General features: G+C 29.5%; 5 protein-coding genes across 7 annotated transcripts in view; 1 reads left to right on the plus strand and 4 right to left on the minus strand.

Moving 5' to 3' along the window:
* LOC129981308 (U6 snRNA phosphodiesterase 1-like) overlaps nucleotides 1-1,533 on the plus strand; it is a 5,754-nt gene extending 4,221 nt beyond the window's left edge. For both annotated transcript variants that reach the window (XM_056092084.1, XM_056092085.1), the window contains exons 5-7: nucleotides 544-649; nucleotides 1,175-1,255; nucleotides 1,354-1,533. In XM_056092084.1, coding sequence (XP_055948059.1) covers nucleotides 544-649; nucleotides 1,175-1,255; nucleotides 1,354-1,464 — 298 coding nt within the window. In that variant the 3' untranslated portion in view covers nucleotides 1,465-1,533. The remainder of the gene's footprint in view (nucleotides 1-543; nucleotides 650-1,174; nucleotides 1,256-1,353) is intronic.
* Nucleotides 1,534-4,504: 2,971 nt separating this feature from the next.
* LOC129981277 (serine--tRNA ligase, mitochondrial-like) lies at nucleotides 4,505-12,387 on the minus strand. The gene is made up of 3 exons (XM_056092049.1): nucleotides 11,426-12,387; nucleotides 9,212-9,396; nucleotides 4,505-5,081 (listed from the first exon to the last, which is right to left on the minus strand). The coding sequence occupies exons 1-3, from the start codon at nucleotides 12,041-12,043 to the stop codon at nucleotides 4,592-4,594; spliced, it is 1,293 nt and encodes a 430-aa protein (XP_055948024.1). The 5' UTR covers nucleotides 12,044-12,387; the 3' UTR covers nucleotides 4,505-4,591.
* Nucleotides 12,388-20,857: 8,470 nt separating this feature from the next.
* LOC129981829 (geranylgeranyl transferase type-1 subunit beta-like) lies at nucleotides 20,858-35,169 on the minus strand. The gene is made up of 9 exons (XM_056092852.1): nucleotides 35,038-35,169; nucleotides 33,039-33,163; nucleotides 32,378-32,439; nucleotides 30,816-30,958; nucleotides 30,503-30,635; nucleotides 29,477-29,522; nucleotides 29,004-29,188; nucleotides 28,626-28,734; nucleotides 20,858-24,713 (listed from the first exon to the last, which is right to left on the minus strand). The coding sequence occupies exons 1-9, from the start codon at nucleotides 35,151-35,153 to the stop codon at nucleotides 24,571-24,573; spliced, it is 1,062 nt and encodes a 353-aa protein (XP_055948827.1). The 5' UTR covers nucleotides 35,154-35,169; the 3' UTR covers nucleotides 20,858-24,570.
* Nucleotides 35,170-51,773: 16,604 nt separating this feature from the next.
* Nucleotides 51,774-238,028, minus strand: LOC129981231 (small conductance calcium-activated potassium channel protein-like). Its single transcript, XM_056091990.1, has 8 exons — nucleotides 237,563-238,028; nucleotides 83,484-83,579; nucleotides 72,287-72,708; nucleotides 59,849-59,984; nucleotides 59,229-59,339; nucleotides 54,635-54,762; nucleotides 54,472-54,541; nucleotides 51,774-52,631 (listed from the first exon to the last, which is right to left on the minus strand). Exons 1-8 carry the CDS (start codon nucleotides 237,851-237,853, stop codon nucleotides 52,338-52,340), a joined length of 1,548 nt encoding a protein of 515 aa, XP_055947965.1. The 5' UTR covers nucleotides 237,854-238,028; the 3' UTR covers nucleotides 51,774-52,337.
* A 49,499-nt stretch (nucleotides 238,029-287,527) lies between these two features.
* The window catches only part of LOC129981567 (uncharacterized), a 15,463-nt gene continuing 14,632 nt past the window's right edge, over nucleotides 287,528-288,358 (minus strand). For both annotated transcript variants that reach the window (XR_008785325.1, XM_056092463.1), the window contains one exon: nucleotides 287,528-288,358. This exon is cut by the window's right edge and continues 449 nt beyond it. The gene's annotated coding sequence lies outside the window, so the exon portion shown is untranslated.

A 288,358-nucleotide genomic window follows, 5' to 3' on the forward strand; every position in this document is an offset into this window, starting at 1 on the left:
CTATTATTTGTACAGCAATCCGACCTTGAACCTTCCTTTTGCAATAAAACTGAAAACCCAAATCCATATTTACGATAATTTGCATGATTTTAAAATTCTGACTCTCTTCTGCCAACATTTTATTTGCAGAATGTTATGAATTCTTTATATCTTCAAGCCAAATCTTTTATTGCTTAAAAATTTTACCTGCAGGAAATACACTATCACAGAAATGTTTAACCATTATTCTTTCAACTTTCATTTAAAAATCATTCTAAATTTTACCATTATTAAAAGAACCATTACCATTATAAAAAGTTGCAAACCGCAGAAATAAGGAGATAAAATATTTGACTTAACAATTAAAATTAATTCTTTTTTTAGATGCATTTACAGTATTTAATAGCCATTTTATACATCAAATTTTTTTTAGCAAAATATTATTTTTTGTTTTAAAGTGGCCTGATTTTTTCATAATAAATGTTTTCCAATAATTTCAGATAAAATTCTGTGTATTATAAGAATTTATTTTGTTATAGTATTATTGATATCTTATTTGTTTAGAACATTTTTAGGATTGAAAGTCCATACTGGATATGATCAATTACTGAAGATTCTAAGAAAAGTGGACTCTTGTGTTGAAGAGTTCAAATTGCCTATTTTTTATAAGGTAAATAGTTAAATTTAGTAATATGTTTAGTCAAATAATCACAAAAGGAATAATAAGCTTCTTTCTTTTTTCAAAATTATAGAAATGCCTTTTTATTTTTGATAATTTAAAAAAATATTTGCTGGTTATAATGTTTCATGCTATTTTTATCAAACTTTAATAATATCAATGATAATATCAACGAACTCTAATTCCATTAACATGGAACTCCTATTTAATAGGAATCAAATTTAAGATTCTAATCATTGTTTAACTTCATGCATTTAACATAATTTACAAATCAATAACAAACTGCATATTTTTAATAATTCACAATATATTATCATTGTCTTAATACTGTTTAATAATATTATTAACATATTATGACTTATTAATAGGTTAAACAGTTATTCAGGATTATTTTTATTTAATAATGATTTTTTTTTCACATGTGGCAGATTTAATTAAACAATGTTTTGTTTCATGCAATGTGTCTCATTATTTTATGACTGGTAGATTATTTAATTTGAAACTAATTATTCACAGAATCCATCATTTCATCTTAGTTGCACATCATGTATCGGTGCTAGAGGAGATGAAATTGAAAAAATTATGGCTGATTTGAATGTAAGTAATAAGACTGTCCAAAATATAACAAATTTATTAAAAATATTATTTAAATATTTCAAAAAATTCTAATTCCAACTTCTTTAAAAATATTATAGATCATCTTCCAATCATTCATTGAATCTCACCCAGAATGTGGAAGATTATGGGTAGAAAAAGTATGCTGCAAAAGTGGAAATAAGTTATTCACTGTGAATTTAAAAGTATGATTTTTTTAAAATTGTAAATAAAAATGTAATATTTTGCTCATAAATACATATTTTTTTTATATACTGTTATTTTGAATTCTTCATTTTTATTTCAAAACTGCAATGTAACATTTTTTATAGAATTGAAAATATAGTAAAGTTGGTGGATAAATTAAGCTTATTAGAATATCACATTTTTAATTCATAATATTACATTGTTCTATCATCTGTCATTATAAGATAATCACAAAAGACCTATCACTGACCTGTTTAAACACTTGGGAAATCTGAATAGCCATCATCAGTAGGAAATAGAAAACTGACTGGTTGAATCCTGAGTGTTGTCACCATTCAGAGTATAACCCCCTCCCATAGGAAATAAATTTCATCATTGGAATGGAGGTTACTTGACTTTACTGCATCACTTTAACGAAAAAAGTGAAAGCCTCTCACTTAAAGAATAGCATCTGTTTTGACTAACTTGTTCTATATGCTTTGCATGGAATTCCATTATGTATGTATATGCACACACACACATCATCATCATTTCAATTACTTCAACCTTGCTAAATGTATTATAAAGTTGTTTCCTTTGTAAAATAAATAAAATGTAAGAAAATTTTTTAGAAAAAAATAAAGAAGATATTCATATAAATTAATTTAAATTTTAGTGGAGACATCAAACATAATAAAATTATAATATGGAAAAGAGCATCTAACTTTACCAGATTTAGATTAAGTTTCTCTTGTCATCTTTGGGATAAATTAATTAATAATGTAATCTGATTTAATGAAATTATATGCATTTCTATCACTAATTTATCAAAAACTAAGTAAGCAAGTCTTTTAGGGATAACACAGCTTATAAGCATTAAAAGTTTCATAAAATTTATCAATATATCAAGGATTTAACTTTTCACTCATGATTGGATGTTCCTTTATCAAATGCTTTCCTGCCCTCTGCTGTATTATATTTTTAAATGCTTGTGAATATCAAAAAATAAATAATAATAATAATAATTGTTCCTTTATGAAATGCTTTCCTGCCCTCTGCTGTATTATATTTTTAAATGCTTGTGAATATCAATAAATAAATAATAATAATAATAATGCTTTGAGTAATATATTGCATTATTCTCCTTTTAATACAAAAAAAAATTACCAGTCAAAATATTGGATTTTAATATATTAACATTTCCAGAACAAGCACTAAAAGAATTCCTAAGTGAATTCACTAATTGCCAGATGTAATATTCAGATTCAAGATACATTTAATAAAAAGTACACAAAACTGCTTTAAATTGTGTTGTATTTTGTGTTTATTTTTGTGTTGTGTTATATTTTTTCAATAGTAAAACTTATAACTAATTATTACACAGGGTATCAAGATTTTTTTTGTCTAATATGTTGATTTCAAATATGTAAACAGTTTACATTCATCAGCTCTAGAAATTTAGCACAGTTAATTATACCGTTTAAAACTTTCAAAGAGCAAGTTATTCCTCAAACAGAAGAATTGCATGAAGAAAAGAGAAATATAAAAGTACTTGTTCCCTCAAAACAAAGTCTAGCAATGAATAACATACAATATCATAGTATAGCCTTGGCCAATTTAAAAATGGTTAATTTTCTATTTCTCAGCTAATGGACCAAATAATAAAAGATATGACCTGCCAGGAAGAACTAGACTATCAAAGGAAAACAAATAATGCCATTTGTGAACATTAATTGGAGAAGGTAAAATCATCTTACCTCTGTTGCATTTAAAACTAGGATTCATGAAAACTACTGATTAAAATAGTCCTTGTTTTGCATACAAGGTTTTAAAAAAAGTATCCAAATGTAAGGAGGAAACTCCTCCACAACAACTTTCAGATCCCCCGTCCCTTTAATGTTCACCAAATCAAATAGCTCATCAATTTGTGGATTCCAGAGAGAGCAAAAATCATAGATCACATATGCCCTTACTGTGAAGAAATTTCTGAAAACTTGCAGGAACGAAAATTAATTTGATTTATTAACAGCATGCTAAACAGTCTCAGAAATCTTTTTTGTAATATAAGCATATTCATTATTCTCAGTTATTAGTTGTTCTGAAAATATTAGTGGTACCAAGGGAATGTAAACAATTTCATCAGAACATAAAGATGATGGCGAGCCAAAACCAAAACAGATAAAATATTCATATGATGGCAGATTGTAAGAATTTGTAAAAAGATTGCATAAATAAAATCTATTCAAGAATGGTAAATAAAAAATTTTTAGAATAGGAAAAAAAAAAAAAAAAAAAAAAAAGATATTCTTTTTATTTCAATTAATTCTTTTTATTTTTTTAGAATTACAGGAATGTTGTTTTGGTCTTGACAATTAGTTGAATTGTTTCACATAAGTTATCAAGGAAAAGAATTTTAAATTTAATACAAATAATATCATTATTATACAAACAAATGCTGATGGGTAAAAGTTTAAATAAAATTTGTTTTCAGCACATGAAATACTGTAAAAATGTTAAAAATGCAAGTTGAAAACAGATTATTTTTTAAACATGCTCAGTCAGAGATTTCAATTTATCTGAAATAATATAAAGTAGAATTATTATCATTATACATTACATTAATAATGTAATGTTTGTTCAATGATCCACCAATTAAAATACTGATAGTTGAATACAAACTAAAGTAACAAACAAATATTATGACTCATTTTTACAATCGTAGCTTTCATTTTTTCTCCCACTAAAGAAACAGAACTTTTGCATATGTAACAGGTTTACTAAATTTTAGTAATTTTTTTTCTTCCTTCCAGTAAAATATTCCTATTGTCTGAAAATTCTGAATCATCAGACTTTCAATAGGTTTTCAGTTAGTTATTAAAATCTGAATTTTTTTTAGAGTTTTTGTTGAAAATATTTCCAGTAAGTATCCAAATATAAAAAAAAAAAAGAAAAAAAACTGAACAAATAGGTGTATATTTTTAGTAATTTACAGAAATATAATTTTAAAACAAAGAGAAATATTAAAATTTGTAATTAAATTTTTAACTTGTTTTAATTATGCTTCACTCATCAATTCCTTATATTGATATATAACTAAATTATTTATTAATTTCAAATAAATACAAATTTTAATAATATATATGAAAAAATATTTTATGGTGTAGGTTTCATACAAATCATTTTCTCTTTAAATGCATCTTTAATGACTTCTTTCTGCATGTACTTTTGTAAAGGTTTTGGAATATTTATACTACCATCAAGATTTTGAAAATTTTCTAAAATTGTGATAAGCAGCCTTGGGATAGCACATGCTGTAGCATTAACTGTATGGCAGAACTTTGTTTGTCCAGAAGAGGAATTATATTTAATACCAATTCTACGACTCTGATAATCTGTACAGTTCGATGCACTGGATATTTCTCCATACATTTTTAAAGTAGGTATCCATGCTTCCATATCAATTTTATGGTAGGCTGGTAAACCAAGCTCAGTTGGAGGCATTTCTTGGATTTTAAAATGCAAACCTAGATCTGTAAATAATTCTTTTTGTATTGATGTAAATTCTTCAAGAAGAGATTCACTTTCTTCTCCAGATTCATTTGATGTTATTCCAAACATTTCTACCTTTGTAAAGAAGTGGACTCTAAAAAAATAAAATGGAATAAATCAAGATTATTTTAGAAATTAAATTACATGAACCTGGTATAAAAATGATAACCATACATTAAGCATTTTCTAAATTATATATTATTAATCAAATTAGCTGTATTTTTTTGGGGATTAAAGAACTCTGTCTGTATTCTATGATGAATTTCTAACTATAATTTGAAAAAATATTACCAGATTACTATAGGATGAATATATTAAGAGCTACAGTTAAATATGAATAGTATGCTTTTATACAAAATATAAATGAGCCTTATCTAATATGAATGTAGTCAATTATTTGTAATCTTCACTAATATTTATGCATGAAGTTATAAAGTATAATTTCAATAAATAATTTGTAATTAAATTCTTAACTAATACCAAATAAAAATTATCCACAGAATTTTAAATGAACTGATTTTTCAAATAGAATATTCTTTAAGTTCCTAATACTAAAAATGACAGAATTTTCAGTAATTAGAAATTCTTTGATCCCTAAACATCTATCAAAATTCTGTTAAAACACATCTAAGTACACAGATATTAAATATTTTACATATAATTCCAAGCATTTTGATTTATTTTCTGAATTTTATAATTATGAAATATTGAAATGTATAGGATATTATGCTTTCAGTTTGATGATTTATTTTAACTCTTGAAACACAAACTGGTAGTTGGCATTTCATATAATAATGTACATGATTAGCTATACAAAGTGAATAGTTATTTTTAAGTTCTTTACATATCTAGATAGCAAATAATGATGAAATTATTTATTAGCATGTAATTTTTTTTTTCAGTTTTGCAAAAAATAAATAAGGTAAATAATTTGCCTTCAAGCAAAATATTATATTTTATTATGTTTCATCAAATTTTCCCATTTAAAAATAAAGTATTTTCTTAACATCCTAAATTTTGAATAATTTTTATTTTATTTTAAATCATTATTAAACATACACAGAATCGCTTTATTTCCTCACAATTTTCATCACAGAAAAAATATCAGTATTTTCTTATACAAAATAGAAAGAATTTTTTCTTTTTAAGATTTTTATAATTAATCCTAATATTTGATTTAAGTAAAAGTATAAAAATGAACTTCTAAAGTAATAATAGATTCTAATTGCATTCACCATAAATCTCAGAGGCAGTAAACTAAAAGGAAAACATTTCTAATATGCAAGATATTAGATTGACTTTTAATAATATAGAAAATTGCTGCAATAATTAGAAAACAGGATTATAAATATAAAGATGAAAAATTTTAAATATTCAACTGATAATCAATGACAGCCTAATTTGGCAGTCATTGATTAAAAATTTTAAAAAAAGCGCCATCTAGTATTATATCAAATTAAAAGTCTCAAATATGACCCTAATGCACAGAGTGGTCATAAAATAACTTGAGTGTTTAGAGCTCAAATATATATATATATATATATATATATATATATATATATATATATAACCCAAAAATAATCACATTTCCTCTACACTCTATTCTAGCTATAGAGTTTCAATTTATACATTAAAAAAGTTTATATTTTCATCTTCAAATGCAATATCTATGCTGAAATAAAATGTATTTTGGAAGTTGCAATTTGGTGTAATTCGTTTAGCTAATTGACATGACCAACTGCTTATTTAGCACCATACTACTACTACCAACATTTGGAATTAAATTTTTACATGCGTAAATCAAAATCTCATGGTTAGAATAGTATGCAGACCAAATCTGATTACATTTAGCTGAATTTTTTTAAAATTATTATTAAACATATCAGCACTAAATGCATCACATTATTTTAAGGTCACTCAGTATTAATGTTTAAATAAAATAAAACTTTTTGTGCTTCTCTAAGATATATAGATATTAATCATTTGCAAGTGATGTAGCTACTTGTGGCTTTCTCTGTCAACTTGACTTTTACTGATTATAATAAAGCTTAAAAATCTTGAAAATAATGGATAATTTTTAAAAATGACATACTCTATTTATTTCTCATAACAACTGCTTTTTAAAAACAAACATAGAGCAAGACAACTGGACTATGTAAGAAATGAAATCAAAGAATTGTAACATAGTATACAAAATAGAAAGATTTACAATTTGTTATGCAGGAAAATAAACATATACTGAAGTTATTATTATTGTTTTCTAAAATCACTGATCTTTTTAAATCAGTTATAGTTATGATGGAGAGTGTATGATGCATACATTCAATATTGTAATGCTTTCAATAATCATTTCAGTAATTAAATTAACAGTCTAAATAATAAATAAAATAAAACTACACACCCTCCTACAGAAAACATTCAAATATATTGTAAACAACTTGTTCAAGAATTGGATTAATACCCGATTTCAGTGTATCAAGTATGGGTTGATACTGATACTTAATTGAACCTAATACAACCAATAATCAATTCTTTCCCCATTGGAATGAAACTAGATACACAGGTGGTTAAGAGTTCTCACATCAACATAAAAATTAGAGTTGAGTTGATAAAAATTTTATAATCTCAAGAACAGACTAATACTGATATTTGTTAGTACCTGATAAGTTTATATTTAACATACTTAACAACAGATCTCTTATTCACCAACAGATATTAAAACATCTGATAATAGATATTACCTTTAAAGACTGCCATATCTACACAAATTGTTCATTATCAAACACTTTAGTTGTTAATTTTAAATTTGTATTTTGTTTTCTGAAGCATTATTAAAAAGCAATGACTTATAAAACTTAAAAGACTGATAGCAAGAGTTTAATTTTATTTTTTATTTTTAAATATTTCATCATATATTTTTTAATGATATTATTTATATTTTTAATTTTAAAAATATAGTTCATTTCAAGTACATTTTTTTAAATCACAATATTCTGAAAATTCCATTCATGTATAATACAAAATTTTTATTTGTTTTTAATTATTTAACAGTAATAATTCTGTTATCTCTTTGTTTCAAATAAAAAAAAACTTTTAAAGCAAATTACATTTCTCTATTCATCAATCTTGTATACCAAATAAACATTTCAAGAAAAGATAAACAAATGTATTAGAAATACTTTTATTCCAGGTAATAGTAAGAAATAATATATATAAATGATAAAAAAAAAATTACATATGTGTATAAAGTCAATGAGACAGAATAAGATTAAGGATACTAGAAAGATCTGATACTTAGCTTCATGTTGATGTAAGAATCACCCTGATATTTTACATCATGTTCATATACAAGTATCATTCTGATATCATGATGATACAAGTATTGCTCTGATACCTTGCATCATCTCGATAGCTAGCCTACACTGGCAGCTGATACTGATATGAATGTGGTTCAAAACTTTGATTTTTTTTCTTTGGAAGAAGTATGATGATGATATGACAGTGGTCTTGGTTTAGACAGTGAATGATGGATAGTTGAGAAGATGAGGAGAAAGAATTTTCTGATATAGATAGTGCAGGAGAAGGCAGAGAGTCTTCAATGAATATGAACTGTTACATGGGATAAAAGAATGGTATGATAAAGAATAAAACATATTTATAATTTTTTGAAAACATTATGGCTGTTCATAGCATCACTGAGGAAGGACAGTAAACTAGACTGAATTGACTTAATATTTTGTGTTTTATTGCTATAATATCACTTGATATAAAATAAATGAAGTCGAAGAGATTATCAATCAAGTCTGAAAACTGATATCAAGTGCTTGATACTCTTGATCAATATCAGTTTTGCATACTTAATATATAGACACAGTATCATCCAATTGTAATTTCTTCTATTCACACATATTAAAAATGTATTCAAGATAATAATGGTTTAATTTTTCAATAGTTGAAATATGATACATGGATAAACTAATTAACAGTCTTGAAACAAACACAACCTTAAAAAAAATTATTAGAATAAATATCTCTGTAAATTACAGAAATTAAAATTCATATGGAAAAGTGTTAAATAATATTTTATTAACTGAAGGGAATTAACAAAGAGTTTGTCACATATAAATTATGATATTTAAAAAATTTATAGCAATACTCAGGTGTAAAACTTTTTACATAGTGTTTACATTTTAAAATAAGCCTCCAAAAAATAAATATTTTTACCTATAAATCCCTTTCTCCATTTGACCTCTTTTTGCTTCTGCTCTGTAACATCTACTGGCCGCACATAATTTGATAGGGAGATCAGAAATATTATGTGTTTCATCTGCAAGATAAGCAGCTAATGCCATTTCTGAAGTTCCTGCTAAACAAAGGTCAGGAGCCCAAGAATTATCAATATGAAATACCTAAACAAAAAAAAATATATATATTTATTAATAAATTGCATTCACCATTATTTAAAACTGACACTGTTAAAGAAAAGGTTCCTTTTCAATTGGGGGGGGGGGGGTGAATTAGGATACTTTTATTTAGCATTTGATATAAAATAATATTTAAACTTATTTGGAACACCAGAGATTTTAAACTTAAATGCTAATGAAAGCAAGGGAAAAGTTTATACTGGCTATAAAAAATTTATTGACATGTTTATTTTGGAAAAAAAATATGCAAAAGGGTTTTACAACCAATTAATGCTTTTTTCCTCACCTACATCTTTTCTGTCATACAAATTCCCAAATTTATACAAAATCTTGTTAACAATAATTGGTTTCATAATTTAATAATTTCATCTTTCTTTATAATTAAAAATAATTATTTTTATTAATTAGTATCTTATGGAAATTATTTCACATTTAAACTGTCCAATCTTTTTAAAAACCTAAAATACAATTTATCATAAAATATTTTTAATAGCAAATGAAATCACAGCAGAAAAACTACAAGCAAAATAAAAGATTTCTCAATAATTAACTAGAAATGTTACAAGAGAATAAAAAATAGCACAATCTTAGAATAAAACAACAAATTCATTATTTATTAACAAATTTATTAAATTTATTATTTATATTATTAATAAATGTTTATTAGAACAATTCTTATTATTATGAGATCAATAGAGAATCTGAGAAGTTTTCAGAAATAGTCCTGTTTCTAAAATTTAATAAAGTAATAAAAAATGACAGATTTTATGTAGATTAAGATGAGACTTTTATTACTTGTTAATAGCTTTCACAACCAATTGGTTTGCTGGAATTAGTAATTGATAAAATTTTCAATCAAAATTTTCATGTAATTTGCTGTTAATAACTCTCTTTGAAAAATATTTTTAATTTTCAAATTTTGATAGGATATCATACTAATACTATTTTACCATATTACTACAATTTCATTTATTTTAAAATCTTTTATTCCTTGTTATGCATTTCAATTATTTTCTATACATAACTTTATATATTCCAAAAACATTACAAAAAAAGCAGTGTTTAAAAATGAATGCATATTAAAATATCTTCACCATTCCATGATTCAGAAGTAAAAATTTCATTGCATGAAGGAAAAAATTAAAAAAAAAAAATTATTAGAAACATGCCTTATATTTAAAAAAAATCTACATATTTTACTAATAACGGAAATGTTAATCACATAAATATTAAACAGAATTCTTTTTTTTTTTTCATTTTTAATAATGGAAGAAAGGTACACAATTAAATATTTGATAAAAGAATGAAGAAAGTTTGGGCTGAATTCAAAACATTGAGAATACCAATGCAAAATATACTTAAAAAATATCTTAAAACATTAATAAATTCTAGACTGCAGAATTTTACAGCAACTAAATTGGGTACTTTTCCATTAGCCGGGCGCAAATGTTGCCAACTGTGAACCAAATGCGATTTTGGCAGAATTCTACATTATTTGGCTATCTTTCGCTTGTGTCCGCCTAACGTAAAGTACCCTAATACCCTAGTACCCTATAATTAAAAAGATAATTGAACTTTAAAATGATGTAAAAAATAGATTACAACCAGAATATTTTTGGAAGCTATTGAAAAAAAATTTTGATTAAAATTTCCAAAAAAATTTCTTTGAGCTGTACATTCCCAATCTTCAAAGTATACATGTGCCGAATCTGACAGTTTAAAGTCAAATATTCTGACCTATGGAACGAGATAAAAATTCATATATATTACCCTTTATTATTAGTAAAGCTGATAGAAGAGTATGCTTAATTCTTATAAATTCAAATTAGTATTTTCATTTCATATTTAAAGATTTTTTTATTAATCATAAAATCAAAAAGCAAAGATTAAAAGTTAATTCTTATTTTTTCAAATTAGTATTTTCATTTCATATTTAAAGATTTTTTATTAATTATAAAATAAAAAAAACAAAGATTAAAAGTGCATGATTAATATATACTTAGAAACCAAATACCTGAGAATGCTTATTTTCTGTTCGCATACCGCAGTTTTCTAGAAAACTTCTAGGCACAATATCTGGAACTGATATCATTTGGAATCCTTTTTTTCTAAGCATAGAGAGTGCAAATCTCACTAGAGCTTGCTCCATTAATGCAAGATCTCCTTTCAAAAAATAACTCCTGTGGCCACACATGTGGCCTAAATGTTTTGTTCGAAGAACATTCAAACGTTTAGTTAAATTATTAAATGAGGATGGGAAATAAGTAAAATGTACTTTATCACCAACTTTACCTATTGTTACAGGTTCTTCAGATTTATTTTGTGCTACTCTAGGATGGGTTTTATTTGGAAGCCAAAATAACACAGGAGTAAGAGCTTCTTTTAAAATTTTTGACTGTACAGGATCGTCTTTCACTTTAATCAGTTCTTTTAATTTTTCAAGAACATTCTTCAAATCGCCGTGTACATTTCTCGCCATTACATTAGATGCAATTTCCACCAAGTTCGATGGATTAGTATAATAATCCCAATCAATCGCGTCTTCCTTAGAGCACACAGAAGAACATTGGCGAAGAAGTAAAGTAGAATTAAGTCTTGATAAGTTACGGTGTATTAATTTTATTAATGCCATGCTTGGTCCTGAACAAAATTTTCTTATACCGGTTTGTTTATTTTGAAAAATGCATGTTGCCAGATATGTTATACAATCAAAATTTTTGACAAGCGTCTATATCACAAGCATGGATCTAAGTATCTTAACATTCATTGCCTGTCTAAATCACGTGAGGCAAATGCATAGGTTTTACTTATCTTACAAGGGGAGGGCACGGGGTTGAAATCTGAGATCGGGATGAGATTTAGTATAATGATAGTATGCATTTAGAATGTTCATTCATGAAAATATTAAAACGCAATGGCCAGTCAATTTCGAGAAAATGGTCCTCAAACTTTTGGTAAGGCTTATATACTGGTAACTTGACTCCGTTCCGGTGATCCCGATGCCATGGTTGTCTAGGTAACCGTCTCGTATGTGGATGGTCAGGGTTCGAACTTAGCCAGGATTTTTTTTTCTTTTTTATTAAATAACTTTTATTCAATTAAAAATTTACCAATACTCTTAATTAATATGTTTTTAATTTTTTTCATCCAAAATAAATATTATCGAAATATATAATAATGAAATTGAAATTTTAAAAGAAAAGAAATTATAAATACAGATGCATTTTTTAAACAAAATAAAATTATTTAAATTTAATTAACTGTTTATAGAAAGATTTAATTAATATGCTACTTATTTTTATGGAAGAATAAATGTTTATTCTTTTAATACTTAAATTATAATTTAATGTTTAAAGGAAAATAATTAAAAACGTAACATTAATGGCTATAGATAATTTAACTTGCTTGAATCATTTTCAAATAATTACTTTTCAAATTCTTTGATTTTAATAATAATAAATTATCAATTATAACTCAACGAAGCTGTATTTATATCAAAAATTGAAGGGAGCAGCTGATATTTCTTTAATAATGTAAGCAAACGTTACCAACTGCAGCAATAAAGAGAAATAGTAGAGAGCATGTGTTAATTTATTGAATGCATAGGCAGATGGTTCAAAGCGCAATGATATTGTCGAGATAACAAAGGCATATGGTCCACTTTAGATGGCGCAGAAGATTTAAATTCATATAAACCTTCTGGAGTTACGAAAGCTGTCTTTTCTCCATCTGCTTCGTCTACTTTGATCTGTCAGTAACCAGAGCATAAGTCCATGGAAAAAAAGAACTTTGCCCCTTTTAAACAATCAAGTGCATCGGCAATCCGAGGTAGAGAATCTTTCTTAGTGATCTTGTTCAATCGACGATAATGTACGCAAAAACGCCATTTTTCTGCCGACTTTTTTCTTCACAAGAACTACTGGAGCTGACCTTGGATTTTTAAATGGTCGTATTATTATACCTTTCTCAAGCATTTTCTCCTCTTCTTCATAAATTATGCGTCTTTCGGTTGGTGATACTGGGTAAGCTCTTTGACTAATAGGGACCTTATTACCAGTATTAATTCGGTGTTTGACTTTCGTCTGTGTAGTTTTTGATTTATCCTTTTCGGTAAAAACTCCAGAAAAATGTTTCAGTTCTGCTTTTTGTTTATCGCTTAACCCAGGTGCTACCATAAGCGAGTAGTCGATAAGCGGCTCCGATGTCTTTTTCAAGGGATTGCGACTATCTTGTTCATCCGTTATTGCGCATAAATAATTTTCATCGAGATACTCAGCATGACCGATGTACATTCCTTTAGGAATAATCTGTTTTTCAAGATGTGCATTGGCGACCCAGATTTCTCCTCTAGTATTATGGTAAGAGATGAGGCACGGCAATATTCTTTGTGAATATAGAATCTCTATTGCCTTCTACAAGTATGTTGAAGTCCTTACTAATATGTGCTCCCGATGCTGATACTCTAGTTAAAAATTGTGGAGCCAGAGTGCAGTCTTTTATGGCATACAACTTCCATATACCCGGCACTGAACGTTCTTGACAGACGTCTTCAAAAAACAGCTCACTCCTACCACAGTCTATGACTGCTTGAGAGGCTTCTAGAAATTCCCATCCAAGTATAACGTCATGAATGCAATGCTGCAAAATTACAAACTCGAAAGGCAATTCGTAGGATGCATCTTCCCATTGACCGTACAAAACTTCCATTTGCGACTTTAAGAACGACATTTTTGTCATCAGAGAAAGTAACTTTCTCGAAATGTTGAAAATGAACTTATTTGAAATGACTGAAAAAGGTGCTCCAGAATCCACAAGAGCACGTATCGACTCGTTATCTATCATTACGTCGAGGTGGTTTCCAGACATTTTGGCGGCAGATGGAGGATTTTCATCGTATGCGGCCTCACCTCCCAGGAAGGTCGCCTCGTTCAGTTTCCCTCGTTTCTACGACTAGGAGATTGACTGAATCGGGGATAGGGTGACGTGTTGGAAATCGGCCTCGAGACGGACTGCTTGCAGATTGACGTCGATAATCTTCTTCGTTGCTCTGTTGCAATTTTGTAGGATTCTGTCGGCGGGCTCCAAGTCATTGAATTCTGTGAGATTCTGTCGGCGGGCTCTATAGTCATTGCAGATAGTTCTTCTTTCATTGCAGTAACGTGCATGTCTTGGACGTCCACAATCGAAGCAAACTGGTCTGTTGTCAGTCGTTCTCCATAAGTCTGTTTTTCTAGGTTGCGTCGATGGAATGGACGGAGGACTCTGCGCTATAGCACTGTAATTTCGGAGTGGACTAGTGCGTTGGCGGCGTTCCGTTGGTCTTGCAGAAACAGGCGCGAAAACTTTTTCAACTTCCTTTTGTACTATCTCTTCCAATGATTGTGGATGTACATCCAAAGGTTCCTCTGTTGATCCAATTATCCCCTGGACTTCTTCCTGCGTATTAAAAATACTAGATCGGATTCTTCGTTCATAGTGGTCATAGGTACCACGTTGGAAAGTCTTTCGAATTCCCGTGTTCCGACCCTCTTTTGCTTCATGACCAGGGTCGGCGCGTGGGTATCAGGCGCCCTTGTTCAAATTGAAATTTGGCGCCCCTTTATGGGGTTCTGTTGTACTCTTATAAAGTGCTACAAATTATATGTGAAATACTCTTTTATAGTATTCAAAATTTGACTTTCGAACTGAAAAGCTTTAAAATTATAATATTAAAACAGATTTGTCTTATTGTTTTTATTATTTCATAAATTTTAAAAACAAAACAATTATAAAATTTTTTTAAGTAAAATATAAAAATTAGAAAATATATTCAAATATTGATTCTCCTAGCTTTAGCAGCTACAAATGCTCGTTCCATTCCTTTATATTTAATTTATCCAAAATTTCGTTCTCTATGGATATAATTGACAAGTCCGATAATTTCTCCTGCCCCATGGTAGATCGCATATAGTTTTTTTATAATATTAAGTTTTGAAAAACTTCGTTCTCCAGTTGCCACCGAAACTGGCAGGGTTAAAGAAATCCTTAAAGCTATTGCAATATTTGGAAATGTATCGGTAAGATTGTTTTCATAAATATAATTTAAAAAATCAATAGGTGACATATCCTCTTTGGTAAAACATCGTAACGATTTTATTTCTTCGAACAAATTTAATCCATCAATGTCCTTTTCATTAACATTTTTAGTATCCGTTAATTTTTGTTCTAATTCTTTACATTGTCTTAAAATTTCATTGTCACTCCAGTTTTTTAAATTAGGTATATAGTGTACTACCTGGAAGTAATTGTAATGTTCTTTTAATTGACTGAATCTTTCAGTAATTGAAGCAATGGCAGTGTCTAATATTATATTGTAAAATTCAATCTTAAATTTTTGTCTTGGATTGTTGATTGGTTCGTCAGTGTCATCTTGAAATAGTTTCTTTTTAAACCTGTTTCGACTTTGTGGAAAATCAGTATCCACCCCCAAATCATCAGCAACGATACTTGCATTGGCAATTGCATGTTCATACGCTTCATCTGATCTACATTTATTTACTTTTGATATAAATTTTGTAAATTGTCAATCACGATTTGTATATCACATTTAGAATTTTGCATTATTTTATTTACCACATTTACTAAATTTAAAATATCGTGCCAGATGTTAATGGAACAAATGAATTTAAACGAGGAAACCTACTGAATCAAATTTTTTGCTTGAGTTCTTGATTCCATGTCTCTTGTTTGATCTTGAATATTTATTAACGCTCTCAAAATTCCCTTCAAATCGTTTTTCAACTATCTTAAAGCTTGAATTCTACTTTCCCATCTGGTATTGGAGAGTGGCTTTAAAGTTAGATTTTCAACATACTGTTGCAAAATAGACCAACGTTTAACGGATGAAGAAAAGTAGTTGTAAAGCTCCTGCACTACTCCGAAGAAATTAACTGTTTCGAAGGAAATTTTAGCTGCATCATTTACAACTAAATTTAGAGAATGAGCATAGCAGGGGATATATAATGCCCTCGAATTATTTTCAATAACTTTTTGTTGCAATCCTTTGTGCTTTCCTCTCATATTAGCTCCATTGTCGTAAGATTGGCCTCGTAAATCTGATAAATTTAGTTCTACTGATTTTAAATGTCCATTTATGAATTCAAACAGACCCTGACCAGTAGTGTCGTCGACAGATTGAAATCCTAAAAAATGTTCTTCAATTTGGGCTTTATTGGTTTCTTCATTCTTATAAACAAATCGAATTACAACAGTCTACTGTTCGGTATGACTGACATCAGGTGTAGTATCTAGAATTAGTGAGAAATATTTTGACGATTTAATCATATGTAATAAATGCATTTTAATTCCTTCTGAAATAATTATTATAATTTCATTCTGAATTTGATCCTCTAAGTAATGAGAAATGTTCTTCTTTTGAGATGTTCAGCGATTATTGGATCAAATTTTGTAATGGTTTCAACCAACTTCAAAAAAATTTCCATTATCACTCTGATACAACTCTTTCGAAGAACCTCTAAATGCAAGGCATTGCCGGGCTAAATATTGAATAAAATAAATAAGCCGTTCAATAACCGATTGCCAATAAATCTTTTCTGCATCATAAAGTCTTTGTTGAGCTGCATCCATTGTACATAAATTATGCAAAGACATTCTGAGCTCACTGCATTTTGAACTATGTTTAAGGTGAGATGCACTGCTTTCATGTGTTTTCAAAATGTGGGTTAAATGTGCCCAATCATTACATCCATCCTTAATAAGCTGTGAATGCTTCTCACTGAATAGTTTACATGGGAAGCAAAAAGCTGCGTTTCGAGAATTTGAATATACTAAATAATTTCTAAATACTTTTTCTCCATTTGGTAATGTTCTATAATAGAACGATTCTGAAAACTTTCTGCCAGAATTATCTCCCGGAAAATGTTTGGTTATCAAGCGGTGAGGGCCATTTTCAATTAAATAATCTCGAATTTTTATAGAAATTGTATCAGGCCAGGTAGCTGGATCGGTTAATTCAAAGTCAAAATCTTCGTTTTGAGATATTACGTTATTACGAGGCGAATTTTCTACGTCAACATCTAAGTTTTCTATTGGTACAATCGTGGTTTCTTCTTGATCATGTTCTGATGAATTTACATTTTGAGATAAATTTTCATTATGAGATTCCAAACCAGATGTTGATGTTGATGGTCCTGGTTCAATTGCTTGTCGTCTAACCCTATTGTGTTTCTGAGATATTTATTTAGAGATCCCGCCAATTTCTGATTAGCTTCCTCTAGTTGCAATTTCTTTTTTCTATTTTGTGCTAAAGACTTTTTTTCTTTTTTTGAGAACATGTTTCTAAAAAAAATATTTATTGCGCTAAATAAATAATAATAATAAAAAAAAATCATTCCATATACAAAATGCATCATATGATTTTCTCTCAATAAACTATTTGAAAATCGAAAGCCCATACTATATGTCATTTGCTACTAAATAAAGATTCAGATAAAGAAACTAATTTGACTGAAAATTTAGAAACAATTTTTTTTTTCTGAAAATTCAGTGTGAATTTTTTTTTTCTTTCTGCTGATTCAAAATATTTAAGTAAATTAAACCAACATTAATACAAATTACTAAAAAGCATTTGTTATAAGCAATTGAAATATTGAAAACATCTCAGATACATAATAATTATAAACTTTTAATGAAGAAGGGCTATAATAATTAGTAATTTTTTTAGATTATTTGGAAATTGTAATTGTATATCAGAAATAGACAAATCAAATTCTGCCCAATTAAGGTTAAGATTTATCTAGGTTTTATAGAGATAAATAAAAAGTTGCTTTTTGAATTATTTTGTTATTTGAAAGATAAAAATTTTTCATAATGAATTGTTTTTTTTATGAATATTTACTACTATGAAAATAATACTAATAATATATTTAAAATGTTCACTTACCTCTAAATAATAATCCTATTTTTTGGAGCAATTATAAACAAAACGATTTGAAAACAATTAATCACAGTAGTTTGCTTGCGGAGCAATTCACAGAATGTACGTCACTTTATGAGCAGCGATTATGATTAAAAAATAATAATAATAATAATAAAAATAAAATAAAAAAAAGCAAACTAAACAACGACGTTGAACCGTTACAGCTTCACAGCTCATAAAGAATGAATATATGCCGATACGAAACATTCCCATTTCCTGTTGCTACATGTTATAAATTCTTAGATTTTTAACTCGTTCCGTGTGGTAGCGCGAACTCCACACAGAACGTGTTTTTATTGTTCGTATCGGCAATCAAATTTCGTTTGACACAAATGATAACAACCCGTAGAAACGGAAACAAAATTAAAATAAAATAAAATATAATTTTATTGCTTAGAAAATATAAAACATGCAAAATTGCAAGCGTATAATTAACAACTTTTGTTTAAGTAAAATTAAATAAAAAAAAAGTATAAGTACTATAAATTTTGGCGCCCCTCTGGTCCAGGCGCCCTTGGCGGTGAACAATTTTGCCACCCCCACGCGGCGGCCCTGTTCATGACCTTGATGTAGTCGCACCATTTTATAAAATCGGCTGCCATGGCGATCTCACTGGCTAATAGTGCTTGATAAATATCTTCAGCCACTCCTTTCATTAGGTGTGATGCCTTTTCATTCTCTGGCATCAGGAGGTTTACCTCTTGGTAAAGTCCTAAGATGCTTTGGATATAGGACTGCGTACTCTCACCCATGCGTTGAGCTCGATATTTTAATTGTTCCTCAGCTTTCTTCTTATATTTTTACTGATCACCAAAAAGTTGAATCCGTTCAGTTTTAAATGTTTCTCAAGAATTCAAGGTATCTTCATGGTTCACAAACCATTGCTTTGCTGTGCCGTCGAGGAAGAAATAAATATTTGCTAAACACATCATGTCGTCCCATTTGTTAAATTTAGCCATTCTATCGTATTCTTTGAGCCATTTGCTAGGATCTTCCCCGAAATATTGATGGGCTCCTTAGTTGTTGGTATACGGGCGTAAATATTGTTGGTTGGGTTTGTGTCACTTCTTCGGGCATTTCTGAACGTTGTCTTGATTCTGGAAAATACAGTTCAAATTCATCAGGTAATTCTCTAAAAACGACAGCTTGAATGAGAACTATCACCGGAAATTCACGGTTAAATGGTTTTTACCTGGCGTCTCCATCAAACTTGTCAAGAAGATGCAAATAATAACAAGTCACAAAGTTATACAATATCAAATTTATTCGCTTTAAGCTACTCCTAACAAGCAAATTAAGAAAAATGATCCCACTGCTTGTGGAAACACCAAATTTATATCTTCACAGAATAATCAGGAATTGTATAGAAGTTTATAGAAAGTTCTAGAAGCCTCTATTGCATTAACCAATGAATAACAATAAATTTAAAGTCCAACCTTAAATGTAATGTCGTGTAGCTGAGATTTGACGCTTCGGACCTCGCGCTTAGCAAGTTCGTACTTTACCTCTCAGCCACGCTAACTATGCACAGATTTTTTTTTTTTTGCTGCATATAACACAATACAGGGGACGGAAGCTGAAAACCTGTTCAAATTTCTCTGTCTATCTTGAACAAAAATAGACGTCTCCAGTTCGTAAAGGTGCACAAGGATCAGACAGTAATGACTAGAAAAAGAACATGTGGGCAGATGAATCGTGTTTTGAATTACATCCTGCAGAGGATAAGATGCCAATATGGAGTAAACAGCAGAATATCATGGGAGGAATATCATTTTTTATAACCTTGAATTTACATTTCAACTAAATATAAGACATTTAGTAGCTTCCTGATAGTAAGTTTAAAAGCAGTTGAATCCCCCCAAAATTAAATATTTGATAAAATACAACTGCTTATTCTTTATGATTTTATAAAACAGTAATAATGACTACACAGAGAGATCTCTGAAAAGTATCTGACAAATCATGTATCATATAAAGTTTATAAAAGATAAAAATATTTTTTCATTTTAAAAGTGTAAATTTCTAGTAATGTTTTATCTTTGAATCAAAATCTGAATTTGTGTCTGTTTTCCACAACAAATATATGATACTTTAATAATTGTACGTAAAAAATATTTTATATTAACAATTTTAATCAAAATGACATTATTTCATGTTGATATATTACATTCAATGCATAATATAATTAGCATAATTATATCTAATACATACACTTGCAAAATTTAAAAAAAAAAATCAAATTAAATCATGTTATATCAAATTGAAATACATGAACATACTGATTATTTACAAGAATTCTTATATTATAAAAGTTACTTTTAGAAAATTGTAAATTTAAATAAAAAAATAAATGTAATTTCAGGATAATTATTAGTGAATAAATATATTGAATCAATTTTGGAATTAAGATAAAACAATTCATAGTTTAAAAAAAATTGCACTTTAAATATTAAAATTATATTGCCACCTTTCTAATATTCACAATAACAATTATATTGAACATTTTATATCACAAGAAAAACTTATTTTTTTACAAGAATTTTATTAATATTACTTACATGTAAATAATATACAAAAACCAAGGTTTATTAAAATATGCATCCACATTTGAAACCGAGCTCAGAAAACTAAATTATCTTAAATAAAAAACATTCAACTGAAATTTATTAAAATAATTGTATTAAATAAGCTTTTTTTTATTGTTAATCAATTTTCAATTTGATTGTTTGATTTTTATATTTAAATATACAAGTCAGCAGTGAAAACATTTAAGTCACAAAAGCAGAGGCACGAGAGTAAAGAATAAGGATTTTAAAACAAACAAAATAAATAACTAAGTAGCAAAAATTTATAATTTGTTTGGAATTATTAATCATAATGAAAGAAATGAGACATACTAAAATAAAAAATATATAATATATAAATCAGAAATTTTTACGACATTGCAATAAGAAATGCATTAAAAATTACTTAAAATTATAATAAACACTGAGCTATTTATTGCAGAGATGAATATTGTTTTACAGAGGAAACTAATTTGATAATCATAAGTGATGAGACATTCAAAAACAAAGGCTGGAGACAATATAATTCAAAACCAGGCAGACACATTAAACAAGAATTTTTCATAGATTACAAATTAAAAATTAAGTTTAAATTGGGGGGAAAAATGGATACTGTGCACTGTGGATAGTTTTGTGCTTGGAGCTTTCATGGATAAAAAGTTACTTCCACAACTGTTTTGTTCAAAAAATTACAAAAAATATCTACCATGTGGCACCAAAAAATGTAAAACTTGCTCTCTAGCTGGTAAAGAACAAATTTAAAATGAAAACTCAAATTTGAAAATATTTTGTATGACATTGCTTTATTAATTCTTGTGGGGAAAACCCCCTCCCCCTTCAAATTCTTGAGATTTTCGGGTCACAAGAGGTCAATACTTGGACAAAAGTCAGACCCATTGCAGAAAAAAAAAAAAAAAAAAAAAAAAAAAAAATCCCTGGTTTGAATCCCCCTGCTTGAGGGTGACCCTCGATAAAATCTTCACGGTGGATTTATCATTTCCTTTTTTTTTTTTTTTTTTAATTCCATTTCCTTTCTTTTTTTTTTTGTTCTTAATAACCTCAATTTAAACTTAATTTTTATATCTAACAGCATAGGTGCACTCTAAATGCAATGTATCTTCCTTTGAATAGTTTTTGACTCTGGAAATATTTATTTTATAAGTTAATTTCATAAATATTGCTTTAATATTATAATTTGTAGTTTCATAGATTACAACTAATACAAAAGACCAAAGAAAATATTCATAAAATATGCTCAATATTTTAATATTATATTTGCATTCTAATATTATATTATATTTGCATTTTAATATTATATATAGCATTCAGTTAGTTAACATTTTTAGAAAACAATTGCATATTTTATAATGACAAACAAAAATACTGCAATGATTTTCTGTTAGGTATAACTTATTATAGATATAACAAAACCTATAAATAAAACTATTTTTAATGAAAAAATGGTGATTTCCAAAACAGAACAAATAATTGATAAAAGTTATTTTTTTCAGTTCAGAAATTTACATTTACATATTTGAACCATTAAGATTTGCAAATTAATCTCGAAGAACTGAATATATATATATTAGTTAGGTTACAATCACACATGAATAGTTTAAAAAAAAAAAAAAACTTATACTAAAAATTGAAGAAAAATATGATTACAGAACAAAAAATTGAGCACAATAAAAAGAAATCACTTCTAATAACAGACACATAATTTTTTGTAAGAAACTGAACAGCATTATAGAAGAGAACAAACTGTTCACTCAAGAAAATAAAAAATCTTGACTAATTTATGTATAAAGTTAGCATGTACCTAACTGGAACAAACTAACTTACAATTTAATACATTCTGCATGCTACAATATCCTTTCTGTAGATGCCAAGCTTCAAGAAAAAATTAATCGTATTTTAATTGAATTCTATGACTAGTTAATGAACAGTTATTTATGTTCACCAGTCAATCATTCACTTTATTTATAATAATAAAGAAATTAATAATATTATGCCAATATCTTGGAGCTCAAAATCACAATCAAATTGAATTAAATTCATTAAGAATAATCACATATATTTGTTCTTAACTAATTTAGGAAGAAATACAGACACTTTTATACAATAAAGAATACACATGTAAACTATGTCTATAATATAAACACAAGTTTAAGAAATAGGGATTTCACTTGCATATTCAAGTTTGATCCCCTTTTTAAAATTTGCAATTTAAAAAGAAATTTGTGCATAAATCTCATGCCTTTGAAAAGGCAAATGCAAAAATCTTTTTTTCACAGTACAAGTTTCTATGAAATTTTCTTTCGTGATTCAAGCATAAAATAAAATCATGAATTTCAAAAATGTTTTTCCCTGCTGATTAAATACATAAAATAATCTATAATAATATATATTTGATTTAATTTATATATTGCAGAAAAAATCATTTCTTGTGAATATTAATAAAGCCAATTCATGCTCATCTGATGCTTTTTGAATACTTTGTATCAATTTCATTTTTATATCCATTACACATTTTATAAGAGGAAAAAAGATGTGATGTCACAGCACAGCAAAAGTCAGTATTAAGAAAAATGAAATGCTTAGTTATACATATAAATTATGTGATTGTGACATCACATTTACTTATTAAATAAATTTGTTGTATTTATATTCATAAATGGATTAGTATCATTTGAGAAGCATATGTTTGCATATGATGTTATTTACTGAAATACATATTTGGCAGGCTGAAATTTAATAAAAATTGCTTCTCTCATTTAAGTGTCATGTTAAAAATGCTTTATAATATATATATATTCAAATGCATGAATTTAAGTATGAATTTTTAAGTCATCTTTATCACAGACTATCATGTAATATATTGTAATTCCAGAAGAAAAATTGCATACCTGCCAAACTTGTATAAAATATAATAAAGTCATGACAGCTTTTTAAAACTATTGTTCCTATACTTAACTACTAAAACTATTAAAATTGAATCAATATTTCCACACTGTTCAATATTTCTAGAAGTGATGAATTTTAAAACTTTGCCGTGCTTGAATTGATAGTTCTTCTAGAATGGCAATATATTAACTAAAAATATAGAAAAATACAAACTTGCATAATATTCATATTTGCAGAATTTTTTTTCTTTAAATATCAAACTAAATTGATAATTATTTCAGTATTAAGTGCTTGTTAACATATTTTTCAGTCTTCAAAAATATTCATTAGTACATTTTATCTTTGAAATATTATATAATTGGGTTAAAGTTACAGTGATATAAATTACATTTTGATTGTTGCTAAAAAATTTTTATAAATCAAAAGGAACTACATTATTTAGAAATAAAAATGTTGAAAAAATGGCTAAAATGCTCATTTTAGGGGTCCCTTGGATTCAAATTTAGATTTAATTAAATTTAACTTATTTTGGGAATTGGTTATGAATTTCAAAGTTTTCTTTTATGGCCTTAATCACTGTAACTTAAACCAACCCATATTCTTTGGATAACAGTTTTATATATAAACAACAGCCATCTGCTAAATATACAGATAAACTCCAGTCTATTTGATTATTCTCAGGACAATACAAAAATCATTCATACATATTTGAGGTCAACTTTGTACTTTCCATTGCTTGTGTAATTTTGACAAATAGTTGGCAGCTCTGTGACTAATATTCAACCCAGGATGAGTTAGAGGAGAACCTTTGTCATGTAAGAATAATCCACTTATTCCTAAGTAAGTATGCATCACATCTAAACAAATTTTAATGAACAAAATTAATAGAAAGTAAAAATAAGGAAAATGCAGAAATTTTTTTTGAAAGCTATACATAAAATATTCAAAAACTTTAAATACACACTTTGAATAACAACACAAATAATTAGTAAAAAGTTTTATAACTCATACAGATGTAAGATCTGGTTGTTTTTATCAACAGTGCATCATTGTCCAACGACTACAGAAAAGCTTAACTGATGGAATTGAAAATGGTGCTACAATGTCAGTTAGAATTAGGATGCATTCTCTTTATATGCATTGTTGATAGTGCTATTATTTTACTGTATCTCTTAACAAAAACAGAGAAAAGCGATCAGCAGTTAGATTTGGGATTTTTTCAAATGAAATGCTAGCTCAAGTTATTTGATATCAGTGTGCATGTAACAAATTTAAGCACTTTTGTACATGCTTACATACATAGACTCATGCAATTTCAAAGCATAAAAATTTTTTTGATTTATAAAAATGTGTACTTTTTGTGTACTGTGTAGATAAGTATTTTTTTAAATTTTACATGTGCATTTTTAAAATTTAATTCTAAATCTGTTCAACATTTTCTATTGCAAAATAGAGAATATCCTTTTAATTTGTCACAAAAAAAGTGTATTTTTTTAACATTTATAAAATGGACAAATTAGCATTCAATTTTGATAAAAAAAATCATATTTTAAAATATTGATACTTATGTAGAAGGATAGAATGACCTAAATAATTTTTGCATAAAACATAATTTCAAAAAATTATTTTTACATCTAAATTGAATCGAAAATTATAAAATACATTAAAAAATCAATTAATATTTTATCCTCCATTAAAGACATTTCAAGAAACATTTAATATATTTATATATTTTTATTTTATTAATAATAATTTTTAAAATCTCAATAAATATAGTATTTATGGATTCAAATCAACTAATTGTGGAAAAAAAAATCTAAAATCTTTTGACAAAAAAACACAACTTTTTATATCTTAATCAAATATTTTAATATGATATGGCAATTTCTAAAAATGGCTATAACTTTGTTTAGAAATTGAATTGAGCCACATCATTTAATGAGAGTGTTAACCTTAAGTAATAAATGATACACCGATTGAAAATTCTGAAAGTTTGATTTAAGAAGTATTGATGAGAATCTAATCGTCTCTATATCTGTTACAAATATCAAAGATTTGTATAATTAGTAAATTGGAATATCTTTGATAAAAATGGATTAATTAATGGCTCAAAATAATAAGGGAAGATAATTTGTATAATACCTATGTAATTATACAACAGAATCACAATCAATCAATGAACAATTTCAAATTAGCTCAGAAAACTAAATTCATAAATACTACATCATACAAAAAGACTTTTATCATTGTAATTTTAAAATGAAAAAACAGAAAAGAATGAAATAAAGTCTAAATTTGTACAATTTAAAAAAATAATGAATTCGAATTCATTTATATCTTGTAGGCCATGCCTTAGTCCCTCTATCAAGGAAAAAAAAAAAAAAAAATATCTAAAAGAAGAAATTTTCCCCAAGAACAATTTTGCAAGTGACTTTTCTTTATTTTATCAGAGGCATTATGAAACTTACTATTCACATATGAATGACTGAGTTCTGAACACTATTAAGCATACATGTCTTGATATGACAGTCACCAGTAATTTTGAAGACAGAAGATATAGTTATTTTTGGACAATTACACTACAGTAAATCACTGGATTTAAAAATTGATCTGAAGTTTTTGAAAGGAAGCAAGGTGCCTCTAAATTGAAAACATTATTACAACTCCAAGAGTACTTACTATACCTATTCATTTTACAAAATAAATATGTAGATAAAAATTGCATGCACTTTACCATTGATGACATGCATATGTGAAAAGTTTCAGTGCATTTCAAATTGTAAAACATTATATAAACACTAAAAAGGCTTAAAATAATGAATAGTGACAGGAATGTGTAGTAGCTGATTCTTTTTACAAAATAAATGGATAGATAAAAATTGCATGAACTTTAGCACTGACAACATGCGTATGTGAAAAAAACATTTCAAATTGTTAGACATTTTATATGCACTATAATGGTTTAAAATAATGAACAGTAGTAGGAGTGTGTGGCTGATAACAGTTCAATCAAGATATAAGTCCACTGGAATGCATACTAATAGATCAAGAAATTAAGATTTGCATTATATCGTGCAAAAGATGACAACATGAATTCAAAAAGATGAATACAGCTGCTCTAAACTAACATCAATAGGACCTACAATTACCATGAGTTGGCATAGTATATTTTTCTAATAAAATGTAATTGTCTATTGGTAGTTATATCTTTGTAATATCATATTCACTCATTATAATTTAAAACCCCTTTTATGAAATTCAATATGCATCATTGGATATCCGAGAATGGATGCAGACCTGCAATATTGTATTATTTGCAAATATTTAAATAAAATGTTTTTTCTCAGGTGTAAATACATTGCATAAGCTATAAAATTCTTACATGTAAAATTTTTGAGATGAATGTAATAAGAAAAATGTTAAAATGCTGTTTGGAAAAAGTTGCTGAAATACACAAGTAACACGTTATTGCGATTGAATTTAGATGTATAATTTGAGTGTCAGACCCTATTTCTGTGTTTTTTTCAGTGTAAGTTTAATTTAAATTGTTTTAATTAAAGAAACAGAATTATATAAGTTAAAGTTAATTTTTTTTCAGTGGTGGGATGTAATTATTTCTTTTGAAATGCATAAAATCAAAATAATAAGCTACATAAAAAAATTCTAAGAATTTTGACAGAATTTTTATACTCCATTCACACAATGAGTTATTCAACTATGGGATAAATAAAGATCTGAGGAAAATTTGAGATGACCATTATTACACTTGAATCATATAGATTGTGTCCAATATCAGGCAGCCCATGATTTCCTGTGGGACAGACACTAATTTAACACTGACTCTTATCAACTGTCCACAAGAGTTAACTTCTTCATCATATAAAACATTAAAAGTTACAATGTGTATTTCTTTAACAAAATTTGTTAGCAATAGAAAAATTAATTAATGTGCCATTAGAATTAAATCATAAAAAAGGAATACTTTGTACAGTTTGTCCACATCTTTAGCATCATTAGGCTCTGAACAAAATTTGATGAAATTTTCCATCTTTTTGTCTTTTATTTTCATACAAAATTTTAATAATCTGTATTTGTGCCATTGACAATTGTACATAAGAAAACTCCATAAAATATCAAATTTTAAATAAAATACACATTATTGGTGATGTCATCAGTTTAAATTGCTAGTTTGAAGATTATGGCACACAGTTGGAAAACTTAGTGAAAAATTCAGAACTATATTCTACTATTCCTCCTCCCCCTCAGGGGAGAAAAAAAAACACCCTTAGCTAAATGTGGAATAAATTTTTGATTTAACAATTAAAAATACAAAAATAAGGCTAGTGGAATGTCTAAAACAATAGATTCTTTTAACTTCCATGACTTACTTGATAACCAATTCATTATGGAGATAAATTTTCTTTTAAGTATTTGGGAACACAGGAATATCTAGCAATTTTACATCAAATGAAACCATAAAATATCTTTCACAGTGCTTTCTTCAAAGGTATTTTAATTACTTTCGCAGAAGAGAATTTTTGTTATCAAATTGTATCAAAATAGATAGAAAAATCAAAAATAGAGAATAAAATCTTATTTCAAAGAGCAAAACAATTAATTCTTTTTTCTAAATTCATTTTTTAATTCTGAAAAGATTACACAATTTCACTGAAATTTAACCTATTGTTTCAACAGTTTACAGAATATGCTAATCGAAAAAGAAGACAAATTTTAAAGTTTATTTTTTAATATCAATATAAAAGACATACCTGGGCAATAATCAACCCATTTCGCAATGCCGCCACAAATTTCATCTTGAGTTGAAAGAACATATCTTGAAACTTCGGAATAATTCACAAATTCATAAGAATCTAAAAGCTACAAAGGGAAACATTTTTTCTAGTTCCAAAAATAGTGCATGATATTCATGAAAGAAAAGCTAAAGACAATTAAGAATGTAAAAAAGTGGAACTATTCAAAGTGGAAGACACAGAAATAATATAGTATTTTAAAGAATATTCACAAACTTGATGCAGAAATTCATCATCAAAAATCAAATCTCTTATTTTTAAAATACAAATGTGTGCAAATTTATTTTAATAGCTAATTTTTAATTGGAAAAAACAATGCATAAGAAATTTCAATACCTTTAATGTAGCACCAACCCAAAATGTATAACAAGTATCATCTGGTTTATTTGGTCGTCCATGAAAACCATGATTTTGACGAAAAACTAGCCAACGTTTCAAAGTTCTCAAATCGTTTTCAGTAAATGTACTTTCTAATCTACCCATCAGCCATAATGCTGCCACTGCACAATAAGTAGAGCCCCCTAGAATGAAACCAGCAAATGAAGAAAAATTTAAACAATAATAAGCAGAACTTTATGTGCTAATATTTTATAAAGAAATTTCAATAATAATGGAGGAATTTATAGTTTTCCATCTAATTTCTCACTGAGTTCTGTAATTTACTATTTTTGATTTCCCATTTCCAATAAACTAATAAAATTCACAGCTATTTAATGCAAAGAAGTTTGGCTTACTTATTTATTTGTATTTAGAAAGTGAAATAAACTTGTGAAGTTAAAAAAATAATAATAAAGAATAATAAAACTTACCATGAGATTCTAAACCAGGACCTTGTCCTATGCCACCATCATAATTCTTAAAAAAACAAAATAAATTACTCCAAAAAATAAATAAAAATAGCAAATTTATGTGCTTAAAAATTTAAAAGTACCAAATAAATCATTTCTCCCTCTCTCTTTTTTAAAATCAGAAATATCACATACAGTGCACATAACAATTTTTTTCCAATAGTAATTTATGATCATGCTACATATATTGTCTTATTTGAATTACATAAAGTAATTAAAAATTATTGAAAAAAAAATACTACGTCATAATTATGTAAAAACAATAAAACAAACAGAATGATTTAGAGAGGCATTGATTAAAAAGCTATGGATAGAAATCAAGATTTTTCCATTTCTCAATTGCCATTTAATAAGCCACATTAGCTATTAAAATTTTCCAAATTCTAAAGTAGAAAGACAAAGAAGTGGAAAAAAAAATTATGCAATTATTATGAATATTTTTTTTCACATCTTGTATAAACATGAGATTCTATGTTCTTGTCTAATGCTTTTTAAAAAAAATCAGTATTGGTAGTATAAAAATTTAATTCCTTCTTTTTCTTATGGAGTTTTAAAATTGGGAATGATGATATTGCTTATTAAACAACAATATATACATTTTTAAAATCAAAGTAGCAAGCAAAATATGACTTGGATGATTCAAATGCCTTATAGTTTAGCTTTTTTTTATAAACCTTTATAAATTTTTATGAAAACAATTTATGACCTCATAATTATATTTACAAACTGATAAAAAAAAAGCAGATTTGAAATCAAGGTTTTAAAATAAAGAAAAAGTAAAATTTATTTCTCTATTTCAGTAATCAATAACTTTATTAAGGCCTACAATTTTATGTTTTCAAAAATAACAGAAATAAAAAAATTGTTGAAAGAGAACTGAAAATTACCAAAGAAAGTCTCTTATCGGTTATATAATAATAACAATAATTATATATCAGTTTATTTACAAATTATTAAGAAAAGTTTATAAGAAGAAAAAAAACTTACCCTACTATTTTGTATATATTGAATAGTTTTTTCAACATCAATAGAAGACCAATCCTGCAGAATGTAACACACACAAGCTGCACAATATACAAATCTCATATCACTTTCACAATCAATATTCATAGGACGAAAACTAAAAATAAATAATTCCACAATATAAGATAAAAAAGTATGCTAAGTACTTCAGGAATTGATTAGAGCAGTTTTTGTGAAAATTATATATAAAATAAAATAAATTTTAGTCAATATTACTAAATGAGTTTATTTATAGAACTCATTTAAAGAAAAAACAGCATAAAAAATACTTGATTACCTTCCATCTGGAAGCTGCAATTCTTTTAAACTAGACAATATATTTTCTTTTTGTACTTTTGATAAATCATCACCCAAAATAATTAATGTTGCCAAAGCAGTATAAGTCATTGCAATATGCGCTTTATCACAGAGATCAGAATTCTAGAATAAATAAGAGACATTCAGCAAAATAATTTTTTCTCAAGTATACAAAATAAATATTTCTTATTTGCTTACCTTCATAATTTATGACATTTACTACTAAATTAAAATAATATGTCAATAAATGATACACATCATGAATACACCATTTGGCACCTTTTTGGTAAACAGAGGATCTTGGCAAATGTGTACTAATTTGGCACCAAAAATGCATAATTATAATAGAAAAGTATTGAATTGGGAAAAGGTATAAACCATATGAAGAATATATTTAAAGCTTCATTTACATTTGTGCGAATGTAAAGATTCAGGGGCAGCCAATAACATTATAAAATATTACAATCAAATCTCAGATACAAACATGATACTTAAAACAAAGTTTTTGACTTGAGCCATATAGGATTAAAAAAAACCATTAATCAAAAAGCAATTTAAAATTTATCATTGATTCTTATCCAATAGACTTTGAATGATATAAGTTTTGAAAGTAATTTTTACATAGATACATATATAAATATGTCATCATGATAAGACCTAATTTTTGAAAACAAGATTCCTGTTAAGAGACACAATAATCAATCATTAAAAATTATAAACACAGAATTTGCTGCCACAATTTATAAAATGAGTAATTAAATTTGTATAAACTGGATTTCTATCTTATTATTCTTTACTTAGATAATGGCATTACCAAAAGATTTTAATAGGTTTTGAAAGGTGAGGAAACATTAATTGCATGGGATGAACTCAAAATTTGTTGAAATGGTCTACTTCAAACAAGTCTGCAGCAGACATTGAAATCACTGAAAATCATATACTATTTGAAAATAATACTGCATATATTATTAGATGCAGAGAAGAGTGAATAAGCATATTTTGACATTCAAAAAGCTGGAATAATTTAACTTAATTATATGAATACAATTAATTTAGTTTTATTCATTATTTTTCTTAATTTATTTTGAGTTTGCAGATTATTAGTCTTATATACAATATACATATATTTATGCAAACATATAAACTTATATAAAAGCCCCCCCCCCCAAAAAAAAAACCAAACATATCTCGAAATCTTGTCTAACTAACTTTAACTTAAATAAGTGTAGTTCTAACCTTCCAGTTCTCCTTTCATAAAGATTATGCAATAATCTTTTTGTAAGTAAATTACAAAAATTATTAAAATATGAAAATGAATATGCTGATGTACATGAACAGTGGATATCATAAATATTTAGTATATGGCAGATTAAATAGAAAACAGATAATATATTAGGATGAGTGTTATAGTTAGTGCTAAATATTGAATTATGTTTTACAAAAGAAACATCTATATCATATATGTTGCTGTAAGATATAAAATTATATAGAATGAGAAAGTTAATTTGAAAGTTCTGTTATACTTTCAAGAAAATTACTTACATTATTTGTGCTAATCATGCAACTAGTTGAACCACGGAAGCCATAATCAACTGGAACAGTATCTAAAAAAATATTTCAATAATTCACAAATGATATTTTTTTAATAATAATAATTTTTTTTCCATTTTTTTTTTGGTTAAACATGGTAAAACTATTAAAGCTGTATATTAATGAACTAATTTTGAGAAACATAACTTTTAGGTCATATGTTTAACACTTTATTACTTTAATCTGCTATTATTATTTATGAAGCTAATGCTGCATAAACACATTTTAATTTAATTTAATTTAAATTCTGTTAACAAAGATGAAATTTTGTATACATGTGTTCTTGACAATAATACATTATCTTAATACCGTCAGAATGTAATTAATAATAAATTTCCTAGAATATTAATTATATACAAGTGGTAAAGTAAAAATTTAAGATATTAATTAAAAAAAAAAAGTAAAATTATTAACACTGATAATAATGAAATATAAATTAAACAAGGAAAATTAATAAAGATAAAAGTAGAAAATAATTAAAGTAAAAAATTCTCCGTTTTAGAATACTCATAAAAGTGTGCAAATTTTATACAAAGAGCAACAAAGAAAAACCAGGGAGAGTAAAAAAGACAAGAGAAATGCAAAATCATTACTATTTTTAATACAAAATTACCATCTTCACTTGCAACAACCTGCATAGAATATATCCAGTCAATGAAGTGTTGTTTGTCATCTTCAATGTTATCTAAGGCATTCAAGTGATCAAGAGCAGAAATAGCAAAAAATGCTGTAACCACTCTAAAGTAATAGAAAGGGAATTTATTATATAATTAGAGACAGGAAATAAATGATAGCGAAACTGTACAAATAACAATTTTAAAGGGAAAAAAAACAAAAACAATACAACCAATGATAATTCCTAAACTTTATTATGAGTGGTGAAGAAAAACATCTCTTTTGATAGTAGAAATGTTATTTATTCAGTAATATCAGACTGCTGATACAATTTTTTTAAAATTTATTATTGAAAACTAATAAAAAGTATTTAATTACTCTTGCATCAGTTAATGAGAAAAACTAATTTGAAAATATACTCCTTTTTTATTTGCATTTTTGAAAAACAATCTTCATTTGAATAATGATTTAGACAAAAGTAATATACAGGTATGACTTGGAACAAAATAAGCTGAACTTCACATAATAATGAAATGTGCCATACATAAATGCCGAGATGTAAAAAAGGTATGATTATTACATAAAAGAATTTCTGAGAGGTTTTCTTTCCCATACAGCTTTTACTAAGAAATTATTATAGGAATTTTTTTTGACAAGTGTTAATCTTAGTTATCTTTGGAAGTTACGCCATTGGTGGTAGGGACTTTTATCTCTTGGCTCGTAGTCTGAGAAGTAAAGCATCAGTAATTTTTTTTTAGTGCATGTTAGATATAATTATATAAAAAGTGGGATTTGAATCAGGAAATAAGAGAAAATTTTAGAATTGCTATGGGCTAATTTAAGATAAAAACAAGGACTTAATTAAGATTTAAACTAGACTAAGAGATTTCAATGTATCTATCTATATATATTAAAAAAGAATTGTTTCCTTTCCATAAAAATTCCAGAAAAATGATTTAAAAAAGTTTTAAAAATTTAGGTATTTTAGGAATGAAAGAGGACCAGACAGGAAACAAATGTAAAAAAGTTTACTTAAAATTTTTATTATGATAATGGTTAAATGCAAAACTGAACATCATCATTTCAAATGTAAAAACTTATATGGCAGTTTGGTCTTGTATTTTGAGCAGCCTGTACTTTAATTTCTAATTGCATTGATGTCTCTTGAAATTATAACAGGATTTTCAATTGTCATCAATGTTTTTAATAAAATTATTTTAAAAATAATTGAACAACTCAGTAGGAAAAGCCGACAGACATTTATAGAAAAAGAAAATTTGTGATAACTTGTAATTTAAACTTTTTTTTTTAAAAAAAGAATTATTATAGTATTGAAGTGACATTCCCTTACTTGTGTTTTTTATAGATACTAAAAATGCATTTTTGTATAATAACTTTTACACAACTTCCTTGATTCAACTAAATTAAATCATCTTTCATCAGCAAGTCAAAATCAATCGTTTACTGATATGACTTAAAGAACAACTAAAGTCCATCTATTTTTTTACTATTATATACAAGCATGACATTGAAAACTTACAATAGCAATGCAATCAATAAAAAAAAAGTTCAAAGTTCACGGAAAATCTTTTCAATTTTTTTAAACTCAACAAAAATATAAAATTATTTCATTTTAATGAAATTAAATATTTTATGAAAGCGATAATTTGGCATTTTATGAGAAGCTATTCTAAGAGTCCAGGTTAGTTAGGCGATTGATCATTAATTAGCAAACAATAAAAATCTTCCAGTGTCACACCCAAGACTGAAAATCGGACAAACAGACGAATAAAGAATCATTAAGCAATTCGTAATTCATTTTATAAATACTTCTGTTATTGGTGGGATATTAAAAATAAACCTATTAATAAAGTTTCAGATATATAGTTTAGTTTTAATTTATTAATAAACTTTAAAATGTTGTATAGTTATACAATTTTATGTCTGTACACTAATTATTTAAAAAAAGTGTGCATGCATGTAAAAATATGATTTACCTTGAAGAATCTATAGATTGACATCTTTCCGGTAAAACGCCAAGACAACGTAAACAATATTTTACATGTTTATCTCGGAGAAATTTCTGCTCTGCATCATTTACCGGGAATTCCATGTTCAACTATGTTTACATTTATTGTTCAAGATACACTTGCGAATACAGTTACAGAGGTATTTTAATCACCAGCATAACCAAGTGGAAAGTGAAATATTTTAGATGGCTTCACCAGAAATGAGTGCCAGCAGTTACTACTTTGGAATTAGGATTGGATGTTTCTGTTTAGCCTCATACTTTATATTAGATAGGCAAAAGTATTTAGTTTCACATACTAATGTAGACTAAAAGTATCAGGTATTCGGTATCAATTTTTGGACTCAATCGACACCGACTGGTAATTTCTTCGGTTCCATTAGTTTTTAATAATATTTGGGTAATACTATAACAATCTGATATAGTATAGTTCGGTGTCTTGTTATAGCGATGCTTTCTTGCTTATTTTTCATACATGTATATATTTCATACATACCGTTGTAAATTCTTCGTCCTCTCCTATGCTAACTTTATCAGAAAAACCTTTCTTTGTTTTTTCCTTGCCCATTCATCAGTCACTATTGTCATATTTAAGGGCCGCCAATACCTCTTCAGTAAAAGCGAAATCTTATTTTGCACTTGTATCTAACTGGTATATTTGTATTGCATATTGTACCTTATAACTCTTAACTTATTGCCTCTCTGAGTAATCTCGTGTGAACTTTCAAGAATCGACAAATAAAATAAACAGAGAATCAAACTTTTGTCAATCAAAGTTATCAAGTTTCTAATTCAACTTCGACAGTTACCTGTTATCAAGTTTTGAGTGGCCCAAAATAAAGATTAATTATGTTTAAGATAAAGTAGTTTTATACATAGCAAATGTTAAAGCCTAATCGAAAAAGAATGGCTACATTAAAGAATTCTTTCATATTCCGCGCAAATATTCTCAGATTAACGTACTTGGTGCTTTTTTAGTAATACGAGAATCTTCTAGTGATTAAAAATGACTACTGTTATTTTTAAATTTCATCCCATAAAGATTCTTATACTAATGAAAGAAAAATTTCTTATATCTGAACCATTTTAAGACCGTTATTGGAGAATATGCAAGAAAGTTTTGAGACACTTGTTGGTTTCTAATGTAACCCTTCATATGACCATCATACTGTATAAAAAATGAATGCCTCTAAACTTAGTCAAATAAATAATTTATTTTCAATTAGAAATTGTTGAATTGTTGAAAACTTCATTGTTTTCAGCTAAAAATGACAATAAATTATTGAAATTAAATGATAAAATATGCTGATCAATGGACAGGAAATTTTATCATATGTTCGAGGTAAGAATACTTATCTTTTAAGTTTATCCTGAATGATCAATGATTAGTAAATTGGGATATTTTCTTATTTTTCAAAATCAATTTATAATAGTGAAATATTAAAGAATATTTTTGAAGAGGCCTCGGAGTTACAGTTTATAAAAAACTAAGTAAAATCATAAAAAAGTAAGGTATTAAATCTTCCCAAGCAAAAATTTAAATACTAGAAATCTTTTCGAAACAATAATAACATATCTTCATGTCAAGTATTCGAAATATATATAAAACTAACGGCAAATTAATGCATAATTTCAGTTCACATGAGAGCCCCTAAGAGCGTTCTTGAAATTGCAGAATTTAACTGTTTAACCTATAATAATAAATTACATAATAATAAATAATGAATTACAGTAATGAATACAAAGATTATATTAAATAATAAATTACATAATGAACTACAAAGATAAATGAATTACAAAGCTCTGCAACTCCAGCAGTCTTATTCGTATGAAAGCAGAATTTCTTTTGCCTTAAATATTAGTATATCAGAAGTATTTTACTAATTGTGATTAATAGGACAGAATAACTGCATAAGAAATTAGATTCTAAATTGAAGATGAAGTTGAGGAATGTTTTTATTGGTTTATATAACATGAATATTCAGATTTTGTCAATAATTTGATTTAATGTTGCTAGTTCTCGGTCTACAGGTTCTTCTGTTATTATCATTTAATTTCATCACAATACAAATTTTTAGTGTGCTAGCAAGCCTTCTAGAATTTCTCTCAAGTGGACAGAGAAATTCTAGAATATTTTTAAAGCAAAAAAAAAAAAAAAAAATGTTTCATGCTTAATTATTTTATATTATCGCACACAAAATAAAGATGCATAATCCACGATTTTTTGAATAACAAATAATTTTGCTATTGTTATTTTTAAATATTTGCTCCAAGTATCTGTTATTTCAATCATGTTATTAATTAAAAATTATTATTAAATATAAAATTTATTAATTGCAATTAATACTTAATTTACTAATTTAAGTAACGTGTGATTGAATTAATTTATCTATTTCAGCTTACTTCTTAAATTTAATTTTTTTCAAAACTGTTTATTTAATTTCTTTATTGGAGTAAACCATTTTCTGGAAAATTTGAATTAAATATATGTCATCTCTTAAAAAGGTCTCTTATGTCTCTCTTAATCTATATTCTACCAATAGATGACGACAGCAGTAAACAGTATACATGCAAAGTCATGTCACAAGCAATTAAAAATGATTTGTATGGAATAGAGCATAGAGATGCATAATCCACGATTTTTTGAATAACAAATAATATTGCTATTGTTATTTTTAAATATGCGTTCCAAATATCTGTTATTTCAATCATATTATTAATTAAAAGTTATTACTTAATATTAAATATAAAATTTATTAATTGTAATTAATACTTAATTTACTAATTTAATTAACGTGTGAATGAATTAATTTATCTGTTTCAGCTTACTTCTTAAATTTTTTTTCCTCAAAACTATTTATTTAATTTATTTATTAGAGTGAACCATTTTCTGGAAAAGATGAGTTAAAAATATATGTCATTTCTTTAAAATGTTTACTTTAGTCCTATATTCTACCAATAGATGGCGCCAGCAGTAAACAGAGTACATGTAATCAAAGTCAATCATGTCACGAGCAATAAAAAATGATCTGTATGGAATAGTGCATCATCAAATACGAATATCGGTGACTTCGCACTTTCCAGTGAAACCTCGCACTTTCCGGTGAAATCACCGCTGCGATAAATTTCAGTGATATGCAATTCAATGATACTATACGATAATTCCAATAACCGGTCTGTTCACTTTTCAATCCAATCACCGATTTCTTTCGAGAGCTTCCATTGGACAGATCGTATCGTCACCGCTCCGGCAAATTTCAGTGATATCGTATCGATTGTTAGTTTCTATCGTGATCCAAAACTTGTAATCGAAATATCATCAGTAAGATCGTATGAAGGATTTGAATCACACCCTTCTTTAAAAAGTATTGATCACTTGTATTTGTGACTTTTTGATATTGGTTACGTAATAACCGCTCTGAAAATATTCGTCATCCCTAATAGAGCATCATCAAATGCGAATATCGGAAAGTCAAGATCACTCTCATGAAGTGGAGCCGACACTTCACACTTTCCAGTGAAGTCACCGGTCCGATAAATTTCAGTGATATGCAATTCAATGATACGATAATTCCAAGAATAACCGGTCCGTTCACTTTTCAACCCATTCACAGATTTCTCCTTTTCTGTTTTGTTCGAGAGCTTTCATTGGACAGATCGTATCGATTGTTACTGTCTATGGTGATCCAATACCTGTAATCGAAATATCACCAGTAAGATCGTATCAAGGATTTGAATCACACCCCTTTTTGAAAAGTATTGATCACTGGTATTTGTGACTTTATGATATTAATTACGTATTAATTACGTAAATACGTAATTATCGCTCGTAAAATATTCGTCATTCCTAGTCATCCCAGGTAGCACATTCTCTATCACAATATTATACAGTATTATGCGATATTATATTATATCATTTGATATTCAACAATATTATATAATATTGCTGATACTGTTTAATATCATACAATATTATATATACAATATATATGTTCTACTAGGGATTAGTGGCTTTGTAATGATAAATGTAGCCAGGATGTGCTACTTTTCTGCTCCTCCGGTGTAAATGACTTAAATCAGTGGGAATTGTCTCCTGGTTTATTTTTTACATTCTTTATAATAAAGATGCTATTGTACAGCCTTTGCACGTAATCTTAGGGAAAGGCTGCGAAATCCACGAGTGTTTAAATGTTTATTTTCACACACCGGAGTTGTGTGCTTTGTAACGCAATAAAGAAAACTGGTACTTATGTATTAAATGTATGCCATTAGCGAACAACAATGACTGAAGATCGCTTTTTGATTTGAATCTAATATTTTTACTGAGTTTAACGAGCGATTTTTGTCGATTAATTGTTGACGTTTAATATACAAATCCCACAAAATTTAGTATGTACTTTGGACGCCTTTTTTTTGATCGATTGAATCCAAAATTTTGCAGAGAATTACAATTGTATTCACAAGATCCCATGCCAAATTTCATTTATTTATGTTTTACGTTTACTTTTTCGAATTGACTGATTACATGCACGAGTCTGCATATAGATAGACAGACGATCAACTTTTTAAAATATTCAATCCAAAAATTTTAAAAAAATCTATAGATGCTAAAACTGTGTATAAAATTTCATTTGTCTAAAATGTCACATTTTTGAATTACCACCTTTACAAATATGCTAAAATACAGACAATCAACCCCTTGAAGAATTTGGTTCCAAAGTTGACACAGATTTAGGTTATCGATGTTAAATCTGTGAACTAATTTCTATGTATCTCTTTATATTTTGCAGTTATCATGTTCATTTGTACTCGGACAGTCAGCCACCAGATTTCCTCTAAAAGGGGTTTTACTCAAAATTTGACGGTGATCTTTTATTTGGTGTAAAGATCACATGATAAATTTCATCTGTCCGGTTCAGAGCATTCTTGAGTTAACGTGCTCACTTCCAAAAATGTATTTTTTAGATTCCGGAAAGTCTGAAACGCGGAGATTCATTGAAATATTGATGTCGAAAATTTAAATTACAATTCATTCTCTTTGTATATGAGAAAGTGAAAAAGGTGAGATATATACTAATCTATTTCCTCCATGGTTTGCAGTCAACTCTACTTCTCAATCTTTGCCTACAAATCTTTACGCAGCTAATATTGAGAAAACAACCAGACATTTAGTGTTTAGACAATTTAAAGAAATGGACGGAAGACAGACAATTCAAAGGAATGGAATGAAGAAGAAAAACTGCATTTATTATGAAATATAATTTTACAAAACTATTTCTAAGTGTTGCTTGATGAATATTTTAAACCACATCGAGTTTCCTCAAACTTGGTTAGATATAATTATATTCAAAAAATCTTGTTGATCCTGCAAAAACTGAATCACGACCTACAGTTTGGAAACATTTGTTCCATCATGCATTCCTTTTGGAATATGCGTCTCGAAATGCGGAGGCGAGTTCCAAAATAGCCTTAGCGTTGCTTTGAAATGGGGCGTTAATGTAATTAAACTAAACTAAACTTTTTGAAAAGCAACTAATATTAATCACAACAATTAAGTTCAGTGCAAGTATTCAGATAACTGACTTCTTGAGGAGGAAGGAGCAATGGCTTGGGGGAACCCTTGATTCCCTAAAATATTTTTTAATAAACACAGCCAAATTTCAAATTTCTGACTGTCACGCTTGTGAGGTTCCTTGATGAATTAGTCGGTGAGTCGTATTTGATATTTATATGTAATGCAACAATGGAAGGAAATAATAACTTTCAGCATGTCTAATGAAATTGCTGAATCTCAAGAGCTTATTTTTACTCACATTTGGATGACCTGGTGGAGGCCTTCCTTATTCTAGAGCCATGAGAAAGGCTGCAAAGAAGAGAATTTAGACATCTAGATTTTGTTATAATCCTAACATTTTTTTGGAGCCAAATGCCTGTTCTCTTCCGTTTCTCATTCACTAATCTAGTTATCTGGGAATTATCCCAATATTTAATTTAAGTACAATTCAAAAAAAAAAAAAAACGCGAAAATAATAAAAAGTTTTAATTTCTGAATTGAAGCTTGCTCATAGAAAAATAGAATAATTCATAAATCATATATATATATATAGTAGACTCCCGATTATCTGAGGGCGGGTTATCCGCGCCTGCCGCACTGTTTTTTTTTTTTTTTTTTTTGCTTCCAAGCAAAGAGAAAATGCTTCCAAAGCAAGAAGCAAACACAAATGACTGATTTCCTCAAAAAGGTGTAGTTTTACAGTTATGCTTTTGTAATGACATAATACATTACAGTATTAAAACAGTACATATGTATTAATTTTTCTGTGCATCCTTGACGCCTCTAGTAAGTACAAAACACTTTTCTGTTTTCATTAACAAAATGCATTTTAGGTTAGTTTTGAGTGATATACTAAAATATTAAGCGTTAGTTAAACATTTCCTGCTGTTTATTTTACGTTTCATTGTACATAAAACGATTTTTCAAAGTTGGAATGACTGTTTTCTCTTTTGCTGTACCCGCTTTTAGCTTTTTCCGGATTATTCGCGATTTTTGTTATCTGCGGCGGTCGCGCCACTCAATTCCGCGGATAATCGGGAGTGTACTGTATATATATATATATATATATATATATATATACAGTACACTCCCGATTATCCGCGGAATATATATATATATATATATATATATATATATATATATATATATATATTTATATTATTTATATATATATATATATATATATATATATATATATATATATATATATATATATATATATATATATATATATATATATATATATATATATTATTTATTTATTTATATATATATATATATATATATATATATATATATATATATAAATAAATAAATAAGCCAGTTAACAACTTCCTTTGTTACTCGGCTATGAACCCTAACGTTGCAAGTTCGAACCACAACTTGCACATTGGTGACCCTGGTTCTGAACAACCGCATCCTTCGTTCTGTCGTGGCTCTATCTACCGGCAGCAACCACTCACACTCGCTCGCCATAACACTTGGCGCGATTACAACGTTCGTCGCCCGCCATAACTGGCGCGATAAACTCTACCGACTCACTGGTGGGGGACTGTTGTGGTGGTAACATTATAAGCCAGTTAACAACTTCCGGAGAAGAGTGTACACTTTTGTCTAGTGGCTTTGTTACTCGGCTATGAACCCTAATGTTGCAAATTCGAACCACAACTTGCACAGTTTCAACAAGGGAAAAAAAAGGCGAAGCTGAAAGAACGCTGAAAATTTTTTGATGTATCAGATTACATAAGAAAAAGAGAATAAAAATGCAATATTTTAAAGAAGTTTTGCTTATAAATGTAATAAAAATGATCGTAATTAATAGCGACCTTCCGTAATAAGCAAATCAATAAGTAAGTAAAATGTTAAACTGAATGATGGATGACATCTTTTATTAATGTATTTGATTACAAAGCAAAAAAAGAATAAAAATGTTTAAAACAGAACAAAATACCAAAATTTATTTATTTTGAAGTCCACAATCCAGCACTTTCATTTCGTCTAGGAAATCAGATAGCTCCATTGCAAATACAATGCTTAGAAAAAGTCACTGCTATTTTAATCGCTTTTGTTATTTTTACATTTAAATAGTTTTGGAAATTACTTGAAAGATAAAAGTTATAAATTGGCTTAGATTTTAGAACATGATACTATCCAGTCGACAAGTTTGTAACATATTCGTCAACCGTTACGATGGTTGCCAAGCTTTAATCCTTTAGTAACATTCTGGCACTCAGAGTAACATCTGCAAAAGTAGTATTTTTATCAGAACTTTAACAAATAAAAAACACATGAATAAGTCATTTAGCTAAAAGATAAAATTGGTTTGACTATCATTACAATATTATAGTATTGTTCCAAATGGTGTTAGAAAAGCATCTGAAAAATTAATTACTATTTAACTGCCACATGGGAAAAAATATTTTCATTGAAAAAACACCGTTTATCATTACAAATGCCATTGAAAAGACACCATTTAAATCATTTTAAATTTGAAAAAAATGGTGTAAAAACAATTTTGGTGCACTAATATGCCCCGAAGTTAACTTGCAGGAAAATTAAAATTTAAAGCTATGTATAATTAATTAAAATTTCGAAAAATTCTTTCATTGTGAGCATTTAACTTTTTAAGAGGCAATCAACCGCACTGCTATCTTCCAAGTTTCTGGCTCAAATGATTTGGAAGGTTTTTTTAATGAGCCAATAAATGAGCGATTTGCTTTTTCATACTAATATATCATGTTTAAAATAGTCGTAGTTAAGGGTCGAAACTAACTTTTTAGTTCCTAACTACTCAGCTATCAAAAGGATTCCAGTGGAAAAGTTGTTCGTTATAATGAGGCGTTTTCTTCCCTAATTTGATTCATTTTTCTATTTTCAATCTTAAGGAAGTTGAAAATGGAAATTTCAATACCCTATTATTTTCACCTTTTTGAGTTGGATATTTTATCTACGAATTCAATGGGGAATTTCATCCTCTCTGCGACATATTATCAGGAAAAAGTGTTAAACACACACACACACACACACACACACACACACACACACACACACACACACACACACACACACACACACACACACACACACACACACACACACACACACACTTATATTTGTAGTAACAAAATCCCATACGAAATTTGATATATTTAAGTCATTGTGTTTTTAATCATCGCGTTTATATGTTTATGAAAGTACAGCCCGACAGACGGTCAACCTCTTATTAGATTAGGCTCAAATTTTGGCATCTATCTACACTGCAGATATTAAATCTGTATACCAAATTTTATCTATATAGCTCTCTTCGTTTTATAATTATCGTATTAACTTGTTTTCTGATAATCGGGCAGATGGACTCCTTCTGAACGAGTTTTGCTCAAAATTTTATAGAAATCTGCAAATTTGATGTAACGACTGTGTACCAAATTTCAACCGTCTAGCTCAAAGTGTTTTCGAGTTATTTTTGTCAGGGATAGACAAAACACATTTTCCAAAAATATGTTCTTCGAACTCAGGGTGGTCTAAAACGTAGGGATTCGACAAAATCTTGAGTTCGAATTTTTTGACGATTACTAGACTTTCTCTATATTACATATACTAGAAATTAAAAATGCAAGATGGCCATTGATGATATATCTAATTCTCATCAAATGAAATAAAAATTGATGAAATTGGTACAATAATAGGGACTGACAGACTTTGTTATTATATTTTTCATAGATAATGTAAAATAAAGTTGTATTTTTGAGATTCATTAAGGATGGTGGGGAAACAAACGACCATTGATAATTAATCTAGTATCACGAACTTTCATACAAAAGATCCATTATCGAAATCTAATCAAGGGTTGGGACCCATTCTTTGATTTTCCTAAGTATTTTAAATATTTATATTGGAGAATAAAATTGGCAAAGTTAGATCAGCTGTTCTGCCAAAATTTTATTTTGGCTTCATTCTACACGATTTAGGAGGGAGAGAGAAAGACGACTATTATTGACGTATTTAGAACTTTCATATAAAATGAGAAGCTTCGAAATAGGCACAGTGGTTGTGGTTAGGGAACACTTTTGTGGTTTTTTTCCCATAGAGAATGTACAGTGAAATTCTGAATATTTTCTTCAAAATTGATAGTGGGATGATAGCTATTATATAAAAAAGTAAAGAATTTGGATCATCAGCTGGGATTGGAGGATTAGTACTTTGGTTTTTCTTATTATTTTAAATATATGCAGATGACTGAAAAAAGTACAAATAGACCATTAACAATACAAAAAGAATTTATTACATTTTTACAATACTTACAACTTTCGCACACATATGTGCATTTTTACAATAAAATCTGGAAAATATTTGCACATTATAGTTACAGCAAAAGTTTCGTTTCACATGATCATGCATGCACAATAAATAAGCAACATCAACTGGTCTGAACAAATTTTCTTCTGAAATGAACGGACTTAGTTTGGCGCAGCGTGGTCGAATTTATGGCTTTTGTGCCATAAAAATCCAAACAAACCAAACCAAATCTGAAACGAATGGAAGAAACTTGCGGCTGTCTTTGTCGGACTATCAGAAAATTTATAGGTTTAAAAAAGAATAAGAATCATACAACTGAATCTTAATTTAGAGTGGAAACATTTGGCACACACAATACGAAATTTCTTTTAAGGATTTTTCATTATTGATTTGGATTGATACAGATACATGTATTTACCTATTATTAGTTCTGCAATTACAATAAAATTGGATAGGATTTAAAATAATGTTAAACGTGTTTCGAATTTTGGAAAAAAAGAAATTTGTTTATACATCAAACGTTGACAAGTCATTGTCGTGGCATTTGAATTTAGCAGTTGATGTTTCTTAAAGTTAAAACTGGTAATTATGATACAATATTCAAAATAAATAATATTGATTCTTTTGGCAACAGTTAGAACAAAATTCAGCAAAACCTAATTGATAAGTAGGTTACTTTTACATATATAACCAATAAAATATTTAAAAAAATTAAAATTCAATATTAATATAATTTAATTTATTTAATACTAATATAATTTAATTTATTTAATACTAATATAATTTAATTTACTTAATAATAATATAATTTATTAATCAATTTTAATTTGATGATTTACATGATTTAAAATTATTTTTTAAAAAGGGTATATACAGATTTAATATAAAAAAAAGTGAGGAATTTTTGAGAAAAAATTTATTTATGTTTAAAAAAAGTGTAAATTAGGAGGAAAATAATATTAATGCAAGTTAAATGCGTAAAATCTTATATAAATTATTGGTACAAAATATTATTAATATGATAAATTAGCTTTATTTTAAAATAAAATATTAATGAATCACGAATTTTTTAAATTTAAAATATAGATCAATAAATTTATTCTTGCGAATACACTTTTCAGTTTTGTGCACACTGTCTTTGAAGGCAATCAAATTTTATAATGCTTAAAAGCGTTTTATTTTCTATTTTCTTTTTTATTCAGTAGATCTCATGATTCAATAACGGAAGCATCCAGAACGGTATTTACAGAAACTTAATGGCAGATTAAAAAAAAAAAAAAAAAGAAAAAAAAAAGAAAACTAGTTTTCTTTTTGAAGAAATACTTAGTATTATGCAGATAGTTTTACTTCTAAATGCATTTATATACAATTGTATTTAAAATTACGTGACATTTCTTTTAGTGATAAAATATTTTAAAAATCAATCTAGATTGAGAATGAGTGAATGTTTAAAATGCTGCAGATCTTTTCTAGATTGTGTCATTCAAGCAAGTCAAACTCGCGGTAGTCCAAAACTACTACTTTTGTAGCCTAATTAATGCAAACATATGAAATTAAAATATAATGATTTTAAATCTCTTACGAAAGTACTGCTTTCAAAATTTTTTCTTGCTGAATTTAGAATCAGTGCTAATTATAGTCGAATCCAAATAATTTGAATTCCCGAAATCTCTATAAAAATATATAATTCAAAACAGATATGATGCTACAATTTTGCATTTTTTTAAAAAGTAGGATGAATAATTTTCGAAAATACTGATGTGGAATTAGTGACTGCAAATGCTCAAAGAGAACTTGTTTGAAGGGATTCAAATTCCATTTGTGTTAGATCCTTTTAAAAAAGAAAAGTTATATTTAACCTTTAGCACTCGATTTGTGTTGCGACAGTGACACTGGATTACCTGCATACTTCAGGCTTAAAATGCATATAATTCAATTTTTGAATCCAAAAATAAAGAAGATCTTTACTGATATCATGATTAATGATTTTGGCAGCTACCTAAAGTAACCGCAACGTGATCATGAATTGAAAATTGAATTATATGTATATATTTTAACCTTAAAATAGGGATGCTACACTATGTTGCTGTAGATGCGTCAGTGGAGTTCTAAAGGTTAAAACCGTAACCAATGAAAAATTTTGTTTCATTCAGATTTTATGTTCAATTTGATTCCAAAACGCCTCTAAAGATCATAAAATTGCAACATTTTTGCATCTAAATATTACAGAACCTTTTGTGATGCACTAGTTTCTAAACGAAGAAAACCAAACAAAGAAAATGTAACTCGCCTTTTCTATGTAGTTTATTTGATTTACTTTAGTCTCGAGTTTGACTTATTTGGTGAAAGTACAAATCGTGACAATTTTAACCAGAAAATTATCTACGTGTGCACAAGAAAGAATGTACATCAAAGTTAAACTTTCGATTAAATAACTGCATTTTAAATAATTGCATACTGTCTTTTGGTTAGCAATAAATATTTTGTGCCAAAACGATTGAGAAAAGTTCTTTCAACAAGCTTGTGCAGCTTGTAAAAAAGCACTTTTACAAGCTGCATTTTTTATTTTTAAAATAGTAAATTTACTGATATGTTGCAATTTTTCATCGCGCAAAAACACAGCCATCTGCTTCTGAAGATAGCTTCATTTGTAACATTTCATAAATTATACTATATAAAGATTTAGGACATGAAAATAATATAGAACAGAATAACAAATATTAATGAATTGAAATCTTACCTTTCAGCTTTTATTTTTATTTATTAGAATACTTTCAATACACCAACACTTTTATTATGACAACACTTTTATTTATTTATGACAATAATAATAATAATGAAACAGGAATGGAGTTTTAAAGAATATATAATTATCTATTTATCTATTGTAAAAATAAATAATAAATAGATGAAGGTTTGTTAGCTTTTGAATTTTTTTATCCTTTTCCAAAAGATCTGTTAATTTTCTAAGTTTATATTTTATAAGAATTTTTTAAAGTAAATTTAAAACGAAAATTATGAAAATCTATTTAAGCCAAAATTATTATCACTCATGTGTGTCTTTAAAATTTAAACGTGACTTTCGATTTTCGAGAGTTTACCGTGTTTTCAGCTATTATAAATAACAAAAAGAACCTAGAAATTTCCTGTGCATAATTTTTAAAATGTATAAATGAAGCAAACTGGATTTTTGTTAAAATTACACTTCTGTTTTCTAAGAGAATATTAGTATACAAATGAGAAATGGAGAATAAGTTTTAAGCAATAAGTTTTGATAAAAAATTCTTATATTCCCAAAATTGCTTCAATGATTGATTACTTAAATGCAAAAGTGAACTAAATCAAATTCTGGAATTTAGTATTTTCATAATATTTCCTTTTATTTACTTAAATAGTAAATGATAAGCATATTTAGGTATTAAATTTAAAAGAAACAAGCTTAAATTAGAGATTAAATGAATGTGATATAAAAGTAAAAAGAAACAAACTTGTAGTAAACGCCCATAGATTAGGGTTGCAATTGAGTTTTTTTAACCTTCCGTCGGGCGCAATGCAAATCCTAACACGATCGGGCGCATCTCATCTAAGAGATTAATGTACTCAATTAATGCAATTTTTGAATGTATGTTAAAAAAACATATTAAGCAGAACTTTTCACTTACATTTGAGTATATTTAGGCTTTAGATCTTGCTGATTGGTGCAAAAAAAACAAAAACTCATGACTTCATCTCACATATTAGTTGCGCCCAATGGAAGGTTAAGAAAAACTAATCACATAGCATTCAACTTTAGCATTTTTTTTCAGTGCAAAAAAAGTACAAATTTAAAAAGAAAAAAAAACGTATTTCAAATGCTAATTATTGACAGTAATATTATTATTAATCATTGTACTTCTACTGATGATAGTATTTCTATTTAAATCAAACAAAAAAATTACAAAATCAGATTCCAAACCAAAAACGTACAATTGTTTTTAACGTGCACTTTGAACAATAACATTAAAAAAAACTTCATACTTATAAGCTCATAGCAGTAATTCAACATTTTACAACAGCAGGGTGAGGCATATCTATTTTTGGATGTTTTCTGGGCATGGGCACAGATAAGCTAACATCAAGTACACTATCTCTTCGTATAGATAGTTCTATTTTAGCACACAGAGTGGTTTTGTGAGATACAAGTGAGGGGGTTTTTACTTTCTACTGAATTTAGAAGATTATTATATCTCACTTAATTGTTTACAACACAAATGACATCTTGATGCGATTTATATAAGCAGTGGCATTACATTCAATATATTGCTAAGAATTACAGATTAGAAAAAGTCAAGACCGTTTTGAAATCAAGTAACGATCGTATAAAATTCCTTACTGTTAATATCCTTTAATTAAAAAAATTCAAGATTTCTTCAGAAAGAAATAGCAGTTAAGAATTGAAAATTTTAAACCAAAATAAAAAAGACTACAAATGGAGACTAAAAGTGGTAAAGTTTATTAATGCCAAAGGCGAAAATGTTGGAAAATCTCAAAAAATGATTTGGTCAATCCTCAGGACTTCACACTAACGACCTCTTTTGAACTAATTAGAACACGGGCTTCTGAACGTTTAACATTACGACCTAAATTTTAAAAACCGAATCTATAGCGACCCGTTTCGGTCTCGAGACACTCAATTATTTTCAGAGACGAACAGCACACGGTCTTTCCGAAAATGGTTTTATGAGCTAAAAATAAACTTTAGCGAAATAAAAAAAAGTTACTAAATATGATAAAAATTTGTACAAATATTAACAAACCACTTCAAAATTAATATGTATACAAAGTGAATTGAGCTTTCAGAGAGAAAAATAGTTTCTGCTTAGATGGTCGGAGTCTAAGGTATTGGATGAAAACGTAATGCTAAATGAAGCTGCATATTGCAGCAATAGGTGATGTGATAAGTGTATCGTATACAATAAGCCGCTCTTTATATATGTCATTGCTAAAACGATATTTGATAGCTTTCTTCTGATCAATCGACACGAGTCGCTTGTTTGCGTATTGCATTGTATTTTTGTGGTGCTGCTACCCTGTGACTAGAATGGACATTTTAAGTTCACATTTAAATTTTACAAATTGTGGAAGATATTCAAAAATCTAAAATCTTGTCGTGACTTACGAAAAGTTGACACACAACTCACAATTTGAGAGCTTCGACTTATAGGATTATAATGCTTTCATTATTACCACATTAAAAAACATTGCTCTTTTGAAATTTTAAAGTCAATAACGGCGATTGAAATTTTGTGTGCACTTATATCCTTTACCACTTTTAGTCTTCAGTTTTGAAAAATCAAGTTTAAGAAGCTTTTAACAAATTTATGCATTGCTATTGAACATATTTGTATTAACATCACACAGAGTAGCGTACAGATAGTTAGATATTATTTAATTGCGATAAGATAGTTGTAGTTTTCAGCACTGTTTGCAGTTAGTATTCTTCGCTTTTCGCTACTTTCTGATCATTTATTGAGCAAGAGGTTAAAGATAAAAATTTCATAGGAGGTATTTTATTAAAGTAATAAGAAATTATTATTATTAATCCAATAATATAATTTTCATAGGAGGCGCTCATTTTCATTTCTCTTTACACAATAAACTAATTACATTTTTGATATGAACTTACAAAATTCTTTGCTTGTGACTTTTACACCTTGCAGTTTTTTTAAACATCGAAAAGCAACAAGCTGTGCTTTATCTCGTAAACCAAAATAAATGAATATTGCTCTGTCCAATATTTTTCAATTAGTAATCAATTATATATAATTAAATGTAATTATATGTTAATTTAACTGTACAGCAGAGCATTTTTTTAATTTTCACCTTTAAATTAGTATATTTTGATTCCTTTGGCTTGTTTCAACAAAAATAATATACCATTAATGATAGTTGCCTGAAAATTAGAAATTGTATTTCATTATGATTTATGCTGAATGAAAAAAAGCATATTGGGAAATTTTCATTCGAGTCAAATAAATGCTTTAGAGATAGCTTATATATAATTAAAAACGAGGAATAATGATTTAATTTTTAGAGATTTTATTGTGAATTTAGGGATACATTTAAGAAGTTTCTACAGAACTTTAAATATATTTTTTATTCAAAATTAATTTTAGTCATGATAAATTTCAGAAAGACAAACGGAATAATATAGTAATTTGTTTTGAAATTTTGGCACACGATAGCACTTACTTTTACGAACCTTTAATTATAATCCCACAACTTAATATCGAATCATAATTTGCCAAATGGAAAAATTCCAATTATAACAGTTTATTGTGTAAAAAGAAAAGGTTAAATTTGAGAAAATAATACTTTCACACAAATAAAATTTTTTCAACCGGCAATTCACAAAAATTAACATTTGACATAAAATGGTTAGGATTTTAATGTTGGCCATTTTAATAATTAATGAAAGGGTTTAAAAGAACTGATGTGTTCTTCAAGTCTAAATAATTTAACTTTTCATGTGAAATGAGGAAATGGAGAATGATTAATTTGATCAGTCTTATTTGCAAGTAAACCAATATTCAAAACACGAAAATTATCATAAAATTAAAATAAGAAGGGTTTTTTTTTTCAATAAATCAATTTTTGAAAAATTGACTAAAAGCTTTCAAATACATAAGAAGCATAACATAACTCGTAAAAGAGTAGAGGAACGATAAAGATTTGGATTCATTTAGAAATAATTATTGAATCTATGAACCATTTATATAAATAATCATATAAAATATATGATAAAAAAGCAAATTTGAATCATTCTAAAGTTTAAAGAAATTTCAGGGTGATTTTCAGATGAATTGCCACAGTTTCTTTTTATAGTAGATTTTTCTTTTGTTCCTGAAAATAAAATTTGGTAAAATTTTAAAAGGGAACATGCTTTTTTCATTATCAAAATTCTTTAAAAATTTTATAACTGATTTATCTCAAGAGTTTTCCTTTATCAGTACTTAAATCAGATGACTTAACCAGTCTGAGCAGAAATAATTTCGTCTCCTTGCCAGCTCTTAGTTTCCTCATAAAAATTAACTTTGAATAGTTTCATTTCTCAAAATGGCAACTGAAGTCAAAATCACCCTGAACGTTCATACCAAGATTTGATGTTGATCTTACTGCGTCTCACCGCATCAAGCAAACACAGAGAAGCAATGGATACTGAAATGGCTTTACACCCTTTACAATTGCTTTTAGTATACTTGTGACGTATGCATGTCAGAAATTCGGTGCCTTTGGAACATGTCCTTGAATAGAACATTTTATCGATAGATCGTTGAAACTTTTCTTTCATTCCAAAGCAGTGAAAATGCCTAATACTGGCACAAACTTCCCTCGCCTCAGAGGTCTATACATATAGATTCAGCATTCCCACTTTTTGGCTAATTGTTCGCCGATCCTGATCGCGGTACAATCGTTGGGATTCCTAAAGTACAACTTCGTCTTTGCGATGCTGGTAGATTGACGGAAGATATGCTGGCCCAGGAGGGTCCAGTGCCCGGCTGGTGGAAGGATGGTTTTCTGCACGCCTGAATCCTGCACATGATTAAATCTGGAAGTGTATCTAGTGTCTCTTGAATGGCTACAATTCTCTCTGTTGCAGCTTGAAGCCTGTCCTCCAGCGACATCTGTCGTTGACTGAGGTCACTCACAACTTCGTAGATGCTGTTTGAAGTCTGCATAAAAGAAAGGAAGAAAACCTTCAATATATAAAAATTAATGAATGTTCTGTGGAAATATTTTATAAATAAATATTCTGTTATTAAAATGATAATCAATTGCGAATTGAAAGAAAATTATTTCTGAGAAAAAAATTCAGATTGAAAAGGAAGACAATTAGTTTGGAATGAGTATCCAAAGCATGCATTTTAACGAAATCATTAAAATAATTAGCAAATTTTTTATTAGAATTAAAGTTTATATATTAAAAAAAATTCATATCAAATATTTTGATCTAAAATTTTGTATATGTAGTGTTTTTTGATATTTTACAGAAAAATATTTCTTTAACTCAAATGTTACCGAAATAAAGCATAAAAAAATCTCTATTTTAATAATTATGGGTTCGTTTGAAATTGAGTTACTCACAATTTTTCTCAAAATGCAAAAGAGCCGAGATTACCAATACACTTGGATATAGCCAGCTCCCCCGTTACCACAGATCCTAGCCGTATATACATGATTCATTGTGACTGACTACTAATATATTCACTCTCCAGCTGCGCTGGTAGCCAATTCTCTAGACCTGACAGTCCCTATGGAGAGGTCGGACTCCTCCCCTTCCTCCATTGGCACCTTATGTCGGAACAATTGTGTTCCCAAAGTCATCATCCTCTGATTATACCAATATAATTGGGTAATTTTCCAATATGCCCCGCACCACTTAAAATGTACATCAAATTCGTCAATGTTACAAAACATGTTTCCGTCGCCACATGAATTTTTTCAGAGACGAACATCACACGTCTTTCCGAAAGTGATTCATTGAGCAACAATAAAAAGAATTATTACAAGATGTAATAACAAACTGCTTCAAAATAATTCGTATTCAATTTGAATTCAATTTTCAGATAGAAAAGGAGTTTCTGAATAAATGGGTGGTGCTTGAGATACTGGATGGAAGCTAAGTGAATGAGCAGATTATAGCAACAGATGACGTGACAGATGTATCGGCCCGCTCTTTATATATGTTATCCCACTTAGGCATTTATTTTCTTTCTTCATTTCTTGTCATTCTACACGAGTCGCATATTTTCGTATTGCTCTATGTCGTGTTTATACAATGACACTGATGCACAATGAAAAATACAAGCAAACATGCATATTTAAATATGTATATGAACACAAAAATATGAGCATAAGTACACAAATAAGAGGAAGCACGCACACAAATTTTTTTCCGATTTGGATTTCGAATATATTATAGCAAAAGTTCCAAAACTGTAAATTATGTCTCATTGGTGGCACGCGAGTCAATTTTTGGTAGGTCGTATTTCATATGACTTTTTTTGCAATTTATCAAAATGTGACAGAACGGAACGCCTTCTCACAACCCCGTATCCGTAACCATTCTGGTCACTGAATTGTTTGATGGGCATGTTACGAGAAATTTAAAACTTTATCAAAACACATGATAGCAACACGACAAAAAAGCGCAATACACAAAGAAGCGACTTTTGTCAGCTCAAACCTGTTTACCTAATTAAAATTTTTGCTCTATAAACATCCCATTCCCTTTGTATACGCATTAATTTAAAAGCGGCTAGTTATCATTTGTAAAAACATTTATTGTCTTTAAAATAAATGATATTTTCCTTCACGAAAGCTCCTTTTTGATCCATAAAAACCTCTTTCGGAAAGAACGTGTACTGTTCATCCAGAAAAATAATTGTACAAAGGTTAAAGAGGTTCACTATAGATTCGGTTTACTAAAAAACTGAATCGCAATGCTTAATAGTTTGGATATGATGTGTTATAGTACCAGAAAATTCAAAAGTTTTCACTCATGTCACTTACTTTTGCCATATCGGATATCGTATTCGCATTATCCATCAGTTTCCTTTGCTCCAACTTCACTTTTCTTAACCTGTGACACAAAAAAATAGAATTAAAAAATAATTTCAAAGAATACAGAATGTGATGTGCTTAACATTTTAATTGAGGGGAAGTGAATCTTTACGTGTAGATAGCGAGGAGGAATTTCCTCTGGTGAAGCCTCACTCTTCCGGGACACACGCGCTTCACCAATTTCGTATGCTTGTAGATCAGCCAAGTCTCCCTCAACACACTCGCTGCGGCATTCTTTAGCTGCAATGAAAGTAACAAATGAAGTTACTTTAATACTGATAAGTACAAGGAACGAAGACTTAATGTATCTATATAAAGAATATTCATAATAATAATAATGGGAATATTCATCCCTTTTCTTTCTTTTATGTTTCTATAAAATCGAGTGTTTTACATATTAAAGAGTGAATTCATTCAGCATTTTGAAACATTACCCATGATCCATTTCATTAAAAGGTTTGACGCTAATCTAAAATTTTCATGTAAAGATCAAATTTTAAAATTTACACATTAGTGGTTCTCAATAATTTTGGTTTATTGGATCATACGTTATGTAAAAAAATTTGTGACCCACTAACTAAATATATAAATAAAAACGAACAAACACAGTATTACATAAATATAAAAATGTCAGTCATTAGTAAAGTTTGCTATAAAGGAACTTAAAATATAACGTTTATAAAGCAAAAAAAAAAAAAAAAAAATTACTATCATCACTTAGCTGTCATAATAATAATAAAAAAAAACAATAAAAAACAAACGATTAAGATTAAGAATTAAAAAAAAAACCAGGTGAGTTTGACATGTTTCATCTTCACGAGAGATTCTTGATAATTCCAGTTTCAAGTTACTTTTCTTTGTTCAGTTTGTTTCTGAACTTGTATTTATAAAACAACAGCAACAACAACTAAACAATTATCCAGTACAGGACCAATGATTTTCTAAAAAGCAATTTTTGAATAAAAGTTCATTTAATAATATTTGATAGTACTTTCTTTATATGCAGTTTTCAAAAAGATTTCATATTGATTAATTTTAGTCTTCGATTTTCGAAAGCAGAATCTTTAAAAAAATACAAAAAGACCTAACATTTTAGCATATTACATTTATGAATCATTATGATCACAATGCATATTCATGTGTACATCAGTAGGCAGTCAACTCAATGACGGATATGGCCCAAAATTTAATACACATCTATGATTCTAGTTATAAAATTAAATGCCGTATTTCATATCAATAAGATCTTAATGTTTTTTTTTTTATTTATTGTGTTCATATGCATATAGATGGACAGGCAGACTTTCTTTTATCGCATTTCATTACAAATATCACAGTGAATTACAATTTATGCAGTTTCTGTATCAAAATTGGAACAAACAGAAGTTGCATATTGTTCATTTTGGAAAACCTCCTAGCTTTGGCGCATGCGTTAGGAGACGTTTATTTCGTCAAAAAGGGGTGTGTAAGGAAAGTTGAAAGGAGGAGATGCTTACATTTAGCAAAAGATTAACTAAAATTACTCGTGGAATTAGGAGGCTTAATAACCACTGACTCTTTTGCGACCCCCCCCCCCCCCCCCCACAGCGAAGTGCAAGCATTGAAAAGTGCTAGTTTCGAGATTTTGAAACGAAAAGTAATTCCAAAATTGTGTTCCTCGAACTCAGACTGTCAACGTCAAAATGAACAAAAGTAATGTAACAATTGATTTCTCTTATGATTACATTACTTTCTCTTTTATATCTCCAAACACGAGAAAGTATAAAAGATTTCAAAGCAAAACAAATATTAACTGAAGAAAACAAAAGATTAAAAATGTATTTTTAAAAATATTACCTAAAAATACAGGAAAAATATTTTCTTTTTCAAAAACTACCTCTTTTGCTTCATTGTATAAAAATAACTAAATTACTTGCTTATTTAAGATCTATAATTTAATCTGAGCTGTTTTTATCCAGGCCATTTGTAAGTACATTTGCATGTAAATAGAATTAAATCTATTCGTTCCACTTCAGAATCAACTTCAAAGATTGCATTGTTTCTTTTCTTAAAACAGCACAAAACGTTTCACTTTTTAATTGAAACTGAAAGTGAATAGGGAAGGTGGTCACAAGAAAAACAATTGTAATTTTTCTTTTTGAAATGCATTAACTACAATAACATTCTTTTAAGTAGCTAATTGCATTGCACCGTACAAAGGAAATTTGTTCTTAAGCATGCAACTGAAGTTTCCCTTATTAAGAAAGGAAAGAAAAAAAAATGAATTACTAGATAATGCACTCTTTATAAATTATAAATAAATTATTAAAAAATAATATGATTTTTAATGACTAATTAAAATAATGTTGTTTTAAAAAAGCTATTCCGAATATTTGAATAATTCTTCGATAATCCGTCGATGGATTTAGTGCAAATTTACACAACGATCTATAGTATTCAAGTATAGATCATATTGTTGTGATAAAATAAAATTCGAAGAAACGGGTTGTACTGCGAAAAATTTAGCAGGCTAAGTAACAAATAACAATGCTTTATTATGACTTAAAAGACGAATGCAAAATATCAAAACATAGCCGAACTTTTACAAGAACAGTGCTGTAAACAGTAGCGTACAAGTAGAAGCAACAACTAGTCACTAAAGAACTGCAAAAATATAAAGTATTCAGATAGAACTCGTCGGAGACTTTGCTCTACTTACTATTAATCAACTAACGGCTTTTTAAAGTTTCCATAATAGAGCAAAGATTTTTCTAGCAGGATATAGTATCTTCGTTCCTATACAAGGTATCATAAAAATTCCAGCAGTTACTGGAACTTCCGTTTTTGCTCTGAAATTCGTTAGCTCAAAATCCATTAGAGCTGTCTGAAAACTCTCTTCGTTACCATACAACCGGCTGCGAGAAGAAATACTATTGCAAACTTAGGCAAAAATGCAGTTTGTTGCGCTTTTAAGTTAATGCGCTAATGTACGGTTCATAGATCATAGAGCAAAATTTGATGCAAATTTAAAATTCTAGAAACAAAATTATAGGCTAATACTCATCTATCATCTTCCTGCATTTTCGTGTAATTTGAGGTCGTAGACCGATATATAGTCAAATTTCTCTTAACCTCTTCTTCGTCCGTAACGCGTCTAGGGCGTTCAAGTGAAACCTCTGCAGGGCGGCCGTAACGCGCTTCAAGCGGTCTTCTACATTTTAAAACCTTTAAACGTTTAAAACGCTTTGTAAATATTTACTTGTTTTGAGTTTTTATTTTTGTTTGTTCTAATGCTGCAAAAATTAGAGGAAAACCAGAAAATTTCAGAACAGGAGAGGCCAGCAAAAGGATTATTGAACATCCTGCGTAGCAAGTGATTCGTAAAATAGTAACTCTCTTAGCGAGCGATGTTTCGCAGAACGAGTGGCGAGGAGACACCATGGCCATATACGCTGATTTGGCACTTGATCAGTCTATGTTAAGTGCTTGTTTGAAGATAATCCTAAGAAGTTTTATCCGGTTTACATTGTCGAACGCGACTCCGAGGAATTTCAACAAGTGCTTCAGAAGCATTAATCGATGAGATTTTGTTTGACAAGATCTTGGAATTAGAGATGAATTGTAATGATATCATTGAGCAGGATGAAGACATTTCTGTTATCATAGAAAAAAGCTGCAGAGGAGATTTGTTCAGGAGGGAAAAGAACTAATACAGGCAACAGAGCAGAAACCTTCAGTGAAATAAGGACGATGCCGAAAACGCTGAAGTTATTGCATCGTATATTGAGACACATCACACTGATTAGCAGTAGCTACGGGTGTTACAAACTCACTTAACGATAATGCCGTGCCTCATTTCCGCAAAATTTTGAAGCGTACGCGAAAGACAAATACCTTTAAACAATTTTCTTATAAAAATTAATGAGTATAAATAATATAATAAATTATATTATTATAAATTCTTTTGAGTATTTTTTTTTGGTTATGAAACGCATTGTTCTCTTTAGCATGGATTTCCGTTGGAAAATTATTTTGCCTGATGATGGTTCGCAATACGGGTAAGATTCGGGAACAAATTATGCTCGATAAACGAGATTCCATTGTAATCTAAAAATCAAGGTTTTACTGATTCATCGAAATTCAAAACGTAAGCATTTATCAAAATTTCAAAGCAAAATATTTTTAAGTTCATAATACTTCATTTTTATATATTAGTTCATAAAAGCATGTAAAAAATACTTAGTAAAAGTTTGTATGATAGCTGATAACGACTGAAAAAGTGAAATGTCTGTCAATTTTTATAATATATTTAGCATGCTATTAAATAATTCTAATAATATTAAAGAATTATATTTAACATAGTTTTATTTAAAATGTTAAGCAAATCGAAAGGTATTATTTAATTATTTAACTAAAACTTTATATCGAATAAAATAATGAAATTCAAATATTGAATTAATAGTTGATAGAACAGTATCATGTAAATAAAATAACTCTTTAAGCAGCATTTTAACATGTAATATTATCCGAACTGTAGAGAATAAAGAAAATTCATTCTTCCTTTAGAGCAAAGTTTGAATTAAGAAAATCAATGATGAATGATTTTCTAACATGAAGTTCTCGGATATGCTGCAAATAACAGTTTTATAAATAGAAAAATAAGCTTATAAAAAGGTAATTAAAAGTTTCCTTAGCTAAGAGAATAAGCAAAAGAAAGCAATAAACACCCGTTTTGTCAGCTGAGTGTCCATCATAAAATTATGCACATGCTTTTCGGCCCTTGTTAATTCCAGCTTTCTTGCTATGACAGCTACTACTAAGGCGGTACAACCAGCACCCTGCAAGAAAAAGAGAAAGATTTCTTCTTTATATATATTTATATAAAGTAAAAGTGTAAATTCAATAAGTTCTCACCCTCTGAGTGAAGGGATAAAAATCTTAAATACTTAGCACATTCTTTTAAAGATACCTAAAAATACGTGACAAAAAAATCCCTATAAAAATCTCAGTATAAAATCATTGAGGAAAAAATTTCGGTTTCTTTCGCTCTTTTTTGCTCTTGTGTCGCGATGCAGATTGAAGCCAGTTTTATCTTGCATTATATATATAACACAAAGCAATTTTATTTTATAGATTTGAAATGTTTTCGTTTACAGAGGGGAAGTTTTGCATTATATAAAGTTAGAAATGTTATGTTACATCGCCAATAACTCAAAATAAAAGGTGTTTTATATTCCAAGTACACAATGTCAAGTGTGTCAGAAAGCACGCACTACAGACGCAAACACACACATACAATGAGAGAGAACAGAGTTAGAATACAACTGCGAGGAGTTTGAAGACTTACCATTAAGCCTGTGCTGACAGATATTCCTCTTCCGCAATAAGTGTTGGGGACAATGTCTCCGTAACCAACCGAAAGAAACGTAATGGCAGTGAGCCACATGGTATTGAGCAAATTGGCGTGTTCTGGATCGTGGTACCTGGAAAAACATGCGACACTTTGACACATTAATTTCTAAAACACAGCACGTTGCTTAGATCTGATGGGCCATGGGAAACAATTGACTCATTATCCATGCAAACATGTGGAGTATGTGTGATTCATATGGTCCGAACAAATACACTAGTTGTGAGACACACTTGTTTCACGAGACGACAAACATATTTGAAAAATTATTGCATTTCATGATTACACAATAATTTATTTGATAGTGAAGATTGTGGTCTGGGTAAAATGACTTGAAGACACATGTTGTCTTTTATGTGGTTTATTGATAATATCAACAACAAAAGGCACATGATTACGCCATAATGTATTAGGCCTAGAGAATTACACATAAAATTTCTCGGGAGAGAGAGAGCCAAGATCGCACCCCCTCTAGTACGGGAGTCAAGTTCGCTTCTACTGGAAAAAAATATACTAAAAAACAACAGGAAGAACACGTGATACATGATTGGCAGCTAGCTCCGCCTAGAAAGATCACGTGTTAATATATTCACTGACATCATTTGAGACTGTGATTCGGATCATCTAACAAATTAGATGACCATTTCTTTGCTCTTACCTAATTTAATAAGATCTATTTAATAAGTCATCTAATAAGATAATATCTAATAATTATGAATTACTGGTGAGTCATGCAATCTATTAAATATAGAAAATGTTTAAATAGAGAATTTAGTATTTGAAAATATAAAACAAGAATGAAACGCTCAAACTGGCACACTGTAAAAATCGAAGCACATTAAATTAAAAATAATTGACACTCGCAGACAGTTTAACGATAACTTTGGAATCCAATAATTAGCGGGATTTTCTTCCAATAAGTATGAATTATTAACAGCATGTCATGAACGAAAAATGGTTAAGAGACAGCTTAATAACTTGAGAAGTAATGGCAATTTTTTTGGGTGATTAATGGCTGGAATGCAATTGTTACACAAATATAAGGAAGCCGGTGTATTTGTGTAATACCAGATGTGTATTTGTGTAATACCAGATGTGTATTTGTGTAATACCAGATGTGTATTTGTGTAATACCAGATGTGTATTTTGGATGTTTTTTCTTATAAATAAAACCACCAATCAACTAATCAACGAACGAGCAATCAAACCCAAGATCTGATATAGAGTTACAATTGTAATCACAAACTAGATTTCACATATTAAGTAACTGAATTTCTTCGCATTCCAATGTTTGTGAAAGTACAGGCTGACAGGCTCTCGATTCACCCGTGGATTTGGTTTAAAATTTGGCACATATCTAACTTTAGATGTTAAATCTGTGTGCCAAATTTTATTTTTCTTGTTTTCTTCATTTTATAGTTATTATGTTTACGTATATTCAGACAGACGAAAAGACAAAAGACTCTTATGTCAAAATTTGATAGAAATATAGACATTTGGAGCAGATACAGCATACCAAATTTCATTAGTCTAGATGAAAGGAATTTTGAGTTATCGTGCTCCTAGATAGAAGGACATAATTACAAAATTATATTTTTGTAGATTCGGATTGTCCAAAAAGTGGGGATTCGTCAAAATACCATATTCGAATTTTTTTGACGATTACAGTATTTTTCCTTTGGTAAAAATAAACTCGTTAAGCATTTTCAATATCATGAGACTACTGCGCACTCATCAAACAGGTAAGTTGTACTACAAAATCTTCTCAGAAATAACCACTGCTAGGGATATCACCAATTGAAGGGGAGTTAAGATCCGGAAATGACTATGTTCTGTGAATGTCTTTAGATAAAAAATAAATAAATCCCAGATTAAAAAATGTTTTGTCATTCATTAACTTCTAACTTAACATCAAAAATCATTCACTTCTACATTGCAATCAGTGATAATAAGGAAGAGAGAATGTTTATCAGGCGAAAGAATAAATATTTGCCGAATAAAAATCGAATTCCAAATAGCCGAGCTTCTACTGAAAAGAAATTTATCGAGTGAACCAATTTTTCTTCGAAGAAAAGGGAGACCGAGAAGGAGAATGAAGAAATTGTTTTTACGTGTTTGGGGAAGAAGAATATAGCCTTGTCACGCTTTGGAATATTTTCCATATGCAAGTATAAGATTCGATTTCTGAGGGAAAAAAAAAGTGGAAAGTAAGAAATATTGGAAATTGTAGGCACAGAATCAAGCTCGTTTTTCACTATTGATGTAGATGTGAAATCGAACATTTTGAGATGGACCAAAGAAAAATGGTACAAAGTTTAATGGGGGTATTGAAAATGACTTCGAACACATTTTTAGCATCAATTTCTCTTTCATTTGAGTAAATTTAATTTAATTGATAAACATAAAGAGGTCTGATAATAATTATTGCATATAATAACCTGTTTGATAAAAATCAAAAACTATGGCAGAAAATAATCGGATAATTATTGTTTTCATTTACAACAGAGCGAATCATTTTCTGATATGTTAGTGAGCATTGGAAGAAGGGGGAGGGTGAAGGTTCTACTCGCAGTGCTTATATTTTTAGAGAACCCTTTGTGATCGTTATTCAATACTTAATAGGTTCAATAAATTTTAAACGCAGGCATGTTATTCCAAGCTTTGAATTACACTATTCAAGGTCAATCAAGCCGGTCAAATAAAGGTCAAATAACGATGACAGTAGCAACATTTACTCGTTTTATTTCATTCTTAAAACTGAAAATTACCTTATTTTCTTATATTTATTTGATATTTTTGGTATTCTACTTTCTTGTTAAGCAGTAGGATAAGTTAGCATTTGGCGTGTCAATTCATGTCCTTCAATTTCTAGAGCTACGTTTTTAACCATTTGACCCACCTATAAAACCTATTAGGCTGTAAAAATAAGTTTAAAATTTATCTTAAAAAGATTATTTAGTTTTTAAAGGGTTTGTCTTGTCATATTAAGGAAATACAACTTTAATCCTTCACCACAGCAGTTGAAAACCACTATTTGTGTTTATCAAGACATATAAAGTGCATGGAAAGCAGAAGTTTATTCAAAATCTATTTCTTTTCAAAAGTTTTTTTCTTTTTTTTTTACTAACGAGTTTTTTGTTCGTAAATCAAATATTTCTTTTAATCAGACTTTTTGATTCGGTACTTTGTATACCCCTGACTTTGACATTTTTCTCTTGTCCCCGCTTTTTCACTTTCGGACAAAATCTGTTCTTTAAAAAGCTTAATTTTAAGTTGCGACATTTTCTTTTATTTTGCACAGTCGAAGCCAGCGGGAGAAAAATTTTGAGTGACACTTCAATTATTCGTTAAGTGCAGTGTCTATCATTTGGAAGGGAAAAAGAACGATTCAGAAAATTAAATAGATATATATTTTTTTCTTTATTCTCAGTTCCTCCACCATTTCGTATTTCTTTTTATGAGGTTGAATTTTGTAGGATTTTTCTCTTTAAGGAATGTCTTGAAAATGTAGAATTTGACGTTACATTATTTAGTGACCTTTCTTTTTAAATTGGTTTAATAAATCTTATTAAGTAAAAGTGATGTTGAAAACAACTTAACTACGTTGGAAGAATATTCTTTAAAAATATTAATAAAGCGCCTGGAAAATAATAAAATTTTTTGGAGGGGATTTTAAAAGTTATTGAATTATATAACCACTCGCGCATAATCTGAAAATCTAAAGAAAAAAAAATATGAACAATTAATCAACAACCAGCGAAAACTTTTATTATTGATCAAAAAGAGTGCTTAATTAAAAGAAATTTTTCTTAATCACTGCCACAAGCAAGAAAAACGGCCAGCGAAATTTTAGTAATAAAAGACAAAAACTTTAAAAGATGGGATATTTATCTAAATTTTTATTACGCTCTCGTACACAAAACGTACAAAAGAAGATATATTGTCCGAAAATTTAACATGACATTTTCACAAGTATCTATGTTTTAGATACTACCGAGTCTGGAAGTCCGAGTCACCTTTTTATTTTCTCGAATACAAAATTTAGAGAAACCATCGTAATCGTTAAAAAATTCGAATCGAATTTAGAAAAAAATGTCTGCCTGCTTGTTCGTCCGTTTGCCTGTGACAAGCTCAAAAAAAAAAAAAACTTTTTGAGCTAGATTGGTGAGATTTGGCATACAATCTTTACACCCATTTTATAGATTTCTATCAAATTTTGAGCAAATGCAATCAGAGGAAATCTGTCTGTTCAAATATAAGTTAACGTGATAAATAAAAAACGAGGAGAGTTGGATAAATAAAATTCAATATGCAAATTTAACATCTATAATTTGGAACTTATCAAATTTCTAGGCGAATCTAAAAAGGGATTGACCGTCTGTGCTTTCAGAAACATATAAATGTGATAACTCAAAAATACACTGACTTATGTATATCATATTTAGTACGGGATATTATGACTACAAGTGCAGTTTTGTGTGAAATTTTGTTTCAATCGGTTCGGAAAGAGGTGTCTAAAACACAAATTCGATTTTCAGACACTATTAACCACATGTCAGGGTTTAATTTTCAAAATACACGTCAAGGGGAACACTTGATAGAATTAGTAAAAATGCTATATTCTTGCCAAAGGTTAATATTTTGTAACTATTGTACACCATCTTTGGAGAGACTATTCCTATTGGTTTTGAATTACGTCTGCCAATTTTTCTGTACGCATAACATAATATCGGGTGAGATTAGTAAACAAAATTTGGGATGTGGTCCATAGGCCGAAGATCGGATCTTTATCAACTTTTCGAAGAAATCATTCGTGTCTTATAACCGGAATTAGAAATATGAGTCAAATTTCAGACTAGATCAGTATATTAGATAGTTCACTGATTGTTTTTAAGTGAAAAAAATAACTCTACATGTTAAGTGTAGGATGTTGATGATGTTTTTTACATCGAAATTGTAGATTGAATCAAATTTTGAACGAAATTACTCTACCGTTTGATCGTCTGTATGTTCTCCATGCATATATAAGCATGATAATTGAGTAATTTAGGAAAAGTTGCTAAATGTATTTTTGACACCATATTTGTAAATCTGAATTAAATCTTAGAATATATTAAAAATGCCTATGTGAGACCCGATTACATTCTAGACCACGGCTTCTGTGGGCTTGGGGCAAGTTAAATCTCACGAAATTCCATCTTTTGTGTGACGTGAACGTTTTGAAAGGCGATGTCCTCCTCGTCATCTGAACATGGCCTGAAAATAATGTGATCAGTCCCAAATAGTCTTCATCTTGCTTACAGAAATGTATAAATATATCTAAATTAAATCTAAAATTAAACTAAAAGTTTTCATTCAAATCATGTGATATTTAGCTTTGGTAATGTAGACGGATAGCATTATTTTACTTCATCCAATGAATTCTTCATTTACTTTTTATTCCTTATCACTTAAACCTTCTTTGAAACAAGTCATTCATGGTAATTTAATAGAATTCACTTGATATTACCCATTTTTCACCAGGGGACCTGATCTAATTAGATATATTTTGGGCAGCATCGTAATAAAAGCAACAGAACAATTATGACTTTCATAGAACACACAGCGGCTTCGCTATCTTTATTATGTTTGCTATCTTAATTACATCAACTAAACGACCTAAAATGCAGTTTTGTTTATTTCCAGCTTTTGTCGCGCATAATAATTCTAACTTCAAAGGATAAAATAAACGCAATCTTAATATATGGAAATAAATTGCAAGTCTACAATAATTTTCTCAAGAGACATCAAGTTTTATGTGTCATCACGCGAGGTGGAAGTTTTCATCTTCTAGACAGACAATTAATTGAGAAAATGTTAATATCTCCTGAAGCTTTCATTCATAATTATACTATGCACATTTTCGTCTTTAGCTTTTGTTAGACATGAAATATATTAACGTTAAATACCATCGCTTTCATACAATGAAGAAATTCTTTATTAAGTGAAATTCGTATAATAAATATAAGACAGATTTTTATAAACCAACTTTTATATAAGAAACTAATAATTTATTTCATAAAAATTTAATAAGGATCTTTCTGTTTCGACAAAAGTCAAATTTATCTGTGAAATTTATTTCTTGTCAATGACATTTCAATATTAAAAAAAGCTACAGTCGATCTCGATACCTATGAATGACGTAACATGAGGTCTCTCTATTAAATGTAAACTATTTTACTTGCAACAGATATACAGAAAAGATGTAAAATATAGCCTGACTCTGACGAGTTGGCGAGTGTGACGTAAGAATAACGTAATAGACGAGTCGATTTTAATAAGTAGAAAGAGATGTGAATTAACCCTTTAAAGGACCATTTTTTTCTAGTCATGGTATATTAAAATATTCTTAGGATTAAGATTGGCTTAAAAAAGTATTCATTAAGCTTATTGATTAAACTTAATTTGATTAATTAATTTGGTCAATTAATAGATAAATAACAAAACAAGGCACACCCTTTTGTATAAAATAAGGGATTGAAGCATCTAAGTTTCTGTCTTGTTCAAAAATTTGTCAGAACTTATGGCAACCTACATAACTTCATACAAACATTGATGAATTTGGTGGTAAATATTCTTCCCATGACCCTAGAAAAGATTAAAGTGCGCCGTATCTGCTTAACGTGTCATTTTTCATAACACAATCGTAGTTACTACAGTTCTATCATTCTTTCGCGAATAACGTATCGTTTCATACATATAATTCAAATGCATAGGTTCAGCAGATGTACTTGTTTTTCTTAGGTTGAAGGTCATTCAGCTTGAGGAAGGTCATTCACCAATTCATCACAACCACGATGTACCGACATTTCAAATTTAACATATTTTCTTGCCAAAAGAAGATTTTCATGCTAAGGAATATTTGAGCAAATAATCGTTTAATTGTCTGCTATAATAATTCATAAATCTGCACTGAATTACAGCAAAGCCTGTCTTCTGACTCATGAACAAAACAAGAATAGTATTACAGTTAGTTAAACATTGCTGAAATGTTCGAATTCGAATCAATACTTTCTAAATTCGATGTCATAACGGTTCATAATGCTCCCGATATAACGATACGGATATTCTTTAGTTCCCGAAATTGAAATCCATTTTGAAAAGTCGATGGTTTGAAGTAACAAAAGAAAAATGAAAATTTGCTGCTCGCTACAAGACTTGTGAGTCGCCTCAAAGAAAGATTCCCAGGAATAATTTCCGCAATGGAAAACAATTGGGGAGATGTATATAAATAGAGCAGTATCTCCATCAAAATACCCTCCTGCCACAACCCTCGATAGGTTGGGGGTTGTGGCAGGAGGGTAATTTGATGGAGATAAGTCTCACCGAAAGTAACTTTACAATTATTGATTTATTTTAAAATGGACAGAATATGGTTTATTTTGGCAGAATATGAGTGCTTTTTGTTCATCTATGAGTTAGCAATTTTGACATTTTTATTGCACTAACATGATAACTATCTCAGAATTTTGTTTCCATTTTTTAAATTTATTTTACTTTGTCTTTTCCTTTATACTTAATCGCGTGAAATATGTTTCATTTTACTTACTCGCGCACAAAGCATCTAAAGAGAATGTATTCTAATCGCCAAAATATTCGAATATATTTGAAGAAACTTCACTTTTCAGACCTTTCAGAGTTCGAAAGATATATATTTTAGAATCATGTTTGTCTATGAATACGATAATTTATAAAAAGATATGTGCTGTACTGATGAAACATGTTCAAAGTGCCAGTAACACCAAATTTGTAGATTGATGCCAAATTTTATAAGTTCATTCACAGTAATATTACTATATCTTTATCCGAGAGCAAATTAACGAATTTAATGGTTAAAATTTGATGTACAGTTTTAACACCTTAAGTGTACATCCGTATCAAAATTCGAACCAAGTTCATCGATAATTTGCCCGTCTGTCTGTCTGTACATTCGCATGCAATTATGTGTGGTAACTCAAAAACTTAACAACTTAGCTAAATGAAACTTGGCATGTGATTCTATAACTAAGTTGTGTAATTCTGAGTCAAATTTTTTATTTCACTCAGTCGACATAATGCCATCCAAAAACGCAAATTTGTTTTTTCCCACACTATACTGCAAAGTGCAAAGCGTTCATATGCGGGAATGTGAAAATAAAAAACTGAACCTTATTACACGGCCTTGTCAATTTTTATTCAGTGGAGAGGCGAAAGACAGGAGAATAACATCTTTATTGCAGAGTATGCGGGAAAATTTCAAAAGGATCACTACCTCTGCTTAAGTCTCATCATGAATCAGTTGATCTTTTTTTAACCCTAGAATGCATCCATTTTAACCCTAGAATGCATTGTTTCCATTTATTAGCTTCACAAAATTGTTCTAAACGATAAATCCTTTTTTAATTACTTTTTGATAAAAGTTTATAGGAAAGACCGCTATATGGGAATAGCAGTATGAGAATTAATATTAATTACTGAGATGTCTGTTGAATGAATAATTCTACCACTAAAAATATTATCAAAATATTTTTTTTTACATTGTAAAAAATATTTTGGTAAGAAGAGATTTTATTTTTATTGCAGAATTGTTATAATATGATTTGTGTCACTGGAATATTATTTAATTCATAATGTAACCATTTGACATATCTTAATTTTTTAAAAAAATGCGAAAAAAGTAATTAAAATTTTTAAATTATTTTCCTAAATTATATGCAGTTGTTTAAAACATACATTTTTTTTGAAAAAAAAAATAAAAAATAAAAAGCCATGCATTTTAGAGTTAAAAAACATTTCAGGCAGGGAAATTTCTAATTGATATTACCGAAATATTTGTCATGTTAAATAGCGCTAACGTTTTTATATTATGAGTGCCAATGGGATTGTCTTTGATAAGTGCCATAAGTAACAACAACAAGAACAACGTGCCAAATATGAAAAAAATCGTGTAAAACCAGACATGATTCTCAAGTGCAAATTAAACATTTCACAGAAAGGATTCCGAATATACACCGATATCAAGTCTGTTGATTATGCTTATTATGAAACGATCGAGACACAGACTTCATCCGCGAATTAACATCATTACGGGTGAGATGAGATTTAGCGCATGTTCGTAATTTCATGCCTCTTGCATATTAGCTTATACCTGACTTGTTGGAATAATGAAATGCACGGAAATTGATAGTGAAATGCATTTGCCCATGAATTATGAGCAGATATTACATTATTTTAATGAGTTGCAAGAATGCTTTTAAATAAATATAAATAATTATTTTTTCTGAGCAAGTTCATGAATGTATAAACAATATTAAAATTAATATAATTAAAATTAGTAAATGACATTTAAACCAAGGAAAGGGGTTTTACTTAATAAATACTTACCAGGAATTTAATAAATGCGACTTCTTACTACCCTTACCTCATAAAAGTTGTAGAACTTGGAAAAGGTAGTAAAAGCCATGAGTACTCAGATTTTTTTCAGTATAATTCTGTCTGTGCTTCGCTGAATAGTGAAGAAAACCGAAGAATGTGATGTGAAGAGTATGCACACTAGGTGCCTTTTTATTAACCAATTAAAACCAAAATCTGGCATAAAACCACAATTTTAATAACTGCAAAAAAGATAACACACTTCCACTGAACTAAGCTGCTGTGTTTAGATGCATGCAAATGTACAGACTGACAGACAGGTGGGTTAAAAATTTTATATGGAAATACAATTTAAATGCTAAAAGTATGTACCGAATTCTATCTTTCTAGTTTTATACTCTTTGAATTTATGGTGTTCATTTGCACTAGAACATACATATTTCCTCAGAATGGATTTCGTTCAAAATTTGATAGAAATCTACAAATTTGGTGTTCATTTGCACTAGAACAGACATATTTTCTCAGAATGGATTTCGTTCAAAATTTGATAGAAATCTACAAATTTGGTGTTCATTTGCACTAGAACAGGCATATTTTCTCAGAATGGATTTCGTTCAAAATTTGATAGAAATCTACAAATTTGGTGTTCATTTGCACTAGAACAGACATATTTTCTCAGAATGGATTTCGTTCAAAATTTGATAGAAATCTACAAATTTGGTGTTCATTTGCACTAGAACAGACATATTTTCTCAGAATGGATTTCGTTCAAAATTTGATAGAAATCTACAAATTTGGTGTTCATTTGCACTAGAACAGGCATATTTTCTCAGAATGGATTTCATTCAAAATTTGATAGAAATCTACAAATTTGGTGTTCATTTGCACTAGAACTGGCATATTTTCTCAAAATGGATTTCGTTCGAAATTTGATAGAAATCTACAAATTTGGTGTTCATTTGCACTAGAACTGGCATATTTTCTCAAAATGGATTTCGTTCAAAATTTGATAGAAATCTACAAATTTGGTGTTCATTTGCACTAGAACAGGCATATTTTCTCAGAATGGATTTCGTTCAAAATTTGATAGAAATCTACAAATTTGGTGTTCATTTGCACTAGAACAGGCATATTTTCTCAGAATGGATTTCGTTCAAAATTTGATAGAAATCTACAAATTTGGTGTGAAAACACTTACCAAATTTCATACGACAAGCTCAAGACATTTTTGAGATATTTTGTTCACAGACATGCAGATATAATTTTAAAAATGTGTTTTTCGGACTCAAGGAGACTTAAAACGCGAAAATTCTTCAAAATCCAATTTTGAATTTTTTTTTTATGTACTTCATACACGAAAATGTAAAGTTTTAATTTGTATTAAACCTTATAAATATTGCGTAGTCAATAAGAGTAGATTATGACTCGATTTTTAATGAAGAACTGATTAGAAGATCTTGAACGATTAATTATAAATTTAAGCTGTTATAAATTTTTAATTAATAAAATATTTCTTGAGTGAAAGATTGACGGTTAATTAATAAGCGGAGATATAAATTATAATGTCCTACATCTGTTAGTGACATATAAAATAATATGAAGCATGTAAACACTTTTTAATTAAGTGCTCCAATTTATACTCAAAAAATATTTGCTTTTAAATACTGATTTTTTTTTTGCTTTAATGTGTTTCTCCCTTAATTAGCTCAATCATATGTACTTTTAATTGCAGGCTGCATTTCTTTATTGTGTCGCTTAAGGGAGTCACTAGATTGATTTTTTTAACAATTTTATTACTTAATTAGTTTGCATTGTTTCATACTTGTAAAGGTGGAATTTTTTTCACTAGTCTTCCACTTATTTCTCCATGTTGTAGAGTTCTGATATTCTGTATAGCTTCTGGGTTATCAAAACAATATAATATTTCAATATTTTCAAAATTTAATTGTCGACTATCTTTTGATTGTTTCTATTCACTTAGTTTTAATTCGATATAAGTGGCACCATAGTAGTGAATTTTAGAAAAAGAGAACATAATAAGCATAGAAAATAATTAAAGCAAAATTCTCTTTTAATTCGAGTGCTTATTTCAGGAAAATTGTAAGCGGGTGAGATCTATTCAAAACAATTTCGCATATTCTCTAATAAAGGTATTATTTTTCGCACACACCGCAAAAAAAAAAGAAAAAAAAAGTGCGGATTTTCGATAAGGCAGAAAATGCATCTAATAACATTAGCTTACAATAGTTACGAACTATTGATCCTTGATCCTTGTCATAGATGTAGCATTTTTACTGAATCTTGTATGATCTTTGGTGAGTTTTTTGGCTATTAATACTTGGTATGCAGTTAACAGCATACGAAACTTGAATATGCACTTTAGTCTTGTTGAAATAAAATCGATGAAAGCAAAACTTGACACAAAACTGCAAATTAGTCACAAAATCGCATGCCAAATGTGACGTATTTAAGCCATTGTGTTTATGAATTATCGCGTTTATATGCTTCTTTAGGAACCGATCGAAAGATGTTCACATTCAACAGCCGGACAGAACACTTTTGACATCGATTTTTTTTGACGTTTGCAATAGTTTTTTTATACTAGGTATAAGAGAGAATAGCCGGCTTCCTGGATTAGGGGTAGCACGTCTTCCCCGTGATCTGGGCAAGCCAGGTTCGAGTCCTGGTTCGTGAATGGTTGTTTTTTACCCTGTTTCCTATCTGTGAGATATGTGAAAGAGCCCCCTTGTAAAACAGGGCTGTGCAAGCGAGTGTGTGAGTGTCATCTTCAAGTCAGACATCTGCCCTCGGGTGTTCGGGGCTCTTTACCCTCAGATGCTACTGCGCCCCTTTTTTCCCGATCACTGTTTTGGTTTGAATTGGGGTTCAATCCAAAGGAGATAAGCAACATCAACAACAACGATAAAAAAAATTAATTCATTTTTCGAAGAGAGATAAGAAATGTCGTCTGATAGATTGCATTACCTCTCGCAGAGCCTGAGTGTCCAGCTGGCTATGATCCATAGGGAGACCATGAAGACCAGCAGCACCGTTCCAGGGCAAATTGTCATGAGCGTCTTCAGCACGAACCTAGTATTGAAATCGATCCTGTTCAGTGCTCCGATGGACCTCGACGAAGCGTCCGTGAACAACTTACTGTGGAGCAGCATCACTCGGCAGATGAGGTAGAGGCGCAGGAACATGGGCAGGGACAGCATCACGTCCACCGGCACGTACCGGGACGCGATCCGGTTGGCGTGGTTAGGAAGCTTGGTCACCCACAGGAAGTAGAATTCTCCTGGGGGAGGGTGGATGGAGCACACCAGCACTTCCAGCAGGATGTTGGAGATGCGACGCCACGTCATGGCAATGCGCCAGTCCTCCGCGCCATTGTCGATCATGAAGAGCTGCCAAAAAGAAAAGCAGGTATAATATCAGGTTTATAAATATCAGGTTTTAATACATAAAGCTTAATTCACTTTGGATTTACTGTAGATAATATCGGATTTGATTGTTATTTATGCATGATTTACATGCAGTTCGCAAATGTTAAAGGAATTATGGCACAAAATGGCATGCCGTAGATTTGTAGTACATTAAAATAAATTGAGTATGTACTACAGAATGACCGATTTCGTACAAAATTTGACAATTAAGTGTGAAGACCATATCGCAATTATATTTTATTCCCTTGTTATGTTTTTCAGTAGTTTGTATTCACTCATATATGGATAGGTACAGAATCAATCCTGGATGGATTTTTTTCGAAATTCGATATAGGCTTACAATTCTGATAATAAAAAAAAGTCCAATGATATTTATTTATCTTTTTACTGTCTTTGTGCTCACATGTACATGCATTGCTTAATAAACATCTGTTAACATGCACATGGATTGCTTGACAAACATCTGTCAAGCGAATTTCGACCAAAATCTATAGTTTTGGTTCAAAGACCATGTGTTGAATTTTATTTATCTGGTTCACTTTTGAAGTTATCGTGCTTCCAGACAACTTTAGAAACAGATTATAATAGCTGGCTTTACGGACAGACATAGAAATGCCTCAAAATTTTGAGATAGAATCTTTTGATGATTATACTATCTTCTTTTTGTATATTATAAATCAGAAATAATAAAAAACAAAAAAGAAATGTAGGTGATTTGAAATGCAGGTAACGAAGTGTTCGAAATTCACATCTAGCTTTCCAACCCTCAACCTATAATGAAATTTTTCAACTGACCATAAATTTATAACATGGAATTAGGCAGTAAGAATAATTCGACAATCTTTTTCTTCGAATGTCTCAAAACTCTGCGTTTGTTCAAATGATCAAGTTGTCATCAGTTGATTGTAGATCATCAGTCACAATTTGGGAGAAGATAATGAAATGCAATAAATTTTCTCTAAGAATTTCAGCCGGCAAACTCATAGGGAACTTACCAACATATACGTACGAGTACGAGGATTGAAAATCGTAGATAAATAAGTGGATTTTCGATTTCTTTGAAGAAAACAACAATAGTTGCAATGGCACAACTTAAATTTCCTTTTCTTAATGATAGCTTATATAAGTTCATAAGAAAGGATCCACTGTAATAAAGCCGATGGACATGAGTTTTGCGGTGAAGTGAAATTTGGAGAAAAAGTAGAAAGCTTATGATTTTACGGATAGTATTTCATTTGTCCAAATTTTAAATAGCTCTAAATTGAAATCAAGTTTCATTCTAAATGTTAAGAATCTTTGGCTCGCGGTATCTTCGGAATATGCATCATGGAGAAAAAAATTGCTGAAAACGTAGGCAATGAGATGGCGAATCACAATGCAAAATTAGATAATGAACTTTGCGAATTGTATATTCATTACGTGTTCATTTTTTTTAAAAAAAGTTTAAAATAAGACCTTTTAAGACACTGGCAACGTTTTTGGTTTTTCTTCCAAACTTGAGTCAATATATTTCAAGTTCTGGTCTTGAGGTGTACTTGGTGCACTATATTAATGGGTATGGTATTTGTATTGTTTACCTTAATCTCAATCTAGTAATTCTCAGATCTCCATTAACTCTTGTGGAAAAATGAGAAACATGGTGATGCAGAATCACCTTGCTTATGATCTCTACTTCGAAAAATCATTTCATTTTTATTTATGAATCAATTTAATTTTCATCAATTTTAACATTAATTTTATTTAGTGCATTTTTATTTCTGAATTTCATTTATAATTAAAATAATTTGATTTCATTAGCATTTTTTCTGAATTTCATTCATAATTAAAATAATTTGATTTCATTAGCATTTTTTCTGAATTTCATTCATAATTAAAATAATTTGATTTCATTAGCATTTTTTCTGAATTTCATTCATAATTAAAATAATTTGATTTCATTGGTTTTTTTCTGAATTTCATTCATAATTAAAATAATTTGATTTCATTAGCATTTTTTCTGAATTTCATTCATAATTAAAATAATTTGATTTCATTAGCATTTTTTCTGAATTTCATTCATAATTAAAATAATTTGATTTCATTAGTTTTTTTCTGAATTTTATTAAATTAAACGAAACTAAAAATACATAATTTAACAATTTTTTTTGGGTTACAAATTGTTACTACATAAGAATAGAGATAAATTTTGATAAAAAGAGATAAATTTCTAAAAAAAAATTGATGATCAAATTATGAGCTCAGGTAATTAACCTTAATTTTTAATTAAACGACAATTGATTGAGATTATAGTTATGCTGGATTGTAGAATATATGAAGATTACTTTTGAAATTGAGAATTTTTCTTTTTTTCATTTATTTGATTTGCAGTAAAATTCTATGCACAAAAATCTATATTTGAATTTATGCGCGCAAAATAAAGGAGCATAGATTTCCCACTTAACAATGCGCAGTTGATGATTATTCAAATGTGTCCATGTGTTTTAGTGATAATGCGTATCTTTTATACTTTTTAAATATTTTTTATTATCAAATAGAAGAAAAAAATATCATAGGATGCTTTCTACGTTTGAACTGAAAATAAAAGCAACAATTAAAGATTAGAAAGCAATATAATAATAATACAAAAATAAAATAACATTTAAATACTAATGCAATCAAGTATTTATAAGTACTTACGGAACTTTTAAACATGATTTGCTCATTATTATAATTCTATGTTTGCCGAAGTTTGATTAGGCATCTTTTAAAGCTGTGCAGAAACTACAAATGCAAATTTCCTGTCATTAGATCATCTCCCGAACTTTGAACCTTGATAAATGGGGGGGGGGTGAAACAAGGTTTCAAATTATTCCAGGTACTTTCTCAAGCTCAAATCTGGCAGGTTCTGTTAAATATTCATGGCGGTGCGATTAAAGCTTTTCGCATTCTGGAACTCGATTTCGGAACAATTCAGGGGCTTGCATTGATTCAAGTTGTTGAGACAATTTCTGCTGTTCGGGCACAAAATCGATAGCCAGCGGTGTGGACTCAAGAGGAAGCTTTGATGATTCGACAAATAGTTACAAAAACCGTGCGTGACTTGGAGGTATAAATCACAAACATGTTTGTCATGCGAGACAGTAGGAAAAAAAAGACATCAGTATGCAAAGAATCTTTGATAATTGACTTTAGTTTCATCGATTCATAAATAAGGAATAAAAGAGAAAGTTTAAGATGCATTTATAATTTGCTGCTACTAATTAGTTCAATAAAGACTGAATAGAGGCACCTGAGATGAATTTCAATTTTCTTTTCCCAGCATAATATATATATTTTTCATTTTAGATATAAGTGTTACAAGTTTTTGATCATAATAAATGTTTGCTACTAATCAGTTCAATAAAGACTGAATAGAGGCACTTGAGAAGAATTTCCATTTTCTTTTCCCAGCATAATATATCTTTTTTTCATTTCATAGATATCACTGTTACAAGTTTTTGATCATAATAAATGTTTGTTCGATTTACGGAAAACGTTATAAAATGAATGAAAAGCCTTAACAGAGTAATAACACACACACACACACACACACACACACACACACACACACACACACACACACACACACACACACACACACACACACACACACACACACACACACACACACACACACACACACACACACACACACAAAGTATACTCAATAGTTATATATATAATAGAAGGAAAGAGAAATTCTGTATGCTGACTTGAAATTTCTTCCTTGAATTAAATGATTTTCAGGGAAAATAAATTAACAAGTCATATGCTCAGCGCAGATAGACGAACGTCAACATTTTTAAGAAAAGAAATAGAATTAAAAAGTTAATTTGGCAAATCGTAATCAGATATAAATTGTTACATTTTTAAACGAAAATATGCATAAATATCGAATTCAAAATATTATAATCTTTGAACAAAAGATGTAATCTTTTTTTCAACAGTTAAGTGTTCAGAACTCGAAATTTATTAAGTAAATAGTGTTAAGTCAATAATTGCATCTTCTCGAAAAATTGAGAAATTTTCCAACAATTTAGAAAATTTTGATTTTCAAACGGATGCCCATTTTATATTATTTAGGAACAACTGTTTCTTAATTTTCCAACCAGATGTAAATCTGTGCCCAATAATATGTAAAAAATCAAAGTCAAACATGTAATCACTATTTTAAAGCACTTAAACAGTGGTAATATATTGGAGTAAGTGTATCTACAATTCACAAAAGAATTCAATTTAATACAAAATAATAGCATTTAAGTTAGCACAAATATAAACTACAGGGTGAGCTAGAAGAACTATCCTGATTACAAAATATTAATATGAAATAGCTACTGAAGGTAGCAAAACAAAATTTTTGACATCGTGTAGTTCTGTTTTTAACATTTTTTTAACACTGAGCAATTGGCTCAGATACACCAAACATATAAGAGTGAATGAAATTTAATTTTTAAGGAAATGGTGGGGAGAGTAAGCTTTCGGTGATTTCATGAGATTGTGGTGAAAAGCTTATAAGCCAGATAACAGCTACGAAACACGGGTAATTGCTTTTGTCTTGTAGTCTTGTTACTCGGCTGCGAACTAAAAGGTCCCAGATTCTCTCCTCGCTTTTAACAATCCGCTACAAGATGAGATTACCAACCATTTTTGTTCAAGCAAAATGTAAATGTTTTTATCGATGTTTGTCATACCATTTTGTTTTAATCAAGAATTGAAGGCTTAGATAATGGATGCTGAATCTCATATTGCTGAGGAAAACTCGTATTTATGATGAAAACTAGAATAGCACCTTGAATTTTTTTAATTGCTAAAGGAGCGTATGTTGAAATTTACAAAGCTAATTGATTAAAATACAAATTAATCACAGAATTCACAAAATGTAACATGTCTTACACAATTTTTACAAAATAATTTTTTATAATCGAGATAAGACTTTACATACTTCTGTATATACTTATCAGCACATATATACTTACTTATATATACTCATCATAACAAGATTCTATATATATACTTATAAAAATTTTCAAAAATAGTCTCTCAAAAACACATGCCCCATTTGTAAGGATACAGATTTTGTTCGAAACAATTCACATTGAATGCACTTTTTATTTGCAAAGCATTATTTTGACCAAAAAAAAAAAAAAAGCCATCGAAAATGTTAAATGTTTTTTGGAATGTTCTACTAGAATAGACTTACCTCTTTGTCACATTTTCTGAAAAAAAGTAATTTTCCTGAAGCAAATACAGAGTTTTTCTCACAAAAGCAAATATAGTTTTCCATAGCCTAGAGCTATTGTCAGATGAAGTTAACCCAGAGCTTTCATGTATAGCTAGATTCTTTTTCTTTCTTAAAGGAGGACTTTCCCGCCTTTCGCCGACGGAGTAATTCGAATGCTTCACACTGCAGCGGTGGAACTTCCATATTTTGTGCAACACAGTATAACAGTTGGAAGAAAAATGGCTTGGATTTTTTTTCTCACTGTTTTCTTTTCGCAGACAGGATTGCATTTCTTTGCTTTCTTTACATTTCAGGGAAAAAAAGAAGTATCGGAAAAGGAAAATGTGATTCTGCTCAGGAGAATATTTTAACATATTCGAATTTTTCCCCCTTTTCCTTCGTAGATGTTCCATTTGTTGCAATGTTATTATCAGAAATAAAAAGGAATATGCGCTAAAATATTCAAAGAAAACAAAGCAAATATTCGATAGCATATGGAATGGTGAAAAGCCAGGAGATTTCAGACAAAAATATGTAGAATGCATATATTTATGAAGCACTTTATTTCAATGCACTTTTGAATAAAATCCTCGGATCTTTTTTGTGTCAACTCATAAAAAATATTTTTTATGCATTTTTCGTACTGAAACGTTATATAAAATGCTTATAAACTTTAAATGCTGTGTTAAAAAATATCATTGACATTTATCTTTTTTAAAGTAAAATTTTTCTAGAGTATATATATATATATATATATATATATATATATATATATAGAGTAAGTTTAAAAATATTCCCCCTGATGCAAAATCTGAATTTCTGTTTGGGCGTCTAGCAACTCAGACAAGTTTGTTTTTCATGTGTACAAATAAAGCTAAGCATGAATAAATATTAGTTGCGGGACTGTAGATTACTTTTTGCGGGATTTTAGCAAATATCAATGAGCTGAGGTTTGTAATTTTACCAAGCTGATTCATTATAATTTAATTTCGTGGAACAGTTGGAGATTATTGCAATTATTTTCTGCTAGCATTTTTTTATTTGGCAAGGTATTTTTTTTTTCTGTTGGTCGATTACAATTTGCTTAAATTTTTTTTTTAGTGATTAAAATCTGATTTGAGTCCTCGTGAAGTTTTTATTTCACATAATTCTGTGCTTTTATTGTTTACTCTTAATGTTACTATATATTTACATCCAATGTATATCTGAATCGATATATTTAGATCTACAAAAATTACAAGAAAGTACAAATTATAATTTTTTAATTCCTTAATCACTCTCCCAATAAGCGAATTAGATTATCTACTTCGGTTTTCGCTTGTTAATCAGTGACCATCATATAAGACCGTCATAAGAGACCGTTTAGATCTTCTAATTTATTCAAGAAAACTCATTTGGAGATTGTTGTTGATTGTCTTTAAATAGTATGCATAAAATGTAATTGAGCTGTTTATAACAAGCCCCTCTAAAATACAGACACTAAAAAGAAACTACTAAATTGTAATTTAATGCAAATAGGTTTATTTCATGCTTTATTGTTTGTACCGTTTAGAGATAGATAACTTAATATACGAATAAGGAAAATTATCTTCTGTCTATATTCTACCACTTTTCAGTATAAACTAATTTTGACTTCTACTTAATGAAAAGGAAACAAATATGATTTTCTGACACGCACACACACGCAGGCGCACGCACACACGCACACACACACACACACACACACACACACACGCACGCACGCACGCACGCACGCACACACACACACACACACACACACACACACACACACACACACACACACACACACACACACACACACACACACACACACACACTCAAACAGGTTGAGTTAAATTGAAATTTCAGGAAGGACATTAATATTTACTTCTAATAGAAAAAAATTCTTTTACTGATAAATGATTTTAAACGATACCACTTTAATTAAAATACAACAGAATTCTTCAATAAAGTTACAAATTTAATTTTCGCTTCTACGATACATCCCATAAAGCATTTAAAATTAATCAAATTCTTGTGATGAAAAAAATAAAATGTTGCACATATGAATAAAAAAGACATTAAAAGTTTTTTTTTAAAAAAACGTTGCTATTTAATAGTTTTATAATTTTATTGCCAACTCAGTCTGCAAGTTACTAGGCACTAACACTGTCTTATATTTATTTGTAATTTTAAAACATCTCGTGTTCGCTTTTGCGTAAACAATTACTTTGATCATAAAACCGTGGCATGTTTAATATTTCAAATCCTATCCTTTAATTTCATACAAACAAGAAGGAATGGGTCGTCATTTTTATTTATCTTTTATGGGTATGCAATACACAGGAAAAAACGAACTAATTCTTTTAACGATTCAATACTAACTTTTTACTTTCATTTATACTTTCTTATGTATATTTTTCAATAAATAATTATTCAACGAGACTCTTAAAATTATTTCCAAACTCATCACAACTGAAATAGCAAGAAAAAATATAATACTCATAAAACCATATACAATAAGGTTTTAAAGTCAGCGATATGGATGTCTGCAAATAATTTTCATTACTTTATTTTATTGTTATTTAAATTAGTTTCAGATAGTTTTACTGAAGATCTTACTAGTTATTATTATATTTTTTAGATTTTGGAAAGTCGGAGTTGGAAAAATTAATGTTTCATAAAAGTTTCAGAACTCCTATAAATTCAGTTATCGATGGCAACATCTGAATAAATTTTATTGTTCTGTTAAATGGCAAAGAAGCATTTTAACAGACTTTGTTATAAAATTATTTTAGAAGAACGAAAGAGTGAATATTAATTATATTGCTAAAATGTGTTTATTAAATATAAGGATTCAGAAATGAGACTAAAAAACTAATAACTAAGGATTGGTAGAAGAAATGAAATAATCCCATCAAGGGACAAACACTCAATCATCATTTTAAAAACTTTTCAGTTAACCGAATTGAGGGTGATTTTTATCTTAACCAAGTATACACTGGCCATGGGTCATTTCTTTGACCAAAGTTCAGCTTGTTAGTGTGGCACCGAAGAAGGATCTATAAATCACGTGTTCAAAGCACAGAACACAGGCTCAAATGTCCAAGAAATTGGATATCTCTTGAAGTCGAAGAACTCATAAAAACTCCAGTCATTAAATCTTCTATTACGGACATTTTGTCAAATCTTTTGTATTTAGCTCTCCCCTAATGTAAAAAGTTAACACTCATTTAATGTATTTTATGCATTTTTAATGCTTCACAACTCTATATATAATGCAATGTTTTCTTTTCTATTCTTTTTCTGTACCTATATGCGTTTACTCCAGAAGGTTATTTAATGTTTTCAAGGGTCCAATGTTATCAAGTGTAGATTGTTCCTTCGTGCAAGTGGGGTTGCTCTTATCTATCTCCTTATGTTTCGTAATTATTGGGCTCACTTCATTCGGATAGCTAGACAGTCGTAATGGATTTCCCCTTTACAGCGGTCTCCTTTGTATAAAAGAAAGTAAATGATTGAAAAATCAACATTCTAGTAAAAATTTTTATTCTGGAATAACATAACAGTAAATGAAAAAAAAATCAAATAGAAAAATAAATAAAAATTTTTAAAAATGGGGAAAACAAAATAAATTTAAATAAAAAAAATGAAAAATAGGAACTACTTTAACTTAAAATGCTTACATATATATATATATATATATATATATATATATATATACAGGTAAAGAATACAAAAGGCATTGGTTTAAAGTAACAAGAGCATATTCTTGATGAAGATTGAAAAAAATTAAAAATACGTACAATGCGTACAAAAAAATGCATGCATACTTAAAAGGTTCACTATAAAGAACGAAATTGGAGTAATTATATATTTTAGGAATTTTTCAGGAAAGGTATAGAAAAACATAATGATCAAAAATAATACATGAAATAAAAATGAAGTTAAATAAAATTCTGTAAGAAAAATTATGACGAAGTGAGGTTTAAAATTAGGAAGATCTGAAGAGCTCAATGATTGATACGAATTTGTATTTGCTTAATAGAGACATGTTTATGTTTCAGTATCTGAGCAGTTGCTCTTGGTTTTAAGAGCAATATAAAGAGATAATCATAAAGATGAAAAATAAAATATTTGCATGGTTCGGCTCATAACAATGATTATGCGAGACAAAAATGTAAATTTAAGATTTGAAAAGTTATAAAATGAAAATTAACGAGCACTAACAGCAGAGCAAAACATGAAATTACACACGATATACCTGAAAATACGAGAAATAAATTTAAGAATTATAAAAGGAAAGTAATTTTAAAAATTAAAGGAAAAGGGAAAATAAAAATAGGAAATGACATAATATTAATGATAATACATAAAACATAAATGAAAAATATTAAAGAAAAGAAAGAAAGAAAGAAGAAAAAATTATTATTCACTTATATATAGGTTGCTCCAAAAAACTGGAACAATCGTTTAATGCATCTAAATATAGCTCCTAGATATATAATTCCAATTGCAAAGTTTCATTAAATAAAAATCTTATAGTATGAAAACACTTCTGCGCAGGTAAATTTGAAAAAATTAAAATTTTTATATGTTTTCTATAGTGAAAAAGTATAAATTAATAAACAGTTTTTCTTATATTCATATATACATACAAAAAGTTGCGCTTTTCTATCTACAAAATTAGTGAAAATTTCTTTCTAAATTCAGATCGACTTATCGCAATTTTAGATGGATATATTTATTTTAGAAATGTAAACTTATAAAATACTAAAGTAAATTCATATACAAATATTTGTCGTTTAGTTCAATCATTATGATTCGAAATTTGCTAAAAACGAGCATTGTTGTCACTTAAATTGATCACTGACGGTTACTTTTGAATTAATAAAAAGGAAAAAATTGAGAAATTGAATATTTATGGTATACCAGAGAAGTAATAGGATTCCGGAACAAGAAAATAAAATTCTTTCCTCGCAACTTTATGCGTGATTAAGCTTTCCTAAAAACTGTTGTATTTTGACAAGAGGAAAAGTTTCAAGCACTGATGATTTATGCAGTATGTAACAGTAACGTATATGCAAATATTGATAGAATAATTCAAATTTATATAGGTATAAAAATTATTTCGAAAAGAGACAAAATAGATGGACAGACAGAATTCGAATTTTTTTGACGATTCCAGGACTTCCTATTTTAATTCTTCATACAGGAGAAAGTAAAAAAAAATAATGTGAAAAGTGCTTTTTAATGATGAACATTTCATATGTAGTTTTGTGTATCTGAAATATATGGCAGTAGAAGCGCAATTTTTTTCTATCGTTACTCGTCGCATTAGATTTTTTAAATTGAAATCAGCGTACTAAAATTTTATTTTCACATCTAATTCTGACTGCCATGACATTCAGATTTCTCAGTTTAAAGGTACTACTTATGCATTCAATACATATACATAATTTTTTACAAAGAGAAATAGTATAAAAGCTGAACTAACCTGTACCTCTAGAGCATGGTAGGTCAATACAAGTGCTAAGAGAAATCCTGTGGATACAGATATCACTGTCTTTAAGGCAATTGAGAATACCGACGCCTGAAACAGGAAAAAAAAAAGAATGCATTAATTAAGAATAAAAGGTGTTTAAATTAATAAAAATATTTAAGTTTTTAATAATAAAATTTAAAGAATTTTTTAAAAATATACATGCCAAAATCGTAAAAGCATGAGATGTATTCTAATTTAACTCAGAATTTCAATCAAATTTGTAATATGTTTTAATTTTTAATAAATGATGAAGAACCTTGTTTATTGAATCCTGTTGATTGCATCCTGTTTATTGTATTATTTTCTCCATATTCAGTGAGGTTTAATTGCTTTATAGTTTTAGCTTTTACAACGTGTAGTCATAAAACCTTTTGGCTAAGGTACGTAATACTTTTTTTTTTTACAAATGTACTGATTGAGATCTTCAGAAAGAAAGGCTTTCCTACATTACCAATGAATTGGATTAATATAGTAAGTCAAAAATCTGATAGAAGAAGAATTTGCAGATGGGCTTATTAAAAATTGTTTTGGGGAGAAGAACTTTGATGGACGGTATAAAATTATACATGTAATAGGTTTGTTCTAAAAACTGAATATTTCAAACAGTTCAAAACGAATATGGTCAAAGTTCTTTTCTTAATTGCAGGAGTAATCAATAGGCATTGGCATCTAATCCAATTTAATAGTGCCGGAGTAATGACTACCCGGATAATTACATTTATTGTTATTACCTACACTTTTTTTTTACCCTTTAGCTATAGAGGAAGGGATAAAACGGGAGAAACATTTCCTAAAGTTTCTTGGTATTTGCTATTTTGATGACTTCAGTGCATAATTTGAAGTGAGAACTTCTAGTAATAGGCAATAATATATCCAACTGCAATTTTTTCAAAGTTTGGGTCCGATTTCGTGATTATTTTTGTGAGAAAATCTGAATATCCTTGATTCAAAATCTATGTAATCTTTTGGTTAGTTTTCTCTAATTCAGATTTTCTTAGCTATTGCGTTTAAGTTATTCTCGATAATCTGAAGGAACTTTTCAAGGCATGAAAGAAAGAGAAACTGCAAATCAGCAATATTCATTTTTTTCCTGAAACTGCCATGATTGGCTTTATGGATGGCTAAAGACTCGGCAGTAAAGATAGAATCAATGTTATGAAATCGTTAAGAGAAGGACTGTCACAATTAAATATTTTTGTTGTTATAATTAGTCGTTTTAATATGAATTTTAACTAATACAGAATTGCAGCAATTTCAAAATTTAGATAAATCACTGTAAATCATTTTAGATAAATCATTGTAAATAATTTTCAGAGAGTAAGATCCAATAAAAGCGTTGGAAATGCCAACGGGCATATAAATAAATAAATGTTTTTTAAAAAATAAACAAAAGTTTTTTTTTTATATATTTATGTTTAAACAGAATTCTATTCAATTAAATCTAAGTTAAAAGCCAATAAAAAGACTTACAATAAGCTAAATGGGCGCATTAAAGCTTTAAAATTATTAATATATGAAACAAAGATCACACAGTTAAAAAAAATTTTCAAAAACTTTATAAAAGACAACTTTTAAAACACGCATCAAAAGCTGCTATTTAACAAATTGAACTCAAACTCAATTAAAAAAGCTACTTAAAAAAAGCAAAAATTAAAATGCCCAAAGAAAATTAATTCATCAATATAATAAAATTAAAATTAAAATATAATAAAACAGAAAATAGGTTTATTTCAACAAAAATAAAATTGTTTTAACAGTGCTTAAATTAATTTTTAAAAATTCGATGAAATTAGAGAAATAGTTGTTTAGAGATGAAATTCATATAACTGAAAAGTTAATTATATAAATTTTAAGATGCTGTAAAAATAGTTTTGTGCAATAATTTATTCAGAAGTTTAGGGCGGGAAAAGTTAAAATTTTTCAGCCCCCATTTCACTCTCTTTAGAAGACCGTAGAATCCTAATTAATAGCGCAGTAAATCCTCCTCGATGCTAAGGAACGTGTGTACTGAATTTTATTTCGAACCGTCAAGAGGACTATGTCATCACACAAGCTTCATATATATATATATATATATAAACTCATTTATTCGCTTTTAACGGTAAATGAATAAACGAATGCATGTAAAAAATAATTTTAGAATGTCAAAAAATTCGGATTTCTTATCTCTTAGTATCTGTATATATAATGATGCAAACAGAATTTTACTGATATTAATTCCAGGAGCATTTACTAAAAACGAATCATTTACGCACATTAAACACATTTTATTATTTGAATTATAATGATTACATTTTTCACACGAACCGTTACTTAGAAGTCCTTTATATTCAGTTATTCTCAAATTTTCAAACATCTGAAATTCATAATAATATTTCAAAATATGGATAAATTTAACATATAGGATGGACATTTAAGTCTGTATTAATTATTCTCAGTTGTATAGTTATTTATTTCTATGTTTTCATGATAATAGGAATTTACAGCCAGTCATTTTTAATTTACTTTTCTTACAAACTTCTTAGGGTGACAAACTTCTTCTAATATCAGTTATCATTGATTTTCGAAATCCACAAAGCACCATTATGCGAATAAAATTTCACAAATTAATCAAATTACTAGATTGTCTTACATTTATTTAAAATACAGGATATTCATTACTTAAAATACGGAGAATACTTGATGAATGGGTGAATATATAGCCATTATTTGCGAAATTACGACTATAATAAGGAGAAGGTGAAATATTAGAAATAAATTATACACACTTCAGCATGCATATACTTCGAGCTTGCACATTTATGTTAAATAATTATTTCTACCAGTTTTCAGATAAAAAATTACAAAATCAACCTGATTATTATTCATAACTTCTTGCCCGATTTTACTGTGTTTGTGTTTCATAAATTTTAATTGACTGAAATGGAAAAGATTTATTGATAACAGGCAGTTGAAAAACGAAATATTTCTTGATTATTAATAGGAAATATTGAGGACATGGCAATGTATGTATGCCATTTTCAGTCATCTAAGTCAGTTCTAAGTCATTTAATAAATTTGCATTTTTACTGCATGCTTAATGTAATAGAATAAACTAATAACAAAGGAACAACAATCGAATAAGCAAATAACAAAAGAACAACAGTGGAATAAGCCAATAACAAAGTAACAACAACAGTGGAATAAGCAAATAACATAGGAACAACAATGGAATAAGCTAATAATAAAGGGGCAACAGTGGAATAAGTTTATAACAAAGGAACAAAAATAGAATAAGAAAATAACACAGGAACAACAATGGAATAAGCTAACAATAATGGAATAAGCTAACAACAATGAAATAAGCTAACAATAATGGAATAAGCTAACAACAATGGAATAAGCTAATAACAAAGGAACAAGTAAATAAAAAAGGCACAACAATGGAATAAACTAATAACAATGGAATAAGCAAATAACAAAGGAACAACAGTGGAATAAGCCAATAACAAAGTAACAACAGTAGGATAAGCAAATAACATAGGAACAACAATGGAATAAGCTAATAATAATGGAACAACAGTGGACTAAGCCAATAACAAGGTAACAACAGTAGAATAAGCAAATAACATAGGAACAACAATTGAATAAGTAAATAACAAAGGAACAATAATGGAATAAGCTAATAACAAAGGAACAACAATGGAATAAACTAGTAACAAAGGAACAACAATGGAATAAGCAAATAACAAAGGAACAAAATTGAATAAGCTAATAACAAAGGAACAACAGTGAAATAAACTAATAACAAAGTAACAACAATAGAATAAGCAAATAACAAAGGAACAACAATAGAATAAACTAATAATAAAATAATAGCAGTGGAATAAGCAAATAACAATGGAATAAGCTAATAACAAAGGAACAACAATGGAATAAGCTAATAAATAGAATAAGTTAATAAGAAATGAAATAAACTAGATTTAAAACCAAAATTAGCAGATGATTATAAAGAAAATTTCCATCCCATTTTGTACACAATCATGAATAGTTTTTTCAAGGAATGTGATTAATTTACTTCCCAAAACAACAACCACGATTAAAAATGATGAAATGTCCTCCATTGGTCTTAGTTTTAATTCTATATATGAATTTGACTGCGTTTTAAATAGAATTAAAGGAAACTTTTTGAGAATTGTTGGAATTTAAAATTTTATTGTATTGTATACTTACAAACTAAAATTTGCGAACAATAAATATCTAAGCATTTCTCTTACATAGACAAATATAATGTCTAGACTATCTAATGTCTGTCTCTTGAATTTATAAGTTAATAAGTAAATATTTTTTTAAACGCAATAAGCTAAATAAATATCTTCACGAGTTTGGAATTCCTATTTTAAATAATTTAAATTTCAGTTACCTTAAAATTTTAAAGGTTACTAGAATTTGTTAATAATAAACTTAATATAATTTCATCACATACACATTGAGTAAACAGAAAACATTTTTATTATATTTGTTCATTAATTAAAGGAAGTAATTATTTCTTTATTAAAAGAAAAATGAATACTCCTACCTGTTTTTCTGTTGTGAAAAATTCTGATATTTCAATTTTTCATTAGAACTCAGATTAAAATAAAGCATAAAAGCTCATAAGACGTGAAATGAGGATTTTATTTTCCATTTGAAAAAGCTTTTAAAGCATTTTATATCGTTTCTCTAGGGTATTTTAAACAAATAACTACATTCTGAAAGCAGATTAACAAAAATATATTTTGAATTAATTTTTTTATTTCCAAAAGTTTTATTTTTACTTTTATACAGTCTGTATTATCAAAACTCATTAAACAAATCTTTTAATTGTTAAAATGCATCCACCTTTTTTAGCTATTAACATTTTATAAAAATAGAAAAAAAAAACCCTAAATATGTCCGTGGAAATAAAATAATTTTTTTAGCAAGAACAGCAACAAAAAAGAAATCATAGTTTAGGAAAAGTATATAACAAATAAAGAAACTTAAACGCAAGTAGAAATGATTTGTTTTTTTAAGTGAAAAATTATTTAACGGAGAGAAATATTTTAAATTTTTAAAATGAATATTGATTTAAAATATTATATTTATTGAAATGAATAATTGAAAAATGTATTAATAGATATTTTTTATTGTAAAATTATATATGATTTATGGATAATATGATACTGAAAAAATTCGTTTCTTTAACTTCCTCTTCCACAATTTAAACCAACGGGAGAGGTCATCTCGAAACTTTATCCCATACTCTTCAACAACAGTGTCCCCCCACCCCCCTAAAATTGTGGATCTTGGGTAAGGCCGCCGCGAATTTTAAAGACGTCTATTGCTCAAAACTGCATGACATTGGTAAAGATAATTATGAAATATATATCTTTGATAGTACTTTTGCTGAATCTTTCACGAAAATAAGCATTTTTGACACCTTTTTGATGGCAATTAAAACCGTTTGACACAGCATTATAACAATTAATTACAGTTGTAATTAGTTGTTAGAATGCATTCACAAGTAACATACCAAATTTCCTTGATTTAAGCCATTGCGTTTATGAGTTTACATGCAAGCGAGAATTCAGAATGACAGATGGTCAACAGTTTGAAGAATATGACTCAAAGTTTGATAAGTACTATCTATATTTTAAATGCTAAAATTGTGTACTGAATTTTTTATTATTAGCTCTTTGTGTTTTGTAGTTATAAATTTCACTTGTACACGAGTAGCCAGATAGATAGAGTGATTTGAAAATTTGATAGAAATTTAGAAATTTGGTCGTATTTGTATATACGAATATCATAACAAAATTGAAATTCCCGAAAGAAATTTGTTATAACTCAAAGAAAGTGTAAAAATACACGATTAATGATTTGTTATAGTAAAAACATCATCACACATCACATCATAAATTATACTTCATTCTTCACATTTAGTTTACAAATCCAAGCTTTTACAAAAAGAAAGGTTTTACAAAATAGCAGAGAGGATGTCTTCCTCAAAATGTTGGTATGGAAAAAAATAATTATTAATAAAACTTTGAAGTCAATCCACTTTAAATATTCACAGAAGAATGATTTTAATAATTTTTTGAGGACATTGGCTCTTGACTTAGAAATAAACCAATAAGGACAACTGAATGTATTTGCATCGCAAAGAATCTTGTCCTTTCAAATATCAGTTAAGCCAGTTAAAATAATAATAATAATAAAAAAATAGCTTATACGCATATTAAGAGATAGTTTACTCTAAGCTTGAATAGAATGTTTGAATAATGGATTTTGAAAAGTTTTTTCAATAATTAATTCTACTCCACTCGTTTCAAGTGCATTCATGCATAGCTTCGCGACCAAACTTAAATGAATTTATTTTCCAGCTGTCAATAAAGAAAAATTACTATAAACGCCATCTATCTACTTACATGGCGAGTGAATTGCTGTATTATGAGAGCTACATCGATTTGAATAATTTTTTCTTTTTTTCCATCATTTTATGATATATTGCCAAACTCAGTGTTTTTTAATGGTCAAATATTCATTACATGATGAAGACGTTTCTTCTTGAAAATAATCAATAAAAATATGAGATTCCGCACAGAATATAATTTTGGAGCTCGAATGACACAACATAAAGATTGTCTGAAAGTTCAACGAGGAATTTCAATTACGTAGTAAGAATGAAGTAAAATATAATTATTGGAAGTTCAGAGTCTTTCACTTCGGAAAATTTCATTATTTCTGTTTTGTATTTGAAAAATATTAGGTGGCTACATTTAAATGTAGAATTAATTTTTGGTTTCGTTATATAAATTAATGAATCAGTTAAATAAAAGTAAGTATTATACATAAAATTTCTTATTTATTTGAAATTATGATTATCAAATAAGTAATGTAGAAAATTATATTAATAAAAAAATTAAGCGGATTCGAATTTTCTCTACGAATTATTGTAGAATGATAATGCTTTAAGCTCAATTTGCCTTTATTTCATTTTTTTTAATTTATGCTAATTATATACTAATGATAGCATGCACATAAAAATTTATTTAATACAATTTCACCGTGCGTGAGTGTAAATTTAGCAACTAAAATAATGAAAATCGGTGTAAAATACGAGGTTAAATCTTAAAAGACGAAAAAAAATTATTATTTTTGTGCACTAATATACCAAAATCATTAAAACGTTAAAATTCACTTTCAAGTTTTAATTATAAATATAATAAAAATTTGAAAGCTTCTTCTTTAGCGAGTCTACTATCTAAGAAATTTTCTATCACATTTATTAGCTTTACGTCCAACAATGTGCACTTATAACGTTTTGAACGGTTTTTGTAGCGCATGTCACAATTTACAGATAATCTGCCATGATTTAAATATTTTCAACTTAAATCAAAACACCATTAAAATAAATATATGAAGGTAAACAATTCAGATTAAAAAAAATGGTTGCAAATTTGCCTCTTTCTGGATTAATGTTTCTTTGCTGTTATGGTACAACATTTCCTTTTTCCTCGCTTTTCCTTTTGTTTCCTCGCCTCAAGGGGATCCTGAAGGGGACAGACATATATCCGACGGCGTGTGACATCTGTGTTTCATCCAATTTCGAAACAGGCTTTCGCTGACTCCTTCCAACAACTTTATCAGCGATGTCAAAAGAGTGTTGTGGCCAAAGAATGTTACTTTTGGAATCACCTTGAAATTATACTAAAAGAATGGTGAATCTCCATCAAATGTTGATTCACGTCCGTGAACTGTTCGGTAGTCTGATCAATTTCTATTCCTGTGTTATATGAAAGCGGTATCTCAAAAATATAATAAATAAGATGTATAAATTTTTGCTTCCACTTTAAAAGGGCAGACCTGAATCAAATGTCACGGAAAATCTGTCAATTGGAAGAAATACTGTAAGAAAATGAACATTCCGTTCATTTCCTCATACAGCGAAGTAAAACACAAAAGTAATCGAGATGTTTATGAAAAGTTTTATGGAGAGAACACTGTTACCGTTTTTTTTCCTAGTGATTTTTTTTTATTTTCAATTTTTATTCACTTCTGCAGGTGTAGTTTTTAAAATTTTGTTTATAATCAAATAATAATACCCCACCCCCTGAAAAAAAATTCAACTGATAGCTAACGTTCCCTTTCTAAATGACGTATTCCCAGACATGAGCTAAAACTGTAACAAGATACTTTGAAATATCAACAGAGCTTTGGATATTTCCTTATTTTATAGATGCGCATAACCATATTGATAAGATGGTTTACTACACGAGGCAGAAAAAAACCTCCATTTTCTTTTCTACGCATAACTAACTCCCTATTGTTCTGAATAATACAGCGAGGGCCATTGAGAGCCCGGAGAATACCGAGACTTCCTCGGAAATAGGAGTCAGGAGAGATATAAAAGATGAGATGGAGAGTTGTGACTTTTTCCCATATTGGGTTGGGAGAGGAAGGCAATTTCAGATGTTGCGTACCCTCTCGGGTGAATAGAGACTCGAAGATGCCCTAAAACAGATAGTTTTTGTTTTTTTACTCTGAAGCAATATCATTTGAATTTGGATTTGTAATTTCTCATACGTGGAATATAGAAAAACCAAATGTAAGTGAATAATTCCTTTTGAGTAAAGATAAATGAGAAATATATGCTTCATTTATATACAGTTTTGAGGCCATACGAAGGCTATACTGCAGTAATTCTTGTGATTTTGTGTAGTGTATAGTTGTTAAAGACAATAAATGAGCTGGCATTTATTGTTAAAATTTCACAGTATAGCAACGAGAGAACGCTTACCGGCAATGTCATGTATATTAAATTACCCCGGTTTGCACACTTTATACAATTCCAGATCGAAATTTGGAATATGAAATTGTATTTTTAGTTTTGAGAAAAGAGAACTCATTTTTATTTAATTTTTGTTAAGTGATTTGCACGTTTTAATACTATTTTTAAAACATTGGAACTGTTTTAGTTAACCCTTTAAAGGGCCATTTTTTTCTAGTCATTTTATGTTAAAATATTTTTAGGCTTGAAATTAGAATAAGAAAAGGGATTCATTTAGCTTATTAGATAAATTTAATTTGATTAGTTAATTAATTTGGTTAATTAATAATTAAGTAACAATTCAAGACACATCATTTTGTGTAAGATAAAAAAATAAAGCATCTACGTTTCTGTTTTTCTAAAAAAAAAATTGTCAGAACTGATGCCAACCTACATAAATTGATACAATGATAAATTTGGGGGAAAGCATACTTACCACGGCCTTAGAAAGGTTTAAGCAAAATTTTAGTTTTGAAAATTCTACACATATATATAAAACGCTAACGTATGTGACACCGAAATTGCGCTTATTACTTATTATCGAATGGTGACAGTCAAATGCAAACAAACCATCATACGAATTTCAGACTGATTCGTTTTTACAGTTGCATAGAAGACAACACTTCGCTTAGCTAATTAATGGGGTTGCAAAATATTATTAGGAATGCTCTGAAAATGCTTCGCTGTATCACTAAAAAGTACATTTAAAAAAGGGGAAAAAATAAAGAAATCAATAGATATCCAACAAAGTTTAATGGGGCGCAAAGATAGATTACACTATTACAAGATTGGTAATTGTTATGACTTACCTAAAAATGATATTCATGCCTTTGAAAACAATTTCTTATAAAATTAGTCTCAGTATTACCTTAAGACTTTTAATGAGACTTTTAAATGACACCAATTTCATTTCTGTACAATTTGTACTTTAATTTGATAGTATTTTTTAATTCAGTTTGATGCATTACTTGTAACAATAATTTCAAATGCTATGAGGGAACTAAAAATCACCCATCAAGACATTCAATCGTATGTTTTTACTACTATTAATTTATTAGAGGATTAGTGAGATTTTCACTTCTTCTTTTATTTCGTAATATACATACTTTTTAATTTGTATTAAAAATTTACATATCCTTTTAATTTGTATTTAATTTGTATATATTGAATTCATGTTTTTCAGTTGCATCCAACAACAAGGTGAAATATCTATTTAAATGCAATCCACATAAATAATTTAGCATTGTAAAAAGTCAATAATCTAGAAAACAAAACTAGTTGCGAAAAGCAGCTAGATATTTTAAAATTATTTAGAAATTTTATCATCATTGTCGTTGTTCGAAATTTTTTTTAATCCAATAATTTAGTTTGAGGCAACTGTTTATGGTAGAATTCTTAAAGTGTCTCACTCATAGCAGCTTTTAAGGCCTAAGCAGCAGTAATTATGATTATGCAATAAATTGGATCAATTATGCTGATGGTCATTTGTCTTTTACATGTTGGAAGCGTTCAAAAATTTGGTGCATGACTGCTTTCTGCATTTTTCTTGAACTGGATTATTGGATCATATACATACCATCGTGACAGTTCTTCTCTAATCTGGGTGAAGTTGCTTCACATTCCATGGTTAATTTAAACTGCATCTGATTTCTATACAGGGCCTATCTCTAGAGCAGTTTGACCTCAAATTCGAGATCTTCCAATTTTGTTAGCAAAACTTTAACACATCGCATAACCAGGCAACATTAAATGCTAAAATTTGAAAATAAAATTAATGTGTTTCAGAATGAAACTGACATCATTAGAGTAAATTTCTCTTGTTACGATAATAAAATTCTATAATTTACGGCATATTTTTGATATCATTTTATCTTCTTTTAATGAAAGGAACTAAATTGACTTCTTTATGACTATGACATTTTAATAAGTAGTATAGTCATGAAATAAAGGAAGGAATTATTTAATTTAAAGAAATAGTGACAGCTTTATTTCGAAAAACTGATGCCACCAATGTTAGAAATAAAACTAAGCATTTATGGGGCATTATATGTTTTAATACGAAGGCCAAGGTGAATATCTAGACCGTGACTGTGTACTGAAATGAAAGAGTAACTTATAAAAGATTTATTGATAAATAAATTCACTAGTAGAAATGTTAGAAATGTACCTCAGTTTTAAAAATCTGTCTACATTATAATTAAAAAGGTTAATTATAATGTCGACTTTTCTATATACTACTTACCATAAAATTTGCATAAACTTCGCACAGGATATCATTAGGAGTTTAGTCATTACGTTCTTTGTCCTAGTAAGGGGGAAGATAATAATATCTCGTATTTTTGTTAAAGATTAAGTTTTGGGAAGATACTTTGAGTTTTCTTTTAGCTGAAATCTCAAGATTAACTTGTTGATCCATTTATAAATGACTATTTGTTGAAACGCTAAAACACTTCAGGTTTCCAAAACACCTCCAAAAAATCAATAAAATGTAGGTGTAAACCCAAAATTTCAACGCCTCTGTAAGAAATTATCTCAGTAACATAAAAAGAAAATTGCTATCTTTAAAGAGAAAGCAGGGATGAAAAAGAAGGTAACAGAACTTTTAGGGCCCAGAACATAGGCAGTTTCTTAAGCCTTTCGCCCCATAATTCTTCTGGTCGAATCCCCCCAATATAAATATATCCATCCTGCTCTAGGCGATAAAATATTTTCTTCCGAAGGTCTTTCCGTCTTTGCTGCATTCTTCTTGCTTCTTAAATTCTCCACCCCAGCCTGCCGTTTGAGATCTTTCAGCTGACCTAAACTTTCGACCGATGACCAATTTATCAATACTAGAAACGGTCAGACGCAGCTCATTTATAACGTGTTTTTTTTCCGTGTCTGGATCCATACTTGTTTTCCTTCGAAAAAAAAAATAAATAAAAAACGTTTACAATTCTTTGAAAATAAATTGTCAAAGGAAAGGTCTACGCTTTCTTTATTATATATATACCGTTGTACCCCTGTCTGCATTTTTTTTTGTTCTATGTATAGGAAGAAAAAAAAAAAATTAAAATACTTATGCTTTGTTATCGAACAAGCTTCGAATTCTTATATTCAAATTTTAAGAGGTTTTAGCCGAATTGTAACAAGAAATCGCAACAATTTTTGAAGCTGTACTTAAACGTAACAAACAAACAAACATGACCTTAGATTGGAACATAAAAAGATGAACTTCATATAACAATGAACTGTACCAAGCGGAAACACTGCGAAGTAAAATTATTATAATTAATTAAACAACAAAATAAATAAATTGTTACTAAAGATTGTAGAATCATTACATAAAAGAAAACTATTAGACCTGAAGAAGGATTAACTCCGATTCGGAAAACACTGTGCTCCGCATTCTCATGGAAATGTATATAATTATTAATCCCTAAAAAGTTTTAGATGCAATCCAGCTAATTGGGATAAGTTTTTAAATTGCATATTCGTCTAGTTTCACTATAATATAAACACAAAACACGCCTTACTATGAAAATATATGAGAAAGAGGAGGGCAGTAAATTCTAACTGGGTTTTAAAAATATAATACTCTTATCATTAATAATACAACTGAATTTTTTTTTTTCAAATTCGACTAGATGTGCTCGTCTATACGATATCTATCTATACGGATTGTTATTTTGTTAAAAATATCTGAGATCTGATCCCCCAGATTAACTAACAAAAATTGTAGTAGAAAATTTCATGCACATTGGCAGATTGCTTAAGAAATAAAAAAAAAAGTATTATTCGTTACATTTTAGATGCAAATTTAAAATAACCTTAAAAGTTTTGCTTTCTTGCACCTCCATCCAAAATAAATATTAATCACTAAAATTGAACTGGGCTCGTGAAGGAGCATATAATGAATCAGCATATTATATGCAATAAAAATTGGAAATCTCAACTCTTTGACTTTTGCTAATTATTCATGCTTAAGTTTATTTGTATACTTATAAATTATACTGTCAATGTAAACAATTTTTTTTCTTAGTTGCTAATTGTCAAAATAGAAGTTGAGAATTCTTATTCAATAATAGCCCAGATCGAAAGAGTTAGAATATTTTCAATTCCGCCTAGCATTACTGTTCCAAAGTAACCCCCGGGGGGCACCTCGAAATGAGGATGAGAGGCTTCCGGCATGGTGGTTGGATCTCGCCACCCTGGCGGGTACACTAATAGGTGGGGGATCTGATTCCTCCCATCGATGGCCGGTGACGGCCCTTAGGACTCAACCACAGTTCCCGCCAATGTTGCTGTTGCGGCTGTCAGGTCATTCAGCTTTTATGGTTTAAATCCGTGTGCCTTCGTGGCGGGTCGGAGAGTTAGATGGCTGACTTACTATTCAGAAGTGGAGAATTAAATGTGTATTGAATATGTTTGTTCTACTGTGTTATTTGATAAGCATGATAACTAGAATAATTTTTGTTGCATTTGAACCCACAAGTAATAAATTCGAATTTTTAATATTTATCTTATTATATGGTTTCTTTTTGGTTAATAGGAAAAAAAGTATAGTTAATGAAATGTATTTCACGTAAATTAAATTTTAATCGCTTTATTTGAAGGATAGTTTCAATGAATAATGGAGACATTTTTAAAATTTGAAACTTCGCGAAAAAACAATTATCCCGAAAGAAATTTTATAAATCATAAATATCACTTAAAAATAGTAAAAATTTCTTATATCCTATTTAAAAATATTAAATCTGAAATAATAATTATAATAAATGTCCATTTTTAAAACTGATTATTATGCTGTGATTTTATTTAGAAAACTATATTCCTACATCCCTCTACCTATATCTCTTATCCCATCGAGAGGCAACATTTTCAGTTCACATACCAATATAAAATGGAAGCTTTTAAATAAAAGCTACTAGGCAATGTTTAAAAGCCCATAAAACAATGCTTTCTGGATGACAAAACTTTCCTCTACTTCAGGATATTAGGAAAAAGATTCAGGATATTAAACTATGCAATTGCATGTCTTCTTATAGGTTTATTCAAATATGAGGCATAAATAAATAATAGAACTGATGCTTACATTTTTTTGAAATTTTGCTATTATTAGCCTCGATGTAGTCCCTCTTCGATCAGTGTACAGTTGCATAAACATTTTACACAGTTCGAAGCACAATTATAAGCCGTTTTCTAGGAGCTCTTCCATTACCTCAGTCCCCTGCTGTCACTTTATCTATATCTTAAGTCCAATTTTTATTTCTACTAATATGATCATGACTATTATTCAGGAGGAGTGGTCTTCACAAAAGTTTCTAGCCTATTCGCTAATAAAGGTGTTATCTTTCTCTCCCCACCACATAGAAATTGCATACTTTAAGCAAGACCTAGAACTCTATAAGGGCTCAAGTTTTTATTTTCAGAGTCTAGTATATCAACATTTTCTGCTTCGTAGTATAGTAAATACATCTGGTTACGCATTTTTGTGGATTAAAATTGATGAATCTATGTCGGTACATTTTTGAATCATTGGGCTTACATGCATACAGATAAATGGACAGACAGACAGACGTCAACGTAATGACGGACACGCTTCGAAATCTAATACCGATCTACATTTTATCTGTTTAAAATGTGGACAAAATTTTATTTACCTATATTTTTAAGTTCTGAAGACAGAGTATTCAGTTGCATTTAGAGAAACACGCAAGTTGTCTATGGCGTAAATACTACATACCAGAGTTCAGCCATCATGTTCAAAGTATTTTTGAATTATCGTTTTCGCAAGTAGGCGTAGTTCCAGAAAAATGTTTTTTGGGAGAATTTTTTTGCGAAAAAATTGCAATACTTTCTTTAATATCAAATTGGATAAATTAATTGAGAAATTTAAATAAATTGTCTTGATTTTTAAATAAATTTTAAGGAATTGGACATAAGTTTATTTCACCCTTTCTAGGACCGTGGGAAGTATGCTTCCCACCAAATTTATCAATCTTTGTATGAAATTATGTAGGTTGGCATAAGTCCTGACAAATTTTTTTAGTAAGTCAGAAACTTAGATGCTTCATCTCAGACAAAATGATGTGTCTTGATTTGTTACTTAATTATTAATTAACCAAATTAATTAATTAATCAAATTAAATTTATATAATAAGCTAAAAGAATCGCTTTTCTTATTTTAATTTCAAGCCTAAAAATATTTTAACATAATATGACTAGAAAAAAAGGGCCCTTTAAAGGGTTAACTTCGGAATCCTAAAACTAAACTTCCTAATTTTTTTTTTGAAATTATTAAGGTTATTTTTAAAAAGTTAACTATAAGAGAATACAAAGCAATAAATAATTCAGAGGAACTTTTTAAAATTGTAAAACGAAGAACCTGTCGATGAAATACTGATCGCTTTAGAAAAAAATGCAAGACAAAATTATATGAAATAATACTGAAAATCGATAAATTTTAAATCGATATTATATATCAATATAGAAAAGAAATATTTATCAATATCTCATCTAAATATATATATTCGATTATTTCTTTTTCTTTAACGAATACTTTTTAATAATATATTTGTGAATTTAAAAAAAAACACACCCCTCATTTTTCAAATAATCCACCGAATTTTATTACGAAAATCCAGCCATACCGCTTCTGGTCACTAATATTCGAACGAAATTGGCGGTAAAGTTATTTGATATCGTAAAAATCATTCATCTTCGTCATTTTCGATCAGCGCTCATCATCTGAAATTGCTTCCTTCATTTCCTACAAATCCCTCTTCTCGTAAAAGCATCCCCGCTATTCTTCGCCAATTTACATCGCTTATTGATTTTTCGTCATTTGTATACCTGCCTCTTGATAAGCGACGGCGAAGAAAGATTAAAAGAATTTTTCCTTCGCTAAAAATCGTTTGAAGGCATATTTATTTGTTGTTGAGTATCGATGAGCTAAATGGAGTATCGATGTTAGCGTTTATGTTTCAACAGCTTGAATTATTAACTGGGACTGTACTGTTTCTGATGAATGGTACAGTGAATTATGTTGAAAATATTAGGAGGTAGAGGAATTGACATATGAAAAAATAATTTGTTTATTTACATAAAAGATACATTTTGTAAAAGAACAGCTTTCATAGAGTAATTAATAGATATAAGAAAACTTTTTTTTTGAATATTAAAAAAAATAATAAAAGAAAACGTAAAAATAATGTTATGACATTTTATGAGCACTCCAGATCACGTACAAGCGATTATAATTAGAGGAAGAACTAATTAATTTTTGGTGAAAATAATTAAATAAAATAATTAACCAGAAAATGTTTCCAAAAAAATACAGGAGATGTTATAAAAACTTGAATAATATTAGTTTATAACGAAAGTTCCCCGGCAGCACTAATATTGTCTGTGCAAACTATTCGCGTTGGCTCGTTTGCTGATATTTTGCCAAACGATTTTTGGCCTTCTAAAGAAAGAGGCTTTATTACACTGTGTTGTGAAATCTTCAAAAAATATCGTTATCGTTAAGTACGAGGTGTCTGAAATGGAACTGTCTTGCTCGAGATTAGAACCATCATTTACTTCTGTTGCAAAATGTCAGCTGCAGAACGTCACCGAATCATGTATACAGTTTTAGGTACATGAATGGCTCTCTGGCTGGCCAACTGATGCTGATGAGGTCCACCTGCAAGAGCTTGTGGAAGTAAAGCAGTATTCAACCACTCGAGAGCTAGCTAAGGAGTTAGACGTCAGTGTCATGTCCATTAATCAAGGTATGCATCGCATAAACTTGATGTACAAGTTCAGTCGCTGGGTACTCAAGCAGACAAGCACAGACATGCTCAGGCCTGCACAAATCTGCTCAAATATCAATGCAAGGACAACATTCTGGACCGGATCGTTACTTGTGATGATAAGTGGATTTACTTCAAAAAGTCGAAAAGGGGGCTGGCTTACGTAATTTACCATGGGCTTCCCTGGTGGTATTGCCGTGGCATTATGACCAAAGAGTATATGGAAAAAAGGCAAAACCATCTACATTAACCCTCTCTCTGCGTAATTCTTTAAAATCACTATTTAGATGCAATATTTGCAAATAAATTTAATTACTTAAAAAAATGAAATGATATTATATGTTACACGATAATAATATGATATAATAAAAGTCTGTAATCGTAAAAATAAATACTCTAAACTGCGAAAAACGTTGGATGCAACCAAAAATGTACTAAACGCCAACCCGCGGAAATCTCGGGATAAGCAGCTGGAAGGTTAAGGTGTATAGCCAGATGCTAGTCCGTGTTGACGCATCTATCATGGTAAAATGTTGAACTGAGTTCCGGTGTGGTGTTCCATTAAGATAATGCAAGACTACATTTGTCTGCATTCACCGGCTGGATTCGAATGGGATCTTTTCCCCAACCCAAGACATAGCCCCGACATTGCTCCTTTGGACTTTTTCCCATTTGCAGCGACATCTTGTTGATACTATCTTTTATTTTGTACAAGAAGTTAAAAATGAGACTGATCTGTTGTTGAGCTTGCGGCCCCAAGTTTCTGGGCCGGTTTTTTGAAAAAATATAAAAATGCTTGCAGAAAATCATAGATTTGGCTGGTGATTACTACTTGCACTAAAAGTATCGTTTTCATGTTTTTTTTCTAACTTTATTAAGAACTTTTTATTTGGTGCAAAACTTTCGTTACAATTAAACATATTTTCTCTCACTTTTACTATTTTTCCTTTCAGCAGATTTATTTACATTTCTCATATTAAGAATACAATACCTTTTCTTTTTATGCTGAGTAATAACTTAGAAAAAAGAATTTTCCTAATGTCAACTTTCTAAAATATAAAATCTATTTAATCTTTTTTTAATGAATTCATTATTAATAAGTATAAAGCATTTTTAGCTTAGTCATTTTAATCGTACAAGAATGATTTTTAAATACAAGAGAGACAAATAATTTAATAATCTTTTTAGGAGATATAGACATTATGTTTAAATTTTAAACTAATATATATGAAAAAAATAACATTTCTTAAATGTAATATTTAATATACATATTAGAAAAAATGTTTTTATACAAAACTAAATCGAATTTAAATAACTGGAAAATATATACACGCATATAGGCAATATCGTTTCAAATCGCATGTTGTAAATGGCCCCCTTATATGGGAAATAAATAAAAATGTCAAAGGATGAAGTCTCAAAATTTATTAGCTTAAATTCCACGCCGCTTTCGTTACCTGTATTGCGTGATTGGACTATTGCGTGATTGTGTTAAAATTTCTCGCCAGGAAACTATAACACATGCAAAGCTAGCAGACGTGAAATTCAATTTTGATTCAATTACTCTCATCTTTATGCGAATGAAAATTTCGTGGAATAAGGTATCTTCTGGCAAATTATTCTCATTTCTTTTTTAACCATCAACTTTTATCCCAAGCAGAATTTTTACAGAATTATAGTAAATATGCCTATAACGAATCTTTCATTTTTATTCTTTTATTGTTTTGATTTATTTAAATAAAGCAGGTTATTCATTTATTATTATTATTGCTTAGTAAGCAAATAGAGAACATTGTAGTCGTTAAAAATTTCGGTTTCTATCTATTAAAGGATTCTAGAGTTTTAGAACAATTTTAAGTCCAGCTTCTTGAAAGTCTTGCTTGTATATATGTGTGTGAGCAACACTCAAAATTACAATGAGCTAGATAGAAGAAAAATAGCATTTGCTCTTTAAGCCAAACTTGAAGAAGATTTATATTAAATTTTCCCCTGCTCCTGTTAATGAAAGAAAGATTTTCTTCAGATAGATTTGAGATGACCTACAAACTATTAAGGATGATTATATTTACAATGATTTTTTAATATGCATATTATTACTCAAATAGAATTTAAAAACAATGAGTATTTTGTATGATGAGTGATTTGTATAATGACTAAAACAAAATGTAAAAAGGTGGCTCGCTTAAGGAGCGATGTTTCGCAAAATGATTGCCGAGAGGACATCGCGACGGCACATGCTGGATTGACCCGTATCGGAATGCGTTGAGCGTTATTTGAAGGTATCTACAAGGAAGATATTTTGGCTGCATAGCGTTGTCGGAAGCGAGCATTTGTTTGTAACGCCGTAATCGAAGAAATTGTGTCTCTGGCGAAGATTATGGGACTATAGGTGGACTGCAACAACATCGATGAGTGAGTGTGACAACATAATGAGAATTACCGAAGATTTTATGGAGCTGCATTTTGTGTCATAGTAAAAAGCAGCAGCGGAGATTTCATCAGGGGGGGGGGGAAAGAAACAACAGAGAATAAACTTCCAATGAAATAAGTGAGGTGCTGAAATCATAGGAAATTATTGCATCGTATGCTGTGGAGAATCCCTTTGATACGGCAGTAGCCATGTATTCCATAAGTTTACTTAACAATAATGTTGCGTCTCATTTTCAAAATATTCTGAAGCGTAACCAAGAGAAATGTTTTAAAACTATTTTCTTGTAAAATATCACGCATTATGAATAATAAATCATATATAAATTTGTTTGAGTATTTTTTTTTGTCAGATTGGTGCACATTGTCCCATTTTACATGAATTCATGCGAATTGCATGAATTCTTCACTTAATGGTGTTTAGCATAACAAGTAAAATTCGGAAAAAGAATGTATAGATCAAAGCTTACCGAATGCGCTATCCAGATGCTCATTTGATAGACAGTATGTGGAAGGATTTGGTTCATAATTTGATACCCATAGATGCTTTAGATGGGTATTAAATTTTATAACTGATTTCGTTTTACGGTCATCGTGTTCACTTGCAAATGCACGGACGGGTAGAGAGTTAGACAATCAAACGTCCTAAGTATAGATTCCTTTATTAAATCTCACAGAAATCTATGAATTTATTGTAGAGACCACATGCCAAATTCTTCATCCAGATTAAAGGGTTGTTTTTTCTTATGGCGCCATGGACAAGCCCGCTGTTACGAAGACAGCGATTTAAGCCGATCAAGGAGCGTCTCTTGTATTTTTAGTAGCGCCAACTAGGGCCAAGAGTACGATTTTGCTACTCACGCATCACTCATTCGCTTGCACAATCCCTTTTTACAGGAGGGCACATTCGCACATCTCACAGATAGAACAGAGGAAGAATAACCATGCCCGAACCGGGGCTCGAACCCAGGACCCCAGATCACGGAAAGACGCGCTACCCCTATGCCAGGATGCCGGCAGATTAAAGGGTTTTCGAGCTATCATATTCACAGGCATTCAAGAGAGATTGAGATAATTTTAAAAGTGTGTTTTTTGGTCTCCAGGAGGTTTGAAATATGGATTCGTCAAAATATCGAGTTCAAAATTTGCAAAGAAAGTACCAACTGTTACACAATACTTTCTCTTGGATACAAGAGAAAACTCAGTACAAGAGAAAATAAAAATAAAATTATAAAAAATATCAGAAAATAATATAGTTTCCATGTCTTTCATTTTTCTCTCAAGCTAAATAAAAAATAACAAATCTGAATACGGTAAATTAAAATGAAACAAAACGCCCCGTTTTCATTCATTCATCACTTTATTCGGGGATGCATTAGTTCACTTTTTTTGACGATTCGAGTTCTTTAATTTATTGTTGCCATTTCATGATATAAAAATTCTCATATCATATTCGTTTACGTTTTATTTTCTTAAAACCATTTCTGGAAATATTTATTCAAATTGACAAAAATTTTAATAGTTATCCGTTATTACAGACATATATATGAGCGCAACGAGAGCAGATGTAATGTGTAAAAAAAATTCATTCGTAAGCCAAAGGAAATGATAAAATAACAATAAATAAATATTAAGCGCGAGCGGGAATGACTTCGGGCAATAAAGGCATAGGAAAAATAAATAAAAAAAAACTTTCTCATGATCCTCCTGGTTGTCTGGTTACCAAAGCAACGATAGCAGTCTTATTCAATCATTTGTTGCAGCGGAAGCTTTGTTAGCATGGCGGAAAAAGCGGAAGATTCTGCCGCGGGTGGGTTTTTTTGATTTAATGCAATGCAAGCAGTGCGTGCATGGTTTCTTCCTTTCACATTTTCTCTCTTCTTTCGGTTCTGCCTCTTTTTGTTTCGACATTTTTGGAAACTAAATCATCAAAAGTACAACAAAAGCTATTTTGTTACGATTTCTGAAAAGATCTGACAGCATCAAAAATTGTAATTTTGATTGAAAGAAAAGAAGAGGTATTTTATTTTATGCTTATATTAACTCTTAAGCGCTGAGTGTTGCCTTTAAGCAATATACCGAGCTTTGTTTTATAAAATACTATGAAAACAAAATTGAATCTTTAATGGTTTTTGCTGCAAATAACATACATACTAGAAATGCAAACAAATCTATAAATTATCATCAATAATGATGAAAAATGAAGGAAATAAATTGATGTTTTTCACTTATGACTGCACGTCTTCTTTCTTTTCATCCTAGATTGAGAATGAAATAAAGCCCTTTTTTTTTATTCAGTAATCAAGAAATAAAAATCGCAACTTGAAAAGCAAGCATTTTAAGCTACGTTTATCACTGTGTTTTGCATTTCATTGCAAAATATTTGTTGTAGATAGATTTTTGTGCATGTTGCTGATTGACAATATTAAGCATTGAGTATCGCTAATCCTAAAGAATAATCGATTTTCGATTTTATTGATCGATTTTAAAGAATAATCAATTTATAAATAGATTTTCCTGTAGTTAAAAAGAAATGATCAAGAATTATTGAATATATTTGACTTAATTTTGAACGAAATTACAGGGTTAGCAAGAAATAAGTTACTCACTTCAGAGGGCTCTAAAATGTGTTCTATTGATCCAAATGAGATAAAATTTGAACTACAGATTATTGAGATGATGCGCTTTACAATTATTAAATAAAAAAAAATTGTGCAAAAATTCACCGTTAGGTGGCGTTTTAATACACATAAAACCCTTTAATATAGTTTATAATTGTTATATAAAGTAAAATTAAAATGGATCAATATGCCCTCTATTTTCAACAATATGCTCTAATCGGAGAACCATATTTTTTATAGATGACCGGAGTCAGTCTGCCGGAATATTAAGAATATGACGCCGAATATTGTCCTTTAGATCTGGTAGAGATGATGGCCTTTGACGGTAGATATTGTCCTTCAAATAACCCTAAAACCAAAAATCGCAAGGGGTTCTGCACGGCGAACGAGGAGTCCATGCTATTGGGAAATGACGGCTGACAACTCGTGCTTCTGTGAAATGCTGTATTAACAAACGCTTTACATGACGATCAATATGAGGTGGGGCACCACTCTGCACGGGAATGATGTCTTGAAGGCATCCACGCTGTAGAAGAGTTAGCATTACAAAATCCCTTAGCACATCATGGTAACGTTGTCCTGTGACGGACCAGGTTTGGATTCCATTTGAAGTTATCTCTTGAAAGAAATACAGTCCAATGATAAAGGTAGCTGTAAAACCACACTATACTGTCATTTTTTCAGGATGCAAGAATTGTTCCTGAATAACTTGAGGATTTCCCTCACATTATTCAGGACGATCAGCCCAAATTCGACAGTGTGGGTGTTAACTTGCCCATTGAGAAAAAAGTGGGCCTCATCACTCCACAGAATGTTCAATGGCCAAGTTGTGTCAATTACCATTCGAGCAAGGAACCGAAGGGCAAAAGTTCCCTTTCTGCAACAGGTGCACAGACTTGATTTTGTATGGATAAAAATGCAAAATCTGCCGTACGATTTTTCGTACAATTGAATACGGCATATCCAGAAAGCAACTCATACTATTATGTGGCGACTGACTACTGTCTTCAACGAGGGTGGTCGCAACATTTTCGACGTTGGAAGGCGGAAGACTTTTTTTCGTCCTCTACTTGGAAAAATGCCATGTTGCCCAGTTTTTTCAAATTTTTGCAACATCTTGCGTAGGGCACCTGGAGACATTGGACCTCTTCGTTTCTGCTTCACATGACGAAATTCGTTTAGAGCTGCAGCGGAGTTTTGTTGGTTCTGGTAGAAAAATTTTAGTAGTAGCGCTTTATCTTGCAATGCAGGCATGATGAACAGAGTAGAAACTAATGTTCGTTCAGAATCCGCTTTCTTTTTATTCAAAGAAAAATGGAAGACATGCGCTGTAAAGCAAATTATGTCCCACAATTTCAATATATGCAAATAAATGCCATTTGTGTTACAGAGCCATCTATTGGTGAATTTCTGTACTAATTTTTTTTAATTAATAAATGTAAAGCGCATTATTGGAATAATCTGTAGTTCAAATTTTATCTTATTTGGACCAATAGAACGCATTTTAGAGCCCTCTGAAGTGGGTAACTTATTTCTTGCTAATCCTGTACTTTTAAACTATATCTGATACTCATATATGTTTTTTTTAAATCTGACTTTAAGTGATCCAAGTTTAAATGTGTGTGTTTTCTATCCAAGCTAGTCTCTACAGAGTTTTTCTTACATTTTTAAAATTCCCAGAATAGGTTCCTTTTTTCCCGAAAAAGAAAAAAAATTCTAATAACTGATCAAATTTTGAAAATGGTGTTATGACCATTATCAATGTTGTTCTTATCAATAAGGATAGTTCGAAATTAAAAAAGTTTTTAGAATCCTTCAAGAATTTCTGACGCTCAACAAATACCACTAGTCGTACCAAACATATATTTCTAATATCCTGAGGGGGTCTGTTGATTTATATTCTAAGATATTTTTCTGACAAAGTGAGACATGTCTACCAAGTTTTATTCTGATAAACTCAGCAAAGGAAGATTCACAATATTCAGTTAATAAATCGTCAAAAGTGTCAATGAAATGTGTTATGTTGCTACTATTGAGACAGTTGTGACAGTAGCAAGATCGTGAAGTAAACATTTAATCTAATTTCAGTTTAACGAAAATAAAACGAAAGCGAAGTTTGCTATGATTTTTATGTTTATACTAAAACTATTTGCAACTTATACGATATAAAAAATAATTTGAAATTTAAGTTTTTATAACAAAATATTTTAAATTTATAAAAAACATTTTTCAGTTGCTAAATCTTTCATTGAATTTGAGTCGCTCTTCCTCTGTCGTCTGTTACAATGTCCCCAGGTATTCCTCTCCACTTTTTTATCCGTATTTTGAGATACTAGACAAGAACTGTAATAACATTTGAAATGCCATTTTTCATTCGCCATAATTTCTGCGACGATAGCAAAAATTCATTCAGATTATGGTTTTTATTGCAATGTACCATTCTCTTCTTTTTGGTGTTTGTCTACCTTAAGGAAAACATCGCATACTCTTCGTACTTTTCTTGCTAAGGTCTCTCTCGTCGTAAGGAATGGTTATCTGTAACACTGAATAACCATACATACTGATTGGGACTATTTAAAAAATTGCAAAAATTGAGCGAATCATTGCATAGTAATTAAACTAACGTTACAGCCTTATAATTATTAAATTAAAAATTAGGTAATATATAAATATTGATAAAACTATTTGCGAAAAACTGAGCAAGTTTGGCTTAGTGTTTGCTGTTGATGATGTCGTGCCCGCTTTACAACGAAAAGTAGCAGGTTGCAGTAGCTTCTGAGTAGTAAAGACCCCTGAGCACCCGAGTGTAGAAGTCTGAATTCTAGCTCATATGAAGGTAACACACACATTCGCTTGTACATCCCCTTTTTACAGGACTCGAACTCGGGACGTCCAGATCACGGGGCAGACGCGTCACCCCCAAGCTAAGACACCGGCAGTGCTTGTTATTAAGATATTAAAATAAATAAAAAAGTTTGAAAGTTGTAAATAGGGCCACTGAACAAGAAATGGAATGTGATTCATGTTGTGATTTTTAATGAGATTTTTTTTTGTAACACAGCGACAGACACACAGTTTTTCTACTTTAAAAATCTACAGATTAATTCGAACAGTGGAAACACGTAATTGAGCCTAATAACTTTTTTAAAGCCGTAAATTTATGAAAAGTTTTGAACAAAAATGAAAGGTTTTCTTGAAATGTAAAGCCTATGAGAAAAGAAGTATCTATTAAAATTACAGTGAGTTAGTTACAGTTATCCATTAAAATTATAGTTACAAAATAAAAGTGATAACAATAATAGAAATGTGGGAACTTATAACATGTGGGTTTGAATGTAGAAGTAATAAAAAAAATCTCGAATTTATATCGATCAAAAAACTGATGTGCCTCAAAAAATTTCTAATATATATATATATATATATATATATATATATATATATATATATATATATATATATATATATATATATATATATATATATATATATATATATATAGCACCCATCGTTTGCTTCTATGACTTCATGAATGTTTCTGAAATTTATTATTAGTTCTGAAACATATTATTATAAATTATGTTTCTGAATTTTATTATGTTTCTGAAATGATAGAGGGCTAAAAAATTAGGGAAGCCATAAAATAAATAAGAGTTTTTGTGGTCGTTAAGGGGCTCAATAAAAAGTCCGAATTAGTGTAACAGTTATTTATTTACAGGTTACGTTGCATACAGACAATTTACATTCGTAAGCCAAAGGAAATGATAAAATAACAGACAATTACGTAATTTTAGAATAATTTTAAAATATACATATAAGAGAATGGAATAAAGCATGCAGCACATGCTGTTGCTAGATCTGAACTGAGTCATTGCGCCACAAGACATCCGAGCGCGCTGTCTATGACGTCTTCATAATCAGTTTGGTTAATATTAAATAGAGCGGCTACAAGCTCATTTTCTTAAAGAGGAAACTTGATACGCTTCAACATCAACTTATCTTCATAATTCTGAATTAAAAAGATAAGTTCAATCAAAATAATGATGATTCTATATTAGCTCAAAGTTCAGAGTTTTTTTAACTTTAGAGGTTTAACTAACTATCACAAGAAAATAAAAAAGGTACTACAAAAAATAACTATCAATAAGAGTTTTCTGTCTTCCATGAACTTTCCCCCGTATTAAGTGCTTTATCAAATTCGTAACATAAATAGCTAAATATATATTCTGAATGTTTTTACGTTGATTAATTGGTTTAGATGCAGTAACCAGTAATTTTGTAATTTTTTTGTAACCAGTTGTTGTGTAATTTTTTAGCCTTTATCGCACATTAAATATGCATTGTATAGTTTATTCGATTCCGAGCTATTATTTTCATAGATTGACGGACAGAGATGATTCTAAAATGTTTTATTCAAACTTAAGGTTGTCTAAAATTTATAGATTCACAAAAAACTCGATGATGAACATTTACATATCGTACCTGAAAAAGAAAAACAGCTACCCCTTCAAGATATATTGATAGTTCGAATTTTCTTACATTAATGTAATAACATAATGTTTCTTTCCCGGAAGAAAAATATTTTCATTTTATTTCTCATCATTAATGTAGCACTACATTCTCACTACACGATTTCATTAAGACTTACATTAGAATTTTATATGATTTCGAAGCATATATTTAACTGATATTCAAAATAGCGGAAAACAAACAAGAAGTTAAAAGAATTTCAAAAAAGTATTCTCTCTTTAGAACATCACTGTTCTCTTTGAAATGTTCTGAAAATTAATTTCACACCCTTAACTATAAATGACAAATCTCCGTCATGGATAGACATCCGGAGCCAGTATGATGGGATAACTCAAAATTAACAAGCGCAACTTGATCAAATAATAAATAATCAACATTTATCCATGCATAAGTTCTTCCAATAATAATGCATTTAATCATACAAAATGTGGCCTATAATCAACAAATATTCAAATATCAATAATATTCTCTCATTATATATAAATGAGAGAATATAATCAACAAATATTCTCTCATTCAATATATGACGAGATCTTTTAAATAGTATTTTTGAGATCTGGACACATAATACCCTAATACCCCCATTGCGACCAGCACATGCGCCACCCCTTCAGACCAATATCGACAATGGACCTGTTAATCAGACATCACCACCATTTCTGTCTTTCCCAAGGAAGAATTTATTAAAATACTCCTCACTTATACACCACCTTCTTATCCTCATAGTTCAAGTATCCCCGGGAGGGAATCTAATAACCAGAAAAAATATTCTATTCAGAATATTTTTTATCATTCCTGTAACTTCAATGTACAATTCTTAAATAGTAATTTCGGGATCTATGGACGACACATAAAACCCTAACACCCCCATTACAACCAGTACAAGCGCCACCCCTTCAGACCAACATCGACGGTGGACCTATTAATCAAACATCACCACTATTTCTGTCTTTCTCAGGGAAGAACTAATTAAAATACTCCTCCCTTATATAGCATCTTCTCATCATCATAGTTTAAGTGCCCCCAGGAAGGAATCTGATAACCAGAAAAAATATTCTATTCAGAATATTTTTCCTATCACTTTAGTAACTTCAATGTACAATTTATAGTAACGCTATAACAGAAGTAAAGAAAAGTTTTCTTTTAAAATATTTCATTCTCTTACAAAAGAAATATTTGCTTGTTACTCTCAAATTTTTTTCCCCTATCAATTCTGTTTCCAAAAAACAAGAAGTGGTGTATGAAGCATTCCATTACAAGTGTTTGTTCGATCGAGACGCGGAAGGAGTAGCAGAAGAAAGGAGACAGGTGGTTTTGACAAGTATCTGAATGAATTTCGCCGGGGTAGGCGCCGGTTCGAAAGAACTGCATAATATATGGCAGACGATATCTCGGCAACTTCAGGGCAGATTGCGCGAAGAAAGAGAACGAAAAGTTGGTTTAGGAAATCATTAACCGTTAGAATTGGCCTCATAATGAATGCAGCAGATGGAGGTTCAAAAAGAAAATCAGAAATCTCTATGTGACGCTACTGGAGAGTTATAAAATATCAAGGAATGATTCAAGATATTTAAAATTTTCCATATATTTCCAAAGAATAAATGTAATTCATGAATATAAAATGCAATAAAGCATATTGTCAGGATGCATTATTATTTCATTCACAGAAAATCATTTATTACTGTTATTATTTTACAATGATTACTTCTGTCTTTTAGTTCCATTACTGTTACTTTGTTCATTATAATTTTTTTTTCCCAATTTAAGAAATGAGTATTTACATACAGAAATGAATTGATTTATTTGCATGCAGTATAAACTAGATTAAAATTATATATTAAATTCTCACACTTTTTCTAACATTTTTTTTTGTTTTTATTCACATTATACTTAGCAATTATTAGCAGTTCGAATTAAAATTTTACCAAGGTGTGTCCATTTTGCTTTATCAAATATTTGCGATTCATTTTTAACTTTATATTTTTGTTACAAATGAACATACTTTTCATCTTAAAGACTTAGCACATAGTAACTTAATGTTTCTATGTACCAATTGTTGCCAGATTTTGCAGATATATGAATATAAATTTTCTCAGTAAATTACTTTTTTGTCACTTGAAAAAGGAGTTGTTCAAGAAAATTTCATAAAGAAACAAGTGTTGCAGTGACTGTCTTTTGTCATAGCTCCTCTAATTGATAAATGGAGTTTGGTTAATTTACTTATATTAACGTCCCGTTTTTAAATCAACACTAGGACTATTTTGGGACGGACCTCATCATTTTGAATTGAGATTAGATGATGAGGACGGAACCTGAGCTGACATCTCCCTCTCCATACTTCCACTCCACACCAGCGGAGGAAGTTTGGTCCCAACGGATTTTAAGTGCACCCCTTACACGACAGTTTTTCTGTAGAATCGGACCTCGAACCTAAAACCTTCCGGTTCCGGAGTCGAAACCTTACCACCAGGCCACCACAGTCCTAATTGGTTAATGGAATAGTTAGTTCATAGTAAATGTGCCGCGGCAGGTTAATTCTGAAATCTATTGCTTATCTTGCGGGAAGCATCTTCTCGAAACCTTCTCGCATGCTCCTTAATAAAGGTGCTCCTTTATTAAAGAGCACCTTTAAAAATCCTTCCTCGCATGCTTCTTCCCTTCATATAAAATTGTGCACCGAGGGCAAGGGCATTTCGTACTTCGTAATATATTAAAGAAACACGAGCACACATTTTGGGTGCTTTTGTATCTACAGATTAAAACCAAAATTTTGTACAGAATTACAGTTGTAGTTACGAGAGCATATACTAGATTTCAGTTATTTAAGTCATTGTGTTTGTACATATGTGAATGTACTAAACTACAGAAGGTCAATCCTTTGCCAGATTTTATTAAAATGTCTTAAGAATCTATAGTTTAGATGTTAAAGTTTCGAAACAGATATCATTTACCTAAATCGTTATTACATTTTTGTGTTAGCTCGTTTGTATGCATGCAAATATTGTTGTTGTCGTGTGACTATTTTAAGCCAAGTTTTTTCGCAATAGTTTCTCAGGCTAAAGACCCCTGAGCACCCGAGGGTAGAAGTCTGACTTCTAGCTCATATGCAGATGGCACAGGCACACACTCGCTTGCACAACCCCTTTTTACAGGGGGGCTCATTCACGCACTTTACAGGGTAGAGTTTAGTTTAATTATATTAACGTCCCGTTTGAAGCAACACTAGGGCTATTTTGGGACGGAACTCGTAACTTTGAACCGCGGTCAGATGACGAGGACGATACCTGAGCTGGCACCCCCCCTTTCCACACCAGCGGGAGGACATTTAGTCAGGACGGATTTAACGGGCAACAGACCCCTTTACACGACGGTTCTTCGGTGGAATCGGGTCTCGAACCTGAAACCCTCCGGTTCCAAAGCTCATTCCAACCATGCCCAGGCAACCGCGGCCCTATAGGGTAGAGAACAACCATGCCCGACCCAGGACTCGAACTCGGGACGCCTCGATTACAGGGAAGACGCACTGCCTTTAGGCCAGGATGCCGGCATGCATACAAATGTGCACATCAATAGATGGTATCCCCCTTATAGGATTTGGTTTAATATTTGATAAGAACTTGTATTTTAAATGCTAAGCTTGTGTTTCAAATATTATTTCTCCAACTCTTTAAGTTTCGCAGTTGTCATGTTCACTTGAACTCGGACAGGCAGAGAAACGGAACTTCCTCTGAATGGAAGTCGTCCAAACCTGGAAATTTCGAATGTAAAAGAATATTCCTCTCGCCTCGATAAATAATAAATAAATGAAATTTCTTTGAAAGCAGATCCGGATTAAAATCAGTCATTGAATCACTGAAGAACGAAAGACGACCACAAAATATTTTCCACATATTTAAAAACGTTTTAAATTACATTACAAAGTAATTCAATGTTGGTTTAGTTATAGGAAATTTCACGAACCAAATTTTAACTTGGAACAACTTAATGATACAATTTTACTTGCTCCTATATAGAATATAAATTAAATACTGAAAAGTAAAAATATTAGATGTCTAGATTTTATAGAATCACTTTTCTCTTTTGGAATTATGTTCATCTATCTCTCTGCTTTTGAACATAATAATTCAAACTCTATCAAATTTTGAATGACTTCCATTCACCAGAAATTCGTCGATCGATCCGATTGCAATGAAAGACGATAACAACAAAAAAAATGTCTACGTAAAATTTAGCATCTAAAGTGTGGATCCATATCGAATTTTGAATCATATCTATCTATTAATCGGTACATTCGCGTGCATTGTTTTAACTCAAAAACGCAACGAATTAAATCAATGAATTAAATTAAATAAATGAAGTGATTGAATGGATTATAATTGATTAAAAAAGCTGTTCATGTTAAATTTTGATTGCAATAGATCGAAAAAAAGTGTCCGAAATTCTTAGTCAGTTTTCTTCTGTATAAGCATAAAAGCTTACGTAATGGATACTGAAAATAAAAATCAGAGCACTTGTGGCGTTCACGGCCTTGTCAAAGGCTCTCATATTTATAGGGAGGAGAGAGTGGGATAACACTTTTATTAGGGTCTTTGCGACGGATTTTTTTTGGGGAGGGATAAGTAAGCTGATTGTAAAAAAATGACAATAAAACTTAGAGGGTGTGGGAGCAGATAAAGTTTGGGCATAAACTGTCATTACATCGTTGAAAGAATTAAAAATAATCTCGAAATATTGTAAAAACATTTGAAAAAAAAATAGATGATTATTTGATACTCAAGAGCACCACCGATCAAATTTCTATCTGAAAAAATGGATATAGATAGATAGTGAAGTGGTTTTAACTCTTTGAGGCTTATCGGATTAAAAACTGTCCCATCTTTAGCTTAAAATGGGGGGCATTTTTAACCTACCTGAAAAAATGTAATTTTTTATTTAATATATTAAGCTTTTCATTCAGTTGACAATGATATGTACTAAAGTTAAATGTGTAAATAAGTGAAAAAAATTTATAAAAATCTAAAGTCATGAATAAGTTGTGTGTGCTGCTGTGCTCAACGTTTGGCGCATTATGTGATATAGTGAATTTTCATTGCACATAACGGTATAAGTTATTTCATTGTGAGAGAATAAATTGTTTTATTATAAAAAAAATTCTTGAGAATTCTTACAATTTTTAATAAGGTTTAAAGAATCTAAAGGATTTATTGAGAATTTGTATGTATTTGCCGATGGAATTCTCCAACCGGTTATTTATTTATTTTTTGCTGCTCTATTCTTTTGGAAAAGTAAATTTGATTTTAAAAGAAATATGAGAAAATATTTGGTGCAAATTTTTGCCAAATAATATCAAAATTCTTAACTGATGACAAAATTATTCCCCTAAAAAAACAATGAAAAGTTAATGAAAAAAAAAAAAGGTCCAAACGTTTGCAAAACAGATCAGTGTTTGTATTCTACAGTAAAATAATAAATACAGTTTTCAATTCAAATAAATTATATTTGATATATGAATTAAATCAATGTGCAATATATTTCTGAAAACATAATTTCAAAAGCACAAATGCTGTCAATTACAGAATAGCTGCCAGCTGCATGGAAGTAGAAAAGGCGTGAAGCAATTTTTATTGATACTCTTTTCTGAGCTTTAATATCTAAGGACAATCTAAAGTGTGGAACAGAAAAAATAAATGGTTCACGTAGATACTTTCCGTTTTTTTAAAATAGTATCGAACTTATCGAACGAAATTGAAGGTTAATCCTGACTTCTTGTTGAAAATTGCTTCTTGTTTTCCAGCCAGCTAAAGATGATTGTCATTTATCTTGGAAACAAACTCTAGAGTTTCTACCTCAATCTCAGTAAGAATTATTTGAAAAAGCCATCCCCAATCTTATTAAATTCCAAATTTTTTGAAATTTTGAAACGTTTGAAGTAAAATTATGCTTGGAATTTAAGACAAAAAAACTTCAAGTAAATCAATCCGAATTTTGATTCTGTTAATGAAGCGATTATTACATTTTCCCTATTTTTTGAAATAAAAAAAAGTTAAAATCATTAAGCAATTAGTAATATCTTGATTATTGTAATTAATAATCTAATAACTACAATATTTTTTATTTCAAATCATACAAATGTTTTACGAGAATCCCCCAAAAAGTGCTATATGTAATATAAAAGTAACAAAGGTATATATATATATATATATACAAAATGTAACGAATTATTGTATTATTGTTACCTGGCCTGCTCCTATTTTCTTAATCATCGATTATAAATTTATAGTTAAGTAGATTCTAGATATATAATATCGCTTATAGATTATAGATATACACTTAAAAATAGAATAAATAAATTGACAAATATAACTTGTTTGAATACTTCCAAGAATTTCGATTTTAGATTCAATTATTTTCATTGAATACGACAAATTTATCTTCTTCCGATCGCGAGGAGCGGTGCCCTCATCGAAAGGTCATGGCATTAGAGCCAGAGGGTTCCAGGCTTGAGATCCGATTTCATTAAAAATCTGCCATACATTCGGCCTTTGTGCACTTTAAATCTACGCCTGGGCCATATATCTTTCCAATGGTGTGATGCGGAATTTTATAAACGAAGTATCAGCTCAGATGTCGTCGTCGTCATCTGCCAGGTGTTCAAAATTATGTGGTTCGTCACAAAATAGCCTTAGTGTTACATTCAGATGGGACGGTAATATGACAATTAATCCTGCCTGCATGTGAGAAATATATTAGAGAAGAATTTCGTTTTAAATCTTTTTACCATAGGTTACTACGAAAACATGACTTCAGCTATTCTTGCAGCTCCTTTCGATGAACTATTAATCATTATTTGGAATTCGAGGCGTTAATAGAACTCTACGAATATACTATTTTTTTTTTCAGAGGCACATGCGTCCTCTGAAGCATGTGCCTATTTTTTTTCGTTGTTGTTGTAGGAAAAATAATTCTATCAAAAATAATACAGCTGCAATCAACAGCTACAACATTAATTCTACAAACAACAACAAAAAAAAGAAAAGTTAGGAGAACAGCTGGCAAACGCTGACTGAAGAGCGCCAAATTCTTTTACAATGCGAGCTGAAACTAAAAGCGTTGAAAAAGAAATAAGAACTATGTTTTAGAGAAGTGAATCACAATGTGTCTGTCATCGGGAGAAAAAAGACGGCAAACCTGCCAAAATAGCAAGTACTCTAGAGTCGTAAGCGTCAGAAGTGAGATTTGCCAGTAATAATAGTCTGGAGCATTCCAAGCATACTTGCGATGATGTGAAAATGAAACTGATTATAAATTTCAAATGCTTTTTTTAATTTCCATTTTTTCCTATAGTTTTGCATTAAAAATTTAAAATTTCAATAGGAATATTGGTCCTTTTCAGTTATATTGTTTTCAAGGCATGCAGATTATTCTTCGAACATTTTATATTACTTTTTGCCTTTTTTTATTATATTGCCCCCATTCCTTTTTAAATAAAAACTATTTAAAATAATTGCATTTTTTAACCTCGCCTCATTACAACATAGTTCTAATAATTAACTCTTTAAAAATTTATATTTCATAATAATGTATCTAGGAAATACGGGTGACCTTTCATGATCATGGAACATAGTATGTATAGATTATGATATAGAGGGCGCACCTGTGTGAAGTGAAATACTTAACCCTGTCATTACTGTTCCGGCACAACCGGTCCTGCAAATTCTATCCTGGCAAGCCAGTTTCTATCTTAAACGAGGGGTGTAGGATGCAAAACGGGATATTACTAAGTCTGTCTTTATTTTACATGCTGCACTCAGCAGTTAAAGAATAAATCGACCCGACAGTATAGAATCTGCATAGCCAGTTGGGCCGGAGAAATAGTGAAATTGTTAATCGTCTCCATAAAAATGAAAAATGCTTATAATGAACCAAATAAATTACAATAAAATACGTACGAGCATTGAGACTATAATGCATATGCTAATTGGGATTATAAAAATTTGAATAATATCTCAGCCACACGTTACACATAAACCGAATCAATTTAAATTTTAAGTTAAAAAATTTCTGCCAATTTTTGTCTTCCAGTAGTCAAACATTTTGTGTTTTATTCGTTAGAATGCATGTAAATTTTATCTAAATATATACATAGGGAACAGGTCACTGTATAAAAAGTTGTATTTTGTAATTTCTAAACCATTTCTAATATTCAAATTAATAATTTTGCATTTTAAATACGATCCTTCTGTAACACTCCATGCAAAATTTATCTTAACATGTTGAAATATTTGTCTGAATTTGTACAGAATGTTTATACAATGATTGCCGTTTCTTTATTCTTAGATTTGTGATTCTTCGAAAGATAAGGTTATAGTTGTCAGTTGCAGCTGGTGCTTCTAACAAATTGCCATCACTTAGACGTTATTCCAATTGACAGAATTCTTGAGACTTGCCTCTTATGTCTCTAATGAGCATTTAACCGATAACAAGATGTTTCTCTACCCAAGAATTCTCATTTAATAGTTAACATGTGTGACAGATTTCTTATTTTGCATTGCAAATGAGAAACAAGGTGTATCACATAAAATGCGTCGAAGCAGGTATTTATTGCCCTTAACTTTGTAGCGACTTTTCTGTGGGTTTCGTGCTTGAAATGAATTTTTCCCAAAGAAGAAAACCGATTTCGGTAATTTGTTTGTTCATTTTCATTAATTGATCAGATTAATCGAAAAGTTAATCAACTAAGTGCGTGAGTTTTATCCAATCGCCCATTATTGCTTTCCAAGAATAAAAGCCTTCTGGCATGGATCAGTCGTCTTAATCTTCAAATTTCCGATATATTTCAATGTTAGCAGAGATTAATGATATTTTAAACGTAATTTAAAATTTAACTAATTTCCTAATTTTTACCTTAATTTAGCCCATATCAGCTTCATTACAAAATGTTCTCTTATTTCTTGATCCCAAACTTTATTTAATTATTTTTAACTCGCGCTCTAAAAAAACTGATGGCTTACGCATTTTCTCACGCTCCGAGCGAAGGGATGAAAATTCCTAACGCTTATAGTACTCTTTTAAAGATATCTAAGATTCCCTTTCTTAAGTCTATACGTGGCAAAGAAATCCGTTTCAGAATCTCATAGTACTCAACATAATCTAATCATCACTGAAGCGAAAAATTTCTACCACTTTCCTCTTATATCGTGATGTAGACTGGCGTATCGCTTTTTCTCTGTGCATAATATAGCTCCGTCTTGAAATAAATCGAATGTGCGTTTTCAATATTATTATTAACAAATAACGGCATGACTATTGGAAAGAACTGCCGCACAACTTCGCCGTTCCGAGTAAGAATATTAAAGAGAAAGCGAGTGGAAAGGCAAATTTGAGGTATTTTAACAGCTTAGAAAGTTAAGGGAAAGACACTGGAACCGAAATTGATATATATTTATTCAGTTTTGATTCACGATATACATACAATACATCAATTTTTTGAACTGCACTCGTCTACAATGTAATGAATGTATTTTTCCAGAAGGCGAAATTGTGTGTTCGGCACAATTAATAATTTCTTTCGTATTCTGCGTAATCATAAACACTAAATAAAATTTAAAAAATGAAATAGAAAACTGAGATGTATTTATTTCCGCTACGGGGAATCCACTTTTGCCAATAAATCATAACTAGGGATAAACCAATTTACTTGTAGGAAGACGAGCTGCAAACGATATTACCACAAATATCTTTGATAATTCAAAGTTTTTTCAAAGAAAAAAATTGTGGCTTCTGAAATGAATAAAAGTTTATTTATATTGTAGCAAAATAACGGACAGTTTGATAAATTTACATTTAAAGTCAATTGGGAAATAAACCATATCTCATCCTACGGGCAGACACTTCGGATATGAGGATGAAAAGCTTCCAGTACGATGATTGGTTCACGCCTCCCGGATAAGTCCAGAAAAGATAGGGGTGCTTCTATTCCTTATCAATGACGAGACGTACGAGATGGGAGGGTGTGTGCCGTGGACGGAGATGGCCTTTAGGACTCAACCTCATTTTCCGCCAATGCTGTCGCGGCAGTCCGGGTATTCAGATTTATCGATGTGCTTCTGGGCGGGTTGGAGAAGTATACCACATATATACTATATCTTATAATATACCAACTTATAATATATACCATATCTCAATCTTAAAAGATTTCATATGGATGCCGATGAGTCTAAGAATTTAAGACTCTTTTCACTGTTATGTAAAATATGGTATTGCAAATTTGCCAAAACATTTTATTAATGCAGACCACTTCTGCGGAGTAATTACACTTTGTACTTTTTTATATAGCAACATCGATTTACCGAATTTGTCTGGGATTCAAACAAGTTTGCCAGCGCATATTGAATCTATATTGTAACACCTACACTATCTGAGCTTAATTAATCCTTTCTAAGGCCGTGGGAAATATGCTCCCCACCAAACTTATCAAACTTTGTATGAAATTTTGTAGTTTGGCATAAGTTCTGACAAATTTTTTTAGAAAGACAGAAACTTAGATGCTTCAGTTCTTTATCTCATTCAAAATGATGTGTCTTGGTTTGTCACTTAATTATTAATTAACCAAATTAATTAATTAATCAAATTAAATTTATCTAATAAGCTAAATGAATCCCTTTTCTTATTTGAATTTCACGCCTAAAAATATTTTAGCATAATATGACTAGAAAAAAATAACCCTTTAAAGGATTAAAAAAAAAACTCTCATTAGATAATTTTATTTTCTTCCAAAAAAGAATAAAAAAAGTTATTCAAAATATGTTATATATTTAACAAATGATTTTTACATAAATAAACATTTGTAAACGGAATGAAACACTCGAAACAAAGCCAACAGAGTGAAAAGAATCTCAAGGTCGGCTCGAATTTTAAACTTTTCAAGAACAGGAAACGAGAACTTTTCCTCTTTAGTAAAAAGAATTCGACTTTCCCCAGGGGATGGAATGAAATATAATAAATGCATAGGCGAACCCAAAAAGAAAGAAAATGACCTCAACCATAACTGTGGAAATCTCTTTTGAGCGAGTTACAGTTGGTATTCAAAAGATTCCGTGTCTGACTTCGGTAATAGTTAGAAGGCATTCGGGAGCTTAGGAAACTTACACAGCTTGCGTGGAAGAACGTGGTGAAATAACAAGGAATTCCGTTTCTTCGATTCAGAGGAAATTACAGTTCTTTTCAAAAGTTTTCTTCAAAACCCTTATTCTTGTTGGATTTTTCGTATATAATTCTGAATTAACAGATGTTGAAAAGAATATATATATGTATATATGTAGGAAAACTGGATTGGATATTGAATTTTATTCTGCTGGCTCGAAAGATTATTTGAGGAATTTGTTGTATTTACAGATGTTTTTTGATCTGGAATTTTTTTTAAGAAAAAGTACAGTAATTTTAAACGATGAAATAGAAGAAATGAGTTTTTATAAAAAATGGTGCAAGTTTGCAGTATGGAAATTATCAGTTGCCTAGGACCATTTAGTAGAGATGTGGGGTGAGACAGATAGATTCAAAAAATGTTTTTTTTGTCTTAGTTGCCAACAAAATAAATGCATAAAAATGCAACTTTTATGAATAATAAAATATTAGAAATAAAAAGTATGCCTACTTCGAATTATTAAAATCATTATTAAGTAAATTTGCGTTTAAAGAAATACTTATTTATATAACATTAGAATATTAATTATTTTTATAATTGTTATGTTATTAAATGCAAATAATGAGCAATGTCTTCTTAAGACAAAAAAAGTATGATCCCAAGTCTAATTTCAAATATCCGAACGATATTAAAGAAAATTTATAAATAACAGTTGCAAACTATGAGAATTATATGTAAAATGAGAATTTTTTTAAATACAGAATCTGCATTAATCTTAAGAAGAAAATTAACAGTTGCTATTAATCAATACACAGTAATTACTTTGCGCTCATTTCTTTGACAATAGACATTCAAAAGAAAATGAATTTGATAATCTCGATGCCATAATCAAAACTAATACGAAGAGACAGAAATTAACACTAAATTATAATAGTACGCTTGATAATTTAAGGATTAATATGACATTTTTATACAATAATAAAAATAAAAAAAAGGAAATATATATATAAAAACAGCATCAGAGGTGTTATTTCTAAGAAGTTCTCAAAATCTTTCGACGGTCTGTCTAACCACAAAAGTAATCGATGGTTCCCAGGAGGGGCAATAAATATAAATATTTATTTGTAATATCATGCCATCTTCCAAGAACGGCACACCCAGGAAAGGATAATAACCTCGGAAACATTCTCCTTTTGCAAAAGACCAGCTTATTTTCGACTTGTGATGCGTTTAAGAAAATATATTTCACAACTTTAGTAAAAATGAAGCCTTAAACACAAGTTGCTTTTGAATAAATATCAAGTCACTGATTGATTCTTGAATGCTAAAATTAATAAAATATGCGATTATGACCAACTAAGTTGGTTATTTATAGAACAACTGTTCGTATAATAAATAAGAATATTTATACATCAATACACATGCATCGTTCTAAAGCGAATTTTAAATTTAGATTAGTTTAGCTAAACTAAAAACAAATCACAAAATTCAGATTTGACCAATGAAAACTAGAATTTATGGAGCTTGTAAAATAAATAACATTTTAACCGGGAATTATTATTTATCTTTAAAAACATAAATATTACGTTAAATCATTCCAGTAGATTTTGCAAATGATGAAGTAAAAACTGATAAAATATAAGGATGGATAAAAATGATACAAAAATTGACTCAACCGCCACTAACATTTTCTTGTAATAATTCTACACTTTGTTACGATATTCTATCATCGAAGCATATAAGAAGAAAAGCATATAAGCATCGAAGCTCTCCTTACTCAGATATTCCTGAATGTAAACAGATAATTGTATGCATAATTATTATTTGAATTTTCTAAAGTGTAATTGTTACAAGATAAACCATTATTCTGAAATAAATGTTACCTTTTTAGCTGGATGTCATGGTGTAGATTTGTCTTGGAAGATGCACTGTTACTGTGTACCAAACTAACCACGGATAATACGACACCTCGAACTTGCGATTTTATTATAATGTGGTATTATGGAAAATGAATGTGCCTTCCGCCATTCATTTTTCCTACAGATAGAGCTAACAGTCAATATCTTAGTTGGCAAAGCATGGCCAAATCTGTCTTATTCGCCAAAAGAACATCTACTACCAACCAATTTCTTTGCTGGAAATGCGTCCACAGAATATCAGAGAACTCAGTAAATTAATAATTGTACACAATTCACTTAAAAATCAACACCCTCTCGGCATAGGGTAGATTGCATTCCAACAGAGCCCTTTAATTTCATTTGAGAAAATCATTGTCCAATGAAGATGCGTATTTGCTTAGTGAACTGGAACTCCACATAGTTTTTTTTTATGGTTGCTTTGAAACCAAATTCAGACAACAGCGTTCTAACTGTTCGACTGTTAACATCAGATTCGATTTTCAAATACCATCTCAAATCAACAGAGCGTCTGAAGTAAATACTATTCAGATGCTTGTTCTGTCTAGACGACATTTGTTGATTTCCAATCTTGAGTTTTATCTCTAAATCTCCATTTTCATGCTGTTTCTTGAAACAGTTGGACCAGATTCCTGATTTGATAAGTTCTTTTGATTTAAAGTAACTTTGACACTTTTCCTATATGTTCATCATTCAGGAATCTTACTCAAGAATATACATTATGTGTTCCCATCTTTTTATGTATAAGACAGGGGAGTTCAATAAATGAAACGAAATTCAAGCATTTACATGAGATAGAGAATATATAGTATTGTAATAAGGTTTAATAGTTATAATTTTTAGCAATATTTAGAGATGGTTATTATTTTTCCTTAAGAAGTAAACATTATTTATTAGTTCTTTGTTAGTTTCTATATAAAACAAGTAATAAATAACCAATTACTTATTTTATGTCAGAGAACTTAAGAAAGTTCCTTATAGCTGACTACTACAAATTTTAAAATGCATTAAATTTTTCTTTTTGATATATAGTTATACTTTTAAAAGTCTGGTAGAAACTGAAAGACAAAAAGACTTTATAGTCAGCATTTCATCTGAAATGAAATAAAGACTTTTGGAAAAAGAAAGATTTGATGCAATCCATTTATTTCGGACAGTGAATTCTGAGATCTGGTGAAAGTTTCAACTCTTCATTCGTTTTATTTTTTTGTTAGATCTCTTTCGCTGTGAAGGCCTTTCCAGAATATCTGGATTCAAGATACTTGATACTTTTCACAGACTGTTGGAATGTTATAAAAAATAGTATTTTCATACTTGAAAAAAAAAAGTGAATTGAAATATCTCATAAAACTTTAATTATTTGATAGAGATTTTAATTTGCGACCTATGTATTATTACTGAAAATTGTTTGAATCTCAAATAATGGCTAGGTATTAAGAAATGAAGCAAAATTTTAAAGATTGGTATACTTTTCCCTATTAAAATCAATGTAATAAAATATCAGATATACCTTTTGATATTTATTTCTTTTAAATTGACCTCTATAAAGCAATCTATTAAATTTTGTACTGCTATGTATATGCTGATAAATTTTTGAGCTATTATAATCAAATAACCATTTGAAATATATATTATTCCAAAGTTGGTACATACCTACATTTTTCATCAGAAGTCCGGAAACCGAATTTCATTTATAAAAATTATCGCTTTTTTTTCAATCATAGTAATTACACATACTTGTATAAGCATATATTTGATAGACCATCAACGTACTGATGAAGTTTGTCCAAAATTAACAGGGATCTCCAATTCCGGCAATGAATATCCCCTCAGCCAAATTACATATACCTAGCTCATTGTATTTTTGTGTCATAGCATTTACAAATAAATGACCAACCAGATAGCTCCATGAACGAATTTCATACAATGGTGATCGAAATTTACACTTTTGTGAAGAAAAAATCACATAACAGTTTACATTTGTTTTTTGTTCCGTTACTGAATTATTATGACATAACTCACACGCATATATATATATATATATATATATATATATATATATATATATATATATATATATATATATATATATATATATATATATATAATAAATACACACACGACACTAAAAAAATAATTTTTTTCCTAAAACAAATAGAGTGTCTATCTGTTTAAAAAAAGATGAATCAGGATGAAAAAAAAATCCAAGTTCACGAAGTTCCATTTTTTTTCTCTTTCTATTTGAAATTTCTATTAATAGCCATACATTGCCTTTCGGATTCCGAAAAAAAAATGTTTAGACTATGTCATTGCTTCACTGCAGAAAAATGGTTTGAAATGATGTTGTGAGCCTAATATTTAAAAATTTTGTAAAATTAATAAAATTTCAAAATTGATCTGTCTCTAATTTTTTTTTGCGCACATTTTCGGTGAAATAATGCAATAAAGGATAAGAAGTCTTATAAGATTAAGAAAGAAGATCATGCAAATAAGAATGTTATTAAAATAAAAAATCGTTTTAGGGTATATTTTTATATTTTTGTTATTCTTTACTAATTAAAAATGGTTTATTAAGAATTGTGACAGTAATTTAAATAAAATAAAATATACCAAAGCGAAAGATTTTTATTTTCTCTTATACAAAGTATATATACAGAAATCTACACGAATCAGACCTTTCTGAATTCGAAATATAAATTTTTGGAATTACAGCAGTCTATCTATTTATGAACTAAGAAACGCTTTGAACTAGAAGGAAGAAATTTGGTAAATGAAATTAGATGGATTTGAAGATTTTTAATAATTTCCAAAACTACACATTTTAAGCATCTGAGTGTTACATTTGTAACCAAATCCGTCTAGGAGTTTACTGCGTGCAATTTGGAAAATGTTTGTCTGCAACAAAGATAACTCAGAAATACTTTGAGCTAGAAATACATTTGGCATACAGTCTTTAGACCAGTTTTGTTGATTTCTATCAAATTTTGTTCAAATTCTGTTTGCAGGAAGTTTGTCTATCAGGCTTGGTCGAATATAAAATATCATGATAACTACAAAATGTAGAGAGCTATGTCGAAAACAGATTTAATATCGATAGTGTTGATTCCTATAAAATTCGTCCTAATCCAAAGAAGGATTGACTGTCTGTCGGTCTGCACTTTCAGAAACATATAGCGCAATAGCTCAAAAAACGCAAAGATTCAAATATATCAAATCTGATATGTGACTACAATAGTAGTTATGTTGTGAAATTTTTTTCCATTCTCTTAGGAAAAAAGTGTATAAAACACAAATTAGATTTTCAGAAAATTTTAATCAACTGCTTAGTTTAATTACATAGTATTAAACACAAAAAAGGTAGATATTTTTTCAGAACATTAAAAAATAAATAATTTTCATTTTAATAATGGCGGTGCTTGGTTGAATGAATATATCTTCTTTTTGTTTAAACTATTCAGTCAATTGTTATAGATGTGATATCGCTAAGAAAGTAATAATTGAAAGATTAAAAAAAACTTATAAAGTTAGACAGAATATCTAATTTATGAAGAATTTTAAAAATTAAAAAGATTTAATCTTAAAAAAAATTGTGGTGTTGAATAAAACCTGAAACTAATATCACAAATAGTTGATTTTTCGCTACGATGGGCCAATAAATTATAAGTCTGAAATGAGAGAGAAAAGAAATTAAAAACTTAGTGAAAGCATTTAACCTTAAACTTTCACGGAATTTCAAAGTGAGGATTATCGATAATAGAGTCTTGATGAAGTAAAAAAAAAAGAATATATTTAAAAGTAAAAAAAAGCAACAACTAATAATTACAAATAGGGATTTTTTCTTTTAAAAAAATGTAATCTTGTTTGATGCGTAAGTTGTGCAAAAATTAATTTTCTGGAAAAATTAGTTTTCATTTTTTTTCTGAATAAGAAATTGAACATTTCTGGAAGAAGAAAAAAAAATGAGTTAAGAAGCAATTATCTAAATTTAACTATGCTGAAAATTGCTTCTTGATTTTGATACTTTTTTTACAGTTGAACCTCCAGGCCATTTTCTTTATTGATAGAGATTTTTCTGTCTTGAAAATGTGATAACTTAGAATTTGAGTGAATTTGTAGTTTGAATTATTATTTTTTATGGAGCAGTCTTAACAATTACTTAAACTGTTTCAGACTTGAATTAGAACAGAAATGAAAGATGAAGTGAACAAATATATTCTTAGAAATGAGAAATTCAACCTTTTTTGAATGCTGATTTGAAATCGTTATTTGAAAACATTTTATAGAAGTTTGCAGCTCAGTTTTTGGAGAATTTCTATAATTAAAGACCGTAATAAATTGACCCTTACAAATATAATTGAAAGCAAACATAAGGACATAAAATATCAGTAGATGGTCTTGGTTACCTTAAATACGAGGCGCATGTTCTAAAAGTATAAATAATTTTTCAACCCTCATTTCAAATTATAATGATGAGACTGGTTAACAGTTTCCTCAACGATGACAGGATGTACTTCCTTGTAAGGGTTCAAATCATGAGATTCTCGTATCGGTATCTATTTTACAAGGTCTGAATTTTCATGTTATTATAAGTGGTAATTTTGCTTGTTAATTTTGTCGAATGTCCAGTTGAAGAATCTTTTTCTGATATTTTCTTATATTTACAGGTCATAACCAAGATACACACATCTTCTATTTGTATAATCGATACATGTAAAACTGTAATCGAATGGCAAACAATTAATCTAAATGTTACAAAATATATAATTAATGAATATTGAAATTATTTTATAAAAAAAATTTCTGCCAGAATAAATATACAGCGCATAAAGTATACTTTTATATTCCCTCTCGTAGTATATATAATATGAGCTTTAAATGATATCTATAAGATACATAGTTTACTAGACAAAGAGCCTTGTATTTATGATATCATTATCAGAATCATGAAATATTAGCTTATCACATCGTTTGATTAATTTACTTGATGAATAATTTAATACGTGAATAAATTTTTGTTAATTATTGCAAACAATTAGATAACATTCAGTCATTACATACAGAATATTTTCAAAACACCGAATATAAGAACACTCCATTAGGTTGAATATACAGGGAGATAAAAATTAAAATGATAACGCTTAAATAACTCCAGTTATAATGAACGCAATAAAATGAAACTTCAAGTACGAGTTATGTAAATGTAAGCTGCCGAGGTTTATATCGAAAAAAAAAATAGTTTGAAATTTTGACAATAGAAGACACTTGACTCATGAAGTCATCTGCAAATGAGTTGCTCAATTAATTTCGTTATACAAATGATATCTATAATTAAAGTAAATCATCTGTTTGCAGTGAACATGTCGCCTAACATAAAGAAACGAGTAATAGTAGTAAATTTTCTATAAGAATGAGAACAATTCTTCAGTATCTCACCTTACTTATTAGCAGATGAAAAACTTAAGGAGAAGGCCATGTCTGTAAATGTAGTTAAAGGCATGATTCGTAAGTTTGAAGAAATTGATTCTCTAGATATTACAAGTGGAAGAGAACGACTTGCAATTAAGCCGGGGATCGTGGAGGAGGTTGCAATTACAACAGCTGAATTCTTAAAATGCTGTTGTAACTTGTGGCTGACATGTCCAATAATCCTGCTTTGTATTGGGAATTCAGCTGTGGGCAAGCTTTTATACAAAATTCTAAAGTTTTACCCTTATAAGATGCACATTGTGAAACAATTGAAATCGTAAGATCCCTCTGCAAGTCTTGAGTTTTCTTAACGTTTTTTGGCGAGTATGTAAGTAAATTAGTACTGGCTATCTCATGTTTTATGGATAGATAAAGTTCATATTCATATAAACAGTACTGTGAACACACAGAACTACTGCATATGGAGTTTCCCCAATCTTCAAATCGTGCAACAATAGCAGATGAATTTTCCGTATGTTACAGCTTGGTGCGGATTCTAGGCGAATTTCATTTTAGGCCTCTACTTCCTCGAAAAAGTTACAATAAAAGGGTTCGCTAGGCGTACAGTCAGAAGTGAAGGATACAACAGATTATTGGAAGGCCTCGCTATTTCGATATTAAGACAAAGATGTTGTTCGACCACCACAGCGCTCATGCGAAAAGCAACGTAGTGAATGTATTTCAAGTTAACTTCCCTGATGATAGTGCCGTTTGGTATGTTCTGACATTTGTCTGATCAGCACGATTACCAAATCTGAATTATAGAGATTTCTGGTCAACCACCCTGCCACCACTGAACGTAGCAGTATCGACAATAAGTGATTTCTGGATGTGGGTTTTCTCAAAGATGAAGCGGTGTTAAAGGATTTATAAAGTGGTGTTGAAGGACAGCATTGTCCGCCATTTTTCTCACATTTTTATTCTACCTTGCATGTGGCTTTTGACCGACAAGATATATACATAGAGTTTACAGGTTTGCACATAAATAAAATTTGTATCCTTTGATGTTAGAGCAGTTATCTTTCTTTTTATTTCATTGCAGTTCTATCTTTTGGCAGATTTTCACATCTTTTACGTTGTAAACCATGATCGTAATTAACACAGCGTATATATATATATTATATATATATATTGTTACGAATCTCTGATGCTGCTTCCCAGCATAGTTGGTTCCATCATCAGAAAGACTGTTTTACAGTCATCTGTATTGGACGGAGTCCGGGTGTCGCGTCGGAGGTCCCAGAGCTTGGCGACAAACTTGGTGACCATTTGGCGACGCATTTGGCGACTTTGGTGCCAAAATAGATTATACCCGAAACATCGAGAATTTTCCCAATCCGTCCATTAGGAACCAAGATACGCCTCGAAAGTTCCTGATTGGTTGAGAGGCTTCTAGCCCCGCCTCCTGAGACCTATAAAAGGTGGCAGTCTGCAGCTGCCGGAGTGGTAGTCGGAATCGACGGTGAAGAACGAGTCTTCCAGAGATTAGCAGAGCAGCGACGGAGTCAAGCTAGTGCTGAAATAAGCTGTGCGCTACTGTCTGCAGAAGAGTCTTGTTGTGTGCACGCCTCGGCTGAAGATAACTGTCTTCTCTGTCCTATATATAGTTGTGTGCTGTCCTGTGTAATAAAATGTCGTTGTTTAATAAATAACGTCGTTTTTTTTCTACTGCTGATTGAGCGTTCCGTTCTCCACACCATATAACTTCCACTATCCAAACGAACCCGGAAATTTCGTAACAATATATATATATATATATATATATATATATATATTTGGATCATCCGTTTAGTTTTATTGAACTAGGACCAGTTCTTTTAAGTGCCTTTAATTGCCATTTACCAGTTCCTTTAAGTGCCATCAGTTTAATTTTAACCACTGTGTATAAATACTTGAGACTGTGATGTCCCTATTTATTTAGTTATCATGAATTATCTGATTGCGATAATAAATGATAATCTGATACACGATATTCCATCAAGGTCGAATAGAAGATGCAAAAGGAAGAGAATCTTTATTAATTATGAATTAATCATAACCAAAAACCATACTTTTCTGACGAAAAGTTTTAGAGAAAAAAAAAAGTATGAAGCAACAGATAGAGTAATTTTTGTTTTTCTTTCTTAATCTTAATTACTTACAAGGAATGTTAGAATAGAGATATTTGATTACGTCTGGTTGTACAAAATAGGATTTGATTTTGTATATTTTGATAATAATTGACTACAAACGAAATAACGAAGGTAATAGAGAACAGCAAACATAATTCAAATATAGGTTTAGCGTGATGACGAATGCCGCTTGATAAAAATAATTTGGCAGCGTAATATCACCAGCTAAAAGAGGATATAAATTATAGTATGCCATTTCATTTACGGAAGACTAGCCTTAATGAATGACTCGATTAGTTTTTGAGCAGAAAAGAAACGTCTGCACATAGAGTGATAATGTTCACTTAAAGGGAGGCGTCAATTATATTCAATGCAGATATAAAAAAATTACTTAAGTTTATCTAACAAAAAAAATATTGCATTTTTTTCTGCGAGAAATATCAACTTCATTAACTTAAATATTTGCTTCATGAATTAGGAAGAAGTTGAATGCCATAAGGATAGCCGGAGAAAATTATTGAATTTAATTATCCATATGTGTTCAGTTCTTTGTTTAACTTAATCTTGCTTCTGGGATGAATATTACGTTAAAGAAGGCCACCTATACTAGGAGATCGTCTATATAATAATGACCTAAAATGCAAATCATGAAATTTTTGCTTAAACTCATTACATAATTTGTACCAACATAAGCCATTTTTTCCCTTAAATTTTCGTACTTTTAAACAGAAAATTAACTGTCGCGCATTATCGCAGATACTTGAAAGTCATCAGTTTAAAGCAATAATTCATTAAATGCTATTTTACTTTTTTGATAAATTTATTTTTGATTATTATGATTAGAATATTGATTATATAATTTCTGCATTTAATCTGTTCTTATGGAAACACCGCGATATTTATTAATTTTTATTTAATATTACTATAATAGCAATTTAAAAAATGAATAATTCAAACATAATTATCAGGAGTTATCTCCCCGAAACTTTCTCGCATACTCTCAAATAGAAGTTTAACCCCCCCCCCCCCTTATAAAATCGAGGACATTAAATAAACTCCTTGCATGGCACAGGCGAACATCCGATATATTAGGCACGAACCTAAAAATTTTACTAAATACATCAAGCGAACATTTAATATTTGATTTTTTAGAGCAGCATTCAGAAAGAGTTTGAGCCAAATTTTGGCATACAATTATAAATATAATAATCGCATAATTACATACCAAATTTCATTGATTTAAGTCATTGCGCTTATGAATTCTTGCGTTAACATGTATGAGAATGTACACGGCGATAGATGGTCAACGCTTTAACAGATTTTGTGCAAAATATGCTGACAATTTGCATTTAAATGCTCAACAAATTACATCTTTCTAGATTTTTACATTTTGTAGTGTTTATGTTCACTTTTAATGGGGCAGTTGTACATACAGACTTCCTCTCAATGGTATTAATTCAAAATTTATTAGAAATTTGCAAATGCGATTTTAAATCCATGCAAATGTGATCTAAAGTCTACAAACCACATTTCACTCGTCCAGCTCAAAAGGGTTTCTTTTTCCTCTTACGATTACGATTACAATCCTTATTTTATTGTACATTTCGAGTACAAAAAAGTAAAAAAAATAATTAAATGGACAATTCAAATTGAAAATTGATGCTTTTTAAAATTTTGATTTATAATTGCAAATTTTTAAACACAATTTCATATAATGATAGGAAATCATAGTACATAATTTGAGCGTTGTAGATTTCTATACGGCCAAGGTATATTATTTCCAGCTATCTTTCTGTGGAAGGATTTTTTTCTCGCAGAATAATTTCTTCCCTCTTCCTACCTTGTATGCTACTAAACTCTACAGTATCATAAAACTGTTCTTTCTAATTTTCTGTAGGAAATAATGAGTGCACATCTGTTACCAATGTATTTTTAAGAACAGTAAAAATAATCAGAAAGAAAAAGTTTCGAAATGAGAAACTCTCCCATTTATGATTTATTTTTCGTTAAGGTTGGTACAAAACGACAGCAAGTACAGTAATTTTACGACTAAATTATGAGAGTTTCAATTCACTGACTTGCCTATTATTTGGTGTCTTTAATTACATCGTCTGAGGGTTTACACCCTCATCTCATTAAAGACAGCATGCGACTTCGTTCAATGCCAATAGGAAAAAAAAAGCATACATTTTTATCTTCTACTGCTTCAAAAAGAAATTGAAATATTTTCTTCTTTTTCCCTGAAATTTTTATTTTAAAATGTTATTTGAAATTATCTTTTAAAAGAATATCATACATCATACATATATGAACAAAGCGAAGGAAACGTCAAAAATAATTTTATCTGGAATTGCTTACTTTTATTTTTTAAATTTTAGAAGATATATGCTCCTCATCTTGAATTGTGTACTGAATGCAAGTATATATATATATATATATATATATATATATATTAGGTAATATTTCTCATAGAAAGGTAATTTTTGTATTTTTAAAGAAGCAAATCACTGCTAAACAATTTAATAATTTTGCAATAGAAATAATAGATATTAATTACTTCAGGAATATTTATACAATATTAAAAGGAGTAAATAGATAAAAATTATTTTTACTCTTTTTGACACACACTCACACACATTATGATTATTGTGATAAATCAATTAATTACTTTTATCGGTTATCATAAAAAATAACTAATTAATTATTTCTGATGAAAGAAAAAGGTTATCATCAAAATAAACGTAACGTATATTTGGATTTTGCACTGTTCTTGATTGACAAAGTGGAGAATTATGAGCAAATTAAACTATATAAACTTAATGCCCAGGATTTAAAGATTTAAACATGCTTATCTTTGCGTTCAGAGTTTTAAAATATATTTCTTATTGAACCAGACGTTGAAAATTATTACTAGTTTAAGGATTGGATTGTGTGGATTTCTTTGGTGCAAGAGCCTGGTTTAAAAACGTTTATGGTTTCCTTTGCGATCACACTTTTAAAACATATTTCTTATTGAACCAGACGTTGAAAATTATTACTAGTTTAAGAATGGGATTGTTTGGATTTCTTCGGTGCAAGAGCCTGGTTTAAAAACGTTTATGGTTACCTTTGCGATCACACTTTTAAAACATATTTCTTATTGAACCAGACGTTGAAAATTATTACTAGTTTAAGAATGGGATTGTTTGGATTTCTTCGGTGCAAGAGCCTGGTTTAAAAACGTTTATGGTTACCTTTGCGATCACACTTTTAAAACATATTTCTTATTGAACCAGACGTTGAAAATTATTACTAGTTTAAGAATGGGATTGTTTGGATTTCTTCGGTGCAAGAGCCTGGTTTAAAAACGTTTATGGTTACCTTTGCGATCACACTTTTAAAACATATTTCTTATTGAACCAGACGTTGAAAATTATTACTAGTTTAAGAATGGGATTGTTTGGATTTCTTCGGTGCAAGAGCCTGGTTTAAAAACGTTTATGGTTACCTTTGCGATCACACTTTTAAAACATATTTCTTATTGAACCAGACGTTGAAAATTATTACTAGTTTAAGAATGGGATTGTTTGGATTTCTTCGGTGCAAGAGCCTGGTTTAAAAACGTTTATGGTTACCTTTGCGATCACACTTTTAAAACATATTTCTTATTGAACCAGACGTTGAAAATTATTACTAGTTTAAGAATGGGATTGTGTGGATTTCTTTGGTGCAAGAGCCTGGTTTAAAAACGTTTATGGTTACCTTTGCGATCACACTTTTAAAACATATTTCTTATTGAACCAGACGTTGAAAATTATTACTAGTTTAAGAATGGGATTGTTTGGATTTCTTCGGTGCAAGAGCCTGGTTTAAAAACGTTTATGGTTACCTTTGCGATCACACTTTTAAAACATATTTCTTATTGAACCAGACGTTGAAAATTATTACTAGTTTAAGAATGGGATTGTTTGGATTTCTTCTGTGCAAGAGCCTGGTTTAAAAACGTTTATGGTTACCTTTGCGATCACACTTTTAAAACATATTTCTTATTGAACCAGACGTTGAAAATTATTACTAGTTTAAGAATGGGATTGTTTGGATTTCTTCGGTGCAAGAGCCTGGTTTAAAAACGTTTATGGTTCACAAAATAACCTAGTGTGGACTTAAATCAATGTAGCGGGTTCTAAAAGAATGCATTATTAGGCGCAGCTTTTCAGCCAAACATGAAAAAAAAAGTCCACACGATTATTAAGATACCGAAACAAATGATGCTTATCTTTTTTACAATTGCTTGAGATAATTACACCCTCCTTTTTTTTTTCTGGAAATAACCCATCAGTAAATCAACTCTTGTCATATGTATGGATATATCAAATGCAGAGCAAATGTTGTTTCTTTTAATGATTTCTACAGAAATCTCCTCGTATTTGCACTTAAGTTTTCTTAAAACAGTACTTTGTCTTCACAAACATTATTTCAGTGGTTTTGTCCATCTCGATCCTTACATAAGAAGACAAATGGATAACACTGAACCATATTTTATTCAGCCGGCGTCCTGGCATAGGGGTAGCGCATCTACCCTGTGATCTGGGGGTCCCGAGTTCGAGTCCCGGTTTGGGCACGGATATTCTTCCGTTGTTCCATCTGTGAGATGTATGAATGTGCCCTCCTGTAAAAAGGGGTTGTGCAAGCGAATGAGTGATGCGTGAGTAGCAAAGTCGTACTCTTGGCGCTAGTTGGCGCTACTATAAAAACAAGAGACGCTCCCCCTCCGGCTTAAATCGCTGTCTTCGTAACAGCGGGTTTGTCCGTGGCAAGTGCCATAAGGAACAACAACAGACATATTTTATTCAAATGAGAAGTTGAAACATCCACAAACTTGTACATGCTATTTTCGGATACAATATGTTAATTCAGACACAAGTTAATTGTTAAGTTAATTCTGATTTATCTCATATATATCGAATTGAAACAAATTCCGTGGTTTTATTTTTCTAATCAGAATTGTATCAGTAGTTCAGAAATACTCTACATTTTATAGATGTTAATGGGAATAGTAGAAAATACTTGTGGCAAAACTTGACAATGAAATATTTTGGTCGAGAAAATTCTTCCATTGATAAGAAATGATGCTAGGGACGAAATAGCGCCATTTACTTTGCTACAGAACTACCCGAACTTTTGAGATACTTCCCTTAACTGCCGCTCGTTAGTTTTACTTCTATTTGTACGAAGTCAATCAATCGTTTAAATGCATGTCACAGCAGCAGAGCTCGTAAATATCGAATAAAACAAGAGTTCACTCTTCCAAGAGCATGTCGGCTGCTTCAAGAAGCTATTTCGATAGCTTCTACTACATTGTGAAGTCACTGCCATAAAAGACATAAAAATTACATCGAATGGTACTAGGATGGAAGCTGGGCAGAGAAGGAAAGGACATTTTGTACCACCTCATATGATACCACATAACGTAGTCAAATGCTACATTCCCTTTACAAATCGCAATTTGGATAGTAAAAATAAAATATTCTCGATATCAACTAAGAGGTAGCGAATAATTTTTTCAATTTCGGCAAACAATACATCAAAAATATTATTTTTGTGCTGAAAAATACATTCATGCAAACATGTAGAACACTGTTCATATAAAGAAATCATAATCGGTACAAATAAAAAGGCAATTAAATTTTTGATTGTAAATTTTTATAGACTTTTTTAATAGAAAATATCACATTTCACATTTATTCCATTTCACAGAAACAAATGCTAAACATTATTCTTTTCTTGGTTTAGTTTGCAGTAAGAATTAACTTAATCTTTTAATTTGAGTTTTTGTGAACGGGATGGCAACGCGCTGATAAAACAATTTTCCCACCCGCTTTTAACGTGCATGGGCAAGTTAAATTTTATTTTCATTTTGTGTAAAATAAATTGTTGTAAAATATGGCAAAAATAATTTTTTAAAAATTCATTAAAAAAAAGAACTTAACTTAATTTAAAGATTAAAACATTATCATTAAAAAGATCATTTTTTGAATTTTAACTTGATGTAAGAATCATTATTGTGCGATGAAAACTTCGCAACTTATCGAGAAAAAACGCTGTCATCTCGCTGAATTTTTAATTAAATAAAGTTCTAATTAAAAATTAAAAAAAAATCACTCCGAGGTGCACATTTACGACCTTATGTCTACCTTTAAGCGAGGTAGGTAGACATGTGTTAAATATGGTAGTTGTGGGTCAAAGGGTCTGGCCTGTAGAGCACCAACACACGCACGCACACACACACACACACACACACACACACACACACACACACACACACACACACACTCACTCACACACACACACACACACACACACACACACACACACACACACACACACACTTTCATATTTGTTATGAGTATACATACAGATATAGATAACTGATATTACAAAACCGGAAGATGAAAGTTTTAAATAATATAATCCCCACTCCATTGCTCCATTAACACTTTCCAGTAACTAACCAGTATTTAACTATTGCCTCTATCTTTCTATCCTCCACGTTATTGACAAGTAATAGTACTTAAATACTTAAAATGAATTAGAAAAGCCAAAATTTAAGCTATCTCGAAAGAAATGAATGCAAAATATTACATCAGTTAATATCTACTCCTATTCGTGAGCCTCCATTCATTAGTTGTTAACATACTTTCAGCGAAAAATATCATTATCCTTAAATCCGTTCCAAATATTCTTCGCATAGAATCTTTTTGATCTCTGATTTGCTATCATAGCGATCACTCATGCTTTATGGCTTTTCATGTACGGGAAAAATACATTCAATACCTAGAAATGAATTTCTACATTTTAACTCAGCCATAAAGCATACACAAAATTTAAATAATTAACGAGTCTCTATAAAACTTAATACAAATGACAGATACTTTAAAAGCTGGAAATGAATATTACTCTACTTCATAAACATTTCAATCAAGTCAGATAGTTTTAATGAGCTAGCAATAAGAAGTTGAGAATTTAGTTCATATTACGCATCTTATCTGCGCGTGTCTTCATTATTTCTGTCTATTTAAACATGAGAGTTAAATTCATTTAGCAATTTGAGTTATGTTTCCCAATTATAAAACTTCATTTAAAAACGAAACTAACTCACTAAACAACTTGAAGGGATTCTGATAAGGAAAAGCATAGATAATCATAAAAGCCATCGAAGCATATTGCATTTTCTGAAATAAAATGACGCAATCTCCTCAGACATCATAGATTCAATGATAATTGCGAGTCTTATGATAATGCTCATGGAATCCATTTACAGAACCCTAAAACAATCCGTAAAGTATTTCATTCACTTGCAGCAAAAACCTATCATTCCTGCAGGGAACTTGAGGAAAGAGATAATTTCAGAAATTGAAGGCACTTTAAACAATTAGCAGAGCATAATTATTCGGTTCGTCGAAGCTATTCTCTTAATAATGATCCCCCTGTCATTAGCAAGTATCTGAGAGTAGAATTATGCGGCGGTTTAATTCGGAGCAGTTTGCCGGAATTAACGAGATCGCTAATAACATGGCAGAAGCATTTCTGTTTATGTACGCTTAGGTAAATAAGCATTGTATTACAATGTAAAGTTCTGTACTTGTGTCCTCATTCTGAACGTTATTTTAAATCTGTTCGCTTTACACACAAATTATCACTACTGTAATTTTTAATATTGCAATCATTATCAAAGATTCTGATAATTGTTTCAACTGTTTGGCAACAAGTGCTTGATGCTTCAGATAGTAATAAATTCTTACCGTTTTAAGATGAATAAAACAAACTCGTTATTGCAATATACTTAAAATACATTTTATTTTTATTTTTAATATCTAATTTATTGTATTATAAATTTAAACACAAGTTTTGTAAATACACAACGATTGTTTAAAGACGATACTTATAATTTTGAATGAATTGAATTTGATACTTGAATGAAAACATGAAATAAATTTCTGGTATGGTATAGGTATAGTTAAGGTTTTCTGGCACAAGGTCCAATTTAGGACAAGCTGCTCCACCCACACGGATATTTAAATAGTTCCATCATAAAAGTGTAAAATGTGTCAATAAAACAAGGGTACATTGTAAAACTTCAAAAGTTTAGAAGGTTTATGATTTATAATGATTTGGCACAAGAATAAAAATAAAACTCAAATTTTAAATGCTATGAAAGAAACCAATGGCTTTTAAAAAGTCAAAAAGTTTTAAGTGAGGTTTGTCACCCACTAGGTCCTGTAAATTTAAAATAAGCGAATGAAAGTGAGTTAAACGATCAGAAGTAAAATTAGGACATTGAGTAAGAATATGTGCAATAGAATTGATCACTCCACAGTTCGTACAATGAGGGGCTCGTTCACCAAACAGCAAATGTCTATGCGTATACCTTGGATAATTTCTGGATAATGATACAGGTCTGTTAAATGTTAATAATAAATTTCTGGTGACACAGGTAAACCGTGTTAAACCTGTGTCACCAGAAGACACAGGTCTGTTAAACCGTAAGGACCAATTAAAACTCATGAATGACATTGCTGATTTTAATACTTGTGTATTCAAATGAAAATTATCAATACTTATGAATGTTTCATTACAGCTGAATTGAAAGTGATCATATGAGCAAACAGTAAAAATAGTCTTTTAAACTTTTTCGCATGTTTTCTAATAGATGAACCACTCCACGTCTCCAACCCCACATAAAATTATGATCCCTAGCGAATAATTAATATGAGGCGGTGAATAAATCGTGAATGATGCTTAAATTTTTATTTTCAGAATGCTGTACATGAAAAGTATGTGATTCTTGATATAGAAAGGAGAACTAGAGCTTAGATATTGTAAAATGAGCAATAGTTGCCATTAGTGAGCAATAGTTACTAAAGAGCCCATTAGCATGAGATCTTTGACCATTAATCACTGGGATATACCGAAAACCGAAAATGTATTTTGGACATCTTTTATCAGACTAAACGTTTTTAAAACCAAAACTTGACTAAGAACTTCAAATTAAAAAAGGAAGAAGTTCAATTTCATTTTAGTTTAATTACAAAATCACGCAGCTAATTTTATTTATTAATCTTTGCGTTTACAACATATAAATATACAGTAATGACAGGCGGTGGTCAAATCCTTGATAGATTTTGTTCTAAGTTAGATAAGAATTTAAATTTTAGATGCTAAACCTGCGCACCAAATTTCATTTATCTAAATCTCTATGCTTTTTGGGTTATCATGCTAGCTTGTATACACGGGCTGAAGACTTTTCCTGAATGAATTCCATTTAAAATTTGACAGCTATCTTCAAAATTTGGTGTTAAGACCGTACACCAAATTTCATCCGCTTAGCTCAAGACGTTTTTGAATTATCAATTTCACAGATGGGTTTATTTTCAAAAATGAGTTTTTCTTGCTCAGGGAGTCTGAAATATGGAAATTCATCAAAATCTTGAGTTAGAATTTTTTGATTATTATTATAATTTTTTTCGTAACATATTCCAAATACGAGAAAGTAAAAAGTTATATAGATTCACATGCATGTTATATAATAAACAGTTTTTAAATGAAAATGATGATACATACGTAAAGATATTGTTACATTTGAGGAAAAAATAAATACTTTTCCACCTCTGCTATCAACTTTGGACTATATATTATTTAAAAAAATAATCAGTTTCATGTATATTTAGTTCCTATGAATGGCAGATGATGAGGTGAAATAAGGTTAATGTTTTCAAAAGAGCAGCATTTCAATATTAAAAGCATTTTGGATATTGCATATGGATATATGAAGATTAGATACCCAATTCCTGTCGTAAGATTTTCTCGTGAATATTATAGCGAAATGATAAAAATGCAGGATAGTTCAATATCCAGCGTACAAATTTCCAGAGGATAATAATAATAATAAAATAAAATAATAAAATAATAATAAAAACTTATCATCCATCTTACAAATTTCCAGAGGAATAATAAAAACTTATCATCCATCTTACAAATTTCCAGAGGAATAATAAAAACTTATCATCCATCTTACAAATTTCCAGAGGAATAATAAAAACTTATCATCCATCTTACAAATTTCCAGAGGAATAATAAAAACGTATCATCCATCTTACAAATTTCCAGAGGAATAATAAAAACTTAGACTAACATAGGAATATGTGAATGAATTAGAGATATTAGTGAAGATTCAGAAATGGCAACAAATAAAGGACAAAACCTCCATATTTCCTGATAGAACATATCTGTTTAATCCCTCACATATAATGACGTCTGAAAAGTTCATTGAATGACTGAATTTTAAATTTTAAATCTGCAATTAAGTGAAGGTATTAAGTAATTTAAAATGCAAAATTCACTCGGAAATGCTTCCGTATTTTAAAGTTCCTTATATTATTATAGGAATTGAAATAACAATAAGTGTCCCAGATTGGATGTGCCATCTCAATTGGAAGTTAAATAAATTCATATGTCAAGGAGTTAAAAGTTCTTTACAATTTACAGTCGTACTCTTGGCCTTAGTTGGCGCTACTGAAAAAACAAGAGACGCTCACTCGGCTTAAATCGCTGACAGATCTGTCAGCGGACTTGTAAAGTGCCATAATTAACAACAACAAACAATGGCGAGACGATTATCAGCCTCGGATGGGAGGAGAGGATTTGTATGTTTTTGTTATTATTTTTTTTTTACTTTTTACTTTTTTATTTTGGTGTTATTTTCTTTCTGCTATTTTTTTAAAGCTTTATTTTTTTCTGTGCGAAGTACTGCACTAAATTAAAAAGTGTGTTCCTGTTCTTTTGTGTGTGTTTAATAATAAATATATTGTTTTAAAATATGGTTTCATATTTTTAAAAAAAGAGGAAAAAAAATCACATCCTAATATCATTTATCCAATAAAAGAAATTTAGAGTTGGAAAAAGAAACCCATAGAATTCTACTACCACATCTTTTATAGGGTCTCTTTTAACCTTTTTAAAATACTGTTAACTCAAAGTAAATAATAATAATAATAAAAAAGAAATGCAAAATAAAATCTTCCCTATATTTTTTCATAACAATGATAATTCGTTCTTTTTCAGTCTGATATCGTAGGCCAAATTTATAGTTTAGCATCTAGTTTTAAAATCATAATTTTATTCACATCCTTTAATGACACGCATGTCCACATACAAACAAAAGTTTTCTGAAAAAAATCTACCTCTTTATTCGAAAGAGAATTACGGGAAAAATATTTAAAAAAGGGTAATAAAATTAGTATAAATATTTTTCTTCGCACATCATCATTTTAGTCCTCGAATTTTTTTTCTTTTTAACTGGGAACTTCATTTGAATTCTTAAGCTGTAAAATTGACTTGTTTATTCCTTTTTCTTACAGAATATATTAGTGACTGACAAAACAAACAATGATTTTTTTTCTGCTTGAATTTATTTTGCATTTCTTCTGTTGGAAGAGAAAAAAAATTATCCTAGTTTGGAGTATGAGAAAAAAGTTTTAAGATTTTTCATTAGTCTTATAATGAAATGCAGTTCCTATGCAAAATAAGCTCTTCTTTGTCTATATATTGTTCTTACATTTGTTTATTTTATAGATGTTCTTAATGAGCCTGAATAAAAAAAATCTTCAGTAGTTGAGAGGTTTGATCACTCTAAATGCTTTTAAAATTTATTTCACTAAAACCTAATATAATGGCAAAAATCAAAAAAATATTTATTTTAAATATATTTTCTTCTATATTTTGTTTTAAAATATTAATCATAGTACAACAGTTTTTATATAATATATTTATTAATAGAAGTTATTCGCATAAATTTTGAACATCTTGAATAAAATATATTAACAGTCATTTGGATTAAAATAGATTTACTTTTAATTAATTATTTGTTCGTACTTTAAATAAATATTTAAAATTATAAAGAATTTTTATAGCAATTAACAGTTATGCATTTGAGTTGATATATAAAAATTGCAATGAATGTTAATATTTAATTCATTTGGAAGCGAATTATTTCTATTCTGTTTTTCATTCTTTTTCATTCGAACTTTTTCTCATAAATTTTTATAATGAGAAAAAGTTCTTGAAATTCGTTCTTCAAGATTTAATTTAACATACAATCTCGAATCAATCCATTGACCTGTATCGAATTTGATATACAGACTGCCTTCGATTTAACGAATTCATTAAGACCGAAGATTTATCGGGACTATTCGTAATATCGGGGTCTAAAACAATATAAGAAAATTCTGCACTTACGTTATGGCGTAGTCATATTAAGCAATTACACAAATATACCTATAATTAGTAATTGTACACATTTAATTCAACAACTAAATTAGAGTGAATAATTACGAGCTAGTTAATTTGAAATTTTAAAATATATACCGAGTTAGGTTACACTGAGACAGATTACTCTTATTACTGATGTGTTCTGAATAAAATTGATTGAGTAATCATTTGAAAAGCAATGTTTTCTAACCCAAACTAAGAAAACAATTTTTTCTTCTTCCTTTAAGATAATTCGTTAATTGGAGGTTTATTGTTCGTTAAATGGGTGTGTGTGGTTTCCTTTTAATTGGGAAGAAGAAAAATTTGTTAAATCGTGAAATTCGATCAATGGGGACTCGTTAAATTGGGATCCGATTGTATGTATATATTTTTAGTTAGACAGCTTAATTTGGAAGCTAGTCTAGGGCTACTTATCTGAATCGCTCTTAGAATACCTCTCATTACCTATCATTACTTAGAATTCACTGGTTTTTCTTCCAATTTTGGAGTTGCATAATGAATCCATTTTGTATGTTTCTAAATCGTATGACCGTTTGCGTAACAATTATGCAGTATTTTCGTACCAATTAAATTTCAAATTAAAAATATAATAATCAATTCTTAAGTGCTATTTGCATATCAAAAGCAAGAAAATTTAGTTCTTTTCTATAACCGATCATAAATCAGAATAGTAGCGCACTTTATTATAGTTTCTTAATGTAAATATAAAAAATTAAAAAAAAATTATTTTTTAAATGTAAATATAAAAATTAATAAGATTTCTGATATTTTCTCTGTTTCTAGTTTTAGTTATATGAATCAAAGTACGCATAGTAATAAAAATATAGTGCACTTTAAATGAAACGTCCTTTATCATATGATAATAGACTGGGGGAATTCAAAATACAGATATTTGTTTTATTACATTGCATCATAACTTCAGCTCCTCGGCGGAAATATATCGGAAATAGGAATAGCTGAACTTTCTTTTGTGAGTAAATTTAAAAAACGATTTCAATTTTAAAATGCAGTAATCCTTTCACTTGTTTAAGTAAATGCTTTTAGAAACATTTTTGAAAACTGTAAATAGCAAAACTGACCTAGTTATAGACATCGCAACGACATAAGAAAATTTCATGGCAATACAGATCACCGTCAAGAAGTACTTTTGATAGACAATCATAAAATCAATTCTAGTTTCTGCTCTAAAAATCACTACAACTCTCTCTAAGAGCTTTGAAAGAATATTGTGTTTGTCTTGAGTAGAGAGATGTATTCTATTTTATACTATATATGTATATTATTACATAAAAATTCATTCCTTGGATGTGCGGTAAAAATGTCCAACAGACTAAATAACAAAATGCGATGCTTTGTTCTAGAAGAAAGCACAAAAACACAGATAAATAACATAGCCAAAGAGTACACAAGATCATCATTGACAGTAAACAGTGGCGCACAAGCAGCACTTTACTATTAAACAATCACAACATTACACAGTGCCGAGGAAGAACTCGGTGGAAATAAAACTCCAAAGAAAGACTAACCACTCACGTCTCTCAACTCGATTAACTGACTTGTAACTCCATCTATCAGGTTTCTAGAACAAACGGCCGAATTCGAGTTCTGATGGACTATTACCAAAATTCTCGAACACTCGGGATCCTTTATTTTTGTAGTCAAAGTAGAAAAAACGATCACCAAACAAAACACCATTGATTCCTCATACATTCAGAAGCCATTAATACATCTATAAAACTATATTTATCCTTAATATCTTATTTTGACATTATGATCAAAATATTTTAATCTTTTAAAATGAATCTATAAAAATCCGGACTATCTTAAGATATTTAATTAAGCTGATGACATTGAAATCATGAAATTAATGATAATACCAGCTCAGGAAAGTTGTCAGCTTAGGTAGATTAGTTCCTCTAAGAAAATGCGAAACATTAGCTCAAGTTCTGATAACTAAAGCAGAAAGCTGATCCTTATAGGTACCTACTCTTTGACAAATCGAATGCTTATATCATCTTCCCCTTCGAAAGGGCACGTAACTGTCTGTTCCCAGCACTCTCTCGCATCTCTTCATAGAAAAAAAAGAATGTCACCGTTCAAGAAATCCGTGATCCTGTCTTATCTCTCGGTGCCTCGAAATAAACCAGATTGATAACGATCATCACGAAGGGATTCTCGAGACCATTTATGATCATTAACTACAGCTTCTTTCCTTATTTTCGTGACTGTTTTCGAGAAAGAGAGTCTCTCTTTCCTTTCTGAGGTGTTTTCAGGAAGACACAAGATTACTGGAACTCTTTTCTTTGGAATCCCAGTAGGCATTTTAATCGTAGGCTAAAAAAATAAATCTCGCAGATACTCCCCCCCCCCCCCACAAAACAGTAACATGTTATCCGAGATAAAAATGCGTAGGTAAAGAACGTGAAATCAATAATTCCAACAAAAAAAAGAAAAAAAAATCAATGTAGTGTTATCGGAGATAGTACAAGCCTTGAGTTGCCTATTGTTATTTATGGTCGCGATAGTAAGGGATATTAATGGAATAAGAATATTTGTCTGTAGAATTGTGTTGTCTGACTTTCCTTATTGTCGCGCCATTTCTTTTATATCAAAGACAGAAAATATAAGAGACTTCAATAGACAGGAAAATCACATATGAGAATATTGGTACACTAGGCAATTTTGGCAGAAGTTTTTAAATGAATTAAAAAACAAGATACACAGGGTTATTAATACATTATAAATATATTGAAACAGAGATATTTATCTGTAGAATGAATTTTCTGACTGTTTTGCCATTTAATTACGTTTTAGAAATATATAACACACTTACAAGTTATTTTTGACAATACATTTTATTTATAATATTTGGTCGCAAATAATGTGTCGATTGATTGCAATAAAAAATTTACTATGATATATAAAGTTTGCCAAAGTTGATTTTTTAAACTGTAGTATTGAGTTTTTGCTGTAAAAATCTTGGAAGTTATTTTCCGAGGAAAATTATTTTGCCACTATTTTGAAAAATCGAATATATATATATATTTATATACTTTTTGTTTGCAGTAAGTACAAGTTTCACAAAAATAAATGTACTTAAAGATATCTTAGGATTATATATGTACAAGTATTCTATAAAGTAAGTAGAATAATTAAAAATGCAAAATAATTTTCCTTGGAAATCATGAAATCATCGATTTTACACAAATAATCAAATGGAATGATCAAAACACCCTTTTTCACAAAATGTATAGCTTCCGTGGAGTGTACATTGAACTATGGAGTGTACGTAGAACATAAATGCCAACACGTGCGCTACAAATATACATAAATATTATGGAATGTGCATGTTTAAAACCACAAAAAAAGATTTGTTTAAGAAATTGATGGGTTTGCTTCAAAATTCAATGCAGTTATTCAACTTTAGAGTTAGGTGTAGATATTATTATGGATTAATTTAGAGCTTAGTGTTTTTGAATTATCGTTCTTACAGCCACGTAGAAAAATGGACAAAAAGTCATCCAGAGTTGTTTCTGAAATGGCTTTTTCAATATGAGGATTAGAATATGACATGACATCAAAACATTGGGCTCAAATTTTCTGTGTTTTCTTTTCGCATAATTCATATAATAATATAAACATAAAATAAGAGAAAAATGAATAAACATGAAAAATACGTAAAAATTTTTGTTTTATTTTTCCATCGGTTTTAAATTTTTTTTTTAATACTACAGTTAACTAACTTCATCTAAACACGAAGCCATGAGTTCCACTGTATTCTAAATTGTGTAATCGTTTGCCATTAAAATTTGAGAAATAATGCTGCGTTTATACTTCTTACTGTTGGGATGAAGCGAGTGGACTATTTTTCTCGCGTAGGAATATCTGTGTGATTACGCTTCTGCTTCCTTCTGACACCATTCCTCCCACGAACTGCTTAACATGATGCTGTGTGCGTAATTGTCAATATCTGTTTTCTTTTGTTTTCTATGTCTAATAAATGTGCTGTCTTCAAGAACCATGCTAAGATTTATTGAAAAGTAACAACACTTACGTTTTATGCAAAAAGCATCGCTAAAAATTACTTTATTATTCGTCTTGAACAATGATGGAATAACAGCTGTTATACGAAGAAAAATTTCACTTTACAATTCTGAGTTATTAAAAACATGAAATGTGAAAAATTGAAGAGAAGCCTTAGCCTACAATGGATAACGCAATCTCATTTGAATAAAAGATATACCAAGAAGTTCTTCATATCATTTTATTTATTAATTTCAAAAAGTTAACTGCATTCTTTTTATGCAGCACATAAGTTCTTTTAAACCTTTTTTTATTTATAAACTTAGAAAAAAATGTATAAATATATTTGGATTAAAAACTCTCTCTCTCTCTCTATAAGTCTATCTATCTATCTGTCTTTAAATAAGAATGTCAACATATTTTAGATGAGATTTATTTTATTAATGATGTAAAAATGATGTAAATAGAAAAGAATATTTTACAAGGATAAATCAAGAAAAATTTACAAATATAAATGAAGCTAAAATATTTAACTAAAATTTCATTGCAAAAACTAGAATTATAATACAGAAAAAAATACAAAGTAAATAATAAGCTAATATCTTAAATGCCGAAAAAAATTCCATTCAAATTTGCAAGTTCTTTTTAAATTTATAACGCGAGTATAATTTCAACTTAGGACATTACATATTCTTCTTCTTGCCATTCGAGTCAGCTGCCGTCGGCAAACTCCTAATAATAACTTCAAAAAGCATTGCAGACTTGCACAACAACATTTACATAAGAAATGGCTACATTCATTTCGAATATTTACAAGATTTCTTAAAAGAGCCTAACCTTTTCCTTTTTCCGCCAAATCGCACATTGAGAAAGGGGTTGCCATGACAAATAACGTCATCACATAATAATCTATGATGCAAACGAAAAACACACGTGAGAAAACGAGGAGTATTATCTTGAAAGCAGACGACACCATTCAGCTTTGGGATGACGTCAGTCCTTTCAACCCACCTGTAGATCGATTAAATTTTTCATTATTTCCATTTTTACTGAAAAGAGCAAATGGTTTAGAGAGAAGTCAATTGAAACAGGAGACAGTTTAGAATAAAAGCGAATGAGCTGTTGACCAATAATGGCTGATTCTGTGTTGCTTAAAAGTCTTTTTATTTTTCTCGAATGCCATTTATGATGAATTTATTCTTTTCTACATTGATGTATGAGCTTATAAAAGAAAAATTCCAAATTTTTTTTTGCTTACTTAGATAAACTTCATTTTATAAAGCTATTCTATAATTATATTGATCGGATATAAATAATTTTTAAAAGCAACATGATCATAATTTTGAACACAGGTCAGAGGATGAGGAGGATACCTGAGATGTGACCCTGTTTTCTAAACTTTTACATCACAGCAGTAATTCTGATAGCAAATATGAGATATAAAAATAGCAAATATGGCGAATTTAAAATAAAATCAAAGCTCATAGTCGTAGCTCCGAGGTCACTAAGATACATGAAATAATACTTGAGACAAATTTTGTGATAATGTGTCTCATTGAGATTTTTTTTAACATTTAAAATGTTGAAAAAGGCAAGTCGTAGTTAAAATCAAAATATTAATAAAAGCTAAAACAGAAGGGAATGAAAATAAAATCACTGGCATCATACAATCGCATTTTCCATTTCTTTCTTCCTTTACAAACACTCTTCGAAAAATTTCAATTATACTTTAAAAAGAAGTGTAATTATACTTTATTAAAAAAATATACATCAATTAAAAATGTAAGAAACGAAATTAATGATGTACAAACCAACTTTACTGGTAAATCCTAAATATTTATCAGTCAATGTAAATCCCACTGAAATTCGAATACTTCATTTTTGCTATAAATAGTATACCTTTAACAAAAATCTATCGTAATGTATGAGGTGAATTGAAAGAATTCCAAGGAATTTTAGGAGCATCAAAGAGCAATTTTATGTAAACATATTGGTCATATTTATCGAATAAAGGATTTTGTTTGTTTTAACATAAATTAGGCAGCATAAATATTATCCCAGTCAACAATATAGAAATGGTGTGATGGAGTTTAATAGCTATTCAACGGTTGCAGTTATCTACAATGTATAAGGGAAACTAATTGAAACAGCGAGCAGTGATGCTTTTGTATAGAGAAAGATTCGCAAACAATCATGACATGTTTGTGTATTTTAGACATACTGTTGCATTTGAATCTATCTCAAATGAAAACCTTCTGTGGTTGAATAGACGCGTGTTCCGAGTACATTTTCCAATATTTTGGACACTATTAGGACAAACTTATTAGAAAATCGCTTTGTTAACTATATCTACGTTTATTTATACATTTTTTATTTCTTGCATAAACATCGAGCATATAAGCCATTTCTACCCATTATTTATGTGCAAAATTTGTTGGGATTTTTTTTTGAGATTCCTATTGTTTTAAGTTAATTGAACCTTTAGAAGTTTTTGATGAAAATGATAATATGGGAATTATTTAAATTTTAAGAATAGAGATATTTCTTTAAAATTTTTAATTTTAAATACTTAAATATTTTAAAGTTGGAACCTAATGACACAACCTCATAGAATTTTTATTTTCCCAGATACGGAACATTCGAAGAAAAAGAATCCGACCTAATAATTTTCAAAAATCTCCCTGTTTTTGAACTTCCCTTAGTTCATAAAACATATTTTTTTAAAAAAATTATGTCTGTCTGTCTGTGAATTGAGTAATTCAAAACTGCTTCGAGCTACAAGAATGAAATTTTATGTAGTATATGGGCTTTAACCCAACTTATAGAATTTTATAAATTATGAACGAAATGTATCCGTCCTAAGTTTGTTACTCTGTCTCTCCCCATCTGCTATTGAATACAATAATTACAAAATGCAAGAAGCAAAATAGGTAAAATTTGGTGCACAGTGTTAGAATTTAAAGTGAAGAATCATACTAAAGTTAGAATCAAATCCATGAATGGATTGACTGTTCGTCGGTCTGTAATTCGTATGTACGTTAACACGATAATTAAAAATCGCAAGAAGCATATAAATGTAATTTGGTATGTGATCTTTTTTACTAAAATTATTGTATAATGTAATTTCTGTTTTCAATTAGTCGAAAAAATGCTTCCAAAAAGCATAATCGATTTTCTTTACCATAAAAATGTAGCTCAAAACGCTCGGAAAATAAAAATTTGAGCACTCGCAATGCTCATTGCTTCGGTCAAGTTCACAATCGTTATAGTGGAGGTAAGGGACAATAACTTCTTTATTAGGTAGAATGAGAGAAAATTTCGTGAAGACCCCTCCTGCTGGATTTTAATGTTATTGTTTATAAGATATACGATATTCTCAAGAATAAATTAGAATATAATTTTCAACTTGTATATTGTTTTTTTTTATTAATTTATATTTTATAAGTAGATGGTATGGTAAGGCTTTTATTTTCCCATGAAAAGTTCTATATTACAAATGATGCTAATATAATAGACGGTGATTATAATTTCTACAAAAATTTTATTCTATAATCTATTAGATTATTAATATACAGTAATTATTATCATATGACGATATTTAAATTATATTAATAAAATATAGGGAAAAAAGTAAACACTCTAAAACAAGAATTAATTTAATTTTTTTATAACAAATAACGAACAAGCTTTATTTATCCCAAAGGAATCATCATTAATCAAGGAAACGTGAAAAAATATTGTGTAGATTAAAACAAAAGATCTGTTTAAAATGAAATTTTATATATATCTTTAAGACGGAATCTAGAGAACAAAATAATTAATTACTAGAATAATAAATGAAATTCATTATTATGATAAATTCTATTTTCTATGATTCATGAAATAATACTTTTTTTTTAATATCATGGGATGGGAATTTTAAATCATTATTCATGTTTGCTGGATTTTTACTAATTTTTTTTTAAAAAAAATTTCTTTTCTTAGATTTTTAAAAAAAATTAAGATGCCTTTCTTTCGTAAGTTAAATAAGATAGTAATAATGCATTAGAGGAAAAAACATGTATGATTCTTAGTAGTTTCTTTTAGTTATATTTTAGATATTCATTTATTTTCTTAATAATATTTAGTTGTTAATATAAATCCAAATTTAATTTTTCAAGCAAACAACATACAAAAAAAAAACATGCATTGATTAAAAATGTGATTTGGATCGTTGGATGAATTTAGATATTTTAGAATATATTTGATTTCTTGGAATCCGAAAAATTTATATGACAATGTATGACAAACAGCATAGCTGTGAAGCGCAGTAAGCTGCAAAATGAAATTTAGCATATGAAATTTAGTATGGTGATGAATTAAAATTTTAGATTTGTTTAAATTTTTGAACGGAACTTTAACTGGAAGAAGTTTTTCTTATCTCTTAGCTTAAATCGGCTTTTTTAATCAAGAACTTTAAATAAAAGTAACAAAAGAGAAAAATTTATGTAACGCTGCCACAACATTTTAAAAATTGTTACAAATTATAAATTAAGGAAAAATTAAAATGTCAAATGAGCATTATTAAAAAGATTTTTTAAATGTTAAAGTTGATGCAAAACTACTCATTTTCTTTGAATCAATGTCATGGCATATTTATCTTTGCAAACGATATAGTACAGAACCGTCTATATGTTTCTGAATCGCAATGGGGGGCAATTGCTATGGACGGGTGATTGCTATCATTAGCACTGATAGAAACCACACAATGGAAAACAGTCAAATGTGGAAATTAGTATAAATACGAGGTACAATAAGACATGTTGTGCGTATACGAATTTTAGATTGCTGAACTTGTTCGTCACGTGATAGCGCTGATAAACGATATAAACAAATTAACGCCTATCGTAGTTCAAACGCAAAGTTTAATGAAAGAAAACATTTGACGAATTTGCAAATTTCGGTACTATTTCCTACATCACTTAGATGATTTTGCGCGTGTAAATATTATTGGTAAGGATTGGAGAAGGAGGAAAAATAACAGATATTACCACATGGAATTAGATGTCAACCACAGTGTTGTTTCAAGGTTATGAAAATCCTTTCAAATAAATAGAATGTGCCTCAGAAGTCACTGGGGAGGTCTGTTCGTAGCAAATAGCCTGAAGAAGAAAGGTATATATTGCTATCGACAAAAAGGAATTGGCGCAGCACAGCTAATCAATTACCGAATCAGTTTCTTGCCGCTACTGGCACCGGATCTTCCAAAAAAACTGTATCCAGACATTTGTAACAAGGAGGACAAAACGCTCGCCGTCCTGTTGTGTGCATCCCATTATGTAGACATCACCGTACAGCCTGTTAACAAGCAATCAGTGGGAAGAGGACAATGTTTGCACAATTTCCTCAAATGAAAGTAGGTTCAGCTTCTTGTCTGATAATTAATGGCATAACTAATTTGGATGAGACTGGTATATATAGTCCGACAAACGTACAGGAAAGGCACCGATATCTACCTGTGGTTTCCTGGTACGGGCAGACTTCATGCTCAATGGCCGTGCATCCATCTATGTACTTCCAGCTGGAATTATGAATGAGAAACGGTATATCAATAAGGTTTTTCTGCCTCACGTTCACATATTCAGTTGTGCTGTCGGTGATAAATTTGTTTCCATGGACGACAACGCAACATGTCAGTGAGCAGTCGCTGTTCAGGAGCGTCTAGTACGCAAATATTCAATGCCTCGAATGGCCAGCACGTTCTCCAGATTTGAATCCAATTGCAAATATTTAGGATGATTTGAAGAGAATTCTTGCTAGTTGAAAATATCCTCCGTTAAAATAAAGCACCATCATCCATGCACTGACAGGTGAATGGGATAAAATCCTCCACCAGCTGCTGGATAATGTTATGCAAAGCATGTCAAGACTTGTGGAGTCTTACATTGTCCTTTATGGTGGCCATAACCAGTACTGACATCTTCCGCAAGATACTTGCAGGCAATAATTACATTTTTTTTTTTTTTTTTTCATTTTTCCAAATTCAGCTCAAAATGACCATTTTGTTCCTTTAACACTTTTCAAACCTTCTGGATTTCAGAGGACATTATCGTTATTATAATATCCGAATATTCCAGTATTATTTTATTTCGCTTTGCATCTAATCACGCTTACTTTTCCATGCGCTATATAGCCGTTTGTGATCCGTCCTTAACAATTTTCCATCAGTGTATAAGACATTTATATTCATGAGCCATTTCATCTGAGTTAAGATTCATTCGTAACCATTATAATGGCAAAGCACTTTGCTTATGCGAGCAAAACCTCTGTTACAAGTCATTTCCTCCTTTAGTTTCAGAGTCACATGAGAAGGAATTCTTGAATTATGATCCCGTTATAATGACTTTGGAATTATTCACAATTCATGAATTAAGAAAAGAGAAATCGTCAATCGTAACTGTAAATAACGATGTAGAACAGCATGAGGAAGTATTCCCATTCTTTTTTTTTAAGTTTATGCTTTATTTGTCAAAACATTGATGAATGTTTAATGAATGAAATCCATTAATGTAGCGTTCCTTTTTAGAAAAGGTTTGAAAACGTGCTTCAATTTTATATAAATAAAAATTTCTTTGAAAACTGTACGAATTTATTCCTATATTTTTGTTTTAATTTGTTATAAACAGATGGCAGCTCATAAATTATATACCCATCTTTTATGTTCTTGAAGAATTAAACTGTATAATGTCAAGAACATAACAATTTGTTTTTAAAATTTATTTATGAATAATTTTATTTCTTTTTGATAATTTTATCGGTATATATTCTGCTATAAAAAATTCTTTAGTTTAAACTTTTTTTTGAAAATTTATATATTTTTAAATTTTCATAAATTTCTTAGCATTTTAAGATCGTCTCTTTATAGGGACGTTTAAATTATCAATAAAAATGCATTAGATATATTTTTTAAAATGTTTTTCAGTTGATAAGACATAATCTGCAAAGAATTTACAAATTATTTCTGAAAACAAAAACGTCAAGTAATAATGGAGTAATTTGATTAATGCTTTATTCATTACTTGCAGACAATCAGACGGCAATTAAAGATATCTTTTGCATGCCAGTTACATGAAAGGCGTATAAATGATATTTTAAAACAGTTTAAACCTTTTTTTATTGAATTTCTTAATTTTTTTTAAAAAAAATTGTGCTAAAATTTTTAAATAATTTAGGTGTATTTAAACGCTTTATAGCAGAATTTTTATTGTAAATCATCACCAAGATCAGTTCTTAACCTATACTGAAAATAATTTGGATTTTCGAAACCATGGCAGGAATTACTGAAGCCCTATTTTTGTAATAATAATACTATATTATTTGGTAATTTGAAATTTTAATGATAACTTAAAAGAAACAAAAACACTAATTTTATCAAACAGTTCTGTGCATAATATAAAAAAATAAAATAGAGAAAAATATAGAGAAGAAAATTTCAAATTACTAAATGCAAAACAAATAACTATTTTATGTATGCTAACACATGCACGATTTTCAGTTTTCTAGGCATCTATCATTGCTTTACATCATTTTATATATGTGCCTTTAGCAAAGATGGTTTCTGTCTCTTCCAAATAGGAAAAATCTTAAGATTCCATCCAATAGTTGAAGAACGAATTTAAAATCGCCAATGGATCTCAAAACATTTAAACTAATATATTACCATAAGAAAACTGACTTGATTTCCTTACAAGAAATGGATTGTTAAAACAAAAATGATTACAAACTTTCACAGAACAGATAACCACAAAAGAATTACAGCGTTCCCTCTCAAAGGCACTCAGAAATAGTGAATTATTTCAATGCCTTGAAAGAAACGAGATGGGAACACATGTTGAGTCTTTATAACATCACCAGCCAAGATGCAAACTCTCCCGTAGAAGGCATGTCTCGTCACCGGCAGGGCTAAGTTCAGTCTTTAACTTTTGCTATACCCATCACGCGAGAAAAAAAAATCTCATCATATCAGAAGCATCTCATCCCCGTATCTGGGCTTCCTTCTGGGTGGCAGTGAATAGGCAATCTTCAAACTTTTATGAGGATTTATAAAATAGTCCCCGAGAACATTTGATTGCATAATATGGAGGAACAATCACATTTTGAAAGCAAGTGATAAAAGACATTTTCATGTAGAAATTGAAGAAACACTTTCGAATGTTTTCATCAATGAGCTCCCAGTATGATTCTAATTTTTCGCATTCCAAATTGAAAAGAAATTATTGATAATAAAATCAAACTAAAAGTTGAAAATGTTAGTGTTCAAACTAATATAATGTATCTCTTTATTTATAGTTACGAACGAATGAATTAGAGGCTACTAGAATAAGTGAGTTACCAAAATAGCTTCAGACAAAAAGATATCTTGATATAAATATAGGCGATGCATATATTAAATTTGCTGAATATGGAAAAATATTATCTTTTAGCCTGGGGAGATCTGTGCCTCCAATACTCATTTACTTTCCTCTTTTTTTTATATATACGATAACGAGATAATGCTTCCTCGGTGGGTATCTCAAATATTATATTTCACTTTTGAGATGAATTAAAGCAGATAGCGATACATTTATATTGGTAAGCTCAACAATATTATAGATCTGTAAATGTTTATAATTAATAGCTGCAAATGCTTATAAAATATATTTCAAATCAGCTAATCAAGTGGTAGTTAATGTGCTTTTTTACTTTTTTGTATACGAAGTACAAAGAAAATACTGTAATTTTCAGAAAATTCGAACTCGAAAATTTGGCGAATCTCCACGTTTTAGACCTTTCTGCGCTTGAAAAACACATTTTTGGAAAATATACGTCTATCTATCTGGGACAAAGAGCTAGACGGATGAAATTCGGTATATGGTATGGTATGAAATTCGGTATATTTGCAGATTTGTATCACATTTTGTGTAAAATCTGTTCAAAAGAAGTCTGTCTGTTCGGCTGTTCGAATATAAGTTAAAACGATAATTACAAAACGAAGAGAGCTAGATAGATAAGATTCGGTACATAGATTTAACATCTGTAGTGCAAATACCTGTCGTAGTTTCAGACAAAACCATCAAAGATTTGGTTGTCGGTAGGTCTGTAGTTTCAAGAACCTGTAAATGCAATAATTCAAAAATGCAATGACAAATATATCTACTTTGGCATGGAATTTTATGATTACAAGCGCAATTTTAAGCCAATTCTTTATTTCAATCGATTAAAAAAACGCATCTAAAATACAAATTTGATATTCGGACACTGTTAACCTGATGCCAAGGATTAATAGCCAAATAAATCACTAGGAATGATACGATAGATTCAAATAAAAACGCTAAATTCATGCCAGAAGTTAGTATTTTGTAAATATTGTACGCCAATCCCATATAAAGATGACATGACATGACAAGTTTATAGGAGAGTATGTGAGAATGTTTCGGAGAGACCAATCTAACCCGTTTTCACTATTTTTTCTCTAGATTATGAAAGGTGAATTAATTCACGGCAGCTCTCATGTGAGAAATATAATTAACATTTAACATCAGTCTGTATGGCATATTAACTGAAATGATGTCATATTATAATATGACATCATTTTTAAATTCTGCTAAATGTGCAATGGAGTCCAAAACTAAATTTCTCTGGCGAATATGTCATGTATTCACGAATTAAGTAAAATCTCTTTAAATGACGGGAGAAAAAATCGCAAAATATATCAATTTGGAACGCAATTCGTGAAAGTAAATTCTCATGTAAGAGCTTCAACTACATTAACATGCTATTTTATAATTATTTCTATTTATTGTAATTATATATCTATTATAAAAACAGTATGTACGGAATATGAAGTACATTATATGCATACCAGCATATAAGATAATATACGAAATATATATATAGTCAGTGATTCATTTTCAGATACAATATATTCAGAATCTGCTTCAAGACACAAGAATCTTTTCATGGGAGAATGGACTTTGTTTGAGTTTCATCTTAACAATAAAATTACTTTACATACTGAGCAACAAATTAAATTTCCAAAATTTATTAAAAATAAATTTTAAAAAATGATACGGAAATAAAATTCTTCTTATTAATTTTTTTCCAATTTTTGAGATGATATAAAAACCATTTTTTTGAGATAACAATTTTGGAAAATATAGACATCAGTTTCCAAATTAAGTCATAGGATTACTTTTTTGACAACGGTTAAGCTTATTTCTACTATTGATTTATCTATCTGACGCCTATTTCTTGATTTTTTTTACATCTTGTTTTCTTTCTTTAAACGATCCTCTTCAGAGAATTTTTAATAATTATTTGCATTAATAAGCGAGGCGTTGAAATCAGTGCAGCTATAAAAGCATTTAATGAAGCAGTTTCAAAGGTTCGTAGAGAGATTTGTTTATCCACTGTTGCCATTCAGTAATAAGAAATAAGAACGATTTCTGTGCTGGATATTTTAGCGTTTTATATATATAGTTTGTATATGTGATAACTATTTGAAGTTTGTTTAAAACATTTTTGGTATAGTAAGTTTGATATAAGCATATAAATATACTGAATATTTTTTAAGGCGTACAATTCGCACAAACTACTCTCGTTTTATTCACACCGAATACACATACAATTGCTTTTTGTATTGTAATTTCAAGCCACACTTCATCAAATTCTAAGTCAGGAAATCGCTTTTCATCTCACGGGAACTGCCACTTGAACTCACCATATTTCAAAGCATTCCCTGGCAACCACTTTAAACTACACTCCAGTAATAAAATAACGGAGTTATAAATCCATTTTAGCCATTTCTGTCTTATTTTCTACTAGAGTACATTTACTAGAGTGGCCGAGAGTTCACGATATATTTCTTAGAGAGCAAGTCCGGAGAAATATATGGAGTGTAGGAAACGGGCTGTATATTTTAAATGGAAATATAATTCAGTTTGTCACTCTATTTTCAATTTTAAGAGTGTATTACAAAATATATAAGGAAACATTTCAAGATATAAAATATTTTATTTAAAGATTCTTTTCCAAAATGCCTTTTTAGAATATTTTGTGTTAGCTATTTTAGAACGCGATGCTTTTTTATTTTTGGAATTGAAAAATGTATACAAGGTTTTCTTAAAACTCTCATGAATTGAATTGAGAACTCAACAAAGTAGACTCCAGTATAATATACTTAAAATGTTTGGGAAAAGATTATTTTGATATCTAAAAAACGAAAACGAAAAAAAAGCATGCTTTTCTTCAATAAATAAATAAATAAAATAATAAAAGCTAAAACCAGGTCAATTTTGAGACTACTTACAGTGGAATCGTATATTTTTACAAGATATACGTCAAATGCTATGCATCAAAACTTTAGTTAAGTTTAAGAAGATGTGTTAATATTATCACTACGTAAAGACAATTTTAGTTAAATGTAAGAAGATGTGTTAAACTTCAATTGTCATGTTATAAGTGAATTAATTCCAATGTGCATTATTTGACAGAAAAACAATTCTAAATTACAATTACTGAATATGGATTGCAATTGTTTTTCAACTATCAACTTTCATTCTTTAAATTCTTTTTAGCAATCATTCTATTGAAAATGAAGCATTCCTAATAGTTATCGGCATATTAGGGATTTTTAAGATAAAAAGAATGACAAGATTGCTATCGACAACTTCATGTTGAAAATAATTGGCAATAATTTTCAATTTATATTTTAGAGTATACTTTACTTAAACGAAATCAATGTCATTTTTTAAACAAAGCTTGTACACAGAAGTTTAATGAACCTTATCGGCCAATCACTTTTACAGAAGCTTATCGGCGTATGACGAGAAGACACTGTCTGCCAAATAAGGAATCTGACATTTGTTTCTCAGAAAAACAATGGCAGACGTGTTTTGTGGTTGTTTATTATAGCAGGAACCGGAATTGATTCATTTTCCTTAGATTCTATTCGGATGAATGATCAAAATTAACTTATTTACAGACAAATGGAAATAATATTTTCTGATATTTATTGCGACACTCTAAAATCTTGTGGCATTTAATCTGAAATTCTAACCTTCCGGTTGAAGAAATATAATATTTTTTTCTGTAACAAAAAGCACAACAGTTTTATCTTGGATTTTTACGATTGATGAGGAGTGCCTTCTATGTCTATTGTTCAGATTTATTTCATTTATCGCTTTCTCGTATACGTAATATAAAGAAAGAACAGTAATTGCCAAAAAATTGGAACTCCAGATTTTGACATTTCCGCGTTTTAGACCGCTCTGAGTTAGGAGACTGACGTTCATTTTTAGAAAATGAACGTTATGACAAAAATAATTCCCAAACGCCTTGAGTTAGACATTTTAAATTTGGTATGCGGTCTTTACACCAAACTTGCAGATTTGTATCAAATTTTAAGCAAATTTCGCTCAGAGGAAGTCTGTCTGTCTGGCTGGCTGTTCGAATCTAAGTTAACACGATAACTATAAAACAAAGAGAGCTTGGTATTTAAGATTCGGCATACAGATTTAACATCTATAGTGCGAACACCTATCATAGGAGTTAAACGTCTGTCGTTCTGTATTTTCAGAAATTAGCAATTCAAATATATCAAATCTGGTATGAGATTTTGTAACTACAAGTGCAGTTTTGTGTCGATTTTGTTTTATTCGGTTGAGAAAAATGTGCCTAAAAGACCAATTCGATTTTCGGATACTATAAACTGCGTGCCAGGGGTTAATAAATCGCCAAGGATAACACGACAGATTCAGTAAAAATGCTACATCCAAGCCAAAAAATATTTCGTAATTATTGTACACCAATGCTACGTAAGGAGTTCTCTGTCATGACAAGTTTATTAAAGAGTACGCGAGAAAGTTTTTTGGGGGACCACTGCCACTGGTGTTGCAAGAAAAAAAATTGTGAGTTTCAAAAAATTTATTTCATAATGTTTCAAGAGGAAATATAATTAATTTCAATCAGTGGCAGATACGTAGATGAAAGGGCTCTCTGTCAATATGATATTTAGCTGATGTGTTCATTGATGCCATAATGCGTAATCGACTTATGCATTCAAATTTATTTCATAATATTTATATTTGATATTAAATAGGCTTATAATTTTAATATTCATAGCTATCTAAATAATAATCATAATATACCGTCACAGTTATAACAAGATAACATAGAAAACATGCCGAAATTTTTAAACTGACGGAAAAGACCATATGCCATGTTTGCTTTCAAATTGTTGCATGCGATATGCAGTTTTATTTTTTTCAAATCATAAAATGTTATAAGTCACTAGTGGTTCCTGTTATTATATTAAAATGAGGTCCGTTTCGCTGTATTTTGTTTTCCACATGAAATATTTGGATGCAAAGCGATAACACTGGAGTTATACGAAGATTAAAATAGACTGTTAAACGAAAATAGTATCTTGAATTCAATTTTAAAGTACTTAAAATATAACAAAGAAGGGATTTACCTTCAAATAAATCAAAACATTACTATAATGCTCAACTAGATATTTCCCCATTTGAATGAATTTTATTTCAATCTCCTTGTATCATTCAGCACTGAAAGAAAATTCAGATTCTTGTTTCTTAAGAAAAAATATACTTCATTTAGTAAATATAATAAGTAATAAATATAAATATAATCGTAATAAATATAAATAAGTAGTAAATATAAATGGTAATATAATTTTCCATTGTATTCTGATTCCATTGTATTGTTTTCCATTGTACACTTTTGAATAATTTGAGTAAGCATATATGTCTAGTAGAATATTAAGAAATTAAGCTAGCCAATGAAATTAAATAACATAGTGCCGTTAAAATTAAAAAAAAATCCAGTCACAACATTGTTAGAAGCCTGTAAAGTTGCTTCCCTGTAAAGTTGTAAAGTTCTATCACCGGAAAGACTGATTTACAATCATCTGTATTGGATGCTGCTCGGGTGCCGAGCCAATAATCTCAGAACTTGGCGACAAACTCGGCGACCATTTGGCGACAAAATAGATAATGCTGAAAAACTTCGAGAATTTTAACGATCCGTCCATTAGGAACTGAGATGAGGCCTGATTGGCACAGAATGTTTCTTGGCCCGCCTCTAGGGAAGTAAAAAAAGACGTCTGACTCAAGCTGCAATGAATCGTGATTGGAATCGTAGTTGGAGTCGAAGACAAGTAATGAGTCGTCGAATGAATAACGAAGCAAAGGTGAGTGCCAGTCTATTGTGGAAGAAGTGTCGTGTCGTATGTGGAGCAGCCAGTCGTGTAGTAGTGAGTCGGCAGTTGGTTACAGCTAAAGCGAAGAGACAGTGGAGAAATTTAGCCGTTTGGGGAGATCGTAGAGCGAAGCTCCGAGGACTGAACTCTGGTCGCTTTGTGTGCTGTGGTCGATTACTACTTGTGGGCTACTGTTTTCTGTAGTGTGCTGTCCTGTGTGTACGTCTCGGCTGTATATTGTTGTCATCTGTGTGTTAATGTCTTTGTGTTTAATAAACGTTGTCGTTGTTTTTTAGTAAAGGACTGTTTATTTCTACATCGACCATCAAATCGTAAAAGAACCCCTACGGACGAGGAAGTGAATCCGTAACAATATACATGAATGTTGCTGATTTGAGAATAAAAAGAACTAAACTTTCACTTTTAGTACTTAAAGTAGATAGTTATTGAATTTAACAGGAAAAAATATTAGCACAAGGAAAATATTTCCATTAGGATTTTGAAATCTAATCAATTTCGAATTTCAAATGTCAATTTCAAAATTATATTCAAGAAGAATATCGTTTTAAGCTGACACACACACAGAGACACAAAAGAATTCTTTTTGAAGGAAGGAAGAAAAAAGAAAAAAATAATGCTTTCAAATTAGGGATTCTCAACCGATTCAACCACCTGAGTTTTGCCTTATTGTCATCCATTCTTTCTAAAAAACATTTTAATAGTCGCTAGTCACATTGAAGCAGACCAAAACAACAACAACAACAAAAAAGCAGTCAATACGAGTAGATGCTTGTCTGCACACAAGAAATCAGCCATCTGCAAAGTTCTTAAAAGATTAAGGGTCGAGTGTCAAGTAGGCGGTCTCAGTGAAGCATACGTAGACATGGCGGAAAAGCTTGCTAAGACCCAAGATCATCCAGATAAATTGGATCAACCAGGAGAGCAAATGTCTACCTCAGATATCCTCTCCGACAAGAAAGATGAGTTAAGACCAAGATAAAAAAGTTTTAGGAATTACTATTACTTGATCTAATATAAGAATCGGAGGAGATCTAACTTAAACTTTTCACATATTCCTTAATAAAGATGTTATCCTTCTTTTCTAGCATAAAAAATAGCAATGAGTGTTCATATTTTTACTTCCAGAAGAAGTATGCTTTTACAGCAAAGATTACCCAAATGCGCATTTTTGATATCTTTTTGTCAACCGATTTAGACCAAAACATAGCATAAAGTTATAATTTTAGTAAAAACTCTTGACAAATTTAATTTATCAAAACTATGGCGACTTTTAGTTATTGCGTTTAAATGCATACGAGCGTCGAGTCAGATCGATGATGAAATCATTGACGCATTTGGTTCAAAATTTGAAACGTGGGCAGATAGATGAAAAACTTTCTTTGAATGGATTTCATTTAATATTTGAAAAAAAAAATGTACACATTTAATGTGATGAACCGAATACCAAATCTCACCCCTTTACTTCAAAAAGTTTTTGAATTGTCATGTTCATAGACAGACAGCCAAATAGAACTCCAAAAATGTGCTTTTCGGACTTAGAGGGATCTGTAATTTGGAGATGTCTCAAAATCTCGAGTTCGAATTTAGTAACAACAAAAGTACTTTTTCTTTATATACTTCATATACGAGACAGTAAAAATAGCCGATAAAGTTATATAAATATACGTTCGTAATCCTTGTTAAGAATCTTGAATTTTAGGATTTCTGAAACAAGACAGAACGCTGGATTAGCCATAATTTTATTATTTCATAAAAAAATAAACAAGCCTTAGGTTTTATGTAAAAATGTGATCGCATCAAAATATTTCAAGACTATCACTGTGGAGATTCTAATGATGATAAATATTGTTTTCGAAGTGATTGACTTCATTCTTTCTAAGAGAGTCACAGAAAGAGTTCATCTGACGAATCAATAAACCAGAAGAGAATGATTTATATAATTCAGATAATTATGAACATTTGATTATAAAACTTTGATTATAATGATTTCTGATGTTAATGTGACGATGCCACTTGGCCCATTGTTTACCAATAATGTAGAGCATTGTCTAAGAAAACCCAGCCTTATAGTTCTCTTAGTTTATTAGAGATCTTTTTATTTTCCCAAACAATAGTATAAAAGCAGAAAAAAAAATCCTAATCAACAAAAAATTGATGATACTGATAAAAATATCTGAAAGGATTAACTCAAAAACTCAACCATCCAGATAATTTGTATATATAGATATTAAAAATCTGTAAAATATAAATATCAAAATGATATAATATAGAAATAAGATATAATAAGAAATACGATATAATATAGAAATTAAATTAATATCTATATTATCTGTATAATATAGATATTAAAAATGCAGTTAAAAAACGTTAATCGATTTAAATTATGGGCATATTATTCAACAACAAATTGAATATTTTTAGAATGTTGATAAGAGTTTAATATCATAATATTGTAAAATAATTAGAAGTACTAATATTAAACAAACGTATTTCAATCTCTAGTTAATAATAAAATTATTTTATTCAGCTAAAAAGGAACAATAATTTATCCCATAATAGGACGTGGTAGAAAGTAAATGCATGGCAACATCCAGAATATGTATTTTAAGGGATGCTTTAGCCTTTTAATAATGAAAGTGTATATTATTAATAATTTAAGAAGTTGCTGTATCACATGGGAATGAGTCATACTCATATTTTAAATAGATTTCGGTTTTCGAAAAGATTACGCCAGCCAGCATCTTTTGGGAGAATATAATTATCTTTGGTTAATAAAGTAATGAGTTTACCGTCTTTCAGAAACTGTAATTGACTTTGTACGTGTATTTTCCCTTCCTTTGTTCTAAGAGATTAAAATCAAGCAATATATATTTAATTAAATTTTCATAACAATTGCTTGTCGTAGAGACTTAAGAAAATATTTCTTTTTATTTAGAAATGTTGTTAAAAGTAAAATTATAAAATAAACACAGATCATTAAATTAGTTTGTGACTCATTTAATTTCTATTTAGGACTATCTAATTTTGAATTCACGATTCATTTTGATAGTAAACTCAAAATACAATTCCTATTTTCAGATAGGGGAAATTAATAACTCTTACCAGTGCAAATGGTGCCATATTTTGAATACGTTTGAATGTATGCGCGGAAAGAAGGAAACTGTAATACAAATTTTGGATTTCAAATCGAAGGGTTCCAAGCTCGAAACACAAAAGTCTGTGCGAAATCAGCCGAACATGCTGGTGAAGAGCAAATTCTATTTAACATCAGGGGTCGAACATTCTGAAGGTGGAAGATTAGAAAGATTGTCGCTGACTCATGCGTTGTTCTAAATATCTGATCAGTATTCAAAATTAGATAGTCCTGTATGTTTGTTAGGTAGTTTTTCTGTATTAATAATAGAAATGCCATTCTATAGGTTTGGCTGTTTGACCTAGAGTAACCAAACTTGGTACACAAATTCTTTACGATGGTAATATGAAGTTCGCAGTGATATCTTTTTTTAAAATTTTAATTAATTAAACAATAAGCAGAATTTTTAAAAATGTACGAAAAATTTCAAAACATTATTGCAGAAAAATATATTTTACACCATTTCAAAATTAAAGAAAATATTTTTTTTGTCAATGATACGGATTTAATAATCAAGCAAATTTTCAATTTTGGATTACATTGTTGCCCTGGAATTCAAATCGTTTTTATCGTTTAATCAAATATGCAATTGTGCGATTTTCTTCCATTGTGGAAAGTCAAGAATGAGGGCTTATGTTTAATATCGGCAAAATTAACGAGAAAAAATAGTATTTGTGGTCTCCTCAAAACTTTCTCACGTATTATCTGATAAAGACGCATTCTTATCCCCTCATATAATTGTGGATAAGACAGCAAATATCTTGCATGACATTTACGAACAACAGTTACAAAATATTGATCTTTAGTATAAATCTAGCATGCTAACTAAATCTATCGTGTAATAATACTTGGTGATTCATTCCTCGCATACATAATAGTGCACGAAAATCGAATTTGTGTTTTAGATGCTTTTTTACTAACCCACTGAAATCAAAATTTTTCACAGAATTGTTTAATTGTAAGAAACAAAATCATTTTTAAAGTTCAAATACTTAAATCGAGTTACTGCTTTTGGGAATTTTTTAAAACGTTAATTAATTAAAAATAAGCGTAATTTTGGCGTTTTTCTGCGATAACATTCGGAAATATTACATTACAAAAATCATTTTACATCATCTTAAAATTTAAAAATTATCCTTTTAATGGTACCAATTTTTTGCTGTATAATTTTTCTTTTTTTAAATCAAATTTTAAAACTATTTCAAACGTATTTTATAGCATAATATTTCATTGTTAGAGTGAAACTCAAATCGTTTACATTATTTCTATTATTATTTCATCAGTTTTTTTCAATTCCTGCTATTGGATCACACTCTATATATATCTTGTACAAATTTTCAATCGTTAATAAAATAATTTTTATTCATCCACTCCAGTTCAAATACATTTTTTCAAACTTGTAGTGGATAACGCTTGATGTTAATACAGTTTCTTTCAAATATTAATTAACTAATTAAATTTGTCCAGTAATTTCTATTTGATCACCAAAGTCGCCAAATCCGTCGCCATATCGCCAAATGGTCGCCAAATTTGTAGACAAATTCTATTTTGCCAATTAATATACAGTTTTTTTCAAATATTAATTAATTAATTAAATTTGTCCAGTAATTTTTATTTGATCACCAAAGTCGCCAAATCCATCGCCATATCGCCAAATGGTCGCCAAATTTGTAGACAAACTCTATTTTGCCACTTAATATTGTAATTCTATCATACGTATATAGATATTTATATTAATAATAATTATTTAAAAAAAGTAACTAAAAAAATGTTGACCTAAGTTGGAATTGACTTAATTTTTTTTATATATTACTTGTTTTATTGTTGATGGTGCAAATAAAATCCTTATTTTTCAAAGAAGAGGAGATAAGAAAATTCCCTGTTAAGTAGAATTTAGTATAAGGTATGAATTGAGATTTTGTTATTCCTACATTTAAGGTTTAACTTCAGATCAAGCAACAGTGAAAAACTTTTGAAGTGCGCCAATTTTAAACACTGCCGCTATTTTGTGTAATATAGATATGGACAGAAACTTAAAGAATTGCATGGAGCAAAAAAAAAAAAAAAAAAAGAAGTAATTTTTAAAAATAACATGTATCTATTAAAATTTGAGGTTCAAAAAATATTTTGTTCGGAAAGTACACAGAATATTTAACTGACATTTTTAGCAGCCATTAATCTCAGCGAATCAACTGGTATCCAAAGATGGATATTTAAAAAATAATTTTATTCAAACTAAAACGACAAAACATAAGTTTGCAGCTCTAAATACTATCCTACCAAATATGCATTCCGTAAACGGCAGGGAGCATGCGATGATACCCAAAATAACAACAAACCGAATATTAAATAATTCTGAAAATACAACTTATGCACAGTTTTGATGTTAATATTTCTAAGATAAAAAGAGACTAACAATTGAAAGTGTTAGTTTATGAACAGCTTGATTAATTCTCTTACTATTACATTCCAAATGGTAGCTGTCTTTGTCCGCCCTCCTCATATTTCATTAATCTCTAGAAGACAAGCTAATGATTAGCTGTCAAAGACAGCGGGCGTTTCGTTTATCTAAAAGGCTCTCAAAGGACATTCGCAGGACAATGGAGAGCATCTGAACACACTATCCTGGACAACCTGCAGATGTAATTAATTCTTATTCAATGAAATCTGGTAGTGATAACGTTCAATCAGAATTCTAGAAAAGTCTATTTAATACGTGAATAAACCTTTATGATTCACAGAAGGCGTCTTTGTTCTTTCAACAAATGCCATCTGTGATAATGTTTTTCTTTAGATTTGAAAAAGTTACAAGAATTCATAAAACTTTTAAGATGTCTACTTCTCATTCAAGTCACATATCAGCTTTTATGTTTCACCTTTCAGCTATAAAACTTTCGAGTCAGCATCTGAATTTCAATTTCGACGAAACAGAATTCAAAAGAATAGGGAATCCACTGATAGAAACGTAACATTGAATTGATCTCTTATTATTTTTCCGACAGAAGGATATTTTTAACATATTCTTAAATACCTCATTCTTTAAAAATATTAAGATGAATTTAGAAAAGTTCAGAAATATGGCAATAATATTATATGGTTTTAAAATATTGTATTATATTTTCACAGGAAAAAAGGGACAAATATTTAATTAAAAATAAATTTAAGAATGAAATCGTTAAATTTACATAAACCAAATCTTAAATAAAAAAGGATGTTATCTTATTAAATATTTTATTAAAAATGATTGGATGAATTTCTTATAAAATTCTTAGACGGTTAAATATAGTTTTTGTGCATTGTTGCAATTCATTGGTTGAGTTTCTGACTGTTTATCTATTTCCTATAGGATCCCTTATCAGTTTAAAAAAATAGAACGACGCTTAAAATGTATGTTTCATTAAAATTATTAAAGGCATTGACAAGCTATTAAAAGTCTTGAAGTAATTAGTTAGAAAAATAGAGGTGCACAAAGAAAGCTTACATGTAAATAAACCCCAATGCTGGAAAGTAAAATAAATTATTGAATGGATATCACAAGGACATAACAACATAAGGACAATTGTGAAGAAATCAAGGACAAAACAACACTGAATCGCAATCAACCCTGAAGATTTCATAGATTCGTAAATATAGTGACTTTTTCCTATAAGATGATTAATAAGATAAAATGCATCTATGTGAAAGTGAAAATATATAAAAAAAGCGAAAATATAAAAAATTACAAAATTTCAAAATATCAAATCTAATTAAAAATTATAGGAACACAGTAACAGAATAGACTAATGAAACTGCAAAAAATAGCAGTGGTACAATTCACATGATCAGACATATCATGATCTTCAAAAAATATTCTTCAAAAAATATTCTCCAAAAAACAAATATGATCTTAAAAAATAAATATTTATAAATTCTCATGTAAGTCTCGAAAAGTTCTCGAAATTCATAATTTTTAATCATGGCCTCTAATTCCATATTTTAATCTATTCTTCTGAAAGCTTGATGTAAAATCGAAAGGAAATTGACAAAGGTCATTCATGTAATAGTGATATTTTAGTATTCCATTAAAAAATATATTTAGTAAAGCAAAAACAAAAGTTCCTGAATATTTTAATCTGCATGCTTAATTATAAGAAAGGTAGATAAATATGCATCATTAAACTAATCTTAAATTTCCTTCCAAATAAAACTCATTATGATGTGCTTACAAAAGATAGTCCAACAACTAATACGAGAATACGATGTATGTATTAAGCCTCGTTCCAACGACCGGAGAATCTTCAGGCGGGTCACGCATTCCTCCGTTTTCCCTCTCTTGCGGTTTTCTGGGCCTAGGAAAACCGCAATAGGGGTCGAGGTGCTGATCGCATGGCCCGCCTGAAGATTCTCATGGAACATTGCTTTTGTTGTACCATACAAGACAAAAACAATGATGATGGTGTCGTGTCCGCGTGGTAAAGAACAACCAATCCGAACCAGAACTCGAACCTGGGACACCCAGATCACGGGGAATATGCGCTACCCCTTGGCCAGGAAGGCGGCAAAAATAATGATGATGTCCTGCCCGCTTTACAAAGGAAAGTGGAGTGCAGTAGCTTCTGAATGTAAAGACCCCTGATTACCCGAGGGCAGAATTCTGACTTCTAGTTCATATGAAGATGACACTCACACACTCGCTTGCACAACCACAACCACCGATAGACAAGGCCTCTGCGGTCTTCCGTGACTTCACAACGAGACGTGACAATTCATGCCTTTAACTCAAGTCTTTGAGCGCTAGAGAATCAGGTGATATTTCTTTTCACATGTTAATATCATTTCATATACATCCATATCATGCAATTCAATACACATATATTGTAGAATTCATTAATAATTAAATGCAGCCACTTTCCACATCACCCTGGGGATACGGCGCTTGGTATGTATTACCTTTCTTGCATTATTTGCAAGGCAGGTTTCCCTATAGGTGTATCTCCCTTCGATTTAAAACAATTTATTTAGGAAAAAAAAAAAGGAATGAAAAAAAATTGTTGATGAATTTCAAAACAATTACATATTCAAATGGTTTTATGAATACTTGCTATGGCATCAACTCCAAGTAAGCAATAAAAACAATATTCAATTCTATTGACATTTCAAAAATATGAAGAAAAAAAATCTTTGAAACATTAGAAGAACTTTCTTTGGCTGTCATTTAACTATATATTTTCTCGTTATTCTTTGTTAGAAATAAAAACAAACTATAACAAATTGTAAAATTTTGTTACTAAATTTAAGGTAATCTTGAAGTAACAAAATATAGCCAGACTTTATGAGAAATTTATATGCATTGAATTTTTATGCATTGAATAAAATAATGAGCAGAATATCTTCATTTCAGCGGAGTACCTTTTCCTATGTTCATTTTGAGTAATCAAGGCAGATTTCTCTTTAATAAGTGCGATAACATTAATTAAATTTTCTTGGGTTATATTTAAACAATCCATGAAATCATGAATCTGGGAAATAATATCTGAAATCAGCAATGAATTATTTGTTTTCATTTCTGGCAGATGCTCTAATATTTCATTTAACTTGTTGATGTTGGTAAAGAAGAAATATTTGGAATATTTGACTGGCTTTTTTTTCCAACGAAAGCTGACACCTCTAATAAATCATTTATTACTTTAGATAATGCAATTTCAGGACCAGAACATAATTAAATACTCATAAACAAAATTTTGTTTTCTTTATGAATGATATTCCAGAAATTTTTCAAATTTAGTAACGAAATGCGCTGTTACAAGATTCTTAAATTCTTTTGTTTTATCGTATTTCTTTTTTTCTGTTATGCTTTCCTGGAGAGTGTTTTCTGTACATCTTTTTTATTTCTGGATTTTCCCTCTGAAATGTTGAAGATGACATGTAAGACGCACAATTTGGCATCTGAGATGGAATTGTCAGATGACTAGTCTGGGATATTTAAGAGGGACACTTAACAATTTTTCTGACTTCGAATGAAGTAGACTAGTTTCTCTTTCAATATTATTTGTTCTAAAATGTAATTCACAGACCTACAGTAAAGAAAATTATTCGTAAATATTGACTTCCTTTCATGTTTAATTTAAATAGGTAACAAATATACAACATGAAACAATATATAATCATGAATACGGAAAATTATTATTATGTTTACTCTGCGGTATTTATCGTTATGTTATATAATAAAATTTAACAATATAAAAGTTATATAATATATAAAAGTAAAAAAAACATGTTAACATAATTATACCAAATATAATTATTATTGACAATAATACTGCCTATATCACAGCATTTTATGAAATAATTCTTTTTATAATGCACTTGGTTAAAATCACAAATAATGGATATTAAAAAAACAGTTGAACTTCAAAAGTGAGAATAAATTATTTTTCATTTTGAACATTTCTTTACTTTCAAACATTTAAATGAGCTTACCCTATTATGCCACATCGGATAAAATCCATCACGATTATGGCCCTTAACTATTTCTTTTTAAGTTCTTCCTCTTTTGCAAAGGGACAAACACTGACTCTTGGGCCATTCCTATAATTTCCATCACAGTTTGGAATACAGCAGATTAAAGGCATTTCTATTCCCTTTTTTTTAAGTGAACTCTAAATTAATTTTCTTGCGAACAACAAAACACGCTTCCTGCTTCCTCAAACGCGAGAATGACCACTGGCTAAAAAATGGCGTGGGAAGGGAAGAGTTCATTTCTTATCAGTCAGTTTGATGAGGGTGAAATTCTTCCACCGGTCCCCTAATTCACACACACTTGTGTCACCACTTTCTATGGCGTAATTGTTCTGGCCTTATCTATCGGAGGTTGTGGCACAACCCCTTTTATACAGGGGACTCTTTCACACACCTCACAGATAGAACACAGGGGAATAACAACCATACCCGAAACGGGACTCGAACTCCCAGATCACGAGGGAGACACTCTACCCCTAAAGCAGGACGTCGGCGACAAGAACATTCAATATATTTAGTAAGAAATTCTGTTTAGAACATTTTTCTTATTATATTCAGGGACCTAAATTTTGAACATCCCGATTTTCCAACCATATCCCGATGACATTGTAAAACTATAAAAACTGTTTCTCTTTGAGGTCTATGATATTTAAGTGAATATATATAACTTTGAGAAGCAATTCTATTTAATAAAGCGAAAAGATGTACAAATTATCACAAAGCATTAGTAACAAATAGAAGAGAGCTCTAAGAAATAAATTAAAATATTATGTGGCATTATTTCACGAAGACCAATTTTAGAAAGCGACAGGAGTGCTTAGTCCTAAGTTTTAGACGAATGACGAATTTTGATATATTGCCAAGCATTTGTCATTAGTTTAATAGAAATTAATTAAGAAATTATGTTCTGTTCATATTAGTAAAGAAATTAATATTAATAATTCCATAATTAGCAAAGAAATTAATATTATTCATACCACCTTAAAGCTTAACAAACTCTTCTCCAACTTTTCAATATATTTGTTAAATTTTGTCATCTTTATTAATTAATTGATTGTAGTTCATTAAAAAGTATTTATGCACTTGCCTTCTATATACAGGGTGATCAATAAAGTAATTTTAAGCCTTATATATTCATAGAGTTATCTCTAAAGCGATTAAGCTATCCGTGACATGAAAAAGGGTTCGTCCTAAATTGAAAAACGTATTATCCGGTATACCCCCTTCAAATGCGTTTTACAGAATTTTTTTTATTATTATCTTTGTTCACTTTCTTCATTGCTCAAATTTAAATACACAGATACCTAACTTTGAAAAACTGTATGATAATACCGGAGGGTACATTTTTCAATTTAGGACGAATGCTTTTTCGAGACACAAAGTTTATACTTTCAATTGCAAATATCTCTGTCAGTTTTGCAAACAACTCCATAAACTTTTCTCATATGTTTTTATAATGTTAGATCGTACATTTTTATAACTGAACTTTTTGGACGATCTCCTTTATTTTTTGAATAATTTTTATAACTTCTCTATTTTGCAGCTAGGTGCGTTGTAACCTGTCTCAATAAATTCAACATTGTCACTTTACTATAGGTTACTTCCTGAATGAATATATTATTTCCCTGAATGTACGAGTCGTTTTGAATTTAAATGGATTAAAAGAAACTAACCAATCATCCTGAGAAATAAGAAAAAAAGTCATTTTGCAGAAATTTCTTCTTGACGTATACTTTTGTCAGAAAAACAATAATCTTTTCATATGAAATGAAGTTTTTTAAAAAGGAGGCGCGAATAAGCAATTTGTTCTTCTGCCTAAAACAGCTCAAAACCAAAAAAAGCATCCTTTCATGTAAATTGTTCACAAAAAATAATTTGATTAGTTCCATTCATAAGGCTTCATTTTCTACACATAATCCATTTATCACCACGTGAATGTTAAAAATTAAATTATCTTATTCCATGCATAAATTGAATCGAGTTTTGCTAAAATAAATTTATTTCCCTATTTACTTTTCAGTACTCAAATGAAAAGCTAATTACTTATGTGCGAGAAAAATAACGCCTTACCGCTTTTATTTAACACTTCTGGAAACATCTTGTTTCTGTCTTTCATTTTTTTATAATTCAGTTACTTTCTTAAGTGAGCAAAATGATTAAGTTCTCAAAATGGCTATCCATTGTATTTACATCATGGAATTTTTAAACGTTGACTATATTTTGAGAACAAGAATTACTGTAAATGTATGTGTAATAAATTACACATAGTTCACATTTTTATTCGTGTGGAATTCAGGCAAATTTAACTCTTAGTCACTGTAATTCTAGAACATTACAAATATAAAAATTTTAGCAAATTGCCTTTTTTATTATTTGACACATATCAAACGTTAGAATTTAAAATAACATTGTGGAATATAAAAAGGAATAAATAAAGCTTTTAATTGTGAAAGACAGAACTTGCCCAGAAAAATTAGATTCCCATTTATACTTTTGAAATATATATATAATGTTACGATTTCTAAATATTTTATACATTACTTTGTTCTTGTTAGTCATATTTAGTAAAATAATTTTGACACATTGAAATTTTAAATAAAAGAAATTGCGCACTTCTGCAACTGAACTTGGTCGATTTACAAAGTATTCAAAATTTTAGTTTCATATCACATTCGGAGAAATTTTGCCAGGCATGACATCATTTATTCAATACGATACTTGATTGACCAGAACTAATTAAACTGAAAATTTCATAACTATAATTTTTTTTTTCATTGTAGAAGAACGAAGCTTCATTTTATTTAAAATGTTAGAGTGTCAATAATTATTTAATACAAGGACATCAAAAATTTTGAAAATACAAAAGTCTCATATTGTTTTCATCAAAACATTGACTGACTCAAACAATATCAAATAAGTTTCTTTATGTCATTTAGAATATCTTTTCAATTACAAAATATATGTGTATTTCAATTGATTAAAATATTAACTCTTTTGCTGCGATTACAGTATTCACCCTGTAGACAATGTATAACAAAACTAGTTTCTTAGCATTAAAAAATTTATTCATAATTTTCGTGGCCTCAAAATTTCACAAAAAATTGCCTTATTACAATATCAAGGAAGTACAATTACATTATATTTTTATTGAATAATATATTATGATTTTTATTGTGTATTGTATAATTGCACAATAAGTATTAAGCTTATTACAATCTTGAAATTATGCAGTCACTTAATGATGTAAAGAATGTTAAGAATCTTGTATTTTATATTACTATTTAAATGAGTTTACTGAAGAAGTTCTAGATCAAGAATATTTATTATACAATTAACGATACTTCTGACTTGGGTCGGCAAGGTTGTCAAACGCGATGTAAAAAGTTGCAGCACAATTATCAGCTATAATGAAACCAACGTTGAAAGTTTTGAAAGATTAGCACTGAACAGAGAAGCATCGACTTATTGCTATCATTTCCAACAAATTAATATTTATATTTAGCTTTTGAGACAAACCTTGTTATCGGTTTCCTCTTATTTAGAAGTTTTGTAGAATACAAGCCAGAATTCTAATTTTTATTGAATTTTACAATATCCGTATATAATTATTATGGAATCATTCAATCAGACGCATGATCAAAAGCGATCCAACCCATTTTATTTTTTAACTACTAAAATTACTAAAAAGGAATAAAATAAAAAAAGTTAACAATAGGATATATTCAAAGCCTTATTTCTTAAAAATTTAAAGAAATGAGATAATTCACTCAAGTTTCTTTATATAAATTAGAGATATTTATAATATCATAGTGCTACCACAATAATCAAATAATACTATTTCAGCTATAAGGGTAATTTGAATAAAATATTGAAACAATTTCGAGTAACAATTTACAAGATAAAAAAAGAATCTAAATAAAAATAATATTCCATTTCCTAAAGTATTTTGCTTTCTATAATCCATCTCAGCTTATAAAGATTTTTAAGAATTATTCATGTATGAAAATTTTTGGAAGAAACTTGTATATAAAGTCCGGTTCAATTCCACTCTGAAGAACATACTCATTATATATTCAAGAAAAACGAAATTTCGCTCAAAGAGCTTTAAGAATTCCTAAAGAATATCGCTGCACATAACGTGTTAGGATGCAACACAGCTGCGTCGATTCGGGATTGTTACGGATGCAGGTTATGCATTCCATTTTGTTTACTGGATATAGTTACGCTGTTAGTTTTGAATAAAAAAATGGTATATATCTGAAGGAAGAAAATAAAAGAATTTAACTAGTTGAAAATTTGTGAAACTAAATATGAGATTAACTTAACATTAAAGACGTTTTTAATATTTCATTTAGTTATATTAATGCTCCACTCTAAAGCAACACACATTGTCACTGGAGCGGACTTATTCATTTCAAGCCACTCACAAATGATGAAAATGACACTTAAATTTCCACGCCCCTCCTTCCTAATTTCTGCATCTCACCAGGAGGTTGTTTGATTTGCGATGTCAAATTTAACAAGCGCCACGCACGTGTATGCGACGGACTTATTAATTTTCAGACGCTGATAGATAGCGAAGATGGTACTTGAACTGCCATGTCCCCTTCCAAACTCCCACGCCACACCAGAAAGTCATTTGATCCTCGATGTCAAGTTTAACATACGCCAGGCCCGACACTCGACGGAGTTTGAGTAAAATAGGGTTTCGAATCTAGCAGAACCACAATACAGAGACCTTGCTGTTAGTCTACTGTAGCCCTTAATTTTTATCGTAATATTTTTCATTCTGATGAAACTGAGCTTTAATAAAAGTGAATATATATTACAGAAATAAAAAACCCATTTTAAATAATAATCGAGCATAACGGTCAGAGATAAGGTACGTCTATAAAATATACATTGCTTTACTTATTTGTGATGTTGATCTAAAATTAATATCTATTGTGGGTGTGTTGAGATTTTCTAAGGAACTGCCCGGTTTTAAATACACTATTTTTAATTTCGACAAACACAGCTACACTACAATATTTAGTAACACTTATTATTACAGACACACATAGAAAATTAGGTTAAAGAAAACAGTATGGTGGAGGGATTCCACCGTTTCCAGCCGAAAGCATTCGGCGTTAACTCAAGAGTTGCGCATAGGGAAAAAGTCGACCTCAGGACGCAGGTCTGCCATCCAATTACTTGTCTTCTGTAAAACGTTACAAGGGGGCGCTCCTGCTCAAGGGGAAAAAGAGTTGATATACATCAAGTTTAAGTGTAGAGTATATTAATTACGAATTTCTAAGATTAATTTGACATCGCAACGCACGTAAAAGATTATATTCTGACAATCCAAAAACTTTTATAAAGGCAGATAAAGAAATGAAATATTTGTATAGAGATGAAAATATTTCTAAATGTAAAGCAAATAATGGTATTACATGGACATACATTGTTGAAGATTCTTCTTTAAAGAGAGGAAATTTGGACAGGTGAGTAAGATCTCTTAAAATTATTTCTAAAAAATCTTCACTGACATGAAAACTGCTTATCGTATCAGTAAAAATTGAAATAGTCATCAATTCACTATTACTTATTACTTACACAATTACTTATTTGCTAGTAATAATAATGAACCAGATTCTATGTGACCATCTCATTTCTTAACTAATTAGAAATTAACTATTTTACTTCCAACAAATGCTACACCAAAACCTGAAATGATTAACAAATGGGAACATAGATTATATTCGTGAAACCATTTCGAAAAGATTCAGTTAGGAATATCTTTTGGGATTGAAATCTGTTTAAGTTTTCTAAAATACTGATGAGTTTAAGTTTTCCCTTTCTGTTTAAGAATTAGGACGAGTGAATATAATAATGTCTTATATGTGTGCGAAAAACATGATGGTTTTAAAGATCTTGTTCCATTTATTTTTAAAATAAGTTTTACGTTATTATGATCATTTACATAGTAACATTTACATAATTTTCAAATAATCAATCATTTACATTAATTTCCGAAAAAGATTCCGTAAAGAATATCTTTTGGAATTGCAATCTGTTTAAGTTTTCTAAAATACGGATGAATTCTGTCTAATTTAGAATTAATGACGCAGAACTGATTAGAAAGGATAATGTTAAAAGATGAGATTGGAAAATGTCAGTAAAATTAAACTTTGTATCTTGAAATCGACAGTAAAATTCGACCTTAGGAAGCTCAGGTTAATAATGGCACTTTCAAAAGACCAACAAACAGATTATATAACTTGGAAATTCAAAACTAAATTATTATGCATCGAAAGATTAGCGAGGGATTAATTAATTACTTAGGTTTTTCAAGTTTGTTGGGTAAGTATGTTTCAAACATGTTTTCCAGCTGCAGTCCAACTGTTGGGATGGAGGGCGGAGGGAAACATATAATTGTATAAATTTAGAAATAGCCTTTAGATGGTAATCTGGTAATGTTTTTTCTGTTTAAAAATTAGCAAATGTGTTTATAATATTGTGCATAGAATTTAGCATATAAATTTAGAAATAGCCTTTACATGACAATCTGGTAATTTTTTTGTGTTTAAAAATTAGCAAATGTGTTTATAATATTGTGAATGTGCGAAAAACAAGATGTTTTTAAAGAACTCTTTTCATTTAATTTAAGTAGGAAATTTTACATTAATATTATCATTTGCTTAGTAACTTCGGTTCATATTATTTTTATTTAGTATTCATGTATATTTTTACACCACTTTAAAGAAATCTAGATTTATTATTATGTCCTTTTTATCTTTAATTTTCATAAATTTTCCAAAATTCACCTTGCATACAATTGGATGTCAATCATTTTTATTTTTGCAAAGAATTTCAATGAATTAATTTATAACGCTACATCAAATCTTTCAAAAGCAAATGTTAGCAAATATTAAAACTATGATAAAAAATGCCTTTTTTGATATTAACAGCAAAGCAAAACTTCGCTTTTAATAATATGGAAAACTTTTTAGTTGGCATTATTTTTGAATATTGGCGATATAAAATTCCTTAAATAAAAATACAACGATTGGCAAAATCAAGTCGATAACAATATACAGTTGCAGATGTTTTCGCCAAGAAGTTCAAAATTCAATGAGTGATTTTTCTCTTATATCCAACCATAACTTGACTTACATTGACATACCAATGCATATTTTAGGTTTATCTAGTAAAGAAACAAATCGATTACACTCAATTTTGGCTCTGATTTTGCCTCCTGATATTGGTTAAAGTGTCTTTTGGACTTTACGAAAGCAGTTTAAAGAGCTGCTATTTTTGGAGACTTCTTTCACAGCTTTACAAGAATTTATGACTCTCTTGACTGTAGGGACATTTTAATCACTATTTAGTGAGCCTCCAAACCCCATTTAATGACACCTTAGATTCTTATTTTTGGACTAAAGGAAAGTGTAGCTATAGTACACTGATATTTTAGATATTTTTTTTCGCAAATTTAAAATAAAAATATACTTAAAATAATTTAAAAAGCAAAATGACAATGTAGAATATAAAAAAAAGTCGAAAAGACTTTATTTAAGTCGAATTTTAGATTCGTGTTTATACCAAAACTTAAATGACATATATTATTTGGTTTTTATATACTCACTGAAGTAATTGTTAAATAATTAGGTCCTATTAGCTAATAGGGTGTCAAAGTAGCTATTAGCTACCCTTATGACGTATAAAACATTATTTGACGTTATTGTATGATATTCAAAATATCGAATAGCGTCGTGATGATATAGAGTAATATCTGGTGCTGATAAGGTTTCTTTGTCCAGTCTAACTTGTGAAACATCATGTACCAGAATTTTGTGTAGTGAAAAATGGAAAATCTTCTATTAAACTTAGCGACTCAGACCATACAGACAATACCAGAGATAGAATCTGTAGGATGCTTTCTTTATCACCCATAACACAACATATAGGTTGTTATTTTGGAGAACTTTCAAGGAAAACAAATCTATATCTGTGTTTCTGTATGTAGAAATCAAAGAAAACCTTTAAATGTAATTCTTTACACATTTGTTACATATAAGTCAAACAGTTTGGTGTTAATTTCAAGTTACATTGGTGTTAATTTCAAGAACTCTATAGAATTAATCACTTTTTTTTAATGATTCTTAAATCTTTAGCCGTACCAGGCCAGGTGACTAGACAGAACCACAATAATTTAGAGTTAATTCATGTATTTTATGAAATTTTAATTAGCAAAAATTTAGTTATTTAGTTAAAAAAGTTATTTTAACGTAGATAGCAATTCTTATAAACAAACCTTGATATAATGATGCATAATTTAATTACTTATTAACGTTTAATTAATTAACTGATTGATGATCTGATGAAATTTGTAGAAACGCTATTCAGCTGTACATGCAACTGGAAAAGAAATGCTTTTTTACTGTATATGGTACATTGAATATGAAACTCATATTTATATTAAATAAAAATTCGTTTTAAAAAGGTAACAGATGCAACAGAGTATTCAAAATTAAACGAAAGCACTAATATCATAAAGTGTAAAAGAAACAAACAAAAAAAATCGAGTCACAATTCTTGTATAAATGAATATAAATACAATGCAAAATGAAACAAAAATATGCCATATAAAATATAGTTTGATAATTTATTGTAAAAATTTAGCAATATGATCGGACACATACAAATTTTGACCATTATGCACTCCGAAGAATGCTAAATTAAATCTAGCTCTAAAGGCATCTCTAATTTAGCTTGAAACAATGCTACTATAGTAGGCAACTGATTGATGGAAGATCAAAGTCAGGCTATAAATCAAATGAAACATTTTAGTATGCAATTACCGGCTAGTTTAGATCAGTTCTAGTTATTAAATTGAAAGTGGCTATTTCTAGTTCAAAGTTTATTGCTTCATAAAATGCAAACTTAATTAAAAAATAATAAAACTCAAAATTAAGCTATTATTATAAAAGTATAAAATTTAAAACTAAATTCTTAATAAATGAAAGGAAGTAAATATATTGGTATGAGAATTGAAAGCAAAATACTGAATACTAAAAATAAATAAATAAAATGTTTAACATTAGCTGCCTTGAATAAATATTAATACTTTCTAGTTTAATTTACGAACCGTTTTGAAGCAATATAAGAACTTAGAACGAACTTTGTAATTTTGAATAAAGGTCAGATGAAAGGATAATATCTGATCCGCCATCTCCTTTTCCAAATTTAGTTGAGTTATATTAACATGTCAGTTTAAACAACAGAGTTATTTTTGGCATGGGTTATGATATTTGGATAGGAGGTTTATGATGCATTAGACCTTCCTAAACGGAGATACTTTGAGAGAACCATGAAATCATGACTTAACTCCAGCTATCGGAGATTGAATAGTACAGTTTAAGAACTTCTAGAGTATTAGAATTTCCAGAGTTTAATTCATGTACTCTGTAGTTAAAAAATAAGGACTTCTTTTGAGAAATTGAGAAATGTTTGACCAGTAAGAATTCTAGAATGGATAAAGTGATTATGAGAAATTATCTATATAAATTATAAATATCAACTATTTATTTAATAGTTTCATTTCCTATTATGCTAAATGGATAGAGAAAACAAGGAATATGTTCTAGAAAACCTGTTTATACAGAAGTATAAATATTGTCACTAATGACAAATTCGTGCATTTTGTAGAAAATAATGTATTCTGAATAATTATTTCCATTTACCAGGGAAAAAAGTGGGTGAAAGTTGCCGGAAAGAATTGAAATTGGATTAAATGTACGTCTGTATTTGGTAGTTTCAAAATAGTGAGAACTGTTTAAAATTGAAAATCTAAAATTTGAATAATCGATTATAAGTTGCTATTATTATGTTTGTTTCTGAAAGAATTCTGTATTTTGTATTTACTATTATGTTATTTGTTGAGTTTCTTTCAAGTTTTCTATATATTTGTAACATTATTTTGGCTGAAACAGAGTGCAGGTTTGAAGACATAGACGCGACGTTGTATTTTTAATTTAATTTTAATATTCATTTCGTGAAAACTTAATTATTTACAAGCAGACGCAGCGCGACACAAAAGCAGAAGCAAGACAGAAGAGCGAAACAAATGATCACTAGTCTTATATAACAGGATTTCCGTCCACTCGCCGATGGAACACATATAATGACCTCTGACAAGGGCAACGAAAATATCACTTTCATTTGATACGTAGTAGTGATGGCACATTATTTTTACAAAGGGATTAATTAAACCGAAAGTGGAATTGGATCATGAAATAAGAGAATATTTTAGAATGAAGTTACGATGGGCTAAATTAAAATAAAATCTTGGAAATTAATTAAATTGAAATTAGAATTAAAATATCATTACATATATAATACCTTGTCTCATAAATAAATCTTCTATTTTCTTTAAAGACATAAATAAGTAAATAATATAAAACATTTACAAAACGAAATCCCATAAAACTGTACCTGAGTGTATTGTATAAAATCATGTAATTTAAAAATTTGTATGCCCTACAACATTGCAAATACTACTATCTGAAATAACAAGTATAGCATTTACTTGAAGAAATGAGAATTTTTATTAGAATGTAGAGCACAATATGGTTTATGTCTACAAATTCAATTTAAATAAGAATGCAATAAAAGAACTTAATGCGATCAGCTAGTATTTGAAAAATAAATAGATGTTCAATTTCTAGTATTCAGATGTCAAAATGAACTCTATTTCTCAATAGAATATTTTTGATTCTCCTCAATTTGCGTTATTTGTTTAGCATTGAAAAAGAATCCACATTCGTTTTTATTCAGCAAGATTTATGTATTTAAAAATAATTTTTTGCCTATTTTTTCAAATGCAATTTGTACATTTCTATATAAAAAAACGCAATGGCATGTTTTGATTTAGAGTTTGCTTATTAAAATTTATAATTATTAATACTCAAGCGTTTTCCACAAATTTGGATTGTCTTGCCATTAAGTTTAAAAGTAAAGCTGACGGTTAGGAATTTAATTATAGGTGAATTATTAGGAATACTGCATCGTAATTCTGAAGTCCATAATGGTGAATTGTGAAGACGGTTGCCATGAATCATAAGACATAGCTTTGGGCTCTCAGCGAATGGGTCATAATACGGTATATCTATGGATGCGTATAGACCCATCACTGAATGGAATGACCCGAGGGCGATCTTTTATCAGACCCTCTTTATTAATTCTCATATCTCTTGTAAAGTCAAGCACTAACTAACTTCCACATTGCCGTGATGATCAAACTGGGGAGAAATCCAAGATGTCATCTCATAATATATACATCGTAATATTTCATACATCATACTCTTGATCAATCTCATAATATATATCTCTTTAAAACGGAGATTATGTAGCGTAAACTTATTAATATAATACGATTCGAAATAAAGCAATGAGAAAGAAGCCAAAAGAATAACTTTTGGATATTACTGACATAAAAAAGCGTTTCAATGAATTCTTCAATTGCATTTCAGATTATTCAAAAGAGTTTAAATAATGTTTTGAAACCGGAATTTTTGAAGGAAATCATTGAAAAACAGCACTTTTAAAATTACTCATGAGCTGAAAAGACAACCATTTAAGCATTTGACATTTAAAATAAAGGCAGAATAAATTTTATCTATTAATCAACTAGCCGCTTTTAAAAACTAGTTGGGTTTCCAGAATGAGTGGTTGCTAGAAATTTTAATTAGATATTTTTTGTAATTAATTGTGATAACATCTTTATTAGGGAATATGCAAAAAAGTTCAGGAAGAATATAGAAAATATTATATTCAAATTAAAATTCTTTTTCGATGGCACAATTAATCTTCACGTTTTAAACATCCGTTAAAAGAAAAAAAAAATTTACAATTATGTATGTTTGAGACATTAAAAATGCACATATATTACAAATAAATGCGATTAAATATATGGTTTTATTACTAAAATAACAAATCTAAATACAATTTTGGACCAAGCCAGTATACAGGTTAGCAATTATTTGATATATTTTTTCCTTCCTATGTAAGTGAAAAAGACAACTCTTAAAAAAAAAAATTTTATCAGAGGTTTTCTACTAAAATTGTAGATTTGTTTTGTATTTTAAAATCAATAAGTTGAAAAGAAGGAATGCAAGATGAATGCCAGATTTCCTTCCTATTTAAGGCTTTATTTAATTACAATTCAAATTAACTTCAATATGGTGTCAAAATGTGGCATAATTAAAATATGCCCATCTGCAAATTCACTGGATAGCAAAATGAAATTAAAAGGATTTTTTTACAAAGTACGAGAAAATTATTTATATCGTCAAATTCTTGAAATCAAGGAATTTATTTTGCTGTCATTTTTACGAAAAGGGAAACTCGTTTGTTTATAGACAGAACGGCGCCATTCAGTAAGAATGCAATGTGAGTTCTGTAGTTATGGGAAATGCAATTTCTGAAAACAGTTCAGAGAAGATCCAGACGTGAATTTAATGAACCTCACAAGCGAAAGAATCAATTAAAATATGAACAGTTTCCAGACACAAAGCAAGTTTTGCATCAAAGAGGAGTGTGCAAGTTTTCTTTGATGAAAAATTTCACAAATTGATGTACTGGTAGAGATGGAACACCCGCATTAACAGCCTCATTCTTCCGATATGAAAACATACGACTTCTATATCTGGAGATAACTGAATTTATGAACAGAGGCTTGCAGCGTCGAAGAATTAATAAATCGAATCACCAAAGAAATAACTAATGTGACTCCAAATACTTAATGACATCAGGAATTAATGGCATGCATGTTGAAGTATATTAATGTTAGTTTTTTTTGAATTGCCAAATAAAACTGAGTAAGTCTTTTTTTTATCACTTATTCTTTACCATATATACGTTCAGAACGTATTTATATAAGAAAGCTTCTTCATTCAAAAATTTTATTCCTGTATTTAATTCAATATTTCCATAATTAATAATTCAATACTTCTTTAATGAATGAAGGTGCAAGTACTATTAGAAAGACACTAGATAGTGCTCCTCAAAAAACTATTAATTCAATTGCAAAAGAAATAAAAAATATATGTCAATCCAAACATAATCCATTTCCCATTTTAAGAAATGTGCCACAGAGTGTTTGAGCTCAACATTCTTAACCTGCGGATTTACAAGATAGGATTTTACATAAGGTGATTTTTCGACAAAATCGGTCCAGAATCAAGTCAGTCTGGCAAAGAAATAATGAATCTTTAAATATAAACGAGGTGGAGAGGTCGCTTGGCGTTCTTCAGAAGATTGTGATCCTAAGGTTCGATTTCTTTCATGGCGATGATTAATTTCTCGAGAATTGAGCTTCTGTTTGATTTCTCGTAGAATTTGATTCATAGCTTTTTGTGGAATTCTTACAGTGTTGTTAAGCTGAGACCTTTAAGGATGTCGTTGTTTCTGACACATTAAGGCATGTTATTTATGTGCCGAACCGTCACATTTTGTAACCTTTCTAGAGCTGAGGTATGAGCCTTTTAGAGCCTTTAGAGCCTAACCTTTCTAGAGCTGAGCCAGATGGAATTACCAGGATACCTATGACTTACATATAGAAAGTGATGCTCATATCTACCAAAACTATTATCTTAAAAAATTGCATTACCTTAAAACTAAAAAAAAGCCTTTTTAATTGTATCAATTCAATTTCTCTACGTTATCTTTATTTTTTAATTTTTTAAACGTAATTCACAATTTGTAATGATTAGTTTTTAATATAATGAAATTTAAACTCAGTCATCAAAACATTCATTTGCTTGTTCTTGCCAGTGTTAAAATTCAGCTAATGCTTTCAGTGAAAATTTATTCAGATTTTCATATCTGAATAAACACTCATTCTCACATTATTTTGTAGTATAAATATAATTTAAGTTGCACACGTTATAATTTTTTTGACTTATTCAATTAAATATGTGTTTTTCATTTTTCGATCTTATCAAATTGTTTTTGAAAATATGCATTACACATTAATATTGAACAGCTTTAAAAGTCAATTATCTGACTGAACAAGCTGGTAGCCAAAGGCGGCTAGTGTATAATAAATCTTTATCAAGTGAGCAATCTATGGGCATCCTGCATAACTAAAATAAATACGCCATATTAAATAGTACAAAAACACGTCATATTATTTAAACATCCGAGAAAATCGAAAGAGAAGACTTTCGCTATTTTTTCATCAACAGTTTCATTAATTACTTTAAACACGTTGTGTAAGTAGCCATTTTACCACAGATATTTAACTAGCTGATGGACTAAAGAAAAAAACCTGGCAGATTCAACAACGTAATGGATACGAGGGAAGAACATGGTTGCATCGCGAAAATACATTATAAATCCCGAGGGAAACTTCAAGAAAAAAAAAAACCCGCAGCGGAAAACTTTTTTTTATTCGCTATCTGAAGTGGATCGTTGGTTATTATGAGCCTTTCAATGTTTCAAACGCCCAGATGGGTCCATCGTGCTGTCAGAAATGATATTAAAACAGAATTAAATGCAATTTCGATGTCCCGAAAATAAATATCGATTCTGCATTTAGTTTTTAATCTTTACAGCCATCAATAAAATATATCAATATATATTATTATTAATATGGTGGAGTTTTTAGGCTGGTATAATTTTAGTAAATGGGTTGTTGCTTGAATAAAGTCATTGAACATTCACTCCAAGCCTGACCATTAGACTTAGAGCGACCAAATTTGACACGTAGTTGCATTTTAGGTAGCAGATGCTCTCTAAAAAGGTTTTGTAAAATTTTAATTAGACTTTCAATTAATTAAAATTAATCGAAAATTAAATGTATCAATACCATTAAATGTTGTAAAGAAATTCAATCTAATTTTGTTTTACCAAATCTATCACTATTGTATTTTTGCCACAGTTAAAAAGTTATAAAACATTTTCAACTCTTTCAATTTTCTAATAACTAGATTCAAATTTAAATTCAGAAGTAGAAGATGATGAATCTTTAAAAATATCCGCTCTATTCAGTTTAAAAAATGCCACTCATTCCTATAGTATAATTAGATGTAGTTCTGTAAATTATGTGAAAAAAAAATGGTTACTCACAAAATCCAAAGCTGGTGCAATCAAACCAGCCGCATAAAGTTCGAAATATTACCACGCGGAAATGCTTATGTGCGGAATGTGAGGCCACTTTATTTTCTTTTTCTGTTAAAACTAGAGTTTTGAAACTTATCTTTTATTTAACACAATTCGCATTGTCGAGGATAAAGTTATCCCTTATTTCATGACAATCAAAAGAGCAAATTACTGTCACAAATCTTGACACCGAATTGCTCTGTGTTGTTCTTCCCCTTGCAAGAATGATCAAGGACAAGAATTTGACAGTTTCGTTGTTCCAATTTGATATTTTTCTTCAGTATGGAATTGCACTTTTTTTTTTAACCTTCCTGTCGAAATGAGAGCTAGTGATCAAATCAACCCTGTTCAGAGAATGGCTATCATGGGAAATCTCGAAGTTATTCTGAAATTGCCAAAAAAAGAAGAGAGAGAGGTTCAGCTGGTTTCTGAAGTAGGAAATGAGTTAAGGCATAGTGATTACGACTCCACAGGGTCTACTTCAATACATTTCGTATCAATTTTTTCTCCAGCAAAATTTGTCTTTCGAGCAAATGTATTAATTTTTATTTTTATTTGGTTCTTACAAATAAATTGCCATCTATTACTTTAAATTAATGAAACTGCTAAAACTTGCCCTAGGAGCCGGATCATAAAAAGGAATTTTTAAAATTAATTTATATTTAGGATTTGTTTTTGTCCCGCGGTCGGGCACTACGTAATTGAGAATGAGAAGCTTCCGGAATGGTGATTATAGTTCTCGCTACGCATGTGGGTACACGAAAAGGTGTGTGTGAGGGATCTTGTTCCTCCCATCGATGACGGGACATACTTCCTTCTGGAAGGGTTGTACCGTTGCTGGTGATGGCCCTTAAGACTCAATCACAGTTCCCCCCAGTGTTACTGTCACGGCGGTCCTGTCATTCAGATTTTTCCGTGTTCCCTCAAGCGGGTCGGAGTAACCAGTTTGTGATTATAATTTTTTTCATTGTTATTGCTCACTACATCAGTGCTGAATTTGTGAGAAATACCAAAATGCTAACATTCGTTATTTATTATACATTTAAATCTGCGACTTAATTCGTTTTAATTGAAACGAAACGTTGTTACAAGGAAAACGTTGTTAAAAGGAATTCCGGCATACTGAGTTGTAAGTTGACGAATTTAGCATTCTCGACCAAATCCCTAAAACTAACTACCTCGCAATTTTTATAATTTTTTATATGGAAACTGTATAACCAGATTACAATATTTCAAGATCGCAAATACAATATTTGCTTCGTGCAATATAGAAATCGTATTGTTAAGACTCTTACGTTGCAAGAAAGTCTGATGCTATTTTTTTCACTATCTCATTTGGAACTCAAAGTGTTATGTTTGTTTCTGCCGGAAAAAAAAAAAACTGATCTTTTTTTTTTTTTTTTTTTTTTTTTTTCATTAGAGTCAGGGGTAGATGAAGCCATTCACAATCCTTGACAAAAAATGAAATTGGAAAGACTGAAATGTGAAAATTATGAAATAATAAGAATATGCCATTTTTACTATACTAAAAAAAATGTGTGATTAAAAACTTTCTTAAATTTATAATTAAAATGAAAACAATTAAAGAATACTAAGCCTTTTCGATTCTAATTTTTATTGAAAGTTTCCTATAATTTTATTCACTACAGAAATTTAATGAAAAAGAAAGGGGATGAAAATGAGATTTCTTTTACAAAACCATGAATATAAATTTTTATCGATTAGTTAAAAAATTTCAGTTACTTTCTCTAGTTGTTTTGTCTCTGAAAATAATGCGAAACGAAATACTTAATGAAATGATCCAGTCACCTCTGGAGTCACTTATGTATGCATTTTTTTCTCTAAAAAATGCAGCTAGTAAGCGCACAATGTTTGAATAATCAGTAAATGTATGCGTTCTTTTAAACACTTTTTAAATTACCAAGACCTTTTTCCTCAAAATCAAAACATCTTCTATCAATGACACTTTTTATTAGATAAACACAGAAGATTTTCTAAACAGTGGCGCTCTTTCCTATGTATTTAGCAGCTTTTCGCTGTCTTTTATCCCTTTCTTTCTCGAAGAAAATTGGTTTAGCTTTTGAATAAAAGAAAACTGCAGATATTTTTTTTATCTACCTTTTTTGATTTTAGAAAGAGGCAGAGAGAAATGAATTATTAATGCTGATGAACTTTATTTTTCTTCGACCTCCTTCCTTTCCTTTTTTGAGTTTTTTTTTTAATGATTTTCGACAAAAGTCCTGTTTTCAAATGTTAGGATGACTCAAGTCGGAGGAGGAAGGCTTCTTTGATATTTTTTAAAGCTACTTCGATTACTCTAATTTTTTTATGTTTTGAAGACGTGTTTGTTCTTTTTTCAACAATTTGCTAGCGTTTTTCCTTTTTCGTTTGATTCTATGTGTGATTAAGATCCAAATAGAATTAATGATGAAAATCAAGAAATAAAAAACTCGCAATTACTCGCCCGTTGATTTCAGGAAAATAATTATTTTATCAACATTCCTCCGAGGTTGATTAAACATTTCGCAGCAATCATCAATTATGTGCTGTTTCATTACTAAGTTAGAAATGGCTGATTTTTTTTATAAAAAGAAAGCACGGGAGGGTATTTATAATGATATGTTGAGTAAATATTTTCAAAAATTTTTTCTGTACTATTTTCCTAAATTATTTTGTTGAAAGAACAATGATTGTTTCGATTAATTTTTTCATAGCACTATCAAATTAACTGCAAAAAACATTCCTTTCTTTTCTTAAAAATATATAAAACTTATCCATGGTTATTTTTTTACACATGTTACAACTTTAAAAAATGAAAATACATTTTTAAATTTTTAAAATGGGTTCAGATTCGGGAAATTGATAAATTCCTTCTATTTTGATTTATAACGATCCATTTCGATTCGTCATTACTTTATAATAAATGCAATCTGCAATCGAGTTTTCGTGTCTTTTTTGTTATGGATTATTATATCCAGAGAGTATAAATAGTAACCAAAAATATCCCTACTATTCCATCATTACTAAAATATATGCAAAGAAATTCGTAAAATAATTTAAATGCAAAATTTGAAAGATTAGTGCACAGGAAAATTGCAACATGAAATAATTTTTGAGTTTTGACTATCAAGAAGATATTTTATTTACGTATAACATTTCCTTGAAGATTTACATCGAGATCTGATTAAAATGTTTAAAGACGAAGATAGGGAATATTTCATATTTATTCTCCTTAAATATAAAAAAAGTTAGAATAAAAAAATTCGTCATTTTCTAGAAAACGTTAAGGTAAATATATTTTGCTTATATCCAAAGCTCTACATCCGGTTTATTATAAATCTCACAAAGGTTAGTTTGGTACAAAGGTTTTGCAAATTTATTCATATTATTGTGGTTAGATAATTTTCGAGATATTTTCAGTGCTTGAAATATGCCATGATAAAAACACACACTATCAGCCAAAATATTAAATTAATTTATTTCCGAGGTCATTATCGTAGTTATGATAAAAAACAGGTTGAATCAATAAACGGATAACATTTTGAATTTCGAAAGGGATTAAAAATTGCTCAGAAAATAAACTGGAAATATAACCGGAAATCATCAAATGATATCAATAAAAAATATGTGCGTATTTATGGTGGAATATATCGTAGAAAGGATTTGATTATATCTTCCAAAGATTCCATCTAAATTAATTGCCATTTTTATGACATTGAATAGTTTTCTTTTGTTATCTGCTTCCTATTATCTCTGCTTTTTTATTTATATTTACTAACAAGAGATAGTTAAATGTGGATTAACCATACGAAAAGAGATTTAAAGAAAATCTACTTAAAGAAAACTATTAGAAAATTAAATTCTTTTATAAATTGAATCTGACATAAAATTAGCTTCTTTTTGGCGTGTGTTTGTATTAGATTTTTGCGATATCGTCGGACTAACTAATAAAATTTAAACTATTAGTTAACATTTAGTTAAGCCAATTTTCTTACCTAAATCCAGGCTTTGCTTTGATCATCAGGAGAAAAAAAAAGGCCATAAGGAGTTAAAGGTAATAGGAAAATTACAGAAGAAAATGTTTTAAAGGAATTAAGCTTTAAATGAGGGTGATTTGATTATTTCGTGGCACTAGCTATTGAATAAAGAAGAGTTTTTATACACAAGATTTCAATTCTAATATATTTTTCTTTTTGCTGCGCCAAAATTATTTTCTTAAATTAAAATTACTTTTATGATATTGGTATTCTTAGTGCTTTTCTAAAATAGCGGTTAGTAATTAAATTATTTATAATGACAAAGAGGAGATTTATCATAAAGTCAAAGTATTAAATATAAATATTAAGTTCTTAGTTAAAGCGTTTTTCAAAGTAAGGAAGGCACATATATTTATGCATACCATAAACAGGCGATAAGAATATAAATATCTTATTTATTTAAGTAGTGATAACTGCTCTGAGTATAAAAATATACACACCGCATAAAAGCTGCAGAATTTCGACATAGCCGTGGACATCACGAGTGCTCAGACTTTCATTTTCACAGTTCCGCAGATGAGCATTTTGTTCTTGGTAATATGGAGACGAAAGTCGAGTATGCATTTTGGACTTTTTTTTTTATTTATCGATTAATGACAAAATTTCACACAAAACTAATATTTTAGCCATAAATATCAAATTTAATACCAAATTTCATTTATCTAAGTAATTGTGTTTCTGAAATATTATGCTAATGTAGAGTCTACCTTTGCTCTGTACTGTCTACCTTTTGAAAATTTTTCTCAAAACTTGATTGTGAACGTGTACTAGATTTTAAAACAACTCAATATTATATTTCATACATTTAGCTCTTTACATTTAGATGTTTTGTATTCACAAAAAGTATGTCTGTCAGACATGAATGAACAACGTTTCAAATTCGGAAGAAACCTATTTTTAGAGGATAAATCCATGTATGAAACTGTATCCATCAAGTTCTTAAGGATTTGCGATTAAAGTATTCTCTTGCTCTTTGACAGACATGCATGAATATAATCCGTGCATGGATTTCTTTCAAAATGTGATATGTCTCCGGTTTTGGTGTTAAAAAAGCGAATCAAATTTTCTCTAAGTGAAAGTATTTTGAGATATCCTGTTCACAGAAAGACAGATATAATTTCAAGAATTATTTTTTGAACTCAGAGAAGTCTAAAACCTGAAGATCGTTAAAGAAAACGTTAAAATCTTTGTTTACATCGTATGGAGAAGGAAAAACATCCAATCGACATTGTGCAAAAAAGATTAATTTCTTGCATAACCAGGAAAAATGAAGGTATACTATTCGCATACGCGAGAGATCTTTCGTGAAATTCGGGCTCAAACTCTAAACACTTCAATCTCTAATAAAATACACAACCACCATACTTTTGCTGAGAAAACAACATTTAAACTTCTATTGTTATAATCTACGCTTAGGAAATCAACTCTTAACCTCTAAAGGATGACCTTTATCAAAAATCTTTCAATACTACAATTGTTCATTATGACTAAGCTATCATTCACTTGATTTGAATGATATTATTTTTCACTATTTAAGAAGTGAAAAGGAAACGAACATTTTCTCTCTTTTGAATTAAATGATTCACCCAGGAGTCTTATCATTGAAAATATCGCAATAGGTCGACAAGAAACACCAGGCATAAAAAAAAATCTACTAAAAATAAAGTTTAAGGAAGAGGTTTAACTTATATATTTATTGAATAAAATATATTCTATATTTTATTCAAGAATCGAATAAAATATAGATGAATTAAAATTTGATTATTTAATTGATTAATTAAATAATTTGTGATTAAAAATTGATAGTTTTTCCTGAACATATTTTATATACAACATATTTTATTTCTTTGGATTATTTCTTTCACGTCGTAATATATAGATATTTATCGAAGGAAGAATCCATATCTCACTGTAATTTTTTTAAACAACAGTCGGTATTTTCATAATTTCTAAAAGTAGGAAAGAAAATCCGTTGAAAATTATGAAAATTTAAAATAAAAATTTACAAAATATGACTCATTTAACTATTAATATTTGTATGATTCATTTTCAATTCGTTGCATATTTAATTAATAAAATTTATGGTATATTAGAAATTTTATAAAAAATATTTCTATAAAAATAAATTATTAAATCATTGATATACATATTCTGTACACATGATGAGAAAGCACATTTAGACTGCTCACACTTTTAGGTTAGGACTGCATAGAGAAATCAATTTTACAATGATAAATAAGTATGGAAACGCAAAGGGGATTTTTTATCAGAGATTTAAGAAAAGGTGACTGGTACACCAACTGATATGTACAAAACTAATTTGATAGAATACAAATTTGCAATATCATGAAAAATAATTGCATAAACATTATTACCAAACCAAATGTTTCGTGCTCACTAGAACCAAATCTTATGAAAAATGACCGATACAACAATGGGCACAGAATTAAATAGAATATTTTAAAATAAGTCTTCAAAGGATTGAATATTTGTATATTATATATATATTGGCATCAGTACAATGAACATTCAATTCAGTAGAAAGGTGATGTGCATGCAAATTTCAGGAACGAAACAACATAGGCGACATGAGTGTACGCAAAACGCGTAAAGTCGGCGCACGCAGTTCATGACTACAAGGAAAGTAAGAACGGAAGCGCAATTAAAGACATTCGATGCAAATGCAAGTGAGTTCTTTCTTGAAATATGGCTAGCAGAAATCCACCTGAACGACTTCACACGTGCAAGAATGATTGGAAAGCTCGAGGAGGGGCGCAGTTTGACCATTGTAGATGAAGAGTTCGGAATCAACAAAACTTTCATTTCGCGAGCTTGGAAAGCCTTCCAAACCATAGGTACAATTGTTAGAAAGGTTGGTGGTGGCTACCCTAGAAAAAAAACTGCAGTGGATGACTGATATATCGTCCTGCAGGCAAAAAGAAACCGATATTAGTCAGCAAGGAAACCGATATTAGTCAGCAGATATTAGTACTGCTCAGCAACTGTATACAGCAACAAGGCGACAAGTGCCGCGTTTATTGCGGCCAGACGCTTCACAAATGTGGACTATTCGCCTGCCGTTCTGAACGCTGCATCCCTTTGAAAGTTAGCCATCGGAGGCACCGTTTACAGTGGTGTAAGGAGCACAAAAATTGGGCATCTCATCAATGGAGTCGTGTTCAATTTACGGATGAGTGTCGTTTCAGTGTCACAAGTGATTCTCAATTCTCAATGTCAATTGATTTAGAGAGAGGTCGGGGCGTGGTTTCATCCCAGACATATCACGGAAAGAGACCGCTACGGTGGTCCTGGAGTTATCGTCGGGGAGGCATTATGCTGAACGGGAGGACTGAGATCCACGTTTTCAACAGAGGTTCTGTAACTGGAGATCGCTATTGTAAGGAGGTGATCCTTTCCCATGTCTGTTCCGAAGTGCTATTGGACCATACTCCGTTTTTATGGATGACAATGCACGACCACACCGGACTGATGATGTTCATTAGCTGCTGGAAACTGAAGATATCACTCGAATGGATCGGCCAATATTCTCTTTTGATTTAAATCCCATAGAGCATGTGCGGGATGCTTTGGGGAGAAGTCTTAGAGCACGATTACATCCTCTGGGGAACACCCAAAAACTGAAATAGATACTGATTGAGGAATGAGCACTCTTACCTCAAGAACTGTTGGGCATTCTGGTGCTGAGTATGGAGAGACGGTGCGAGGCAATTATTGCATTAAGGAGAGACCATATCCCATACTAAGGCACATCTGTTTGTTGTTCTTCCTCTTGGACAGACAATCATGTGTAGCGACACTATGAGTTCAATAAAGCATTTTTTATGTGTGATTCCATACTATAGACATTGTATTCCTTTTTGAATGCTTTCGTCATCGTTTAAGTACAAAACGATGTCTCTCCTTTCTGAATTTCATGTCTCTCAGATGATTCTCTTTGGAGTAATGGTAAAAAAAAAAGCACCTGTTGCTTAAGTTTTGCACACCAGTGTTCTTTACTACAAAGAAAAAGATTTGTTTTTGTCTATCTATGTACGAAATTTGTAAACGAATACGCTCAAGGCACTCTTTAACCCTTTCCAGGGCCGTGGAAAGTATACTTTGTAGTAAATTTATCGATCTGTGTATGTAGTTACGGAGGTTACCATAAATTTAACAAATATTTCAATAAATCAGAAACTTAGATGTACCAGTTCCTTTTCTCACACAAAATTATCCATCTTTATTTGTTATATGATTATTAATGTATCAAACTGAATGAATTCTTTTTTTTAGTCTATCTCATTTTGAAATTATTTTAATATATCAATTACTAGAAAAAATTGCCTTTTAATGGGCTAAATTAGCATTAGTATTTCCAAAAACGGCATCTATATATTTAAAACATTTGAAATAAAATTGAAATTTGTCTTTGAGATCTAAAATATAATTAATGATAAATTAAATGGAACTCTGTTGTATTCATAAGGAAAACTGTATATATAATGGAGCAAAACCGTTTTTGACTGAACAAAAAACAGTTTTTCTTTTATTATTTTTAACAAATGAACTTTTTTTACTGACCAATATGTGCAAAGCCCATAATGGAATATATATTAATCACTAGAAAAGATTTTCCATTTTTTTCAATGACATTTTTATAACGATCACCACAAATTAAAATACTTTGAAAATTGCTTCATGAGAATAAATGGTCACATTCATTTTCTAACAAAACTAATCCAATTTCTGCTTATTTAAAATAAACGAATAAAAGCAAACATAATCAAAAGCAAGAGACACCAAAATTTAAGAAAACTTTAAATGGCGAGCGTATTATGAGAGCAAGCACCATTTAGAATGTGGCCATCGAATGACCGATTTTCTTCGACAATCACAGACATAGAATACATTTTAGCGTAATTCCGAGAACAAATGGCTTGAGAAATTAGATTTGTTCTCGGCCCAAATGGATGGAATAAAACCTAGAGGGGCAAATCAAGGCGCTTTAATCCGTTTTCGCATTCGAGAGGAAATGGAAAAGGGAAGTTTTTGCAGGAATATTAAACAACCAGGATCCCATTTCTACTTGAATTAAAGAAGAGAAAGACAAATTGTTGTGTTTATGTATCAAGCAAAGAATTGATGCACATATTAGAGTAAGAATATGACGGTTATTATTCAAGGAGTATTTCCTATTTATCAAAATGGGATTATTATACAGGTTAGAGATTTACAGATTCATCTACATATATCATACCAGTTATTCAGAACTCCGTAGCTAATGTTTTCATTTTTTTCCGTGTATGTTTTTTTTTTATAATCGAAAAAAGCCTTATAGCTGAGCAAATTATTTTTCATATCATTATTATGTCACAAATGTGATTATAATTATATTTTTGTGATTACCAGTCAGTATTCAACAAACCTATTGCTGACATTTGCTAAGTGGCTATTTGAAGAGGTTCCAAAGAGTGCTCACTATGATGACTCCAGTGCAACCGTTAAATTCTGGAGGACGCATGGAGAATAATTTAACGAGTGAACAACATAATCAAGCTATTTAGTAGATTATCGATCAGGACTAATATCATAAAATATCATGTACCCTTATTAATATTATAGAAAGTACCCAATTATTCAGCTATTATTTTAGATATATGACCTGTGATGGCAATATGTTAGAAACTAACATCTTCCTAGAAAACAAAACATGTAAGAGGATATGTGGTTTGCAAAAATCCATGCATTTTTAAATTGTTTCATTATGATGAATGATTCTAGAGCAAAAATACAACATACTATAACATTGCATCTACCAACTTGAAGTTTTAACTAATGCTTTCTAAATGTTTGTATCCTGAATTTTTCAAGGGATCAGAAAAACTAATTCATGGAGACAAGAATCCTTTAATGACCACAAGAAGTTAACTGCCGGCACTGCATAGGAAATGTCGAACTTTGTTGCTATAATGACAGTAGTCAGCATAGGTGTTATGACCATATCTTTGCTATTGGGCCCGGTAAACAACAAATTCTCCCCACAAGCTGGTGGGGAGAATTTGTTGGCCCATTTGGGTCATCAGTTGCTCCAATGCAATGTACTGTTTGCCTCGAATACATCATAGCAACACTGCTCGTCTCTCTGAGTTGCGCTTCGCAGTTCCCAAATTGCTTATTCATGATGAATTTGCATTAGATTTTATGGCTGCAGCATGCAGCGTGTTCACCAGCTCTGCAATTCAGAAGATGCAGAAGTTAGGTTATAATTGATTTTATTGACTCCAGAGTTATTTTTGACTGCTTCACTTCAAGTTTATGGTGGATATGACAGAAAATTTTCCCATATCAATCTCATGACGACAGAAACTGTAGAAAGAATTCAATTTAGGATACATAAGTTGAGTTATAATTGGCTTTATTGAATTAAGAACCATGTTTGACTGTTCCGCATCAAGCTTATGGTAGATTAACAAACTCACAACGACAGAAAATACAGAAAGAATTCTATTTAGAATGCAGAAATTGGTTTATAATCGGCTTTATTGACTCAAGAGCTATGTTCCGCATCAAGTTTATGGCTCATTAACTTGATTAGCATACTCATGGTGACAGAAAATATAGAAATAATTTTATTTAGAAAATTATTATTTCGGAAGTCAATAATCTTTTCTTTTTTCGAATCCTAACAAACCAACTTGATTAATCAGGACAGTGATTTGTTTAAAGCTTCCACCCATTAAATTTGCTGATCCCAGATGCTTTTGGCTTAGGGTACAATATTGGACGTCGAAAATAAAAGTTTGTCATTCCATTATGCATTTATTATAAATTATTATACTGTTTTCAGATAAAGATAAATTCAAGAAAATCTTCAAAGTATTTTGAAAAGTTAAGCATTGATTATTAGTTTAACCAAGTTCTTTCTTGTTTCTATAGTTAAGAATAATTTAATCAGAGATATTTTATCCGAATGATGGCTTTATCATTTCAGCTGAAAGCTAGGAAAAGAGTTCTATTTCAAAAACAGTTTTGAAATACAAGCAACAAATACGTTTGAACAACAAATAAACAACCATGTGTGATAAATGTAAAATATCAGAAATTTTGGGAACATGGCTTTGATAACAAGTTCCACAAGAAATTGTTAAATTAGTTATCACTACGCTGATTTATTAACAAGTAAAACAAGACATTAGAATAAGGCTGCTTTCTATATAAATAATGTCAAAATCAAGAATTTCTTGCCATAAAATATAATTTGTATATAGAAATATTTTTTAAAAATATTATTTAAACATAAATTACATAAATTCTGTAATTTAAGAAAATTACAGAAAAAACACCAATTAAGAAGTTATTCTTATTTTATTAGAAAAATCAATGCATTATTTAAGCAGAAGAATTAAACTTTATTTGACTCTTAAGAGCCTTTTAAGTACTTCAAAAAGATTGACACGTTAGTTAAAAATTCAAGTGTTACAAGAATACTCTATACGAAGTTTAATTAATGATGCTATTAAAGTTAAACAGCAGTTTAACTTTTCTTAAATGACACAATTCTATCTGATGTAACAAAATTCAAACGATAACCACGAAAAAAAATATATCAAAATCTTGAACAAATCAAAAAAATATTTTAGTGATTACTATGGAAACGCGCGTACATGTTTTTTTTATTGGAAAGTTTGAACAAATGAATATATTTATGTATTTCATTTAAAGGAATTCATTCATACAAAATATCCTTATATCAGTCATTGCTTTCTGTGTTAACGATATGGTATCAGACAATTTACAGAAACTCAATGAACAAAATTACTGAAAAAAAAGCAATTTTTAAAAATTAAAAAATGAGTTTAAAAAATTTCAACATTGTGTTTTCTGAAATTAAACCTCAACTGCAATTAAAACAAAATTACAAAAAAATTCAAACTTTCTCTTTATAAAACGCGCACTTTAAAAAACTACTTAGTAAGGAAAAAAATAAACAGAATAATTGTACTAAGATATTATAAGAAATAGAAGATAAATCCAGGATGAAATGTATACAAAGGAAGCGATTGGCGACTCATTACAACAATGAAATGTAAAAAAATGTGCGTATAAATTTTAAAAAAATGTATTCTAAATTTAAAAAAAATTATACGGCAATTTATTTAACCCTCTGGCTGAGTAATTCTAAATCCCTATTTAGATGCGATGTCTGCAGATTAGTTCAAATATTTTTCAAAGAAAGTGAACTGATACTATATGTTACACGATAATATTATGATATAATAAAAATCTGTAATCGTTAACTGCGAAAAACGCGGGATGAAACAAAAAATGGACTGATTGCCAACCCTTTGGAAATCGCGGGATACGTAGCTGAAGGATTAATATCGTCGAAAAAATTATTATTTGCATTTTATAAAAATGCAAAATTAATTTTTTTAGAAGTTATCATAGAAAAATGCCAAAATTTTGCTTAGTTAATTAAAACTCCTAAAAATTGTACAAAAGGGGCATATATTCATAGATTTGTGCCAAATTTGGCAACTTTGGTGAAACTGTCTTTTCTGCAGAATATTGTATTTTTATGTAACGATTTTTACATTACACAATTTTTAAAAAATAAGACCTTAAAAGTATTATCATGTTAAAAATCAGCATAAAGGAAGTAAATATATTTTGGAAAAGCACTGAAAAAGTGGATAAGCAAAAAGAAACATTGTACATAAATGGAATGAAAATGTCACTGTACTTTTTACAATTCGACAAGTTTTATCATAAAAGTGCTGCACGCGAATGCAGCAAATCTAATGCTCTCTGAGCGTGGTTTTATATTTCATATTTGCTTTTTTCTCTTAAAGAATAAAATGAACTATTACTGTTGTAGTTTCCATTCCAACGTCATGATCACGGATCTGAATATTGGTTTTCAATCATTCAGGTTCATGCAAAAAAAAAATTACGTTTGCCTTGTCTGTATAAAACTTAAAAATCAGCTTACAAAAAGGAAAACAATAATTGATAGGATTGATGAGAAATAAATACATCGATCTCTTCTTTTCAAATCAAATATTATCTTTTATTTCTTTTAATATTCTTTATTTACTTTTTATCCTCGAGTTCCTGATTTGAAATTCTACTTTTCATATCTTATGAAAATATTCTGTTGTTATTTCAGTCTTTACCATTAAGAAAATTCTGTTCCAAATTTCATTACTTTAAATATTTTCTATTCTCCATATATATAATATTTCTATTTACTTTCCTTTTAATTTAAAATTTTTTATGCTTAATTTTTTTTATAAAGCTTAGCTTGGTACGAAGAAAACTTGCTTGTTTGGAGGCATCTATAGCTAAAACAAATAAATGGAATGGAAACGAATTTCATATGCAGACTGCGAATGGTATCGGCTGATGAAAAGAAAGAAAGAAAGAAAAAGGAAATAGGAAGTGCAAATAGTCACAGATGCTATATTTTATTCACAAGAAAAATCGGCATACGCGAAATCTCACGTAGACTAAGATTCCCTCATGCTGATTAATAAAAGATTATTTTCTGTGGGCTTCATACAGTATGTCTAACATTAATTTTTATCAATGCATTTTTTATTTCTCAGATATTAATAAAATTTAGCCAATTCCAGCTGTCGCGTGTTTATTGTATAATTTTGTTTTCAAGTTGAAAAACGTCTTTTATCAGCGATTTACGTTATTATAATAATTATTTTTTACAAAATACATTTCTCTTTTCCTTCTAAGATTGGGTGATACTGTGTCAACTTGATACTTTGTATCAGGCACGCAACAATATCAGGAACACAAAACTGATACAGATTAAGAATATCAGGTATCAGTTTTGGATTCGATTGTTACTGATCGGTATGGTATAGTTCAGCATCTTGCCTCGAAAACGTTAAGAGAATGCGTAATTTTTTAAAAATGCATTTTATCCCCACTGCTTTTCACTTCAAATTAGAGTGCGCATACCACTAAAGAATTCCTCATCTTCTCTTATACAAATTACATCCACAAAACCCTTCCTTTCCTCCTATCCATCCATCAAACACTATTAAAAGCAAAAGTACCAGCGCATCGCCATCACTCCCCCTCCCAAAATACTTATTTGGTTTTTATATGCGGTTATATGCAAGAACCGAGAATTACCAAATACTGGCTTCTTTTTGATGGGAAAAGAGCAGGTTCCGGCTGTATTTGATAAAAGTATCAGATACATCTGGTAAACACATCAAATAAAAGCATCAGATAATAGTATCAGGTAAAGACAACAAATAAAAGCATCAGATAATACAATCATCAATATCAATCTGTACTTGATACAGTAAACCGGGTATCAACCCAAACCTAATTCTTTTCACAAGCTGAATATGCAATGTTGTCGCATTCTTTTCATCAATTTTAGTGACTAAGGTCTTCAAGTATGAAAAATTATTTTATGCCTTTTGTGAAAATTTCAGACGCTAAAACAAAAATACTAGGATATTTAGATCAAAAGGGCGGGGGGATTTTAAACTCCACTCAGCGTTACAGTCAACAATGGGCGATTAAATCAATTATTCTGCAGTATAATATAAAATAAAATGTTGCTTGCATACAAATATGAGATTATAAACCTTGGATGTACAAAGCTAGCTCAGGAGAAGTTATAAATAGTTTATACAAATGTAATAATCATCAAACATGGATAAAAAAAAGTATCTGTGTGAATGTCTAAAGAAATTTTTATCATAAATTTTCAAACAAATGAATAGTAATTACCACAGCTTTATCAAAATTTTCTTCAAAAGGAAAACTTATTAATTGATAAAAGAAGACTATTCAAAATTATTTTAAAAAATTGAAGACCTATTTTGAATTACAATATATAGCAGAGTTTGATAAACTCTGTTTGGTCTCTGATTTTCGAAATAGAGAATTTGTTCATACAATTCATGCAATTAATTAAAATCGTTATACATTTGATACTTTATTACAAGATGGGATCATATCAAACAATATCTTAAAAAGCGAAAAACACTTGTAGAACATGCTGTTTTGGGACACTTCATTCGTTTTGTGCATACACTATTTTATTCATTTCTCCATATGCATATATTAACCCACTTGCGCATTTTTGTGTAAAACGTACACTCAAAAGTCGTAAAAAAGTCAGAAATTTTGAAATGTGAAATTGAAAAAACAATTATGATACTTCAACATATGAAAAAAAAATCATTTTGATTTTAGAATTCGTTTCGAATTGAGCAGATTAAAGAAAAACAAGATATCATTTGTTTTATATGTTCACGAAAAACCATTTTATTGTCCCATGATTCAGTTTTAATATTTAAAGCATTAATATTTCGAAATTTTAACCATCTATACATATAAAGTAAGTAACAAAACCAAATAATAATTCTCAGTTGCGATTACTGACCTAGTTTCGCCATTTTCTTTTGTATGACAATTGACAACATCAAGATAGACAACAATGGCCGCCTGCTCTCTGTCATCCTGTAATTTCGATAGAATTCTCAAAAACTCTATTTAACGGCAGATTTTATAAACAGGAAAAAAAGGATACCATTATCAAAGTCATAGTTTATCAAAAACTGTGATATCACAGAAAAAAGCTGAGTTGGCACAGTTGTTTGAAAATAGCAGTTAAACATTGTTTTTTACCGTTGCTTGTTTCTGAAATTAAAACCTGAATTGGAAGTACAATCAAATTCCAAAAACTGTCTTCAAAATATGTTTTATATTGAAACCTATTCACCACACACACACAAAAAATAAAACGAATGTATCATCATATTTTGATTATAAACAATGGAAAGAAAGTCAGAATGAAATATTAGTACCAACAATGAAGTTAATTTGAATTTCGCTTCAACAGGAAAATACACGTGAAATGTATTTTAAAAATTCATTAAAAATTGAGAAAAATATATTGACAAAAACTTTGTCTCTGTGAAAAATATATTTGTTTGAAATTTTGATGTTAAAATCATTTCTGTAGTGTTAAAATCATTTCTGATGATGTTAAAATCATTTCTGTAGTGTGACTTTTTCAATGGAAAAACATCAAAACGCCAGTTTATTTTCAATTATTTAAAAATTTAATTAAAATTTCAAAATAAAAATTAATTTTTGGTGCACAGTTTTATCACTCAAATCATGTAGTGACAAATTTGATATCTCTAGGCCGAAAGGTTCTACGCTACAGGCCACACACATGTTTATTTTATTATTGGTAGAGATATATATTTTTATACTGAAAGTTAAAAAACATATGAAAATTAGTCGCAGAATGCCTTACATTTAAAAATAGAATTAATGGTTTTCCTGCTACTGCCTTTATAACGTGTTTAAACATAAAAAGAAGAAAACACTCTCTTTTATATTTTAATTTGTCATAAAGACAAATGTTATTATAATAATATAAAGAGAAAGAGATAAAAGAAATTCCAACTTAATAAAGCACTTATTATTTTCCATAAGATGGAATTAAATTACTATAATGTAATGGGATTAATTTGAGCCATATATAAAAAATAATTAAAAGAGTGATTGTTAATACTTACATAACTATTAAAAAATTATGAATGTATGGGATAATTTCTGGCCAAAATTTTTTCCAATGTATTGCTATTCGCTCAATTTAGACTAAGTAAAGCGTATTAAATGTAATTAAAGCATTAAGAACAACGTTTAAGACTATTGATTTAGTAAAAGAGCAACTCAATCATGTAAATAAATCAAGGAGGAGAAATAGTGCAAGTAATTATATGTACCAATTTTTTGTTTAATGAAATTATTGGCAAAAATAATCGGAGAAAAAAATTCATATGTTTATATAGACTTATAAAACGATTACTTTGAAGTTTATTGAACTTTTGCCAACTAACTACTCTTAAATATTCCGCAGACGACTGAGACAACGCCCTCTAATGAGTCCTTAAAATAATATTTAGACAACCAGCAGACAAAGATCACGCATTATTGCATTAAGAATTCATACAAAATAGGTTATGGAAGAATTGAAACTTAATGTAGCAATAATACATTAATAAGTTTAATATTCCTGTTTTATAAGAATTCAAATAGGAATATTTTAGACAAACAATTAAGGACTGAGACTGCATTTTCATCAATACCATTTTGTTAAGTTTCATTATTTAAGTTTGTTTGGGTTTTAAACCTTACCTAAAAAATGACAACCACTGAAGAAAATTAGCAAATTTGAATTACATCACCACAACTGAAGAAAATTTTAAATTCATAAGAATTTTTTCATTACATATTGCTTTACATATTTAATATAATAAATATGTAATTATACATTACATATTTAACATTACTTCAACTGAAAGAGTAAAAACGCAATATATTAGGCCAAACGAAAATTTTCCTCTACGTGTTTTTAGAATACATATGCATATATAAATAATTTTATATACCACCAGTCTTTCAATAATTGCCTATTTCAATATAATAAAAATACCAGAATCCACGTACTTTTGAGATTTAGTTATTATTATTTAACATGTTAGACAAGCTAGTTAAATATTTTCTCAGCCATGTAACTATTTAATTTATGAGTAAAAATTTAATACCAAAGAAATTTCACTTTCATATTACCAACCAGTCAAAGAGGTATCTCCGAAATTTTCTCGCATATTTCTAATAAAATTGTTATTTCAACCAAATGAAAACTATATAAAAATATTAGACGATAGGAAAGGCCATGAGCACCACAAGTTCTCACATTTTTTAAAATTATTTTATGTCCTGCACATGAGTGTCTCATGCATCGTAATATCATGAAGGAAGCCGAATATATATTTTGAATATCTTTTCGTCAACTTAATAACACCAATTTAACAGGACTAAAACTTTAATAAGACTACATACCCAATTTAAATGACCTAAGCCATAATGTTTTTGAGTACCCCATTCACATACTTGCGAATGGAAGACTGATAGGCGATCAATCTCTGGGGAAATTTAGTTCAAAATTTGATGAGAGTCAGTACTTTAGAAGTATAGTACTATGTATCAAGCTTTATTCATCTAATGATTTGCGTTTTGCTATTATCATGCTCATTTGTACTCAGACAGCCGGACAGACAAACTTCAATTGATTGGATTGGTTTGATGTACTGATTACATACCAAAATTCATTAGTTAAAAGAATTTTTGAATGATCGTGTTCACAGATAAACAGACAGAGAGATAGACGTAATTCTATTTATCTGATTTTCAAATTAAGAGAGATCTAAAACGTAAAGATTTGTCAAAATTTCTACATCATAATTTTTTTAAAGACTGCAATACTTCTTTCTTTGTATTCTTCTAATAGGGAAAAAATAAAAAATAAAAAATGCTAGTGTAAAATGATTTATTAAATTCTAAACAATAAACAAATGCAAGAATATTTTCTTTATATTTAGAATATCAGTTGCGAACAAAAATGCATACATCACAACAGCATTTGTCACGTTTCTTGATTTATTATCCGTTAAACAAAACAAAGAAGGAAGGAGTTTTACTGCGCGAGAAATGGGTTATTAACTTTCATTCTACTAAGAGGAAAGTTTGAAGGAATCCAGATGTTACTTGTAAATTTTTCTCAGGATAAAATCTTTACAAGTAATTACCGCCATTTGTTTCATAAAATCTACCTTGTTTTGTTGTTTTTGACAGTTAAGAGCTTCAAAATAAGGTTATCTTAATAACTAGAAAGAAACGTGAATTTTCTGAGTTAGATAATTGCACAATTTTAAACTAAAAAACACTTATCATTTGAATATATTTGCCCATGAAAACGAAGAAAGAAACTGCCGTATTTTTATGCAAATATTGTATCGTTAAGTGACGGAGACATTTTTTACTTCCCTTTATGATATAGGGTAAAAGAGAATAAGTGAAATTTGAATAGGATGATGCATTTTGTTAAAAGAATATGCAATAATAAATTTAAATATGATCAATGGATGCAGAAAAGCAAATAGAATTAGTGTTTAAATTTTTATAGTTAGAAGTTCACTTATACTCATAAGTTTTCGGTGACAGAGCCTATTTGGGAAAAGAATTATTTGTAACGCTATAAAAATAATAAATTTTTTAAAATATTCAGTTCTTTTAAAATTTTCTGAGTTACGAAAATTTTCTTCGACATATTTTACCTTCTCAATCATTATTTATACACTTAAAGCATTATGCATTTCAAAACTTTTTCATGTATTATACAATTTTTGTAACGTTTTTAATAAATATACAAGAACTAGTGAATGGATCAAAAATTTCACTTTTTCAATAATCGTTTTCTGAGATTTTATCTAAAAACGGAATAACTGCTAATAAAGGAAAATCATATTAATGTGTATAGGCTCTCAAAAAATGACACTGTACAGTTTACGAACTTATAATCTGCAATAAACATTAGCGGCAGAAAGTTTTTTTTTAACTGTTTTTGTTCAAATGAGCTCACAAAAATGACTGGTATTTCAATAATATGAAATGTGCCTTATCTTAGATAAGGTTATAGCTTATCTAAACCTTATGTTGTATGGTACACCTTATGTATACCTATCATACCTTATTTTGTATGGTAAATAGGGATTGTGTGATCTATTCATGTCCACTTTTCAATCTGCCCTCTTTGTATTTAAATCCACAACTATGTTATGAAGAAGGTATTTTATCATCACTTGTGCATACTGACATACAGACAGATATAGTTCTCATAATACACCCTTAAAGATTTGCTATTTGCATAAAAAAACCTCTACTTAAATGCGCAAAAAGCATTATGTCTTTTTGGATAATGTCATGCTCAGGTCATTAAGCCTCGTTTGGTAATGACATACTCAGATCATCATGCTACCGAGGACGGATATTTGTCTGTCTTTCTGAGAATACCATTGACGCATGTAAATCTTATGATAGGTTGGTGAAAAATCACAGCTCACCTTTAATGGTTACTACGAGACAGAATTTTGTATTAGCCGAGAAAACTTTCGACAAGATCAGTAACAGATGTACAGTAGGTGTGAAATGAGGCCTATTTTTTCACAGATCTTATTTTATAAACAATATGTAATTCAACCTTTTAAATAAAGAATAAATGTTATAAATTAAAAAAAATGGTTCTTTTAATTCTGTAAATTATGAGTTATTTCATAAGCTAAAATATTCTACTACAATATGGTTAAGTAATACATATTCAGCTCAAAAACTATATGTGAAAAATAGGGCTTACAGAGCAAAATAGGGACTTTGTACGTTTGAAAGTGATTTAATGTTTACCTTAAAACATAGTAAGTCTTAGTTATAGGCAATAAATATGAAATATTACGAAATAAAATTTGCTACTTATTAAAAAAAATCACAATTTTAAATTATTAATATTAAAAGAATAAAAAGGTCACAAGAAAATTTTTTGATGTGAAATTTTAATTTTATTTAAATTTCCTCTTCTAAATACTTAACGCATTCAGGACCGCAAAGAAATCTGTAACCCATACACGTTGTTGTTGTTTCTAATGGCACTTGTCCTAGACAAGCCCACTGACTTTAAGAAGTCATTTGTGGATTAAGCCAAAGGAACGTCTCTTGTTTTTACAGTAGCGCCATCTAGGACCAACAGTACGACTTAGCTACACACACGTCACAACCCTTTTTACGGGACGGACTTCATTCATGCATTTCATTCACTCAATCACAGATCGTAATTTAGACTTGAATCAAAGAACGATCACCCCTGATCCAGTACTCCCAGTGCTATTACTCTCGACATGGAGGACTATGTGACCACGGCAGATTTATACGCGCGTCAGTCACCACACACGCGGGGATCTTCGGCCGGCGGAGTTCGAACTCGCAGCCGAAGGGATGCGAATCCAACGCCCTACCAACCTGGCTATCCCAGCCTTACATACACATTGGACCGCACATTTCTGGATGATTTTAGAACGTACAAGTTTGACCTTCGATCGCACATTTCTGGACAAACGTACGTTCTAAAATCATCATAACTTTGTTATTTATGAAACAAAAACAAAGGACAAGCGCAACATGATAAATCTCGCGAACGGTTCGTAACAGATGGAACGCGAAACACGAGAAAACTCGTGAGTGGCCCTTAATGTGTTAATGACAGATGAGAAACAGAAACAAAGGTTTTAAAATATTTAGTGGGATTTTTCCGTGATCTAAAGTACTAAAGGGCATGCTTTCATCGCACATCTTGTTTATTTTACTTACAATAATATTTATAGAGAAAGTTGATTACTTGACATACATAGAGTGTATTTAAATATGTTTCGTAAAAGCACAGCTCAAAATAAATAGGTACGTAACGACGAATCGATGAAAAGCTGAAAATAAACCACTTTAGAAAATTGATCATTTGTAAAATGTAGCTAAGGTAAGCAGTTTGAAAGAAAAGTGGAGATTACAAGTAAATAAGAATAAAAAAGAAGAAAGCAGTTTTCATAAACCCCTTCTAATACAACTTGCGATGTTGGTTCCAAAAACTCCATTTGCATAACACCCAAGAAGAAGAACTTAAATAAAAACTGGCAAATCTCACCGTGACCTCGATCTATTTGCATTTTCGATTAAGCTATGGCATTCTTTGTAATGCAAATGATGATAAGAAAGTAATGAGATTTTTTCCGCAAAGAAAGTTTTCTATTTCTATGAGATTGTTGAAGCAAATGGAAGCTGTTCTATCTGATAAGCTTATGAGAAGGGGCAGAGTGCATTGTTATACTGATGAGCTGGTGGAGAATCAGACATAAAAACTGTTTTTTAAAGGAACAATGATTCGCTTTGATAAAGGCAAGTTTCAATGAAATATAGAAAATTATACATATCTTTTTGACTTATAATTCGTTTATAAGTTTAAAAAAGTATCTATTTTTTGAGATATAATAATTTTGGATATATTAAATGACTTTCATTACGGATTTGAGATGGTAAATAGAGATAAAAATTCTTGTGCTATGATTTAAAGATCAAAAATCAATCGATCCATTCAAATCCCTGATTATTTTGAAAATCCTGATACTATTATTGTTACATGATTATATACCTTAAAAATGACAACGCATTTATCATTTCAGGGTCCATATGATTGCATTAAAGCCTTTATTTACAATAAGCCCAGCACACATGAAAAGCAGAAACAAACGAAAAAAAGAGGGATATTACAAACATACACGCACACTCTCTCTCTCTCTGTCATGCATTCACACTCTCTCTCACTCTGTCACGCACGCACGCACGCACGCACGCACACACACACACACACACACACACACACACACACACACACACACACACACACACACACACACACACACACACACACACACACATTTCAGAGAGGATAAAAAATTCGCAGTGCATAATCAGTAGACAATTCTAATAATAGAATGAACCATTTTTTATTTTATGTTAAATTTTAATTCTGAAACTAAAAAATTCAAAATGGCTTAGAGAGAGATTACATTAATTTATTAAGAATACTGGTTTAAAAAACCCACGTTATCTTTTAAAAGAGGATTGTATTTGAAATGAAATGAATACAAAATAAATATTTTTGGCAAATTTCAAAAATTTGAAAGTGATATCACTAAAATGGAAAATACAATAGTGTAATTTCGAATGACGGTCATAGAAAAGGATTCATTACATGTGAATCCTTTTCCATGACCGTGTGTAGATTTATACCATTCAGTAAAAATTTTAATCAGATTAACCAAAAAATGTCGATTTCATAGTATATATTTGACGTTTTACAAATGTAAAATAATTCGTATTTGATACAATCACCTTTTCTAATAGAAAAACGAATTAACAATGGTTATTAGGTAAAAATAGTTTGCAGAAAATTGCAAATTAATCAATTTGGATAGAAAAAAATGTACCTTGGAACGCAGTTTTCGAGCATTAAGGTTTTAACAATTTTGAAATATACAAACAGGTTTTACAAAAGATAAGCTTGTATTTAAAAAATAATAATAAATTGAACTTTTTGCAAAAGATTGGTCCAGAAAAGAGAGACGCAACAAGAGAAATTTAAATTTTACTGGAAAACTGCTTTTCTATTTAAATTTATTGATATGCTTTACATCACTGATAAAGTTGCTTTCCAGGGACACCATGGAAATGGAAATTTCGATATAAATTTTTAAAGAAATACACGTGTTTTGTAACTGCTTTAACCCTCTCTAGAGCCTTGGGAAGTATGCTTCCCACCAAATTTATCAATCTTTGTATGAAATTATGTAGGTTGGCATCAGTTCTGATAAATTGTTTTAGTAAGTCAAAAGTTTAGTTGCTTCACTTCTTTATCTCAGACAAAATGATGTGTTCTTGATTAGTTACTTAATTATTAATTAACCAATTAATTAATCAAATTAAATTTATCTAATAAGCTAAATGAATCCCTTTTCTTATTCTAATTTCAAGCCTAAAAATATTTTAACATGACTAGAAAAAAATGGCCCTTTAAAGGGTTAAAGAAAAAAAGTAACTCTATACTTTTTTTTAAGTGAATGATAGTTTTACTGATAATAATTGAGATTGTGTGTGTGTATTAATCTCGATAAGGCAGACCGTTGTATCTTGAATATTAAATTTAGCACAAATATAGCGGAAATGAACATCCTTGGAATAAATTTTGTTATTTCAATAATTAAACAAAATTTTTTGTGTTTATAACGATTCATTTCGCAAATATTATTGCATAAAGATCATTTTGCTTTAAAATTCAAAAAATTGTACCAATTTACTTCAATTATATCAGTTACCTTTAAAGTGATCAGAAAATGTTTATACTACTTTAAGCGATGTTTTGAAAAAAAGAATACTGTAGGTAATTTAACAACAGTATTTTTCCTTGTTGCGATGAAATTTCAAATTATTTCCACTATTTACATTAATTATTTCATAGCGTATTTCTCTTCTACTTTTGAATGCTAACGAATGAAGAATTGGTTTATTTTTTCATATTCTTTAGTAATTTCGTTATGAATTTCGCCTTCTTTTTTATTTTATTCAATTTTTGTGAAATATAAACAAAATATCTGGAAGATGTCAAGCATATTAGGAAATATATATTCAAAATTAAAATATTATATTTATTCGTTAATTATTTTCATTGGAATATAATAATTCAGTTAACATGCTGATGGAGGCAGAATGTTGATGTTGATATCAAAAGCTTTCTTTGAACAAACAATAAGAAGATAAAATTGGCTCTATCAACAGATAATGCAGGAAGTTTTGTCATGTAAGACTCATATAAATAACAAACAAACAAAGTGCAAGGGTATTAAAATAACAGTTTCAATATCTATCACAATCTGAAACTTTAAAATTCTTTTTAATGGCAAATAATGTTTAATTCAATACAATAAAAATGCAATAAAACGTTATTATTCCCAGCAAGCATACTAAAGGCGGCAAGTGTGCAAAATGGAAAGACAATCTATGAAATATCCCACAAAAAAGATAGATTTTATATCTTCGTAAATTGTATTCTAAAATAAATATTATCCTGACCAAGATCGTTTATAAAATATTTTGATCACACAAATATCTAGAACACCTTTTCAATCTATGAAAGATGACCTTGTGATGATGGATAGCTTCAAGATTGCGAGAACATAATAAAATCCGTCTTGTTTGGTAAAAGAATTCTTTTAATGGTTTTCTGCGGAATTCCCCGAAATAACTGCGAATACTGTAATTCAAGGGGAAAACTACCTTTCCAATTCGAATCCAATGCCTTTCAGGCAGCCATTGGACCTTTCTTATCGCCACTAGTAAAGGTTATTCGCAGACAAAAAAGAATTATCTTATCTGCAATGGGAAGAAGTATAAGAGTATGGGGGACTTCATTTCGAAATAGTGTAGTAGAATAGTTAAGCTCAGATAAATCTTGAAGCGACTGGATCCATTTTCTAATGAATCTTGTAATTTTAATCCACCATAGGTTGATACAAACGACTCGACAATGGGATACATCCATAACCCCAAGTAACACCATATTGGAATGAGGATATGATGCATAAAAACAGCTTTGATAACACTCAAAATCAGTCGTATTGGTCATATTCAATGCAACAAGTCAAAATTAATTAAAACTAGTCAAAATCATTATGGGTGGCCAGAGTCAGTGGTCCTCATCACAATCATTTGGTCAAAATCAGTGATACTTGTTATAATCAGTGGTTCTAGATAAACATTACAACTAGTGATGAGTGCCTAATGTTATAACCTTCGATATATCATATATCGATGCTGATATATTCGATATATCAAAGCTGAAAGATTGTCATCAAATTCTCATGGCCTATATTAATGTGATACAATAGTTCAACAATGGATAAGATAGTCATTTTTACGCATATATAGTAGCTTATGTATATATAGTAGTTATACATACAGTAGTTTTTAGAAAAATGAAGAAAGGTGTTAGAAAATTTGCAATGTATTAATTTCATTCATTTGCTTTGATATGACTCTACAAAAAGGGACTAAACCACGATTAAAATTACGATATGATATTATTATAGAATTTTAAATTATTTTTCGATTTCTCAATATTGTGATATTTAAGTATTATGAAATCAACTACTCGGACTCTAAAAATTATTATTTTTCAATTACAGATAATTATTTTCATTGCAGTCTGTTTGGATTATCATATATGTTCGTGCCAATTGGTTAACTTGATTTTTATTTAAAATTATAATAACCCTTTGGCAATACCTCCACCTAGCTCATCTAACAGAGTTCGGTGGAATATTCTTTATTTATGTGTGTAAACTTCATAGCTAAACGTTTATTTATTTGTCATGATTTAATTGAAATTCTAAGCTATAGTATGAACAAGAAATTTTGCTATCAGATAGCAAACAATTCTACCAACCTTGTATATTTGTTGATAAACTCTTTGTTTTAGTTAATGCAGCTGCCGTCATCAAATGATTAATAAAATGCAAACAGTATGTAATATTAATATATCTTAATAAAAACGTTCTTTCCTTTTATTAAAACCAAAATGATGCATTATTCCTTCTTGACTATTACACATGTCCATTTACTTCAAACATTTGGTTAAGAATAAACATTTAAACTATTTTGGAAATCAGATTCACGAAAATTTTATAAAAACAAACTGTAACTATAATAAAACAACTGACATTAATGTCTCAGTTGAATAGAATATTAAAAGCATTATTTAATAAACATTTCATGAATCATACTCAATAATAGTTAATAAGTTAGTTTGGGTTTAATGGGAGAAGAAACATGATAAGGCTAAGCTGCGTCAAACATATGCTTAGAGCTGTAATCAAATGGTAATAATATTGAAACATGTATGCATGTAACTAAAAGGAAATACAGTGAGGCCATAAAATAATTTTCCTTATTTGGCGGATTGTTCAACTGAAAGGAATGAACGAAATGAAACCATTTCATATACAGACTGTTGAAGGAATGGGATGATGAATTACGTAAAAAAAAAAAAGTACTGAAAGGATAAATATTGGCACTGCTGTCATATACGAAAGAGGAAATTCACATATAGAAATGGATTGAGCAATATTTCTAGTGTGTGCGTGACAGCAGCGTCATGCATTCCTTGTAAAAAATGAAGAGCAAGCGACTTGTTAGCTGCTCATTCTTCTCTTGACTATTGATGTGCTCTTGGCTGTTGCTCGTCATTAACTGTTGATGTGTACTTAATGCGACCTTACCTTACTCAGCATGCTTTGCTAGTAAAACTTTTCTACACTAGACAGTGTAAAGACGTGACTGCCCTTAAGCAAACCTGCATGTCTTGAAACAGACATAAGATGGGCTGTTATGAACGTCGAGATTGACAGTTTACAAGCAGCAGTGAAGAACGCCTTATGCAATATGTTGCACACAGGGAAAGTCAGAATATTGAAATGTTGCAGGCCGTCCAGGGCACCTTCATATTGATGAATAAAAGATTATTTTTTGTGAGTTTCGTGAATTCATTCATAACTGTACTCCCACAGAGCCAGTATTTCCTCTATCGGGAACTTTTGGTACTAATTTTTTTTTCTGCGAAATTCATCTTCCCTTGTTTTCCACAGTCTGTGTATCAAATGAGGTTTCATTTTGCTCATTCGTTTTAGCTACCAATGCCACCAAAAAGGTAAAGTTATTTTATGGCCATCCTGTATATATAAAAACATATATTTAAATTTAACATATATCTGAATAAACCGAAATAGATTAAAAACCCTAAGAAACGAGGATGACGAAATTTTGTAAAGAATATTTGTTGAAGCAATCAAAAGTTTTTTTTAAATGTTTCTCCTTTTGGCAAAATAAATGTAAATAAATCTTGTTCACAGAAATGTGTCATAACCGAATGCATCAAACTTCATCGTTATCCTCATAAATTTAAATCTATCATGTAGCTTTACATACTTTCCTGTCAAAATAAAATGATTGCCGAATTGATGTTTGCTTTCAATTTTTTTCTGACTAAACCGTTCAGTAAATATTTTTGGAATCATTTTTATTCGACATTTTTATTATACAAAAAAAAAAAAAAAATTATAAAATGCGTATTTTAAAGGAAAGTGAGGCATCATATTTTTCTTGACATTTCAAATGTTTGAGTAAAGTTAACTATTATAAATTGAAATAAATTGCTTGGTTTCCAATTTTTTTGGGTTTCTTTAAACAAAAGTGGTATTGATTGTGACTGATTTTGAGGAAAATTTGGGAATTATTTAATTTATATTATGTGGTGGTAAGAAAAAATCATAATTCGTCTTTATTTTTGTTTTGTTTTTATATTAATTATCTCATTCTGTCTACTATAATATATAATAATTACATGTATTAATAATCACACGGTAAGTAATTTATTATTTCATATTTACAATATAGTGAGATGAAATATATAAATATATATAAACACTATCATCACCTAAATCTGGTAACCTGAATGTGATCTGGTATCGGAATCCTTTTCCTCTTCAACCAATGAGGCAAAAACTGTAACTCATTGATAAATGTATCTCACTGGCAAACAAACTTCACGTCCTCTGCTTGACAATATATATCCAATAATGCAAATCTATTGTTTTTTTTTGTGGTCATATTTCCGCAAATTTTTAAACATGATCTTACTAAAATAATAATAATACATTTATTTGAAAGTACTAAAATAAAATAATAAATTGTTTACTGCAAAATTATTCGTGCATTAGTATATTATTACATACCATAAAAGTTGAAATGGAATAGTAATAATATGAAAATAAAATGGAAATATAAGTTGTTTCCTTTGATATGATACATGAAGCTACAACAATGACAAATAAAAATACCTGTTGTTGAAATTTGAAACAGCGTCTATGTAAAACTTCATTCAGAGACACTATTTTTAATTTTTGCCTTTTCTCTTATAAATTCATCTGACTAATCACTGCCATTTTCAAAACTGACAATCGTATCTGACATTTAAATGGCTTGGTAGCACAGATCTGTTATGTGTTCATTAAAATTTCTACATTTCATACATTCTGGAAATTGTAGAATGGCCAAGTATATCTAGGAAATGCTATTCAAAAAGCATCGCATTGATAGTAATCATTATCACTGTTTATTCAAATGATTCGCATTGTAAATGGAATATATATTTAGAATGTCGCTCTACTGACAGAGCAGGAAGTCGATATCAGAGCATAATAGAGTGTATATATAACAAAAGGTGGGGTGTTAAAAAAGCGGGAATCACAATCGATAGCTGAAAATTTTTTTGCCTACTGCTGGTATGTACTTTCTTTTTTGTTGCATTACTGGTTTGAGTGTTATTATATGGTATTTTTGTTATTTTTGTTATTGTATTTTTGCTTATTAGTGGAGGTATTCTTCTAATTTATTGTTCTGTATTTTCCTTTCTGTTAAAATGGTATATCTCTTGGGCCTAATTTCAGGGAATTTTCGGCTCACGAGGAATCAGTATTGACTGTTTTGTTTGCATTTATTCACAGAAAAAAATCCCTTTTTTTTGAATCCCTGCCTGAGGGTGACCCTCTAAAAGTCTTTAGACCAGATTCTTTTTTCATGTGGTTTAATTTGATTTTTATCACTTTTGTCTCAATTCATCTGTGTTTTAGAAGTGGCTGCATTTGCTCTCTCTAAATACTATGATGTTTTTTCCTGTTCCTTTTTTGGTTTTAGTTTGAATAAGAAATAATTTTGAGTTGCGATTCCGAAACTATTTCGTTTTAGTTTCATTTTCAAAATATTTCTTACTTTAGATTGGTTATTATAACAAAGGTGATATATGGCAGCCAAATCCTTTAAAATCTGATTTGATTTTTTTAATTTATAGATCAAAAACTGCAGAAGATTGTATTTAAGAAATGCGTAACTTAAATGTATCAATGTTCTACATATAAAATAATCCGCCAGTAAACTTCCCTCTAAGCTAATTATATGATGCGTAGAATGTTAAACTATTTCCATTCAAAGTTGATATCCGAAATTGAATGAAAGATTGATCAATATTTGACGGGAAAATCAACAATAAAGAAACGGTGTTTTAATAGTTCAATTCTCCACTGGGTTGAGTTGTTCGCTTTCATTGATAAAACTAAAAGAAAATCTGATGCTCTTTGGTATCAAGGGACGTAAAGCAGGAGAATCATATACTTAGCAGGAATAATAATTTTTTTTTAATTCTTGATTTTGTGTCTCCATTTTATCCAGATTTATATTCATTTTGATAACACAGCTGGGACTTCAGAAAAACAAAAGTGAAATATATATATACCTTTAACGGTGCTGCAAGCATATATCCACACCCCCTCGTTTAGAGCATAATTATATATGCCTATCTTAAAATAGAATTTTGGTCGACCAGATGAATGAAGTGGAATCAAGAAAGCTGACAGAAGAATATTTAATAATGCCTTTAAGGATATTCTGCTTCAATAATCTAATTATCTTTTCGAATTCCTTAGATAATCTAATTAATAATGTAGTTGCAGTGGGTATTTTTATATTCATAAAAATGGAAGATGCTCTGAAAGATAAGAAGTGGTTTCATATGTGAAATCAAATTATTTATATTTTTCTTGTAAAAGTGTTTAATTATGTTTAGCCGAAATGAAATTACATCTTAGCGAATACATACATTCTCGGCGAAGGAATTACTTAACAAAAACAATAGAAATCAGAGTTTATTCCACACTTATTCTAATTTCGAGTCTTGGGATCCATTCTTACTTTGCATCCAACTGAAGTAAGAGTGCTTAATCCAGAAGATGGCCATAATATTACAAGGATAGAAGTAGAGGCGGAAACAAGAACAAGAGCACGGAATAATCAAGCAAGTCTATATTCTTCCTAATCAAGAACCATGGTTACTAACCTTTTTTGATTGCGTGGACTACTGTTGTGTAAATAATTATTCTAAAGCCCATTATCTAAAACACAAATAAGGAAACATACATATATATTATATGCATGCATATATCAGTAATTAGTAAAGCTTACGGTTGTAGAATTAAAAAAAAATATTTATAAAGGAAAAAGCATTATTTTATTATTTAGCAGTCATAATGTAAGAAAATTAAAAAAAATAATGGACAAGATTCAAGCTAAAAATTCAATGGGAATATAGGCACTTTTATTCCCCATGAGTGTGTCAATATCTGGATTAAAATTTGACGGCTGCAGTTTCAAGCCACTGTCTGTATTCACTTTGTTCTGCTTTTAAATTTGGTCCTGTTCTTTAATATATATATATATACATATATATATAAAAACCGAAATTAAAGCTAAGAGAGCATTAAGCCTTATCCCTGACGTTTCCCTGTCAACAAATATTCGATCGTTAACCCATAGGTTAATCTAGAAGCCTATCTGAAGTCTCTGTTTCAAGTAATTTGGCCTTTCACGCTCTCTAATTGAAAATTATGCCATTAATTCTACGCTTAATGTTATAAATTAAACTTCTAAGTGTATCGCAATTAAAAAAAAGCTTGCATTAAGAATTAAATTCAAATTTTGAAAACTTTATTTTACGGGTCTAATAAGAATTTGCGACAAATAAATGCTTTTGAATTGCATTTGCACTCTAAATTTCGAAGGAACAAAAAGCAAAAAACATCCAAAGACTGCGAATTTTCAAATTTTTCTCGATCTTGACTGAATATCATTTTTACTTGACAAAAATTCGTCTGAGATGCGTGACGTAATCATCAATCTTTACGGAAATACCAACGTAAGCATGGGCCAAGGGTGCGGGGTGGGGGCGACCGATTGATTGTGAGAGTGTTCTGAACAAGCGATTTATAAACTGCTAAGGTTAGTCTTTTGTATAAGAACAATGTTTCGAGTAGGTTTAAAGGAAGAATTTCTTTTAGAGCATTCAATGATTACTATAAGTTTTGAATAGTTAAAGTACACAAATAATTAATAATATGATTACATAATCGAAAAAAAAGACAAATATTTCTGCATTTGTATTGTATTCAAATCGAGCTCATACCCTTAACCTAATTTAATCTCTACTAATAATAAAGATGTGTATGTGTGGGTGTGTTAGATCCGTACAAGCCAGACCAGAGTTGCAACTACCAAACATATATGCTTTGGAAGGTGAGAATGGAGACCTCGGAGCGATTTTCTTTACTTTTTAATGTTAATTTTAATTAATTAAAAATTAAGAAAACTTTAGGCGCTTTTTTCGGGATAGCTGACAAAAGACAAATATTCCTGCATCTATGTTGTATTCAAAGTGAACTCATTCCATTAACAAACCTTGATATTTATTAAAAGTAAAGATGTATATATGTGTGTGTGTTAGCGCCGTACCAGCCAGATCGTCGATCTGCAGTTAGCAAATTTGATATATATATATACTATGGAAAGGGGGAATAGACATCTTGGAGCGACTTCCTTTACCTTTTAATGATAATTTTAATTAATTAGAAATAAAGTAAACTTCAAGCGCTTTTCACGATACCTTTCAAAAATATTATCATAAAAAATACTTTTTAAACCATTTAGGAATTTTAAATTATCTTTTCGATGATACCAGATTTTTTGTCATATGTTTCTTTCTACTTTTAATTATTTTTAAAAATATTTTAAGCGTATTTTATAATAATATATTTCATTGATAATTTTAATTAATTAGAAATAAAGTAAACTTCAAATGGTTTTCACGATACCTTTCAAAAATATTATCATAAAAAATACTTTTTAAACCATTTAGGAATTTAAAATTATCTTTTCGATGATACCAGATTTTTTGTCATATGTTTCTTTCTACTTTTAATTATTTTTAAAAATATTTTAAGCGTATTTTATAATAATATATTTCATTGATAATTTTAATTAATTAGAAATAAAGTAAACTTCAAGTGGTTTTCACGATACCTTTCAAAAATATTATAATAAAAAATGCTTTTTAAACCATTTAGGAATTTAAAATTATCTTTTCGATGATACCAGATTTTTTGTCATATGTTTCTTTCTACTTTTAATTATTTTTTAAAATATTTTAAGCGTATTTTATAATAATATATGTCATTGTTGAATGAATTATTAAATCCTTCACAGCGTTGCTACTAATATTTTACCGAGGCATTTTTTTCCATTATTGTAATAAGATATAAAGAATTGGCTTATTTTTCCATCATGAGTAGGTTTCAGTGCAAGACATGCTTTTAATAATTTTTTTTAATATTTTCTTCCAATTAAAATTAAAGTTAAAAAATTCAAATAAACAAAATTAAAAAGTGTCTTCGTTTAAAAATAATTCTGCTATTTCTTGCGATATATTTGAATGTGCAAAGATATGGACAGAAAATTAGAGAAATGCAAAGCACAATGAACAGAATTGAGTAAGGCTTTTGAAATAATGTAATTTATCAAAATGTGAAGTTCAAATATATTTTGCTGAGGAAACCATTAATGTCATGCCAATTTATCGTCAAAGACGGCTACTTAAACTAACTTGTAATAAATTAAATAACATATTACTAATAAGATGAGTACCCGACTTTTTTGCTTATATATTGCAAATAAAAGCTTTTGACAAATAGGGAATGGAACAATTTTATATAAAAAAACCTATTCTTAAGCAAAATTATTTCATCCATTCAGTACTGTTTACTAAGTCCTTCTTCCAATAAAAATAAAGAATTTTATTTCATTTTATGATAGGAATACAACATTTCACATCTTTTTCTACACAGTTGAGGAATTTTTGTTTTCAGAACATTGGGCATAAAAATTTCATGATGAGTGGTTTATTTCTTAATATTTTCTAATTTCTCACCACTGACAAAGATAAAGAGGGGTTAAAATCATTTATATACTCAGTATGTTTAGCTGAACGCCGAGAAACATGTTTCATAAATTTCATTAAAACTCAGTTAAATTTATAACAACTTCATTCTTTTACAAATTACTGATTTTTAATGTCATTTGCATCCGAATTGACTTTATAATTTATTATTATTATAATTAAACTTTTTAACATTTTAATGAGTATAATTACTCAAATAATAACCATAATATTAATAGTTTAACATAATGATAATTTTATGTGATAACTTCAAATTTAATGTTCGATAATGATTAAATGTTGAAAGAATATTTCAAGTACAAATTCATTAAAGTAAGAATGATTGAAAGTTTCAAATATTTCACTGCCAGAACTTGGCAATATCCGAAATCTAATAATTATAAAATTAAAACGTTTTATTGAAAGTTATGACTATGATATAAAATAAGAATTCCACAAAATAAATAATTGTGATTTAAAGAAAGTAAAGCAGGTTTGTTACACTTATGTGCCATTGAAGAACGTGTTGGCGTTATATCTTAGGGGTTTAGATTAGTTACGTTAACCTTTTAATTGTTGATTCTGTCCAACTGGCCTTTGAAAAACTTTTTACTGAAAGAATGATTTCTGTTTCAAACCAGAAGTGGAAAGTGTTAAACGAGTTATCGCCAAGGGTCTCATCACTTTACATTCTGCACTCTTCTCCCAAAATAATTTTTTAGCCAGTGTAGAAATTGCAAGGCCTATTGGGTCAGGTTAGTAATGAAATGTTTAAATTACCTATTTTGAGAAAACACAAGCAGTATTTTGAGATAAAGTTCATCATTTTGAATTGCAGTCAAATGATGGAAACAATATTAGAACTGAAATCTTCAACTTTCAAATTCAGCATCATAAATGATATTTGATCCCCGAAGTTAGAAAGCACGTGCACACATACCCCCCCCCCCACATATTCGGCTATTTATTCTAATCCATATATATTATGTATAATATTTGGAAATGGGATACCAGGATAAATTTACACCGATATTTAAAGAACGCAATTTTCACATATTTCCAATTTCCTTAAAGGAAATTATTTATTCTAAACCCTTTGAAGCTATAGAAAATAGATTCAAAAGCTTACTTCGGCATATTTTTCATCTCAATGATCACCATCTATATTCATCGGCAGCTATTATGAATACCGAAGGTGACCTCCTATTTTTTTTCCAGACGAGCCTCAAAGAAAAATAATTGGAAAATTCTCCTTTGGGGCCTTCTATTCAGCCGGCACTTAAATATTTTCACACGTAAAATATCACCGCCAGGAGCTTTAGAAAGAAGAAAAGAAACTAGGCTGGAAAATAATTCTTTCAAAATAGCCAGGAAAGCGCGCTTCTAGTAAGTGAAGGGAGAAAAAAAAAAAGGAATATATATGAGGTGGATATGGGTTACGCATTATCCTTGATCCTAAGGATTCCCAGAAGTTTTTTGAAAGTTAGAGTAGGTTTGAATGTAAATGAGAAGGATTCCAACCCATTTCTGCTGAATCTAAAAAAATGTAATCTGATATCTAGCTTGATATGATAAACAAAATTTGCATCTAGAAAAACTTTGATAAGGTTATTCAAAATATTTTTATTGGAAATCATAAATGTAATGTTTGCGATGCCTATTTATATTTATTGCTCAGTTTAAAGAAACTCAGAGTTTTTTTTTCTTTGAAAAGTGGGTAAGAAATGCTCAATTTGAAAAGATTTCTGAATGTAATATTTACTGTCATTTCGGAAGTAGAGTCTTAGAATCTATTTATTTTGTGAAAATAATGTCGAATTTTCATCCATGGCAGAATATTCAGTGAAAATAACATCAGTATAATTTAAGGAAAAATGAAACGTTAGCAATAAATTTGGAGCTACATATGAAAATGAAATGTCAGACGATTCTAAATATATTAAATTTAATATAGTCATCAAATATAATTTTTAATAAATAGTTATCGAAAAGTTTAAGCAGTTTCTTTAGGAATTTTAGATGAGTATTCTTTATATATTGGGTCACGATACAAGCTATTTGAAATTTTTACAAATAATTCTTTTTTGCTATAATAATGAAAAGGATTATGTATACAATAACATGCAATTCGATTTTTTATATTATTCTAATCAGTGAAAATTGTGAAAATCAACCGTGATGTGGTCAGAATTTGAATATTGGATTTATAAATATTTGTTTAAAGTTTTGCTGTTAGATGGCTCTGTAAAAAAAAGTGACTTTGCACAATTTTTAGATTTCAGATAAAGATATAAACTCATATTTAAAAAACACAGAACTAAATGGTATATAGACTGTGGAGAAATTAACCGAGTTGTATTTTGTTAGAACTGCAATAGCAAAAGAATGTTAAACGAAATTAGTAAGCGCTTTAAGAAAAATGATGTGAATAATTTTCATACTCCAATAAACAATTCAAATTACAACAAAAATATAACTAAATATTGTCCCAAATACTTCTCCTTCCTTAAAACCAAAATGGCAACTACTACTTTCATACTGATGTATTTAAACAAAATAAAGTTATTAAACACAACACGATGAGACTATAAAGAACGCCATCTTGCGATAAGATTCAGAATTAATGTTCTTATTATTAACATAAAAGCGGTGTTTATATACGGTTGAAACATCAATAATGAAGTTGGAAAGCATCATCAATTTAGTACGAAAAAACACTTTGCACAAAATATCGTTAATAAAAAAACACATAAAACGCGCATTTGGCTTCGATTCCCTAAATTTTTACTGTATCTCGTACTGCATTCGAAATAAAAACTTTAACGCTAAATCGAAATATGTAGAATTAAAAATACTATTTTAAAAACTAAAAATACACCGGTATAAATATCTATTAAGCGTAAATGTTTTCAAAATCAGTCTCCGAGCGTTACTGCTTTTATAATAGTATTTCAAGTTAAAAAACAAATACTTTCATAAATAACGGATCCTTTGAGAAACATTTATCCACTGTATTTCCCTACAACAGCAATCTATGACATTTTAAATTGTATTTTATGTCCCAAAGACATTAAGCAGGAAATTGAACTATTTGCTACAAACATCCATTATTAAAAGACTCGAGAAAAGAAATTTTAATTTTAAGAGCTTATTGTAAAATGTTTTAAGCGCTTTTTTTTAAAAAGATTTTTTTTTTCATCGTACCTGCTTTTATGAATAATATTTTTAGTTGCATTGACGAAGAATGAAATAAACAAAGATAAAATTACAAAATATATCATGAATGAAAAAAATAACATTTCATAGATTGATGAAGAATAATTTAGGAAGCCCAATAAAATGAAATTGTAATAAATGTATTGAAAGCAACTAATATGAGGCATCTTTATCTTGAGTCTACAAAAAACTCTTATTTCTTATCTTTGAGTCGAACCCCCTCTCCCCTATTTTATAAGTATGCGTTGTTGAGACGGACGGACATGATGATATGTTAACAAAGACATGATGATAACTTTAGGGACATAATGGTTAGTACAAGGATACGTACAAGTTTAACAACGAAACCATTTGGACGAATGAAATTTCACATCTGTTCTCACACAAGAATTGCAATTCTGTATGGAATTTCGGACAAAATCCGTCAAAGTGAAATATTGTCTGTCTGTCTGTCCATGTGTGTTCACGAACACAGTAACTCATAAATACAATGAATTTGAAAAATAAAATTCCATATTTACTTTTTATTATTAGAAATTATGAGTGTGCCAAATTTTACTACTGAATCTGTCAGCTGGTTGATCATTTGTTGGTCTGTCTATTCATTTTTAGAATTATATTATATATTTTCATTACTCAAAACTGCAATATGTTAATTAAATGAAATTTAGTCTTTGCTCTTGACATATAATTACAGATTAAAACTGAAATTGGAATCTATTTGATCACTGTGAAAATGACCAAAATATAAACTTGTATTATAATCGATTATTCTACGGATTTGAACGTGTAATGCTTGATATCCTATATGTTTTCTCTGTTCTTTATTTCTTAACCAATAAAAAGAATTAATAAAGATTAAAAAATACAGAGGATAGGAATTTTTTTACCCTCGCATTTCATATAACAACAAATAACTGACGTAATTTATGGTCTACCTAAAATTTAAGCTAAAAGAAAAATTAAGACAATGAAAAAATTATGCCAACAATATCATATCTTTTAATAATACAGCCATATTTCCTATATCATATCGCTGTCAAAAAATATTATCCAATACATAGTACAAGGGCCCGTGTTCATCAAATAATACAATGATAAATAAGACATTAGTTTCTAGTACGATAATTTTTCATAAGCAAACAAAAGAACATCTATTTTGGTAGACTGGCAATATTACGTAGGATTTCAAAAACAATATATTTTTTCTTCTAGTTTCAACGTTAATGCAAGCTTATTGCACCAAGAATTATTATTGCATATTCTGAAACAAAACATTAAGTTGCTAAGTATTGTTTTTAATTTTTCATAGCATTAGTAGCGAACTAATGAAAACAACCAGTACTGAAAAATGTCGAGCAGCTATTATCCATTAAGCTGCAATGCCAAAAAATAACATATAAACAACACACCAAATATAAGGAGTCCTAAAAAATGTATTTAGACTTTGAATAATCACTTCATAAATAATTAATAATATATATCCATGTTTTGGTATTGAATTGATTGCTTCATAGTTTCATCAGCGCCATTGTTGTTTTCAACCAATGGAATTGCAAATGCCACTAAATATTTCAGTCTGCATTTGGAAACAATCTCTTTCAATGGCCTGGTCTCAACTAGTTAGCTTTATTTGTTAGTGAGATATATAAACTATATTTAATGCACTCCCATATAAAGAAATTCATTTCGAATGAAAGCAAATGAGGATGGAGGAAATTAAATTTTATCTCTTCTCCGTAACCATTTGCCGAACAGAATTTCATCACCCTTAAGACGTGATGGTAATGCGAAGAAGCTCCTCCCTGCTGAAAGCGCCATTTTCCCTTGGAACACCTTTTGAATTCGTGGTATTTCCATTGTAAGCTAAGGTAAATATCACCAGACGCGGAGTTCTCACAGAAGAAAAGTCCAATTAATCTTACAAACAAACTACCACCAACAGTCAACATTGAACGGTTACATGATTCTGGATTAAGTAATACATCAAGATAAAACAGAATTTATCAAATGTCAGTAACTGTAATTATAATGAATGATTCAGAGATTAAATATAAAAAACTGTTACTCTAATTTATAAAAAGCTCTATTGTAGTATTAATTAATTAGAAATACAAATCTTATTATTGAAAAATTCAGCACTCACATTAATTAATTTCAGCTAAAAATTCAGTATATATATTATTAAATTTTTATGCAATCCATTCATGGACGAATGAGTGTTGTTTTCAAAGTGCATGCATATTTTTGAACAATTTTATTTAGACATGTATGGCTAATTTAATAATAAATCAATTTGAGTTATTAGGATTGAGAAAATTTTCCACGGTTTCATATTAAGAGCTTCATAATAATTTTATGCATTAGAATGAATATATGCAGTTTAACAACAAGATCATCAAAAATGAGATTTGCATTTGATAAGAAGAAAAATTTCTTAGAGCTGAGAGCTATCACGTTTTCACCGTATTATGTGAATACCATGGTTAAAAATGATAATTTATTGATTCCTTCAAGCATCTCTTGAGTCTGTGATATTTCTAGTGTAAGCTAAGATAAAAATAACCAGACGCGGAGTTCTCACTGAAGAAAATTGCAATTAATCTTAATTCTGACAAACTAACCCCAAAAGTTAATATTGAGTGATTACATAATCCTGGATTATATAATACAACAGGATAAAACAAGAATTTTAAAGTGTTAGTAACTGTAATTACGATGAATGATTTAGAGATTAAATACGAAAAATTGCTATTTTGATTTTAAGAAGACTACTTCTTGTATTAATTATTAGAAATACATCTTATGATAGAAAAATTCAGCATTCGTATTAATTAATTTTAGTTAAGAATTCTGCATACATGTCATTAATTTTTATGTAATATCATCTCATTTATGGATGAATGAGTATTGTATTCAAAATGCATGCTAATTTTTGAGCACTCTTATTTAGATATTTGTGGCTAATATATTAATAAAAAATCTGGAGAATTATTAGCGTCTATAAGAATTTTAATGCCTTCACGTTGTTTCATAATAATTTTAACATTAAGTTAATAAAGATAAGAAATCGAAGTGAAAACGATAATTGTATTTGATATGTTTTCTTCGTAAACAATACGGGTCAAAATTATATGTAATTGATCGATTCTTGTTATTTGAATTCTATTTAATAGACTTAGAGAAGTTTTTGGCTTTTTCTTAAGAAAAGTTTTAAAAATTTCTAATATTTTACATATTAAATACAAATAATGGTTCATTCTTTTCTGAAGATTAGGAACATAACTGAAATAAACAGTAACCTTTCCAAAATTCTGTTAAGTACGAAAAAAAAAGAATAATAATAATAAAAAGAGTGGGAAAGAAGTGTAGCGTGTCGAAGAAAATACTTTTTGGCCTACTTCCATCTAACTCTCGTCGCTCTCTACAGGTAAAGCCCCAGAATCAACAAAAGAAAATCGTTTTGGAGATGTACAACTTCTTTTGGCAGAGTATTTGCTTTACACGAAACAGAAACAGGGAAAAAAACGGAAGAGCTTTCTGATGAATGGGGAAAACATAGAAAAGAAATAAGCATTACAGTAAAGAAAAATGAAAAATAGAATTAAATGTTCTAGCCAATAGGAGTATCTAGTCTCGAATTTCCCGTAACACAAAAGGCACGCTTTTCGTTGAGATTCGCAATACATAGGAAAGAATCGAGTATGAGTTTTGTATCCACCTGTTTCTTTTGAAAGAAGTTAGTTTCTTCTCCTTTTTTTTAATTATTTTAGTTATCGTTACAAATTTCATGCTTTTGTTCACTTGTTTAGACAGACATACTTTCAAAATGAGGTTTAGAAATAGAACAGTTTATAAGGGAAAGATATAAAAATTTACAGCACAAGATTTTCGATGTTTAATAAACATTTTCTACATATATTTCCAATATGAGAAAGCAAAAAGCAACATCTAGTTATTTTATTTTAATATTTTAAGAATACAGTTGTCATTGTCATGAATTTAATGAAATTTTGATTTCGTACTTGTGGCATAACCTGTCCAGAATTGGAGGGAAAATTGATTTCCGAAGATCATAATTTCAACCTCTTACTTTGTTTAGAGATTTAAAAATGTTTCAATGGCTGTTTCAGGATAAATGAAGAAAATAATTTTGCTCCATTAAGAAAATAACATACACACGCACACAAATTCCTTTTGACCCTTCAAAGGAGGAAGAAAAATAAATACTTGCAAATTAGAGATTCTCATCGCATCGAACCACTAGAATTTTGCCTCATAGTCATCCATACTTTCTAAAATAAAAACATTTTTAATAGCCGCCAGTCATATCGAAGCAGACTAACAAAAAATGTAGTCAATACGAGTAGATGCTTGTCTGCATACAAGAAATCAGCCGTCTTCTAAATTCTTAAAAGATAAAGGGTGAGTGCCTAGTAGGCGGTCCCAGTGAAGCATAAGTAGACATGGTGGAAAAGTTTGCTAAGCCCAAGATCATCCAGATAAATTCGATCAACCAGGAGAACAAATGTCTACCTCAGATATCCTCTCCGATAAGAAAGATAAGTTAAGACCAAGATAAAAAATGTTTTAGGAATTACTATTACTTTATATAATACAAGAATCGGAGGAGATCTAACCCAAACTCTTCACATACCATCTAATAAAGATGTTTTCTTCTTTCTCTAGTATAAAAATTGGGATGGAGTGCTCAAAATTTTTTTATTTTGCACACATATAACATAATTCTCGTATAGGAAATATACTAAGATAAAGTATTGCGATCAAAAACTTGAAATTTTGACAATTTTCCACGTTTTAAATATTCTTGACTAGAAAAAAACAACATTATTTTTGGACTTGCAACTGTAATAAATGTCTTTCTGTGAACATAATTCTTTGAACTCGAAAAATGAAATTTGAAATGCGAACTTTAAACCAAAAATGATAGATTTCTATCAAATTTTGAATTAATCCATACATAGGTATTTATTTATCTAGTTGTCCGAGTACAAGAAAACATGAAAATTACAAAACATAGAGAAAAAGATAATTTGGTAAACAGTTCTAGCATTTCAATTACAATAATTTATCAAATTTTGAACCAAAATAGTTAAGGACCTGTCCCTCTGTCGGTTTGTACTTTGGCATGATTGTAAAAGCAATGACTCAAAAATGCAACGACATAAGTAAAGGAAATTTGGTATATGATCTTATTTCTAAAATTATAACTCTATTTTAAAATTTAATTTTAATCAATACAAAAAATGGCGACTGAAATGTATATTTAGTTTTCTTTGTTCTACTACGAAGAACAAGGCCTTCATGTGCAGGACTGAAAATAAAAATTTGAGTTTTCTTGATGTTCCCGTTTTCCGCATGGTCCGCAATTGAAAGAGGAGATATCGCCTTTATTAGAGAGTAGGAGAGAAAATTGCATTTAGAGCACTCCTGTTATTTTTAAGTAATGATGCTTAATTATAATTCGAATCCTCAGTTAAAAGAAATCTTACTTATTCAATTAATAAATTTACTTATTTTTCATATATCATGAAATATTAAATCAACATCTAGAGCATGAAAATGTCGCAAAGGATGGAATATGTATCCGTAACTAAAATGATCGGTCGATCCATCATCATATGGAAAGTTAGAAAAGGATACTTGCTTAAATATGACTAATAGTAAAAGCTGAGTTATATTCTGCAAGAAAAGCACATTAATAATTCATAGAGTTTCCAGGAATATGCTGATCCAAATAAATTGGAATTTATTTCAGCTTCACTGGGAATTGGGAAAAGTGCAGAGATGGTAAATTTTAAAGCTTTAATATATATAGTCCGGAAATAAATATTCATACATACAAATTTCATATCGACTGCATATTACTTTTACATCGAGGTGAATTTCCTTTCCTTAAAAAATAATTTCCTTTTATTTCTCTTTCTCTTTTGCTTACAATTCTTTTTAAAATTCTGAAAAATCTTGACACTTTTTTTTCTTTGCTAAAAAATTAACCGAATTCGTATTTTTATTAGTTTACGGAAAGTTTTATACTTCTGAATTTCGATATGTGTATTTAATTTAATTCCAAATAAAACATTAAATTTTATAAATAGCTGTTTTTGCATGCAATCTAAATGTCGATTTTTAAAAATATTTAAGGGCAAATTTTTATGATTTTTATTATTTATATTTTGATCTTAAAAATAAAAAACTGATTTTGTTATAATATTAAAAAATCTTTAGCCACCGACCTAATCAACTTAATAGCTGAAGGGGGGTAAGACAGCATTTGGAAAAAATATCGCCAAAATTAGAGATCTAGAAGAAAAATTATTCTTGAAAATTCCAGTATTAACGTTCCCATTGTGGGGAAAAATTATAATAAATGTATATCAGTTTAAGTAATTAAGAAACTGCAAACCAGAAAATTAAAGCAATATTTCATGAAGCTAACCTATAAAGTAAATATTTCCCGAGTTAAAAACTTTTAAATGGAAAATGCATTATATTTAGAGCGTATCAATACCGATACATCTAAACATAAATGAAATTAACCAAATAAGAAATAAATATTAAATTTAAATAACAAAAAAAAGAATAAAATAGTATAAAAACTGAATGATAAATTCGTTCTTGAGAACTTTATCAAAAGTAAATTTCAAGCAGGGACTTTCGTCTAAGTATTAACCCATCGTGACCCAAAAATCTCAAGAAATTTGGTAAATAAATTATTTCAAAATTCAAATCCAAACACAACTACAACAAAATCAAAACAATTCATACACTTTTATCTTTTTTATTCTATCTTATTCTTTTTTTTTGCAATTTAAATTTAATATTTATTTATAATTTGTTTATGTAATCTATACTTATAATAAAGCTCAATGTGTGTGTGTGTGTGTGTGTGTGTGTTGGCGCTCTACAGGCCAGGTCATTTGACTTACAGCTATCAAATTTGGTACATGTATACCTTAGAGGTCGGGAATGTGCACCTGGGGTCCCTTTTTTTGAAATTTTAATTAGAATTTTAATTATTAATTAAAAACTAACTTTCCCGCCAAAATAATCTTCCATTTTCCCCACCGCCAAATGAGTAAGGCTCAGTTGTTTTTTTCTCCCAACAGTAATGAGGCTAGGGTTAATATTTTTCGGCGGATTATTTCAAACGATTCTGTTTATTTTCTTAATGTTTTAGGCATTTAAAATTAAACATTGTTAATTAATCCATGTTTCAGATTCATTCTGAAGTACTTTTGAATTAAAATAACACAGAATAAAGGAAATTAAAAATGTATAATCTTCATAGCGTTACCCCAACTGGCGTAGAAAAATTCACGCATTTGCGTTAACGTAACTGGCGAAGAAAATTTACGCATGCGCACTGTGTTCTGATCGTTGTCATGACAACCAACGGATGATTTACATTATTTTTGGGTTAGTTGCATGCTTTTGTAAGTAAATTGTACTTATATTAGTTATATATTTTTTGTATATGCTTATAGTTTTAAGTACATCGTTTTTTAAGTAGTTTTTTAAAACCTGTTTTCGACCGATTATTTTAAACGATTCATTTTATTTTCTTAGTGTTTGATGCATTTAAAATGAAACATTGTTAATGAATCGATCTGTTCATGATGAATCTGAGAAATTTTTGTGGACAAATTCTTGTGATATTATATAAATTAAGAAAGATATTCTTTAGTGCCCAGAAAGTTTAAACGCTGAGTGACTCTATTATCAGTAATCATATTATTAAAAAAAATGCTTTGTTTCAGTAAAAAATATTATTATATTAATTGCAGATTAATCATTTACACTTTAATTTAAAGCATAATTTCTACGAGGGGTAACAGAAAATGAGAGAGATACATATCACGCTATGACTGAAGGCCTTTATAATGTTATGAGTGATTTATATGACTATGAAAATTTGAAGTTTTAAAATATTTTGCTCTATTAAAGTTGGAATTGCGTAAAATATTTAATGGTACGACCGGAGTCTAACCCCCTGCTTGGCGAAATTTTTAAAAATCGCCAACAACGGCCTTGCGAAATGTTCAAAAGCAAAGGAGCAGATGTTCAATTATAGTGCATAATAAAGATTGCCAGCTTTGGTGCGTTATCGCAACTTGGCGAAGAAGGGATTGAACTCCGATTCAACCTATTTAATTATTAAAAATTAAACGAACATTAAGATTGGCGAACCGGCTGGTCGCCAAAGGCGGCTAGTTACTTAATAAATCCTGTCGATAAATTATTCATATGTTGAAAAAAAGACAGAAAAATTTATTTTCAAATCAAAGGATTAAGCAACATCAGTTTGATATAGAATTGAAAATTCTATAAACTATTTAATTGCCATTTAAGGTGATTAACTTAATAGCATTGCAATAAATTTGTTTAAAGAAATGAGTCGTCAAACAGTGTCTTTATGTAGCTATAAAGAGCAATATGCGACGAACGTTTTCTTAATGGCGGTTTATCGTATCAAACGATAATTCAATAAGAAACCATATCTTTAATCTCAACGAGAAAATTTCCTATTTAAGAAATATGTATTTCTTAGCAAATATGCCGAATGAACTGTTGATTTAAAAAAATGTGTTATCGGCATTAGAGACAGTGTCCAATCGATATTAGAACACACTGACGCATCGACATTAGAGAATCGTAAAAGAGATATTGTCGAAAAGAATATTTCATATAGGAGGAAAAAGGAATCTTATTTATGAAATCGATATTAAAGATACAAAAACACATAAAGGAACATGGAAAGAAAATAAACCTTTGAATTATAGTTCATTTAAAATTAAAGATTAGAAAACTCAGTTTCTATTTCTTTTATCATTTCTTATATTATAAGAACTTATATAGCAATTGGTGATAATGGCGCAAGTTGGGAGAAATATTTTTCAGAATTAGAACCGATTGAAAAAAGAATAACTTCCTATGTTACTATTCATCGATTACCTCGCGAAATCGATTTAAATAATTTTAACAATAATTTCGCAAATACAAAAGCAAATTAGATTTTGCACAGTAAAATAAACGCTTTTTTCATTAGATTTTTTTTCCATTTTGAATTTATGTAAGTTTTAAAGAAAGGGAAGCATATTGCAAATCTGCTATCGGCGATAAAAGCTGGAGTTATGTGATATTTGGCAAACTTTCGCCATAATTGTCACAAAAAAAGAGTTTTTTACTTAATATCATGATGGAAATAATAGCAAAAACTGAAATATTCTTAATTTTTTAAATGAAGTCTTTCCTATGTTCTAACAATGTAGAGCTTTAAAGAAATAGGAAGGAATGTGATTCGATCGTTATAACTATAAATTTATTCATTATTTTCATACGTTTTTCAATTGGATGGCTCACGCTTATTTAGAGTTATAATTATTTCTTATATTTTGTATAATAATAAATTTTTTATTTATTAAACTAAGAAATCAAAGACCCATATGCAAGCGCATGACTTTAATAAATCAATAAAATAATCTTTGAATTTTACATATGAAAGCTGCTTCCAGAAATTAAAAATTATAACTCTGATTCATGCAGTATGACTATGGGTCTCAAAGAATGAGTTGCTAAAATGTCATCAAAGTTATTAAATTTAAAATGTAACTACCCTTTTCTTTCACTTGGCCTTGTATTTTAAAGACAGATGCTGCTAATACTAACACGGATTCTAACGTCAATTAAGAAATATTCATCACCTGCCCATTCATCAATGGATCTCACGTAAAAAAATAGAATCCGTCCGGCATGTGGCCAACCACTATTGTACCCTTCAGGTAAGTGAAACAGCCATTTTTTTCTATATCTTATCATTCTCAATTCTGAGGTATTTCCTGAAGGATTCAATAGTTTGATATAACAACTCTATGTGATCAGAGACAACTAAATAGTGCCAATTCTTTATTTATATGTCTTCGTGTTTTCATCACCAATGTTTTACTCTCTAAAGAGCGAGAATCTGCTTACTTATCCGAGGACTTCTGCCTCAAATCTGAGGTGCATTTGTGAGGAATTCAATGTTTTAATAATTACACTCTTTAATTAGTACGTTTCAGAAAAAATAATCAAATATTGGTCATTCCATATTTATCCGTTTCATCCTCTTTTGTTGTACCCTCTCATTAAGCAAGATTCCACTTACTTATCGGGGGTTTTCTCAAAAAAGAGGTGCCTTCCTCCCCAAAGGAATTTAATATTTTGATAAATGTATGCCAAAATACATAAATATGGAACTGTTAAACATATAATTTCGTATAAGATGGAATATAAACGTGTCAAAATGTATAGATATGGAACTGTCAAATATTTCATTTCGCATAAATCTGGGATATAAGCGTATAATTCCATATTTATAAATTTTTGTATTTTTACCACCATTTTAGATCAGCTACACCATTACCATCAATTAGATCAGCAAAGACTCCATTTATTTAGTTAGAGATTTCGCATACACAAATCTTAGAAGCCTTTCTAAAGGATTTGATGTTTTGATAACTCTGTGTTTAATCAGAGATTACCTAGATATTTTAAATTCCATTACTCCATTATTTCACAGATAAGTAAATCTGTGAATTTCTCATCCCTAAATTTGAAATGCCCCCCCCCCCACCACCACAAGGGATTCTATGTTTTCATAGCTTTGTGTTTAAACTGAGTTTACGTAAATATTGACAATCCCTTGTCTCTGTGTTTTCACTACCACCGCTTTACCAATCAAGCAAGCGAGCTCCTGCTTATTTATCTGTAAATGCTTCATCCCTAAATCTAAGGTGCCAGATTCATGAAATGCAATGCTTTAATAAAAATACTCTACGACTTGTATATTTGAACAGAGAATAACTGATTATTGAGTATTTGACATTTATACGTTCCTTACTTCTTAAATTATTGAAACATACCGAGCTCATCCTAGAATGGCATATAATTCTCATTTAGTTTTAAACAAAGGCAACCAAGGAAAATATCGGTCATCAAATATATTTTATAGATTGCGGAATGTACAATAATGGAAGCTAAATCAAAACGTATTTCTTACAATTATTAAACATATTGATACGTAATGAATTAAATTTTAATAAGTTTGAGAATTCAAGTTTATTTTTTAAACAAAGACAACCAAAGAAATTATTCTTCATGATCGAATATGTTTTACAGATTTTGGAAAGTAAAATAATGAAAATCAAATCAGAACTTATTTCTTAAAAATGCTGAAACATACTGAACTTAACCTAAAAGTGGTTGGTATTTCATATTTTGTTCAAAGTTAATACAAAACATTCTTCTTAAACACTTTGGACATACAAAATTCATCCTTAAAATAGTGGATAGTTAATATTTCATTTTAAATAGAGAATGTAGGAAAAGACTTTTGATTATCAAATATCTTTTAAAGATTGCGTAATTTAAATTAAAAAAAAATCAACGAGAACAATTTCATTTTTCATGAAAGTTGAAATACTGCTTAACAAAATCCTCTTTAATGTGGCGAACAATTGTTTATTTTCTATTTTTAGCAAAGATACCAACAATGACGAAAAACCCGCATGTCCACTTATTTTTTTTTATGACTATGGAATATAAAAGGCGCGAATGTCTGAAAAAACGCATACATGTTTGCAGTATAAATAAACTATGAAAACAAAAATAATTCTATAATTTTCAACGATGTCACAGTCTTCTTATGCATTTAATTCTCTACATGAAAGATTTAAATTTCATGCAGATTTTCATGCGTGTTTATTGAAATCGTGAATCTACTTTAAAACCCTGACTGCAGCTGCTTACTACACCAGCTTTTTTTGCAGCGTTTTGCTATTCATGTTGATATTATATACATTCCTTATTTCAGCTCGTTTGAATTTTAAGTATATTCATGTGGTGCTTTGAATATTTTTATCTCCGCCAGTGAATAGAAAAATAAACAAACATAAAATTTTATTCTACGAATATTTCTTTCAAAAATGTACATTACCATATATCATCATAGAGAGGGAGATCTCATTTTATGAATGCCAACTATATTTCCTCATGCATAGAATTTATCAAATTAAAAAATCACGTTTTACTGTAATTCCTCACGAATTGAAGCGGCTGTGATTCAAATCTTACCTACAAATGCACTGATTTTTATTAATATTATGCACAATTGAATTCTAATCTAAATTTTTAAATTATATTTTCATACTGAATAATTCCGTGTTTGTCATACTTTTTATAAATAATTTCAAATTTTGGCGTTCTACAACTTTATATAGTATATAAATGTATATATATTATATATATTACTTTATAGTTTACTTTATATAGTATATAAATGCAGATTTGTGCCGGCGTCCTGGCCTAAGGGTATCGTTTCTTCTCCGTGATCTAATCGTCCCGGGTTTGAGTCCTAGTTCGGGCATGGTTGTTCTCTACCCTGTGTTCTATTTGTGGGGTGCGTGAAAGATTCCCCCTGTGAAAAGGGGTTGTGCAAGCGAGTGTGTGCGTGTTTCTTCTTCATATGAGCTAGAAGGCAGACTTCTGCCCTCGGGTGCTCAGGGGTCTTTACCCTCAGAAGCTATTGTGCAAAAAACTTGGCTTAAAAATAGTCACACACACACAAAAAAAAATGCAGATTTGTAATTTGTTGTTAACCGCGTATACTGTTTTGTACTTTTATTATCTAATTAAATGACACCTTCCTTTGTGTAGTCTTACTCATTCAGTGAAGAATCCATAAAATACTGTTGTTTTTGTTTCTTATGGCACATTCTACGGACAAGCCCGCTGTTTGAAGACGGCGATTTTAAGCCGGTGTGGGGGAGGAAGCGTCTCTTGTTTGTTTAGTAGCACCAACTAGGGCCAAGAGTACGACTTTGCTACTCACGCATCACTTATTCGCTTGCACAACCCCTTTTTACAGGAGGGCACATTCATACATCTCACAGATAGAACAACGGAAGAACAACCATGCTCAAACCGGGACTCGAAACCCGGACGCCCAGATCAGGAAGACGCGCTACCCCTATGCCAGGACGCCGGTATATAATACTTGATGTGTATAATTGAGGCAATAATAGTAATGTATAATTTTTGCACCTAAATATATATTGTATTAAAACGTAAAATTGAATATCACATTATAAGAATGGGAAGCGATAATTCGATGCTCTTATGGTGACGCACGGTAATGACGATTACGGGTCAATTTAAACTTGATATTCAATCCTATATGTTCATTTTTAATATTTAGCTTTAGAACACAGCTTTTAAAATCGATTTTTTTACTATACATCGCACTTATTATACTTTTATTGTGTGTTTATACGTTTTTAATTTTATACATAATTTTCTTTTGCATTTTTCAGTAATGAAATATTTTTTATTTACATGAAAAGATATCTTTTTAAATTTTATTTTATACTTTTTCTTTGTTTAAATTTTCAAAAACATTTTATAAATATCTTTGCTTTAATTTTTGATATATGTGTTGTGATCGAATGAATGATATATAGTAAATGACTACAGATTTAACGTTATATTTTAGATTTAAATTGTATTAAAACTTTCCACACTTTTTACTCGTATCTCTTTCGACCAGATTAACGTTCCATAATCCCATTATCGTCCCTAAGTTTACCAAGTGTAAAATTTACGCACAAATCAAGTATTTTTAGTTTTTTAAGTTGAATTTATTTTTGTAGAGGCTTAATACACCTTACATTTATTTTTAAATATATTTAATTATTATATAAAAGAAACAAAAGACTAGGTTAATATGGCTTGCTTATTTAATTTAAACTATTTTAAAGAAAAAATAAACTCATACAACGAGACTATTTTGTCACACAAAAAACACACGAGTTTTGCTTGATAAAGAACCCATTGTTAAAGAAGTCACGACTGAAAGTTTTCCTCTAGCGTTGTTAAGTTTATTCTTTTATTGTGATGAATGAATTATAAAATTGAAACTTACTGACACGCTTTTTAAAATTTTTAAACATTAATATAGTTTTTAACAGGTTATTTATGTGGTAAAGAAAATATTTTTCATAAATAATTTTTAAAGATAATTTTTATGACAACAGCGTAATTGAATTCAACTAATCATCAAATAATTCTTAGTAGTTGTTCTATCACTGCATCTAATTACCATTACAAAAAAAAATCACTTTCTTAAATGAAGAAATGCATTTCTAAACTATTTTCAAGTACACTCAATAAATATTCTTCGCTTGCTTCTATATAGTATTTGTCTTATTTCTTTTCATGTGAAGTAAATACTGCCAAGATAGTCTGACTTATTTTGACAGTGTTCTTTATGTACTACCATCTGAAAAAAATTTCTTATATATTTGATGGTAAAAAATTCATTCTTTACTTCATTTAGGTACTTAGGTTCTTTACTTCAATTAGGTACTTTTTTTGCAAACAAATATCTTTGAATTTTGTATTAAAAAACAAGATTTTGTCCTTTCAGTTACCCTTATTTTAGGAAATTAATGCATTATTTTAAATAATCTTAGGGAAAAGTAATATAAAGATGCTGATGTAATTTCATTAGAATATAGAAATAATTTAATAATATTTTCTTCTCAAAAACTTCAAGCTCAACTTATCAAAATCTTTTAAGTAAATCAATCTATTCAGCTTTTTTAAAAGTTCAGATAGTTTATCATATTTGCATATTTTATAAAAACATTTTTCACAAAAACAAGAAATAAATTTCACGATAGTTTTATAGATTAATGCATTATATTTCTAAACTAATTTCATAGAATTAGTCATTATATATACGAACAAAACAGGTTTTTGAAATATCTTAAAGGAAAAAATTATAGCTATATTGGTCAATTCAATAAAATTTCAAGATAGAATTTTTTTCTTTTGTTTTGAAATAAATAAATAAAGCCAGATATTGTCACTGATTAAATAACACTTAAATATTCATATTGAATGTTACTGGCTTCACACGAATTTTTAAAGATAAACAATGAAAAATTTATACAAATAAATTATTCCCTTCATTCAAATAGATATCTTTTTATCAACAAAATATCAATTAAACATACCTTTAATCAAATGTAATGAATATACGAAATCTGAAGAAAATACAGACACAATAATATTTGATCTCTTATTAAAATAGATTCTACAATCTGAATAATTCTCCAGAAGTAAAAATCCACGTGTAATTAATTCTACAGCATATTTACAAAACAACAACTCACCTTTCCGTATATTCCCGCCGCAGAAAACTCTGTCTCTGCAACCATTACGGCGATCCCAAAAATGGCCATGATCAGTGCATAATCACTGACCCTTCTCCTTTTTTCGAAGAGGGCCTTCCTCCTGCCCAGGCGATACCCAACGCTGGGGCGGCCCCCGTGCGTGGTGGAAGAGTTCCTCCTCCGCCGGTTGATGACGGTAGCCCCGGCGGCAGCGCATTCGCCATCTTCGGCGGGGGCCAGATTCACGCTGCTCGATCCCATTTCTTTGAATCGGCGGATGGCCCCGTGCATGCGCAGGGGCAGGCTGGGAGGGGGGCCCGTGCCCGAGGGGACCCCCGAACCACCGAGGGCGGCCCCCACGAACCCCGCTGTCACCCCTACGCTGGCCGTGGTCCCTTCAGGTCAACCACTCCATAAAAAAATCCATTTTGAAGACGTGGGTTTTGTGGAAGAACGGAGCAGTCTCGTCGGAGTCACATTCTTACTCTGATGCTGGGATCGAGATGCTGAGCTAAGAGTAAGCCGCCTTCTGTTGTCAGGTTTGGAAGCGGTGCCGCGCATGCGCCGCTTCTGGGTAGGGATTTTGTGTGGGGAAAATAAGAGATTTGTTTCCCCCCTCAGATCTTGGGTGCTAGGTATACCGCAGATGTCCTTGGGCAGCGATGGATTTTGGAAATTGATGTGTAGTTTTTGCTGTTATTATTTTGCGTGACTTGGCATTTTTTATTTTTATCTGTAAGGTGCGAAAATAGTTAAGGGAAATAATTTTTCTTATGAGAGAGAGAGAGAGGTCGTTTAATTTATTTTGAAGTGCTATTTAAGATGAAGTGTAATTGACGTAAAGTGAGAGCTTTTGTGTTCTCTGAGGTCAAGGGTTTTTGTCTTTATCAGATAGGAAATAAATTTGCACTGTATTCAATTTTGTTATTTTAATCATTCATAACTTATTTTAAGAACTCCAGTAGAATTTTGAGAAAAACGCTGATTTATGGTATCAAAATAAATGAAGATTAATATTAGAAAATAGCGATGAAAAACACTTGTTTATCAGTTGTCAAATTTATAAAATTTGAGAAAAAAAAGAAGAAAAAAATGTAAAATAATTTGGTGGAAAATAATTTTAATAAGTATTTTTTGTATAGTTAATAAATCTTATTTACTGTTGAAAGACTTTATGGCTTAAGTATTGAATAAATTTTCATAAAAATGGGGTTAACAACAGTGGTAGAGAACAATTGTGAGATATTTTATTACTTAATTCATTTTATTAACCAAAAAAAAACAAACCCAGAAATGTATAATAACAGATACCATTATTGTTTTTTGTGTGTCTTTTCTTTTACTTATTCATTTAATTCATTGATTTCATTTTAAACGCACTAGAGACCATATTGTTCAAATTTTGCCAATCATTTTAGTGTTTGACTTTAACAAGCTTTTAGCTTAAATCGTTTTAAATGCGCTTTTACGGAAGTTTGATGGAATTTTAATATTGATAGAGATAAAGAATATTTAATTATTGCTTTTTTAATTATCAAAGTGCTTGAATCTGAACAATTCAAATCAAAGATTTTTGGAATTGCGTGTAAAAAGATAAGGGGAAACAAAGGACAATAATTCTGCATTCATTTTAAGTAATAAAATATGTATGGGGAAATTTGATTTTTGCAGATTTTACGAAGATTTTTCTAATGTATTCTATTTAGTAGATTTAGTGGGTCGAACATCTGTAAATATGACAATTACTTTCTTATATACTTCATCTATGTTTAAAACTTATCTATTTTACTTCCCTGTTTATATTATATATGTTTCTTTCTACTTGTTAAGAATGATATACTCCTTAAAATTAAAGTAGCCACTGCTTGTTCGTCTCTTTTGGTTTCATAAGATTTAACTTTTCTTATTCATGCTTGAAATAAACGCGAACGTTCGAAAGTTCAAGTTACTGCGTTATTTGTTTTACGCAAAGCCATTTTTAAGACATGTAGATTTGGCAGATATAACAACAATTCATTATTGTTAGCAATTTTAATATTCGGATGCATGGCTTATCTATGACATCGAGGAAACCACATCACTGATGTACCAGGAATTTAATTCACTGATTTTGCATCAGAATTTAATCTTGTCGATTACATATTGTTGAAATGCTGTGTAAAACACCTTGTTGATGATGATCATTACCTATACTACGTCAGTATATCGATTTCTTTTCTGAATCGTATATGAAACCTACATTATTCTGAGCCATACAAGGTATTGTAATGAGATGATTCCTTACTTCCCCGCAAAACTCCATTTAGGTAAACGAAACATCCGGTATCATTAACCTTCCTTCTAGAAATGAATGAAATATCAGAATGGAGAGCAAAATAAACATCATATTGGGGAGATCTATCTACCTAGGTATCTACTAAGACATCTATCTAGAATCACCAGCTAAGAGGAAACCGCAGCTAGCTGAATTTCAAAAAAGGCCGAATAAAAAAAGTTTGAAAAAGAATTTTTTCTAATTACAAACCATAAGGATTGTAACATACACTCTTTTAATAATATACATTTATTTGAATTATTAAAATTGTTATCAGATAAATTTATATATCAATTATTTACTCATTTATAATAATATATTGGAATACTAACTATTCTTTTAATTAGTTGTACTATTTTCCTTGAAAAAAATACTGTAAAATAATTTTTGATATTATATTTGTTTGAAATTTATTATTCCTTTTTAACCGACGATAATAATGAATTGCTTTTATATGTAGTTGAGAAATTCAATAATTTCTGATTAATTATTCAAGGAATTTGTTACAATACGCGACAGTCAATCATTGCCGGCATCCTGGCATAGGGGTAGCACGTCTTCCCCGTGATCTGGGCGTCCTGCGTTCGAGTCCTGGTTCGGGATGGTTGTTCTTCATCTGTTCTATCTGTGAGATGTGTGAATGTGCCCCCCCCCCTGTAAAAAGGGGTTGTGTAAGCGAATGAGTAGCTAAGTCGTACTCTTCTTGGCCCTAGTTGGCGCTACTAAAAAACAAGAGACGCTCCCCCACCGGCTTAAATCGCTCTCTTCGTAACAGCGGGCTTGTCCATGGCAAGTGCCATAAGAAACAACAACAACAATTATTAAATCAGTGAGTCACACAAGTTGTTAGTGATTTTTTATCATGATATACATAAAAAAATAAAGGAAGGATGAGGTGGAATTTTGGAAATGGTGGTGGCTCAGCTATCGTTCTTCTCACCAGATTATATTTCAAAATTATGAAATTCATCCCAAAATAAGCTTGGAAAATTTTCGAAATGGGTGGTGGTTAATGCAATTAAAACAAAATACATTGTTATGGTGAACGTTAAGAAATGTTCTTAATGCTATTTTTACAAACATCATTCGTTACATTATTTGAACTTAATACCTTGATCAAAAAGTATCCGGAATACTTCATTTAAAATACATTTATAATAGATGTCGTCTGCAAAATTTGATCAAATACTTTTAAGCATCAATAACAGTCAGGTTTTATAAGCATCTGGAAACAGTCAGAAATTAATTAAATTTCATCTCCAAAAATAAATTTATTTTTACTGAGATACGAATTTTAATTCTGACGCATTTTCAAAGTGGTAGAAATAATTGAATACAGTTGTATACATTACAATTTGCTTTCACAAAATAATTTTTGCGACAAAAATATTGAGGTGCGTTGGCCTAGAGGTAAGGTCCCGGTCAAGGATCTCGAAGATTCCAAATTGGAAAGCCAAATCCATTGAAGATCCATTGTGCACGCTGTCATGGTGTCCTAAATCTGACGTCCAGAGCAAATATCCTCTTGCTAGTGCGAGACAGAAGTTTAGAAATGGAATCGCCAGCTCAGATGTCATTGTTCTTGTCAAAATTAAACAGTTCGTTCCGAAATTGCCTTAGTGTTACTTTCGAACACGACGCTAATATAATAAGTTTTAAACTGACAAAAATACTTAAAATGTTGCAAAAATACTTTAAAGATGATACCAAAAACAATATTGTTTGAATGGAATAAAATATGTGAAGAAGATAGAGAATCCGCCATCGATGAAACATGCTCTAGAAACCACTCACTTCGTCTAATCACCAACATGTCAATTACGCCAGAGAACTGAGGTTTAGCTATCCTTATTTAACAATTAAAGGCATCATTGAACAATTTCATACATAGAAAACATGAAGACAATAGGAACATTGGAGGAATAATTCATGGAGTGTGAATTAAGGTAATGTGTCTTTTCACAGTGCTATTATTATTCATAAATTTTTGAAAAAAAAAGAGTTATCAAATATGGATCTACAAGCCCCATATTCACCTGATATGGCGTCTTGAATTTTTATTATTTCTTAATTGGAAATTGTCTCTTAGAAGTTTCCGTTTTGAATTCATTAAGTTGATAAAAGAAAATTCGCTACGAACTCTTGTTTCACAAAGATAGCTTTCAGGCATGTTTTGTTGATTGGAAAAAGTTGGCTGAAGTGCAATGTAGTTATAAGAGATTACTTCGATTTGGATGCAATAAATTTTCACCAATAAATTTATATCTTTTATTTTATGCCCCCATTCCGGGTAATTTTTTTTTATAAAACCAAATAATTTGATTCTGGTCATCATAATTGGTAAACCTGAATTATTCAAAAAAAAAAAATTGATTAAATTTTTGAAAAAAATTTTTTGAAGATAAATATAATTTTCTCGGAAAACTTCTAAATTATGCCTCTTATTAGTTTAATCCAACCATGCTATACTTAAGAACAATTTTCGAAGAAAATTCAAGTTTTCAGAACTCAATTATATCGAAAAAATTTAATTCATAACTTCTCAAAAGAAAGATTTTTTTTGAAGTATGAAATAAATATAAAACTTCTTTAAGGAGATAAAAATGACGACATAAGAAAGCAGAATGAATTCATTCTTTTATAAAAGAGTTTCTTATTGAAAAATAAAACGAAAGCTGAAAAAATAATTAGTTTGAAAATAAATCTTTTTGAATCAAAGGTCTCAACGAAATAGGAAATTCCTTTAAAATGACATGCCTTAAAGGGCTTTGATTTTAACTTTTATATTATGTTCTTAAATTTCTAGTCATCTTTCTCTGGTAGAAAAAACAATCCATGTTTCTATGCTTTATAATTTACTTAAGTCTTAAAATAGAAATAGGAAAAAAAAATATATCTCGTGCTTAAAAAAAAAGGATACATTTTTGCATTAATTAGTGAGAAGAAAGGCCTCAGGTTTTGAAGTATGAAAATAACTTTGAACATGCGTTTATTCGATATCAAGGTCTTTAATGAGAAAGTACAGACAAACTTAAGCCATAACGATTTTTTATACTTCTTATTGATGGTTAAGCTGAAATAATGTATTTCTGGATAAAGAACATAAAATTATGTGTATTGAAATGTTCTATACCTATTTCATCATATATAAGGATTTTTCCTATTTCTGCAATATTGCGTCAAACAGAAGCAACTTCTTAAAATAAAGAATTTTCAGAAACAAGTTTCTTACAACCTTTTGAAATGTAGTACAAATTAATTCACACTGAGTATAGTAAAAGACAATTGTTCTTCATTGCATAAAAATAAATAAGTTCAGTTGCATATAATTTCAACCCTACAGTGCATGATGTTTTATGTTTTTACAAAAAAGTATGTGTTTTGAATAGCTTCATAAAATTCAAGAAAATTATATAAAAATATAAGTATTTTTTTCATGAAATTAAAAAAACCTTAAAATGTACCAAATGGTTACATTATAAATTAACCCTTTCTAGGGCCATGGGAAGTATGCTTCCTACCAAATTTATCAATCTTTGTATGAAATTATGTAGGTTGGCATAAGTTTTGACAAATTTTTTAGTAAGTCAGAAACTTAGATGCTTCAGTTCTTTATCTCAGACAAAATGATGTGTCTTGATTTGTTATTTAATTATTAATTAATCAAATTAATTAATTAATCAAATTAATTAATTAATCAAATTAATTAATTAATCAAATTAATTTTATCTAATAAGCTAAATGAATCCCTTTTCTTATCCTAATTTCAAGCCTAAAAAATATTTAAACATAATATGACTAGAAAAAAATGGCCCTTTAAAGGGTTAAACAATATCCCAGAGACACAAATCACATTATAACAACTCTGCAATAAAATAAAAGTCCCATTTTACTAATATATTGTTTATGAAGTAAAAAACAAAGTATTTTGACTTTATTCTTAATGGCAGAGCTATACATACAGCAACAGTCATTGTATTTTCCCGAGTTCCAGTTTAAATCTGTCACTATTATCATATATCTACCTTTTATACAAAAGTTTATGAAAAAAAATTTAAAAAATAATTTCCAAACACTCATGGTTGCTCTATGGAAGAGTCATGTGAAATTTATAAATGGAAATAAAGATAAGCAGCCAAATAGCTACACTATTCACTGAAGGGTTAATAAAAGCCACAAGCTCTATATATAGCTTAAAAATTAAGAACCTGCACTTTCCAAATGGAGAAAAAATACGCAATTTTGTCAATAATTAAATTTAATTCTCGATTTTCAAATGATTCAAAAAGAGTGTTTTTGCATTTGTCTCGCTGGTTCTTCCGAAAAAATAAAATACTGCACAAGCTAATATAAAATTATGTTCTGAAGTTTTTCAAATTGAGTTTGTTACGCATCAGTTAGATCTTGAAGTTAAAAGTATTTTGAGGTTTTCGAAGACCTCTCAAATCCGATAACGACCAAAATGAGTATCAATCTATTACAATCAACGAAAAAGCGTCTTAGAAGAGCTAAAATATTCAAATTGAGAGCTGAAAACTATTTACACTAACTTTGATGTCTCTGTAAGTTCATTAAACATTCATTGTTGATAGCGATTTCAGAATTTTTAATGGAATGAAATCATACGAAGCAATACATCATCACCTTAAAGATTATGTAGCATTTATAATTAAAATGTTGCCTCTTTCTATGCTGTGATGTTAAACTAAACCAAATTCAAAAAGGTGGTGGATTCCAATTAAAACTGATTTGGAACGCATGGCTAGCGCAATGTGTAGATGATATTACTTCATTATTCTTTTATAAAAAGGATTATTTTTCTCTAACTCTATGTCTCTCCATTAAATTCCAATTGATTTTTTTTCAATATCTCTCAAATTCTCAATTCCAAGATTCGCCAATAGAGGCATGGCATATAATCTCATACAACGAATCTAGTTCTTTTCTTTTTACTTACATATTCATTATGAAATAGCTATTTTTGATCAAAAATAAATTCATCGAATAAAGATATATCATTCCCCTCCCCGTCGAATGTAATATCATCTGGTTGAGCTCTTATCTCTTTCGAGCTTTAGAAGGATGATTAAGTTTAGTTTAGTTATATTAACGTCCTGTTTTTAAAATAACAGTAGGAATATTTTGGGATGGACCTCGTCATTTCGATCCGCTGTCAGATGACGAGGACGACACCAGAGGTGGCCTCCCTCTCAAAACTTTCACACCACAACAGTGGGAGGACGTTTGGTCCGACGCATTTAGAGTGCATCTGACCCTCTTACACGGCGGTTCTTGGAATCAGGTCTCGAACCTGAAGCCCTCCTGTTCCGAAGCCGAGATTTTACCACTAGGCCATCGCGGCCCTAGAAGGGGGATTGAACCCTAGAAGTTTTCCCCTAAATTAAATGTGAACCCATTTCCTTTAATGTTCTCCACCAAGAAAATTAAACTGCTATGCTGAAGATGCAATAGTTGGGGTTTGTAGTGATCACAGTTGTAATAATCAATCGGATGAACTGATCAAAATAGAGTGGATCAAATCTTCCATATCTAAATACATATAAAATCTGCCGGACCTAGTGATCAACAATTCTCTTATACTGATCAATTTAGATGATCAAACAGGCCAACGAAAGGATCAGAAAAAAAAAATGGGAAATTCCTCTGTTTTCTTTAAATCCTTATTGTCTGAACCAACAATCCCCTTCTAATCTTTAGTGTTCTGCCTCCTTCCATTCAATGAGCTATCGCTGTGACGTGTTGAGCATGAAAGAAAAACGCGATCTTTTGAAAGAATAGGATCAATTTCCCAGAGAAGTCAGCAGAAGGTTTGGGTATAATGAATCGTTTCATTCATCGCTGATTCATACGCTGAGTGATACTGTATCTGTCATTTTTAAATATGTATGAAATGACGCGGTCTGATAGATGTGGGCAAAATTGACTATTCTGTTCATTTGTACAAAATTGAAATGACATACACACAGAATTCTGTACAAACACAATGTATTGAATGAAAAATCCTGTACATTGTGACGAGTTTTCTAATTAAAAGGAATGAATAATACGAAATAATTCGTGTGGTCCGTTCTTTTCTGCTGTCCTTGTGTTCTTACAGAATTGTATTTTTTCGGGCGTTTTGGTTGAAATAATCGTTCGGATGTAATCGTTTTGGATCACTTTAACTTGGACCCAAAAGAATCACTACTAGCGGTTCTCACTAATCCTTCTTTAGTTGCTACCTAGATGTTTTAAGACCACTTTGATCAACACAAGATTCAATTCAGTTAAATTAACATAAAAAATATCAAAATGCAGATAGCAATTCATTACAGCAATTTTATTGGTTTAAGTTGTTGGGTGAGTCATTCAAAACTGGTCACTTTGTCCCGAATATCGACTTAATAAGGAGATGGCAAAATTGTAGCATAGATTTTTTTTTTTTTTGCGTTGAATAAAAGGCTATTAACCTGAGAGAATAAGTTAAAATAAAAATCATAGGTATTAAAAATTACCAAAACAATGAAACATCGAACGCTGACAGCTTAAATAAGGTACGAGTAATTGCAAATATACAAATAAAAGCCTTAAATTTGCAAAATAAGATTAATTTTTTTTTCAATCTGTACAAAAGTTTTGTTAATTCCGTTGAAATAAATGTTAAAAAAATTACTACTACAAAAAGAAAATACCCGATAACATTTCGGAAAGATATCCGCATTATTTTTTGAAAAATTCGACTTCATTGATATGATGGCGTTATAACAGTTGATCTTCATAAATTAAAGGGTAAAATTTAAATATGAAAAGGAAATTTTTTTTTTTATAAGGCGACTGGTTTTTGAAAAATATTGAGTCTGACTGCAAGTGTGAGGGTAATCGAAAAAGGTTTTTGGGCTTCATAAATGAGGGGAAATATTAAGTTTTTATTTAATTTCCGGATTTTTGTTTGAAAAACAGTAATTATAATATTATCTAAAATCGCAGAATAACATTTTTAGAATAGTATTTTTTTCCTTTCTAGAAATTTGGCCTTGATAAAAAAAATTTTACGGATTTTTATTGATTGAAAAAAGAGAATGTAATGCATTTCGACCATTCTATTTTTTTTGAAAAAATATGATTTTACAAAAAATAATGCGAGTATCTATTAGAAAATTTTACTAAGCATTTCTTTTTGTGTAATATATAATTAATTGTAAATGCAAAAACTTTATTACCTAAAATTAAATCACTTTTAAAATTAAAATACTTTTCCTATTTTACACTTTTTTAAAAATTTGCTCTTGATTTAATTTAGATAATTTATTTAGGTCAGATTTCTTCAGATATTCTAGATATATTGTACAGAACTTTTTCATAATACATTTGCATTTAAACTTTTCCTCTCAGATAAATACCTTTTATATAAACGCGAAAAAATGTTGCAACTTTCCTTCTTCTCCCCTCTTTCCACCTTACCCGCACCAGTATCTGGGAGCAATTAAAATACCCTTTTACTGATGACCAACTTAAACTGACCAAATTACTGCTATGGTTTTTTTTCCCATGTGAAAAGAACAATTCGATTGGACTCTTACCCTTCAGCCTGAATCCCTGATTCAAGAATCAAGAAACGGGTTTAGCAAGATAAAGTCGAAATCAAGAGTTTTCCGCATTTTCACTAGGTAATGTGCCGTATCGCAAAGTTCGTGCCGGGTTCCGCAATTGCTTCACATTCTCCTTTCACTTCTGATTTCGCAAGTCTCCGGTCGAGCATCTTAGCGAAATATGCACCTGCAGCAGAAATAACTTTCTTTACAAACAATCTCTTGGTAAAGGACAGAGTTATAAAAAATGTGACTACAAATCTAAATGTACCACAAACAAGTCTGCATGTCGCAAAAACCAACCAATTGCTATACAATTTTAAGTGTCACCAATCTTTAGATTGCACTAATAAGTAAGCATCATTTTATCATAGGTTTCGCAAATTCATTTCCTTAGTTGTAATAATATGTTAAACTGCTTGATTCTTTGTATTATAGTTTTCAATTGGTTGATTGATGATTGATTCTATCGACTCATTTGTTGTTTGCTTGATTCTTTAGATATCGAGAAAATAGAATTGCATCCATTTCCTTCATTGCAATAATCTTTTAAATCGCTTGATTCATTGATTTACATTTACTTGAGTCTTTAGATATCAAAATAGATAAATAAATAAATAAACAACGTTTAATTTAAGCGTATAGAAACTTTGCTGTTGTTTCAGCACAGATCTTATTTTCACTTTAACGAATGCTCGGTAATTAATGTGCAGATTATCTAGGTAACTCGCAGACTACCTAGGTAATCTTTGAAATGAAACAATTTTCCACACTTTAACAGATTACTCTTGTTATTGTGCAGATTAGCTAGCTAAAATGCCGCTTAATTGATTTCTGCCCTTTAGTGGCAACATTTATATTAAAAGAAATTATGCCTGCTTGTGGGCTGGCTTACGATTTTTACCTTGCACGATACATCAAATGATGATCATGGTGTAAAAATGACACAAAATACATCAAAGGGGGGAATGTTGAATCTAGAGATACAAAACTTGGCTAATTAAACTTTTCAAAATTTTTAAAATTACATTTGTATTTAAAGAATAACTGAAACTTTATCATTTTTCCTCACTAACTATGAAGGAGTTTGCCGAACATACCGCATTTAAACCTCATTTAAAAATACAAAAAAAATCATAATTTTAATTCCTTTAAATATATCTTTAAATCCAAAAAAACATTTCATAATATTTTAAGTAAATTTTAAAGTAATATTTTTCATTTCTTCAATTACTACGTTTATTCACGCGAGTCTTTAAGCGAATTAAATACAAAAACTGTATTTTATTCGTACACATTTTAATACAACTCACATTATCATTGTTATATAAACTTTCAAATATGATATACAGACGGAGAAGATAAGTTTAAAACATGTTACTATATTCCGATTACTGATTCAAATTTTCTTAAAGAAATTGCTATTAAATGAATTCAACAAACTCATTGAAGAATATTCATAAACGGGCTCCTATAATATAATATCTCCTTTAACTGCTTTGGGTTCATTAATTAATTGTCAAGGGAGATTATTAGAAACTTCGAAGTATTATTATAAACGCAATTTAAGTCTATATATTATAATCGATTATATATTTTAATACAATGCATACAAACAATTCATGTCTGCTAATGATTTTCGTAATCCGTGGTTATATAAATTATAAATATTAATTTGTGCTTATAGGCCATAATTTTATATTTGAATGATTGCAAACATAACGTTATATACATGAATTCTTTAATACATTAGGTAGATGATAACACTGGATGGTTTTATCAAACATATAATTGTAATAATTCAGTTCTAAGCATAATATTAACATATCTGAGATGGCTGAATACGAACAATTTTAAACAACACAGTGCTTCTTTATTAAGTTCTTTTAATTATTAATTTTATTTCAATTATTAGTTTGGATTAAAATGACGCAATTTAAGATTAATATTCTGTTACTTTATAAAGGTAGCATGGTGTGAAATAATTTCAATGGCGAATTAAATTTGGAGGAAATGTGACACAAGTTATTTCTTTCAAAATTTTAAATTTATTCATTATTTTATAGAAGATCCGCTTGAGTTTATATCATATTACGAATAAAATGCAAAATAATTGCCACGACATATTTATTATGTATAATGATGTAAATATTCTAAAAATGGTATTTGCGCAAGTTTTATAATTGCTGACGTGTATGAAATCACACACTGTCTAATTTGAGAGCATTTACTAAATAGAGTGTTATTGACATTGATTTCTAATATAATAATTCACAAATACAATACTATGTCTGAATGCGTATTTATATTTATGCTGATTTGCTCCTAACAATAGATGAGTGATTAATTTTCAAGTAAATTTTAAAGATAATTCTTTAAAATTAACTACATATCAGTCGAATAAAAGAAAAACGAAAAGTTCAATCTTATTTATAAGAATCAACATTTGAAAAAATGTAGCTGTATTATATGATTAAATATTCTTTCTTTTATCACACCTTTATATTGATTATAGCTTCAAATAGGACCATTAAGGAATAGCATTAAGGTCTCGGCTTAGGGAATGTAGGGCTGTAGATTCGAAACCAATTTCATTGAAAATTCGTCGTATATGTAGGCCTAGCAACATTAAATCTCACGTCATGGATCAAACGCCCACCCATCGGTATGTTTAGTTTAGTTTAGTTATATTAACGTACCGTTGTAAAGCAACACTAGGGCTATTTTGGGACAGACCTCGTAATTTTGAACCGCGGTCAGATGACGAGGACGACACCTGAACTGGCATCCCCTCTCCACACCACACCAGCGGTAAGACATTTGGAATGACGGATTTTACGTGCAACAGACCCCCTTACACGACGGTTCTTTTGTGGAATCGGGTCTCGAACCTGAAACCCTACGGCTCAAAAGCCGAGACCTTACAACCAGGCCACCGCGGCCTCCCATCGGTATGATGCGGAAGTTTGGAAAGCATGACCAGATGTCATCTTTATCATCGTACCAGAGTTTAAAATTACGACGTACATCCCAATAATGTCCTTGCGCCGTTTTCAAATAAAATGTTAATATAACTAAACCAGATCAACCAATCCAATGGTGAATTTGAATAATTTTATATCTTTTTTATTATTTTATATCTTTCAGTTACAAATTCAAATTCACTAAAATTATCAACATATTTTATTTAATATGGTCGAAAACTTGTCACTGCTGTTGCATAAATCAGAAGGAATAGCTCAACTTTTTACAAGGACATCATTCAAAACCGAATTATCAAACTGCCGCAGATAATAAATAATGCACGGGAAGTGAACCGCACATCTTAGACCAATTCCATGCAACACATGAGTGAAATCTTATAGGAAGGAAGTCCAATCTTCGGCGAAGATGCCATTAATAAGTAAACACCACCATTATTGAACCATAACTGTAATTGTGAGCCTAATTATGTATAAAATATTATAGAAATATGAGAGATCATGGATTTCTAATTGAAGCCCACATACAATTTTCGAAATGTTCTTTATGGATAGGTAATAACAAAATACATGCAATTGTGTTGCAAACGAACTACTTACATTATCTTAATTCAACTCGGTTAGATAAAATTTACTTTTAAAGTTACATGAGTCATATCTCAAAATTCTTTTGAGATATGACTCATGTAACTTTAAAAGTAAACACATCAATATTACACATTCGAGGTGTGAGTATGTTTATCTGTGATAGCATATTTAATGCATTATATATTTGCATAATTAATAGATCTTAAATTGAGAATTGAGTCTTGAGTCCGTAAACTTTCAATCGAAGATGAATATTTCAGTGAAGATTCTGTCACTAGGTAGACGCAAGCCAACAAATTTATTAGAGTTTAAAGTAATAACTGTAAATCTCTTTTCACTTGAGGGTAATAATCTTTTTCAAACTTTTGGAAAGCAAAAATATATGCACTTTAAGTAAGTGCACTCAACTATTTTTGGTTCTGAATGGAAGTAACTTCAAGCGTTTATTTTTATCATTGCAATTTTTCGAAGATGAGTTGAAAGAATCTCACAGAAATGTAATATAGTTTATAATAAAAAATATCAAAAATATTATAGATTATTTGATATATATATCTAAAATATAAAATATAAATTTCAATGTAATTCCTTCCAATTCTCCGATTTCTAAAGAAAATACGAGCCATTTATTTTCCTTGATAGTTGTAACTATTTTTATCTGTTTTGTCTACCAGGAGATCTATCTAAGTAAAAATAACTGCTCTTTTCATTTTGTAAAATGGTTTCATTTCTTTTTCTAACTCAAATCTGATTTATTTCTCTTCATTAAATGTATCATATACGAATGCTACGAATTATATGGCCATAAAAAAGTTGTCTTAATATATAGTAACTCTTTCAATATTTAAGTCTGAAAAGCTGCTTCGTTAAATTCTATTGAAATGTTATTAGTGATTCTTAGAAAGTAAGTTAGTAATTAGTATCAAAACAATGTTACAAAACATCCAATTTACTGAAATGGTAAATTTCCCGATAAATTTTTGTTAATTTACGATTAAACAAACCGAATAGAATCTTTTAAAGAGAAGGTAAATTTTAAATCATCTATAATCGAATATTCTCCGAAAGGACCTCTGTTGCTCTAATAGGTATCTAAATTTGAAAAGCATTCCTTCAAAGTTAATATGCGCAATAATACATTGTGCTTAGTACTCCTTCATTTCTACAGAACTGTCAACATTTTTTTGTAAATGAGTCCACGATCGCATCAATTCATTCTCGATCCATTAATATTGAGAAATTTTTAATTGCCTTTGAATATTTGATGAAAGAAATTAATCTATTGGAACTAAATCTGGAGCACTTGACGAGTGATGTGAAAAAAAAAAGAGATCATGCGGGTGGTGAGAAATTCAAGAAAAATGGATGCTCGTTTATAGAAGTCTATTTTTTTACTCCTGCAAATCTAGTCCCTTTAGTTGAAATTCTTTGTAGTAAAACTATGTGTTGCTTGACTGAACCATTTCTGAACTGCTTGTAACAAACATTCATAGAAAAGAAAATGATTAATTAGATACCTGCATTTGCACCACTTGGAACGTCCAGGAGGATAGATTTTTATCTCATCATCTTAACCCTGTAATGATGATTTGGCCGGTTTCGGACGATCACATATTTATTACTTAATAGCGAGGAAAGTGATTTCAATTTTATAGAATTAAAGATTACCGAAGTCTCTCCAATTATTATCTCTTTCTGGCATTTAAATCCATATGACTATTATCCACAGATGCCTATCCTTTTATAACCTCTATTTAACTTCTTAGACGTCATGTCACCAAACTTCATTAAATGCTCTTGCCTAAAAGAAAAGAAAAAAAAAAGTGAAAATAAGAAAAGAGGAACAGTTGCATGAAATATGAAATATATTTCATGTAACATGGTTATATGAAATATACCATTCAGTTTGCATGTTAAACCTCGTTCTGACGGCCTGTTGCCTCTGCGGATATGATCGCAAATCTGCCATCTGACCCATAGTAGGACCACCCCCACCCGTAGACGTCGATTGGGAGCTTCTCGTAAATTGTCGGTTAAATGTGCAGACTTCAAGGAACCCGAAAATCACAAGAGAGGGAAAAATGTATGTCTCAAGAAGTGCATGGGCCGTCAGAACGGGCTTAAGATCTCCATAGGAGGTTCAGAAATGTGAATTGTAAACTTGAATCTTAATTGTATGTATTTAAATAGTACTTATTTAATTTTGATTATACAATAAAATTGTATCATCAAAATGTTCGCATTGTCGTGAGTCACTCACTGATATCAATGAATGCAATTAGGTTGACAGAACCAATTTAATTGCACATATGTAGATAGTTTTATTATCTCCAGATAATACAAATAAATTGGTGTTGCCAAACAAAATGTACTCATAGGTAAAAAATTTCACGATTATGATTATTGTAATTATAGTTTGCCATTGGCTTAAGTAATTACACACGATCATTTGAGACATTTTAAATTATCGGAGAACATTTTATATAAAGCTGACCAGTGTTAAGTCTATTTCGCCAATTCGGTTTAATCATTCATCTAAAGCACTTTGAGAATGTTTCTGAATTGCTTTAGAAAATTTTTACTATTTTCTTTTGGTAGAAAGATTTTTCTATTAAAAAAAATACTAAAAATGGAAATTCAATTAAAAAACAGAAAAAAATCTTCTCTTAATTTCGAGTCTCTTGACCATAACAATATATCATGATATTTTAAATTTGATTTGATTCTCATGTCTTTGTCTGGCTTGATAGTATCAGCCATTGCATTCTGTATACAAAGAATTTTCCATCACCGAATATAAGGAAAGAATGCAGCCTAAAAATATTGATAAAAGGAAAAAAAAAGGAAAATTCTGCTATAAAGTTAATATTAGTATCGAGCAATTATTTTATCATAAGACTAACAGTGACAAAAGTACGCAAGTAAAGATTTGACAAAAGCATAAAAATGCTTCTGAATTTCTATACGACAAAAAAAAACAACATTTATACCATTATACCATTTGCGTTTAAAACTAAAGAAAATTTTGTACGTAAATAAATATTAAAAAACCTTCTTTTCAAACCTTCTTCAAAATCTTCAAAACGTGCGAAAATGGTTTTTGAACATATTACTTCGAAGTTATTGAAGAAAATTTTTACAATTTAGATAAATTTATAGTTGTCTAAAATTCTAATCAGAAGTTTGAGAAACATTTTCTTAGTGCTTTCTTTTAGTTATTTCTTACTACCTTAGAAATAATTCATGTTGGCAACTGTAAGTTCCAGGAGATGTTAAGATTGGGAGGAAGGACAGTATGCCAATTTACAGACAATATGCGAATCAAAAAACATTATGTTATAGCATTGAAAAAATTTACTTTTTCAAAGGAAATATCTGAATTAAATTCATTGAAGTTTCTATTGAATCCATTATTCTCTCAATTATATATGTCATAATGTATGTTCTCAATATATTTACGGTAGATTAGGAAAAATTCGTGGTTAAAATAATTTGTGACACCAGAATATGCTTAAAATATTTTACAATCATACGGATGACTATTTGAATGGGAGCTAAAGTAAATTACCGTATAAATTGATCCTATGGTTAATTTAAATTATCGATGACAGTTACTAATAATATTTATAAGAGGAAAAAATAACGAAGAGAAATAAGAACTTTCATATCCGTATATCCAATTGGTACTTCCATATTCTTGAGAAATAAAAGAACTTAGTAAAAATATTTTACCTAATTTAAGCATCTTTGTAAAAAAGCACCTTTAGGGAATCACAATTAGTGAAAGCATCTTTGTGTAAGTAACATTTTTACAACATATTTATTATAAAAATACAACTAGAATCAATCACAAAGATAGTTGAAAACATCTTTTTCTAGGTAATATTTTGACAACATATTTATTACAAAAGTCAGTTTCAAATCTACCACAAAGTTAATTGAAAACAAACATTTTCTATCAGGAACGCATAGATTTAGCGTTTTTAATTCTTTTTGTTCATGTGTAAGACAATGAAAATTTTGTATTGGCCATCATTAAATAGTTTTCACGTCTGAAAAAAAGTACATTTTCCAAGAAAGAAGTCTTCTGATGGCATTTCAGCATTACTTTTTACGATCTGGTTGGATATAGATACTCAGACGGTTGAGAAAAATCTATCCCAAAGAAATCCGAGAAAAGAAGTGAAATCGTATTTAGGCGGCGAGACTCGAAACACCCCTCTAAAAAGGGTGAGTTCTAACTTAATGTCTCCTGAAGAATCAATTGTGTTACCTTCCATTTCCTCTAAAAATCTCTTTTATGAAATTTTCTCTGCCATTTTTGAGGAGGAGGTGCCGAAAAGCTCGCTTTTAGTTTTACTTGGAAGAAGAGGAATAAAAAGAAAGGGTAGGCGTTTCGCAGAACACACGTAGAAAATATTTTTAGAGTTCTGATGCTTGTAAAACATTTATTCCTTCTATGGAAATCAGTTATTTTGAAGCTTGAAAATAGATAAGGTTTATTTAGACAGGAAAGAATGAAAAACTAGAATTACTGAATTACTTTTGGATAAGGGATACGTCATGCATGTTTGAATTTTTTTTATTATTATCCAAAATTTATTTATTCTTAATCAGCCACATTTGACCACCAGAAAAAATTAGTTTGCCAAAGATATTGAATGAATTTAATTTCATTTTAATCTCATTGATATAAATTTACACCCCAAAACAATTTCTGTCAATAAACTGTTCTTAAACATCAAGTCATAGCAATTAAGGCAGTGTTGTTTTTGTGGTTTTAGATTTTTTCTGTCTATTTGTATATGAATCTGTGCAATGGAAACCAGCCCCATGATATCCTACTGCAATTAAAAATATAATTTACAGTTCATCTCTCTTTTACCTTTCACCTTACCAGTAACATCACTTTTTTATTACTCAGGTAAACTACATATATATTAAACAGAATCAATCTTCCTGACTTTCAGCAATGGAAAAAAATCATACGCTTCATGGATTAAATATTTCTCGAAATAATGAAAATGATTAGAATTTCAAACAAAAATGTAATCTATTGCGTAAAATTAAACAAAATTTAAAAAAAAATAGGCAAAAATTTAGGAAATATTTATAATTATTATAATTAATTTTGGAGTAAGAATTTAATAATAATAGTAATGTTTTTGTTATTTATGGCACTTTCCATAGGCAAGCCCACTGACGAAGTCAGCGATTTAAGCCCAGTTTGTGCATTAACTTCGGAGGATAAAGGCCTCTGAACACCCGATGGCAGAAGTCTGACTATTAGCTCATATGAAGATGACATTCACTCATTCGCTTGCACAACCCCTTTCTACAGGGGGAGGGGGGCTCTTTCACACACCTCACGGATGGAACACAGAGTAAAGAACAACTATGACCGAATCAGGACTCGAACCCAGGACGTCCAGATCATTGAGAAGACGCACTAGCCCTAGGTCAGGACGCCGGAATAATGATAGTAATAATTTAATAATTAGTAAATTAATTATCATTGGCGCCTTTAATCTTGAGCACTTAAATCTAAAGTCTCTGAGTTAATGATTTTAATTACTAAAGATGTGGAATTCGATAAAAAATTTCACTAAAATTTGATTAGAAGTAATAAGTGCCAAGCAGCAAGATTGAAAAAGAGAAAGGCGAAATCTGGTAGCAGTGAACATGCGCAGTTTGGTCTTTCTGTTCTTTTAATCTATCGATTTAGTTTAATTATATTTATACCTATTTTGGAAGCAATTTATAGAATATTTTTACGAACCTCATCATTTTGAACTAGGAATAGATGACGAAGCCGACACGAGAACCAGCATCCCTCTCACTGCACTTCCGCTTCACACAAAAAAGACAGCCTTTAATGTGCAACAAAACTGCTCACATGTCGGTTTTTCTGCTTATTCAGTGCTTATTCAGATTTTAAATCTGGAATATTCTGGTTTAGAAGACAAGACCTTACCACAAGACCATACTATCCCATTCCTGACAAATGACGATTCTGTTCATTGAACGGCATCTAAAAAGTAAAATTTATTGAATTTAATTCCTGACTATTATTCGGAATGACTTAAATACTTATCGTCATCATCTGAGAGGCAGATGGGTCGAACTGATTTCATTAAAGAAGACTGGGTAACGAACCTATTGCCATTTACCATTACTTAGAACATTAAACACTGTTAAGCACACAACATTTAAGCACTATTACAAGAGAACTTAACCTAGTTGATAATGGATATAATCATGTAAGAAAGCTCCTCGTTAAATGAATACTTTAAAATAAGCTCGGACTAACCTAAATAAAATTTGTGACGCATAAAAAGTAATCATTAATCTCTTGGAGCGATTTTCCATTCGAATTATAAAAGTATTTCGGATAATTAGTAAGCCAATCAGACATCAAAATTTCTAAAAAATTGAAACAATTTTTGATTTTATACTAGCTAAGAAGATACCTTCTAACGCATGCGATTAATTTATAGATGCGAATCTTAAATTAAAAAAAAATCATTGACAAACTAATAAATACATTAGACGGTTATGAAATTGTGAGAAATAAGTTCAAATAACCGTAATTGTAAGCAAATCACCTTCTCTATGCTAAAGAATCTGGATTAATATGAAGATCGAGCGACAGCATAGCAGGCATTAAGGCGAACGCAAAATGCTCCTCATTACGGTTCGGACAATATGCACATTCCCTTCCATATTAATATCGGGTCATACCTTATGTTGGATATCACCCGATATCAATATGGAAACAGTTGAGTTCATTCGATTTATGCATCCATTAAATAAGCGAGAACCTGCTTACATAATCGGAAACTTCTCAATCCCACATCTGAGTTTCCCAGCTCAGTGGGATCATAATTTCAAAACTAACTGAAACTTTTTTGAAAATATTAATAAATAATAGTTTGTTAAAGATTATAAAATTAAAATAGAATGTTTGCGCTCAATAAAATAATTTTAAGCAAAATATATTCCTTGCACTAAAAATGAAAATAAATCGATTTCTTTGTTTTAATTATAATTTATGGAGTTACAAGTCCTGAAAATGCATTAATAAGAAAGAAAGATCTAAAACGTTTAAGACGCTTGTAATTTGATCATGTGATTCAATATTTCAGTTTTTTCTTATGTTAATTAAATTCCGTTCATTTCGTTACTTTAATTTAAATACGTAAATCGAACTCTGATTACTAATATCGATAAATGCAGTAATAAAGCTGAAAAAATGAAATATTTTAAAATAAATACTTTATTAGATACTAGCTCAGAATCCTCAATGATATGAATACTATGCTGTTTCAAAGTTACCTTCTAATAACGTTTCTCTTACTAGAATTATAAGTCAAGGCGTCTATCTACTGGGTCTATTCAGTAATATCTTTTGATAAATGATTAGCTGAAATTGATTTTAATATCTTAAATATTATGACGCGTAGTTTTTATCGGAAATAATGTAATTAACAAAATAAATATTTCCGTAAAAGAAAAGGAAATTGAAACTGTGGGGAAAAAAATACCTTTTATGTCTGCTATATTGAAGTCGTCTGCAGTTATCATTAATGAGAAAGTAGATAGAAACTCTGCGAGTATAAAATAAAAAGTAATAATACGATACACGTCTGAAATTCTAACAGCACCACATCGCTTGCGCTTGATTGGCGCCAGAGCGTTTCTAATCACTATTTGATCCAACAAAATACTTCTTAGTTTGTCTCGCTAATATCATAAATGTAAATGAGATTGATTTCAGGAGCTCGTGTATCCTATCCACAGACATAAAATAATAATGCTTATTGAAATGGACCACCCAAAAGCAAAAGCCACGGATCTTGATATGCAAATAATTCTGAAAGTGAAACGCATGTTTTACAAAAAAGAAAAGATGTTTTTTCTTTAAAAAAAATTATTGAGGACGAAATTCAATCATAGTTACAAAAACAAATTATTCAAAACAGCTGTTAAGTCTACACATTTCTGGCAAAGATTTATGAGACAGCAAATTATATTTGAAGGAAAAAAAGATAATTCTCTGTCTCATCGGCTTTGTATTGTTTGAATCAAGAAATTTAAATAAGAAAATAGTTCAAGGTAAATCCTCTTGAATTTAATAGAAAACATGCTAGTTGAATTCCGGAAATCATAAATTTTATTTCATATAATCTGAAAAATGGATTCTTCCAAGTAAAAAGCAAAAAATAATAACATAAATATACGGAATTTATTATTGGCATTGGCATTTAATTTTTCACGAACAATATTTTTAAAATAAAAACTAATTTTGTATAAATTACTATAATACACACAATAATTTTACTATGCCATGATACTTAATTGACTCATTTAAACCTATTCGCTTGAAAATAAAGGGTATATCAAATAGTTTTTCAGTTTTTTCAGACAATACTACGTTAAAACAATAAAAAAAATGAGAAGAAATGAAATGGAAATTTTAAAAAAGTAGTGGTAGAATATATCAGTTTTATTATTAGTGTATTTCAAAATTGTCTGCTTAAATTTTAAAAGAACCAAAAAGTGTAGAAAAAAATGGCTAAACAACAGAAAAGGTAAAATTTTGTATTTTAAGTAAGTTTTAAAATACTTCTAATAAAATAACTTTCTCCGAAATTATTGCAGAAAAATGGCAAATGTTAGTTATTTTCTAATTAAATGCATGTGAAATTAACTTATCATTTTGCGAAATTGAAAGTATTCTTCCTCTTATCCTAAAGAATCAATGGCCAAAATTGGATGAAATCGACCTAGTCGTTTTGAAGAGATATGAAACATAAATGCATACCTACATGCATGCATAACAAAGATGACTTATTTATATGAAGATTAGTCGCCTTTAATGAAAAGTTAGTTTGCCCGGATTAAGGCTCATTAAAATTTTTAGTTCAACATTTTATGCAACTTGGTCTCTTAATAGCTTCTTCAGCAAAATATTTTTAAGCTGGAAATTTTGTTAGCCATATAACTCATACTATTATAGAAGCCTTGCGCCTTCTATTTATTGTATTATGTATCTCTTTAATTTTCTGTGAGCTCCCTGAAAATTTGAACTTTAAATTGAAGCGGAAATGAATAAACTCAATTAAAACAAATATTTTTTGTTGTTAAACCCAAACGTTTTTTTTATATGAGTGAAGGAAATAGAACCGTTCAGCATTAAAGTCTCATGTTATTACATAATTTTTTAAAAAAAATTCAATAATATCAATTATATTCAATGAATAGTAGCAATAGTATCAATAATTATTCAACAAAAATTTATCCGAAAATTCGTCTTTCAGTTTTACGTTTTTCACATTCAAAAGAATTTTAAACGAAATGAAAACACTAAAATTTCGTTTAATTTTTAATTAATAATAAATTTTTAAAAATTATTCTGAGGGGCATATTTTTATTCTCTGAAATATATATTATCGAAGTTTGGTAGCTCCAGATAAAATTGTTAAATCTGTAGAACGCCAGCATACAAAGACATTCAACTTCATTATAAGTAAAGAAAGAGAAATGCCATTTCTTAATAATATCTCTTTGGTTTCGAATTTCTGTTAATGCGTTTACTTGATTCAATTATAATGATTTTAGATAACTAATTTATAATAACACCAATATACCTTTTGAATTAATTAATGATGAAACCTTAAATAGGTAATATTCACAATATCGTAAGAAAATAAAGAGGAAAGACTTGAAATACTATAATAATTATTAAATTTGCAATAGATAATTGCTTAGAAATTAATTTAAAAAAAACTATATGTTAAAAAAAATCGGTATAATCGACTTTAAATACTGAGTATCCAATTTTTCGGATAGGTAATAAAACCAGTATAATACAACACTTCACTTATAAAACTTCAGATTCTAAAAAAATGTAATTTCAAAATCAAAACACAAATCCCATCAATTTTAGGATTCACAGGAGTTTTCATAAATTCATCTTATTCTTTAACGGCTAATCTCCAATGAGGAAAGAAATTCAAATTTGAAATCAATCAGCCAAATATTTTCGACAAAATTAAGAACATTTTGTCGCAACAGCCTGTTCTACGCCGTTTTCACGAAGAAGCACAACTGGAATTGCATACCGGCGCAAGTAATCGCAGATTCTAGTAAGTGTTGTCCGTCAAACAATGCATTAGATTGATACGCTTGATGGAAAAGGGAACGCAGTTCTTACACATTTCCTGAAGGAAATGTGTTGTACTTATTGAATTTCATCAGAAATGCTGAAATAATTGAGATCACAAATTTTATTGAATTTCATCAGAAATGCTGGAATAATTGAAATCACAAATTTTATTGAATTTTATCAGAAATGCCGAAATAATTGAAATCTCAAATTTTATTGAATTTTATCAGAAATGCTAAAATAATTGAAATCACAAATTTTATTGAATTTCATCATTCTGGTGTAACTCTTCTGATGGCACACTTCATATAATCAATAAAGTAAAACAAAAGAAAATAAAATGCAATCTTTTTTTAAATTGTTTAAATATTTAGAATTAGATAGGCATCGGCATTTTAGTTAATTAAATTTGAATTATTCTGTAAGAGGAGTTAAATGATAAGGAATTTCCGACAAATTGATATTTTTTTTTAAATTTGAATCGTCGAGTCATTAATTCAAAAATGTAAAGGCCAGAAATAAACACGTCTGCATACTTATAATTTAAGTACCTAATTTAAACTTCAACATTAGAATAGAAGTTCAAAGCTCTTTTGATATTATTAAATGATTGCCTTTCAAAGAAGGAATGTGGTTTCATATCTTACTAATAAACAAAATGATTACAAACATTTCAATCATGTAAATCTTTCATTTTAATTAACTATGATTTTTAATTATCTTTCAATTAATTTATTAGTTATGTTAGATTGATCTTTTTTATCTACTACTTAAAAATTACCATTCTTAATTAGATGGGGAACAGAAAATAATTGAGAAAGCAGCATTAATTACTTTTTGGTTACTAATTTTTATTGTTTCTTCTTCAAACTTTGTCTTAAAGATGATGATAAGCAATTAAACTTTTCCTTTGAACTTTTTTTATCTCCCCTTTTCTTACTCAATAAAGATAAAGCACATCCTAAACATTTTCTTTCTTTTTATATCTAGTGCCTTATATTTTCTTAAGTTCTTTTGATGTGAACTTCGGTTATTTGAAATAATGCCAAAAATGAAAGAAACCTAAATGCTAACTAAAAGAAACATTAGTTTCAAACTAACTGTTCAAGGTTTAATACGAAGTTAAATCTTCACGAAAAACTACTTATCACATTCTTTGATTTATCTTCTCAATAACCCCTCTTATCTGAAGCACTGATAAGAAAACATAACACTTTTTTTCTGGTTGGGTCATATAATGAATTAAAGATGACGGAAAATCAAGTCGAACAACTGAGTCATTTCATGTAAAAAGACATTAGTTTCAAGAGGGCTTTAGTTACAAATATATATCACATCCTTTGTTGAAAGACAAATGGAAAAAATATACCATAAATTAAAAAAAAAAATTGAATAAAAGGCATTTTATTGAATATGTAACGATATTCTTCAAATAATATAATATTTATGTCTAATATGATTAAGATATTTTTACTTCAGTACAAGAAAGTATAAAATTTTGCGATCATAAATATATGATGATACTTGATCATTCTTATAAATAAAATGCGTATAAATTTACACCCTCATAAATATATAAAAATATAATGCATCTATTTTTAATGCTTATTTAAGCTTTAATTTTGGCTAAACTATTATTCAGTTTGCCAAATGATACTTTGCATTTTTCTGCTCTGTGATTACAACCAGCAGGAACTTACTTCCTTGACAAGTATGGCATTTCAGTCAATACTTCCACCTCCCCAAACTTCCATGCCACACTAGCTGGGAAACTTTGACTCCTGAAGTCATATTTAACACATACAAGGTTTATATGCATGGATCTTGGATTTCAAGTAAAAAACTTTCCGGTTCCTAACTCACCATGATTAAATAATATGGAATTAATATTAATTCCATTATATTTAATCATGGCGAGTATATTACTTCCAATTAATTAATCGGAAGTAATATAATATGGAATTAATATTAATTCTATATTATTGAATAATGGTGAGTACATTATTTTTACTTAGTAAGTCGGAAGTAATATGATACGGAATTAAATTATTTCCAATTACAAAAAAATAAAGCTTAATTATATTTAACTTTATTTACATTTACAATGCAGTGTTAAAAATAAAATAAAAGGGAAAAAATTGTAATTGATTGGTGTAGAGGATGACATAAAGCTTTCTTTGCTCAAATAATAATTATTCTTTGACAATAAAAAAAAGAAAATCTTGATATATTTAATACCTTAGTCTCATTTTTCACCCATCGCTAATTTATAGCGCAATAAATAATTTTTTGTTACCGTGGTATTTATTATTGTGGTTGCGTAAGGTTTCTTAACATTCGGAAATAAATTTTTATGACTGCAAAGAATTGTAGAAAATATTTACTGCACTCATTTTTGTTAAGAAGTGTATCTGTAACACAAGATGAAGAAATAAAGACACGGCAGAAACGAAACATTAGTAAAGAAAGAGAATCCTTGTGTAATGCGCCCTAAAATTTATGTTGAAGAACTGAAAAAAAGAGAATTTCGAAGTGATCCGGGATAACTTTTGCTCCTGAATGTCAGAAGCAATTTGTCATTTCTTGTTATCTCCCCGAATAAAATATTCCGCCGTTTTTAGAAACCGCCGAAGGTAATATTTTATTCTATTCACGAAAGTTTTCGATTCATTTATCATTTGGACAAAGTTGTAAAGGAAATTAATTGATCTTCGTATTGTTATATCATAAGTTTTGAATGCTTTTTAAAAAAGATTTACTACTAAGGCGCATTCAAGAAATTAAACTAGCATACAATTTTTGAAACTGAAAAAAGAAATATGTCACACAATATTCTGATGCATTTCATATTTAATATATATTGATTGTTCCCTAAATGTGGAATTACTAGATTATCTTACATAAGCAATGACAGATATATAATTTTAATAAATGCTAAAGCTCTGCATGTTTTAATTCCATTCGATATTTGTTATTTGTATAAAATTGAGTTGAATCATAAATATATATCATGCTAATACAAGTTGTAAAGGTAAGGATAATAGCTGTGAGTAGTTTAAATAAACATTTTGAGAAAACATGATTAACGGTGAGTCAACTAGAAATTTATCATTTCATTTATCCCACAGATTATTGCACTTTTAAAATCTGCTCAATAAATTTTTATGTGATCTAAAATGCCTCATTAACTTTTACACAATATTTTCAAAACATATAAGCTTTTTTTACAAAAATATGTCAATGGGTTTGTATAAAGCGCCATGAAAAAAATTTGGAATCGGTAAAGGACTCAAAAATTGAAATATATTTGGTCCACTAATATACGTCGTATATATATATAGGGTGCCCTAAAAAGTGGAACAAGTTTTTATTTCCTTAAATATTGCACTCATATGCATACTACTAATTACAAAATTTCATAATTAAAGTGATTATTGTGGGTAAATGTTAGACCTCTGGTAGTGGATAATAATAAAAAAAAATTACACAGGTTTAAGTGCCAATTTCTAAATTTTCCTTTCCCTGATATATATGAAATTCAAATTTTCATTCTTCTATCTGCAAAATTCGCAGGTAAGTGCTTATTTCTTAATTTAAATACGTTTACCATAAATATAAAAGTAGGCATTCATAGTAGAAATGGAAATTCATTTAATACTAAACTATGCAAATATTTTTCTATCCGTACTTGATTCAATTGTTATGATATGAAAGAAATTTGCTATGTGCATGTACAATTTTCAGTTTATTGGCTGCAGCTGTCGACATTGTAAACGGGGTAAAGGAAAGTGGAAATCTAAGGCCTATTACATGAAAATAACATTTGAACAAAAATATAAAATTCTTTGGTAAAAGTGAATTATAGTGTGCACCCTGCTGCACCAACAATGCCAAGTCGGCAATAAAGATGGCGGACAAAATAAACAAATACTTCCGCGGAACTGTTACGGTTACCATTTCCCGCCATATAATTAGGACTCTTTACTGATAAGTATTGTTTTATTTTCCATACAGCCCGGTGCCTTCTTCAGATGCCGCAGAATTTTTTACCTTAAAAAAACATCTTACGGCTTCGCTAGCAGCGGGAGCAGGAACCTAGTAGCTTCTCTAGCACATTGAAGATAAGGACTGTGTAGATAACAGAAACAGTACATAACCAAAAGAAAAGAAAGAACGGAGAAAGAAGGAACATTCTCCGTACAAAATTTCAAACAAACATCCTTTTCCCAACTTCATCAACTCATAAAAAAATATATTCCACTCACCCTTCATCCATTCTGCCTGTTCGATATCAAACCATTCTCAATACAAAATTTCAAACAAGCATCTTTTCCTAACTTCATCAACTCATAAAAAAATATGTATGTACATATTTAACTCACCCTTCATCCATTCTATAGGTTCGAAATACTCCCGACAAAACAAATTATGAAGAGAACCAACCGTTATAACACCAAAAGAATTGCGAGAACTGTGAATAATTCCAGTGCAGCTGTCTTTTCAAGTGAGAATGCAGACGATTTTTTTAAAGCGCATACTGAGAATTAAAAATTGAAAAAGAATAAATATTTTCTGTTCGTATTCACATTTAAAAAAAAAGAAAGAAGAAAATAACTTTTAATTATAAGCTTAACTTTCTTTATTTAATAAACTTTTAATTATAATAAAAAACAAATTAAAATCTTTAATCGACATTTTTTTAATATTTTTAATTTAACATTTTTCATAATGTAGTTGTAGTTTATGTACAACTCAACCAATGCAAAAAAGTAGTAAACAAAACAGAATTAGGGTTGCTAAATCAGCGATCCGATGGGTTGCAATATTGGCGACTAACTCTTGAGCACACTATTCTTCACTTTATCCAATTCTTTATTCTTTGAAATTCATGTGTGATATTGGGTTTTACTTGAAAGCGCATTTAATACATCAGTATGGGCTATACAACTTCAATAATCACTGAAATTATTTTTAAACTTATTTTGATTTGACGCTTAACTGCTTAAAATTTACACTGAGAGCTTGATGATCAGTGAGAAAGAAAAAATAAATAAAAATAAAAATGGAAAAACAAGACAGAAAATGAAATCTTTACTTATAATAAAGGTGTGTGAGGGTATTGGCGCTCAACCTGTCAGACCGTTTGACCGACAACTATCACACTCTGCACACACATACTTTGGAGGTTGAAAATGTGCAACTTAGAGCGATTTTTCTTAAATTTTTAATTATAATTATAATTAATTAAGAATTAGGCGAAATTTTGGCGTTCTGATGACTTGATAACTTTCGATGAATATTGCAGCAGAAAACTGATTTTTAAATCACCATAAAGTTCAAACAGTATTTTCACTGATATCAATTTTTCAACCTATAAATTGTCTATATTTTTATGATTAAAATATTTTTTTAAAAGATTCATTAATTTACAACAATCTATTTCGCACAAAATGAGATTAAAATTTGACCTGCATGAGTAAGTTGTAAGTGTGTGGGAAACATTAACTTTTATCAGCACCTTGCCATCACTTTGACAAAAACTCACATTGAAAGATTAAATTAACTCGTACTGTAAACTAAACATATGAAAGTGTAATATTCAGCACGCGTTTGATTGAGTTTTAATAAGTATGAAATCTGATATCTTCTAAAAAAAACTAAACGCAAGAAAATGTTCTCTGTGATGTTTTAAAATACTATGTTATTAGTTCGGTAATTCAGTTTTATTTAAGCTACACATTGTTTATACAGGATTATCTCCTCAAATCAGGACTTAACGTCTAGTTTTTAAAACATTATTAATTGGCGTACATATCTAATAAAAATGGGCTAAATGAAATAAGTAATTATATTTTATACAGAGAATCTATTTTTATACAGATTCTCTGCATTGTGAGCCATATTTAATAAATTATTCTTCGGAGACTAATATTTTAAATTAAAAAGGTTTCACTCTTCAGTTATGAACATTTTATGGCCTTTATTTTATAAAAACGCGCGACTTCAGAATCTCTCCATCAACCACCTTGAAGAAAATACGCCAAACAGCGCTTGAACTTTCTCCGAGAATAGATTGCTTAAAATAATGAAGTTGTTGATTGTCCTAAAATAACGATATTCAAAGTTTTATAACACGGCTCAGACTTAATAGCAGAAGGTTGAAAGGTCAGATGTTCAAAATAATTTTACTGAATATGTTGTATAGGACCAAAGTGCTGTATAAAATTTAGATTTTATAATTGTTTTCAGAAGAATATTTATTTATTGAAATAAAATAATATATTATTTACTACACATAAAACTTTTTGAATATAATATTGAATTTTATGATGCATCAGAGAAATTTTTAGTGAATAATTCTTTGAAATATTGCATATATTCTATGATGCACATCAGATTGCATGAATTATTTGAATTTTTGAAAATGTATTTTAAGAAAGTATATTTGGTTTCAGCAAAAAAAGTATTCGCATTTATTTATTGAAGATTTGTCTCTTCCATTTCAAATTCAAAGCAAATTGGTCAGATATATAATATTATGAATAAAGTATCGCAAGACTGCTATAAAAATATGAGTTATGTGACCATTAAAATTCGAAACTCAATAATATTTTGTTGAAGGAGATATTGAAAGAACAAGACACAAAAAATATTCAATTGAAAATTTTAGTGAGCATTAATATTGGCAAACTGACCGGTCACCAAAGGCGGATAGTAATAAATAAGAGAGACAAGGTCATACCTTAAAAAAAATCAAATCCCTCTTTCCTCAAATATGCAGTTTTGACAGAAGATTTAAACTTTAATAAAGAAAGAAGGACCTTTTCATACAAAAAGATCATCATCAACTGCCATTTTCTACAAAAGTGTGGCATAGCATTTTCAGAAATTCCTTCGTTGTCTCCAATTTGTGCAATACACTGAATGGTGACCAACATATTTAATTAGTTTTGATTGAGATTATGTTTTTACTAAAGAAAGGGTGGAATTTAGAAGTACAAAATCTCTATCTCTTTGCCAGATAATTAAAAAAAAAAAAAAAAACTTGCCTTTAAATTTCAAGTGATGAGCTCAATTGCATATATACAGCTAATATTAAAAAATAATTCTGTTTGATTAAATCTTTGAGCATTTCATTTAAAGTAGCATCTGAACATTTAAAAAAATTAATAAAAGTTAGTAAACGCGTTCTATTTTCTGATTCTGCCCTTTTAATAATATTTTGTGATATGTATATAATCCCTAAAAATTACAAAGAAAGAGCGCTGAATTACCGTTCAGAAGTATGGAAAAAATGTCTAAATCATTAAATTTGAGTTTCAAAAATAATATATCAGCAAATTTTACAAATAGAAACATTGTATCTTTATAGTTGAATGTAAAAAACATTTTATTCATTAACACTTTTTCGCTATGGGGGCTGAGTGAAAATTTAATTTTTGTTATTTTTTACTACCCTCTCCTAAGAAGCTAAAGTATTTTAATATATTTAGCTACCTTATTTCATGGAAGTAAACGCTTGTTTCACTTTTTTGGGACATGTTGTATAATTAATTGCAATAGTTATATAAATAAATTTTTGGCCCACTTTTTTGCGATAACTTTTACACGTTTCAGTATTTGATCCGTTAACAGTTGTTCCCGTATTCACTATTTTTCGTAGGAATAAATATAGTAAATCAATTATTTTCTGTAGTTTTGATAATGACACAATTTACAACAATAATATTGTAAAACCATAAACTAAATAACATGATTAGTGAAACACGCGGTAGTGGTCTCTCCGAAATTTTCTCTCAATAATGATGTTATCCGGAGAAAATTTTACATAGTATTGGCGTACAATAGTTACGAAATATTAACCTTTGAAGTGTAATGAGCATTTTTACTGGATCTATCATGTCATTCTTGGACAATGGTTTGGCGATTTATCTCTGGCGTACGGTTAACAGTATCCAAAAACCATATTTGCGTTTTGGATACGCTTTTCGCACTCGCTTGAAACAAAAATTGGACACACAACTACATTCATAGTCCCAAAATTCTATATCAAATTTGATCAATTTAAATAATTCCGTTTTGAATTATCGCGTTTACATGTTTCTAAAATTATAGACCAACAGACAATCATCCCGTTGTTGGATTTGGCTAAAATAATTCGATAGATAAATAGAATATAGATGTTAATTCTTCGGACAGAATTTTATCCATTTAGCTCTCTTCGTTTTGTAGTTATCATATTAACTTATATTTTAACAGCCGGACAGACAGATTTCCTCTGAACGGATTTTGCTCAAAATCTGATAGAAAATACAAATATGGTGTAAAGATCTTATACCAAATTTCATCCGTCTGTCTCAGTGTTTTTGAGTTATCTGTCACAGACAGACACACGGACATTTTCAGAATATGTGTTTTTCCTAATCTAAACTTGGAGATTAGCCAAAATATCAGGTTCAAATTTTTCGACGATTACTATGCTTTATCTGTACTATGTATACTAGAAAGTAAAAAGGAAATTACATAATCGAAACGAGATATCTAAAAATTGTAATTCAAATAAAGCATTAAGAAAGTAATTTATTTACCTGAGAAAATTGTGAGTGCAATTACCAGTGTGGTAATAATTATCCTGAATGTCTCTGGTCAACTTATCAAATTATGCGAAATGAAATCACATTTGATAAGTTGGCATTTAGGGATAATATGCTTTTAAATACGAAGAATATTTAAACGAATTTCAACTGATCATCGCGAGTAAAGTTAAAAAAGAACACGCCAGTTATCGATATTTTATCTATTTTTATTGCATACTTGTTATAATTATTTACCGTTTGAATAATTTCTGATTTGATGATTTAAATGACAAAAAAATCATTGGGAAAATGTCTTGCTTCTAATGGTATTCAGAGCCAATTTTAATCATCTAATTTGGCGCATACATTTAGAAGACTGAAATAATCCATTGCAAAAAATCTTAGAAAAGAAGTCAGATTACACTTATGTCGGCGAGATTCGAAACGAAAATCTGAAAAGAGGAAATTCCAAGTTAATGCTTTCAAAAGAATCAACTGTGCTTCTTTCAATTCCATCTGGAAATGCCTTTTAAAGAATTTTCTCCCTTTTTAAGAAGCAAATGCCTAAAGACTCACACTTGGCTTTTCTTAGAAGAATCAAATTAAAAGTAAACAGTAGGTAACTCATATCACTGTAAATGAAATACATTTTAGGACATAACACCAGTGAATTAATTATCTCGCCCAATAAAATATTTATTCATTCTAAGAGAATTAAGTATTTTAACGCAACTAAAGACCAGAAAATAAATGAACTTTATTTAATTTAGCAAGACTCAAATAAATGGAATTACCATATTAGCTTTAGGAACAGAAAAGTAATGCAAGCTTGCATTTTTATGAGTCAAGAATTTATTTGCTTTTAATTAAGTAATTTTATGTTTATAGTTTATTGGTGAGAAAACTTGGAATATTTGACCTTTAATGATTTTTCATATTTTGAGTGATTTAATAAATAGGCGTCTCTATGTGGTATAGGTAGATGTTTTGGAAGAGATTTATATTCGAACCTGGGGATCCATTGTAATAGTCCTAGATGAATACATTTTTTGGATTTGGAAATCATTTTTCAATTTTTCATTCTTCTATGAATTTGAATATTACTCTTGAAGATAACACTGAAAGAAATTAATTTAATTTTACTTTTTACTTGCCGCCTTTTACGACCATTTTATTCACCGGGGTATTGTTTATATTTAATTTAAATTGAATGTCTTAGACATAACTTCATGTCCATTCTTAAGCTTCAAATTATGATATATTAAAGTTATATTATTTTAATAGTTTTACGCATTTTTGTTTATTATATAGTACAGGAACTAATGAAAACGAACCTCATGACATCATATGCGCTATTAGAAACATAATTATCCAGATCATGCATATTTTTGTGTTCGCTGAATTGTAATATTACTTTTTTTATTATTTTTGAACTACAAAGATGTGAATTAGAAAATTACTTCCTTAACTTTCAGCAACGGAAGCAAATTACACCATTAAATATTTGATGAAACTATGAAAACAGTTTGAATTTTGAAGCAACCTATTTGCTGAATATTACAGAAAAAATCATTTTAAAATTTTCCTGAAATCCAAGATAAATTTACACAACCAATTAATTGATATCATTACAAAGAAAAATGATTAAATTTTGAAATCAGTAAAAATTATTTTTGAGCAATAATATTTTTGGAAGATAACCTCTAAAATGCAACTTTATTTTTAATTAATTAAAATTTACAATTTTAAAAATTAATTAAAATTTACAAATTTATATTCTTCTACGTCTGTAAGTCTCAGACAGTCTGTACAATACTAACAAATTCATCACTATTATTAGTAAAGTATTTATTAAATAATTATTTATGAGTAATTATTATCAAGATAATAAAAATTTTATTAATATTTAATATATCCAAGATTTGCATCGTATTATATTCATATTTAGGATTGATTCTCACTGCGGAATTCGATCTCCTGATAATAATTAGAGGTATTTTAAATGCTTTTGCTTAACATTGTGTGTTACGTATTCATAAGGATGTAATTTTGTAATTAATTTTTCAATCCCTTTCCGTCTATTAGAGACAGGAAATTTTGAATATATATTGGCACCGATAACAGAGGAATGTTTTAACAATTTTACAATTTAATAATTTAGTTACAAAGAAATAATTCAATCTAGCTAAAAAATGATTTCCTTGCAGTCTAGAAATAAATTTGAGAAATATTGTAAAAATATTTTAAAATTTCATAACATTTATAAAGGCGAATTATGAGATATTGTAAAGTATAAAAAGTCGAAAAGAATAAAAGATTTTTCAAGAGAAAATTGCACAGGTGGTATTTTTAAATGATATTTAAGTTTCTTCACGAGGTATTAACTTACAACTGTTTTTTTTTCAACCTGGCTTTTCAAATCTCATTATCTAAATGCGATTCTACTTCTTTTCTCTGACTGGGAATGGAATTTCTTCACCATTTAAATGTTTGCATTCCTCCAAATGGTGAGGAATAAATAAGAAGAAAGAAAAAAACGTTTTTATCAGTGTATTAAAATGGAAAAATATTTTTTTTAATCAAAAATTTGGAACTAAAAGCAAAATTACAAACAAAAAAATGAAGTGCTAAAAACAGTGAAAAAAGCTACAAAGCTATTAAAGCTACAGTAAATATTAGTTAATGTTCCTTAAATCGAAATTAAAATATATTTTAAATCTCTTCGTTTTGATATTCAGAGTTTTAATTTTTTAAAAATTCCCTTTTAATAAAATGATAAAAAGAAGCGTCTTAATTTTTTATATTTTTTTATCATTTACTAACTAGTAGAGCACAAATACTTAGACCATCCAAGAAATCCATCCCATAGACATCCAAGAAAAGAAGTGAATCGCATTTAGGTGGTGAGATTCGGAACGTATTTCTAAAACAGAAGTTAGAACTGTAAGTTAATGCCTTTGGAAGAACCAATTGTTTTTACCTTCCATTTCGTCTAAAAATACCTTTAAGAGAATTTATTCTTTTGTTCTTAAGAAGAAGATGCCCGAAAGAGAAAGGCCCCGATCTTAGTTTTTCTTGAAAGAATGAAACTAAAGAGAAAACTTCAATCCATTAGGACCAAAGGCGTAAAAAATATTTTTTAGGACTAAAAGCAAGTGAATTAATTCCTGTCAGAAAACATTTATTTACTTTGAGGAATCTTGCTATCTTAACGTAATTAAGGACTTGAAAATAAAGTAAAATTGTGCTTTACGATTAGATTGGCAAAAACAGAATTTAACATTTTAGAACTGAAAAGAGGAAATGAATTTTAGGTTTGAATACCTGTGATTTTGTTATCTTTCTTGGTAAATATTTATTCATTCAAAGAAATTAAACTAACCAAGAGATTTTAAGAAAATTGAAAGAAGGAATGAAATGTAGGATTTGAAAAAGTTTTGTAAATTTAATTCTGCAATCATCGTAATGTTTTATTAACGGGAATTTACTTATTATAGCATGTGTATATAATATAAAGGTAATTTATTTAATACATAAGATATACTAAAAAAATTATGTTTTTAAAAATTCAAACCGAACATTTAAAAAATTTGTTATAAGAAAATAGGTATTGCAGTTTGGTATCAATATAAGTTAAATCATAGTTACTTTTTATAAAAATTTTACGCCTGCTACCAGCGGCCTTGAAGAGAAATAGTGAAAGGGAAAAAAGTAATTATCGAAAAAATCCCTTTTTTGCCCTTAAAAATCATAATGCACAAGCTATAGATAGGTGATTTAGTGCCAAATTGCTCACCATGGTGGAAGTTGTACTGCAATGCTGTAGGAAAATTAGGCCCCCTAAAATAAGTAGGCCCCCTCTTCAAGGCGAACCATGGAATCCTACCATGAAGACTGTTATATACTAGATCTCAGAATTATGCCTATTGTTTTAAAGTTCCTTTTCCCAGTAAATGATGTTACACTTTCTCTTTGCCATGAATCCTTTATTCACGGATACATATGGGAGACAAAGTGCCATTAAATTTTTAAGCAGACTTACACTATTTTCGATAAGAGAAGATGGGCAGTTTAGATTTAATTCTGATCCGGGTCACATTATGTAATTTCGATCCACAAATTATTTAATTCCGATCAATGGTCATATTATGAGAAAGGTTATAATAGGTACCATCCTTTCTGAAATTTTACATTGCAGCAACTGTGTGGTTATTCCATAGAGTTATAGTGTAACAAGGATTTAACTTTCGTGTAAAAATGTTTTGAATTTACGATTCTAAGATACTGACTGAAGTTCAGCCTTCATGACTCCTTCAAAATATAATTAATTCCTATTAACTGGGTGCTCAGATTAAAGTATCCCTGTTTGGAGAAAAAAATAGACTTAAGTTTTCATATTTCGAGAATATTTATAGTAGACTATGAAATATTGGAAATATTGTAGGATGCAAAAAAGGAAAGAAAATAGTTGAAATAAGGATCTGTAAGTGAAAATGAAGCACTTTGGTGGAAGATGTCTCAATTGCTATCGTCATTATGTGTAATTAGTTACTGCCCTTGGGGGGGAAGTGTTTTAAAAATTTTCAAGGAATCCAATTTGTTTCTGGAACAATAGTAACTTGGCGCTTGGAGGTAGATATCTTCCTATGCCCCTCCTACAGATTTTATATTCAAATGTAATAAATTGTCTGTCTTGAATATTAATTTTCCAAAGAAAAAAAAAGTTGTCATCAGGCAAGCCAATACGAACACGGCAGAAGCGTCTTGTTTTCGCAGCTTATCAAGTCAATTTTATTTGCATGAAAACAGAGCTCAAAACTATCCATATAAGATCTGCTACTTACAGGAATTAACACTTAGCATTAGCAATCTTCAAGAACCATTCGCTTTGAAGTTTTTGGCACAAGTAGACGTAAATTATAATTAGCTGTAGAACATTCAATAGATCAATGAAGGTTATTTTTACAAGTTGGGAACAGTGAATAAATATTGGTTCACTGAAAATTCTCAACAGATCCAAAAATTACCATATCATTCTCCGCATATTATTATATGGATCGTCTTTATTGTAATATTTCCAATTGCGCTATTTTTCTTTGAGAAAAATTGTGCACCTCCCAAAGACTAAAAATCTTTTACATAATTCAGCATCTTATCAGGTGCAATAAAGGTGCAATCCTTCCAGCACTCAAGTACTATGAATCCCTCAGAACAAGAACATTTTAAAAAGAAGGAATACTCCAAATACTGCATGTGAGATTCATCAATTGTCGTGATGTTTATATATGGATGATAGCAATTCTTACTATATGGCTTCCACGTTCATCTGACTCAACTCCGTATGATTTTTGGCTATGAAGATACCACAAAGATAAGGTTTATTGAGATGACATAAAAGAATTTGGAGGGTTTGAAAATCCGGATCGTTTTGCACAACACTAGACTCAATCAGTTATACGCTGCTATGGGTCATGTTTCACGTGTTGGCCCTGAAATAAGGTGGATGCATTGAAAACGATTTATGAAACCTTTGAGTAATGTATCTTTCGTTTGTGCTGTAGTTGTTAATTTTATGGAATCAATCGTCTGTGTGTGGAAAAACTAATAATAAAACTAATTATAAACGCCTCATATTCTGCTTAAGATTGATAGTGATACGATACATTTTCCATACCATAAACCAAGCACTGTACCTCACTTTCATTTGGAGTATTTTGTTTGAGCTCATTTTTTGCACTAATAAATTCCCATAGTACGACATATGTACTCTCTAAATATGAAGAAGTCAGATACATTGTTTCTCTTCTCAATTTTAGAGAAGACAAAGGCCTCCAGATGAATTCAAATTACAATACCCCAGACAGGGATATTTGAATTTGAATCGACCTGTTAATATTTGGCACACAAATTTTAGTTTTATGATATTACGAACTTTTAAAAATAATGTAAGTCCTAAGTTATATACTCTTACAATTTGAATTTTTTCGTTACATTATGCTCTTACAAACAACTCACTAATTATAAATTAGTTTACGTTCATCTGCAAACTATTGATACTTTCAGACGAATCTAAGCTATATTACATGCCCAAGATGGCCCTACGCCTTATTAATAAAGATTAGTACATTCGTTTATGGTGTTTTTATTGTTAGTTAGTCAGTTGTTAGTTAGTTATTAAGTTTATTTATTAATTTGTTATTCAGTTTAGTTATATTGACCTCCCATTTTAAAGCAACATTTGGACTATTTTGGGGCAAACTTCGTAATTTTGAATCACAGTCAAATGACGAAGACGACACTTGAGCTGTCACCCCCATTTATTAGTTGTTAACCACTTGTATTTTCTGCACTTTTTCGCATAACGGGTTTCGAATTAACAATGATAGGTTTTCTTTAAAAAACGAAAAAAAAAAAAACTTCTAGAGGAAAATAAAAAGTTTCATGTAAATGATTTGTTCGGATTGAAATTGTATATAATATTTTAAATATTTTAATTCCCTCTTATTTGAGGAGCATTATATTTGCCTTCTAATAACATCATCCAAGCCTCTTGAAAATGTCTATGCTTTCAAAAAATTCTGTAATTTAAAAAGTGACTTTCTAAAGTGTTGATAGTTCCAAAAATTTTTCTTAGGAACGTATTTATAAATATATAAAAAATAATAGCAAGTTCTTTGGTTATCCTTAAGCGCAAGTCACTACCAAAAGAGAGAAGAAAAGAAAAACCATTTTTGTTGCTAATGGACGACAAAAACTTAAGGATTTTCAAAAATACTTGAAAGTTGCTTAATAGTTATGTATTTTAATCCTTCAGTTTGTCTCTATCACAACCACATATTATTAAATATTTATACTGTACAAACAGTATTTATATTTTCAGTAAACATTATATAGAAAAAAGGAGAATGTCTAGTATAGTAGAACTTTTCGACATATTGAGAGCATACAAATAATATTTTAGCGCAACAGAGGCAAAAATATGGATTTAATCCAAAAGGAAATAATCCTGTTTGAATTGAAAGGGTATTCCACATGGATTTAAAAATTTGGGATTATATATTTCAAACAACCAGGTGAAAAGTTTAGTTCCCGATTTTGTCGTATAGAATGTATCATGCGGGGAGTATATGTTACGCTGTGTTAAATGTATTGTTGAAGAGAAATTAGTATCATTGATATCTTCCTGTTGGGTCTATAATTTACTGTAATTTTGGTGTCTATAACGCATAAAGTTTTAATTTATTGAGAGTTTCAACGCTGAAATCGGTCCCATGTATAAATTTATTTTTAGCTATCATAAAAATCGTTTATGCATTGTTTTAATTCGAATTTAATTACATCGCGTTTCAAAATGACAAACTGTTCATAAAACAGCTGAAAAAACATTGTTTATTTGTAAGATATTGTCTTCTGAAAAAAGATAATAAAATTTCATTCCAATTAATTGCATTTAGTGAATTTTCTTTTATTATTATAAACTGACCGCTCATAACTAAACAAACATGAAGAAACAATTTTTAAAATATCATTACTTACTTTTTGTAATTAACTTTCATTCTGTCTATGTAAAATAATTTCTTGAATTTCTTTTTGGGAATCAAAAGAAAGGAAAATTTAATTTAGAAAATGTTAAGTAACTTTTTAAACATTTTTATTAATTTTATTTCTGTACGATTTTCTTCCCAAATCGATATAATCTTCATCGGAGGAATTTTGAAGTTCCTTATTCAAATGCAGTATATATTTGATGTAAACATTTTAGTTTGCAATAAAAGTGATTAAAATACCAAAGCTAACAAACAAAATACTAGTTTAAAATAGAATGTGGTTGATTCATGTGTAATTAAACATCAAGAAAAGAATAATTGATACAAAGTGCAATAGAAAGAACATGTTATATTTGCTAATTAAGATCATAAAATGAATTATGCATTAACAGGATTCGGGCACTTTTTACTTTTATATTTTAACTGCATGAAATGTATGAAGTGTTTTATTGAAAATAAAGTACAATGCAAAAAATAATCCAAAAATTGAATAAATGAGGATTTTCACATTTTGATACGTTTGAGTTTGTTTTATTTTTCTTGAAAAATTAATTAATTTACATCGAAATTACTATGATGTATTCTAATATAATATGGTAAAGAAATAAAGTTTTTGGTAACTGATATTAAACACGGATAGCAATTATAACGCTCAATTATACTAATACTATTTGAATACTAAAGGCTTTGAAAACTAAAATTTAATTACTTAGAATATCTTAAGTTTAAAGCTTCTTTAATTTTTTCACAACAACTCCTTTAATATTAAGTGGAGATAAGAGGTCACTTGGTTTTGTTGAATGGATTGCAGGGTCAGTTAAATAAGGAATAGACAGCGCAACTGAACAATTGGGTAACATTATTTAGAGCGTTATACAATTCTGGTAATCTTTACTTACATATTTATGTACTGAGAAATATTTTGGAGAAACAGAGCTTCAAACATAAATATATATAAATATTCAATAAGCGACTACATTGATTTTTCTCGAATTTGCGATTTTCTAATTTGCCGATTTGAAAGTTATTGTAGCATTCATAATAAAATGAGAAAAAAAATCCGATGCATTTCTGTTAAGTATATGAAGATAAGATTCACATATCGAATTCATATAAACATTGTCATATCAAATTATCGCATGTCAAATTCATCTAAACTTTAAATCCCTTATGTAGGTTAGTTGCTTTTGCTTTGAAAATTAAAATATGTTTACAAAACATTTCAGTTTTTATACTAAAATTTCGTATGTTTTCTGTTTGTCGTTTTTGACCCACCAATTTTGATATATGATAAAATATCTTGATTGTCTTAGATTTCAGATAATATTTTAATTTAGTATTTAGAAAATTACTATTTATCAAATAACAACAGATGTACTTTCCATAAAAAATGCTACTGTGAAAGTCATGTAAATCGGAAATACGAAATTATTTTTATGAATTATGTTACTTAAAAAACTTCATGGAGACTTCGGTGATTTGGTATTAACGCTTTCGGGACGGGAGGTCTCTATCAAACCCACGCACGGGACGAAGCGTACATGAAAAGAATCATCCCACAGAACGGGGGTTTAGCGAAGCTAAACTTAACTTTGAAAAAAAATCACAAAAAAATAAAGTTTAAGTCCTAACGTTATCATTTTTCTACCTTTTTAAATTATTAGTTCATTCATAACACAATCAGATTCTTCCTCTGACAAATTGCTTTTTTTTTGTCATAATAGATCGAAACCAAAATTTTTCGTAATAAAAAGGGAAATGCGCTAATTGTATTCGACAACTACGCTAAGTGCAACAGAACTGACGGTAAAATCCAGGAGACTAGTTACGGTTACACAGTAATAACAAAAACAGAAGAAAAGAATTCGGAGAGAGATCCGAAACGCGAATAATTCCATCAAGTGGAAAGTTACACAAGCCAGCTCTATTTATTTACAATACTCTTATCCCCCTCTCTACCTAGCAACAACTGATGAATAAAATACCGAAGTCAGGATGAATATGAGCAAAATGTAGGTCAGGATACTAAAACTATTTATTTCAAAAGTAATGAACACAGGGGTTCATCTAGTGGCGTTTAAAAATTGTTCCAGTTTAAAATGTCCGTATGCATCATCATCCCATGAGTTCGATTTCCAGAAATAAAAGGTGGGGGGGGGGGTGCGCCCGGCTATGAGAGACGTTCGTTGGTGATGCATATATGACACGGCAGTCACGAAAGTGTTAACATTGAATTTAGTTACTTTGTCATTCAGTTTTGAAAGAATGTGTGGACTATTTTCAGTAAGAATTTTAAAAATCTTAAGCCGAGTTTGATGACGAAAGCTATAAAACTTTTCAAAAACGCTTCAGTCATAAAATAGAATATCAGATTTAAAGCACAGCAAGGCTACAAATTTGGGGGACATTTGAAATATTTCGATTTCTAACTTGTAATTTTCTCACTGACATCGCTATTGTACCATTTGATTATTAACGTGTTTTTACATTCATTGATGATAAACAATACAAAGAGAGATTTCATTATTTTCTGGATTTTAAATAATTCTAATATATTTTTAGATTTAAGATAACGTTTGGTTATCAACACAAGATACAAAAATATTTCTCTTTAGAGGGAAACTTTTTTTTTCTACAGTCAAATAAAAGAAAAATTTGAAAACAAAAATAATACGAAGATTGTTTTGAATTTTCTTTTCAAATCATGCACAAATGATTTATTATAAAGATGACATGATCAAAGCCAGAAATACTTATTTCAGAAATTTTGAATGAAAGTGTGCAAATACTCATTTTTTTTGTTGATCAAATTACATGACAATACTTTTTTCACATGTCTTACTATTCCTTTGAAATCTAAAAATATTTCAACGAAATTACAATGTCTGTGAAGAAAGATAAATCAAAGTAATAATTTATGTTTTTACTAAACCTAATACAATTGCTATTGAGCATTTTGTAAATGCATAATTTAGGTACAATTATACAAATGGGAAAATATTAGTGTTGGTCTAAACATTCGGAAATAAATGATGCATAAAATTAGTAAGATTCAAAGAAACAAGAAAAAGTCTTTTTCCTTCCTCAGAATAGAGTTATGTTACCACAAGTCCAGCCCAATAAAAGAACAATCATCTTTGATTGGAACATACCATCTTTATTTGATTCCGTTGTTTGATTAACAGTCTGAGAAACTATTCAAGACAAGGATAGTCTTTGCGGATGATTTCGTTTGTTCTGCCATATAACTGCATAAAGCCTCAAAGATATTTTGGCTATTCGAAAAAAATAAGCCAGTCATTTTTTTATTCTTCCCAAGAAAGAATCTTTATTCCCTGTATAGCAAATCAAAATTACATAAAAAAAAGCAGCAAGTAATTAAATTTAGATGCATCAAACGCGAAATATATAAAAGAAACCTACTGCATAGCAGAGTATGTTATCGCTTTTTTTTTGTTAGCAATAAAATAATTTAATTTTTTTTCACTGTAACGTTAAAACTATAGCAAAACTATTGAATTCCACCAAAATTATAGAAAATCACATCGAAACATGTAAATTTTTAAAACCACTTTTAATATCCGGTAAAAAAAAGAATCAATTTAATACATTATTACTATAATCTCATTATTTTAGCTCGTTTCTTGCTCTTAATTATTGCAGGACTTAAGGAAGGATATTTACAACTTTATATTTAATGATAAAAATTGAATTCTTGTTACATTTTGCATAACTCGCATTATAACACTCCGCCTATTTAACAGTAATTGCTAATTTATACTTTCAGTTTAACCTAAAATACATAGCATCAGATTTTTAATGTAGCGTTTAGACGATTCAATCATAAATGGAATGAACTTGATTTTAAACTCAATGGATTCAATTTTTAAAGTTTTTATAATTGTTTTTCTAAACATTTGAATTAAAATTTCTTTAAAAAAGTTCTTTACCATCTTCAATTGCATAGGCATATGGCTTTCCGCGAATATCAGTATCGAATTTCTGTAACTTTAACTGTCCAAAACTGAGCTATCACATGAAGAATACACATCTGATATAATGATTGCTCATATAAATCCTAAATTTGCTGCTGAATCCTGCGTAATCGTAAAACGCATGCTTTTTAAAAGTATATAAGTTCTCGGTGCATTCCCATGGCCACTTCTTTTTATTGCTTGCATCGCAAAGATGATAGTATTTCGCATGTTTCTGGTCATTGTTTAACAAATAATTAAAAAATAAACTGCTAAAGTATCAGCTTTTGTCTTAATGATGAAAACAACGAATGAATTTGATAAAGATGCTTCTCTAATGCATGCGTAACAGAAAATGCATGTACACACATTTCCCTTGTATATACTTCACTATTTCCCAACAGTACTAGACAATTTAAATTTCATCACTTAATGCCAAATGCCTTTTGCATAAAATGCTAAAAATAAAAACTACAAAGTGTTACGTATCAACTGATGTATTACCTTTCTACAACATCAGAAACGTACTATTTGAAATTAATTCAGTCCTTTTTCATAACACGGAACGAATACATCTACTAGCATTTAAATATTGTCTGCGAACATTTTTTAAAACAAGAATCTAAAAAATAATTACGCGCAGAATCAATACTTCAGATATTTTCTGCACGAACTCTTCTAATTATACCGGGGAATCTCAGTCTGAAAAAACCCAACCTTTCAACAAAATTTAAACTCATGAACTTGGGCAAAAAATTAGAATAGAAACATTTCCAACATTCAAATCAGCTAGAAATCAAACTGTCAAAACAACACAAGAGATTTAATTACTATTTACTTCACAATATACAACCGTGCCACTTCATTCTGTGCGTTCACTTTTCTGTTATTTAACGTGGTAAAAAAATTGATGAAGAAATGAAAGACATCTAAAAGAAATATAGGATTGACATGGAATAAGTTGAATCAACTGTACTAAAATGCGCTTTTAAAAAGATAGGGTGGAAAATAAAATTTGATAAAAAAAAAACATTCATTATTCACAAAAATATGCCAGGAAATGAAACGTTAAGATGCAGTGTGTCACTTGATAATGAATTTGTGGAAATAAAGTGAAACTAAAACGATTAAGTACGTTTTAGAAGTACACAGCCATTTTTTTTTTCGATTTAAAATACCAATATATGTTCAAATGAAGTAGAGTCAATCGTAATGCATAAATCGAAACCAAGATGTAAATATTGACCAGCCGAACATTTTACTCGCTTCAATGACATTTTGGGGAAAAGTTTATCCTTGGAATTTCAAACGGCATGTAATAAACAAGGTTTGTAAAATGACTTCATAGAAAAAAAAATCCAAGATTGGAAAACCGTAAGTTAACAAAATAAAAATGAAATATTTTTCGTTTTATGATTTTTTTACAAGCAATTTATATTGCTTTTAACAGTATACGTTCGGTCGTTTGACCTTAAGAAGGGGAACTCGAGGGACTTTTTTAAATTCCATAGTTAACTAGTTAAGAATCGATATCATCATAGGGAAATTACAAGGATTTAAGGATAGTAGAATCAGATTAGAAAGTAATGTCCAAATATTCTCTTACCATGTATAACTTCTATAAAAGTTCTCTCTCAAATGGACTTATATATTCAATTTCTTCAGGGATAGCAAACAGGCGCATAATATAGTTGAATTTCTATTAATCGAATTTGAAGATTCCTAGAAAAAATTTTGATCTATAAAAACTACGATATACAGAAATCTTAATACGCAGAAATGCATATTACGAATCTATCATTTTCTTACCAAAAAGAACTATGCATATTTACTATTTTCAGGGTTAAGGAAGAAAAAAAGGAAAAATTAGGCTATCTAAAAATTCTGTGTTAAATGTATTCATAGAATTTTTTTTTTTCCAAAATTGTTGACAACTTCACTTGCATGCTTTTTAACCGCGTCTTTATAAAATACTGTCATAGCAAGATGACAAACTTGCTATTTATATTATGCCCTTTCAACAAAAATTTAAGTAATCCGCTAGAGTTAAACTGAATTTAAAGAAAAATATTCTCTCCAAGTTAGGAAAGAATCGTTGAACAAAAGTTAAATATATGACTCGCGTGAAAAAGAATCGTAAGACTCGTCTTTTCAAGAATTTCTATAAAAACATCGGCAAAACAATTAATTTACAATAATATCTAAATTATTTATGAAATGCGTCATTTTCCCTTCCATTCGCTCTTTAGCAATTTTCCTGTCAGGAAACGGTTTCAACTGCATCACTTTGTGAAAAAAATTTGTCTGACTATTATAAACTGGTCCGATCGCATGATCAAAATACATAGAATATTTTGCCATTAGCCGTGTTTCAACTGCTGTTAGAAATGACTGATTATGCGAATTGTCTAGCTCTGGCATGTGTAGGAAAAAAATGTACGTCATTTCCAGGAAAAGGAATTGTTATCGTAAGTTACCATAGTTCTATGGTTATGAGAGACTGTTGCAGCAGAAGTTGAAGTTGGGAAATGTAAGGTTTTCATGGATTATTAATCCTTAAAATTAGTTTAGAACCTTTTCTACAAAATGGAAGGGCAAATGTAGATAGACAAATTTCTAGTATGACACAGCAAGATGCATTTCCACAAAACAAATAGATTTTTAAAAGAAATTAGTCATTGATGTCAGAGTTGATTCATCAACAGTACAGTGAAGGGTTATTGAAGCAAGGTCATGGGCAAGAATAGCTATCCAAAAAAATGGTTATTAACAATTCCAATGAAGAGGAAATTTATATTGGACTACAAAAACATCAATTCTAGAAGGACAACACCGGATTAAAGTTGTATTTACAATTCTGAATATTGTGAACACTGTTAAGATTTATTTAAAAAGGAATTTCTTGTGATAACGATTTTTTTGTGTGTCTATCAATAACTGTCAGTCATGCGAAGCGTTTTTTGTATCTATCAATTATTGAAAGGAACTACCCCCCACCCCCTCAATCAGGGAACATTTTCAATAATAGGAAACAAGATTTCGTCTTTCATGCACGCGCTCACTGGCGCTGTTGGTGCATTTCAAAAAAAGTATCTTGTTCCATGCAATAAATCTAAGTTTGTTAACAAAATTTCAAGAAAGGAAATTAACAGATTTGGAGTTGGCCAGTTGATTCTTCAGATGTAAAAAACACCGAAAATCTAAAGCATTATGAAGAGAAGATAGATGAATTTATCCTACTCGCACAAAAAAAAAAGATTGTGAATATCAAAAGTTTTCTTTTGTTAGAACATTGATGCTTATAATTTACGATATAAATTAAAGCACTCCATACCTAAATAAGCATAGAAATCATTTAAAGTTAGAGGAGGATATGCTTGATGTTAGATTTCTATGTTATGTATTTAAATGAACATATGGAAATTTAATTCTGAAAAATTGACGTTAGCCTTCACGAGCGCAGAACTGTTCTCACTGACGTATTGTCATCAAGACTTTATTCCATTTTATAAACAAGTAAGCACAGTTATTTGATTTATAAAAATTTCATTCGATATACACGAAATGCTATTTAAAATCTAAGAACTCTGAAAAATATCTATATAAAGTTGATTAGTGAGGTTTAAAACATTTTTTAAACCTCGTCTGGTTTCAATTTTCAAGCCAGTTACATGGACGGCAAGAATTTTTATTTGAATTGTACATTAGCGTAACCATCCCTCTAATTTTGATGTTGGGGCATCCATTGCACTTCCATTATACGTATGAGAAATCAGAATGTTTAATTTGTCCATCTAATCAGACCCTCGGGGGGACACCTCGAAATGAGAATCAAATGCTTCCGGCATGGTGGTTGGATCTCGCCACCCTGGAGGATACACAAATAGGTGGGGGATCTGGCTCCTCCCATGGATGACGTTCTTCCTTCAGGGAGGGTTGTACCGTGGCCGGTGACGGCCCTTAGGACTCAACCACAGTTCCCGCCAATTGCTGTTGCGGCGGTCCGGTCATTCAGTTTTTGATTTAAATCCGTGTGCCTTAGGGCGGGTCGGAGAGTTAGATGGTTGACTTGTCCATCTAATCATTATCAAAGGAACGCGCTCAAGACGCGTGTTTAGGAAAGCGAGGTTATAATGACAGTTTATTTAAACGCGTTTCATGCAACCCATTCGAAAATATACATAAAAATTAGGTTTAATGGCATAAAAAATGTTTGCTAATGTTAGAAGATACAAGATTTCGCTCTGGGGAAGTTCGCGTTTGAAAAATTAGTTCGCAAGCGATTTCAAGAGAAACGAGGATTACAATTAAAATCTTAATGGCGCGGTTTTCTTCACTTGGAAAAGTTGAAAGTTCTGATCAATTTGCAAAACAAATTATGTTGATATTTTAGTCCAGCAATTTCGACTTAAAATTCATATCTAAAGTATTTTTAATCTATATCTAGTAGAAATCTTATACGACACAAGACAAGAAAATTTGATTCTGTACATTACTAGAATTATTTGCTTAAGACAAATACGCATTTCTTTCAATTACCCGACTTGAACTGCTAAGATAATTACAAATATGATATTAATAGTTTGATCAATTAAACTAATTGAAAGTCAAATCGAAATTCGAGTTTCACTTTTCACAAATTTATTATTTTTTCATTTTTAAGAAGACTTGCTACATTGAAATGTATCGGTTTCACTAAATTTAAATTAAAATAAGTATTACTGAAAATTCACAATTACTCTAAAAATGTAAGATGCGATTTACAGAATAGAATTTTAAAATATATTGAATATATTAAAATATATTCATTTTTACTCTAAAATATTTATAATACTTAAAATATATCAAATATTTATAATTTATGCAAACTTATTATTTTAGAAGTAAAATACAGCAAAAATTAAAGTTGTCAAGTAAATTTTATTGATACAGTTGTTGTACAATAACAGTTTGTAAAACAGAAGATCAAAGAAACATTTTTGGAACACATAGAACATCAAGCATTATACATATAATAGAAACATTGACTCCTTGTACTGCAAGTTTGCTTAAACTCCTAAATCGTTAATATATTTCGAGAAGTAGTATTTCAATTTATATAAGAATATAAATGACAGTTGAAAAACAAAGATCATTCATTTTTACTTTAACTTGCAGATTTAAATATCAAAAATCGTGTTTCAATACAAGAGTAATCTGTTTTCAGTTCAAGGGGTTATTGCAATCAAAAATTTCTTAAGACAATGAAATTGAATTAAAACTAAATTTAAACGAAGTTTAAATCTTACAATATTAATAAATTATACACAAGACATTTATTGAATAGATTCCACGGGTTTTTTTTTCTTTTGCAAGGAGTTTAAGAACTTTATATTAAATGTAATTTTTAATAAATTAAAATTATAACAATGTTTAATAAAATTTTATAGCCTAAACTTTAATATTTACCATTTAGGAGGATAGTACTAATTGAGAATTTAAAGGTTTTTTTACACAAGATGAAATGGAAAAGATTTAAATTACAATCTTATTTTATCGCATCCATTTAACGTTTCCTTTGCAAAAAAAAGCCGCCTGTCTACAAATAGATATTTTTAAATATTAAGTCAGCTAATTTAATTATTAGCTTCCGATTTTCCTAAGAATCATTGATCACCATGGTGATCAGGCATGGCAATCAATAGTTTCCTAAAATAAAGATTTCCGATTAGCTGGCGCGCTCAGCCAATCGGTCATCCCGCGACAGGAAACAAGAAAATGCGATTTTATTTAAAACTTAGCAAATGCAAAAACACGCTTAAATACTTCAAGAAAATACCAAAATATTCAGGATTTAAAATTTAGAATTTTAGAAGTTAAATTAAAAAAAAAAATTAAAACATTGATTTGAAATGGATGCAATAGCGAGAAAGAAAGAAAACAAATACAGCGAGTTTAAAGATAACTTAAATGTTTTTACATTTAAATTAAGTAATTATTAATGTAACATTTCTAGTCTTGCAATCAATCTAAAGTTGAGACTATAACATAATTCCAGAAGAAAAACTTAGAAATACAACATACCAACAGAAATCTAATATGTACAATTAAAATATTAAACATTCATAAAATTGTACATATTTAGAGATTAACATGAATTTTCTAATTCTTATGATTAAAAATTTAGTTACTTTTATGCTAGAATTGTAAAAATTTTAGCAACTTGTATTACATGAGAAATGGAGAATATTAAATTTTTGCGAAGTATTATATTTTCTACATGTATTTGGATATATAGAAAAGTTTATGACTACCATCACAAAAACGAATTGAAATTCGTATTTTAAAGCCATGAAATGTTTCATGGATTTTTGCTTAAAATCTACACATTCGTAAAAGGCGATTCACAAATTACAATAGCTTCTCAAACAAAGTCGAAAGAAAACCGAGGAATGTAGAACACGAGAAAAAGCTAAAGAGGCGAAATAGTAAAAATGTCAATTTCTAGATCAATTAATTTGTCAATTAAGATTAACATTTATAAAATTTAACATGATGTACCATAGGATTTTAATTGAATACTAATTTCATTTGAAATTAAATCTTTGAAAAATAGTTTCTTTTATTATATTAATCGCAAAGTTGACCACACAAAGTTTGCAGAAAATCCAATATTAAGATTCAGTAATCAATGCATTATAATAACTACTCAAACCTCTCGGGTGAAGTTAATTGATCCATGTGTACGATAAAAGAAATATGCTTATGGATTACCAATTAAAGCTCTGAAATTTAGGAATCTTCTACGATTGATAATGCTATTTCGTTAATTATGGTTTAAGTTTTTTTTATGGGATTTGTCTTATTAACTGAAGACTATATAGGCAATGGTTGAATCTGGTAAGCAAATCTGATAATAAAATTGAGTCAAACCTTCAAGTTATGTTTGATATTTACAATTTGTGGGGCAATTTAAACAAGCATAAGCGATATCAAAAGATACGAACACAGCAGGTCTGTTCTGCAATTGATGAAAATAAAACTAAGTTTTGAAAAACTTCAAATCGATGATGAATGATA

Source organism: Argiope bruennichi, chromosome 8, assembly GCF_947563725.1.
Source record: "Argiope bruennichi chromosome 8, qqArgBrue1.1, whole genome shotgun sequence".
NCBI lineage: Eukaryota > Metazoa > Arthropoda > Arachnida > Araneae > Araneidae > Argiope > Argiope bruennichi.

Coding starts and splice junctions, on each gene's coding strand:
- LOC129981231 (XM_056091990.1), bottom strand. CDS start 237,853: ATGCACGGGGCCATCCGCCGATTCAAAGAAATGGGATCGAGCAGCGTG. Junction 59,985..72,286: donor ACACTCAGGCTCTGCGAGAG/GTAATGCAATCT, acceptor ATGTTTTTCCAG/GTACCACGATCCAGAACACG. Junction 52,632..54,471: donor CGATATCCGATATGGCAAAA/GTAAGTGACATG, acceptor TCTTTTATGCAG/ACTTCAAACAGCATCTACGA.
- LOC129981829 (XM_056092852.1), bottom strand. CDS start 35,153: ATGGAATTCCCGGTAAATGATGCAGAGCAGAAATTTCTCCGAGATAAA. Junction 32,440..33,038: donor GGTTGTTGCAAGTGAAGATG/GTAATTTTGTAT, acceptor ATATTTTTTTAG/ATACTGTTCCAGTTGATTAT. Junction 29,189..29,476: donor TCCTGGTTTAGAATCTCATG/GTAAGTTTTATT, acceptor GTTTCATTCTAG/GGGGCTCTACTTATTGTGCA.
- LOC129981277 (XM_056092049.1), bottom strand. CDS start 12,043: ATGGCATTAATAAAATTAATACACCGTAACTTATCAAGACTTAATTCT. Junction 9,397..11,425: donor CAGAAAATAAGCATTCTCAG/GTATTTGGTTTC, acceptor TTTTTTGTTTAG/GTATTTCATATTGATAATTC. Junction 5,082..9,211: donor ATGGAGAAAGGGATTTATAG/GTAAAAATATTT, acceptor TTATTTTTTTAG/AGTCCACTTCTTTACAAAGG.